The following is a 256,386-nucleotide window of genomic DNA, read 5'->3' as shown; positions in this document are numbered from 1 at the left end:
TACACCGTTCTGTACACCTTTCACCTTAAATGTGTATTTTTTTGTCTCCTTAACTTCTGTTGTTATTTAAAGCAGAACAAGAACATCCCATAGCACTTACTTTTAGCATTCTACTTACGGCTCCAAACATATTCAGCAAACAATGGGCTGTCGCTGTGATAAAATGAGTTATTTCGGCGTCTGTAAGATTCAGGATTTCTATTTTCAGACTTTTTTTTATTTCTAGGTGAATATTTTCAGATGGGAAAAGTGGTTTCATTAATATTTACAAGATGTTCAAGTGAAATATCTGAGTACAGTTGCAAATTTAAAGACACAGATCACAGTAGTAGCGCTAAATAAAAATTTAAAGATAAAAAACAGTCACAGTAATGCCTTTCACGTAAATGATCTTTCCTGTACCGTATGAAAGAGTGAGCAGGAATAACGGGCAAGGAAGGCCCGTTATTCCAGCACAGATTATCCTCAAAAAATACTCTGTATATGTAAATACATGTTCATCATTAATTATGGTGGTGAGCAGAATCTTTGGAGCCCCATTATTTTTATAGAGACAATTTTCCAAATGGGCCTTTAGCTGTTGTTAAATTACACATTTTATCCTTCAGTTGTTCTTGAAGTACACCTCCCATCAGAATCCTGACATCCTTCCCATCGTCAACTTGCTCTACTGTCTTATCTTGTCTTATTGTGGCCAACTTGCTCTACTCTTTTTCCATTTTGCTTTACTGTCCCTATATTCTCTACTATCACTATCTTGCTCTAGTGCTGCCATCCTACCCTACTGTCCCTATTCTGCCTTATTGTCTCTATCTTGCCCTACTGTCTCCATCTTGTTCTACTGTTGCAATCCTACCCTACTGTCTCTGTCTTGCCCTACTGTCTCCACCTTGCACTGTTGTTTTCATCTTGTTCTACTATCTCCATCTTGTCCTATTGGCTTCTTTTTTCCCTACTGTTTCCATCGTGCCCTACAGTTTTATCTTGTCCAACTGTTTCTATCTTGTTCTGCTGTTTCCATCTTGCCCTACTGTTTCATCTTGCCCTACTGTCTCCATCTTGCCCTACTGTTTCATCTTGCCCTACTATCTGCATCTTGCTCTGCTGTCTCCATCTTGCACTGCTGTCTCCATCTTGCACTGCTTTCTCTTCCTTGCACTGCTGATTCCATCTTGTCCTTCTTTCACCATATTGTTCTATTGGCTTTCTTTTCCCTTCTGTCTCCATCTTGCCTTGCTGTCACCATTTTACCCTTAGGTCTCCATCTTGTTCTGCTGTTTTCATTTTGTCATACTGTTTCTGTCTTCTCCTGCTATCTCTATATTGCTCACCTGTCTCCATCTTATCCTACTGTCACCATACTGTGCTGCTGCTCCAGCTACTCCTCTGTGGTTGCCTGTCTTTTCTATTTAAATCCATAGCTCTCTCTTAACAGCAGTAAAATGAATACCAATGAAGGTGGACATTGCATGGAAATCTTTATACATGGAGCATACAATCTAAATAGCCCATATATTTATATGTTTAAAATCATTGTGCAATCTTGCGTGCAACCACAATCTTGTAGTAGTTGTATGATATATATAAATCTAAATATACATATTCACACTTACACACCCCTAAAATAATCACCAGGAAGACACAATAAATCATGGAGCAGTGGGAATGTTATCAAATGTACAGACAGCTAAAAGATACTGATTCCCCCCTCATTGCTGTTTTTTCCCGTGAAATGTTCCCCTCCCTGATTTCGCCCTGGGCTTGACGCCCACCGGAGAACATAAATTTCTCGCAAGCAGGTTCTGACAGGGGCAGGAACACTAAAATGACACTTGTACTGAGCAATAGAGCTTCCTGCCCGGCTGATAAGCAGTTCCTGTTATTTCTGGGTATGGAGTGCAGGCCTGAAGCCGAGAACAAAAGCACTTGTGAGGAATTAACCTCGTCTATTCATCAAGTCTTATGACTGGGGCTGGAGCAGCCTGAGAGGGGCCGAGATTTCCAGCAGCCATGAACCAGTTGTAAAGTCCAAGTAATCTAACAAAGGACACGAATTTGTTTTATCAACTGTAATTAGAGTAAATGAGGCAATGGCACATGAGGTGTTTTAAAAATCACTATTGAGTTTTGATCCCAAACTATCCCATTATATGGGAAAACCAGAGATGAGGTGGCTTAGATGCTCTGTCAAGTGAGATCTTTTCCATGGAAAAATGCAGGAACATGAAGACATCCACTGACACTGGAGGAAAAGCGATTTCATCATCAGCATAGGAAGGATGCTGCCTGCTGTATATAGTTATACTATGAATATGACATTTAAAAGATTCTTGAGGTCCCACCTGGTCACACTGTATATATATCACACAGCTCTAGGGTTACATCCAGCATACTTGGTAGTATGTAATTTTTTTCCCTTTTATCAAAATGGGCCTCCTAGGACCCACCAGAGAACCTGACATTGAGGACCCACTATCATAACAATTAGATGTAGAAAGTGTTAAATGTAATTGGTGTCCTATGGTCAGTGTCAGACTGGGACTTCTAGGCCCTCCAGAGAGAAAACCAAATGATATAGAGGTTTATAGGCTTATGGTGGAAACAATAAAAGTCTAATGGGAAGTTTCCAATATCCGTGCCCACTAAGGCCTCGGGATCCTCTAGATCCAACCCTGCCTATACTCGAAATAAGAAAAGTCTATTGGAAATTCTTGCTTGTGGGTTCTGGTACTCTGGCTGGTCACACTACTACATCTGGCTAGTCACATTAATATTACATTTATGGAGCACCTTCTTGTCACACATCTTGTCATTCTTGCTGTAATTTTCCAATGAGCAGTGAGGTTACTCTGTACCCCAAAGACAAGAAGTGGTGCCAAGAGAGCCATTTGGGCTCTGGAGAGCCATAGCTGTCCATTGATGAGAACGTACAGGAGAAGCTTGAAATGATTATCCTAGAAGAAATTCCTGGCACACAAAATATTTGAAGGAGAACTAAACCCCTTGGTGCAGATTCAGGGCATCGGAGTTCACAGGTGCCATCTTCTTCTCTTCGGTAATCTTCGGGTCTTCTTCCAGCGCATCAGCAATTTCCGTTAATTTTGGCGCATGCGCAGTTGTCAAAGACCGAATATTGGCCCAACTGCGCATGCGCCGATACGGCACCTACTTCCCGAAGAAGACTGAAGAGAAGAAGATGGCGTCCCTTCGTTTCAATCATATGTTAACTCCTTTTATGCCTATCCAACTCCTTTGGAATAAACAAAACCTGGGTATTCCTCTTTTTTCTCTCTTTCCAAGAAGCGTCATCCATTGTTGATTAAGGATTTGGTGGATCCTGTTTATGGTAATCTCCTTACTTGGGCAGGTTTAAAAAAGCAAACTAATATGAAAATATCTGACCACTGCTTATATATGATCATTAAAAGGGCATTCCTCTGAGTTTCTAATAAAAAGTTGTTTGCTTTTCAAAAACATTGGGTTGCGAAGGAGATTTTGGAATCCCGACTTTGTCCAAAAACATCCCCTTTCAGAAACAGCTTTGAAATGGTCAAACTATCTTTCAATTAATTGCATCTATAGTTACATTTAACAAATGCTTCTCTTCGGAGGACTGGAGAGTTCAAAACTTTAAACTAATCCATCTAGAATATTGGAAGCTTTCTCGTTCCTATAAAGGCTTAGGCCAATAATCATTCTGTCCCAAATGTAAGCAGGAAAATGTGAACCTTTTTCATTACTTTTGGAACCGTCCTCACATTTCTCTAGTCTGGCAAAAATTAAGAGATTTTATCAGTTTAAAGTTGAAAATCAACCTAGTGTTATCTCCAGTCTATGTCCTTTTACACATTCGCCCTCCCTCCTTTACTTTGAATAAACATTGTAATTCTAACCCCAAGCTGATTTCTAACTTAATTCTACGCTTATGGCGGCTACTAAGAAGACCATATTTCGGTTCTGGATTTTGGAGTCCCCCCCCTCCACAAAAGAAATCTTAGCACAATTAAACCAACTATGTAGGCCATTAAAATGAAATCAGAGGAACCACACTTCAAGCTCAGGTTTATTGATATTTGGTCTCTTTATTTTCTTTTCAAAACTTTTTTTATTGGTTTATCACATTACATCCATGTTCAATATGTAATAACCATGTTTCTGATTTTTCGCAGATAACAGATGGTCCCCTACACAGAGGGAATCACCAGCATTACAGTCAGTTACAAGGAAAGATGACATTCCATTTGTATATTACATACCAATAAAAATTTTAACTAACAAACAAAACCGTCTACAGCTGAGTATTTTTCCATAAATGTTTATCACTTACTCCCAAAATAGTGCTAAAGAACAGTAAAAATATTATCGTAGAGGTTTCAACTCGACCAGAAAACCCAAAACAGTGTGAATAATAAGGTACACATTTAGGGGAAAATTTCTCAATAATATGACAATATTACATACTAGTATAAGATTTCCAAGGCGTCCAGATCTTGGTAAAAACAGTATATTTGTCAGTAATGATACTTAACATTCTTTCATTAATCATTATCCAGTGCATCCTGTGACGGAACATAATTATAGGAATGGAACGTGGTCTCTTTATTTTGATCAAATAGACTCTAAACATAAATCGAAAATTTTGGAGCTACTAAAATGTTAACTAACTCAATTTTAGGGTTATGAGAAAAGTGTCATCACAAAACTTTCTTGAATTGAAATCCACCCTGCGAGATTTAATGTTAAGTAGTTTGGTTATATACTATTTTTCCTGGTGTTTTTGTTTTTCTTTATGCCTAATAGTTTTCATATACAATTGTTGTATATTCTTGTACTGTAAACTGCATGGTATATGATCATATGTAATTTCATCATTTTAGATATGCTTTGTTAAAAAGTAAATCTTTCATGTTTTGGAAAACCCAATAAAAATGTTGAAACAGAAGATGGCGCCCATGAACTCCAATGCCCTTAATCTGCACCGAGGGGTAAGTAAATAGGTAGGGGCATTTACCAGGGGTAACAGCTAGGCTGGGTGGAGCAGGGAGGGGGATCTATGTAGGGTAGGGGGGTATGGTTTTTTTAATTAAGGGTTTAGTTCTCCTTTAAGACATACATTTTTGATGTCACATTTATTAAATTTTAAGTTACAGGTAAGATACAAGGGGTCATTTACTATGACCGTGAATGCAAGTGATGGAGCACTAAGTGGAGCAAAAGCATGTCCCTTAGTGCTGATTTATAAGGCAATTCAGGCTTTGGGAAAAAGCTGGTGGGCACTGGATCTCTCCAACCCCGAATTGCTACCTGCCTGGGATCTGAGGGGGGCCCCCAACCCTGCGATGAATTTGCAACGCCTGCCGGAGGCAGGAGCTAAGAGGTGTACACAGGGGGTGTGGGTAGAAGTTTGCGGGGGCTGAGGAGTTCACAACAAAAGTTGGGGTGGTGGGCCCTTTAGGTGGTGGCTCTGGACCCTCTAGTCCAACATTCAAGAGAAGAGTCCTGCTGCAATACACAAGAGTGCAGAACACTTTGCACCCTGCTCTGTACCTAGTAAAGAAGCTCTAGCGTCTGTGTAATATTGTCCCATTTACTTTTGTTGTCACCTTGTTTCCTGGGTTCCGCTTCTAGTTCTTTAGTCTGAATAAAAGGTATTCTGTGTAACCTTACAGAGGAAAGTCCACAGACAAAGCAGAATACCAGAGTTAAAGTAAGCTACAGGCTTACAGACTTGGTAAAAGTCCCAACGGAAATGAATACAATGAATTACTAATATGAGAATCACACTTCCCAAAGTAAAATGTCCCATCATTTATTTCTTTCAACAATTTCTGAATTGTCTGCTCCTAAGAACCAGTTTTAGTAAAGAATTCTGCCTATTTCTTCATGGAATGGCTGAGTATAAATAGAATTTCCTGTGCAGCGGGGAACATATTCCTGTTTTCTTTGACCATTCCACACTTTTAGCTGAAATCTCACTCACTTCAGCTGATTGATGAAGGGTTTGTTTTTTATTTCTTTACATTTTGGGGCAAATACGCCTTCCCGGCTGGATGTTTTTGTGCAAAACTCCAGATCCTAACGTCTCTTTCACCATGAGTTATATTTTTAGAGTGCAGACGTTTATTTTCCTTGGACAATGCCTTTCTCCTTACTTCATATGTTTCTAGGAATAGAGTGATCAAGATAGGGCCACAATAGAATCTGCACGTAGCCACCCCCCCCCCAACCCAAAGCCGAGTTTTGCCAAAGCCCCGGAATTTAAGCAAAAAAAGTCTTGGTCACAACTTTAACCACATGCTAACCTTCTTTATGCCTCTACAACTTCTTTGGAGAAACTCTGTCTGTCCTTCTTTTCTCTCTCTTGGAAGAGAAGGAACTTACCTTCACAGATAAAAGATGTGGCAGACACAGTTAATGGAAACTTATTTAATTGGCCTGAATTTAGATGCCACAATAATCTGAAACCTGGTGACCACTCCAAGTACATGTTTATTAAGAGTTGTTTGATTGGAGTCCAAAGTAAAGAGTCATTTGCTCTTCAGAGGCACTGGCTGGCAATCAAGTCAATAAACGATTTCCGGATTTAATGAGCATTGACCTTGTTTCTCAAAAACTTTGGTCTTCAGGTATTAAGCAAAGTCATCCACTCAAAAAAGTGGCGCAAAAGTGGTCTGAGTATTTACATTCTGATATTACTCCTGCCCAACTTTTGCTTTCAATTAATGAATATTATTATTGTAATATTATAATTGGTATCTGAAAACTGGAGAGTACAAGATTCCACTTAGGCTATGGGAAATTGTACAAAAAAAGATAATGGGATTAGGGTTCACAGTCTTTCCGTCCAAAATGTACTCAACTAGATGACTTGTTTCATTATTTATAGAGTTGTCCAAATATACCTAAGGTTTGGCTAGCCTTAGAGAAGCTTAAATTAAATAGTCATATTAAATCCTAAATTTGCTCTTCTCCACCTGGACTCTCCAGATGTTGCCATTCTGCTTAAGAGATGGGATAACCGGTAGCTGAATCTCACGTGAGACTGCAGCTTTCTTTTAGATAGAGGAGAAACTGCACACAGACACCATGCTTCTCTTTCTTCAAGGAGACAAAACTTTATTAACACATCTGCATTAGCAGACAAAGATCGTGTTACATTACACTGTGTCAGTATCAGGTTACTATGGGATCTGTATGAGAACACACACATCAATACATATCTTAACACCAGGATTTGGTCCAAAGAAACTATCCATTTCCCAAAGTGATCGATTTTTTAGTCTAATTTCGATGTTTACAGCCACTACAGAGAAATTACTGTTCTTAAATTGGCTGGCAGATTCCACCCCTTCATTAACATATTCTGTCCCTCTTTAATCACCTCTGCTGGCAATACGCAATAAGTATTATTATAATAATATAATATTATTAAATCAGCAGAACCCCATCTCAAGCACAACTGTACTGAAACTTAGTAAATTTTCTGGGATTTAATTGACTATATCTTTAAATCACGCAACCTTGGCTTGTAACAAATATAATCTAAACTGCAGTGGTTGAATCATTAAGGTAAAACTACACAGGCATTTTGACATCCGATACCTTCCGAAGCGCAGGCGTCACATCAGATCAGATGCGCTGAATCTAAGGTAAGAAATAGGAATGTCGGACATTGTTGCAGCGTGCATCCAACCCGACACGACTGTCGGATGAAGACGCAACATGAATCAAAAGTCCTCTACTAAAGCTTTGGATGAATACCAAACCCAAACTGAACACTAATTTGCCGTTTCAAATGGGAACAAAATAAAAAAAAACATGCATCTGAAAAAAAAACTCTAGACTGATCAAGTCTGGTCATACATGTTCAGATTTAGTCGGGATGTTTAGGTTTGGCCATACTGTGTGACCATCTGGGTATGTGTGGCCATACAGCGATGCAGGTGAATCAAGGATTATCTGCCTTGATGGAAAATTTTCATTGATCAGTGAAAAGGAAGTGAAGCTACATTTCTGAGACTCCTCTTAAATGGCTATTGTTTCAATCATTGGGACAGTGACCCCCAGCGAATGGAGCAAAAGATAGGTATCAATGCACGGCCCATTGCATGGTATCTGTCCGTTTGGCCCACAGATAAGTCGTGAGATAAACATGTGGGTATGACCCCTTAGAGTGATACTGACACTAAAAAGCTACTCTTGGAAATATTAATGTACATTAGAAGTTGTCTTCTCTGAGAGCCTAAACTAGAAAAAAGAAAAGGAACTAGGTCCTTGGATAGTGTAAGGTAGACTCACCACTGCACACGATGGGTCCAGATGCCCATTCCCCAGACATTCAGCTCAGGAAGGATCACTTGATCAAAATTGTAGAAACAGGTCGACATGAACTGGACCACAGTCAATAAATGCTGCTTAATATTTTATTAAAGTGGACCTGTCACCTACACATAAAAAACTGCATAATGAAAGTCCTTTCCAAATTAAATATGGAACCCCAAAAATTTTTTTCATTAAAACGTCCATACCTGTTATAAAGGTGTTTAAATATCTAAACTGTCAATCAAATATTACCTGCCCCGCCTCTATGCCCGTGGCATAGAGGAGGGGCAGTCAATTACTTTCACTTTCCATTCAGCACTTCCTACACTGCTCTCTTCACATTCCCCCTTCCCTCTTCAGGCTCTATAATTGTGTAGGGCACTGCACATGGACATTAGGTCCCTCATTCTGGTTCATACACAAGATTTTGGGGTGATACACAATTTCCCTTAATAACCGTGTCCACAAAATGGCTGCTGCCTGCTTGCTGTGATTGTATAATTCCAAAACAGAAGGAAACAAAAAATTTAAATAATAAATAGTGTAAGTAAAGTTTATTTTGCTCAACTAACATGATAGAAAAGAATTTGAAATTATTTCTTAGGGTGACAGGTCCCCTTTAAAAGGTTCCAACTTGTGCCAGCCGGATTCTCCAAGACTTGAAGTTCCTAAACGTGACTGTTTTGCCAACCTTCACATCGTGCAAAGTCATAACTGAGGGAATTAGATACAATTCACAGCAAGCTCCTGAGTCATGGAGCGCATCTACTGGGCTTTCTGCTGCCCTGGGACCACAGGTTTCTACACAAGCTTCAAACAAGCATTCATCCCTGCACTCTAACCTGAATGACCATCAGATGGAGCCCCCTGGGCAGGTCCTGAACTAGGGGTAGACAGTGAAAGGTTAGGGTTAGGTTTATACCTTTTTTATAGAGTTTCATTCATTATCTATCAATAGCAGTGCCACACACCTTCATTAAAAATCAGCCCCCTGGTGTCCCAATGCTCAACACCCCATGGATTTTTTAAAGGATGTTGGCAAGCTTCTTAGCCCAGTTTGGCTGGGGGAACATCCTTATAATTTTGGAATCTCACTCTCGCACACTTATATTCACCCACAAGGGAAAAGGTTGTACTGAAAACAAAAAGGAATTTCATATCAGCCACAAGTCCAGGCACAGGAATAGCAACTGCTAAATTACTTAACAGTCGCAGGAAGAAAAACTCATCCACACGTATTTTTAGCTTGTGAATATAATGATGATTGGATGTACTTTCTTTGTGTGATAAAGGTATACATCCTGATGCCCTTGTAAAACCTAATATTATTTTCCTCTCAGGATGAGAGATTCAATAATAAACGACTTAATCACAGCTCTTGCCTGGAAAGAAAAACAGGAAAAGGGAGAGCGGTGGTCAACTTCGTCTTGTGCCTCGGCCCCCCACCGGCAGCTTATATAATTCTATAGAAATTCTACTCCATGACCTGTTGCCAGCTTATATTGTATAATGAGGCCCATATTTGGTGGTTATGGTAACATTGTACCATATATTGCACCACAGTTATTCACCCCCTCTGCCTGGAGCAGCCTTAAAGGGGTGGTTCACAAGTTATCTATTTGTAAGTTACCTATTAGTATGATATAAAATGGCTAATTCTAAGCTAAATAAGATAAAAAAATAAAAGCAAAAAATAAAAACCAATTGTAAATTGTCTATCGCTCTCTACATCATACTAAAAGTTAATTTAAAGGTGAACACACCCTTTAAATTGCCCTTGGGTGGTGAGATGGGATACCTACTACTGTTTGTGAGATCTGGGATGTAATCTGCTGGTGGTACCACTATGGCCAACAAGAGAGTATACAATACAACAAAACATCTAGCACACATCAGGTGGACCAAACCAGTACTTATGGCATTCTATCGTAGGTTCTTACACAACTACTACTTTATTATTAACTGCTCTTTTGTATTTATAGTCTCTTTTATGTTTTCATGTTCTCTTTCAGTGTATTCTGTCCACCACAAGCAAGTTATATGTTTCCTTAGAGGGTCAGGGCCATTCCAGACATCCCTGTAAAGTCCTCCTAGATACCACTCTGCTCCGAATGCTCTTCTGCAACGGGGTCCTCCAGATCCGGGGCCCAGTTTGGGCTTGGGACTATCTCTACCTTGCCTACATACTTTTCTTGTGGGATGTCCTCTTCCAATCAACTTCTGGCTGATGCCATTTGCCTCCATTGCCTCATTCCCTGTTGGAATGGGCTGATGGCTGGGTGCTGCAACTACCAGGTAACAACACAACAATTCACACTGCTTTTTGAATGAGCGCTAAGGGCAGTGCTTTTGCACCCCAGGCAAAGTTTTGGCAATCAATCGTGCACACTCAAGTGCACCTCAACCCTCAACCCTTTTGCCTGGCCCTGCAGAATGTTTCCTATATCTGGGAACAGCTCTATATTAGTGGTTTTCCTCCTGGTGCTCGTGGATAGAGGCAGATCCTCATTTGGCCCCATAATGACTTCAGCAGTCAGAAAGACCCTAGGGCCTAAGCCATGACAACTGCCCTCTATGCAGATACAAGAGAACAAAGGCATTTCAGACCACTGACTCTTTTCCATGTGAGACTGAGCTAGGATCACATGACAGGAAGAAAGTAGACAGAACCTCCTATACCAGGAGATAAGCAAGCAGAACTCTTTATTTTATTAAGTAAATCCGTTTTTTTTCAAACATTCAGTAATCTGTGTGCATTAATTTCAAGGAAAACCACTTTATTGGTCCTTTAAGTGATGCTAAAACCTGTTCTCCAAATATCTCTTGGTAAGACCTTAAAACCCTAGTATACAGGACTGCAAGACACCCTTTGGTAAGCAGGAGGACATTAACACCCATGCAAAGCCAAGAGAACTCTGTTAGAATATTAAGAACTTGGACATTTTCCTCAGTTACGTCAGACAGCGCAGGAGCTCTCATATGAGTGAAGACATCTAGCAAAATTAGCATGAATTTTCCCAGCCAGTTGTCTCCAAGCTGAAATCAAGTCCAGCCTCGTGCCTGGTCAGCAATGTGAGGTTTCCTTTTAGCAGCCAAAGGGGCACATCTGTCTGTAATATCTATAAACCCCATAACTGCCTGGTGCCTTTCACATCTGCATTTACTACTCTGCTCTGAAAGTGTAACAGGATTTCAAGGAAGTGTAACATTTAAATTAAGTCATGAAAATAATTGTAGGAGGATAAAGTTTTGCACACTTTTATTTAGGCAGTCCACGTAAGGGTTTGGACAGCTAACAGCTAACAGCTGGTTCTATTTTACAATTGGAGCGGGTTTATTTCCTTTTTCCCAATGGAAGTTTAGGGGTGTTAGGGTTCCCTAGTACTTAAAAAGAGGAAACCATCACTGTCTTGTTGGGTCCCCACTTGCTGGAGAAGGTGGTATGCTGATGGGCCTGGAGTAGGTGAAGTAAGTGCAAGGAAAGATTTGTAATAGCTCACTCTAGAGGCAAGATCAGGGTAGTTAGTAAAGTAGTCAAAGGCTCCAACAAGGAGAAAAGGAAGGGTTAGTTCCCTGCAATGTCACCCACCAGCTAGGGGACTCAAGTGGTCATGCTTTTGGGTAGAAATTCCATGAGTAATACACCACTGTGGGCTTTGTCTAGCACTGGGGACTAGTTCAGCCATCTGTGAATACTACCTTTGGGATGTTGAACATTACAGCTCAAAGTATGGGTATCATCTGAAGGATGAAAGTACCTGTACAGTGAGCGATACCTGTACCATCAAAACAACACCAACCAAGAGCAGGAGGCTTAGTGGCTTGTGTATGGGGCCTTCCCAGTACACCAATATCTGTCTGAAAAGCCTACAAGGTAAGGAAGACAGGTTTATGCATTCCACTCCTGACAGCTCTCCACAGTGGGGTGGGTTGGTGGGGCTAGAAAATATATACACGTATCCAGCGTTACACCAGGGGTTCCTATTCTCAATCTCGAGTCCGTAGTAACTTGTTCCAATACTTATTCAATTAACATGCAATTTCATGCTTGCGCTCACCGTTCTAACTTTATGGCCCGGGTGCATCCAGCCCCGGACCTATCTCTAGTATACTGGAGCGGTTCCAACTCCCAAAACACACAGGATATAAATGTATCTCATAGAGAATCTTACCCGGACTTCGCTGTGAACCAGGTGCTGCCGCCCTGAGTCCGTCACTAAGGAGAACGTTATCGCTGCACACACCACTTAGACGGCGCACTCTTGGAGTCCACTTCAAAGGAATCACTAGTTCTCAAATTGTAAGTAAAACACTTTATTCAAACATCTTGATACACTGCAAACCCAGTGCCATGAGGTCTGACGCGTTTTGTGTCACTGCACTTCCTCAGAGACCTCTAGTGGGACTAGAAAACTCTAATGGAAGCTTACAGGGGAGGAGCAGAGAGCCAGTAAATCAAACAATGGGTGGGACTAGAAGACTCTAATGGACACTTACAGGGTAGGGGAAGAGAGTCTGTAACTCAAACATTAAGTGGGGCTAGAAGACTCTAATGGAATCTACAGGGGGAGGAGCAGGGAGCCTGTAACTCAAACATTAAGTGGGACATTCACTAAGATTCGTTGTTGCGCCAGCGTCCGCTTCGCCGCGCTTCGCCAGGCATATTTTCGCCAGCGCTATGCAAATTCACTAAAATCCGAAGTTGCGCTCAGGGGAAGCGTAAGGTTGCACTAGCGTTAATTCGCCAAGCAAAACAAAGTTACGCTAGCGATGCTTAATTTGCATACGGCGCCAAATTCAAGTTACAATGGAGGTACCGGTATATGTAGCATCACTACACAAGCCTGGTAAACCTTCAAAACAGCAAATAAAATTTTTATTTTGCCCTACACATGTGCCCACTGTATAGTTAAGGTGCCATGAGTTAGGAAATGTAGGGGGAAAGGAGGGTAGCCCCAAAAAAAATGTTGATCTTTTTCAGCCCATCACCCATAAAAAATGAAAAAACGCCAGCGTTTTTTGGGACTTAGAATTTTTTTTAACTTTTTTTGAAGCAATCCCTATCTACTCTATTGCACTTCGCCTGGTCTGAGGTGGCGAAGGAAGTCTGGCGTAAAAGGCAGCGTTCAGAAAAATGTGCACTTTAGTGAATTTGCGTAGTTACGTCCGTTGCGCAAATTCACCAGGCGTAAGGGTGTGAAGTAACACTAGCGAATTTACGCCAGCGTCCGTTAGTGAATCGGTGAATTAACGAAAATGCGCTACGCTGGCGCATTCACGCTAGCGTTAGCCGCTTCGCAGTTTAATTTGCCCCTAAGTGGGGCTAGAAGACTCTAATGGAACCTACAGGGGGAGGAGCAGGGAGCCTGTAACATTGGGTGGGGCTAGAAGACTCTAATGGAACCTACAGCTTACATAGAGAGGAGCAGGGAGTCTGTAACCCAAGGATTCTCTTTTTTAAGCTACTTTTCATATTACTTTAGAAAGGCTCTGACTATCAATAAGTTCCCCTTTGTTCCACTTTGATCCAACTATAAGCGTGCACTGTCTGATGTAACAATCAATCTGAGAAGCTCAACAAAATCACTGAATTCCATGTATGAATCCATATGAGTTTACTGAAAAGGAACAGTCACATCCGGTCTCCTGGGTTAATAAGTCTACTCTCATATAACAATAAAAATAAAGTCAAACATTGGCAGTGCAATAACATCAAACAATTTCTGGCTACTGAACAACTATTTAAATATATTCTTAAATCAACTACCAAATTCCTTGCCAGTGTCAATAGCCTGTGGCTTATCTGCCTCTCGCCGGGGTAGAACTCAGCAACCTACACTGGTCTGAAATACCAACCAGTTTATTAGATTACAGGTGAGACGAAAGAGGAATTGGAAGTCGAGAAGTTAAAGGGTAACTTTACCCAAAAAACCCTATTTTTTGCATGATGAAAGAAAATATAATTCTAAGCATGCTGCAGGCTGTAGTGATGAGAATGAGGTTTGCCTTGCGGGTGTCCCTGGTTGGAATCATATTCCTTTGCCTCTGGATTTGAATGCTCAGCCACCTCTTGTCCCAGCATCTCCTGGATATCCATTTATTGCACATTCTCAGTGCCTTTTTTTTTTACGTTTAGTTTAAATGTAATTGCAGTGCCTGTCTCTCCTTTCTGGCTCTTTGGTTCTGACTCCTGTTTAAAAAATCAGGTTTCCTACACATCTGTCAAATGGATTCTGCTATATTGAGCAGCAGCAGTCAGAACCAGCAGTGTAGAGACTATAGAACCATCATTAGTTCTAAAATGTACTTTTGTACCTTTTAAACTGCAACTGACTGTCATTACAGAACTATTGTAGGTACTAGCAGCAGTCTGTATACTCCACTCAATACAGGTTTCTGCTGCAAAATGTACTGTGACCTAACAGCCCCATCTAGTGGCAGACACAGTGTAGCACATGCTGACTGGCAGGAGGAAATAAATTATACAGCAATGATTATATTTATGTTTCCATATGAATGTGACACTGGAGAGAAAATTAATGAGAGCAAAAATAATGGAATAAAATAGTTCTCTACGCCCCTTTCCCACCTCCTCCCAGACGTGTAGGTGTTTGGAACAAGCAAAGCTCTGGGCTCAGATTAATCATTTAGAAAGTCCCAGTGAACAAACAGAACTTTAACCCTTATCTCTGTTCTTTCCAGTGGGCACCAGTTCAGCAGGGTCACCAGTGCAGGGAACTAGTCATGCTGCAGGCTGTAGCGATGAGAATGAGGTTTGCCTTGCGGGTGTCCCTGGTTGGAATCATATTCCTTTGCCTGTGGATTTGGATGCTCAGCCACCTCTTGTCCCAGCAAACAGGTACTGATTTTCCCCCCGCTAACAGTAATGGGGCAATTTGCTTATTCATGGATGTTATTATTTTGACTGAATGGAGGAAGAGTTTTGTATCCTGGGGTAACAGAAAGTATGAAATCTATAGGGGACCCCTAACTGCAGGTGCATTAGTGAGCTGTGTTGGGCTGAATCCCTCTAGTTTCCAGGAATGCCCAAAAGTCCTGAACCTGGGCGGAAAAAAAAACCACTCCCAATTTCAGATTTTATTTTCTCTTTATATTGTGTTGCCCAAACTAGAAAAAATTCTGGTGGGTGCAAGTCTTGCTGGGCTCTGCCCCCCAGTTACCTGCACCCAGGGTGGACCTAGGGGACCATTTCCCCAGTGAGCCCTAACCCAACCCAAAGCTGAGCGGGAGATTGTAGGGAAAGTTCAGGACTCTCAGGTAATGGTGGGAGTTGTAGATCAAATATGATCAGCCTTGTATGTGTGTGAGAAGTCGTTTTGATTTGTAGCAAACTTCTGCGCTTTGCAGGAAAATTTTCACAAAATTGCCTCAAAAATTCCCCACCACGCTTGTTTTACTTTGCGCAAAAACAAAAAAGCTGCACGTGACAAACACATACATCATTTTATCCTTCCCCTCTCAACCAAAGGGATCTGAGCCGTCCCACTGTTAATATAAGGACATACAGTGAATATACCATTTATTCATTTTAATGTGGCATACAAAGTACCCAGTTAGTACAGTCGACCAGAGGTAATGGCCGCATACATCACAGGGATGTTTTTAAGAAATTGGCAACATGGGAGGCTTTTTTTTTCTATTGCTATGAGTTGTAGCCTAGTGGATAGAAGGTTCTGTAAAAATGTAGGGCATGTGTGTGTAGCGATACACTAAGTGAAATATGTGATTTTGCCTTCCCAATTTTTATTGGTGGCCCCAAAGCAGAAACAAGGTGATAAGAAAAAAAAGGCCCAAAGACTCTAGACACTAATGTTGTTTGCTACAAAAGTGATGCGCGACAAAATATTCACGACAAAAAGGTTTTTTGGCAGTTTTGTGAATTTTTCAGCGAAGCATAACAAGACAGATTTACTCATCACTAGTGAGAAGCAGTGCACGTGTGTTTATTGGATATGAATGAGGAGGCTTGGGGTTCCTGTACAGTAGGAAAGAACAGGCGGTGCATTCTGTCCCCTGGCTGCTCTGCCTACAGCCTGACCTGACCTGTGCTGCACACTCACTTTATAGGATAATGGTGCATTCCGCAACTGCCTTCTTTGTCATGTGACTCATTGGCTTGGCACGTGCTTCTAGCATCCTCCAGCACACACACCCTTAGCTGACTCCCAGCACTCTCCTCTCAGCTGAGCTGGACTCCCAGAATCACCATGTTGCTGAGTTGGACTTCCAGTAGCCATGCTACAAGTGGTTGTAGATAAATATATATATATATATAAATATAATTGTGTTGGGATAAGTTTAATTGTGCCGCTTGTTTCTATGGCAACTTACAGTAGCCCCTCTGGCATTTTCCAGAACCCACAGATTGCCAGTCCGGGCCTGCCTGATACACGGCCATACAACTTTGCTATCACTTTGTTTCCTTGCAATGATTAACCTTATGTGTTCCCGGGCTGTGAGTAACTCCTAGGACAGATATGAAAGGGGATGGAAGCTCAGGTACTGCTGTAGGGATAAAGGTACAGTATCTTCCTTCCTACTGTGTATTGTTTGCTTGCAACATATCCACTATTCTCCATATAGGGTATGTATAGTATTATGTACTGTATGTGATCTGCACTGTAAGCTGCCATGTAAAACTCAATAAAATAGACCAGTGCTGTCCAATTGGCTGCATCTGCCCCCCCCCCCCTTGTGTGACCCTCCATTGAAGTCTGGTTGCTTTGATTACTTACTCACTTACTTTGTGCTTCAGAAGGTATCGGAAATGAGATCAACTGGCCCCTGCATTGTTTACACCTCAGATCCAGGCTGTAAAAGCCCTGCATTGTTCACAATTGTAAGGAACTGCATTGTTCACATATCTAAGACCCTGAGACTGTCAGTACCCACACTGTTCACAGACTGTAAGAGAAGCACTGGCATTGTGTCTGTTCATAGTACATTATTTACCGTTCATCTTAGAGTGGTCCTGTCTCCTACCCTGTTCTGCCTATGCCTGCCCTACCCTACCTGTGTGTGCCATACTCTGCCTGTCCTATGCTCCCTGTGTGTGCCATACTCTGCCTGCCCTATGCTCCCTGTGTGTGCCATACTCTGCCTGCCCTACCCTACCTGTGTGTGCCATACTCTGCCTGTCCTACCCTACCTGTGTGTGCCATACTCTGCCTGTCCTATGCTCCCTGTGTGTGCCATACTCTGCCTGCACCTGCCCTACCTGTGTGTGCCATACTCTGCCTGTCCTATGCTCCCTGTGTGTGCCACACTCTGCCTGCCCTACCCTACCTGTGTGTGCCATACTCTGCCTGTCCTACCCTACCTGTGTGTGCCATACTCTGCCTGTCCTATGCTCCCTGTGTGTGCCATACTCTGCCTGCCCTACCCTACCTGTGTGTGCCATACTCTGCCTGCCCTACCCTACCTGTGTGTGCCATACTCTGCCTGTCCTATGCCGTCTGAGTGTGCCATACTCTGCCTGGTAGGGGGTTGTTAGAATTTGAAAATACTTGTTATGGGATCCCCAAGCTGTTTAATCATTCACTGGGGGTTGCTGTGTTATCCGCAGGGGAGGAGGCACATGGATTTAATTTAATAGATTTTTCACATACAGTATGAGTGACAAGTGATATCCCTGCACCAAGCATTTTGTTTTTTTTGTGTGCTACCACCATTAATGTGAGTATAGTCTTAACATTTTTTGTGATATATGGGTGTGTTTTAAAATGGTGGTTGGTAAACACTGGCTTCCATTATCAGCCCTCCACCAGGTAGACCAGAACAATTCCAGCCCTCAGTACCACAGAAGTTGGACAGAACTGTAATAGACAGATATGTGGTTCTCTATTGTTTGACTGGGAAGCTGCCATGTTGTTACTATAAATAGCAGTCAGGGGTGTAACTACAGAGAAAGCGGTTGCATGGGGCCCAGGACTGTAATGGATCCAGAACGACTGATATTAATGACCAACTTTTATATATACATATATTGGTACAGTAGGTCAACTTACCAAATTTAATTTGATGTGGGTCTCAGAAACATCTAGTTACGCCTTTGATTGCAGTGTCCTGTGCCATCCAGTAGGTCGGTTGCCAGTCATTCTAGTTCTCCTTTTCTCTTTCCAGCACAACCTCAAGCCATGTCACCCTCACTATCAATCACCATAGACACTTTCCTCCATGTTCAACAACTGAGGAAGAAGACTCTGCAAGATTTCTGCCTCGAGCATCCAGATCTGAGCACCCTACAAACAACAGAAGTCGCGGAGGATCTCCTCTCTACCATGGGAGTGAACCAAAAACTCCAGATGTTGTACTGTAAGCCAACATCTACAGGGAGTGACCTCTGGGAGGAACTGCTAAAGCAAATAGAGGAAAGGACAGATGTAACAATACAGAGCCCAGTTGTCCATGATGGTCCAAGAGACACACCATCCAACCAATTGAGTGCTTACAATTTAACAACGCTTGAGAAGGTTTTCCGATCCTACACCAAGGTCCTTTTCATCAGAGACCCATTTGAGAGGCTTGTCTCCTCTTACTTACAGAACTTTGCTGGAGAAGACACTTTTGACAAGTTTCTTGAAGATGGCCTCACCGATGAACCTGAAGATGGTGACGGCTCTTGGACTCCTATTGTGTTTCTGTGCCATCCGTGTTTCATTAGATACGACTACATCATAAAGTATGACTTTTTTAATGCAGAGGTTCTTCACCTCATAAAGAGAATGGGTCTCCCTGAAAGTGTGTTGGCACCAGTGTTAACGGACAATGGATCCAAGTGGGCCTACAAGTGGCTGAATGAGAATTTACTCAAACAAGTGACCATAGAACATATTGAACAAATTATTGAGCTTTATACTTGGGATTTTGAGGCATTTCCTTTCAAAACATTCCTTCTGAAGGATCAACTCAGTGACGTTTAGAGGATAATGTTTGTTTGATGGGCCACTGAAGGTTTATTTTTGAAAGCTTTTTTGGTTTAGGCCTCAATTTAGTTCCAAGAATATCGTGGGCACCAATGAAATGTTGACCTGAAATGTCTTCCCAGTACCAGCAAACTTCACTCTAGCTGGTACTTAGTCTCTAGGGGACACAGAGATGACTGGGAACCCCATTGTGAAGAGCCAGTCCTACAGTTTGGGCACCACTGTTATAGACTAATATGGATCATGGTTGCTTTCCATAACAAGGTTTTGTGTTCTACTGGGAGTTCTATTAAAACCAGTAAAACCAGTTAAATGTGTTTACCTGTCATGGTTGGCACAATTCCAAGATGTCCCCCTGTTGCCTGGACTGTAGGGTTGTCTCTTGAAAATATTTTGGCAGCAAGTACAATTCACTCTCTTTCCCCTTCACTATTAAATAAACTTTTACTACGACGTAGAGTTATATTGTGAGACAATTTTGCAATTTTTTATTATTTGTGGTTTTGGAGTAATTTAGCTTTTTATTCAGCAGCTCTCCAGTTTGCAATTTCAGTAATCCAGTTGATAGGGTCCAAATTCCCCTAGCAACCATGCATTGGTTTGAATAAGAGACTGGAATATGAATAGGAGAGGATCTGAATAGAAGGATCAGTAATAAAAAGAAGCAATAACAATACATTTGTAGCCTTACAGGGCATTTGTTTTTTAGTTGTCGTCAATGACCCGTTTGAAAACCGGAAAGAGTCAGGAGATGGCAAATAATTCAAAAACTATAAAAAAGAAGTAAGACCAATCAAAAAGCTGCTTAGAATTAGCCATTCTATAACTTACTAAAAGTTGACTTAAAGGTGAACCACCTCTTTAAATTTCTTCAGTGGAGAGAAAAAGACAACTGATATTGTAATAAATGATCTCCACCTGTCACCCAATATCTCAGGGCCTTCTATGCTCCCCCTATTTTTACACCAAATCTAAAATTTGTAACAGGTTTTTTTTTAATCTATTCTGTAGGGATGAACTGAAGCCACTATTTTGGATTCGGCCAAACCCTCGAATCCTTTGTGAAAGATTCGACCGAATACCGAAAAAAAATATATTTTTACTTCCTTGTTTTAGATTTCCCTCCCCGGTTCAGCCAGGCAGAAGGATTCGTCCGGATGCTGCTGAAAAAGGCTGAATCCCAACCGAATCCTGGATTTGGTGCATCCCTACTATTCTGTAATTTGCTGACATCTGCTGGTCGGCCAGGGAATAAATCTTATTTTCCTGTTCAAATGCTGCAAACTGCTCTCCCATGATATATTGCACACCTCCCAACATTTTGAAAAAAAGAGGGACAAAAAGAGTTGGTGCGCGGCAACAAATTTTGACCACTCCCATTTTTATGGCACACCACCTAATTACCATGTTCATCTTACGAAATTTCGCAGGTTATGAAAGTTTGAACACATTTCTGTGAGGTTTTTTTCCAGTTATTATAGTTCTGCTAATGAAATTGAATTGCCCTATAAGCTGTGAAGGAAGCATGATGCGTACTTTAGACTTGGAAGAGAGTATTCCTTGTTATCAGCTTCTAACAGAGGGTTGTTTCCAGGGATGCACTGAATCCCAAACTTAATCTGAACCCTTATTTAAATTTATGCAAATTAGCATTAGGGTAAAAAAAAAAGTGCATGTGTTCCATGTGGCAAAAATTACAATATTATTTGTGCAACAAATTTTCCCATTTTCTTTGGGTTCATTTAGACACTTGAATTTGGATAAATCTGATTCCTGACGCATTTGGCTGAATCCCGAATCATACCCTGGATTTGGTACATCCCATTTTGTTTCCAATCCTTCATCATTGTGTGTGCCAATCAGGTAGGAGTGGATTACCGCATCCCACAAGGCCCCCTTTAATAAACCTGCTGCCCTAGGCACATGCCTTTGGTAATAATATTGATTTAAATTAATAAACCGTTGCATTTCTCTCTTATTGTCCCTTACCTGACTATTTATAAAATAAACACCTTACAGATATGCCAGCCACACCTAACAGAGGTAAGGTCACAAACTGCCCAATAAGGGAACTGCACAGCTGTTTGAATTTGATGCCATTGTCAGGTTACAGCACAGCTCCCTGATTTACCGCTTAGATACGGTGTATAATTCTTTGAGGAGTATCAATACGATCACTGCAGCTAAAGGGGAGGGGTCTCGGCCACACCCAGACTGAAGCTGTTGATATTGGCGCTAGTGATGTGCGGGTCGGCATCCGCACTTCCGGGTTGCTTTTAAAGACCCGCCCATGACATCACAAAAGGGGCGGGATGAGCAGCCGCATCGCCTATAAAAGATGAAACCGGAAGTTGGCATTTGACGGTGGCGGGCGGGGAGAGAAGGAGAAGAGCTAAAACAGCACCCTCCCACGAAGAAGTGTGATAGGTCGGCCTGAACCCGCCCGCCCTGTGGGTAAACTCACGGGTCCCGGGTCGGCCTGCACATCACTAATTGGCGCCCAAGTTCTGTATAGCACTGTATGCCTGGCCTAGTCCTCACTGGCATATATTTATCGTATAATGGGGCACAGACTGATGGGTAAATGTGTGAGGCCTGTAGCTCATTGCACACACTACTAAAATTATCCCAGATTAATTAAAAAGCAATGTTATCAGTTAATCAAGAAATACATTTATTAAAATAAGCAAAGCTCATATAGCAACAAATTAATTTCACTTATTAAAATATTAAAAAGGTGAATTTGTATTTATCTCCCTTTGCCACTCACGTGGCTTCAGTCTTGTGCAATTTCCATTGTTCTCCCTCTAAGCTTTAAGAGTAGAAATACTTCTTCTCCTGGCCTATCATGAGCACAAGTATATACATAGGTACATGGATCATCACTAAAGGGGGTTATTTATCAAAGGTTGAATTTTAGTTATGTTTTTTTTTTTTACTCTAATAAACTCGAATTTACTCACAACTCGAATGGGAGCTTATTTATGGAAAAACTTGAACGTCTAAAATTCGATCCAGTGTTAACGACCCGAAAACTCAAATCGATTTCGAACGTACTTCGAATTGTATTTTCCTCTGAAAAAAAGCTATTAACATATTCAAATGGGTCAACGGATCTCTGCCACTGACTTCTACATGAACTCGGCAGATTTTAGGTGGTGACCTATCGAATTTGAGTTGTTTCCAGTGTAGGGGGATGATAAATCTCGGATTCTAATTCAAGTTGGTGCTTCCAAACTCGAAATTGTGAGCTTTGATCAAAAAACCAACTTGAAAATTCGAATTCAAATTTACCATTCAAACCTTAGTAAATCTGCCCCTAAATAATCCCTAAATAGTCCACTCTCCTATGAAAGAGACAGGCACAATGTTCTCAAAATGTACTTGCTCCATATAAGAGGAACGGGGTGATGGACAAAATATAAGAAACAATAATATAAAGTATCTATTAATATGGAGCTGGGCTGTTTTTGTCCCTCCATGTAACTGTAATAAACCAGCCCTGAACTTTTGTGACAGTTACTCTTCCAGCAGGGCAACCGCCTCTTCTTAGATGTCTCTGGGGATTTTTGTGGATAACAAGCTGTGTAACTCTAGGCAATGTCAGCCTGTGGCTACTAAAGCAAATTATGAGGAATTATAACATAATTTTGCCTCTTCAAAGGACCCTAGTAAGGCCTCACCTTAAGTACAGAGTGCAGTATTTAGAAGGATATAAATGAGCTGGGGAGAGGGCAGAGATGTGCACCTAAACTGGTTAAAGGGATGGAAGATGTGAACTATGAGGTTTTCAAGGTTGGCGTTGTTTACTCTGGGGAAAATACACTTGCAAGGGGACATGATTACTCTTTACATTAGAGGACATTCTCTTTTCTCCCTTAAAAAAGATCAAAGAACAAGAGATGATGGATGGACATAACAGTCCTACAAGTCAGCCATGCCCTGATACAGATACAATGCATACATTAATGATAGCACTACCCATTATAAGCTAAAAAGACAAATAAAAAGCTTAAAAGTAACCAGAAAGAAGATTACACCGACAATTAGGCAGTTTAGCCGCATTAATAAATGTTGTTTCCATTACTTTTTCTAACATCCATATTTGGTATTAGTAAAGACTTAGTTGCATCATCATCTCTGGGCTCAATCTCTCCATCTTGTGGGGAAGAGCTTGTACCCAAATTCATTTCAGGATGCTCTTCTAAAGGGATTCCCATTGGGGAGAGTGCATCTCCTTTATCTTCCCTGTGGTCTTCTTCTGGACAATTCTTCTTGGACACTGCGTCCTCGTCTGTTGAAACATCATTTGGGGGAGTTTGGGATTCCAGACTAAAAAAGGAAATGAAATGAAACAAGTGAGAGTATATATGCATATATAAATTAATACATATATATATATATATATATATATATATATATATATATATATATATATATATATATATATATATATATTATATCTTAGTGGTCATATACAACCGCAGTGCAATTTTGAATGCAGTTCCCTATGTAATGAACCCATGATGAAAATGTAATTATATATTAAAATTATAATTGTGTGTTATTATTTAGGCAAAAATCTGCTGTGCCTATTGATGTAGCCCACAGTGGAAATTCTGAAATTACCGCCACATCCTAGGAGACAGTATCTTCAAGGTTTCCCTGCAACAATAGGGGCCCTTGGGCACAGTTCATCAGACAGACTTGGTGGGTGCAATATACACAATCATCATCAATAGGCACCTGCTATCCCACAGCCACATTCCCAAAGACTATTATGCCACTGTTACTATAGGTACCATCTCTCCCTACTATACCTACTATCCCACAGTCACACTCCCTTCCCAGAGACTATTATCCACTGTTACTATAGACACCATCTCTCCCTACTATACCTGCTATCCCACAGTCACACTCCCTTCCCAGAGACTATTATCCCACTGTTACTATAGGCACCATCTCTCCCTACTATACCTGCTATCCCACAGTCACACTCCCTTCCCAGAGACTATTATCCACTGTTACTATAGACACCATCTCTCCCTACTATACCTGCTATCCCACAGTCACACTCCCTTCCTAGAGACTATTATCCACTGTTACTATAGACACCATCTCTCCCTACTATACCTGCTATCCCACAGTCACACTCCCTTCCCAGAGACTATTATCCCACTGTTACTATAGACACCATCTCTCCCTACTATACCTGCTATCCCACAGTCACACTCCCTTCCTAGAGACTATTATCCACTGTTACTATAGACACCATCTCTCCCTACTATACCTGCTATCCCACAGTCACACTCCCTTCCCAGAGACTATTATCCACTGTTACTATAGGCACCATCTCTCCCTACTATACCTGCTATCCTACAGTCACACTCCCTTCCCAGAGACTATTATACACTGTTACTATAGGCACCATCTCTCCCTACTATACCTGCTATCCCACAGTCACACTCCCTTCCCAGAGACTATTATCCCACTGTTACTATAGGCACCATCTCTCCCTACTATACCTGCTATCCCACAGTCACACTCCCTTCCCAGAGACTATTATACACTGTTACTATAGGCACCATCTCTCCCTACTATACCTGCTATCCCACAGTCACACTCCCTTCCCAGAGACTATTATCCCACTGTTACTATAGGCACCATCTCTCCTTACTATACCTGCTATCCAACAGTCACACTCCCTTCCCAGAGACTATTATCCACTGTTACTATAGGCACCATCTCTCCCTACTATACCTGTTATCCCACAGTCACACTCCCTTCCCAGAGACTATTATCCCTACTGTTACTATAGGCACCATCTCTCCCTACTATACCTGCTATCCCACAGTCACACTCCCTTCCCAGAGACTATTATCCACTGTTACTATAGGCACCAACTTTCCCTACTATACCTGCTATCCCAAAGCCACAGTCCCTTCCCAGAGTCTATTATCTCCAATGTTACTATAGGCACCATCTCTCCCTACTATCAGTTGCTTCAAAACTATTCCATTGCAAAGCCCATACATTTGATTCTATTCAGACCAGTGTAAAGACAAAGTTCAAAACTAGGATAATTAGTGGCTATATATGCCAATGAGCTATAAAGGTGGATAAAAGTTGGATAGAATTAATTTACCAGTGTATGAAGGCCTCCCAGTGGCCTGCCTAAGCAACCTGGCTCTAAATCAGACTGATATATATTAGGTACGTATATATGTTTAAAAGCAATAAAAAATTCTTACAAAAGTCTACCTATACCCATATAGATATCTGATCCTTGGGTCGAGTTAAACAAATGGATTGCCCTGATTCGGTCCACTGAGGTTGTGGTCAAAAAGGGTAAAGCTGCACTGATTTGGCAAGGTCAACAAATGAGTGGAATGTTACCCGTTTCATCACTACCACAGTGTATGCAATCTGTTGCTGTTCTGCACCGAGACTGTTGTGAAGCATGGGACTAAGGTATCAGTATAAACAGAAACAAGAAACTGAACAGCAAAATCCAGATACTCAGATACTCACTGCTCAAAAGTGCCTTGTTTAGATATTTTCCTGTAAAACAGATAATGCACATGAATTTGAGCAAAATCTTATCAATTCCCAGCAAATCAAAGGAAAGTATTAAGATTACCTTCTAATTTTATATACAACAAATACAATTAAAGCGATGCCAACAACAATTGGTACTATAATTGCTGCTACATGTATTTGTCCAGGGTCTTTCACAGCTGCCCCAGTCATGTTATGTGTTGGTAGAGGTGCAGAATTCTGGATAGAAAAGTCAACTTCATCACTTGTAGTTGGGGAATTTTCACAACATCCTGTAATTACAAGTTAGAAATGAATGGTTCTGATTGTATACAAACATATAATACACAAGAGCCATGAATATCCTGTAAATTATATAGTGAATACAGTACCCCATATTGTAAAATATAAGGATTTTATAAGTTACTGAGGAGTTCCATGACCATATAAAAACACGAGGCTGAAGGGCGAGTATTTTTATACAAGTAATGGAAATCGGAGGTGACTTCTAATATAATCATATTTTGCAACAGTGGGTACTTTATTTATTATAATACACAAGTTTCAGGGAGTCATGTGACAGAAATGACATCAGAACTCACGGTTTATAAGGATATCATTTACTAGATATTCATAGCTTTTGTGTATTATAAGCATACTGTATAATACACAAAAGTCATGAATATCTTGTAAATTATATCCTTATAAACAGTGACTAATGATGTCATCAATTTTAAACGGTGAGTAGTGATGTCATTTCTGTTGCATGACTCACTGAAACTTGTGTATTATAATAAATAAAGTACCATTGTTTCAAAATATGAGGATATTAGAAGTTACCTTGGAGTTCCATGACCTGTATAAAAACACTCACCCTTCAGCCCTGTGTTTTTATATGGTCGTGGAACTCATCAGTAACTTATAGTATCCTTACTGTATATTTTACAATAGGGGGCACTTTATTCACTATATAATTGCCGCTTCCCAGTGTAGCCTGGCAATATGTTGACACCCACACTGCCATTCAGCAGGTAACAAGGTTTCAAAACCATGGCCTAGGTTGGCAGCAGCAACTGGCTACCCAGGAGGCACCAGAAAGGGATAGGAGAATAGGAAGGGATGTATTAACTGTGCTTAACCCTATATATCAAACTACAACCTGAAATTAACACGCACTCCCTATATATCAAACTACAACCTGAAATTAACACGCACTCCTGATGCCAGCGGTGCCGGCTCCAGGAGTGCGCGTTCATTTCAGGTTGTCATTGGCAATACTCCCAAAGTTATGGGTTTGGGGCGCTGCACCGAGCCACCGGATGCTATCGGTGAGTGCGGCACATTTACTGCTTAACTTTTCAAATTCACTGTCGTTGAGTAGGGCTCGAGCCTGAACGCAATAGACCTGGGGTCTTTACACCCAGGTCCTTTCTCACACCGGGTGAGCCACACTTTTGAAATTATTTTACGGCTGGGATTCAGCTACTAATTCCCCCCTTTTTGTGCCTATAAATCAAACCCTAGACTCGTCTCTATACTGCAGAGTGGGAATGGCATGGACATGTGAGGAGGGAAAATACTGACTACAAAATCCTCATATAGTTGTCATTGTAAAAGTCAATGTCTGAATGTCCCAAGGGAAAGAGGCTGGATTTGGAATTCACTGCAGTATGGCCCATAGAGACTTGAGAAGAAAGACAAAGATTACATATTAAATATATGAGAGAATATAGTGCCCATCCTCCCTGGCACACACCAAGGCAAAAATTAAAGGAAGAGACATGGCAGCAAATGGGACTATGCAGCAGAACAGTCACTTTAATGTTCATTCTCATGACTGGCACAACTCTATCTAATATTGCATGAGTCCTCAGTGCCCACACATAATAAAGTAGGGCTGCTATGTCATTAGCTTTTCACTGCTGTGATTGGATGCAGACAGAAGGAAAGGTTGCTACACAGTTTAGATTTACCCATATACTTTCCCATAGGTTAGTGAGAGCTCTAGTGCAACAACAGCTTGAATACTACAAGAAGTTTATAATGAGGTCCCACACAGGATAGTTTGCACTGGGCTACTTCAGTATGTTTTGGAGAATCAGATTACCTGCAGGTACAGCTAGAATGGGAGTTGTACGGCCAGTGCCATATTCCAAATACAGATTGTCATGGATCAGACCTGTCATAGACAACAGCACGCACATCTGTCTCTTATTCAGTTTCACCTCTGATTTGTTACATTTTTCTGTAGCAGAATGGGCAGTAAACTGGAAACTGCAGTAATTCTCTTTGCCTTCTATACTGATTGTCAGGGGTTGGTCCAGCAGCTTTTCCTCAGTGCAAAATTCAAAGATTTGGCAGGACGAACAAGAAGAAGAGGCTGTGTAAGACAAAAACAAAGGCATTTTACAAATAATTTAGGGAAAAATTAACAAGGATAATATAAGGATAAAGGATAATGGCATCACTTCCTCTCACTGATGCACAACTCTAAGCTCAAAGTTCTATTTCAGACACTTTGCACTTATGTTCAAAAAGCAGCCTTATACTGTATAGTTTAACTTCATTGCTAATCAATTATAAGTAGAAATACCCCACGAATGCAATGCACATTACTGAACATATAAATAAATATATATTAGACATGCATGAATACAGGATTTGGTTTGGGATTCAGCCTTTTTAGCAGGATGCAGCTGAATCTTGTGCCTGGCTGAACTGAACCCATATAATCACATGACTTTTCTTCACATGAACAAGAATATTGCGTTTTTTTAACCCTTTTTAACGCTTCCTTACACTTTTTGGATTCAGTTCAGGAATCCTTCATGAAAGATTGCACTTACATGTAGCAGAGATGCTCAGTAGGATAACTATAAATCTAAGCCAGCAGCTCCAGCGCACTAGATGAGAGAGAGAGAAACAGTTAGAATGAAGAGACTAACATTTTACATCACCATTCGGTACTGTATGGTTGTGCACCCCTGTATTTCCCTTGGGTGAGTAGCCAAGGTCAGGGAATTATGACAGCTCAGATGTAAAGTAACACTATGACTATCTTGTGGTTCTCTCTGAGCAGTTACAAGCAAAGGGCTAGGATAAGTGATGTTACTGAACTACAAATCCCACCATCTTCCAGCTCACTTTATATTCTGTACAATTTGGCTACCTTTGTGTGCACCCAAATCTTACAATTACCCAAATAACTTGAAGGTGGAATATCTAGTTCTCTTTTCTTTCTCCTTTATTGCTTCTACCTAGTTATGGCAGATTCTGACCCAGTTTTCTGAATCACAGCCTCTTTCCAGGCACCCTCCTCTGTTCTAATTTTCAACTGTAGTTCCCCTGCCTTTCTTTTTCTGTGCCATTTATATACACCGCTCTCTCTACATCTTGCCCACTAGGAAAACTCCATTGAAGTCTATGGGAAAATCTAGAATTTGAAATGAATTTGGCCCTTAGTGTGGTATCTACCTAGTACTGAAGGGCTCACACAGGCATTCTCTTCCCTACTCTCCATTTGCAGGTTTCAGTTGCGGCAAAAAGAAATGCAAGTATTAATTCAAACAATTAATACATAGATAAATGCAAAAGCACACTTGATACTGAAGTTAAATGCCACAAAATGGTGGTACATGTGGCTCTTATATGGCAAATTAACACCTTGCCTATGGCTGCACACCGTGAAATAGGGGCTAATTCTGTAATTGGACTCGAAAAGTGACCCACCTGATATTAGGGCTGAAAATGTGTGTTTCATCAAAACGACCATAATCTCAGGTAGAGAAGGAAGCTTCAGATCTCCCAAAGCTTTGGTTTCCTTAGTTTTCTCCTTCTTCTTTCTACAATGTTTGTGTTTTCCTGTCCTTTTAACCAGGACTTGAGCCACAACGCTTCCATTCCCTGCTGCTGGCTGAATGTTTGACTTCTTAGCGGACGAGTCTGGACATATGAGCTCTCTTTTCTCTTCGGCTCCAGGGCACACTTCCAGGGACTTTGGTCTTTTTGTGTGTAATATCCCATATGTGGCACTATGGTCAGCATAGTCCCTATAGAAATAAAATTAAAAGTAGGAAAATAAAAAAAGTAAAATCCAGGCTACTGAAAACAAGAATTGTGGTACCCCAACTCTCCATTTCTCTTTATACATCTTCCACTAATAATGTACTCCTTTCCACAGGCAAGGGCTCTACACATTGATTCACTAATCTCTCTCTGTCTTTCCCAGCACCCTGATCTCCTCGTGCCCCTTCTAACTCCCTAAACTCCAAGCACCCTTCCTGGCTCACATCTTTATCACGGCTCCCTAATTTCGAAGTGGCCTTCCCAGGTCATTAATATACACCTTAGCTCCTTAATTTTCATCCGGACTCCCTAATATTCAAGTGTTTTTCCGGCTACATGATCTCCAATGTGACCCATTCCAATTCCCAGAACTTCACAAATCCCCTTTGTGGCACTTTTCTCTCCAAGTGTTTCATTTTGAGCTCATAAATCCCTTCAGGCTCATAATTCCCATCTATGCGGCCCACCTCATGTACATCTCCTAGCATTCAAATCCCTATGCGCCCTTCCACCTCTTTAAAGGAGAACTGAAGCCTAACTAAAGAAGTAGGTTAGAATGTTGTACATTATGTTGTTGGTTTATGTACCAGCCCAAGGCAACCACAGCCCTTTAGCAGTAAAGATCTGTGTCTTCAAAGATGCCCCAGTAGCTCCCCATCTTCTTTTCTGCTGATTCACTGCACATGCTCTGTGCTGCTTTCACTTACTGATCTTAGGGACCCACTCACAATATACAGTACATATAGAATAGAAATGTCACAATATAAGGCTGATTAGTAATTAATACAGATAATTACTACATGGCAGCACATAAACAAGTGCAATTACCATCAGAATTTAATAATCAGCCCTGTAGCATCATCTTATATTACAGACCAATCTCATTTTCTGCTGGATAATTAGTGACGACCCCTAAGCTTAGTTTCTCAACAGCTGTTCAGAGCCCACTGAGCATGTGAGTGTCACAGACACTTTCCAAGATGGTGACCCCCTGTGACAAGTTTGAAGTCCTGGATCATTGCTGCTATTGACAAGCTGAAACTTTAGGCTGGTGCAGTATATAAAATATGGCATTTTTAGCCATATTCATTTTTAGGGTTTACTTCTCCTTTAACCATCTCTATTAGTTTTTCCTGTGCCTGTGTACAAGTCTTCTCCAGTGTCCTGGGCATTGGGATTTTTCTCAAAAGACAAGTATGAGTTGTCCTTGAAGTCAAGTAATATCATAGACAGGGGGCTACTATATGCAGAATTTACTTTCATACTCAATCTGTTCTCCCTTACATATCTTCCTCATCCACCCCAAATATCCATTTCTTTATCCCTACTCCCTAATAAACATGTGCCCTTCTTGACTCCTTAATCTCCATCTCAACTCCTCAATCTCAATGAACCATTTTTAGTTCCCTAATCTTTATTCTGACTACCTATGTTAATGAGTCTTTAGTAGCTCCCTAATCTCCATTCCAGCTCCCTAATCTCTATATGCCCCTTTAGTGTTTTTGAGAGCACCCAAATCCCCATGTGAGCCATTCTGATTTCCTAATCCACATATGCACCCTTCTGGCTCCCTAATCCCTATGCCATCCCTCCTGGCTACCTGCTCTCCATGTGTCCTTCCATGCTACCAATTACCCACTGCCATACCTATATCTATTCCTCATGTGTTCCTCCAACCCAAATCCCCAGGTTCCCTTCCCAGCGCTTTAATTCCTACCTTCCCTGCCCCACTTTCTCATCTGTCTCAGCTGTTCCTGTGTCTGTGTACAAGTCTTCTCCATTGTCCTGGGCACTAGGATTTTTCTCCAAAAACCCAGACAAGAACGTCTGGGTGCCAGGAATGCTCTCTCCAAAGCCTTCCATGCCAGGGTCATGGATACAATCGCTACATAAAAACAAAAATAAATGTCAGAAATATGAAAAAGGTCCATAGACATTACGTATTATCATAGACACGGGATACTATATCTGACCGTACAGATCTGTCCTTACAGCACCTCCTCTTATTTATCTCATAGTGCTTATACAGGAATAAAGCTCATTTTCAGAAAAAGTTCAGTTTAAAGTTCAGTTAAAGACAATTTCAGAAAAATTCCAGAATTCTGTACTGGCAGATTTATTTCATGTAAATATATTTATATTTACTCTCATACTGAATCTGTCCTCCCTTCTGTTCCCTAATAATCCTGTGTACAAATCCTCTCCACTGTCCTGGGTACTGGGATTTTTCTCCAATAATCCAGACAATAATTCCTCCTTGAAATTTTGTGTTCCTTCCATGTGTTCTGTAGTTAAGAGTCAACTTCTCTGGGCAGCATGAACATATTGAACTGTGTTTACAGTGCCTCATCTCATTTATCTTAAATAGCAGACACAGGGATAAAGCTCAGCTGAATATTTTTGACAAAGACTCCAAAATACTCTTTTTCTGCATCTTCCCTCCCTTCCTACCCCATCCATGCTCCCAAAATCTCTATTTCCTATGTGTTTGTCACAGATGTTTGTTTTAACTCACATCTCTTAAAATATTTTCCAAATGTATGTTTTTTGTTCTTTCATATCTCATGCCAAACATTTAAGGAAGCCATATATGCATATATTGCGGCGGCAATTTGGCCAAAGGCCACCATCACATCCCATGATATTGCAGTCACTCTGGAAGGGGTATAAATTAATAAAAAGTAGAAAGTTTGCTACAGGTCTAGTCAACAATAGCATTGGGATTACAAACATGGGGTGAGTGTATACATGGCAGATTCCCCTAATTCCCAATACTCCCGCCCACAGTCCTTCCTGTGCCTCTATTCCCTTATTTATTTTACCTGTACACCAATTTATCCCTTCCAGCTCTTTTCATATTTCAAATCTCTCTTCTCTTCATTTTCCTAGATCACATCTCTCAATTACTCAATTTCCACTTGTAGTTGCCTCCTTGCCATTGCCAGATTTATATTTGTCTTCATTCTGATACCATTCAAAAATCCCTGACAACCCCTCCTTTTCCACTTCATTCTCAACATATACCCCCTTCTAATTACTATACATTCTCCCCATCATTCTCATCCTTATGCATCTTTGCCATTTCTCTAATGCCCATCTGGCTCTTTAAACTCTATGCCATTCTCTTCTTTATAATTCCTACCTGCCACTCCAAAATTCCCAATGGATTATGTGGCAACACCTGCACTAGTCGGGTATAACTTGCCCCCCCCAAATTTTACATTCATGACTTGATGCCTTATCCTTACCTGCTCTAGGACAGATCAGACATATGTCAGATTATATCACTCAGGCTGGCTAGTGGCTGTTACCTGTAGCTGGCTAGAAAGTGTTTCATTGCTATATACTCCCAGAAAACAATTAAAGCAGTGACAGTTACTAAACCCACTCTCTGACTCAAAATCATGTATCTTTGGTGTGCATTCACAAACCAAACATAATTACCCTGTCTCTTGCACTGGCATCTTGACATCATCTTTATTCCCATTGATGTCACCCGTCTGCTCCTCGGTGTTACTTGTGTTGTTTTTGATGTCACCTATGTTTTTATTGATGTCATTTATCACCCCATTTAGTTCATCTTCCTTCTCCTTAAGTTCATCTTCCTCCTCCTTGAGTTTATCTTTCTTCTGCTTGAGCTCACCTATCTTCTCCTTTAAATCATGTTTCTTCTCACTGACATCATCTTTTGAATTGATGCACTGTCTGTAAAAAAATAAATGGATTAATTTAAGAACAGAGTAAACACAGTCCAATTTTTGCAGTCATCTTACTGGTATGTGTGTGGTTAATATGTTTGTTATCCATTTTCTGCTGGCATGTCTGGTGTTAAAGGAAAATATGGGTTTATATAAAAAATATATTGCATAAAGCAGCTCATATGTTTTATGCAACCCTGTTTCATGTAAATAAACCATTTTCATAAAAATATACTTTTTTTGTAGCATGAGTGATTTGCTGTTTTAAATGCTTTGGTCTGGACCACTAGGATCATACGATTCACAGTGCACACAAACAAACCAAGGGAATAGTGATGTGTTTCTCAAGAATTGAGAAAGGTCCAGACTGGACCGAAACGTTGACAAATAAACTTCACTTTGCTTGATCTCATTATGAAGTCCTGGAGTGCGGCATTCCTTGGAACACGACTATATATATATATATATATATATATATATATATATATATATATATATATATATATATATATATATATATATATATATATATATATATATAAACAAAAAAGAGAGATCAGCACTCGCAGGTCTTAGAAAAATAAAAAATGATTTATTGAAGAGCTATGGACTGACGTTTTGGCTCCACCAGAGCCTTTCTCAAAGTAGTATAACAAACAGTGAAAGTTGTTTAAATACACTTACTGGCGGGAAGAACACAGCAATGATCACATGTGTGCATCATCATATATTAAACGACTCATTAAATCAACACACTGATGTTGCAGTCTATAATACTTAAAGAGTTAAAATGTAAAATTTACCCATGTCAACCCTAAGCAATAAACTACTATATGTATCCAAGTTGCAGGTAAGAGCGATTACGAATAAAAACAAGAACAATATGTAACATTATTATCACTAATCATTGGTAACTTTGTATCCTTTTCGTAAAAGATCACACATTGCTGATAAACTTTGTGACCTGTGTTACAACAAGTTAAAAAATGAGAAAAAATGTCTAATAAATGGCCCATGGGTATTCATCTCCTGATCCTCGATTTCTCTGCTCACTAAAAAAATCTTTATTGCCCAACTAAACTTCTCTTATAAATATATTCACTATACATATTAATACTGCCAAACTTTATTTTCTTTTATGCCCTTTTCCTAATTCTAGGGAGGTCCGCTGTAGTATTGTGAATGATTTTTTATATAATGTAATTACAATGTTATTCCACTAGGGGCCTGCATATAAAGGTCGCTCACATGTTGTTATCACTCATCTCCCTCGTGTACTAATAGATAACCAACCAATATACGTGTTCCTTAATTAACCCATGTGTGTTGAGTCCTTTACTCTATTTTATCTAAAACTATATCCCAAAAGTGTCTTCTACCCACTGTGAATACATCAAATAGGTGCTAAAAAATTATATTTATACAAACTCAGTATAAATTAATATATCACCCTATGCAGCTACAAATATTAACTCCGTGATCACCCCATAATTTTAGTTAATCTGATACCACCCTATAAGTCACCTATACCACATATAATAACAATTATAGTGTAGAGATTAAAAATCAAGAATAGAAAATAAATACATAAAAAATGAAAAAATCAATATAACCCCTTTTGTGGGTGTATGAAGCAATTATTAAGTTATCAAATAATTGATACACTATTGTCTGCTATCAGTACACATATCAGATGGTAAATACTTAAAGGTTCATGTGTACATATGGAGTCCCCCAGTCCACCTTCAGGGGTTAAAGTGTGAGTCATGTAATTAATATATCTATATATATATAAAGAATCCAAACTGGTGCACTCCACAATAAATTGGTGAAATGCCTTCGTGCTGGTAAAACTTACATATATTCAGTGAAAAAAGACCGCACTCACAGGGCCTGTATGAAAAAAAGCCACAAGGGCTGTGATTTTATTCCTCAACGTTTTTTATTCCTCAATACAACCTTCTGAGGACGGCTAGAGTTTGATAGCCGAAACGTTGAGGAATAAAATCACAGCCCTTGTGGCTTTTTTTCATACAAGCCCTGTGAGTGCGGTCTTTTTTCACTGAATATATATATAGTGAATAAAGTACCCCCTCTTGTAAAATATAAGGATATTATAAGTTACCGAGGAGTTTCATGACCATATAAAAACTCGAGGCCGAAGGCCGAGTGTTTTTATACAGGTCATGGAATTCCGAGGTAACTTCTAATATCCTTATATTTTGCAACTGGGGGTACTTTATTTATTATAATACACAAGTTTCAGTGAGTCATGTGACAGAAATGACATCATAACTCACCGTTTATAACTGATGACATCAGAACTCACCATTTATAAGGATATAATTTACAGGAAATTCATGGCTTTTGTGTATATATATATTTATTTATTTTTTATATATATATATATATATATATATATATATATATATGTTATATATAACGATATATGTAACATAGCAAGTTTGAACCTAATTTACTATGGTACAATATGTTATTGTTTTTATATATGTAATATAAAATTGTGGCTGGTCAGCCTTCTTTGTAAACTCTCTGATATACTGTAACCCAAAGGCTTTTCAGCCTTTATAAGTCCAAGCTTACCTAGCTGACCTAGACTGCTTCTGGTCAACCATTTTTCTAATACATTTTCCCGATTATTGGGTTATGCAAAGTGCAGCACATTCTCATGAATGATTTATACTTTACTTATAAAGTTGTGATCGACTTTTTGGACTTTGCCAATAAATGTAATTCCTTTGAGCCTGGCACTACTTTAGCATCTGTATATAGACTTTTTTTGGTTTATCACTTTGGCTCTCCAGGAAAATTTTCTTCAGACGTCCATCATGCTAGGTTACATCAGCCTGTATCTATTACTCACACTCTACTTCCTGTTTAGCCACTTCCAGTATTTCCTGCTAGATGATCAGTGAGTAACTCAGAACGGCAGCTCAATATACGTATGTACTGATATGTATATGCCAATTTGGTAAGGACCTGTAATAGGCACTTACTATAACATTATCTGTTGGCTGAAGGTTAAAATACAAATAGTCATTTTAAATTATTATTTGTATTTTATTTTATATTTATTTTTATCTGCGCTGCTGGGCCTGTGTCCAGACGAAACAGGTGAACGGTCGGTACCTGCTGGGAGAAGATTAGACAGCCAGACTGGACCCAGGCCCAGAATTGCAGATAAAAATATTTTTTTAAAGGAGACATACAGGATAAATGAAAAAAAAAATTTTGTAAGCTATTAAGTATACCATATGGTGCTGGTTTTACTTTTTTGCTGTAAATTAATATATATAATATAGAACGGTGGGCATGTCCTAACGGTTCCTGCCAGAACACACAACTTTTTCAAGCACATTTCTTCTATATTTAAAAGAGTTTAATGCACTGGTACATTCTTGTTTTTTACATATGTCTCCTTTAAAGAAAATTAAATAATAATTGAAAACACTAGATGGGCCCCTAATCACTCTGGGCCCCTAGGCTATAGCCTTATGTAGCCTATTCATTAATCTACCCCTTCCCACTGCAGAGCAGCCAACCACATTTAGGGCAGGGGCACAGGGGCAGATTCGGGGAGATTTAGTCGCCTGGTGACTAATTGTCTCTTCTTGGGCCGACAATCTCCCAGAACTCCCTCCCCCCTGCTAAAACGAAAAATCGCCTGCGGCAATGCACTCGCAGCACTTCAATTTCCGTAGTCGCCCATAGTTTCCTCGGAAATCGAAACGCCACAAATGCCATAGCGCTGGCGTTTTCTCATTATAGCAGGCGGAAGGCAGTTCGGGGAGCTTGTCACCCCGAAGAAGAAGCGATTAGTCGCCAGGCGACTAAATCTCCCCGAATCTGCCCCTGGGCCCCTGCTCTTATTTCTGGAGTTTGGGGCTGCCTTAGCGGCAATTTTTTTTTTGACCATGCCCATTTTTAATTACTATGTTAATTTTACAAAATTTGGCAGGTTATGAACGTTTGAACATATTTCTGTGGTTTTTTTCAGTTATTACAGTTTTGCTAATGAAAGTGAGTTGCCCTTTAAGCTGTGAGTCTAACTTCTCCCAAGGGACCTGTTATGTTACATTGATACAATTACTTTTTTCCTTATTTCCAAAATTGTTACAAAAGTATCTTATCTGCAGCTATGACTGTTCTGGGCTCTCTGTCAAAAGCCATTAAGTTAAAGTTTTTCTTTTTCTGGCTGTTCAGTGCAGAGAAAATCGGGACTTTCAAGTACAAAGGAGGGACTGCGGGTTGAGCTGTCAAAAGAGGGACTGTCCTTCTGAAAAACGTGACAGTTGGGAGGTATGCCTATAGCAAAGCTGAATCTTTTTAAGAAATTCTGTCAGAATCGCTTAATTTATATTAGTTAGTATATTATATAGTTTGTATCAGGCACCAGAACCAACAAAGTGGAGAAAAGAATCTTCTCTCATCCGAACAGCCTTGTGTTCACACTGACAGGCAGGTGTACCCCATGTGCATGCTGACAGGCTGAAACCCTGCTATTCCCCCACCCTTTAGGGTAAGGTCACACTGGGCGATTCGGGGAGATTTACTCGCCTGGCGACTAATCACCTTGTCTTTGTGGCAACCAATCTCCCCGAATGCCTTACCTCTGTCTTGTGCCGGCTAAAATAAAAAGTTGCCTGAAGCATGGCACACGCGTCGCTTCGTATTTCAAAGTCGCCCCAAGTTGCCTTACGAGGAAACTTCAGGCGACTCTGGAATACCAAACGACGTGTGTGCCATGCCGCAGGCGACTTTTCATTTTAGCTGGTGCAAGACAGAGGTAAGGCATTCAGGGAGATTGGTCGCCTTACCCTTAGACTCATAGTAGAGTGATCCAACACTCCCTCCCCAATGTTCCTTTGCAAAGGGACGGATTCTGGGATTTGAAGTCCCTCTGCTTTCAATTGTGAGCTGTGCACAGATTCTCTAGAAAAGCAGAGGGACATTAAGTCCCAAAATCCATCTCTTCACGAGTGAGGGAGAGTTTGCATGACACTGTGAGCCTAAAGGTGGCGATACATTCAAGATCCGTATGTGTGGCAAGGTTGCCAAAGGAGCGTATCTTTCCCCGGAAAGTGGGCAATATCAGGGGCCCTATACACGGGCAGTAGGATTGTCACCTGGGCTGGCCCGTATTTTACTGGCCTGTTCAGTAAAAATGATGGTCGATCCCAATGTTATTAATAGGGAAAAATTATAATTATATAGGAAGGCCAGTATTTTTTTCCGGAAAAGGTGGCAACCCTAATGGGCAGATAAGCTGCCAGACCTGCTCCCTGTTCTTGCTGCCGCGATCAGGCTCAGATTTGTGGAAAGGCCACCTCGGCCTGGGCCTAGGGAGGCAGGATTTTAGGGGGGCGGCATGCTGCCCAACCACACCTGTATTGGTTCAAAAACACTGGGGATGCGCTGGAGATACAATCATTTTTTAAATTTCCCCATTGATGATGAAAATTTGCATGAATAAAGGGGAGGGGACAAGGGCGACAAACGGCAGTGGGCCACGATCTCTCTCTCCAGCCCGATTGCGTCCTAACCGGGTACACGCATGTGCGGATGGGGGCGGGACCAGGCCTGGACTGGCAATCTGTGGGTTCTGGCAAATGCCAGAGGGGCTGCTATAAGGTGTCATTATAGAAAGTGACTATTTAGTGAGCTGGTGGGGGCTGTTTGGGCTTCTGTGTACCTGAAATGCCAGGGCCTATTTTAGCTCTCAGTCCGGACCTGGGCGGGCATGCCGAAGGTGGTTGTGACCAGGGCTCGGGGGCCCTGAGATACCAGCCCTGGTGGCCACTGGACCCCCAGTCGGATCCTGCTTAAATCTTCCTGTGTATGGTCACAGTAAGGGATGGAAAATGGTTCCTATGAGTATCATGTTTGCCTTCAGTCTGTGGAATCAAGTATGTCTGTGTAAAACTTTAAATACCTTTATATTTATATGTGGGAGTTCATGTTAGAAAGTAGGTAAATCTCCCCTTTAATGACTATAACAAAAGCAAGAATAAATCAATATACATTACACGTTTTTGGTGGTTTTATGAGTCATTTTTCTTTCACTATGTGTCGTTTTTGGTAAGGGAGCCCTTTCTCTAGCGCAAACAACCTGTGAGTTATTGTTTGTGAGGAAACGGAGAATAAACAAGCTGTGAAATGGAGCATATTGCACATGCCGGACCCTCACTTCTATTCTGCCTGTATATTAATGTAGAACAATTGCCCCATGTTGCACTAGGGTCTCGGCCCGTGACGCCCTAAAAGTAAATGTGACAAGAAAAAGGCGCTTACTTTGCCATGTCGGAACCGCGTCCTGAACAGTCAGCAATTAATTAAGGGTCGCTGTGGCCGAAATATCGCCTCAAAGATTCAGCGTCTCCCTCTGTGAAATCAGCGAGGCGCGCGCTATGGAGTGAGGCGGCTTTGCTTAAAATGGCTGTAGTGTGGCAGGTGGTTTCACTTTGTATCTTGTAAATATTATTTTTTATTTAAAGGGACAGCTTTTATTGACTGTTCAGTAAAGCTCTATTCAAGCGTCTGCTTGCCCGTGATTTTTCTAATATCTTTTTGTGAATGATTTTATTTATTGTTTCAATCGCCACAACTTAGAACCAGTCCATGGCGGCCACAGGAGACATTCAATTGCTGTTCTGGATAAAATAAACAATAATTCTTGTTCCTTGAAAAAATCACCTCACAGTGATAGAATTACAGTTTACTCACTTGTGGAATGAAACTTTGCTAACCACAGTGGCCACAACAACTCTCAGCTGTGACACTCATTATGGAAAAAAAGGTACAAATGAGCGCAGCGCCAATGAGGTGAAATAAAAAATTTGCCTCAGGCAGCAGCGCCCCTCAAGTTACAAGGTGGTGGCAAAAAGCCTCTCCTGGTACCTTTAAGAGACGAATTTCCGGCACTTTTGCCATCTCGCTCTGTGCATGAGGTGCAGCCCCCCTCCAGCCAGCGCCGTTTCTGTATCCATTGCCGCCTGAGGCGGCTCCAGTAATGCCGCCCCCCCAGCCCGATTCACGCTAGTGCGGAGAGCGCAATTGCGCTCTCTCGCCCTAGTAAAGCCGAATTTCCGGTTCAAAAACCGGAAATTCGGCTCTTAAAGGCACCAGGAGCGGCTTTTTGCCGCCCCTGGAAACCTAGCTGGCGATGCCGCCTGAGGCGAGCGCCTCAGCTCGCCTCATTGGCGGATCGCCCCTGCCTCCAGCGCAGGAAAGGTAAGTGGGGCATTACGGTTGGCGCCTTTCCTCCCGACTAAAGCTGGCCACAGACGCAAAGATCCGATCGTACAAATCAATGTACGATCGGACTTTCCCATCTCCCGACCTGCCACTAACCATTCAGATCAAAGTCTTACCATTCTGACCAAATAAAGTAGAAAAGAACAGATCAGCCGATGTTCTGCCCCCGACAGTAATTGTACGATAGACAAAGCTGGTGACAGTCTCCCACTGAAAATCGGACAATCGGCAATACATGCAGAGATATTATCGGCAGCCGACAGAAATGTTCTAACCTGTCCGATCGACCAAACGACTGATCTCCGCCAGTCGAAAAATGTCGGGACTCTCTACACACGTTCCGAAAATCGTACGAATCCTCGATTCGTACGATGAGATCTTTGTGTCTATGGCCAGCTTAAGCCATAGACGATTTGATCGTATGAATCTTGGTTTCATGTGTGGAGTGTCCCAACATTTTTCATGCTATGGCGATCGGACAGGTTCATGTCTGGAGCAGTAAAGTTCTGTGTCTCCAAAGATGCCCCAGTAGCTCCCCATCTTCATGTTCTGTGCTGCTGTCACTTACTGAGCTTAGGGACCCACTCACAATATACTGAACATACAAAATATAAATATCACAATATAAGGACGATTCGTAATTACTACAGATAATTACGACATGGCAGCACAGAAACCAGTACAACAAGCATCAGAATTTAATAATCAGCCCTGTAGCATCAGTTTACATTACAGGCCAACATCATTTTCTGCTTGGTAATTTGCGACAACCCCTAAGCTTAGCTTTTCAACGGCTGCTCAGAGCCCACTGAGCATGTGAGTGTCACAGACACTTTCCAAGATGGTGACCCCCTGTGACAAGTTTGAAGTCCTGGATCATTGCTGCTATTGACAAGCTGAAACTAGGCTGGTGCAATAAGTTGAGTATATAGCCATATTCCATTTTAGGATCTACTTCTCCTTTAAGAATGACACTTTACAACAAGAAGTTTTTGTTCATTTTACCATTCTATTCCAGCAAAACCCTTTGGTATGTTTTTTTTTTTAATGAAATTAAATATTATTGGATCAAACAGTTTTGATTTGTCATAAATCTTCAGTGAAATCTAGAGGAAATCACCTCCATCCTTGGATTAAACAACCTGAAGACTAATTGACATACATTCCCGATTTTTGTTATAATTGCATTCTGCATGGGTACAGAGAATAATTTATAAGCACAGGCAATAACAGTGAGTGGCAAGTATATGTTTGAGGGATTCTACTGGCAGGACTTCCATCTGTGGAGGTTTCAAGGAACTCATTTATGTATTTCAGTTGCCTTCTTTTGTGTAGGGGTATGGTCTGCTTGAAATGGTAAGTAATGGGAAACTACAGGTTTAGCAGTATCAGGAATAATCCCTAACTTTATTAGAAAAGGTAGTATATATATATATATATATATAATACACAAAAGCCATGAATATCCTGTAAATTATATCCTTATAAACGGTGAGTTCTGATGTCATCAGTTATAAACGGTGAGTTCTGATGTCATTTCTGTCACATGACTCACTAAAATTTGTGTATTATAATAAATAAAGTACCCCCAGTTGTAAAATATGAAGATATTAGAAGTTACCTCGGAGTTCCATGACCTCTATAAAAACACTCGGCCTTCGGCCTCGTGTTTTTATATGGTCATGAAACTCCTCGGTAACTTATAATATCCTTATATTTTACAAGAGGGGGTACTTTATTCACTATATATTTATATATGCTCCTGAAGGGGTGAGTATACATATAAAGTTGCAAAGAAATCACAAAAAACTTGAAAATCTCAAATATGTATTAGATCCTAATAAATATTCCTGCTACTGTTTTACTATTAGTGGGTCTATTTCACCCATTTTGACACTTCCAATCCCTATGTTTACCCAGAAAATTTATAAAATACACTGTTAGCATAGCGATTCCCTTGTTCTAAGCAGGAAAATAAAAAGTCTAAAGATGATGAGAAGAGATCCATTGATGAAGCTGAGGATTCTTTATACTCCTATTGTAAGGTCAGACATGTTACAATCCTTTGTGGTTTTGTAGATCAATAACTGGTGTCAGGGTATTACACTCTAATCGCCCAGGGTAGAAATGTTCCTGGTTCTGGAACTGGACACTGCATAAAACAAGAAAATATAGGGTTAATTTCAGCTGTTTTTTCTGTTTGTCACGTGAAGACATTTTTAAAAAGGCATGACTTGTCCCATACTGGTTTTTTTTGTTATGATTTGGGGAGTGGTTTCTGAATCTGCCATTGGTTTGAGAATTCTATGTGGCTGGGACAGAAGTTACTAGAAAGAATCAAAATCTCTTTAGTAGTAGCACGTAAGGAGAGCACTCACCCGAACTCCAGAGCTCCGTGGATTAAAGACTTTCATTGATACAAAATCTCTTTAGTGCTTTAGTAGGGATGCACTGAATCCAGGATTTGACCTTTTTCAGCAGGATTCTGCCTGGCGGAACCAAATCCGACTCCCAATTTGCATATACAAATTTGGATTTGGTTGAGTATTCAGCCGAATCTTTCACGAAAGATTCGGGGGTTCGGCCGAATTCAAAATTCACTATGCTTTAGTGAACTATCCTACAAGTAAAACAAATGGCCAGACTAAGGCTCCTACCATCTGAGGGACATCAATATCAATGGCCATTATAACTTATTGAAGACAATATAAATGGCCAGGCCCTGCCAGTTGAGTCAGCTTAATATAAATGGTCCAGTTAAGCTCCTACCAGTTTAGTGAAGTCATCGACGCAGGCATTGCGGATCCGTTCTGGTGTGGCTGGACTGTCAAGTCTAAATGGCCCAGTAATTCTCGATTCTGCTCTTGCTGCTGTGATTGCTTCTTTTATGGCAAAAAATATAGAGGACGACAAGAAAAGCGGGGGTTCTCCAACAGCCTGAATCACATTAAAACTTATGAGAAACAAATCAGCAGAACAAAAGGAAAAAGGCTACTGTTGATTAAATGGCAATTCAGGAAGCCTGGGTGGGATACCAAACCTATAACCAATGAGCTACTGCTCATGTATCTGTGCCCTGCCCCTACCTTGGAGGAGTAAATTGCTTTGTCGTTGGGACAATTGCGTAAAAGCGACACGTTAAATTCGATGGGGATGTCACCAAATGCCGGAATCTTGTACATTCCAGGACCGCGAGTGTACAGAATTCCATTCGGAGAATATTTCAGCTCCTCTAAGGTGAACAGCCCCAGGCCTTGGACAAATGCACCTTCAACCTACACAAAGAGCACGAGCCTGTGAACAACAAAGTGCAAAGCAACCTGCTTCCCACCACAATGAAAGATACAACATGTCTATAGGTGAAGTCTTCTAATTGGAATGTACTGTATACGGTGAGGCCTATTATGAAAGGAGGTCCTTTACAACTAGGAAACCATAACCCATGATAAAAGTAAATAGAATTTAAGTACAGTAACATTGTTTAAACATCTTTAAATCTGTTATTTTATAGTTATTAATGGAAAGGATAGGCTAGGATAGATTGGGGTATTTTTTAAAAGTTACCCCATATGACCCCAATCGGTTTTGGCAGTCTGTACCAGCTGCCCATAGTTTTCTTCTGACCAGTTAAGGTACTGATTAGACTTACTATTCAGCATTGTGTACATGTGGGTTACAGACTCTAAGGGGCTGATTTACTAAAACTAAAATTAATCTCCATTTTTTATGAAAACAAAGTCGATTGAATTGAACTCATTTATCAATAATTTTTCTGTTGCAAAACAGTGCAACAAAATAGAATGTCAATTTGTATCATACAATTGACACTCCGAAAACTCAATTTTATGGAATTTGAAGCGACTAGGGTCACATGAGGTTTCCTTACATAAAATATTTCTGTGTCCTTTTAAAGGGATGGTTCACATTTAAGTTACCTTTTAGCATGTTATAGACTGGTCAATTCTAAGCAACTTTTTAATTGGTCTTCATTATAGTTTGTTTTAATTATTTTCCTTCTTCTTCTGACTTCTAAAAATAATAATAAACATGAAAACCAGTTGCATATTGTCTCAGAATATCACTCTCTACATCAGGGGTGCCCAAAAGGTGGATTGGGATCTATCAGTAGACCTTTAGTTGGTGATCAGTAGATCTCAAGACACTGTCAACAAACAGCTTGTCTAAATCACCCTCCTGTTTCATGCTTTTCATTCAGATATTTATTAAGTTACATAAGAAATAGTTGCTTCTTAAATATAACAATATATGTATATATATATATATATATATATATTTTTTTTTCTTCTCAGAAATCAATATTTAAATAATATTTTCATATTAGTATTCACATGATACTAACAATGTGTTTATGACTGTAGATCATAATGGGCAAACTTAACGTTGGGCATATTTACCTAGGGTCGAATATCGAGGGTAATTAACCCTCTATATTTGAAGTAAAATCCTTCAACATCGAAGTCGAAGGATTTTGCACTATTCCTACAATCGAACGATTAAATCCATCGAATCGGGACGATTCGAAGGATTTTAATCCATCGATCGAAGGATATTCCTTCGATCAGGAAATTGTTAGGAAGCCTATGGGGACCTTCCCCATAGGCTAACATTGGCACTGGTAGGTTTTAGGTGGCGAACTAGGGGGTCGAAGAATTTTTTAAAGAGACAGTACTTCGACTATCGAATGATCGAATAGTCAAACGATTTTTAGTTCGAAGGTCGAAGTAGCCCATTCGATGGTCGAAGTAGCCATATTCGACCATTCAAACTTTTTTTCCTCTATTCCTTCACTCGAACTAAGTAAATGGGCCCCTTAAAGTAGACCTTGCATTAGTATAGTATGGGCACTTCTGCTGTACATCATACTAAAAGTTGACTCAAAAGTGAACAATCCCTTTAAAGCTGAAAACACATATCCATGTAGTTTGCAGGTAGGAGCATTACAGTAAGTGTGGCTGCTCACTGTTTCCTGATATTTTCATGTCCTGACATATATATTGGTATAGATTATTGAGGATTATAGTGTTTTACAGACCCAGAGCCTAATGAGTCAGGGGGTATCATCCTGCCTATCATTCCTCTGATGCTTGATCTGGTTGGTTGGTTGGGATGGTTGGTATCATTACTCACCTGACCTATATCAATTGCAGGGTTAAGGCTTGTTCCTACATCCATGACTATGTCTGTGCGTAAATTCTGTAAATAAAAAAAAAGGCATCCAGAAATGATTCTGTGGCAGAACAGTTGGACCTAGTGGGAAACAGAGAGGCATATGCAGGGTCGAACTGGGGCGCCCGGGGCTGCTGCCTCAGGGCCCCCTCCGACCCTGTTTTTGCAACGACTGGCTGGTCGCAGCAGGAAAAGAGCAAGAGGTGTAGGGTGTGGATCTGGGCCGCGGGGCCCACAAAAGCCGGGGGTCCACTGGGTTTTTTTCCAGGTGCCCCGCCGGCCCAGTCCATCCCTGGGCATATTGAAGTAGAAGGTAAACATAAACCAAATTGTTGCAATACTTTTTCCAAATGTATTTCAACTCTACCACTTTGTGATGCAGCGTTGTAACAATTATATGTAATTCTAGGAGCGTACAACATTAACAGCCAACAAAATGTTATTTCTGACTTGAGAAAACCTTTTTGGAATATACCATGCTTTGGTTGAGTGAACTACACAGTGATATACTGATGTGAGACCAGTATAAGCCTTTTACCTTGTGATCCCCCGTCAGGCAGTCAATCTCCACTTCAGAGCAGGCAGCTCCATAGCTGAAATAGTTACTTGGCCTCCCCTCATTCTTCTCCGCATCATATCCGATACAAGGGATTCTAATGGGAAAAGGCAGTTACTAACAGAATGTCCCTTTTTGCTGCCATAATGACCCTTGGCTTTCGGTGTTTACACATTATTTACTGTTAAATAACAGGTCTCATTTCTGTAGCACAAGTCTACACTTATTAATGTAGCAACATAGTGCTGAAATAATCTTTAAGGTTGGCCAAAGATGAAATGTCACATAATAAGAGAGAACATTTTTTGTTCCAGGCAGTGTTCTTGTGCCCTTTAACAGAACTGTCTGCAGGAATTGTAGGTAGGATGGGTGGAAATATATATATATAAAAAAAAAATATATATATATATATATATATATATATTAAAATATATAATAGGGAAAGACTCACACAGTGGGTTAAGCTGTTAAGCTTAAGATGTAACAGCAGGACAACAATAGAGTAAGATGGAGACAACAGAGCAAGATGGTGACTGTAGAACAATAGGGGCTGATTGGCAAAATATTATATATGTCTCCACGATGGAGACAGTAGAGCAAGATATTTTCTGTAACATTTTATATCACTGAAACCAGAGTTCTGCATCGGGTCAAGTATCGCGAAAATACCCACAAAGCAGTCAGGTTACCGACATGTCCTCGTTTCCCTGACCATGTGTCAGTTCACGGTTATCCTGTATGGGAACCCGGATCAATTTCAGGCTCACAATTCTCCCCTGTCCAAGTTTAAAATAGTGTGTTTCCACCTGACCTGGTTGATCCACTTCCTGGCAAAGGTGATGCCACTTCAGGTTTTCTTGGATCCCAGGGTTGGGTAAGCAGTGGAGGTAGGGTGGGTAGGGTAGCGGGGAGGTGGTGGGCATATAGCAGATCTGAAGGTCGAATTGCCAGTTAGCAGGTCCGGGTTGAGCACGGGTCTGCCCTATTGGACCTGTGCAGGACTCAAAAAGAAACCCAACCTGCAGATCTTCAGTTGTTAAAGTGCAGAAACCACCGAAAGGAGTTGTAGTTCATCTACATCTGCATGGCTTTAAACAAGACAATGCGCATAAATAATTTGCCCCCACAGCGCCTAAGGGGTTACAATGGGATGAAGTATCCCAGCAATTGCTGCACCATTGAATCCAGGTCCCTATCTTATAAACAAAAAAGTTAATTTCTTCCGTTCTTTCTGCTGCTGCTTGGACTTACTTATAAAATCCTGTGGCTGAGAGGCTCACTCTATCCAGGTAAGCGGCAGAGATCTAAGGTAAAAAACATAAATAAAGTCAAATATTTTTCACCTTATTTGTTACTTCTGGCCCTAATTAATACAAGTTAAATTTTTTAATTATTTGCCTTCTTCATCTGACTCTTTCCAGCTTTCAAATGGGGGTCACTGACCTCATCTATAACAAATGTTCTGTAAGGGTAAACAACCCCTAAATCAAAGGTAAACAGTCCCTTTAAGAGCTAATTTTGAGGTTTACAAGGTTTACTAAACCTTGAATATATCTGGTCCGGCTTTTTGTGGAAAAAACAAAACATTTTCGAGATTTATTATACCCCGATGCTGCAAAATCCTTGAAACTGAAACTCTGCCATCTCAGACTTGTGGAGTTCCTGTATAAGTCAATGGGAGAGGCACCTGTCCCAATTTGAAGATATCATGCGCTGGGTTTAGCCTGATAATCTGAAAAATGTGGGTTTTTCGGGCAAAAACCTGAAAAAAAATCAATCCATTCACGATTCAGGTCTTTGCTTAATTTTATCAGGTTTCTTCCAGATCCGATTAATTCAAGTTTTTTAATTAACAAATAAGGTCAAATTGGGCATGGGAGTATGGTCGTGGTTTTTTTTAATAGAATAATGAGATAAATTCTGAGTTTAGTATATAACCCCCCTGGGTGTTGAAAAGTGGAAGAAGAACAAGTTCTATACATTCTAGTGCATTAGGCTTGTAACTATATTTTATGCATATGCAGATACTTACCCAGGATTCCCACGACCCATCAGGGTTAGAGTTTTTATAAGGTTCTAGCCTCTGCAAAATTATCTGACAGGCATTCTGTAAAGAGAAAAGGGGCTCATTAGGTTTTAAAGGAACAGTTCAGTGGAAAAATTTAAAATGGGTAAATAGATAGGTTCTGCAAAATAAAAAATGTTTCTAATATAGTTAGTTAGCCAAATGTAATGTATAAAGGCCGGAGTGATTGGATGTCTAACATAATAGACAAAATACAACTTCCTGCTTTTCAGCTCTCTAACTCAACGACTTTAAGGGGGGCCAGATGGGACATAACTGTTCAGTGAGTTTGCAATTGATCCTCAGCATTCAGCTCAGCTCATTCAAAAGCAACAATTATGACCCATGTGCCCCCCTCAAGTCACTGATTGGTTACTGCCTGGTAACCAATCAGTGGAAACCAAGAGAGCTGCAAAGCAGGAAGTAGTGTTCTGACTGTTATTATTATGTTAGACATCCAGACACTCCAGCCTTTATAATTACATTTTTGGCTAACTAACTATATTAGAAACATTTTTTTTTATTTTGCACAGCCTATTTACCCAGTTTTTATTTTTATATTGAACAATTCCTTTAAGTCAGAAGAAATTAAAAGTATTCAGAGAAGAGTTTAGTTGGTTATAAAAAAAAAATCATGGGTGCGCAGTAAAGATGAAGCTTTGCAGTCAGGCCAGGATATAGTAGACTACATAGGCCAAACATCAGCAGGAATCCTCAGGAAAAGTTTGCTGTAATTACAGCACATTCCAACTTATGTATTACTATCCACAGTGATGGTGATTTTGATCTGCAACCAGGCCTGCTAAATTACAGTGATTTTCTGTCTTTACCGCTGAATGAGGGCACTTCAACAGACTGGCCAATAGAAGCATAAACTGTAAATGTGGCCCTGTATGCTGCCTGCGGAAATAGGATTTTAGGAGAGAGCAAAAAAAAAAAAAATGGACATGCAGTGACTGTATTCAGTGGTTCTTTTTCAATTTATCATTTGATTTAAAGGAACAGTAACATCTAAAAATGTTTTAAAATAATAAAAATAATATAATGCCGTGTTGCACTGCACTGGTAAAACTGCTGTGTTTGCTTCAGAAACACTACTATTGTTTATATAAACAAGCTGCTGTGCAGCAATGGGGGCAGCTATTCAAAGGAGAAAAGGCTCAGGTTACACAGCAGATAGAATATAAGCTCTGTAGAACATAATGGTGTTTTATGTTATCTGCTTTTTTTTTAAATTTCCACCATTGCTACACAGCAGCTTGTTTATATGAACTATAGTAGTGTTTCTGACGCAACCAGTTTTACCAGTGCAGGGCAACACTACATGAAATTTTCATTTCTATAAAAAAGTTTCATTTTTTGGCTTACAGTTCCTTTTCTAGAAAAAAAGAAGCCAGATCACTTTTAGCTTTAATGAAGAGCATACAATATTGTAGATATAAATTCTAGTGCCCCTCCATTATGTAGGGCCCTGTTTCTTAACCTTGGGTCCCCTGATGTTGTCAGACTGCAACTCGCAGAATGCTGTAGCATTCTCAAAGCTGGGAGATGTAGTCATGTAAAATCTGGGGATTCAATATTAAGAATAATACCCATTCCCTGCATTGGGTGTACTTACAAATCAAGGCACTGGAATAATTTATTTTAGATCAGAGAAAACCTTTTGCTTCCATCAACCTGTATCTAAAAACACATAAATATTTAGGTTGAAAATATCTGAAAAGGCTTTTTCCTTAAGAAAATACAGAGAACTTACAAGTATTGCCATTCCGTTCAGGTCAGAGCTGACAGATGCCGCTGTTGGGGACGTGTTGGGTACAGTATTGGTGCTTGTCTCACTTATAAATATCTTAGAGGTTGGGATTCCTAAGGCCTTACTGGCAACCTAAGGAAGGAAACAGTTATTAGTGGGTAGTGTCCAGCTCCCACAAATATATTCCCAAAGGGTGAGACGGTGGAGCAATTTGTGTAGTCGGAGAAGGGAACCTGTGCAGGGAGTGCCACTGTTTCTGTGGGTCAGAGAATTGTTCTCAACAGCCCAGTTTTTTGATGGGTCAAAACTGGACACCTGGTTTTGGCAAATTAGGAAAACTGGGCAGGATTTACTGAGATTGACACTGAGATCAGTCAATTGCCGATCCCCATGTCATAGCCCCCCGACATCACAGTTCCGCCCCCACCATGTCACGGCCCGTCCACTGCGGCATGGCCCCGAACCTCACTGCATCACGGCCCGCCTCCCCTGGCATTCATCAGGGGGAAAGGTGGCAACCCTTGATCCAATAAATGTGCCATATATGATGGGTGTTAAAAGGAACCTGTCACCTTCTAAATACTTCCAAATCCTATTTTATGATGTTGGACAAGAAAAATAAACTTCACTTACACTATAGAAATTATTTACATTTTGTTTTTGTTTTTTTGTCTTGGAATTCATAATCACAGAAAGCAGGCAGCAGCCATTTTGTGAATACTGTTATTAAAGCAAGCTCTGGCTAGACAATTAGATGGTGAGAAGGGAGGGGGAATGTGGGGAGTGCAGTGACATCTAAAAAGTGCTGAATTGCAGCCTAAGCCATAGAGGAGGGGCAGGCAATATATGATTGACAGCTAAGAATTTTAAAAGTGTTTATAACATTTATGGAAGCTTTAATAAAAAAAGGAATTTTGGTTTCATGTTTAATTTGTACTTTTATTATACAGCTTTTTATGTTTGGGTGACAAGTCCCCTTTAATACTCAATTGACATGAATGCTCCAGCAATTTCATAAATGTCTTAGATAATACCTGGACCATCTTGGTGTGAAGTCCCTGTCCCATTTCAGTGCCGCCGTGTGTTAATAAAACTGATCCGTCCGTGTACACATGAACCAAAGCTCCTGCCTGTGAAAATATCACAATAGAGAAGAGTTATATTAAGTGTTCAGTCAGCAAAAGTGAACAAACAAGCCTCTACTTTATATGTTTCAGTGGAATAAGACCAACTCCATGGCACTTGAAAGTTTTCATAATGTTGGGAAATAAATTACCAGGTTAGCATGTTGAAATAATGTAGGGATACAAACCTGATTTAAGAAGGCTGCAGTAAAACTGATCCCAAACTTTGTTGGAATAATTGTGATTCCCCTCTTCTTCCATCTGTGTTGCCTGAAACAAAAACGTCACTACATAAATAAAGGCATAGCCTTTCTCTTTTACAGAGAGATACCGTAAAACTATACCACAGTGGGAATTTCTCTACAATAAGCACAATTCTGCAGGAATAGTCCCTTAAGTTTGCTCATAGTCTGTACAGAGAGATCCCATAAAACTATGGCAGCATAGGTATTCCCCTGTACTAAGCACAATTCAGCAGGAACAGCCCCCTAATTTTGCTCATAGCCTGTACAGAGAGATACCATAAAACTATGGCAGCATAGGTATTCCCTACGCTGGCAGAAATACCATAAAGCTAGTTGCGTTACCAGCAAGCCACGAATGTCGCCATTACCTATTGAATTCTTCAATAGAATGTTTTCTCTCCTGGTAATTTGCCTGTTTCAGACATTCCTCCCAACATCTGTGAACAGTACAACTCTCCAGCTTCTGGTTAAAGTGGGTCAGGTCCCCTTCGCTGTAGAGGTTCAGCTGTCTCACCTTAACATGGAGAAGGCAGTTATTCAGGATTTATTCTGTCCCAACAGACACATTATATTATAACAGTATTACAAAGAAGTCTGTGGAGCTTTCCATCAGGCTGGGGGCCATTAAAATCCATTGACGTTCCAAATGGAGCTAACAGGCCTTCAGCTGGAGTTCCCAACTGTATATGATGGAAGCTGACACCTACTTGTTCTGCAGGAAGGCCACAAGTCTGGATAATGTCGTTCATCCATGCTTCTACAACCAGCATTCCCTGAGGTCCCCCAAAGCCACGGAATGCAGTATTGGAAGGCAAGTTGGTCTTACATACAATTCCCCGCCCTCTAATGTTGGGGATTTTGTACGTGTTGTCCATGTGGAATAATGTCCTATCAATAATCTTTGAAATAGGAAACAAAAGGCACCAATTAATTTATTTCCAGGGACAGAGTAAGAAAGATTGGGCCCCCAAAAGTGCAGAAAGTCTGGAGATGTCATTATAACTAAGACTGAAAGTTGGACATTCCTGGGACAGTATCAGGAACAGCAGAAAAATATGTAAACAAAAAAAGTTTGCTCCAGGTCTCATAACCTATACAACATATCAGAAGATAAACAAACAGGTAAATATGGTTGCTCTCTATTACTATACCTGGAGAATGCTTTGTGCCTTTATTTAATAACATTTCTAATAACACTGTGTGGCATCACTGTTTTTATACTCACCCCATGTGAAAGATCTACAGAGTTGCCCGCATTTGCATAGTAACAAATATCTAGAGCAGTTATTTTCCCATTTTTCTTGAATCCAACCTGTACAAAGAGCAAAGAAAAAATTAAATACGCGGGTTACTATTGCCTAGAAACGTAGTTGGTTATTGGTCCGTGCATGGAGTCAAAATGACCACCTCCTCTATTAACAACGGGTCTTGGATCAACCAGAAATAGACTTGGTGGAATCAAAAATCCCATTTGATTAGGACCGCTTCCTCTCCTGCTAGGTCTGCACAGGCCTGATGTTGCTTGATATCTGCATGACCAAATTGGACAAACAAGTTTTTGGAGAAAAAAAAACTCTAATCACTCACATTAATAGAGTTTTTAAGTGAAACCCACCAAAAAAAAAATCCCGAACATCATGAAGGCTACAAACATCTTCAGATGGTTCAAAAGATCTCTGCCATTGACTTCTATGTGTCCTCGACAGATTTTAGCTGGAGTATTTTCGGATTTGAGCTATTCCAGCTTTGGGGTATAATAAATGTTGAAACATTTGAGTTTTCTTTTAAAAACACGAAAAATAAAAGTTTTTGTAACCCAAAAAGTCTAGACTGAAAAATACCCTTGTAAACTTTTCTTCAGGTAAAACACAACTTGACCTAATAAATAACCAACTTAGAGATGAATTTCCATTTTTAAGGAGCTCTCCTTGTACACAAAGCAGAAAAGCACTCTCTGCACTAGTGGAGGGTCAGCAGCAGCCCCAGATAAGGCACTGTCTCAGCAATACACTTTTTGGGGCCACTGATGTAGTGGTATATTATGTAGCACCAGATAAAGGGATTTTGTGTCCAGCGATGTTCTCCTATAATTAAATATTTTCCTATGTCATTGCAGTCACAGGGCGTCTAATAATGATCACATTAGTTAAAAACATGGTAAAACATATTAGATGCTCTTATAAAATAATCCTTTTTTATACGTTCTGTCGTAAATGTCAGAAATGTGATGCGGGGTGATTTGCAATCATGAGTTTTGTCTTTATATAAAGGAGGCACCTATAAGATGAGCAGATCTGCCAGTGCATTTCCACCGGTTTCCATTAATTTAGGGGGTTATTGACTAAACTCCGAATGCAAAAATCATGAAAAATGTGTGATATTTTTCATAAAATCAAACTTTTAAAAAAATCACAAATTTTTCAGAATTTATTAAACCCTGAGGATGGGAAAAGTCAGAATCTGAAAAACCGGCATCTCAGACCTGTCGAGGTTGCATATAAGTCAATGGGAGAAGTCCCAAAGATTTTTTGATGTGCGCTGGGTTTCTGGCAATACCCCAAAGTTTTCGGGCAAAATTCTGAGTTAATCGTGAAAATTGGATGAAAAATCTGAAGAATATAGTGAAATTTTTTTCAGACTTCAGATTATTTCCCGCAAACAAAATTTTCGGGAAGTATATTAATAAATAAGCCCAAAAAACCAGTGTGGATTTGGTCGTTGCTTTTTCAGAAAATATTGAGATTTGGACTTTGATAAATTACCCCCTTAATGTTTGTATTTATTATTATTAACATGTATTTATATAGCGTCAACATGTTGCGTAGCACTGTAAAGTAAATGTGATTATACAACTAAAATTTGTATAAGAAAGCTGTACCTTATAGCGCCCCAAATAGGGGTGTCTGCCCCCAGTTATCAGCATATCTTCATCCCGATCTAGCATGCATCTAACGGGGCGCCCAGTCCTGGAAAAAAGAATGACAGAACTTCAACATAACCACAAACAAGGCAAGTACTGTATGTAACCTACGATCCCATTAGATGTTAGTGGGGATTCTTCAAATGTCAGCATCAAAGGGAAATCTACATAACGCTGGTAAAACAAAAATGACATCATATCTTCCATATGGACGGGCTGGAAGCACTAACCCGAAAATAACAAAATCCAACAAAATTCTTTAACATGTGGACAACATAAATAAAATCTCTTCCACAGCAAATCAGACACTTTACAGTCTATACATCTGGGGGCACATTTACTATTGGTCGAATATCGAGGGTTAATTAACCCTCGTTATTCGACCGTCGAAGAAAAATCCTTCGACTTTGAATATCGAAGTCGAAGGATTTAGCGCAATTTGTTCGATTGAACGATCGAAGGAATAATCGTTCGATCGAACGATTAAATCCTTTGAATGGAACGATAGGTGGTCGAAGTTTTTTTTAAAGAGACAGTACTTCGACTATCGAATGGTCAAATAGTCGAACAATTTTTAGTTCAAATCGTTCGATTCGAAGTCGTAGTCGAAGGTCGAAGTAGCCAATTCGATGGTCGAAGTAGCCAAAAAAATACTTCGAAATTCAAAGTATTTTTTATTCGAATCCTTCACTCAAGCTAAGTAAATGTGCCCCTTAGATACCCAACATGGTACGACCTGGAAACACTAAGAAACCATCCACTGGTTGTGGAATCCTCCCAATACCTCAGAACCTTACAGCAGGAACGGGAACAACCAGACTATGCAATGCTCAGGACTCACCAAATTAACAGATTATTGGCTTCTTATCAAATATAATTCCTCATAAAGTCTCTATAAGGACCTCAGAAGATCTGAAAATTAGACATGTTACTAAAATGTTACTATATATTGTTGATGTAACTATATGAATCTTCGTCATTTTTTTAAAGATTTGTACACTTGAAACATAAAGATTATTATGTTACAATAATAAATAAAAACAAGTTTGTTTTTTTGTTTTTTTTAAATGAAAATCTAAATCAATCCCAAACTTATCTAATTAACTCTTCTGCCCTAGGAGGATGCTTGTACCTGGAGAACAGTCACTGATATGGGAAGAAAGGAGATTTTACCATCAGAATGGCAAGTTTACCTTGTGGCATGGATTGTCTATTGAGGAAATGATTCAGTTTTGGGTTTTAGAATAATTTGGATGAACTAGCCTACAGGCATGGCATCTATTATCTGGGACCAGGGGGTCTCCCAGATACCGAATCACCATGCCATAAATCTGCTAAAGCTCATTTAAACATTAAATAAACCCACTTGGAATGTTGTTGCATCCAGATCAGTTCTGTGGATTCAGTGCAAGGTTCTGTTTTAATATCACAGAGAAAAGGAAGTAATTTACAATCATTAGAATTATTTGCCTATTGGAGATGGCCTTTCCATAATTCAGAGCTTTTTGGATAACGGGTTTGTAAGGAGTGATATAATTTATGTTTTGTAAATATTGTTATTTTTCATTGGTCACCAGGTGGCACTGTTGGGTAAGGGGAATTCCTCTAGTCTAGGGGAGGGTTATACAAGAGAGAGATCAGAAGGTAATTTTCTCTTTGGCTGATATGAAGATGAGAAGAATGACCCTGGAAAGCCTGAGGCCTGCCACCTCAGAGAGGTATTAGGGAGAATCATTAGATAGGTTAGTTAGTGGTAGGGTAGTTTGGTGGAGCTTGTTATAGCCAGTGCGAATTAGGTGTAGGTTATATAGCCGAGCATCTGAGCTCTAACAAGGTGAGAAGAAAGGACCAGTGTCCTGGTGGTACCTTGCATAGATCAGGGACCCAGAGGAAAGGAGACTAGGGTACACAGAATAGCATTCTCTATCTACATCATAATAAAACTTAATTTAAAGGACAAGGAACGTCTAAAATAGAATAAGGCTAGAAATGCTGTATTTTGTTTACTAAACATAAGCCTGAACTTACTGCACCACAAAGCCTAATCAAACTTATGCTTTCAAAGTTGGCCACAGGGGGCTGTCATCTTGTAACTTTGTTAAACATCTTTGCCTGACCCTGCCCCTGCACATGCTCAGTGTGGTCTGGGCTGCTTAGGGATCGTCATAAACAAAGCTGCTTGAGTTCTGCATGGCTGGGAAGTAAGGCGGGGGCTCCCCCTGCTGTTCATAAGTATGATTGTTTCCCTGCTCAGCAGTTAGGGACCGTCTGACAATTCCTATCCACAGCAGTAAATGAAGGGAGAATTTCACTGCATCATATATAGTTAGTTAGTCAAAAATGTAATGTATAAAGGCTGGAGTGACTGGATGTCTAACATAATAGCCAGAACACTTCTTCCTGCTTTTCAGCTCTCTTGGTTTCAACTGATTACCAGGCAGTAACCAATCAGTGACTTGAGGGGGGGGCACATGGGTCATATCTGTTGCTTTTGTATCTGAGCTGATTGCTAAGGATCAATTGCAAACTCACTGAACAGTAATGTCCCATGTGGCCCCCCTTCAAGTCGTTGACTAACTCAGAGTTAGAGAGCTGAAAAGCAGGAAGTAGTGTTCTGTTATGTTAGACATCCAGCCACGCCAGCCTTCATACATTACATTTTTTGGCTAACTAGCTATATTTGAAACATTTTTTATTTTGCACATACTATCTATTTATGCCGTTTTTATTTTTACACTGAACTGTTCCTTTAAGGTGTTCATTGTCCCTGAGGAGGCTGGGAAGGTGACCTGAGACTCCTAAATCTGGTTAAGATACATTAGGGAAGTTTGTGTGCAGCACGTATGACTGTGAAGCTGTGCTGGTGATCAATACAGAGAAGTTCTTTAATTCAATTAAGAGACGTGTGAAACCTGCCGTTTATAGCTTCTAGAGGTGGCCATAGATGTAACAATTACAATCTTTCTTTTGACTGTTTTGAATGTAAAAGCATCTGCAAATACTTTTATGCCAAAATTAGAGATAGTATTTAAACACAATGTTATGGTAGATGTAAAAAAAAAAGGTTTAATTTCTGGTGTCAGTATCTCTTTAAAGGAGAAGGCAAGGCTAAAATTAAGTAAGCTTTATCAGAAAGGTCTATATAAATATACCAGTAAACCCTCAAAGTAATGCTGCTCTGAGTCCCCTGTCAAAAGAAACAGCATTTCTTTCCTTCTATTGTGTACTCATGGGCTTCTGTATCAGACTTCCTGTTTTCAGCATAAACCTCCAGAGCTAGGGCTTGAGCATGCTCAGTTTACTCCTCTCCCTTTCCCCCTCCCTCCTCCCCTCACTGCTGTAATCTGAGCCCAGAGCTATGAGTGAGCAGGGAGAGACTCAGGCAGGAAGTGATGTCACACAAAGCTAATATGGCAGCTGCTATCCTAAAGGAAGTGATGTCACACCAAGCTATTATAGCAGCTGCTATCCTAAAGGAAGTGATGTCACACCGAGCTATTATAGCAGCTGCTATCCTAACCAACCAAACAAACAAACAGAGAGAGCTTCTAGAGATGTTTACTCAGGTATGGTAAAGCATTCTGCAGAATAATTAAAGTGTTATAGCCTGCACTATTGTGGCTAATCTATTGGTAATAAACTGATTCGGTAGCTTTCCTTCTCCTTTAAGTGTGATGACTACAATAGTATTCAAAGAAGCTTTGCAAAATGAGTTTTTGGGTAATGCAATAAAATGTAGTAACTGATTGCAATGTTTGTTGCCAAACCTCCCAATTGGTTGCTGTGGGATACTAGACCATTAGTAAACTCGGCTCACTGCATTAACCTCAATATTCTTAACTTTTTTGTGAATTGCTTAATTATTTATTTGATTTTGCCACTCCAGTTTGTAATTGAACATGCTGTCTGGTTGCCAGGGTTCCCTTAGCAATCAGTCAAACTGTGAGATAAATAGGAAAGGGCCTGGATAGAAATATTCTAAGATAAACTACAACAATTACAAAGTTCCAAGTTTTCCAGACACTCAAAAACAGCAACACACAAAGGAAGACCAATTGCAAATTGCCACAGAAGATCAATGTTTATACGTTATTTCTTCGATGAGCTTCCCCTTTAAGCCAAAAGCATTTCTCACAAGGCACTGTTGCTTACTTATGTGCAGCTACGGCAATGGAGGTTGATACAATGATGCATCTCGACTCCTTTCCTCCAAACCCACCTCCCATACGCTTTACTCGCACCACAATCTTGTTTGATGAAACCCCCAGAGCGCTCGCAACACAGTCCTGAAAATAGGGATAAATAAAATCAGTGTAACAGATTATTATTGCTTCCAGTCTGGATCAGGTTTTATTGTGTTTTATTTTATTTATTGTATTACTGATTGCTGTAAATGTGTCACAATCCCAGTGGGGGTTATTATAATATATTGAAGTCCTTTCCCCATAGCCCTTTAAAAGGGCACCTGTTAGCTGAAAATAATTTCCCCTGCCAGGTGCGGACTAATAGAGCCAGGGTCGGACTGGGCCGGCGGGATACCAGCAAAAAACCTGGTTGGCCCGGCTCTTTTGGGCCCCACCAGGAGTGGTGGGAGAGGGGGCTCTGCGGCTGCAGGCCTGGTGGGACCTGGGCAACATTCCAATGCTGAATAGAGCCTGCACTCCGGTTGGCGGTAATTGTAGTTATTTTCTTAAAACATCGGCCCCGCCACCGCTAGGGCACTCACACTCTGATGTTACGCACATGCTCATAATGTGCCCCAACATAGCCACTCGAAACAGGAGCTCCCTATCTCTGCTGGTGTCCTAGAGCTGGCGGGGGTGGGGCAAATTGTTTTAAAAAAAAAACAAAAAAACTACTGTTACCCTAGGCGTAGTGCGGGGTCTATTAGCCTTCACCTTTGGTGGGGGGAAAAAATTTGGCCAACAGGTGCCATTTAAGCTGATCATGTGTCGCTCACATCCCTGCCCATGAAAGGAGCCATCATGGGGGCAAATACACTAAGATCAGATGTTGCGCCGGCGACAGCTTCGCCACACTCCACCGCACTTTGCCAGGCGTAGTTTCGCCAGCGCTAGGCAAATTCACTAAAATGCGAAGTTGCGCTCAGGGAGGCGAACGGTAGCAAAGTTGCGCTAGCGTTAATTCATCAAGCAAAGCGAAAGTTACGCTAGCGATGCCTAATTTGCATACGGCGCCAAGTTAAAGTACAATGGACATATATATAGCAGCAAATAGATTACACTACACAAGCCTGGGAAAGCTTCATTAAATAAAATAGAGTTGTTATTTTGCCCTATACATGTGCCCACTGTATAGTTTAGGTGCCATATGTTAGGAAATGTACCCCCAAAAAGAGGGTACCCCCAAAAAAAATTATGATCTTTTTCAGCCTATCCACCTTAGACGCCAGTGTTTTTTCAACTTTTTTTGAAGCAAGCCCTATCTACTCTATTGCACTTTGCCTGGTCTCAGGTGGTGAAGGCAAGTCTGGCGCAAAAGGTAACGTAAGGGTGCTAAGTAGCGCTAGAGTAGGTCCACTTCGCTAGTGAATTTACGCCAGCGCCCGTTAGTAAAACGGTGAATTTGCACTAGAGTTAGCCGCTTCGCGCTTCAGTGAATTTTCCCCAGAGTGTTCTAATCCAGCCCACTGCTTGAGTCACAGACTCCCTACTCCTCCCACTGAAAGCTGCCATTAGAGTGTCCTAGTGGGCCTTCCAGTAACCGGACCATAATATAGATTGTAATTATTTCCATTATTACCTGTGTCTTGGTTGTATTCTGTGTGGAGACAAACAATTCAATTTCTCCATCCTCTCCTTTGGGAACAGCAATGGAGCAGTTTGTTTCCAGGTAGAAATGCTCCTGCCCCCCAATATAGATCTCTCCTTGAAAACCAAACAAACAAACCAACATGAGTTGATGAGAGACCATAGATTGGCCTTACTGGTTCCAGACTTATTTTCTTAACATCACATTTGCACAAACACCAGCAGGAGGCATCATTGTGAGGGTGTGGTATTGATAAAAATAACAGTGACAGACAGGAATGGGAGATAATAACCTTGTTAGTCTAGGCTGGAAGTTCAGAGGCAACTCTATGTATCAGACACTGAATATATTTATATCATATGAAGCTATATGATCTTCTGTGAGTGCTTTCCGTCCCTGCCTAGTTCAAATGGTTAAACTAGTTACTCTGCATTTTATTACCAAAGTCACGATAAAGATAAATGACCATTATAATTACCTTCTACAATGTGATCTGCTTCTTTAAAACCTTTGTCGATATCACCGTTTTCTATCTTCTTTATGGGTTTATAAAATGACTCTTGTTCTATTGCCTCCTGGAGGGGAAAACGTTTAGGGAAATGCATTAATATTACATACACAAAATTATTATTATTTGACATTGATCTATTTTATGTCTTTGTGATGTGTATACAGTGAAAAAAATGGCCATAGTAATATATTCTGTATAAATCAACATCTAAATCACAATAGTGCAATATAAAGTTTCATTACTAACAATTGATGCCACTCTGTCTACAGGTATGGGATCCCCATCTGAAAACCTGTTATTCAGAAAGCTCTTAATTGTGGAAAGTCCATTTCCCATGAAGTCCATTTTAAGCAAATAATTCAAATTTTAAAATATTATTTCCTTTTGATTTGTATTAATATAACCTTGTATTAATATAACATTGTAACTAAGCTGTATAAATCAATATTGATGGGAAAACAATTCTATTGGGTTTATTTTATGTTTAAAATCGTTTTTAGCAGACTTAAGGTATGGTGATAAAAACTGTGAAACGATCCCTTATCTGGAATACCCCAGGTTCGAGGCATTAGCATTTGATGCATGTATAAGTTTGATACTCTGAAGATCAAGTAAGGAGAGAAATATTATCACAGTACCTCAAAAATGCAGACCACCAAACTGATATTGGCTCACTGGTGTGGTTTTGGTGCATGTGTGGCTCCCAATTGCAGATTCATTAGCAATATCATTAGCAAATCCAAAGATAGGGGACCAAATTGATGTTGTCCCAACTCATAACACCAAACTGATATTACCCCAATGGTGCTCACCTTTGTATGTGCATGGTCCCCATAGCAGACATAGTTAATGTGGGTTGAAAAAACACAAATTCCATCAAGTTCAACCCCTCCAAATGACCCAAAGCACACACACATATATACTGTATCTACACACACATACCTATACGGGCCTATCTAAACACTCACATATAGCAACTATATATATATTGAGATCATTATAGCCTTGGATATTTTGTTCATGTCTAAATGATCAATCATATTCTATTGCACAAAACTTATATTGCTCCGTAGGTGCTATCCTTGGCACATGTGTGGGCCCCACCCTTGCAGGTCCATTTGCCAATCAAATCCCAAGTGATTAAGCAAACCTGAAACCAGGCCAACCAATGACCCAATTCAGACAGTATATTAGATCACTAGCCAATCGGAGTTTGTAAACCCTCCGTGACTATGAAGCAGGCCCCCTCTTACAAAACATGAAAAAGAAGACATAAGGTTCCTCAATATGACGTTTAGTGGGCCAGTAAAAACTGTGAGCTCCACTGCCACTGTATTGCCCACACTGTTATTTCTTGGCTGCCAAGGGCCATTGGGTCAGTCCAGGGGCAGATTTATACAAGTGCAGTTTGCCAATCACTTTGTGCACGGCCGCCATTAGAAATAACGGGGCCCGTACAACAAAATTTTAAAAAAACATTGGTGGCAGGGGCCTATAGAGTATTAAAATAATACATTGGTGGCTATGGGTTAGAAATAAATAAAAAAAACAGTGGAACGTTATGACTTCAGGACTTTAACTTCTGGTCTTTATGCAGCTTTGAGACTTCAACTTCGGCTTGTCTCGTGGCTTAGGGTCTTTTCACCGGCTTTCGGGTCTAATCAGCAGCTTCTTCCCAATTTAAGGGGGCCCCTCAAATCCAGGAAGTGTTGCACAGCCAGGCCCCCCTTCAAGCCACTGTGCCCCCTGATGGCGGCCCTGACTTTGTGCACCAAATTTGTAAATAAGGCAAAGACAAATGAAGGGATTAGTTGCTCTGTCATCTCAATGTCACACCGCGTATGTTTCCCCACTCTGAGAAGCTATCTGAGAGTTGTGGTAGGTGTAGTTTAATAACAGTTTGTATGAGAAGGAAGAACCCATGGCTCTGTATGTAGTGGCTGTTTCCTTCATTATAGAATGGCATATAATAGTGGCAAAGCAATTGTGTCAGATTAATCAGATAAAATATTTCAGGTACCTATCCTACTTTATATATCTGCATCAATTACAAACAATCCTTTGCCTTATCTTCACTTAGCATCAGGATTAATGCAAGAAAAGTACTGTAATTACCTTATCCCAGTGTGTTGCCTACATTTTTTAGAGGAGTCTATAAATGTTATGATACTGAGCAGAAAGGTCAGATGGATTTCTTGGTAATGTACAAATAAAAATGAAAGAGCTATAATCGCACCTGTATGGTGATAATGGGTTTAAGCTCTTCATATGAGACCTTCACTAGTTTAGCTGCTCTTTGTGCATTTTCTTGTGTATCTGCAACAACACCGCCAATAACATGTCCAACGCACGTCACCTGTGGGACAGAGATCAGACACGGGTCAGTGGGAACTATTTAGAGGCAAATCATTAAAATATCAAAATAGAAATGTTTTTCTTTAAAATTTAATCAAGTCCTTTTCTTGTACTGTATGTATCCAGTTAGCTTTGAGTAGACCATGGGTGCAGTGAGGTTCCTGACTGAAACCTCCAAATGTAATGAAAGGCACTAAGTTTGCCCAGGAGCAGTAACCCATAGTAACCAATGAGATGCTTGCTTTTAAACTGGTGACCAGTAAATGTTACCTGCTGATTGCTATGGTTTGCTGGTTGCTATGGGTTACTGCTCCTGGGCAAACTTAGTGCCTTTAATTACATAACCCCAATAGTGTCTATACTGTGTGTGTGTTTGTGAGTCCAGTAGAGGGGCAGATTAATGCACAGGCTAACCTAGGCTATAGTGTAGGGGCCCATTTCTATTTTAATTTAATATTTATTTGTATTTGCGCTGCTGGGTCCAGTTGGGCCTGCTGGGAGAATAAAGGCCGGCAAGGCACATGTGTGTGCCCAAATGCATGTAAATCCAATGGGGCCTGGATCTACACACATCTGACCCAGCAGTAGCCTAGAAGTGGGCTTTGTGTAGATGTAGCCTAAGATCCTACATGTCATTAATCTGCCACTGGTCCTGTAACTTCTATTTACATCCATAACCACTGCCTTGACAGGAGCTTTTTTAATCTTTAAAGGAGAAGGAAAGCTACTGAAGCAGTTTATCGCCAACAGATTAGCCACAATAGGGCAAGCTATAACATTATATTTATTCTGCAGAACACTTTACCATACCTGAGTAAACAAGCTATGTTTGTTTAGGATAGCAGCTGCCATATTAGCTTGGTGTGACATCATTTCTTGTTTGAGTCTTTCCCTGCTGACTCAGCTCTGAATACAGCAGGGAGGGGAGGAGGGAGGGGGAAAAGGAAGGGGGAAAGGGAGAAAGCAGCAAACTGAGCATGCTCAAGCCCTAGCCCTGGACGTTTAAGCTGAAAACAGGAAGTCTGATACAGAAGCCCATGTATACACAATAGAAGGAAAGAAATGCTGTGTTTCTTTTGACAGAGGACTCAGAGAAGCATTCATTTGAGGATTTACTGGTGTATTTATAGAGACCTTACTGATTAAGCTTACTTAATTATAACCGTTCCTTCTCCTTTAAAGACGTTAGCGCAATAAAACTGACCATATTTTGGCAAACTCACATACATATTAGCTTTACACGTACCACATCTTCAGCAAATATGGTTTCGTCGTGTGCAAATCCCGTTACATTACTGGCTGGGACATCTTTAGCGAACAGGAAACAGACAAATCCTGGCGTGAGCGCAGCTTCCTCTGTGTCAATTGAACTGGAGAAGAAGCAAAACATAAAATCAGATGCATCTGCCACAAACAGACTGGCTTTATGGTAAGGGCATATCCAGTTATAATGTTCATTTGTGTATCTCAGACAAGTTACAATTTGTCTTTTCCTTTAAATTCTGTCAAGCCTATTAATAAATTGGGACACAACAGAAACCTGGTTGTATATGTATCACAGCCATCATAAGAGCTATAGCACATGCTGCCATTTATTGGTGCTTTGCCTACCACATTTTTCCCAACTGAAATGAATTTCTTTTGTTTGCAAAAATAGCACAAACAACACTTTATTACCAAGCATACCAGGTTCTCCCATTAAGGCTCTAGTAAATATATAAAACTTGCAATATAGATTAGAAGAGACTGACTAATAAAAATGCAGTAGCAAAAATAATTATAAAAGTAAAAAAATCTTTATTAGGACATCTACAGTATAAGTTAACTTAAAAGTGAACAAACCCTTTAATACTATGGGGCAGATTTACATAGGGTCGAATATCGAGGGTTAATTAAACCTCGATATTCGACTGCTGAATTGAAATCCTTCGAATATCGATGTCGAAGGATTTAGAGCTATTCCTACAATCGAACGATCGAAGGAATAATCGTTCGATCGAAAGATTAAATCGAAGGATTTTAATCCATCAATCGAAGGATATTCCTTCGATCAGAAAATTGTTAGGAAGCCTCGGTAGGTTTTAGGTGGCGAACTAGGGGGTCGAAGTTTTTTTTAAAGAGACAGTACTTCCGACTATCGAATGGTCGAATAGTCGAAAGTTTTTTAGTTTGAATCGTTTGATTCGAAGTCGTAGTAGTAGTCCAAGGTCGAAGTAGCCAATTCGATGGTCGAAGTAGCCATATTCGACCATTCGAAATTCAAAGTATTTTTTCTTCTATTCCTCCACTCAAGCTAAGTAAATGGGCCCCTAAGTCACAATATCAACTGAGAGTGCATTCACCAACCTCAATACCCTCTCCTTAAAGGAGAACTGAACCCTAAAGTTAAAAAAACACTACCCCCCTATATAGACCCCCTCCCTCCTCCTCCCCAGCCTTCCAGGGGCGCCATCTTCAGCCGCTTCGGTAATCTTCAGAATGAGACTGGCGCTTCGGTAATATTCATGCGCGAAACCGAAGATTGCTCCAACTGCGCATGCTCTGATATGCTGGTCTCATTCTGAAGATTATCGAAGAGAAGAGGATGGCTGCAGTGAACTCCGCTGGACAGAATCTGCACTGAGGAGTTAGTAAAGAGTTAGAGGCATTTGGCAGGGGGGCAGCTAGGCTGGGGGGGTCTATGTAGGGTAGGGTTTTTTTTAACTCCTTTAAAGAAGTGCAGTTCTTAAAGTCTAAAGGGGTGGCTTCTTGTTTTTTTTCAATGTGAAAAAAGATGTCACGCTATCTGTCTATAAGGTTCTCTAGTGTACTTATAAAGAGTAATGATGTCTCATCACAAGCCTTTTCTCAAGCCCCAATCTTGACAGTCTTTCTTCCTAATTTCATTGTTACAGTTCCTTTTATCAGTTTAGTTGCATGATTCTCCAAGAGCCCATTAATATCCTTCTTAAGGACTGGAGCACACACCTGCTGCAATGTATACTTAAGGTGAGACCTTACTCACAAATGTGCCACTACATTATAGCAGATTTCATAAATGTAGCTCCAGCGTTTTGGTGCTCAGAGTAAGATAATGGAAGCACACAGTACAGCTGCAGCACTTACATGATCTTTGCATGTGCCTTGGTGCTTGTTATCAGTGCTAAATAAAGTTCATTCTCGTAGTGTGGCATATCATCACAGTACACAGCTTCTCCTGTTGCTTGTTTTGCGGCTGAAAGGTGCACCATGGGTCGCCCAACCATATCTTCCTCTTTCTGTCCTTTTGGCACTTCCTAAAACATCAACATCAGCGCATTTGTGCTATTTTATTATTGGACAATTATCACTCATAAAAGAATAGGTTTTTTCAGTGGTTTACCTATTCACCGTAGGGCCCGGGTGCAGGATGTGCACTGGGGCCCTCTGTTGGGCCCCTCTCTACAATATCTTTCAGGTGTGTGCGCAGGAAAGTTCCTCCTGCCACCCACGGGTCCCAAAGGGGTTCTGCGATCGCACCCCCAGAAGTTATGCCACTGGGTTTCTTTTTTAAATACAAGATGATACTCTGTCATCTTTTAGTAAATAACATTCTTGGATACTTATAATAGAAGGTCTGACTGTGTTCTCCACCCAGCTCTGTAGTGAGTATAGGCAGGCAGTAAGTACTGGGCTTCATTGTGGCCTGCACAGATTAAGGAATGGGTAGTGGAAGGGAAACCTGAGTACAGCTCCTGATGAATACAGAGCTGCCAAATGAAAACAGCACAGGCAGCAATTAAAGGAACTGTAACACCAAAAATACTGTGCCATTGTTCTACAGCAGCTTGTTTATATGAACTATAGTAGTGTTTCTGAAGCAAACAGATCAGTTTTACCAGTGCAGGGCAACACTACATGATATTTTCATTACTTTAAAACACTTACATTTTTTGGTGTTACTGTTCCTTTAAACCAGGTTCAGGTCAAGGTGCTAAATGTGAAAACCATGGCAGTATGCACCAATTTTATGAACATTGCACCTCGCACTGCATTTTCTGCATCTGTCTTTGTGTCTTATATTACAATTTGACTGTTTTATGGAAATAGCACAAACTAATTTGTTCAGAATATTGCACCTTTAGTATGTTACATGATTACTAAGATTAATTATAACTTTTACTTACAGAAATCTAACCGTATAATTCTCAATTACATTTGCCTTACAAGGAAATTGTCATTGGGTCCATATCTATCACACAGCTGTATGTGCAGAGTTTTTATTTACCGCATTCCCATGTCATATAAGGTTAAATGTAATTCTGCCAACACTATACTAATTAGATGTGCTATTGTACATTGGCTTCCAAGAAAAATTTCTTTAGCAAAACAGTAATTATGGCTTGTAAGCACGTAAACATTTCCCTAGACACATCCCTGCTGTTCGCTCAATGTTCAAAAAGATTTGAAAATGGCAATATTTCTATTTAACGTTTATTTGTTTTTTTAGATATTAAAATGTATGCAAATATGACAAGGAGACCACAATGAGACATGCATAGACAATGCCTCCAAGTCTCCACAAATTTTTGCACAATCTTTCAATGTGTACTTTATTGATTATGTTAACCCTAAAGTCCTGTGAACCCAAACCATTAACTATGCAGCACTGTATACTCATTTACCAAGGATGGCAAGGTGCAAATTGCAAAAACCAGATACAACACCATGTTTTCTTGCCCACAATTCCCTTTGACACCATCTTGTGCCGTGAAGCACAAACATTTAAAGAACCAGTTCAGTGTAAAAATAAAAACTGGGTAAATAAATAGGCTGTGCAAAATAAAAAATGTTTCTAATATAGTTAGTTAGCCAAAAATGTAATGTATAAAGGCTGGAGTGACTGGATGTGTAACATAATAGCCAGAACACTACTTCCTGCTTTTCAGCTCTCTAATTCTTAGTTAGTCAGTGACTTTAAGGGGGGCCACATGGGACATAACTGTTCAGTGAGTTTGTAATTGATCCTCAGCATTCAGCTCAGATCCAAAAGCAAACAGTTATGACTCATATGCCCCCCCCTCACGTCAATGATTGGTTACTGCCTGGTAACCAATCAGTGGAAACCAAGAGAGATGAAAAGCAGGAAGTAGAGTTCTGGCTATTATGCTACACATCCAGTCACTCCAACCTTTATGCATTACATTTTTGATTAACTAACTATATTAGAAACATTGTATATTTTGCACAGCCTATCTATTTACCTAGTTTTTATTTTTACACTGAACAATTCCTTTAAAACTCCTGATCCTAATGAAGAACAAATAGTTGCACCCCTCTCAGCTTGTGTTCAAGGGTAGGACCTTACTCTGGCACAACCCTCAATTCAGGCTGTGACATCTACTAGAGAGCCCTGTTATTACCACCTTATTGCAAGTGGCACAATAAGGTCTCCCTTGTGCTTGTCCCCGCTGTGTAGTGCTCCAGAGTGAAGATCACATTATGCGAGGGCTATGCTACAGTGTTGTGTGTATCACGATCTACTGACCTGAGCAATTCTGCACTTGCACCTAGTCCGTGTTAAAGGAAAACTATACCCCCAAAATGAATACTTAAGCAACAGATAGTTTATATCAAATTGAATGACATAGTAAAGAATCTTACCAAACTGGAATATATATTTACATAAATATTGCCCTTTTACATCTTTTGCCTTGAACCACCATTTCGTGACTGTATCTGTGCTGCCTCAGAGATCACCTGACCAGAAATACTACAATACTACAACAACTAAGGGGCCGATTCACTAAGGGTCGAATTTCGAAGTTAAAAATACTTCGAAATTCGACCCTCGGATTGAAATCCTTCGACTTCGAATATCGAAGTCGAAGGATTTAGCGCTGATCCTGCGATCGATCGATCGAAGGATTTTTCGTTCGATTGAACGATTAAATCCTTCGAATCAAACGATTCGAAGGATTTTAATCCAACGATCGAAGGAAAATCCTTCGATCAAAAAATCACAGGCAAGCCTATGGGGACCTTCCCCATAGGCTAACATTGACTTCGGTAGCTTTTAGCTGCCGAAGTAGGGGGTCGAAGTTTTTTTTAAAGGGGAAGTACTTCGACTATCGAATGGTCGAATAGTCGAACGATTTTTCGTTCGATTCGTTCGATTTCGTTCGACTTCGAACGAATTTAACCAATTCGATGGTCGAAGTACCCAAAAAATACTTCGAAATTCGAAGTATTTTTCATTCGAATCCTTCACTCGAGCTTAGTGAATCAGCCCCTAACTGTAACAGGAAGTAGTGTTGAAGCAAAAGGCAGAACTCTGTCTGTTAATTGGCTCATGTGACCTTACATGTGGTTTGTATGTGTACACAGTGAATCTTATGATGTCAGGGGGTGGCCCTTATTTTTTAAAATGGCAATTTTCTATTTATGATTACCCAATGGCACATACTACTAAAAAAGTATATTATTATGATAATGGTTCATTTACATGAAGCAGGGTTTTACACATGAGCTGTTTTACTCAGTATCTTTTAATAGAGACCTACATTGTTTGGGGGGTATAGTTTTCCTTTAAGTGAGATCATTTTTTTCTTATTATCAACCCAGTATTAAATGAATTTCCCATTTTAGAAAATCTTACCTGAAACAGCTGCACGCTGCATGGGTGGGACTTATGGAATAATTCTGTGGCACTTTCATATTTAGGAGGGATGGTCTCTGCAAAATTGTTCTGAGTTGGGAACAAAACAGCAAAAAAATAACAGTATGGCATCATATCTAATATAAGTAATTCATTAGTATGGCATCATCCAATCTGCATCAGTTGCATCTTATTTAGCATAAGCATTAAACCTGAGAGAATATTAAGGCCTATGGCATGCTGCTGGCAAAGAATGGGAAGCACCTGCTGATTTAAAGCAGCAAGCACAAGTTGTCCATAAGTCCCAGTGAGTCCACGGAGTCCAAACTGGGGTGACCTAGTATATGGTGGAGGTACTCGAGAGCAGTAGCTGTAGGCAGGAAGAGATAGGTGCAGTATAGAAAAAAACCTTCCTTTTTAGCAGAATCATGCCTGTAAAAGAGGCTTAATGCTGCTAAAGATAGGAGGATATGGTATGATTTTTGGTGATCTATTGATCAGACACTTATGGCTAACTTAACTCCTGTAATTGTACTTCAGCATAATAGTCAGGAGCTGGATGTCCCTCTGAATAGAGATGCCTTGGTGACTACTAGGCAATACTCACATTCCCATTTAAATCAAGTGCCAGTTTCTTATGCACGGTGAGGTAAAACTTGAAGAAAAAGCTGAGCGTCAGAGTTTGCCGATATTCTACCATTCCCCCGGGCACACTGGGCGACAGCGCCATCTCTTTAGCCAGGAGCTGGCATGCTGATTGCAGGAGTTTGTCATCCCAATATCTGTAAGTAGAAATGACGTGTTTTGACTTTGTTTATTCAGTTATACCATGTGACACATACACACAGAATGATGGGTAAGTGGGTGGGGCCTGTAAAAAGTAGTTTATATGAGGTGTATTTATCATGTTGTGTAAAACATTGTGTAAAAAAAATCACCAGTGATGTTGGCCATAGCAACCAATCAGCAATTAGATTTCCACAATCAGCTGCAAGTTAGAAAACAAAAGCAAAGATCTGATTGGTTGCTATGGGCAAGATCACTGGTGGCTTTTTTACACAGCATGATAAACGGGCCCCTTAGGTGTGTTTTCTCTTTGTTTATTCAGTTATATCATGTGACACATACACGCAGAATACTGGGTAAATGGGAGGGGCCCGTAACAAGCAGTTTATATGAACAATTGTTCACATCTTCATATATTTTATCTATCATCTATCTATCTATCTATCTATCTATCATCTATCTATCATCTATCTATCTATCTATCTATCTATCTATCTATCATCTATCTATCATCTATCTATCTATCTATCTATCTATCTATCTATCTATCTATCTATCTATCTATCTATCTATCTATCTATCTATCTATCTATCTATCATCTATCTATTAAAAAAGGCAAAAGGCTCTAACAGCAATTAAACTACAACTCCCAAAATGTGTGAATATCTTACTTCCCAGCAAGCTCCATACAAGTGTTTTTTGCCATAACAGTGACGGGGGCCATTCCTCCATAACTCAGCCGAATACTCTCCACCTGGTGGCTATCAGGTTTGAACAGGACCCTCATCCCGCTTGTTACTATGGCAATGTCATCCTCCCGTCTTGACGCTTGCTTGAAAGCTGAGAAATACTCCCACTGAGAAGACAACCAAAATACCTGTTAGTGCAATGCTTTGAATAGCCTACCTATCAGGTAACAACCCTAGGCCTCAAGCTTCATTATCCCAGAGCTACTACCCAGGTGGAACTCACCTTCGTGGAATATGGAATCTCAATGGAAAGCAGAATTTCCTGAGGTGTCACTACTGTCTTTCTGTATTCAGTGAAAAATGTCTCGTCCATATGGACTGTTCTGGTGCTGTCTGTAAGGCAAAATTGCACAAAATATCTTATAACAGCCAATCAAAAGCGAGTATAGGTATGGAAATCCATTATCCAGAAAGCTCCGAATTACAGGAAGGCCATCTTCAAATTTTTAAAGATGAATTCCTTTTTCTTTGTAATAGTAAAACAGTACCTTGTACTTGATCGAAAGATATAACTAATCCTTATTGAAAGCAACTTCAGCCTATTGGGTTTATTTAATGTTTACATGATTTTCTAGTAGATTTAAGGTACGAAGACCCAATTTATGGAAAGATCCATTATCTGGAAAACCCCAGGCCCTGAGCATTCTGGAAACCAGGTCCCATACCTGTATCAGCAAAAGCCCAGTGCTGAGTGTTTCACCTGAAAACATGTCTTGGAAATTCCAGTGATAGCAAGAAATGAAAATACCAGGAAATACTAATATAAAAGTATAATTTGCGGGGACCACTGCAGCCTATTTCAGCCTACTTACAGAGCATTTCAGCAGACTTTGTGCTACAAATATGAAACACAAAAATAATCAGAGCTGTGCAGCAGAGCTTGCAGTCGCCATGAGCATGTGCATTGACAGAAGATCTCATCATGGCTTCCATTGTGGCTGCTCTTGGTTGCCAATCACAGCCAGGAAGCCAGAAACGACCAAACATGGTGGTTGCCATCCCCTCTGCGCTGCTTTTGATAATTTAGTACAGTGGAGCTGGGCTGTCTATATGGGTGAATATGCAGGAGCCAAATAGTTACAATGGCAACCAGGCAATTTTAGTTGTCCTTTAATTAAGAAAGTGTATGCATGATGTTTTATGTTATGTACTGACAGTTAGCCGACCCTGCAAGGAATCTGGTAGTTGGTCAGGCTTTAATTTGCCTTACCTTTTGAGATTAAATGGAGTTTCGTGCCACTTGCCATGAAGACAGGGTTAAGATCAGATATCGGACTCGCTGTCATTATATTCCCTCCTATAGACTGCAGGGAATTAACAGAAAGAGTGATATCAATCAATATAGATGCCAAAAATGTGCAAAAACAAAAATCAGCGATGTCAGACTGGTCTTTCTCGAATGAAAGCAAAAAACTTTACAGAAATCTGTCACTTCTGCACAGCTGGTGTCTCTTTTTGCTGCAAATTTTTTACTGCTGGTATTAAAGGAGTGGTTCACCTTTTAGTTAACTTAAAATATGTTATAGAATGGCTCATTCTAAGCATCTTTACATTAGCCTTAATTTTTTTAAATAGTTTTTTACTTATTTGCTTTATTTTTCTGACTCTTTCCAGCTTTGAAATTGGGAGGGGGGGGGAGTCACAAATTTTTGGGTGAGATGGGGTTGTTTTAAAAGTTTTTACATTTTTGCACGTTTGCACCTCGTAACCCACTATAGCCTTTATTGGTGTGCAGTGCATTTAACCTCCTATTTCACATTTGTTTATAGCTGGCAGGGTTCATAACCCAAGGGACCTGGGCAGCAATGGGTGAAACACCTGAGCTCTGGTTGGTGGACGGCCCTTCTAAGTAAGTAATATGGGACCCAATGTTTTATGACGGTAGCTCAGCACTGTCTTTTGTCTCATGTATTGGCTATTAACTTTAAGTCACACTTACAGCTACATTACGTATCTGCTGCCCTGCAAACCACCTCAGTTGCTCCAAGGCTCCTCGGAACACTTCTGTTTTGAAAGCTGGAAGATGGGCCACTGCCTTTCTGAGCACTTCTTCCATGGTGGACAAACTACAGGCTGCTCCAAAGTAGATCCCTGGGGTGTAGAAGCAGTCAGGTATTATCATATATATATATATATATATATATATATATATATATAATATATATATATATATATATATATATATATATATAAAATCCTGTGATGATTTATATCTGTGAAGGTATTAGGTATTTAAGTAATTTAAGCCTTACATAGGCCTCCAGTTGGACTAGCCACAACATACCATGCCATGTACCCAGCCTCAACTCGCCAATGAGGCGAGTTGAGGTTGTCGCCTCAGGCGGCAGTGCCCCACTAGGTACCAGGGGCAGCAAAAATGCTGCTCCTGGTACTTTAAAAGCGAATTTCCGGGGGGGGGGCAGTAGCAGTAGGCGGCGGAGGGGCCAGGATCGCCCCTGCATGGACCAATGGGAGTTGCTTTATTAAGCAGAAAGCTTGCATTTGCTGAAAGGCAGTACCCTATTGTAGAAATGGAGTGCCTGGCAATTAAATTGGCATTGGAAGCCCTAAAATTCTATATGATGGGTTCAGGTTTAACAATGATCATACTACTGCGGATGTCAGCAAATAAAGGACAGAATGATTCTTGTTCTACAGAACATTTCAAGTAGAACAAGGGTCTGGGGTAGAGTCCTGTGCGGGTCCATTTTTTGGAACCCGTACCCTACCCGTACCCGCAACCTGCAATCCACAACCCGAACCGGCAACCCGCATTCTTACCCGACCCGCAAGTACCTTATACGCAACCCAGATCTGCGACCGCTGACCATCAAGAATCAGGAAGTGCTGTCATTGTAAACCGGAAGTGCCATCATCGGAAGTAGGAGTGATTGGAAAAAAAGGAGTAAAAATCGATATTGAGAGGACCCGCAGCCCGACCCACAAACCCGCAGAACCGACGACCCACGTCCCGCACCCAGAACTTCTACCTGCAACCCGCAGGTTTTTGCGAGTAACCCGCATGTACCCGACCTGCTGCAGGACTCTAGTCTGGGGCACCACAAGGAAATACAGATGACTTTATGGGTTCTTTGTTGTGATTGGCAGGCCGACACTGGTTCAAGTGCAAGTATATAAAAGAATTTGACATCCTGAACCTTAGTAACCATGGGGGAGATAGACCATTATGAGCTGAGAGAGTTTAAAGCTGTGTGGAAAGAGAACAGCAGTTTGTAGTGCTGATGGTTTCCAAGAGCTAAAGCAAAATCAAATGTTTGGATATAGCAAAGGAACAAAAATACCGGCACACTAGGCTTATTTGCAGGGAAACCCTTGCTTTAATTTAAAGTGCGGAAGTGCAACGTTTCGGGGCCACGCCCCTTTCTCAAGCATGAGAAATGGGCGTGGCCCGAAACGTTGCACTTCCACACTTTGAATTAAAGCAAGGGTTTCCCTGCAAATAAGCCTAGTGTGCCGGTATCTTTGTTCTTTGGCTCAATTTGGAGGTTGCCGTATCCTCTACTACTGAGCACCAGGCTGTCATCTCCAGGGGTTGCCGTGGGTCTGCGTTTGCTCTACCTTGTTCCAGTACTGAATATAGCAAAGGAACAGTGACCCTTTTGACTATTATTTTGCTTTCTAGCCTTGAATGCCAGTAGCAGAGTCGTCCTCGTGAGGGACTCACATCCTGTGTTTAGTTTCTTTTTCTATTGTTTGTTCGCCAGAAACTGTTCCACAATAAAGTAAAATTTGTTTTTTATCTGTCTGTCTGTCAGATCACACTCACGCTGCTTTGAACATCTGCTACCAATACATAATCAATATAAATAAGACTCTCACCTTCTTCCTTATGTTCAATAATATTTAATTCTGGAACCAGGCCTGGCGCAATGATCAATGGGTACTGCATATTCTTGAACTTTGTTTCAATACCTTGAAAAAACAATGAAAATTAGCACTGAAATATATCTTGGCCATAAATGTTACTTTATTTTCATTTGAACACAGAAAGCTCCTGCCATAACCCTCAGTGAGCTTCAACCTGAGCCCATTTAGTTATTTAAGAGGATATCCTCCCAAAAACTGTTTTTCACATCAAGAAAGAAAATATCAATATCCATTCATTACACATTCACCATGGCTTCAAAGATATTTGAAAATATAACAGAAATGAAAGTTCATTCTTTTATAAACAGCAGCTGGCTTAACCGAAACTCAGTCAGAACTAGTTGTGCACAAAATTCAAACAGACAGATACTGCTCTCAGTAATTACATACCATATAACATTTTATATAACAGATTTATCAAGGGTCGAATTGAAAATTCGAATTTAAAATTTGAATTTTCAATTTTTTTTCTGTCAAATTTGACTAGGGAGGTATTCAAATTCGATTAGAGTTTTTTAAAAAAAATCAAATTCTATTTTCGAGATTTATTATAATCTGGCCTTTTAAGAAATCGATTTCGACTATTCGCCACCTAAAACCTGCCAAATAGCTGTTTAAGTCAATGGGAGACGTCCAGGGAGCAATTTGGAGTTGTTTGCAGCCTTCCTGACATTCGAGTTTTTTCTTCAGAGAAAAAGCTTGAAGTTTTTTCAATTCAATTTAAGTTTTCGGGTCAATTTAATTCATCCAAGTTTGAACAATTAGATTTTTTTTTAATAAATTTCAATCGGTCGAATTTCGAATTTATGGGAGTTTTTAAAAACTCACATGAATTCTAAATTCAACCTATGATAAATGTGCCTCCCCATGATGAGCATTTTGTATATAATAAATGTATATTGGGAAATTGTTTAGAATGACATCATCTTTTATTATAGAAAAGTAGTTTTTTTAGATTGTAATATTGTGATGGAACCTTAGCTAAAACTATCAGTGACTATGAATTAGCACAGGACATTAGGTTTTCCTGGGAATGATTCAAATACAAAATCAACCAACAGACTTTCACTGCAAGGGCCCCACTTGGACACAAAAAGTTTTTTATGTCTATACTGGTATAACCATAGATAGTCTTCCTTATCCTAGCTGACCCCAGTGCAGAAACCCCAACACTCACCGACCTCTGTGTTCCCAACAACCAGTTTAGCATCTGGGTACTGAACTTTGAGTGCCAATAATTCCTCGAGATTGGAAGGCCGGAGCCACGTAATGTTGTCACCTTTAAAATACAGTGACTTTGGAGAAGACTTTTCATACATCTTTTGGGAAAAAAAGATAAAACAAAGACACCACATTATTGTCTAATGGAATAAAGGTGAATTCAACACATAGGCAGATAGAGAGTACCAGTTCCACAGGTTACTTGGTGCTGACTGTATTCTCATGGGCTCATTTACTATTACCATTGTTGCAAAATCACTCTCCTTTGGGCTAAGTTTAGATAGATTACAAATAGGCACTGGCATTTCAACATGTGTACAGATTGGCTGTCAGGACCTGGTAGGACCCATTCACATAACTATTGCATCTGTTGGATTTTAGTACAGGCTGTACTCTGCACCATGTGGCAAATCCATACCTAAAGCACAGCAGAATTGTTTGGGATCCTCTGACTTTAGGGTGCTCTGCACTGGGCCCTCATAATTATATGAGCATATGTTTATTACTCATTCAAATATTGTACAATTGCAGGCTAAAAAACAAGACTATGTTCAACAATCCAGTTGGTCCTAATGCCATTAGAATGGATCACTGAGAGGGTGCAGACCCAATCTTTTTGGAAGTTAACCTGCCTGGTTCCTTTTGGCCATTTAAGTGTGATCTGAATTTAGAGGACCCCATGCTAAGTAGATCATTTGTGGAGGGAAAGATTGTCTCTTTTTGGCATGTTTTATATCCAAGTCAAGGGAGTGTTCAGAGTAATTTGACCATTTAACATGTAATCTGAATTTAGAGAACCTCATGCTAAGTAGATCATTTGCGTAGGGAGTGATTGGCTCTTTGTGGCCAGTTTTATGTCCAAGTCAAGGGAGTGTTCATAGTCATTTAAAATTTGTGGATGTGAGAAGGAGCTTCTTTAGCCTTGTGCCACCATGGGCACAACAATTCTTACAATTTAACAATTCTTTTATTGAAACAATCGTACATACAGTTAACACAACTGTTACAAATACAAGTTTTGTTCCTTTTTCAATTCGTGTCATGTAAGCGTTTGGTTTCATAATTAAAACATAAACAAAAAACAATAACATGGTGTCTTTATCATTCTTTAGATTTTTTCCCTTTCTTCCTACTGTAGTTTGTGTTTCCCTTGTCATATTATTAAGTATTACAATACAGTCCTATCTAAGTACATATAGTGAACCACAGTTTATCTACAAGTTTACAGAGTACTGCTATTGTTTTACAGCTTGTCACAATAAAAAGATAAAGTACTATTCCCACCCTGTCTGTTTCACACATACTATTATCTCCTAATCTTGTGAAGCTTAATCCTTGAAAGAGGTAGTAAACCAATAGTTAGTCCCGTGCCATTCCCACATCACACCAGAATATTGTGTACAGGTGAAGAATATCCAGAGCACCATGTATTCAGTTAGTGAGTCAGGGTGGATCCAGGTCAGGAACTTCTTCAATCCACAAGCCCCATATCTTATTAAATTTCTCAGGGCAACCCCTTTTCATATAGGTAAGTTTGTACAATGGTAAGGATTTTTCCACCAACTGTTCCCACTCTTGGACATTAGGTCCACCACTCGACTTCCAGTTTATTGCAATCGATTTTTTAGCATACATACAGAGTATAGATAGTAATGTACGATGTGCTCTCCTCGGGGACACGTCTTCCACCTGACTTAATAAAAGTACTCTGGGTGGGTGGTTCATGTTTAATAAAGTAATGACATTTTGGGGCTCAGATAAGTCCCACTCATTGGGCAGATTTGGCAGCAGTCCCCAGGGCTTTTGTTTGCCTTTTGTAGAAGTCTTTGGAAAGCTTGCACTTGAATCTGTTATAAACCCAACTCTGTGTCACATATCCATGTTTCAGAGCCTTAAGGTGCAATTTCCCAGTAGGCAAATAGATTCCAGAATCTATCATAATATTTCTACATACTCACCAGTAATTCCGGTGGGAAAATGGGCTCTTGCGTAGGGTCCAGGGGTTTGAACGCAGATGGATCAAACAGAGCTGAAGACACTGAAATATCCTTTATGGAAATAAAGTCTTATTAGCAAAGCCCAGAATATCTGTAAAAGTTATAACAAGTGCACAATGTACTCCATGTTGAGTAACCAATAGCAATCAATCAGATGCTTGCTAGCAGTAGACTAGTAAATGTTGGCTGTTGATTGGTTACTACTATAGTTTACTTGAATTTGAGTAATTGTTGCAGCTTTTATTGCATTACCCTGTAGTTCTTATAGGTTGGTATTTGGGTGGGGTAGGAGGGCATTTGAAAATACCCAAAGATGAGTGACATCTTGGTGCTTTAATAGTAGACCCTACCCTTACAGGGGATCTGCAAGTAGGGCTTTGGAATTAAAATCATAATTATTATCATTATCTACCAATATGGGTGGTTTTAGAGTAAACCCCTGGGGCTCCACCTTAACAGGTAAAAAAAAAAATATCAAAAAGTACAAAGGACATATTATATTGTGTACCTCATTTGCACAATTCATATCTCTGCAGCAGTCATTTTCTGACCTTTTGCCACAACATGCTTCCTGAGAATTAAAGAAAAATGTCTTGTTATTTCCCCTTTATCAGTCTGTTTAAGGGCAGAAGATAAGGCCAAGCATCTGTCTAATCTGTCATCCTTAAAGAAGAACTAAACCCTAAAGATTTATGTGGCTAAAATGCCATATTTTATATATGATTGCACAAACCTAAAGTTTAGCTACTCAGTAGCAGCAATGATCCAGGACTTCAAACTTGTCACAGGGGGTCACCATCTTGGAATGTGACACTCACATGCTCAGTGGGCTCTGAGCAGCTGTTGAGAAGCTAAGCTTAGGGCTCGTCACTAATTATCCAGCAGAAAATGAGCTTCCCCTGTAATATAAGCTGATGCTACAGGGCTGATTATTAAATTCTGGTGCTAATTGCACTGGTTTCTGTGCTGCCATGTAGTAATTATCTGTATTAATTACTAATCAGCCTTATACTGTGACATTTCTATTCTATGTGTACTGTATATTCTGAGTGGGTCCAGTGTCAGACTGGGGTGTCCGGGGCCCATCGGGGCTGCTGCCTGGGGGCCCCCCACCCCAGTCGCAAGTGCCACCATCAATAACCAACCTCCCCTTACCTTATGCGCGATGAGATTGTTTGTGCGTGCACGCACACGGGGGAGGGGGGTGAATCGCCGCAACCAGCTCCTGTAGGCAGAGAATTCCAGAATCGGTCCTGGGTCAGCCACTCAGCTGGGACCCACAAGTGGAGGTTTCCGGCATCGGACCTGGGTCGGTGGGGGCCTACCAGGTTATCTCCCAGTGTCCCGCCGGCCCAGTCCGACGCTGAGTGGGGCCTGAAGCTCAGTAAGTGACAGCAGCACAGAGCATGTGCAGTGAATCAGCAGAAAAGAAGATGGGGAGCTACTGGGGCATCTTTGGAGACACAGATCTTTACTGCTAAAGGGCTGTGTTGCCTTGGGCTGGTACAGAAGCCGAAAAGAATAATGTACAATATTTCTAGCCTTTTTTTTAGTTAAGCTTTGGTTAAGCTTTAGTTCTCCTTTAAGGTGTAAGGGATGCTGGCAGTTTTAGTGTGACTGCACTCACAGTGCCTCAGGTTAAATAGATAATAGGGATATTACTCACTTTAGTAAATGTCTTAAACCCCTCAAGAATAGGGCGATATCCTGTACAACGGCACAGATTCCCTGTGTTAAGAAGGAAAAAGGCGAACTGTGAAAGATCTGATTTGTTTACTAGAATGGCAGCACTTTTCTTGAAATAAGTCAAAAATTGGCCTTAAATTCACAGTTTTATGGTAGAGTTGGAATATGTGTAATTGTTTAAATGTGTAATTCCACATTAGACACGGGTAGGGTTGCCACCTGGCTGGTATTTTATATAAATGTTTCATGATTGCAATGTTAAGTATAGGGAAAGGACGGTATTTTTTTCTAGAAAAGGTGGCGACCCTAGGCACGGGCCTAGGGAAATGGTGTGTGCATGTACCTCGTATGTAGCCTACCTCTAGTCTGGGCTAGTGTCCCCTCACCCCTCATCCCCTAAAAGTGTTCACCTCACCAACCCAAGCGCACTCAGTCATTCAAACATGCACGTGAGCAATGAGTGCCCAGGAGGAACGGTGGACACCCAAGTTGCCTAGGGCATCTGGCCAGCTTGGCGTTCCATTTTAATTCGGCAGTCGAATATCGAGGGTTAATTAACCCTCGATATTCGACCAGTGATACATCTGCCCCGTAGTGTTATAAACATTAAATTATACATAAATACATTATAAAGTTTTGGTTGATAAAATTGTAAGAAAGATCATGAAAACATTTCTAGTATTGTATTTAATACATTAGTTCTGAGACAGACTTTTAATCTGCTCTTCAAAAATACCAAACTAAGATGGTGCCTGCCCCATGAACCCTGTCAAACTTAAAATTCCAAACTATGTCTGTTCCATAGCGTACGCCCTTCATATCTGCTATATTTTCATTCCCAGGTTTTCTAGTCTCTTCCACAATATTGCAGAGGTTTCCTAGGTTTGCGTGATAACCAGGAGGAAGGTGCTCTGCATATGCTGAATGATAATCCTGCCTTAGAAGGGTGTGCCAAGGAAGGGTTATTATATTATTTCTGTAGCTAATATACTGAATTTGCCTACAGCTCTGCTTTGCTTCATTATTGCAATTACTGGGATATTTGCTGAATATGTTGTTTTACTAGATGTTGCTTTGCATGCTTAATACAATCTTGCAAATAATGCCTGGAAACTCAAAGAATGTAAAATCTTGTGAACCCCTTAAAACAGAGGCACGCGGTCAGATTCGGGGAGATTAGACTAATCTCCCCGAACTGCCTTCCCGCCGACTAGAATGTAAATCATTGGTAGGATGGCACTCGGAGCGCTTCGTTTTCCGAAGTCGCCCAAAGTTTCCTCGTGACGCAACTTCGGAAAACAAAGCGATCTGATTGCGATTTTCATTCTAGCCGGCGGGAAGGCAGTTCAGGGAGATTAGTCGCCCCAAAGAAGAGGAGATTTGTCACCAGGCGACTCATCTCCCCGAATCTGACCGCTTGTCTCTGCCTTTAAGATTAAGGGAACAGTAATACCAAAAAAGCGTTTTAATAAAATGAGAATATAATATACTGTTGCCCTGCACTAGTAAAACTAGGGTCTTTGCTTTAGAAACGTTACTATACTATAAGCTGCTGTGTAGCAATGGGGGCAGCCATTCAAGCACAGGATACACAGTAGATGACAGATACGTTCTGAAGAATACTTTTGTATACAACAGAGCTTATCTGTTATCTGCTGTGTATCCTGTGCCTTTTCTCCTTTTTCAACTTTGAATGGCTACATAGCAGCTTGTTTATATAAACTATAGTAGTCGTTCTGAAGCAAACACACCAGTTGTACAAGAGCAGTGCAACAGAACATTACATTTTTATTACTTTACAACACAACTGTTTGGTGTTACTGTTTCTTTAAGAGGTAGTTCACAAGATTTTACATTCTTTGAGATTCCAGGCATTATATGCAAGATTGTACCACTGTTAGCATGATATAGACAACTTAAAATTGGTCTTTTTGTAAGTTATTTAGCTCTTTGTTCAGCAACTCTCCAGTTTTGAATTTAAATATATCTGATTGCCAGGGTCCAATACACCCTAGTAACCAAGCCAAATCATTACAGATTTTCAGTGTCTTTAAAACTATGCATAAATGTCATTTCTATTGAAAACAACATCCATCTGCTCCTTTCTGTTCTCTTTAAACAGTGTAACATGAGTCAGTTCTCCTTCAGGTCTGTAAAACAGTTCACTTCTGCTAAATTATTTCAGCAGTCGGAGCCTGGAGTTCAGAGAATATAAACAGCCAGATAGCTACGTCTTTCAATAGCAATTACATTTAAGCATACATTTAAAAACATGAATGCATATTGGAAAGCTGTACAGAATTATATTTCCTTTCACTGTGAAAACATTTCTTCTTCAGTAGAGAACCCCTTTAGTGATAATCTGGAATTAATGAGGTTTAGATCAAAAATGTTAGACTGAAGTGAAGGGTCTGAAGCAATATTCCTTGTAAGCTGTATATGTGTGTGTACAACAGTGCACATAACATACTGCAGGACACACAATTTCATTAGAATTCTGAGCTTTTTCCCACTTTGGGCTCATAATTGACATTTAGAGAATTCTAATAATCAAATGCATACCTTGGAATGAATTTTCAATGTCCTCCATAGTTGGTTCGGGTGTGTTCCGGATTAAGGTATACATAGACATAACAATGCCCGGTGTGCAGAAACCACACTGAGATCCATGACTTTTTGCAATTCTTTCCTGAAATTATTGTTAGAAAAAAACAGGAAATCAGAACTGATTTCAAACCAAGTTCTTGTCTGACCTTCAGTACCAAATAATAGTTCAATGTAGGAGCTGTTTATAAAGCCTCCAATATGTCTACACAAATAATGCCTGCCATTAAAGTCAATGGTGGAGAAACTGCATTGGGAAACTTTACACTTGACTTACACATTAAACATTACTGTTTAACAGGAATGCCCAGGGTTGCCCAATCTGTGACGCTCCATCTGAAAAGTTGAAGCTCATAAACAGGCGGCTGTGCATCCCTGCTGCAAATCTACTTACCTGAATGGGGTGAAGTCGTGTCTTTGAGCTCCCGATACCTTCAACTGTTGTCACCGCCGTGTGATGCAGGGAACATAAGGGCGCCAGGCAGGCGTTGACTGAATAGTGTCTGGAATTTTGAGTTAAGGGAGAAACGGCAGCACAAAAAAAAAAATCCCAGAATCCAGGAGTATTCAAGTCCCTAAACTGAATCCAAATACTTCTTCTTCACAGGAATAGCTGGCGCATGGGTGGAAATAACTGATGAGTGTGAGCAGCTTGTGCACCAATCTTTTTGAGTTATATAGGGTTCGGATTAGGTTCAGCCCGGCTCTTGGATTCGGCTGAATCTGAGTCCTGATAAAAATAGCTTGTGCATCCCTAAAAATAGGGAAAACTTATTTTTAATCAATTAATTGTTTCCACAAAATACCAAGGGAGAATATGTATGATAATTATGCAGCCCTGCAATAAAGGATGTATCAAAAGGTCAGCAAAAGATACACTATCCTGTTCTGGGACTGGTTAAATCGGGAGACCATAACAGTGCAGGCCCCACATCCACCTTCTCCACAGCCCAACTTGGTTCCGGGTAATCCCACTAAGAGTTGAAGGGAACATTAGCACCATACTATGGATCCACAATGCTCATTCACAAGCACAGTTATGGCACAATTGTTCGTGCTGCATAATAGAAGTTAGAATATTTGCATAAAAAAGTCATGAGAATGATGTGTTCCAACTTGTGTGCAATTCATCAAATTGTGTCTATAAAGGTAGGGTTCAGTGAAAAAAATGGCAAAAAAACCCATAGAAATTTGTGATGGAATATTACACTTTGCTAATGTGTCATGCACATTAACTAATAACTGGTGCCAATCAGTCCATAGTTTGTGTACATGCGGCCTATGTTATTTTAGTTGTTCATTGAGCCACTGCCTTCACTGCACCTTTGACAGCTTTGGTGCTGAGACCAAACCCTTGGTGAAAGCCATATTTGGAATATGTGTACCTCTGTAGTTGGTGGAGAGTGGTGCAGGCCACAGGGGCAGTCCAAATGACATACAATTGACTGTGAAGGCTTCACTTGAAAAAAAACTGTTGGCTATTGTTATAGTTCCCCTCTTTAAGAGTTAAATCCCTTTATACTTGCAGTACATTTTAAAACATTGTACTCTCTGTAAGCACTTCTGGAACAAATTAATTCTGCACCTAGATATTGCATGTGGCCTGAAACAGACTGGCATAAGCTTTAACAATGTCCCTTTTATAAATCAAAATTCTGATATATCGCCAGTTCTTTCTATACTATGCCTAAAGCATATTATTCAAAGGGCGGTGTGGGCACATTGGCTATATTGGGCCATCAGCTGATGGTGAGAATTTGCACATGTTCACTTGATTTTAATATTCATGGCACAGAAGGACACCAGGATGAGCATCTATGCAAGTGTAGAAGCAAAGAAGCGTTTAGTCCTGGCAGAGACACCAACTCCCTTTTCTGGAGCGCTGTTGGCCCAAACAATTAGCTTGTAGCTCAACCTTCTCCTAGGAGGAAAGGAGCTTGGAGCCCAAGAAGGGCAATATTTTTCACAGAAAAGCACCAGAACTACATCTTGAGCCACAACCAGTGATGTATCAGAATTTGGACTCAGCACTAACTCTTTTTTGTTTTTAAACTTGGCCTGATAATATGACTTTGCTTGCAGAATACATTCATGCAGTATTAATACTCCAAACCATACATTTTCTCCTTAGATAGGTCAATAAGGTCATTCTTGGATCAGCATTTTTCTCAATAACCTGCAAAACAAAGGAAATGTTAAGCTTTCTATATCTGAATGTAACTAATGACTACATGTTATAAGGCAGGGGTCCCCAACCTTTTTACCTGTTAGCAAGATTTAAAATTAAAAAGAGTTGTGGAGCAACACAAACATGAAAAATGTTCCTGGGTGGTGCAAAATAAGTGCTGTGATTTGCCATTTGGTGGCCCCTACGAAGACTGGCAGCCTACAGGAGGCTCTGTTTGGCAGTACATCTGTTTTTTATACAACCAAAACTTCCTCCAAGCCTGGAATTCAAAAATAAGCACCTGCTTTGAGGCCACTGGGAGCAACATCCAAGGGGTTGGTGAGTAACATGTTGCTCATGAGCCACTGATTGGGGATCACTGTTCTGTCTCCCTTTCTAAGCATTGAGTGTGATCTCTTTAACTTATAAAGTTGTCTTGAGACAGCAATAACTTACTCTAAACGTCTCGAAAACGTCGCATTATTTTGTCTACTGAAAATAAGCCAATAAATCACAAAGAAAATTTACTGAAACAACGTGTCAGTGTGCTGCGGTCTGTTGGATATTTCATATGACTGAAACCCATGGCAGAGTGGGAAATTGGCTGCTAAGCACCTGGTCCCAAAAGGGAAAAGAAACAGAGGTGAGCGCTTCATACTTGGGAGCAATAACTTACAACCTCAGGAATGTCAACAGACAGTTGAACTCAATCAGAATGGCACATTGAAGATCGTTGAGAAGTTTATTTCAAAACTGTGAACATCCGGATAGATCAAAAGATTAGTCAAAATAACCTTTAATAACTCTGGAATATAATGTGAAATCCTATACACGGACACTAGGAATATAGCAACTTAAAGACAGCACAGCATCACAGTCATTGCCATACAGTCTATATATGCCAGCAAACTACCAGAAGCATATGCAACATGACAATCACAGTTTACTATTATTTAATTATACTGTGTATTTATACATTTTATTTTTGAGATGGGAACAGATCAGCTCCTGGTTAGCATTTCTGCATGAAATACTTTGTGGGCCTGTTCCCTTCTTTTTTAATTGTTTTCTCTATTGTCTGATCCTTTCTTTGCGCTATTTCTCACTGTTTGTGGTTTATTTTGTCTTTATGTCTCCCCAACTGTTTTACTCTGCCTTGTGTTACCTATTTCTTCCCCTTCTGGATATTTTAATTCTCCTAATTAAAAAAATAATCTTCTCCTTTTTATTCTCTTTTTTTGCATCTCCCTTCTCCGTGTCTTTCCAACCCCATTTTCTGTCTGTCTCCTCTCTCATTCCCCAGCTGACCAAGGCTCCATCATTCCCATGGAAATAAAAAGCAATATGAGGGTCACAAGAACCCAATATGTCCTGCTTAAAATTGGATTTCTGATGGTGACCATGGTTATCACTGCACCACAAGACGTGGTTGGACAGGACAGAAGGTCTGAAACTTGAGCAGAATTCTAGAGGAAGTGAGGAAAACATGGTGCTTGCAAGGCCAACTGGAAGGGTAGACAAAAGGCACCACAGAAAGTCTGTTCCACTGGGAGATCTCCAGATATCATTGTGGATTAATCTGAATTTATAACTAGCAGATAGGCAGGACACATTCTGGAAAGGGCAGCCATGCTGGGGTTTCATATATTATCAGTATTAAAGCAATAGTAGGGTTTCACCTCTTCCGGACTGTTTCAAATACTAATGCTAATTATACAATATAACTAACAGTAAATAAAGTTTCTTACTGACTTTGCACATCCTGTTTGGGAGAGATGTATCACTAGCTGAAGACAAACTAATATCTATCCCATGCGATGTGCTTTTTGGCCCCATTCCAGCATTATTGGGATGCTATAAATTATTCATATGTGACACTGCAGGCCCAGTCAAGAACACAAAAATAAGATTACAGCATACGCATGAAACTTTCCCTTTGTGCTGGAGATGCTGGCTTGGCACATGTTAGTATATGTAACATCATTATGTAAGTTACGCTTGAGTACTATGTATCTACGGAGAATCGGTTAGCAAAGGCATCCCATGTCATCACAACTCTTTGTACAGAGAAGCCATGCGTCCTGTGGAATTTTATTTCTCGGCACATGCTCCCGACAATGACATTTGTACTTCTCAGGTTGTTCCATAATGTGTTGCTTCTATTGTTATTCTATGGTCAATATTACCAGCTAACTTCCTATCTCCTTATAACTGCTACTATAGGCACCATCTCTCCCTACTATACCCGCTATTCCACAGTCACACTCCCTTCCCAGATACTATTATCCACTGTTACTATAGACACCATCTCTCCCTACTATACCCGCTATTCCACAGTCACACTCCCTTCCCAGAGACTATTATCCACTGTTACTATAGGCACCATCTCTCCCTACTATATCTGCTATCCCACAGTCACACTCCCTTCCCAGAGACTATTATCCACTGTTACTATAGGCACCATCTCTCCCTACTATACCTGCTATCCCACAGTCACACTCCCTTCCCAGAGACTATTATCCCACTGCTACTATAGACACCATCTCTCCCTACTATACCTGTTATTCCACAGTCACACTCCCTTCCCAGAGACTATTATCCCACTGTTACTATAGGCACCATATCTCCCTACTATACCTGCTATCCCACAGTCACACTCCCTTCCCAGAGACTATTATCCCACTGTTACTATAGACACCATCTCTCCCTACTATACCTGCTATCCCACAGTCACACTCCCTTCCCAGAGACTATTATCCCACTGTTACTATAGACACCATCTCTCCCTACTATACCTGCTATCCCACAGTCACACTCCCTTCCCAGAGACTATTATCCACTGTTACTATAGACACCATCTCTCCCTACTATACCTGCTATCCCACAGTCACACTCCCTTCCCAGAGACTATTATCCACCGTTACTATAGACACCATCTCTCCCTACTATACCTGCTATCCCACAGTCACACTCCCTTCCCAGAGACTATTATCCACTGTTACTATAGGCACCATCTCTCCCTACTATACCTGCTATTCCACAGTCACAGTCCCTTCCCTTCCCAGAGACTATTATGCCACTGTTACTATAGACACCATCTCTCCCTACTATACCTGCTATCCCACAGTCACACTCCCTTCCCAGAGACTATTATCCACTGTTACTATAGGCACCATCTCTCCCTACTATACCTGTTATCCCACAGTCACACTCCCTTCCCAGAGACTATTATCCCACTGTTACTATAGACACCATCTCTCCCTACTGTACCTGCTATCCCACAGTCACACTCCCTTCCCAGAGACTATTATCCACTGTTACTATAGACACCATCTCTCCCTACTATACCTGCTATCCCACAGTCACACTCCCTTCCCAGAGACTATTATCCACTGTTACTATAGGTACCATCTCTATCCAGCAGCTGCATTTTATGCTGGGAAACAGAAAGGGATTTTAAAGGGACACTATCATAAACAATAATGTTTTGTGTCTGAATATAATGTGTAATGTTTAGTAAGGTAGGTAAAATTGAATAAAGGCTATATACAGTATATCTAAGTGATGATCTATAAAACAAGCAAACTCAATCTTGTGCTCTAAGGCATTATATGGCTGTCAGACAATTTGACCCTCTTTGCATTGATTTTTAACTCAGTTAAACAGAGAGAGAAAAACAAGCTAAAATGAACTACAGCTCCCATCACCCCTTGGTAGCTGAAGCATTTCTAACCAGTTCACCACCAAATCAGAATTAGTTGGTTACCCTATTTTACCCATTTCTACAGAGAAATTGGTAGTCTCTCTGCTGATAGACTAGAGGACAAGATTAATTTATTGTTTTATGCATTCACCTTGCTGCCCTGCTCTCCACAGTACTGAAAGGAAACGTATTTTTCTGACTTAAAAGACACAGGACAGATAGAATGTACTTCTCTCTCTCCCTCTCTCTTTGTAAGCAGTGTTTTTATTATAATATAAATAAGGCTTTACCTTTCTCCCATTCACATAGAAGAGCAGCTCATCGGGGCTCCTATTGGGCTCCATAGCATGTTGTACAAGCAGCACAGGATTAATATGTTCCTTTTACAAGAATCAAACCATTCTAAACTGTCACAAGAACAGTCTCATCCCAAAATCAGTGGAGCCGCCTGTCAGAACTTTGATAATGAGGGAACGAGCAGAACGTCAGCTCACACTGGGATGGAGACACCATCCCCTGTCTGACAGCCAATGAGGCCGAGGCAATTTGTATTCCATGTAACTTCAGGATTGAAAATAATTATACAATTTGTGCTTCTGTTGCATATTATTATTCTACATCTTACAGTCCCTTAGGGCACTAGCAACCATGTCAGATGTCTTCATAATGGGGATGTAAACCCAAAAACGCAATATTCCGAGCAACCTTGCATTATACTTTTGCATTATACTTTGAGGATCGCTTTGTGGTGCTCGCTGGAATAACCCCGCGCCATTGCAGTTTTCTGCTGTTTCAGGTAAGTAAATACATTCACTTGGGGGTGCCTTTAGTATGTTATAGAATGGCCAATTATAAACAACTTTTCAATTGGTCTTCATTTTTTTATTGTTTTTTTGTATTGTTTTGTTATTTAACTTTTTCTTCTGACCCTTTCCAGCTTTTTAATGGGGGCCACAGACCCCCATCTAAAAAACAAATGCTCTGTAAGGCTACATGTTTATTGCTGTTGCTACTGTATTACTCATCTTTCTATTCAGGTCCTCGTTTATTCATCTTTCAGTCTCTTATTCAAACCAATGCATGGTTGCTAGGGTAATTTGGATCCTAGTAACCAGATTGTGAAAACTGCAAGCTGGAGAGTTGCTGAATAAAAAGCTAAATAACTTAAAAAACACAAATAATAAAAAATGAAACCCAATTGCAAATTGTCTCAGAATATGATTCTGTACACCATACTAAAAGTGAACTCAAAGGTGCACCACCCCTTCAAAAAAAATCACACCCATATGCATAAATACAAATAAAATGAAGAAAAAACAAATTTAAAGTGTTAGTAGGGTAATTTCCCCCTCAGGTGTGTACCGAATAAGAAATATAAATATTTGGTAAAGGCAGCTGATCGCTCATAGCACAACTTGTTTCCCTGAAGTTTGTTTAATGTGATGCAAAATGACAGCCAAACGCTTATTCCATGCCCCATGCTTGGGAGCCTCTCCTCTGTATTTACAATTATGGCAATGAGCATTTCGATTAAAGAGACCAGGCAGACTGGACACAACCGGGGGTCATTTAGCATTTAGCAGCCTCTTTAGGGCACGGGCACACGGGCAGATTGGGGGAGATTTTATCGCCTCTTCTTCGGGGCAACAATCTCCCAAAACTGCCTTTCCCCTGCCTTCCGCCTGCTATAATGCGAAAACGCACTCGTGGCGCTTCGATTTCCGAAGTCGCCTGAAGTTGCCTCACGAGGAGAATTTGGGAGACTTTGGAAATCAAAGCACCTGTTTCATTTAACAGGTGGAAGGCAGGGGGAAGGCAGTTCGGGGAGATTGTCGCCCCCGAAGAAGAGGCGATTATTCGCTAGACGACAAAATCTCCCCGAATCTGCCTGTTTGCCCCTGCCCTTAGTGATACACTATGGGACCTACAGGGAGATAGTCTGCTTGTCTATGGCTGTTACTGTTTAATTCTGCTCCCTCCCTTCAATCAACTAAATCCTTTCTGTGAAATAATGAGCCTGGGAGGGGTCGCATGATATTTTTTAAAGTTTAACACCATTTTGGTTCTTTTTTTTTTTTTTAATAAGAAACAGTTCTTACGGATTCCACTGTGTCACGCACGTCACCCCAAGGTCTAAAGTCGCACAAGACAAGCCTGTCAAGGAACTGCCCCAAAAAGTACAAGGGAAAAAATCAAATATACTTGTGAAATGTATTTATTAAACATTCTTTTTATATCACTTCTGCACCTTCATCTTTGCACAACACAAGACACACAAACCTCAAATACTTCATGCATATTTATGAATAACATAACCTGTGTTATGCCCGCGTGGAGGGGTTGCTCATGCCATTAGAAATACTGACAGATAGTAATGGGCAAATCTGTCCCGTTTCGCTATAAAATTTGCGAAACTCTGAAAAAATTCACGAAGCTGCGAAAAATTTGTGAAACACGTTGAACTCAAATGGCATCAAAATTTTTTTGACGGGTGACAATTTTTAGATGAGCGACTTTTTTGTTCAAATGCATTTAAGTCTATGGGCATCAAAATAATTTTTACGTGCAACAAATTTTATGTGCACGACAATTTTTCCAAGTGAGACTTTTTTGTCCAAATGCATTATAGTCAATGGGCGTCAAAATAATTTTGACACACAACAGTTTTTACATGAGCAACTTTTTGGTTGCATAGAATTTTTTTGCCAGATCCATGCTTGGCGAATAAATTCACCCATTTCTACTGACAGACATTTCAAAAGGCCAGAGCTAAACAAAAATATGGAAACAGATGCAGAATAGGTATTAATTGCTTCTATACTGGTCTGTGGTGAAACCAAACGGTTGGAACAAACAAGGCCCTATTTAACAAAAAGGAGCTTCTACATACAGAATTTAGGTGCAACACTTTGCAATCTGTGGAGGTGCAAGGGAGGTGCAATCTGTGGAGGTGCAAGGCACTAGGGCGCCCTACATTTACTGCCCTGTTTGTAAAAAGCTTGTGCACATGCGCGCTTTGTTTTACTGGCTAAAAACTACCTGTGCACTTCGTTTTACAGGTGGTCGCTGCAGGAAGCACCATGAAAATTTGCAGATCTGGGTTGGCCCAGTCCGACCCTGTGTGTGGAGATGTAAGGGCCATGGTTTTGTGCCTATCTGTTCACCAGTGAACCCTTCCTTACTGTTGAGTTAGATAAGGAGACAAACAAGGTCTTATTTAGAGGCGTGATAGAGAATGAGGTGCTCAGAGTGTTCCTTACATTTTGTTGCATTAAATTGTTGCCAAGTTTTAAGGCCTGGGGCAGCCCAGGATCTGGTTCTGTAATAACACCCTGGCCCATGGCAGGTGATTTACTAATGTGTTATTGTATGTTTAATGAGTCCAAGTCCCAAAAAATAATAAAATGTTTGGCAGCCCAGGAGAGGAGGTTACAGTGTGTTTGTTTACTCTGAGACTATTGCTGGCCCCTAGGTTGTCAATAACTGGAGCAGCTCCTCACCCTGACACCCACATCTTTCTCAATGTTCTGAGCAGGGATCTGGACAAAACACAAGCTCTTCTATTGAATAGTAAAGGAATGATATGGTTCTGGCTACTTATGGGCTGAGTATTGTGTGATCATGTCATTAAACATCTCCTTTGACCTTCTATTCACATCTAGTTATTGACTGTAATGCCAAGATACCAGGAGATCATCCACTGGTCTCAGGCTGGAAATGACCCTGTAGTCAAACCAACCCGTTGGTCATCATTTGTCATTTCCTCTAGGTCAAGTCTCCAACATTTTTGTTTTACCTGCGAGCCACATTCAAAGGTTAAAAAGGTTGGAGAGCAACATAAGCATGAAAACAGTTCCTACGGGTGCCAAATAAAGGCTGTCATTGGCTACTTGGTAGCCCCTAAGTGGACTGGCAGCCTACATGAGGCTCTATTTGGCAGTACAATTGGTTCTTATGCAACTAAACTTGCCTCAATGCCTGGAATTCAAAAAAGGCACCTTCTTTGAGGCCAGTGAGAGAAACATCCAAGGGGTTGGTGAGCAACTGGTTTGTTCGTGAGCCACTGGTTGGGGATCACTGCTTTAGGTGACTAAATGCATTCAACAGACCTTCTATCAACTATCACAGCCCCCAATCTGCAGATATTCTAGTGCAGTGATCCCCAACCAGTAGCTCATGAGCAACATGCTGCTCTCCAACCCCTTGGATGTTGCTCCCAGTGGCCTCAAAGCAGGGGCTTATTTTTGAATTCCAGGCTTGGAGGCAAGTTTTGGTTATATAAAAACCAGTGTACTGCCAAACAGAGCCTCAATGTAGGTTGACAATCTACATAGGGGCTGCCAAATGGCCAATCACATCCCTTATTTGGCATGCTAGTGTTGCTCCCCAACTCCTTTTGCTTATGAATGTTGCTCATGGGTTCAAAAGGTTGGGGATCCCTGTTCTAGTAAATGAAAAGGGGAATAAGAACTAAGAGCAACTTTAAATACACAAGCACTTACTTTGATGGGACACGTGTCATCCAGCTACTATGTAGATGTCCCCGTGCACGGAAATCCAATGTGTACAAAATAGAACAAAAAACCAGCACCAGGGGTCTTGACTTAAAAAAGTAAAATATTGTTATTAAATAGTATGTAAAACGGATGTTTCGGTCCCCATTGGGACCTTAATCAGTTGGTTTTTAGTTATTTCGCTTTTTATTCAGCTACTGCTCCAGTTGATTGTGAAGATGCTACATTTCTCAGCCTGTAACTGCAAAAACTGAAAAATGTGTAAATCAATATCATAACCAAGCCAAGTACCTTTCTGGTAGATAGGTGTGTATCCTGGGGCCGGCAGGCTAAAATGTTGAGCCTGTACCAATGATAGCTGCCTGGGTGGCTTATACTGTTGGCAGAAATAAAGGAGTAAGTTAATGAACCAAATCAAAGGAAGGGTGCAGCACAGGCAGCAACATCATAATTATCCTTTAACTCCCCGGAAGGTAAATATTATTTACATTTTAAGTTTATTACTGACAGACAGTACCAGCTGTAATGATTAACCCCAGCAATGCACAGTCGTTTTGCTAACCCCAGATTATGGACTGGCCTTATGAAATGATAGGAGCACAGATCTGTATAGTTTATATAAACAAGCTGCTGTGTAGCCATGGGGACAGTCATTCAAGCTGGAAAAAAGGCACATGTTACATAGCAGATTACAGATAAAAAAAACATTGTATTGGACAGGGCTTATCTGTTATCTGCTGTGTAATGTGTGCCTTTTTTCCATCTTGAATGGCTGCCCCCATGGCTACACAGCAGCTTGTTTATATAAACTATAGTAGTACTTATCCGTTATCTACTGTGTATCCTGTGCTTGAATGGCTGCCCCCATGGCTACACAGCAGCTTGTTTATATAAACTATAGTAGTATTTCTGAAGCAAACACATAGCTTTTACCAGTGCATGCTAACAGTATATTATATGTTAATTATTTTAGAACACTTTTATTTTTGGTTTTACTGTTCCTTTAACAATTTCTGAGCTCTGGCAGCACAGGGTCCTATAAGTAATATGGGCATGTGGTTACCTGTGGATCCAGGTTGCTGGATCCAAAGCCTTTGAACTGGTACCAAGGCAAAGGAAATGTTGTCCTGTTGTGAAACCTGCCTACCAATCACAACCTTTGCTGTCCTGACAACCTACAGCTCAACCCTCTTTTCTGATCAGCACTTAGAGCTCCATGAGCACCTAGAGTCACTTTCCCATGCTCCTGAAGACTCGTGGACCCCAGACTTTAGATTTGCCATAACAGCAGCTGGTCTGGCTGCAAAGAATAATGTTGTAGTTGCCTCTCATCTAGGCACCTCCTCTGAGGTTGTTGTCCTTAGGCCCTGCCTTTATAACATTTCCCCAAACATTAGCCAGAGAGGCTTGGGGTAACTCCAGCTTTCCTTATATTTACTTACCAGGACAACCCCACCCCTTAAGGCAGATAGATTATAAGCTCTTCAGGGCAGGGACCTCATCCCAATTTATTTCTTCTAACTGTCTGATTTATAATAACTGTCCCCCTGATTTTCTTTATACCTTGAAAAACACTGCGTGCATTTAAGATGCTATATAAATAAATGAAATTCAATATTATCAGGAATACCTGTCTCACACTGCCACCTAATGACTAAATAAAATCATTTCAATAACGGAATTCAGCCATAGAACATTATAGCTATCAGCCCCCGTAAAAGCAGCCAATGCAGATTTCCCTAAAAACAACATTCTGCTTATAGAGCTGAATCAAACTCTGTGTCTGTAAACAAAAGAATGTTTCTTAACCTTGTTAAAATTCCTTTTTTTTTTCTCAGACAAATTGTATAAAAGTGTAAGTTCCACCAACAGCCACTAGGTGTCACTCTGGTACAAATGAGCATTACATGAAATGTAATTTAAAGGGGTGGTTCACCTTTAAATTAACTTTTAGTATGTTATAGAATGGTCAGTTCTAAGCAATTTTTCAATCGGTCTTCATTATTTATTTTTTTATAGTTTTTTAATTATTTGCCTTTTACTTCTGACTCTTTACAGCTTTCCAGTGGGGGTCACTGACCCCATCTAAAAAACAAATGCTCTATAAGGCTACACATGTATTATTATTGCTACTTTTTATTACTCATCTCTCGATTGAAGCATCTCCTATTCATATCCTAATCTCTTAATCAGTTCAATGCATGGTTGCTAGGGTAATTTGGACCCTATGAACCAAATTGCTGAAATTGGAAACTGGAGAGCTGCTGAATAAAAAGCTAAATAACTCGTAAAATGAAAACCAATTGCAAATTGTCTCAGAATATAACTCTCCACGTCATACTAAAAGTTAATTTAAAGGTGAAAGATGGCTTGGGCAGACTAGTCACACAGGTGCATTACAACAGCCTTATGACTACACAACCATTCAATATATGGCACATTTATACTGTTTACCTCCTGATAATCTGTCTCTGGGTGCCTTGGATCAAAGTGTTGCTCTCTGTATCCTGAGCCTTGCGGACTCCCGGCTAGTGTCTGTATATATTCATATAATACACAAAAGCCATGAATATCTTGTAAATTATATCCTTATAAACGGTGAGTAGTGATGTCATCAGTTATAAACGGTGAGTAGTGATGTAATTTCTGTCACATGACTCACTAAAATTTGTGTATTATAATTAATAAAGTACCCCTAGTTGTAAAATATGAGGATATTATAAGTTACCTCGGAGTTCCATGACCTGTATAAAAACACTCGGCCTCCTCGGTAACTTATAATATCCTTATATTTTACAAGAGGGGGTACTTTATTCACTATATATTCACTGATGGTTCTTTGTCCAGTTCACAGACTGTTCCGGAGATGCTACTGGTTTCCCAGGTATTGCAAAGCCCCTGTTCACTACCTCTTCCCCTTGAACTATAGCAGGGTGACTATTACCCCAATGTCTCTATATATCTGTAACCTTGTTATGAGCTAAGGGGGCCCAGTCTGAAGGTCAGTTAGGGTGAGATTTGGGGTGAGTGATTATTTGTGCCCTGGGTACCCCTGGAACTATAGCAGGGTGACTATTACCCCAATGTTTCTATATATCTGTAACCTTGTTATGAGCTAAGAGGGCCCAGTCTGAAGGTCAGTTAGGGGGAGATTTGGGGTGAGTGTTTATTTGTGCCCTGGGTACCCCTGGAACTATAGCAGGGTGACTGTTACCCCAATGTTTCTATATATCTGTAACCTTGTTATGAGCTAAGGGGGCCCAGACTGAAGGCCATTTAGGGTGAATTTTGGGGTGAGTGCTCATTTGTGCCCTGGGTACCCCTGGAACTATAGCAGGGTGACTGTTACCCCAATGTTTCTATTTATCTGTAACCTTGTTATTAGCTAAGGTGGCCCTACTTTGTGTAACATCAGATCATGATGGTGTAGTGAAGTTTAGTCCCATGTAGCACAGGGAGGATCAGGTTCTGCTCAGTCTTATTTCTGGTAACTAAGCACAGCCATTGGATTAGGGCCACACGGGGCCAAAATCAGATAGATGAAATCCACTGGATAATTAGAAGCTGATTTCGGCCTCTGTGTGGCCCTAGCCTTATAATACAAAAAGGAATAAAGCGAAGGAACTTCAGTCTATAAGTGTCACAGATCTCTAGTATAATAATAATAAAAGCCAGAGTTGTTTTCCATGAAAGGTTCAAACCCTGCCCCCCTGGGCTGAGACAAACACATTAGCAGAGACTGTTCAATGGTGATGTTTAACACTAGAGAGCTCTCAGCCCAGACACCAGTTGCTCATCTCAGCACTCCCAGACTTTCTTTACCATCTCAGTGTAATAAAAAAATCTATAAAAAAAATGGAGATGTCTTTATGCCGCTCTTCGTCAGACAATGACACATTTATGTTACATACTGTCCAACATACCATTGAATCGTTTATGTAAGACTTCCGGCTTCCGGGTCAAACCATAGCAACCTATAAATGCCGAGTCCAATATGCCAGAATAAAACATGGCAAGCTCACACTTTCCGCCCTTCTTTGGCGCAGGTGTTGATTGGGAGGATTTAGGAACCAATCGAATTGTAGCGCCCGGCGATTGGCTCGCTGCTCAAGAGTAGGCCAATAGGTAGGATTTTGCCGGACGGAACCAATTCTTGCACGGGTTGGCCTTGACGGAAGTGGTACAGTCCTGGTAAGGGTACAAGGGTTCAGTGATGGTGGGAGGAAGTCAGCTGGAGAACGCCAATCCGCTCATTTACCGACGGGCGGGGGAGCGGCAGGTTACTGCTCAGGAGGAGGATGAGGACGCTACGGACAGGATCGATGACCGGGAGATCTTTGATATCCTTCCCTGTATGTGTAAATTGTATTCCTGGCATAGAGTCACATTCACCCCATACCGATTCCTCAGCTGCCCCAGTATAGTAATGAGCTCCCTACCTGCAGCCTTCCTTCCCCCAGTACCATTCTCTCTTCTATACTCAGCAGCAGCCTGTCTGCTCCAGCAACTGACCCGTCATTGTCTATCTGCCCCTGCAACTGCCCTCCCCCTCCATCTTCCCTTTCTCTATCTGCCCCAGCAACTGCCCTTTCCCTCTCTATCTGCCCCAGCAACTGTTCTTTCCCTCTCTATCTGCCCTTTCCCTCTCTATCTGCCCCAGCAACTGTTCTTTCCCTCTCTATCTGCCCTTTCCCTCTCTATCTGCCCCAGCAATTGTTCTTTCCCTCTCCACCTGCCCTTTCCCTCTCCATCTACCCCAGCAACTGCCCTTTCTGCTTTCAAAAGATCTCTTAAAACGCACTTCTTTAGAGAAGCCTACCCTCATTCTGCTTCTCCCCAATGCAATACCACATACAGTACTACATCTCTCACTCACTTAATTCTGATCTTGCCCACTCCCACACCTTGTGTCTTATTCCATTCATTTGTAAGCTCCTTTGCGCAGGACCTTCCTCACCTTTTGTATTGGCTGTGATGTATATAACTCCATATGTTCAGATGGTACCTGCACTCAAACTCCAACTTCTGTTTGCGGGTGCTGGGTCAAATTCAAATGTATAATTCTTATAGATGGACCCGCACTCCAAATTCATGTGAAAAAAAGGCTTTTATTTATGCCTTTTATTTTTTTAGGATGCACGAGTAATAAATAAAAGCCTTTTCTTCACATGAATTTGAAGTGCGGGTCCATCTATAAGAAATATATATATATATATATATATATATATATATATATATATCACACACACGTTGGAAATTTCCAATGAACTGATACACAGATACAGTATAACCTGTAACAGTGAATCAAATATTCACCATTGGACATACTGGCCCTTTAACCCTTGGTCGATTATATGTTGTTTTCATTGTGCATACTGTCTGCTTTCCCTTCCATTGCCCTTAATTCGAGTACATCTGATTCGCTGTATAAATGACCCCGAACATCCACTCACACTGGAGGAACTAAACGTGGTTGAAGAAATTCGAGTGAAGGTGAAAATTATTTTTTATCCTGTGAACTGACCTCCAGCATATCAACATGATGTGATGTCTGTCTGTATTTATCTATATCTATCATCATGTTCTCCAATAACTTAGCAGCACCCCGCCTACATTTTTACTTACATAGTATTTCCACTTATCCTTCTAAAGGCAAATCTCTGTGACCACTATAAGTGTGAGGTCCTTAGACTCCCATTGTGGAGGGCTCATTCATTGTGTGAGTTTCCCCATTACTGTGAGTTTTGTTTGTTTGTTACTGTGCAGGTAAGTGATGAGGAGAACTTGGTGTCTGTCGAGTTTACCCCAACCATTCCACACTGCAGTATGGCAACGCTGATCGGCCTCTCCATTAAAGTAAAGCTCCTGCGCTCTCTGCCGGAAAGGTTTAAGGTGGGTACATAAATGGGATCTGCAGGTGAACCCTAGTTTGTATATTAAAATTTGAAAAATAAAAGCTGGCGGCTGAGTAAATTGTTATCCTGCCCCCCCAGACTTGTCCATTGTTATCTCATGTGCATATTTCTACTCTTCCAGGTGGACGTCCATATAACTCCCGGCACCCACGCCTCTGAGCATGCCGGTAAGTTTCCACTAATATCACATAACCGTTGCACTGTGTTTGGGAGAAGGACTATGAACCCTCCTTGGTCTCTGTCCTTAGTCCCAGCCTTGAATGACAGATTTATTCACCTAGGTGGACCCTGTATTCTTATAAATGGTTTAACCCTCTCTCGCTTTCCTCTTTCTCCAGTGAACAAGCAGTTGGCAGACAAGGAGCGAGTCGCAGCCGCTTTGGAAAATTCCCATTTGCTGGAAGTAGTCAACCAATGTTTATCCGCGAGGTCCTTGGCTTAACTTGGCCGTTCTGCTGAGTGGTTATGGGTACCCAGAATGCACTCTTGCCGCTGTCATTTGAATAGCAAAAGCCAGATTTCTCTCTCTATTTATGTTTCTAACCAGAGCCAATCCATTCAGTCCTATTCCATACCCACACAGTTTCCAGAGCAGGACTGGTAGATTCAAGTTACACCCTGCACGGGTTTAGTGTATTCTATCAAGACTGATACCAAATTCATTGTCTTTGAGATTAAAGGTGTTTTTTGTTACTTTGTTTTTGGGCTGATTTATTTGGGGCATTAAACGGCTTAACTTTTAGTATGTTATAAAATGGTTTATTCTAAACAACTGTTCAATTGGCCTTCTTTCATTTTAATGTTATTTGCCTTCTTCTGACTCTTTCCAGTTTTCAAGTGAGGGTCACTAAAAACCAGATGCTCTGTAAGGCTACTGTTATTACTACTTTTTATTGCACGTGTTTTTGTTCAGGCCTCTCCTATTCATATTCCAGTTTCTTATTCAAATCAGTGTTTGGTTGCTAGGGGAATTTGGACCCTAGCAACCATATTGCTGAAATTGCTAACTGAGAAAGCTGAACAACTCAAAAACCGCAAATAATAAGACATAAAAAAACCACTTGCAGATTGTCTTAGAATATCACTCTCTACATCAGGGATCCCCAACCTTTTGGACCCGTGAGCAACATTCAGAAGTAAAAGGAGTTGTGGAGCAACAGTAGCATGAAAAATGTTCTTGGGGTGCCAAATAAAGTGCTGTGATTGGCCATTTGGTAGCCCCTATGGGGATTATCAACCTACATTGAGGCTCTGTTTGGCAGTACAGCTGGTTTTATGCAACCAAAACTTGCCTCCAAGCCTGGAATTCAACACCTGCTTTGAGGCCACTGGGAGCAACATCCAAGGGGTTGGAGAGCAACATGTTGCTCACGAGCTACTGGTTGGGGACCACTGCTCTACATCATACTAAAAGTTAATTTAAAGGTGACCAACCCCTAGTGCTATGTGCCATTCACTTGCTGTGTATATACAGAATAGGGTTGTGCAAGTAGAGATGCCATGAGGAACTACACCTCCCTGCTGCAGATTACTAAAAGAATGCTGGGATTTGTATTTAAGGTTAAGGGCACACGCTGTTATTTTGGGAGATTAGTCGCCCAACGACAAATCGCTTCTTCTTCGTGCTTCGTGCGATGTCCCCAAACTGCCTTCCCGCTGGCTAGAATGTAAATCGATGAGGGGATGGCAGTCGGAACGCTTCGGTTTTTCCGAAGTCGTCTGAAGTTTCCTTGTGGGGCGACTTCGGAAAACGAAGCGTTCTGAGTGCCATCCCGCCGGCAACTTAGATTCTAGCCGGCCGGAAGGCAGTACGGGGAGATTAGTCGCCAGAAGAAGAAGCGATTTGTCGCTGGGCGACAAATCTCCGGAAATAGCAGCGTGTGTCCTTACCCTTAGGGTTTGGTTGGTGCTCAGGAATTTGGAGAGTGATCAGTTGCCCCCCTTGGAGTATCCCCTCCATGATATTTGCATGCAGAAGCTGCCAGTCCTAGTAATGCAGTCCTGTGTAGTGAAAAATCAGCATTTATCAGAATATACACTGTAACGCAGAGCTGTCCATATGGGGGTCTGTAAGGCACATGTGCAGCCTACGGCTAGGACCTGGGGGCGGGGGAGGTGGTCACTACACTTCATTACAGAAGAACCCCATTTTACATTTTTCAGGGGACCAGAAAAAATATAGTGTAAAATTATGGAAAACGGAAAATCAGGGAAATGTATTATGAATAATATATTGGTGGGATGCCCAAAAAATGGTGTTAAATGAGGGAAAACTTAAAATCAGGGGATGTAAAATTGAGGTTTCACTGTATTTCCAACAACTCGTTTGAAAAAAGAAATTTGAGGTTCCACAAGAAGGTGTCAGTCAAAAACTTAACACTAGAGGGCATTAGTCAGCTGCAGTTAAGTGTTAAAGCTCAGGCCTGAGCACAGCAAACACATTCCATATGGTGTTGAGCAGCCCCATAGCTGGTTGTTGGACAATATCTTTGGAGCCCTACAAATTTGGCTTGTGGCTACTTTTCAGTATCAGCCCTTTGCTCTGCTAGGAATGAGGGCTAGACTATAGCACCATAGGCCCAAACTATGGCTCCTCACCAAAGCTCAGTATGGAGATAGTGGGCAGCTGTGAGATCCTTTTAACAACTAACAATAAATAACATATGTTATAAATAACATTATGCAAATTACAAGCAGTGTCCATGACTAAAGGGGCTCCCCATGCATAGGGCTTTAATACTGTTAAAGTATTCGAACCAGGAATAACCTTCTAATTATAACATCATTCCATGTAGAATGTCCTGTAAATATAATTGTTGTGTTTCTTCTTGTGTAATGTTGATGTCATTAGGGATGGTATGATGTCACAGCCTCTAATTGTTACTGTTGTTTGACTTAGAAAACACTATAATACATGTGTGTCTGTGGCTAAAGCATATTTACTGTTAGTGAGAAATATATAGTAAAATTCCAGGTCATGTAACAGTAAATCTGGTCACAATCATTTGGGGGTAATTTTCCTTTTTAAACAATGGATTTTAGATAATCTGTGACAACATTTCAGTTCTAGTTACAGATAGCTAGAATCTCAGCTGCCATAAAGCACGGCAGGACTGCTGCTTACAATGGTGATCAGATAGGATCAGTGCAGACAATGGGACAGAATGCTCTGTTATACAGATAGCTAGAATCTCAGCCATAAAGCAGGACAGGACTGCTGCTTACAATGGGGATCAGATAGGATCTGTGCAGCCAATGGAACAGAATGTTCTGTTACACAGATAGCTAGAATCTCAGCCATAAAGCAGGACAGGACTGCTGCTTACATTGGGGATCAGATAGGATCTCTGCAGCCACTGGGACAGAATGTTCTGTTACACAGATAGCTAGAATCTCAGCCATAAAGCAGGACAGGACTGCTGCTTACATTGGGGATCAGATAGGATCAGTGCAGACAATGGGACAGAATGCTCTGTTATACAGATAGCTAGAATCTCAGCCATAAAGCAGGACAGGACTGCTGCTTACAATGGGGATCAGATAGGATCTGTGCAGCCAATGGAACAGAATGTTCTGTTACACAGATAGCTAGAATCTCAGCCATAAAGCAGGACAGGACTGCTGCTTACATTGGGGATCAGATAGGATCTGTGCAGCCACTGGGACAGAATGCTCTGTTATACAGATAGCTAGAATCTCAGCCATAAAGCAGGACAGGACTGCTGCTTACGATGGGGATCAGATAGGATTTGAGCAGCCACTGGGACAGAATGCTCAGTTATACATATAGCTAGAATCTCAGCCATAAAGCAGGGCAGGACTGCTGCTTACAATGGGTCTGAAGGCACAAGTTCAGAATTAATTGATCCTTGTGACTGCAGATGGTGGGTGTGTGTGGGGGGGATATATTGGTCTCATGATGCAGCAGCCCCAAGCCAATCAGTGCTGTGTATATTTCCCACAAAAATAAGGTAATTTACAAAATTCTTTCCAAATCACCAGTATCAGCCGTAGGAAGGGTGTGAGCAGAATAACCCAATATTATTGGATAGAGGGAATTGTGATGCTCGGGGGCCTTTGTGTCCAGCCCAGGGGGGGGGGGTGAAGCCACAGCCCTTCTGTCATTGGAGAAAGAATTTGGCAACAGCTGGGAGTTGTGACTTAATGATTCATTAGAGCAGTGACACATGGTCTGTCTCTATCAGGTGGGGGGCAAATGGCCTTTGCCATGAGGTGTTGTTGGGGGGGGCTGGCAGATGACCCCCCAAAGCCCAGGAAAAACATTGGATTGGCGGCTTCTGAGTGTATTTGTAACTGAGCAACCAATTGGCTCTTGAACAATGACTTCAAACTTGAGCCAAAATATTTATATATAATGTTCATCCCAGATTCTGTACAGTTTTTCTGGCCCTAATGTGTCAAGTCTGTGTCTCCCAATGCATGTTGGGTAATGCTGGCCACCAAATTGTCTAGAGGGTGAGCTGTATTACCAATATTTATTGAAATTGTATTTATATTAGGGCCTTATGGGCTCCATCTGTAGTTGTTTGAAAAAGGCGTATTTTTCACATATATTCATTTATTTTTTAGACTTTTCTTTCCCTGCTCATAGTGTGCTATTTCTTTTGGCTACAAGTGCCCCTTGGCCAGTGTTGGGATGGGTTTGTACATTAGACCTGGCGACCCTGCCTGTCCCCCAATCAGAGAGCTCACACTCCCCTCCTAGATCCATGTGCCCCAATCAGCACCCCCAGTATTTCTGTCCATTACACTTACATCTCCTTCCCCCAACCCCCATTTGGAATTCCCTGGTTGTCCGTCTGTGTCTTCCTTCCTGCCCCCCAGTTATCTAACCTGTCTGTCCCCCATCAGTGGCCAAATAACGAGCCTGAGCCCAATGTCCCTCCTGTGCTTCTGTTCCTCGCAGCCCTCCCTCCTCTCCCCCATCCCAGGCTTCTCTCCGCCTCTCTCTCTCCTCCCCCCGGCTCTCTGCTCCCGGATCAGCTCCCTCCCTCCTTCCTCTGCTGCTCAGTCCGCAACATTGTCCCCCCCTCCCCGGGATCTGCTGAAGGGACTGGAGAGAATTGTCGTCGGCTGTGGGGGGAGATGGCGGCAGTGGCCGGGCCGGGGATCATTGCGCCGCTGCTCAGTCACTGGGGAACCCGGTGCGGCCCGAGGGCCTGAGTATTGGTGAGACTGAGAGAGAGCGCGACCCCCGGGGCAGGAGAGAGAGAAGATGTCGGGGGAGGTGCGTCTCAGGCAGTTGGAGCAGCTCATTCTGAACGGGCCGGGCCGGGGGGGATCCCTGAGTGTGGAGAGTCTGCTGGACTCGCTCCTGTGTCTGTACGATGAGTGCTCCGCGTCTCCGCTCCGCAGGGACAAACACATCCACGACTACATCCAATGGGGTAAGTGCTGACACCCGGGGGCAACAGCTGAGCTAGAGCTGCGTCTGGGTCACGTGATGCTGCCGGGGCGAGAAGCTTGTCTGTCCTTCAGAGATGGAGGCTCAGGAGCTGCTGGGGACCTAAATGCAGTGGTGCAAATAAAATGGCTTAGTGCGACTAAAAATGCAGTGGTGCAAATAAAATGCAATAGTACGACTAAAAGGCAGCGGTGCAACTAAAATGCATTGCTGCAACTAAAATGCAGTGGTGCAGCTAAAATGCAGTGGTGCAACTAAAATGCATTGGTGCAACTAAAATGCAATAGTATGACTAAAGTGCAGTGGTGCAACTAAAATGCATTGGTGCAAATAAAATGCAGTGGTGCAAGAACTGGGATGCACCGTTCCTATTGGACAAGGGAAAAATAGAAAGTGAAGTACCAGTGGGAGATGCAGGGGCAAGTATTGTGCTATCACTTTAAGTGGAGATAGGAGGGGGGTCCTTAATTGAGGTTTTACTGGAAGATTTTCCCCAATGAGAGAGGGGGGGTAGACCCCAGGTCCCTGAAGTGAAATGGTCAGTGAGCTTAAAGTGGGGGTAACAGTGCAACATGGGGGGCTGTATGGAGGGGGATGCAGTAATGTTAGCGTGCTGTGAGTGGTACATGGGATAATATTGAGGCGGGGGACTGAGCAGTGCCGAGTTACACTCTGTGCTGGCGGGGGGGGTCAGTACAGTAGGACAGAGGATTAGGGGCTGCTGGACCTCAGTAACATTCCCAATCTCCTGTGCACATGGGGGAGTCCAGGTTTGCAGTGGCCCCACACTGAGCGTCACATTCTATTGCAGAGATGTTGGGGGCAGGAGTAGGGTTGTCACCTGGCCTGGCTGATAAAAATGATGGTTGATCCCAATGTTATTAATAGGGAAAAAAGATAAATATATAGGGCCAGTATTTTTTTTCCAGAAAAGGTGGCAACCCTAGGCAGGAGTCATGTGACTGGTTATGGGGCCTGTGGCCTTTCCCTGGTTTTGCCGGATTGTCCCATTGATGGGCTGGGGGAGTGGGGACACATACATTAGTGAAGGGGGTGATTGCTCCTGTCCTGAATGAGACTAGTGATTTGCTGTTTGGCTACTGCAGAGATAGAGGCACCAACACACTCAGCCACCAGCAACTCTATTCTGTGTATTCCTGGCATGTGTGTAACATTGTGGCCCCAACTCTCTCCTTCCAGTTACATCCACCTTCATATTGTGACCCCTCTCCGCACTGCTCTCAATACCTGCATTGCCTACTACTTACTGCTGCATAGAGCAATCTTACATGAGCCTCAGCCTGACTTTACACAATCCTTGTAGGACCCATTATTCATGAGATTACAGTTGTCCAACCCAAGGCCCTTCTGTTGTCTGTGGGTGCAGAGATGTGTATTTCAGCAACAACTTAGCACTGCACCTGCAACAATCTGATTTAATGAGTTAGTTTTACTATGCCTACCCTAATATACCCTCTGTCTCACTATAGGCACCATCTCTCCCTACTATACCTGCTATCCCACAGTCACACTCCCTTCCCAGAGACTATTATCCACTGTTACTATAGGCACCATCTCTCCCTACTATACCTGCTATCCCACAGTCACACTCCCTTCCCAGAGACTATTATCCACTGTTACTATAGGCACCATCTCTCCCTACTATACCTGCTATCCCACAGTCACACTCCCTTCCCAGAGACTATTATCCACTGTTACTATAGGCACCATCTCTCCCTACTATACCTGCTATCCCACAGTCACACTCCCTTCCCAGAGACTATTATCCACTGTTACTATAGGCACCATCTCTCCCTACTATACCTGCTATCCCACAGTCACACTCCCTTCCCAGAGACTATTATCCACTGTTACTATAGACACCATCTCTCCCTACTATACCTGCTATCCCACAGTCACACTCCCTTCCCAGAGACTATTATCCCACTGTTACTATAAGCACCATCTCTCCCTACTATACCTGCTATCCCACAGTCACACTCCCTTCCCAGAGACTATTATCCACTGTTACTATAGGCACCATCTCTCCCTACTATACCTGCTATCCCACAGCCACACTCCCTTCCCAGAGACTATTATCCCACTGTTACTATAGACACCATCTCTCCCTACTATACCTGCTATCCCACAGTCACACTCCCTTCTCAGAGACTATTATCCACTGTTACTATAGACACCATCTCTCCCTACTATACCTGCTATCCCACAGTCACACTCCCTTCCCAGAGACTATTATCCACTGTTACTATAGACACCATCTCTCCCTACTATACCTGCTATCCCACAGTCACACTCCCTTCTCAGAGACTATTATCCACTGTTACTATAGACACCATCTCTCCCTACTATACCTGCTATCCCACAGTCACACTCCCTTCCCAGAGACTATTATCCACTGTTACTATAGGCACCATCTCTCCCTACTATACCTGCTATCCCACAGCCACACTCCCTTCCCAGAGACTATTATCCCACTGTTACTATAGGCACCATCTCTCCCTACTATACCCGCTATCCCACAGTCACACTCCCTTCCCAGAGACTATTATCCACTGTTACTATAGGCACCATCTCTCCCTACTATAGGCTTGGTTGCATCACCTTCACAGTCGTGATTCATGATATTTTTACGTTTCTCTGCGCTTTTCATGCATCTGCTGCTTTGCTTAACCCCAGCTAAATACAAGGCTCGGGGCAGACTAAAGACAGGCCGTCACAACAACCGGTGGCAGAAGTTTTAGTTGAATGGCAGTTGTAGGGCTGGTTGTACATTGTTGTGCTATAGGCTGAATAAGTGCATTACTGTGAATCACCCCTATGCACTGAGGCAAGAAGAATTTCCCAAGGTCACGGCTAGGTGGTACTTTGTTTGCAAAGCAGTTTCCTTACTATGCACCTAAACGGCTCCGTGTCTGTGTGTCACAGGCTGTTATTTGCTCCTGTGGGAAAACTGGTGATTTCTCTCTCCTCCCTGTGTGTAAAGACCCTGCAGTGGCCGAGTTGTGTCCTTACAGTGACTTACATGCTGCTCGCACTGCGCTGGGCTCTCAATACAGAATGACTATATCCCTGTAAGTGGCTTTATCATTCTGAGCAGATGAGCCAGACGGGAGTCGCAGAAGGACACATAGCAAATAAGCCATTGGCACCGGCTCAGGTCTAATCATGTCATTGGCAGGGACATTGCCTACAATTTGCAGTATCGTGTGTTACTGATTCTGTTCTTTCCCGTTATCTGCCATTTCTGTTAGTGCTCACCCAGACCCCCCCATCACATCATTGCACAGCTTATACTTGATGTTATATTTGAGTCTTTTCAAAGGGGAAATATACTCAAGTTTAGGAGTGTCACTATACCTGCTATTCCACAGCCACCATCCCTCACAGAGACTATTATCCCACTGTTACTATAGACACCATCTCTCCCTACTATACCTGCTATTCCACAGCCACCATCCCTCCCAGAGACTATTATCCACTGTTACTATAGGCACCATCTCTCCCTACTATACTTGCTATCCCACAGTCACACTCCCTTCCCAGAGACTATTATCCACTGTTACTATAGGCACCATCTCTCCCTACTATACCTGCTATCCCACAGTCACACTCCCTTCCCAGAGACTATTATCCACTGTTACTATAGGCACCATCTCTCCCTACTATACCTGCTATCCCACTCCCTTCCCAGAGACTATTATCCCCACTGTTACTATAGGCACCATCTCTCCCTACTATACCTGCTATCCCACAGTCACACTCCCTTCCCAGAGACTATTATCCCACTGTTACTATAGGCACCATCTCTCCCTACTATACCTGCTATCCCACAGTCACACTCCCTTCCCAGAGACTATTATCCACTGTTACTATAGGCACCATCTCTCCCTACTATACCTGCTATCCCACAGTCACACTCCCTTCCCAGAGACTATTATCCACTGTTACTATAGGCACCATCTCTCCCTACTATACCTGCTATCCCACAGCCACAATCCTTTCCTTGAGACTATTATCCCATGTGGCAGAAGTGGTGTGGCATGTAATTGCTGGTGACAAAGCTGTCAATGCTGCCTCTTAATCAGTGGGAAGATATCTAATATATATCTGTTTTAAGATAGGAGGCAATGTGTTTAATGATTGGTCAGCAATCATGCCTGTGCCCCTGGCTGTTACCTTCCATGGCTTGGGCAGGGTTCCCATGGGGCCAGTACATGGTAACAGGGTAGGGCCTGTGAGTGAATATATTTTTGTCCAAGCACAGATGGAACAATCAATTCTTCAGGCTTTTGATCGATTCCTCCTGCGCTAGAGCTGGGATTTCTTTTAATTTTTGGGGTAAAAAAGGCCTTGGGTTGTAGTAACCTCTCTTTGGATCAGATTTTGCTTTTATTAAATTTGTTTTTTAAAGTGGAAGTTTATTTGGGAGTAATTGTTGCAGTGATACACAGTCTTTCTTTCTATTTCCTTTGTGTTTATGGGTCTGCTACATTTATATTGGGGCTGTCTGATCACCCATATTTCTATTTATATATCTTTTGAAACCACTAATGGGTTGCTATGGGCAAAGGGACAGTGCCTTGTTTTGTGACAAAAAGTCACGTGATTTTAAGGATTCGGTTAGGCCAGGCATGAGGACTTGGCCAAATCCTAATTCTGCTGAAAAAGGCAGAATACTGAACTGAATCCTGGATTTGGTGCATCCCTACTAGTTATTATTATTAACATGTATTTTTAGAACACCAACTAGTTATTAATTAAGGGAGTAATGTAATAAAAGCTGCACGTTTTCACCAAGTCTAGAAACCCATAGCAACCAGTCAGATGCTTTGGAAGAGGCCACCATTAAATTCTAGGCACTGATTGGTTGCTATGGGTTACTAGACCTGCTGCATACATTACGACTTCCCATGCAACGTGACATGACCCTAAAGATTAGAAGGCGACTGGTATGTTAAATCTCATGTTCTGGGATTTACTGACCTAGGAAGAAGGAGAACATGCAATGCATTGTGGGAAATGGAGACATCACTGTTGACTACTGTATCAATGGTTCATTCCATTAGGATGAGCCATGCAGGTAGTAACAAGGATACATCGTTTATTTTGTAGCAATCAGGAATAGTTAAACCTGGCCTTTCCTTGTGGTTTAAAGGGAACTAAATCTGTATAGAGGACGGATTTGCAACGTAAAGTGCTGCACATAGAACTGAACTACAACTGCCTGCAGCTGGTGCCATTGACTCTTAGACTGCTGCTTAAAGAGAGGGGTTGCTAATAAACCCAGTGAAGGGCAGTGACTGATGTTGCAGATGGGGACAGGTCTCTTATCATCCTGTTTTTGGCATGCTGTGTGCATGGAGCGATCCATTCCCAGGTCAGAGGGGGAGGAAGAGGAGGAGGAGGAGGGCTGCTGCTGGGTAGATTGTCTGATGGCAGTGAGAATACAGAGCAGTGCCCAGCAGAGCTCATCGGCGGCGCCTCTGCAAGGAAAGTGCACTGTCAACACAGAAGGGGGAGGGAGCACTTCATCAATAGAGATGCCTGGACCCCATGAGAAGGGGGGCTATAACCAGTGACATTTATCTTAGTACCTGTGCCTGTATCGAGAGCAGTGTATTCGTATAGACTTAGGGCTGGAGAAGATGATGTGTGATTAAAGGGGTGGTTCACCTTCAGGTTAACTTTTAGTATGTTATAGAACGGCTAATTCTAAGCAACTTTTCAATTGGCCTTCATTTTTTATTTTTTATAATATTTGACGTATTTGCCTTCTTCTTCTGACTCTTTCAGCTTTCAAATGGGGGTCACTGACCCCATCTAAAAACAAATGCTCTGTAAGGCTAACAATGTATTGTTATTGCTACTTTTTATTACTCATCTTTCTTGCAAGGCCTTCTCCAATTCATATCGCAGTCCCCTAGGGCTCTTACACACGGGCGTTTGTTTGTGTGCTCCCCTACATTGAGATTTCTTCTGTTCAGCCGCAGGGGGGTGCAGGAGTAGACGCACTGAATTATTGTCAATGGGGCTGTACTCACACAGAGGCATATATGCGCTGAACGCAGGTAAAATGCAACATGCCGCGTCCCAACCTGCGTTTGGCACTTACAAGCGTCTGTATGAGTACAGCCCCATTGACAATAATTCAGTGCGTCTACTCCTGTGCTAAAGTCCTGCAGCGGGTCAGTTATCTACAAAAACCTGCGGTACCCTGTGGGTTGCATGTAGGAGTTTTGGGAGCGGGTATTGACGTGGGTCGGCGCTTCTCCAGGTTTGCCGGTCTTCTCAATAGCGAGTTTAACGCCTTTTTTTCTGATCACGCCTACTTCCAATGATGTCACTTCAGATTTACAATGACAGCATGCCCTGTTTTACTCCTTTTTTTTCTGATCATACCAACTTCTAATGATGTCACTTCCTGTTTACAATGACAGCACTTCCTGTTTTTGTTGGTCAGCGGGTCGCGGATAAGGTACTTGCGGGTCGGTTTCTTGTTTAACAAATTGCTTCCGTGCAGGACTCTAGACTGTGCTCCCCTGCGGCTGAACGGAAGAAAGCGCAACGCAGGGGAGCGCACAAACAAACGCCCATGTGTAAGAGCCCTTATTTAAATCAATGAAGGGTCACTAGGTTATTTGGACCCTAGCAACCAGATGTCTGAAATTGCAAACTGGAGAGCTGCTGAATAAAAAGCTAAATAACTCAAAAACCACAAATAATAAAAAATGAAAACCAATTTTGTAGATTGTCTCAGAATATCACTCTCTACATCATACTAAAAGTTAACTCGAAGGTGAACAACTCCTTTAATGGGGAAACCCTGAGACTCGCATGAAGCGGGAACAAGAACAAATAAACCAATAGTCAGCTGATTATTCCTACTAGTTCTATTAACTGTCAGGCTGTAGTGTTTGCCCAGAGCCTTCCTCCCCTCTATATCTCTATTAATACATATGGGTTGGAGCTGCCATATTGTAAATATACAGAGAATGAATACCCTGGGTATATACACTGTTGTCTGACAGTAACTATACATACTATAACCAGTAGTAATAAGCAGGACATGTGGTTATTTGTCTTTGCTGTCGCTTCATGGGAGCCTCAGTGTTTGCACTAATAATCACGGCAGGGTCACACCCATTCTTATGTCGGCACCTGAGCCCATTGTATTTCACTGAATACCTGATTGATGAAAAGAAATAGTCCTGGGGGACACATGATCTATTTCTCCCTGCAGCTCTATCTGCCCCCTTGTTAATACAGCCATGGCTCTGGAAGCTGTTGCCTTCTTTGCACCCACCTTCACAGCAGTCAATGCTGCAGAATCAAGCAATGTTATACCTACAAGGATGGCACTAATGGGTTAATGAGATAATTGCCAGCACTGCTTGGCCCGGCTGGAGACAGACAAACAGCTGACTTTAAAGTTTTCCTTTATTAATAATGCAGCAGCTTCTATACATTATATACCAGGGTGGGGGGTTGGGGCAAGCTATTTGGTAAGAGCAAAGCCCATTACCTGGAAAGTGATTGTGGAAGGTTAAACTAAAACCTAAAAATGAATATGGCTTAAAAATACCATATTTTATATACTGAACTTATGGCACCAGCCTAAAGTTTCAGCTTGTCAATAGCAGCAATGATCCTGGACTTGTCACAGGGGGTCACCATCTTGGAAAGTGTCTGTGACACTCACATGCTCAGTGGGCTCTGAGCAGCTGTTGAGAAGCTAAGCTTAGGGCTCATCACTAATTATCCAGCAGAAAATGAGCTTCCCCTGTAATATAAGCTGATGCCACAGGGCTGATTATTAAATTCTGATGCTAATTGCACTGGTTTCTGTGCTGCCATGTAGTAATTATCTGTATTAATTACTAATCAGCCTTATATTGTGACATTTCTATTCTATGTGTTCTGTATATTGTGAGTGGGTCCCTAAGCTCAGTAAGTGACAGCAGCACAGAGCATGTGAAGTGAATCAGCAGAAAAGAAGATGGGGAGCTACTGGGGCATCTTTGGAGACACAGATCTTTACTGCTAAAGGGCTGTGGTTGTCTTGGGCTGGTAGAGAAGCACAAAACATAATGTACAACATTTCTAGCTACTTCTTTAGTTAGGCTTTAGTTCTCCTTTAAAGATGGAGACAACACTGGAACTCGTATATGCATTGTGACGTCATTCCTCTTGCAACTGCCGACTCAGTAGTGGCGTTTCCTTGGCCTCGCCCAGGGACGTTTATATGTTGTCAGTGGCGTGAATCTGTGAGTGGGGAGTTCGTTCCTGAACACAAAGCAGAAACCAGATCTTGTTCCAGGAATCTTACATGAAGGCGAGGCCTGAGCTGCTTCTTATTCTCTTCTCTAGCTCATTTTGTTCCCCTTTAATATAAGGGGGTGGGGTACTAGTGTATTATAGATTTATTTACAAAGTCGGGACGTGTGTATTTAATTGTACAAGTGGGAACTAGCTGATACTATACAAATAAGTGATGATGATAATGTGTAGGAGTTTTGCTTATCAAGCTGACAAGTCTTTGGCTGCTTGCATTTCTCATCCCTAACAGCCAATCACTAAACTGGAACATCTCCAGGGTTATGGCTGGCCCTCCTCTTCCCTAACCCCGTCCTCACCGGTGAGACTTATGAAACAGACAAGGACAAATAAGTATTTGGTGCTTCTTCCAGTTTGATCTCATCCCATTACATATTCATGATGTTGCTGTGCTTGCGGATATGACTCAGCAGTTCACATTGGCACCGAGTTCTTACATAATACTGGTGGCCTTTTTTAGTCTGTGTTCAGAAAGAGCCAGCACTTTAGGATGGAAATTTGCATGAATAAAGGGGAAGGGACAGGGGCGACGAACGGCAGTGGGCCTAGGGGGCGCCCGCTATGTAATTCCGGCCCTGGTAAAGAGTGACTGAAGTTTATCAGAGCACAAGTCACATGACTGGGGCAGCTGGGGAACTGACAATATGTCTAGCCCCATGTCAGATTTCAAAATTGAATATAAAAAAATCTGTTTGCTCTTTTGAGAAATGAATTTCAGTGCAGAATTCTGCTGGAGCAGCACTATTAACTGGTGCGTTTTGAAAAAAACATGTTTTCCCATGACAGTATACGTTTAACGTTCCCCTTCTTTCCATCCTTTCTATACTCCCTTACTTCTATATGTTTTGTATGATAAATTGATAAAACATTAATAAAAAGCTACTTTTAAAAAATAAAGAAATTGTCCACTCCAGCTGTAGGTTTGAAACAAAAAATTGTATGAATCCGGGAAAATAGAAAATCAGGTTAATGTATTATGCATTACATATTGGTGGGACCACAAAAAAACTGTGTGAAATGAGGGAAAACTTAAAGTGGTTGTTCAATTCTGAGACAATTTGCAGTTGGTTTTTATTTTATTTGTGATTTTTGAGTTTAGTAATCTGGTTGCTAGGGTCCAACTTATCCTAGCAACCATGCATTGATTTGAATAAGAGACTGGAAAATAAATAGGAGAGGGTCTTAATGGAACAGTTACACCAAAAAAAGAAAGTTTCCTAAAGTAATGAAAACATAATGTGCTATTGTGCTGCACTGGTAAAACTGGCGTGTTTGTTTCAGAAACACGACTAAGGGCAGAGACACATGGGCAGATTCAGGGAAATAAGTTCCCCTGCGACAAATCTCCTAGAAAAATCTGAGCACTTCATTTTCCGAAGTTGCCCAAAATTTCCTTGTGAGGGAACTGTGGGCGACTTCAGAAAACAAAGCGATCCGAGTGCCATCCCAACATCGGTTTTCATTCTAGCGGGTGGGAAGGCAGTTTGGGGAGATTAGTCGCCCTGAAGAAGAGGAGATTTGTTGCTGGGCAATTATTCTCCGCGAATCTGCCCTTGTGTCTCTGCCTTAAAGTTTATATAATTAAGCAGCTGTGTAGCCATGGGGGAAGCCATTCCAAGCTGAAATTGAAGAAAGGGCACAGGTTACACAGCAGATAACAGATAAGCTCTATAGTATACAATGGGATTCTTCAGAACATATCATTTGAAAGCTGGAACGAGTTAGAAGAAAAAGGCAAAAAAAAAAAAATCAATTATAATTGTTCATTCTGTTACATACTAAAGGCCCCCATAAAAGCTGTTCACATACAGAGTCGGCAGTTTATGGGCCTATGTGTGGGGCCAGCCGACGGGCTTCCCGATCTATATCTGGCCTCTCGATCGGGCAGGTTAAAAAATCCTGTTGGATCGCGGCCGCATCTGTGTGTTTATGAGGTCGGATTGCGGTCCATGATCCGACTGTCCGTATCAGAGTTCCCCTGTGTCTCGCTATGGCCCACGATCGGAACAGCCTGATATCGCCCACCTCAATGTGGGCATATCGGGGAGAGATCCGCTCGTTAACGACATCGCCAAATAGCCACCTTTAATGTTAACTTAAAAGGTGAACCACCCCTTTAAAAGCAGGGTATGTACAATTGTACATTTATACATTCATTGTACCTTTAAAACCAGTGACAAGGTGTAGTGATGTGCAATGAATGTATATGAGAAGTTATACAGCTTTATGCAAAAACAGCTTTTGGGTGGAGTTCCCCTGTGTCTGTGTTCTAGACGGGCCCTTGATTTTTGACACGATCTGGGTTAGTTTACCTTTCGGAGACAAGCCCCGGTGCAAATTCTCAATAACCAGCCGGTTTAGTTGCTTTGTGCAGCTGTGACATTTGCATCCTGCTTTGTAAATGAGCAGTGGAACATTCTCTTGTTGCTCCTATTATATTCCCAGACAGCACGCAGGTGCCTTTGAATATCTCATTCTACTCTGCATTGTGTCTATAGGTCTGGTTTAAAGGGATAGAGAGACATTGTACGTTCAGCCCCCACAGGGGCCACATATGGGGCCCATCGCTGTCCTCCTTTAAGGAGAATTCAACCCGTAACATAAAAACCTCCTACCCTACGTAGACCCTCCTCCCAGCCTACCTGGTACCTGGGGCAAATGCCCCTAACTTTTTACCTACCCCTCGGTGCAGATTCTGTCCTTGGGAATTCACAGCCGCCATCTTCTTTTCTTCGTTAAACTTCGGAAGCAGAGCGTTCTTTTATGTTATGGGTTGAATTCTCATTTAAAGGGGTTGTTCACCTTTAAATTAACTTTTATTTCATTTTTTTATTATTTGTGGTTTCTGAGTGATTTAAGTTTTCAGCCATGTGGTTGCTAGGGTCCAAATTACCCATAGCAACCATGCTTTGCTTTGAGTGACAGGCAGGAATATAAATAGGAGAGGCCTAAATAGAAAGATAATAAATAAAAAGTAGTAATAAATGCATTTGTTTCTTAGATTTGAAAACTGAAAGAGTCAGAAGAAGTAAAATAATTCAAAAAGTATAAAAAGAAAAAATGAAAGTTGCTTAGAATAAGTAACATACTAGAAGTTAACATAAAGGCGAACTCCCTTTAATAATATATCATGCAAAATGCATAGGGGGTTATTTATCAAAGGTCGTATTTTAAAGTTTTTGTGAGGTTTGTTTATAACCCACATGAACTCGCAAACTCGGATTTTTTTTGATTTAAGAAAAAACTCCAAGTGAACAAACCGAAAACTCGAATGAATCGAGTTTTCTACGGGAAAAAACTTAAATTGCTCAAAATATTCGAGTTTTCGAGCGAAACTGGAACACCATTGACATCTTTGAATGGTTCAAGGCACCTCTGCCATTGACTCCTACATGACCTCGACAAGTTTTAGATGGTGTATTTTCAGATTCAAACTATTTCCATATTTCCAGCTTCAGGGTATAATAAATCTCAAAAAATTTGAGTTCTTGTACAAAAACACAAATGTTTGTTTTTAAACCTGAAAAATGTTAGTTTTTTTTAACCCAAAAATAAGAGTTTTGACTGAAAAACACCCTCTAAACGTAAAATTTTCAGGTTACGTACAACTTGACCTTTAATAAATGCGCCCATAGACTTTACCACAATGCATTTCTTAATTTCATTTCCTAACGCATTTTGTGTGAAGCCACACGTAATCATAGGCCTATGATTCCTATGATTATGCGTGGCCAAACAAATGCAGCGTGCACTCCACGGACTCCCAGGCAGCGGAAGATTAAATAGCTTTATTTCACAAACACATTTCCTAATCATAGGCAATTAAGTGTGGCTACACGAAACGCGTTAGGAAATGTGTTTGTGAAATAAAGCTATTCTGCGGGGTGTTGCACTCGGACCATCGATTTGGGGCGGTGAGTGACCTGCAATTATATGATGTACTGAATGTTAGTTCCAAGCGAGAGGCTCTGGGCAGGAGCACCTAAACCTACCTGTTGATGGAGTGAGCGCTTTAAAGTAATAGAGGTGCTAATTAATGAGTTATGTGATTGTGAATATCACTGATCAACAGCCAGAATTTGGGTTTGAGCATCTCTGAATTTTCTGTTTAGTCAGGCCCAGATTTGTGGCAAGGCTACAAAGGCCTGGGCCTAAGGCGGCACATTTATAGGGGCAGCATCTCGCCCAGCCGCATCTGTATTTCCGGATTCCTACAGGAAACCCAGAGTGGAGTTTCCTGTATAGTGGGAGCAGCGCGGTGAGTTTGAATGTGAGCTGGGGTAGGGGGCATGCGTGCGTGTGTTGGTGGTAGCTTGCATGTGTGCAACGGTGGTAGAGCGCGCGCACACACCTGGGGTAGGAGGCGACCGGCCTAGGGGCGCCCTATTTGGAAACCCGCGCTGTGTTTAGTATCGATTGTCAATGCATTTCTTTAAAGGGGTGGTTCACCTTTAAGTTAACTTTTAGTATAATATAGAATGTATCAAACGGAAGTTTGATCCAAGAATTGCTACATCTCTCAGCAGCAACAAATGTATCAGTCGCTCAGAAGATTTGGGGGGGGTCAGTGAGCATGCTCAGTAGCAGCAGCAATGTATCTGATTGTAAGCTGTCTGGTTCTAATGAGCTGGTCCTGAGAAACAGGCAGGGAGACACAAAACTAAAAACCTACATTTAAAAAAAAAAAACCATAAGTTAGTTGAACTGTTTGGGAGTCGTGTTGCTGCTGAGCAGTGCATGGGATTCTTATTTTGGAAATCTGGGCAGGCCCCGCTGGAAGCCGACTTTTATCCGGCTGTGACATATCGAGCTGATAATGCCCAGAAAGGAACTCTGCACGGTTTTCCTTTGGTGATAAAAGGCCGGGCGGTTACTGAGCTATTAGAGTCCATTGTGCTTGTAGTTCTGTGCCAGCAGCCTGTGCCGGAGTGATAAGTCTTGTGCGTGGGCTTTAGGGCAAACAATGTGACAGCGCCTCCTTATTATTGGCAATGCTGGATGGTCGTGCCAAGCCTTTGTTCCACCAACCCCCTCACTGGGACTCGGGATCCTGAGCCAAATAAAAATATTGTTTCGGCAAAGAAAATACAGTGAGTAAGTCATGTACTACAAGGCTGCACACTTCCTGTTGTACAGCAGCTTCTATTACTGAGCTATTGTTGCTTCCACTATTTATCCGCCAACGTGGGCATTGGACACGATCCATAGTGTCGGCATTGTTTGGCATTTCTTGGAAATTTAAAGGGGTTGTTCAGCTTTGAGTTAACTTTTAGTATGATGTTGAGAGTGACATTCTCAGACAATTTGCAATTGCAATTGGTTTTCATTTTTTGTTAATTAAGGTTTTTGAGTTATTTAGCTTTTTATTCAGCAGATCTTCAATTTGCATTATAAACAATCTGGTAGCTAGGGTCCGAATTCCCCTAGCAACCATGCACTGATTTGAATAGAGACTGGGATATGAATAGGAGAGAGCCTGAATAGAAACATGAGTAATACAAAGTAGCAATAAAAATAATTTGGAGCCTTACAGAGCATTTGCTTTTTAGATGGGGTCATTTGAAAGCTGGAAAGAGTCAAAATGAAAAATGCAAATAATTATAAAACTATAAAAAATTAATAATGCAAACCAATGGAAAAGTTGTTTAGAATTGGCCATTCTATTACATACAAAAAATTTTACTTAAAGGTGAACCACCCCTTTAAGGTAACTTTTATTATGTTATAGAACGGCCAATTCTAAGCAACTTTTCAATTGGTTTTCATTATTTATTTTTTATAGTTATTTTCCTTTTTCTTGTGAGCTTTCAAATGGCGTTTCTGACTCCCTTTTAAACAAATTCTCTGTAAGGGTAGAGACACAAGCTCAGATTTGGGGAGATTAGTCATCCGGCAACAAATCTCCTCTTCTTCTGGGCGACTAATCTCCCCGAACTGGCGGGATGGTACTTAGAGTGCTTCGTTTTCCGAAGTCGTCCGAAGTTTCCTCGTGAGACAACTTTGGGCGACTTCGGAACATGAAGCGCACGGAGTGCCAACGATTTACATTCTAGAAGGCAGTTCGGGGAGATTAGTCGCCCCGAAGAAGAGGAGATTTGTCACTAGGCGACTATTCTCCCCGAATCTGCCCATGTGTCTCTGCCTTAAAGTTTATATAATTAAGCAGCTGTGTAGCCATGGGGGAAGCCATTCCAAGCTGAAAAATAAAAAAGGGCACAGGTTACACAGCAGATAACAGATAAGCTCTATAGTATACAATGGGATTCTTCAGAACATATCTGTTATCTACTCTGTACCCTGTGCTTCAATGGCTGCCCCCATTGCTACACTGCAGCTTCTTTAAATAAACTATAATTTTATTTCTGAAGCAAATACACCAGTTTTACTAGTACAGGGTCATACAGTACAGTACATAATATAGTCTTTCCTTTAAAGGAGAACTAAACCCTAAAACTTAATTTGGCTAAAAATGCCATATTTTATATACTGAATTTATTGCACAGGACATTAAACTTGTCACAGGGGGTCACCATCTTGGAAAGTGTCTGTGACACTCACATGCTCAGTGGGCTCTGAGCAGCTGTTGAGAAGCTAAGCTTAGGGCTCGTCACTAATTATCCAGCAGAAAATGAGCTTCCCCTGTAATATAAGCTGATGCTAGAGGGCTGATTATGCAATTCTGATGCTAATTGCACTGGTTTCTGTGCTGCCATGTAGTAATTATGTGTATTAATTACTAATCAGCCTTATATTGTGACATTTCTATTCTATGTGTACTGTATATTGTGAGTGGGTCCCTAAGCTCAGTAAGTGACAGCAGCACAGAGCATGTGCAGTGAATCAGCAGAAAAGAAGATGGGGAGCTACTGGGGCATCTTTGGAGACACAGATCTTTACTGCTGTGGTTGCCTTGGGCTGGTACAGAAGCACAAAACATAATGTACAACATTTCTACCCTTATTATTGGCTGAGCATTACTTCTCCTTTAATCAGTTGCTCTGAGCATGTTCGACCTGTTAATCTCAGTGCACAAGCCTCACTCCCACCCTGTTTGTTGTGGCACCGGAATGGAGCAGGTGTTCCTAATTCTGGGATTTATTTCCTGTTCCCATTATAATAACGCTGTTCTATTAGAGGAAGTTAATATTCGGCACTGCTGTTTCCTCCCATAAGAAAGGGACGGCGAGCACTTAGTAACGATCTCTGCCCTTTCATTGGCTCTTTCCCTTCTCCTCGAGTTTAATTCCTTAGGGCTCTTACACATGAGCGTTTTTACCTGCGCTCCCTTGTGTTCCGTTTTTCGGCGTTCAGCCGCAGGGGAGCGCAGGAATAGACGCATTTAATTATTTCAAATGGGGCTGTACTCACACAGGCGCGTGTAGGCGCCGAACGCAGGAAAAATGCAGCATGTTGCGTCTCAACCTGCGTTCGGCGCCTACATGCGCCTGTGTGAGTACAGCCCCATTTGAAATAATTAAATGCGTCTATTCCTGCGCTCCCCTGCGGCTGAACGCCGAAAAACGGAACGCAGGGGAGCGCAGGTAAAAACGCTCATGTGTAAGAGCCCTTAGAGAAAATTCCTGATCTGCATCAGTGGTTTTTGATTGGACCGGAACCAAGTTGCTTGTTTGTGGATTCCATAAACTCATTGACAGCATTCATCTAAGCTGCTATGCACTTGCTCTCATTTAATCATTATTTTTCTGTTTGTGGCCTCCAGGATTTATCTGTAGTTCTATTCACTGCTAGGTTGCTAGGGTGGGTTGACCTTAGTTACACGTTGCTGGTCAAAACACCTAAAGGGAAAGTTCAGGAGTCATCAGTATCATACTTAAAGGGAAACTGTTATCCAGGGTATAATAATCTTATTGGGGGCAGTTCAGTGGCCCATCCTGACTGACGGCTCTATTTAGTTTATCCGCTCCATCTGCCGCTCCTTCCACTGAGTTACTGATGGTGAGGGGGAAACATCTATCTGTGAATCTGGGGATATACCTCTCAGTGCCAACAAGTGTATGAGACATAAACCTTCATATAGAAAATATATATATTATAATTTACCTTTAACCAGTACCCCATCCCCCTTAGCTGCCACATAGAACTTTAACCCCTTGTTATAGGATGCACTGTTATTTCTTTTCTATTATAAATGTTGCAGGGGTAGTTGCTGCCATCTTGCTTTAGGTCTCCTTCATCTACAGTGACCATCTTGCCCCACTGTCTCCATTTTGCCCTACTGTCTCTATCTTGCCCCACTGTCGCTATCTTGCCCTACTGTCTCCACCTTGTCCTGCTGTCTCCATTTTAACCTACTGTCTCTATTTTATCCTACTGTCTCCATCTTGCCTCGTATCTTTATCATACCTTACGGTCTTCATCTTACCCCATGTCTCCACCTTCCCCTACTGTCTCCATCATATCCTACTGTGTCCAGCTTACTCCATGTTTCTAAGGTGTCCTGCTGTCTCCATTCTAAACTACTGTCTCCATCATACACTACTTTCTCCATCTTGATCTATCCTGCTCTACTGTCCATCATACAGTACAGTCTCCATCATACACTACTGACTCCATCTTGCCCTATCCTGCTGTACTGTCTCCGTCATACCCTATTCTTTCCAGCTTACTCCATGTCTCTACCATGTCCTGCTGTTTCAGTTTACTGACTTCTCTCCTACTGTCTCCATCTTGCCCTATCTTGCTCTACAGTTTCCATCTTGCCTCATGTCTCTATCATATCCTACTATCCCCATCTACATATACACTATCCCTGCAATTCCACACTTTTCTGACTCCATAAGGAGTGATGGATGCTTCTTGTTATACGGGGTAGCCAATGTAAGTTCAGTTCCAGACGGTGGATTGGCCCCACATTACACTATGGATGGAATTGCATGTGAAAAATATAAAAATGTGAAAGTAATGAAACAAGTGGAATTTATTATTAGCAACGTTCTTGCCCGGAAAAATGCTCTGCGCTTCATCCCTCGCTCACAGCATTGAGATTCTCCTGCCAGGGAAGCAGAACAGCGGCCTCCCCCGGGTCACTCTCTGCTCTTTCATTATTATTCCATCTTATTGCTGAACTCTATTCCCTGCTATTGGCCTGTTATTATTATACGTGCTTACTCACTCACACGCTTGGTGTTAGAGAATGATGGGGTGATGCAGGCATTCTGGCACCCCTATTTCCCAGTGTTCTTTGGGAGCCTGAGGTTGGATAAAATTGGATTTTTATACTGAAAACATGTGTCCCTTTTTCTTTTGTTGGTGGTTCTTAAAGTAATTTGTAAATGTATTTGCTACTGAAAGCCGCATGTCTGTCCCTTTCTGCACTATTGGTTCTGACTCTTGAAACAATGTAGGAGAAGTCAATTCTCCTCCAGCCGATACTTCCACCTTACAAGGATGGTAGAGAGTGGCCATATTGTTACCCTGTATAGACAGCACAGTATGAATAATGGAAGCCAGGCCTATGTGTAGTTATAGAATATATCCACAGTAAATAATCTGCTTGTGATGTTTAGTGTTTATGATCTGTAGCAAAGCAGTGATCTACCCCCACCCCATGTCAGAATGGTTCCATCCTGGGCTATTTCTGTTGGGCACATAGAATTTGCAGGCCCTAGGATCAGGCAGATGGGTGTTTTGTCCACGCATTGTGTATTGTTGAGTAACATGAAGTATAGTAGAGATACACTGGCACACAGGGCAATTGCAATGCAGGGTTACCCTTTGCTGTTTATTTGTGCGAACGTGCAACGTTTCGGGGTGAACCCCTTTATCAAGCTGTGCACCAGGCTACTACACGGAAAGAGATTTAAGAGTGTGCTCTACCTCACCTTGTTCCAGTCAACTGAGTAACATGAAGGCCAGCAGGGAATGCTGGGACATGTAATTCTGCAGTATATGCAGAAGGTTTGTGCTTACATATTGGGGTGCCTTTAGCTAAAGCAAGACCATGTGTATAAAGCAGGGGTCACTGGGTGCTGGGAGTTACAATGTAGGACTGCAGGACGGGCCACCCTAAAATAAAGAGGCTGATCAAGCAAATAAATGTGGGCACTACGGAACAGGTGATAAAAGGAGGCGACATAGTTCCTGCAGAGCATCTGACAAACATTAATAAATCATTCGGAGACTTGGCAGCTCTGGCCTGGCAGGTGTTTTATTGCCCGTGTTACAGTCACAAAATTCCCATTTCCCTAATCCTCTGTGTGTCGCAGGGTGGGCAGATGATTATGCAATGTGCACTCAGCTAATCACTCACCCACCGGATCCAATGGGCCACCGATCTGCCGTATGCTCCTAATTCACGGCACAGCCTCCTGCAACAATGCACTTTAATTACACTGAATTTGCCCTAATCCCTTGTAATCCCGGCGCTCTGTCTGTCTTCTTGCCTTTACATTCATGGAAACATTTAGCCAATTATACACAAATGGTTCCATTGCCCAGAACTCATTGGCAAAGGGAACTCCCCATAGAGCTCAATTTTACTGTGACCAACCAAAGCCACTAGCAAAAGTGATTCCTGGGCCATGGATGGGTGATACTGGGTCCATACTAGGCTCATATTGGGAAACCCACCGCTTATTACTAGGGATGCACCAAATCCACTATTTTGGATTTGGCCGAATCCTTTGCAAAAGATTCAGGCGAAATCTGAATGCTAATTTGCATATGCAAATTAGGAGTGGGAAGGGGAAAACATTTTTTACTTCCTTGTTTTGTGACAAAAAGTCCCACAGTTTCCCTCCCTGCCCCTAATTTGCATACGGATTTGGTTCGGCCAGGCAGAAGAATTTGGCCGAATCTGAATCGTGCTGAAAAAGGCCGAATCCAGAACTGAATTCTTGCTCCGAGCTGTAGATGCATTACAATGATATTATCATGACTCTAAACATTCTAGAAGGCTATTTCAGACTAGTTTAGGCCATTTTGTTCCAGCTAAATAGGGACATTATACTGTAAATTGAGTGTAACGGGTCTGCAAGGTCCTCTCGTGGCCTGCTCAGTGGATGCTAATGGCTCCTCATCTGTATTCCTTCCCTACATTTCCGTGGACGTGTAGATGCAGTGCTTTCCTGCGCTGAAATGTTTGAGATGATCCTTGATAACAGTAGGATATTTTCCCTTTGGAGAATTATAAATATCAGAATATGATGCATTGCAGCTTTGGAATTTTGGGGTTATCTGATTAAAGTTTATTTGCTTCCTGCTCTGAATCCCAGCAAACACCATTGTGCCGTCATGTTATAGTTCCTTCTAAATGTTTGCTCAACCCCTGGCAGTTGCACGTGCCCCCCCCCTAAAAAAAAAAAAGATCTGGGGTTAGAAACCTAATGTTATACATTGTATTATTCTGAGCATTTAAACAAGCAACATATAAAACTGATGCACTAATTGGCTAATTCAAATTTATTTTACATAGCTTCTTCATGGCTGTAAAGACATCATTGCAGTCTGCAACATTCATCTGAACTGAAAGCTGCAATTCCCCAAGTGTCATTGGAAAGTCCAGAAGTTTTTTTAAAAGGGGAAAGTACACATTGTAGGACAGAATCGGTCCTGGGGACAAGGAAGGTTAAAGGGCAAGTTATTCTGATTTATAAGGCAGGACAAGCTGTGTCCTGATGCACAACTAGATGGAGTAGCCAATAAATGAGATGGTTAGAATTTATAAGGGACATGCAAGATGTGCCATATCTCTGTAGCCAATAACAATGTTTGCTTTTATTATTCTGGCTGTAATAGACCAGTAAAAGCTAACTGCTGATTGGTTGTTATGGATTACAGTCTTACAGGTATAACCATTGCTTATATCTGTTGCACATATACAGAATGTGTGTGTGTGTATTAGTGTGAGACACATGATGCATGGCACTAATTTTTATGGGAAATCCAAGATTTTTCCCGTAGCCTGTGCTTTAACTTTATAATTATATTATGTAATGGAAAGCCACAATTTTATTGGGACTAGAGCTTTGCTAACTGAAATAACTTCAGGAAATTCTGTGCTCCAAGAAAATAAGTGTAATCATTAATCCTGCTGCCTGCACAGATTATTAAATCCTTACGCTGGCAGGGACCCTGCTTCCCCCAGCGCCTGCCAATGGCAGATCTGGTTTCCATGTGTCTTACAGTTGGGACTCATTTCTCTAAAATTATTTGTTCTTCAGGCTTGTGTTTTATTCACATGTGTATGGGAACCAGAGGCATCAACCCAAAAACGTACCTAATCGGGGGAACTTGCAGCGTGTGAAGTGTACTGCTGAAAATTTGTGGGCATGGGGGTCCCTGATGATGTCACTATGATGTAACTAAATGCTCACTGTGCATGCATACAGCTCTTTTCACAGAACTGAGTGTTCATTGTGCATGTACATTAAGCTTTCAGACAGGAAGATACCTAAAGCTGGGGGAATCTCTTTGGGGGCAGGAGGAGTTGACAGATATGGGAACCATGGGAACATGCATATATATATTTTTATAGAGAGAGAGAGAGAGAGAGAGAGAGAGATGGTGCCTATAGTAGCAGTGAGATAATAGTCTCTGGGAAGGGAGTGTGACTGTGGGATAGCAGGTATAGTAGGGAGAGATGGTGTCTATAGTAACAGTGGGATAATAGTCTCTGGGAAGGGAGTGTGACTGTGGGATAGCAGGTATAGTAGGGAGAGATGGTGCCTATAGTAACAGTGGATAATAGTCTCTGGGAAGGGAGTGTGACTGTGGGATAGCAGGTATAGTAGGGAGAGATGGTGTCTATAGTAACAGTGGATAATAGTCTCTGGGAAGGGAGTGTGACTGTGGGATAGCAGGTATAGTAGGGAGAGATGGTGCCTATAGTAACAGTAGGATAATAGTCTTTGGGAAGGGAGTGTAACTGTGGGATAGCAGGTATAGTAGGGAGAGATGTGCCTATAGTAACAGTAGATAATAGTCTCTGGGAAGGGAGTGTGACTGTGGGATAGCAGGTATAGTAGGGAGAGATGGTGCCTATAGTAACAGTGGGATAATAGTCTCTGGGAAGGGAGTGTGACTGTGGGATAGCAGGTATAGTAGGGACAGATGGTGTCTATAGTAACAGTGGGATAATAGTCTCTGGGAAGGGAGTGTGACTGTGGGATAGCAGGTATAGTAGGGAGAGATGGTGCCTATAGTAACAGTGGATAATAGTCTTTGGGAAGGGAGTGTAACTGTGGGATAGCAGGTATAGTAGGGAGAGATGGTGCCTATAGTAACAGTGGATAATAGTCACTGGGAAGGGAGTGTGACTGTGGGATAGCAGGTATAGTAGGGAGAGATGGTGCCTATAGTAACAGTGGATAATAGTCTCTGGGAAGGGACTGTGGCTTTGGGATAGCAGGTATAGTAGGGAGAGACTATGTATATAGTAACAGTGGGATTATAGTAGGGAGTGATGGTGCCTATAGTAGCAATAGGTGGTTAAAGGTGTCCCTGGTAAAACAACAAAAACCATAAATTGCATAAATTTAATGATTCTAGATGGATAATCCACACTGATTGACAATGAATGAAGTACTGGGGTATCATAAAGTTGTGCCTCAAGATTTATTCAGGGATTAGCCCTCGGGTGCACTTTCCCATGATTGCCCAAGCCAGAACAGCATTTTAATACATTTGTTTTTTTTTTGTCATTTCTTTAATTATACCAAGGAAAGTATGTAACATCTGTTAAACGCACCATAGCGGGCCCTTTGCCAGCAGCCAATTATATGAGCACAGAGAGTAGGGACATTCAGAACAACTAGATGGAAAGGACCAATTGAGTTGCACAGAATAGGCCTAAGGGATTAGATAAACCTCTGTAGCAGTGATCTGCAGCCTGTTGCTTCCAAGCAGCTGGAAAGCCATGGGTTAATAAGTCAATAAGATCATCTGACTGCCTTAGTACATGACACATGGCTGCCTTTGGGCATTTGTACCTGGGTATTTTCCTTTTAACCCATCATTCCAACAAATTTGATTCTCTGGATTTATAGTAAGCAGGTAATAAATAATAAATATATACAGCTGAGAGCAGTGCCCTATAAGAGCTGAATTTGTGAGTTAAAGGGGTTGTTCACTTTTTGAGTTAACTTTAGTATGGTGTAGAGAGTGATATTCTGAGACAATTTGCAATTGGTTTTCATTTTTTATTATTTGTGGTCTTTGAGTTATTTAGCTTTTTATTCAGCAGCTCTCCAGTTTGCAAGTCCAGCAATCTGATTGCTAGGGTGTAAATTACCCTAGCAACCATGCATTGATCTGAATAAGAGGCCAAATTATTAGTAAGAGAGGGCCTTAATAGAAAGATGAGTAATAACAAGTAGCAATAACAATACATTCGTAGCCTTACAGGGATTTGTTTTTTAGATGAGGTCAGTGACCCCATTTGAAAGCTGGAAAGAATCAAAAGAAGAAGGGAAATAATTAAAAAACTATAAGAAAAAAAGAAAAAATGAAGGGCAATTAAAAAGTTGCTTAGAATTAGTCATACAATAACATACTAAAAATTAACTTAAAGGTGAACCATCCCTTTTTCAGGAACATGCTAGAATCTCCGTGGACTATAATGAGATTTCGTTGGAAGCGTCAAGCCTCTGTAAAGTCATAAGGGAGCCTTTTGGTTAACATGATTGATGGTTGAAAGGGAAGATGTGTCTGGGGGCCGCAGGAAGCACGATGGGAGCCAAGCCAGGGAACATTTTTGACTATAAATGGGAGGATATTTCTCCTTGTGGAATACTGCTTGCTCCACAGTGCCAGCTCATCTCTAACTGCCGGGACTTCAAGCTTCCAAGCAACTGGGAGTTGGAGCTTCTTTGTGCTACTGAACAGAACCTTCCGGGAAAATAGAATTGTTACACAGACTACCCAGTTTTAACCTAGCCAGGTGCAGCCATTTGCGATTTCAGCAATCTGGTTGCTAGGATCCAAGTTACCCTAGCAACCATGCATTGATATGAATAAGAGATTGGAATATGAATAGGAGAGGAGAGCTTTACAGAACATTTGTTTTTTAGATGGGGTCAGTGGCCCCCATTTGAAAGCTGGAAAGAGTCAGAAGCAAAAAGGTAAATAATGTGAAATTATACTATACATACACCTGGAACAAAAACCAGGTGCACCTGGTTTAAAAAAATTGGACCAGCCGGGGGTACTTTGTAGCAGAGTGGGCCAGCACCTGTACTCACAGGTTTCCCTTGGGTGGGCACCTAAACAGGTATGGGATCCATTTTCCGGAAACCCATTATCCAGAAAGTTCCGAATTTTGAAAAGGCAGTCTCCCATAGACTACATTATATTATAATCAAATTATTAGGGATGCACCGAATCCACTATTTTGGATTCGGCTGAACCACCGAATCCTTTGTGAAAAATTCATGCATTGATTTGAATAAGAGATTGGAATATGAATAGGAGAGGAGAGCTTTACAGAACATTCGTATTTTAGATGGGGTCAGTGACCCCCATTTGAAAGAGTCCGAAGAAAAGGGGAAATAATTTGAAACTATAAAAAATAAATAATGATCAATTGAAAAGTTGCTTAGAATTGACCATTCTATAACATACTAAAAGTTATCGTTAAGGTGAACCAACCCTTTAACGTCTTATCTTTCTCTGCCAACTATAGGTATCCAGAATGCTCGGGACCTGGGGTTTTCCAGATAACGGATCTTTCCGTAATTTGGATCTTCATACCTTACTTCTACTAAAAAATCATGTGAACATTAAATAAACCCAATTGGCTGGTTTTGCTTCCAATAAAGATTAATTATATTTTAGTTTGGATTAAGTACAAGCTACTGTTTTATTATCACGGAGAAAATTGTTTTTAAAAATTTTAATTATTTCGATAAAATGGAGTCTGTGGGAGACGAAGTTTCCATAATTCTGAACTTTCTGGATAACGGGTTTCCGCATAACAGATCCCATATCTGTACGGGTTTGGATTTTCTGCAGCCTTGTGGCATAGAAAAGCAAAGCTGGCAGATGCAAAGTCGCAAAGGATAGGGGATGGGGGAGTGGAGAAACAATAACAGAAACCACATAGACAAAACCTGTTAGGTTATGTTACTTTTTTATGCATGGTGTAGAAAAGGCAGCCAGTAAGCCTTTAGTGGGAATGCATTCAAAAGATTGATTGGAAAACTGCCAGCTATGCCCCATATACCAGTTTCTCTATATATGGTCACTGCCAGCTCTGTGATCTACAGGGGAATTCAATGGTCATAATTTAGGCAGCAAACCCTGATACCTTGCCTGATAGTGTAAGCTTCTGCCAACAGGGCCCTGTAATCCCCCCTGTCACTCTGTAACAACTGTATATTTATTGGAAGTGATTTAGTTGGGGAGACCGAGCCAGCATCTGGCAGCAGTAAAGGGATGAACAGAAAGCGGCAGTTTTGTAACCAGCCAGTCAAGTCACTTCATTAGGATACTATTTTACATATTTATCTTTTATTTATCCAATATAATATTTCATATACAGGCATGGGACCTGTTTTCCAGAATGCTTGGGACCTGGGGGTTTTCTGATCATGGATATTTTCGTAATTTGGATCTTCATACCTTAAAGGAACAGTAACACCAAAGAATGAGAGTGTTTTAAAGTAATGAAAATATCATGTAGTGTTGCCCTGCATTGGTAAAACTGAGCTGTTTGCTTCAGAAACACTACTATAGTTCATATAAACAAGCTGCTGTGTAGCAATGGTGGAAATTGAAAAAAGTCTATATGGCACAAGTTAAACAGTGGATAACAGATAACACCATTATGCTGTGTAACCTGAGCCTTTTCTCCTTTGAATGGCTGCCACCATTGCTACACAGCAGCTTATTTATATAAACAATTGTAGTGTTTCTGAAGCAAGCACACCAGTTTTCCCAGTGCAGGACAACGCATTTTCATTTTTTGATGGTACTGTTCCTTTAAGTCTGTTAGAAAATCATATATATATATTAAATAAACCCAATAGGCTGTTTTTGCCTCCAGTAAGGATTAATTATATCTTAGTTTGGATCAAGTACAAGCTACTGTTTTATTGTTACAGAGACAAAGGAAATCATTTTTAAAAGTTTGGATTATTTGGATAAAATGGAGACGGCCTTTCTGTAATTCTGAAGTTTCTGCATAACTGGTTTCCGGATAATAAATCCCATACCTGTACAGTTTGAAGTGTATCAATAGATTTCTGTTGGTCATGTGGCTGTGCTACAATCACACAACTGGTCGTGTGCACCAGGAAAATGTGCACCCGGAAATATGACAAAACGTTTTCAAAATAAAATGTTACATTTTAAAAGCTCCTTTATATTGCAAACCATGGTTTTCAGCAAAAACGGTTTTATTTTGAGGACAATGTGCCTTTAACGTGTGCCAGTGGAAGTTTGTATATTGTGTAGGTAGAATGGGCGACACCAGGCTGTGCCAGGACTGTAATGTGATCTGAGAGGTACCAAGGCTTTACAGGTATGGGACAGAATGCTCAGGACCTGGGGTTTTTAGAATAAAGCATATTTCTGTAATTTGGATCACCTTACTATATAGTAATAAAAAAAAGAAAAAATTAAATAAACCCAATAGTATTGTTTTGCCTCCAATAAGGATTAGTTATATATTAGTTATAATCAAGAACAAGGTACTGTATTATTATTTTTATTATAAATTTTAAAAAAAATCATTTCAAAATTTCAATTATTTGATTAAAATGGAGTCTATGGGAGACGGCCTACCCGTAATTTGGAGCTTTATGCATAGTGGATCCTATAGCTGTATTATACAAGTCACAGCACTCTTATTCCATGACAGTAAGACCACCTTTATTTTACATATGGCAAGATCAGGTGCCAGGGCTATATTTAGTTATAGTAGGATCTTGGTCAAAGCCAAAAGTGGCAATTATTTCATAAACAAGGACTGACCCCCCTACAGCCCTTCAGGTTTTGATAAACTGGGTCTTTGTCAGGGAGCCGGGATGCTCCCACCAGGGAGGTTTTCAGGATCAAGGAGGAAGCCCACAAGGGAGTCAAGGTGGCGGTGTCCAACAAGGGGTAAACCAGAAGAATAACCAAAGTCCAGGCAAGGGTTCAAGGGCAGGCAGAATATCAGCAAAGTCCAAAAGTCCAGGCAAGAGGTCAGCAACAAACAGGAACAAGATAAGTCTTCAGACAAGCAGACAGGAAACCCAGGAAACACACAGGAATGAATCCTATACTTGGGCTCCATTCTGGCGTCTTGGTATGGCTTTTATATTTGAATTTGGCGCCATAGTGACATCATCCGCGTCCTTGTGCCGACGTCGACGCGCTGACGTCATCGTGCCGGCGCCGCTACCCATGTGGCGGCAAATGGGCGCCGCCATTTTGGGAGCGACGCCGGCAGGGGAGGACGCGCCGCCCGGAGCTCCTGGACCTGCTCCGGGCGGCGATCGTGACAGTCTTCTGTCAATTAGTTATATTTCCACTATAACTGAGCAGGTTCCATCCTACCATCCTACCCTAATGTCTGTGTCTTGCCCCACTGTCTTCACTTTGCTCCACTGTCTCCACCTTGTCCTGCGGTCTCCATCCTACCCTATTGTCTGTGTCTTGCCCGAATGTCTGTCCCAATTTTGTCCAACTGTCACAACCTTGTCCTACTGTCTCCATCCAACTAGTTAAATAAATGCAAAATAAAAAAAAATATTTCTAATATAATTAGTTAGCCAAAACTGTAACCAATAAAGACTGGAGTGACTGTTCTAACAGAACAGAACACAACTTCCTGCTTTTCAGCTCTCTAACTCTGAGTTAGTCAGCGACTTTAAGGGCTGTTACACACAGGCGTTTTTTCCTGCATTGCGCTTTCTTCCGTTTAGCCAGAGGGGAGCGCAGGAGTATACGCACTCAATTATCGTGAAGGGGGCTGTACTAACACAGATGCCTGCTGTGTCCCGTCAAATGCAGATGGATTGCAGCATGTTGCATTTCACCTGTTTTCAGCGCATACATGCGTCTGTGTGAGTACAGCCCCCTTCACAATAATCGAGTGCGTCTACTCCTGGCTAAAAGGAAGAAAGAGCAACGCAGGGGAGCGCAGGAAAAAACTCCTGTGTGTAAGAGCCCTAAGGGGGCCCACGTGGGGCATAACTTTCAGTGAGTTTGCTATTGATCCTCAGCATGCAGTTCAGATTCAAATGCAAACAGTTATGACCCATGCTCCATCCCCCCCTCAAATCACTAATTGGTTACTGCCTGGTAACCAATTAGTAGAAACCACTAATTGCAAAGCAGGAAGTAGTGTTCTGGCTATTATGTTAGCCATTCAGTCACTCCAGCCTTTATGCATTAAATGAACTATATTGAAAATTTTTTTATTTTGCACAGCCCACAGCACAGTTATTACCCAGTTTTTATTTTTATACTGGACAATTCCTTTAAAGGCTTCTCTGGTAGCAGCAGGTTAGACAGCAGTGGGGTGGCCCTGTGTGTGCCAGAAACAATAGCCATGTTCCTAAACAGGTTTAACTGCACTCTCAGCTGTCTTCTATCATAGAACAGGCACCATGCATTGCCATTGTAACTTTTATACACAGGAGAGAAATAAAATACTACAGAGGTGTCATTCACCGGCACTCCCACCTCACAGAGCCGTACACTGACCTCACATAGGGGCAAATTTACTTACCTGCGGAAACCTGCCAGCGCTGCCTTTGCTCACATCGTAACACTTTGCCTAATAAATAATTAATAATAAAAACTTAGTGAATTTGCCTAGTAACACTATTTCGCCAGAGTGAAAATTCACCCTTCGCTGGCGTAATTACGCCAATGACTGTTAGTAAATCGGTGAAGTCCCGAAATGATGTCATGCTGGCGAACATTCTCCAGCGTTAGCCACTTCATCCTTTAGTAAATTTCCCCCATAGACTTTTAACTGGCACAGACAGGACCCACTGATTCACATATAGGTCTCAAACCGACTGTTTTTCTATAAAATAATACATATGATGAGAGTTTACATTTGTAGCAAAGATTTGAGAACATTGACAAATTATAGCAAAAACCAGTGTGTGATATTGTGCTTATTATGGTGCTTAAAAAAGATCTAGGAACATTTTGTGTTGCAACTGGAATTGTATTTCCTGGGATTGTGGATGTATCTTCTTCCTTTTTAACAAGGAAACTACAGTCTTGACTTGTTCTATGGCAGAGATAACTGTCTACTGCGGCCTGGTTGCTAGGTATTAATTACTTAGTAACCAGTTTGGTGACCTGGTAATCAAACTTTGTAGGGTGTCTACCCACTCCAGGATAAGGAAACATTATAGCAGTAATTATTATCCCTTATAATACATGAGTGATACTCAGAGTTGCCTGTATAACTCAGCCTGCAGCCTTGTGCCTTTATATGGTCACAGAACAACCCCTCAGTGACTTCTAATATCCTTATCATTTACAGTAGGGGGTTCATTATCCCTAATAATAAATGAGTGATACTCCGAGTTCCCTGTATAACTCAGCCTGCAGCCTTGTGCCTTTATATGGTCACAGAACCCCTCAGTGACTTCTAATATCCTTATCATATACAGTAGGGGGTACATTATCCCTTATAATACATGAGTTATACTCCAAGTTCCCTGTAAAACCTTGTGCCTTTATATGGTCACAGAGGCCCTCAGTGACTTCTAATATCCTTATTTACAGTAGGGGGTACATTATCCCTTATAATACATGAGTGATACTCAGAGTTCCCTGTATAACTCAGCCTGCAGCCTTGTGCCTTTATATGGTCACAGAACCCCTCAGTGACTTCTAATATCCTTATCATATACAGTAGGGGGTACATTATCCCTTATAATACATGAGTTATACTCCAAGTTCCCTGTAAAACCTTGTGCCTTTATATGGTCACAGAGGCCCTCAGTGACTTCTAATATCCTTATCATTTACAGTAGGGGGTACATTATCCCTTATAATACATGAGTGATACTCAGAGTTCACTGTATAACTCAGCCTGCTGCCTTGTGCCTTTATATGGTCACAGAACCCCTCAGTGAGTTCTAATATCCTTATCATATACAGTAGGGGGTACATTATCCCTTATAATACATGATGTATACTCGCAAGTTCCCTGTAAAACCTTGTGCCTTTATATGGTCACAGAACCCCTCAGTGACTTCTAATATCCTTATCATTTACAGTAGGGGGTACATTATCCCTTATAATACATGAGTGATACTCAGAGTTCACTGTATAACTCAGCCTGCTGCCTTGTGTCTTTATATGGTCACAGAACCCCTCAGTGACTTCTAATATCCTTATCATTTACAGTAGGGGGTACATTATCCCTTATAATACATGAGTGATACTCAGAGTTCACTGTATAACTCAGCCTGCTGCCTTGTGCCTTTATATGGTCACAGAACCCCTCAGTGACTTCTAATATCCTTATCATTTACAGTAGGGGGTACATTATCCCTTATAATACATGAGTGATACTCAAAGTTCCCTGTATAGCTCAGCCTGCAGCCTTGTGCTTTAATATGGCCACAGAACCCCTCAGTGATGTCTAATATCCTTATAATTAATAGTATTATTCTCTATAGTATTTACAGGACGTTGGAAGAGTGTTACTGAGCTATTATAACCCTGTGGTTGGTACAACACATGTTAGTGAATAAAGTGCCCCCAGAACAGTAAAAAAGACAGTACAATGTGGAAATTAACAGTGTCAGTGGCAGGAGGTGTTAGAGCCCATCTGGCAGCTGGAATAATCACTGATGTCATTCCTCCTTCCTTCTCCCTTTTTTTTTCCTGGTCAGCTTGATTGTGTTACTAATGATCTGCTGTACATCTGCCCAGAGGCCTGATTAACTCTTTATGGCCCAGGGGGCTTGAGCAATAAGCACATGGAGTATTCTGGGACCCTTCCTGCTGATGTTTGGCAGAAAGTGAGACTGACAGGGAATTACAAATAGCCCAGACATACAGATAATTAGATCATTTTAGGCTTTTATATGCACAGCTGTTTCCTCTTCCTGCCTCCCCACACCAGGCGCTGTATCTGCATCAGGCACATGGCAGGGGAAATTGCCACTGGAATATAAGCATGGCCATGTACTTAGACTTATGTACTACAGCATAGGCTCCAGTGAAAGCAGGGGTGACATCAGAGTGCTGATACTGGGATTTTGTTCCCAGCATCCCAGTATTTCCTGTCCCGGGATGCTGGGAATTGTAATTCAGCATCAGGGTTGGAAAGCCATGTGCTTCTATATATATATATATATATATATATATATATATATATATATATATATATATATATATATATATATATATATATATATATATATATATATATATATATATATATATATACATATACATACACATACATAGACACTGCTTTACAATACCATGTCTGCAGAGTTTAGCTATGGGAACACCAGGAAAGTGATCACGGATCCACACATGGTTTCTTAGCAACTAATTTACATACATTTTTGTGCCATTTTCAAGGGGAGGGGTATAATAATAATGAATTTTTTACTCTGTTGTTACCTTGACAAAGGTCTCAAGGATGACCGAAACGTTGGAATAATAAATAAACGTTATCTCTTTTTCACCATATTTTAAAGTCCTATGAGTGCCTCGCTTTACATGATATTCTATATGACTTTTCAGTGGTCTGCACCCAGGCTTTTTCTCCAGAAAGTGAGTGCAGCTATTTCCTTTTTTATAAATATCTATATATATATATATATATATATATATATATATATATATATATATATATATATATATATAATACACAAAAGCCATGAATATCCTGTAAATTATATCCTTATAAACGGTGAGTAGTGATGTCATCAGTTATAAACGGTGAGTAGTGATGTAATTTCTGTCACATGACTCACTAAAATTTGTGTATTATAATAAATAAAGTACCCCCAGTTGTAAAATATGAGGATATTAGAAGTTACCTCGGAGTTCCATGACCTGTATAAAAACACTCGGCCTTCGGCCTCGTGTTTTTATATGGTCATGAAACTCCTCGGTAACTAATAATATCCTTATATTTTACAAGAGGGGGTACTTTATTCACTATATCTATATCTAGATATGTGTGTGCAGTTGTTGTTGCCCTATTTATTCTTCTGTTGTTATGTGAGCAGCCCCCAAGTGGGTGGAGAGAAGGGAATACAGGGGGTTACAGGGAGTTGCCAGCTCAGAGATATATTTTTTTGTCCCTAAATGGATCTCTTTCCCTCTCCTGCTGCTTCCAAGGCACCCAGGGGCGGTGTAGTGCAAACTCACTTACTAGAGCAGCTGTCTCTGTGTGGCTCCTTCACCAGAAGACACATTTCTGTCTAATAGTGGGGGGCTGAAACAGCTGCATTATTTAACCCCTTACTCCCTGACAGAATATGCGGCCCACCAGCTGCTGTGCATGATAACGTCCCGCTTCCCCCAACATTCTCTGGATTTTGGCCACGTGGCTGGACTGTAAGGCCTGAACTACATGATCGTTTTCAGTCGGATCGACGCCCATGCATCAAATCGGATTGGAGTCGCATGCATCAAAATCTAATTGGACTGAATTTACTTGCGACTTTTCATTCAGACCAATTTGATTTTTGACGCCTGCGTCTCCATCTGATTTGGCACATGCATTTTATTGTCGAGAGTTATTGATGTGTGGACTGACCCGATACCCGAGACCTCGCACACTCGTTTCCAGATCGTGCGGGATGTGCTCTTCCTACTGCTCTCCCCGCGACCTTCGAAATGCCGGCTTACGACTTCAGGGTTGAGTTTTTATAGACGCGCACCTCCCACCCCTTTTGTGACATCATTGGCGGGGCTATAAAAGAGACCCGGAAGTTGGGCTCGGGCAGGCACAGGTGGTGGGAGGTCGGGTTGGGGGCAGGTGCGGGTCGGGAAAAGCCCAACCCGCACATCACTACGCACGTCAATCCAACGGAAAACGCTGCGTTTTCATCCGACAGTCGGATCAATGAAGTTGTAACATGCGATTTCTCCTTCACTTCCGTATTATGTAAAACATCCGACACGTCGCATGCGTTTAGTTCCATTGCGAAGTGTCGGATCCAAGCGCGTCATGTAGTCCTGCCCTAAAGTGGTTGTAAACCCACAAATTAAATTTTGCCATGGCTTTAAATTTATTAGTAATTATAATTGCAGCTTGGGGTCGTGTGGCCTGTCCCTTTATTCTTCTGAAGGGTAAGCGAGCGATTGTCACTGATGGATCAGAGGTCACATGACCTATGTATATGACAGGCCCCACGCGGGAGTTGCAGGTCATGGGGCTCTGTCTGTACCACGCTGATGGCTTCTAGAAGCTCCTGACACGCTTCTTTGTTGCAGCCTCACCTGCTGTTTTTCTTTTTCTAACAAAGAAAACTGAGCGTCGTTGCCACATTCTGAGTGCACGAGTCCTGCCGACATGTGTTGTTACATACGGTGACTTTCAATAGGCCAGGTGCAGGTGAAATTCTGTCTTCCGGAACACTTGGCTTATTTAAAGGAACAGTAAAATAATGTTATATATTTACAGAGTAGTGCTAAGTTCCCAGAACTGACAACTTGAACTAAAAATATAGTGCCTTTTATTTGCTGTGTGTTTCAAAGAAACAGTGTCCTATGTCTCGCCGCAAGCACCAGGAGCTGGCACTGTCATTATATAGGCTAAATGGGGTAAATAGTAATTTAAAGGTGAAATACACAAAAAAAAAACATATTCAAAGAAAATTTTATGTTAACCAGGTTTCCAATATACATTCATTATACATCTCAGACCTTTGTGTCTGTGAATGTGATCGAGACCGTAGATTGTAAGCTCCACTGGGGAGTGATGCAGACTGAGCAATCTCTGTAAGAGAGATCACCGCAGAATACATTGAAGTTATGTAAAGGAAAATATTGATATATTTTTATTTTGGTGTTCAAATATTGAACTGGAAATAGTCAACAGATGAGGGGGGAGGTCAGTGAGTACGGTAAGACTTCACAGGATTCCGAATAGAGACAGCTGTGGCAGATTGGATGACAAGGTCTTGTGTGTGCTGCAAACTCCACTGCCATGGTCTAATGGCTTCTGCTATTCAGGAAACACATGGGAATAGTTTGAGGACACCCCTGTGTAGATAAAATAAGGCTCATTTGTATATTGCTGGGAATTGCACTGCAAGATGCTTTCGCTAAATGACTGGAAACCCAATAAAAGAATGAAGGTTTAAAGGGGATATTTACCGCAAATTAGATATCTAGGGAATACTTGGTCAGCAGAATTACATTTTATCATGTCAGTATAGCCTGTGGCACTGTTGCAATACTGGTAAGTATGCTCTGTTATAGACATGGGTATCAGACAGGATCTGTGCAGCCACTGGGACAGAACGTTCTGTTATACAGATAGCTAGAATCTCAGCTGCCATAAAGCAGGGCAGGACTGCTGCTTACAATGGGATCAGATAGGATCTGTGCAGCCACTGGGACAGAATGCAGTTATACAGATAGCTAAAACTCAGCCATAAAGCAGGGCAGGACTGCTGCTTACAATGGGGATCAGATAGGATCTGTGCAGCCACTGGGACAGAATGTTCTGTTATACAGATAGCTAGAATCTCAGCCATAAAGCAGGACAGGACTGCTGCTTACAATGGGTATCTGATAGGATCTGTGCAGCCACTGGGACAGAATGCTCTGTTATACAGATAGCTAGAATCTCAGCCATAAAGCAGGGCAGGACTGCTGCTTACAACGGGGATCAGATAGGATCATTGCAGCCACTGGGACAGAATGCTCTGTTATAAAGATAGCTAGAATCTCAGCCGAAAAGCAGGGCAGGACTGCTGCTTACAATGGGGATCAGATAGGATCTATGCCACTGTGAAAATATAAGATAATTAGGATGTGTAAGTTTTGCATATTTAATCAAATGGTTTTTCCTAAAACCACCAAACTTTTCCCATCATTACACACATTATGTATCATGCACAAAAACATGTATTTAGACTTAATAGATTTTCCAAAGCTAGCGATCATATGGCAGCTTACACACTGGCTGGCGCACTCTCAAAACCTCGATTAAATAACTGCTATTGTAATATGGAACATCTGCTTTGTATATGTTAGCCACTCTGCCAATACGTGTCAGTGAAGGAAAGTGTTTAGCATGTTGTATATTTAAGTACATGAGGCGTGAGGTATGGAATTGGTTGCAGATCCAACCGTGTGATGATATGCATAGTTCCCTGTTTAATTGGAAACCTTATTTTCAACTCTCTCTTTTAAGATTGTCACTGAGTTGCCCAGGTGCCATTAACTGTTTGAGGATCATGGGAATTATAATATGGTGCCATTTGAAATACCCTCTGAGCATTAATCCATGGATAGTATACGAGATGTTGTCTGCCTACTCCCTGAACTAGGGCTGGACTGGGATTAAAAAGCAGCCCTGGCAAAAAAATAATCAAAGCAACCCTCATATAAATGTCATTGGCGGCCAAACAAGTTGAAAAAAATTGGTGGGCAGGGCCCTCCAATAAAATGAAAAAACAAAACAAAATACAACTGTTGGCCAGGGTCCCCCAATAAAACAAAAAAAACCATTTGTGGTCAGGGTCCCTCCATTAAAGCAAAACAAAATAAATGAATTAGTGGTCAGGGCTCTCCCCCTATATAAAAGTAAACAAACACCATTGCATACCTCCCAATATTTTGGAAACAGACGGAGGGACAAAAATTTTTTGACCGTGCTGACCGTGCCCATTTTTGTGGCCACACCCCCAATTACCATGTTCAAATTGGCAGGTTATGAAAGTTTCTGTGGTTTTTATGTATTATGACATTTTTCCAAACGAAGGTTAATTGCCGTTTAAGCTGTTAATCTAAATTCTCCCAAGACACTTTCTTATCTTAAACTGCTACATAAGTATCTATTCTGGGCTCGCTGCCAAAAGCTAATTAAGTTAGAAACTGTGTATCTTTTTCTGGCCATTCAGTGCAGGAGATCAAAGAGAAAGTTGGGACATTTCAGTAACAAACCCCGGACTGCAGGCTGAGCTGTCAAAATCGGGATTGTCCTGCGAAAAACGGGACAGTGGGGAGCTATGCCATTGGTGTTCAGTGGAAATTTACCTGTAAAATTTGCCCTGTAGGTTTCCTCCTTCTAGGCGACAGCAGGTTTGACTCTTTTTGGCGGCTTCGGCTCCCCTATGGCTTTGGCTTGGCTTTGGGTCCCCTTCGGCTTGGCTTTGGTCCCCTTCGGCTTCGGCTTGGATTTGGGTCCCATTCAGCTTTGGCTTGGCTTTGGGTCCCATACGGCTTCAGCTCCCATTCAGCTTCGGGTCCCATTCGGCTTCTGCTCCCATTTGGCTCCACATCCTGGCCCATAAATGGAGCGCCACACAGGGGATTTGCCCGAACTTGCCCGATGGCCAGTCAAGGCCTGCCCAGAACCCTGGACTGCTGGGAGTAGGTCAATAACATCTGGCATACTGAAGGTTGTCTGTCTCTGGACTAACTGTATAAAGTGAAGACCACTGGGCCTAAAATAGAAGCTGATTTAGAGGAATTGAATAGCAAGCACAATCAGATATTTACAGGTACCCAAACCTTGCCATTAAAGGGGTTGTTCACCTTTAAATTAACTTTTAGTATGGCGTTGAGAGTGATCTGGTTGCTGTGTTTCAAATTACTTAAGCAACCATATGTTGATTCGAATAAGAGACTTGAATTTGTTTTGAAATTTTCACGCCAACGAATCATCGCTGACGAAAGTACGCCATCGTTCTTTTGCCGAGACATAATTGTGAGTTTTGAAGAATATGCTCCTGACGTAGTTGCGCTAAGTCTAGTGGAGACTTCCGAATCAAAAATTTGCACGCAAGTAAATCTGCCATTTGAAAATTGGAAAGAGTCTGAACAGAAACTATAGATAAAAATAAATAATGAAAATGTTGAAAAGTTGCTTAGAATTGCCCATTCTATAATATACTACTAGTTAACTTGAAGGTGAACCATCCCTTTAAGTATCAGCCATTTTAGGCACAGAGATATCAGATAGATAGCTATCTGTCAGATAGATAAATAAATATAGCTTTGCTTCCTTGGATTTAAATGGAAGAGCATTTGGGCTCTGGATAACCCTGATAAATAAATGATATCAGATGTTGGCAGTGAGCAAACAACAGCTGCTCCATTGGAGGTTGCGATTAGATCACTGCTGCCCAAGTCTTTCGAAGAATCTCCATACACCGCCATCCGACTCTGCCAAGGAACTACTGGTTATGACTGTACACAACTGCTACTTGTAGTCATGCTCCAGATTAAATGTGGCATGGCTTTTTGTCGTGCCGTGGGACACCAGATTTTACTGTATCAGTTACATCATGTAACCGGCTTGCTACACACATGTAGACATGAGGAGGGCCTCATATAAACTTTGTTTTGTAGGCCTGGGCCTTGCAACTTGGTATAACTAAATCAGTGAAGACTGAACTTTTTACAGGCCCCTCCCACTTACCCGTCATTTTCTGTGTGTGTCACGTAACTGAATAAACACAGGCAAAACACACCTAGATATGAGGAATACCTCATACAAACTATTTATTATTACTATTTATTTTAGTTACGGGCCCCTCCCACTTACCCATCATTCTTTGTGTATGTGTCACATTGTATGACTGAATAAACAAAGGCAAAACACACCTAGATATGGGGAACACCTCCTATAAACTACTTGTTACAGGCCCCTCCCACTTACTCATCATTCTGTGTGTATGTGTCACATGGTATGACTGAATAAACAAAGGCAAAACACACCTAGATATGGGGAACACCTCATATAAACCGAATCCACTTTTTTGGATTCGGTCGAACCCCCGAATCCATCGTGAAAGATTTGGCCGAATACCGAACCAAATCCGAATCTTAATTTGCGTATGCAAATTAGGGGTGGGAAGGGGAAAACATTTTTTACTTCCTTGTTTTGTGACAAAAAGTCACACAATTTCCCTCCCGTCCCTAATTTCGGCCTGGCAATCCTGCTGAAAAAGGCCGAATCCTGGATTTGGTGCATCCCTAATATAAAGACCTGTTACAGGCCCCTCCCACTTACCCATCATTCTGTGTGTATGTGTCACATGGTATGACTGAATAAACAAAGGCAAAACACACCTAGATATGAAAAATGCCTCATATAAAATACTTGTTACAGGCTCCTCCCACTTACTCATCATTCTGTGTGTATGTGTCACATGGTATGACTGAATAAACAAAGGCAAAACACACCTAGATATGAAAAATGCCTCATATAAAATACTTGTTACAGGCTCCTCCCACTTACCCATCATTCTGTGTGTGTTACATGGTAAAACTGGATAAACTAAAGGTGGCCCAAACACGGGCAGATAAAGCTGCCGATATCGGTCATTTGGACCAATTTGACGGGTCTTCCCGATCGATATCTGGCCACAATATCGATCAGGATGGTTTGATTTTTAACCGACCGACCCGTCGGAGCCCCTTGGCGTATCGTAATTCGATCGTTCGGCCATACGACCAAACGTTCGAATTACCCCTGATATAGCAATGCCGTTAGTGGCATATCGGGGAAAGATCCGCTCATTCGCCGATGTCGCCAAACGAGCGGATCTTTGAGTCTATGGCCAGCTTAAGGCAAAACCCGCTCTAGATATAGTGGACACCATCTGGGTGAATTAACCCCAAACAGATTAAGTATTTCTGTCTCTTATTTATAGACCCCTGCCTCCCACACAGGAATAAATTCTTTGTATCCGTGACAGTGAATTTATATAGGGAGATTTGGGGAACAGGGAGATTTGGGAAATCATTTCTTCTGTGGATTTTCTCATTAGCTGTGCTATGTGGAGACTGCAGTAAATTAGAAGCAGGCGACGGTTGTTGTTCTAGAATGTGGCCTGCAGCAAGGCCAGCGCAATTCCAGCAATGCGGCACACTAGGGCTATAGAATATCTCAAAGGGATTTAACAAGAGACTGGCTTCCCATGTGTCATTCCCCGGTGTCCTTCCGAGTACTGCCAGCATGGACTGACACTTGTGAGATTGTACTTAGTGTGGGGGTCTGTGACAAGGAAGAAATGTGGGAATGTCAGTGAGAATTGTAACCTGAATCTTTTACAACACGGTGGGATTGTAGTGCATAGTCGGCATTTACTGACTGAAGGTCAATGAAGTGGATGTTGCACTGCTCAACTCATTGTCCCTCACAACTGAATAGAAGTTTGGAGAGAGTCCGAGTAAATAAAAGGGAAAGCCAAATTCATTGCCAATACATTAGGGATCCCCTCCCCCCAAGTGAATGTAATGTTTTTCCCTGGATTCTTTTTTTGTAAATTAAAAAAAAAAGTGCATCAGTCCAGGGGGAAAAGTAGTGTAGTGCCATGATGAAACCTAACTTATATTGCCCAGTTGTTACTAGGGTTGCCACATTTTTTTGAAAAATGCACATACTGACAAAAATCGGAATCTATCGTTCGGGCAGGTTTAGGCTAGTCTGGGCGAGGACTGCATCATTGGACCAGGGTTTTAAGGGCTTTAGCACACGGGCAGATTCAGGGGAGATTTAATCGCCTGACGACTAATCGCCTCTTCTTCAGGGCGACAATCTCCCCAAACTGCCTTCCGCCTGCTAAGATGAAAAATCGACTGCGGCAATGCACTCGCGGAGCTTCGATTTCCAAAGTCGCCCAAAGTTTCCTCAACTTCGGGCGACTTCTGAAATCGAAGCCCCGCGAGTCGATTGCCGCAGGTGATTTTTCATTTTAGCAGTTCGGGGAGATTGTCGCCCCGAAGAAGAGGTGATTAGTCTGCCTGTGTGCTAAAGCCCTAAAGGATAGTGCCACACAAGGGCCGTAATCAGCCTGCTGGAATATGCAGGCTGATTTCAGCCCCTATGTGGTCAGTAGCCTCCTCTTCCTATCGCACCTGTAACAATCCCTCGCGTCGGCTCCGGCATGAACACACTCTCTTATTTTGGTTAAAAATGTGAAACTTTGCATTTCACGCCAAAATCAGGCAAGTGTGTTCACACCAGAGCCAACACAATGGTTCCAGATGTGAAAAGAAGTGAAGACTACTGCCCACATAGGGGCTGAAATCGGCTTGTGTATTCAAGCAGGCTGAATTCGGCCCATGTGTGGCACTAGCCTTAAAAATCCTGGCTCCTTGATGCAGTCCTGGCCCAGACGGCCTACATTGTTGCTATACTGATGCAAGTACCATTTCATTTTACATATGGCTCCTTTGCTGCACAGAGAGCGGCACTGACTTGCGATATCGGCCTAAGCAATCTGTTAGAAAATGGGCACAAACAGATTTTATTGCCATAACGACCTGTTGTCAACATTAGCTCCTATGAGCAACTCAGCTGTTTAAATACAGTGCTTCAATCCGTTTTGGTCACAGAAAGGTGCCGGTATCTGTAAAATCTTTTATTTTTAGCGCACAAGCCTGGCCGTAGCTACAAGTGATGAGGACTGGGTTACCTTGGAGCTTGAAACATTAATTTGGCAAGCATTTACCGTTTCACATGCCTCTAAAGTACACAAAGTGTCTTCAACAAGGTGATCAAGTCACTAAAGTAAACAGCAATGCAGCACTCGGGCCCAGCGTATTCTGCCGCCTGGTTTATATGAGAACCAAGTGTTTATGGAAAGTACAGATGTTTAAGTAAACGGCTGCCTCTCCAGCTAAAGTTATAGCCGTGTGTTCCCTTTAGTCCGTTTAATGCCTGGCTAGTAATGAGAAGGGAAAATGTTGCCCAGTAATGGAATCCACACAATAGGAAGGTATGAAACATAAACCATTAAAATTGAGTTATAAATAGGTGCGCTTTGCCTTTCCCAATACGTGTGGCAAACACATTGGAGTCAATACATGGAATGGCTTTATTTAACAGCTTGTAGATCATTAGCCACCAAAGACGACGTCCCTGAAAAGAGGGCTAGGATAAGGATTTTGGAAATATCCATTGTGAAGCTTTATGGAGCTTCTGTTGTACAGCACTGCTGAATATGTTGACACTTTATAAAAACAAGTTCATTATACAGATATGGGATCTGTAATCCAGAAAGCCGTTATTCAGAATGTTCAGCTGTACGGGAAGACCATCTCCCGTAGACTTCATAATTAATTCCAATCTTAAAATATATTTTTTTATTAATGTTAAATGATTTTAAGTAAACTTTAGGTATGAAGATCCAAATTACTGAAAGACCCCTTATCTAGAAAACCCTAGGTTAACACCTTAGCATTCTGGATAACAGGTCCCATACCTGTAATAATAATAATAGTGGAGTTTGTTACAGTGTAAAGCACCATGTACCAGCTAAAGAATGTCATGATTTTGCACATGCTTACAAGTAAGCAGTTACTCAAACTTTAATCCCCCAATGTCATTATGGGTTCTTTGCTATCCCTACCCATTATAGCATAATCCTGGAATGGTTCTGAGATCATCCGATGACTTCATCCATAACTGGAAACCATCCTGATGTTTTTGTGGGTGGAATTAATTGAGGTAGGAGAATGGGTAAAAATTTTCACTGTTAAATTATCTAAATAATTATTGGTTAAAGCCTGCAAGCTGAGAGCACAGAGCGCCCTATTAAAGGGCTGTCCAAGTTCTCACTTCAATACCTTTAAGCAGTATATGAAGCACCTTTATACCTGCAACTAACAGGAGAAAGGGTTACAAAGAAAGTCTTCCATGTCATCACAGCTGGAAATAAGTGCAGTGGCCCCCCTGTTGTGGTTTCCATACCTGTGGGATAGGGTTTGGGCAGGGCTGACTGGCTGACTCTCCTTGACCTGATTAAAATCACATTATCCTTTTGGCCTGGGAAAATAGGAGCATCTGAAATATAGTAAATGCGTAACTGCGGCCTCTTTTGACTTGGGCTCAGGATATGCTGGATTCTTCTAAGCTGTGATTTCAGATGTTGGTACTTACTGTCCCACAGAAAATATGCTGTAGTCAATTCAGGCCAAGGAACCGCAGAATGTTAGATGGGCGATTGCCTTGAATACAGTTCAGTCAGAACATAGTGAGTAAATGTAATTGGACCTCTGTATCATTTTAGTCTGAGTTTTATTGAACAAATACACTGACATGGCATGTATAAACCAAGGTTTAGGGATGCACCAAATCCATAGCTTTTAACTCTTAGAACATATTGAACCCTGGATTCAGACAGGCTCACGCTGCCAGAGGTAGTAAGTGCGTCAGGGAGGGGAATTCTGGAAAACGCTTCTTGTAATACTAAAGCGAATTTAAACACCATTTTTCACTATTTTTTTAAGGGAAAAAAAAGCATTATACAGGTATGGGACCTGTTATCCAGAATGCTCAGGATCTTGGGTTTTCCGTAATTTGGATCTCCATACCTTAAGTCTACTAAAAATACATTAAAACATGAATTAAACCCAATAGGATTGTTTTGCCTCTAATAAGGATTAATTATATATTTGTTGGGATCAAGTTCAAGGTACTGTTTTATTATTACAGAGAAAAAATAAATCATTTATTTAAAAGGAGTCATAATTCGGATCTTTCTGGATGACGGGTTTCCGGATTACGGGTTCTATACCTATATCACATTCCTAAAGTCAGGCAGGTACGAGTTAACTAACTAACTGCTGCCTGCCTTCTGTAGAACAATTGATTAACCTTGTAGGTGCCACCTACAGAGGAGATAGATGGTTAAGTTAGGGAAGTGAGGCTGACCCATACACAGCTGAGAGCTGACCCATGCAGCCTGCCTGTCTTTGGAACTGTTCCGGTGCCTCCATGTGTCTCACAAGCACGCCTGCGTAAAAAAAAAAAACAAGCATAAAATAAATGCCAAATACAGATGCTGAACTGATAATGTATTTGATACTGATACTAAAATGCATCTGATTATCTATAAACATTTGTGCGTTAAAAATACTTACACTGAACCCGAATGTGAATTCTGTGTTTGGCACATCCCTAATATAAAAGTGTATATATAATTTATTAAGGAGGGACAGTTAGGGTGAGTGTTTGGCTGATTGCTCTTTTATTTTACTGGTTAGTTTGATGCCCAGTCTAAAGGCCAGTTAGGGTGAGGGTATAAGGGGGGACTCTTATTGGGCGTCGTAGTACATACAACTCAAAAAGGGTGACTAATAGACAAAGTATTTTCCATAAATCTGAAACTTTTTTTTTGTCTTCTGCTTTAACCCAATACGTGCTGTAGAATGTAGGCATCACATAAGGCTATAGTACTGGTGCTGTAGGTTCTGCTTTTCCAGGCTACTCTGACTGATGCATGTGTTCTATACATGGAAACATGCTGCGTAGGTCAAAGAGCCAACCGCTGCCCCGCAAAGGGTTAAAGGCAGTTACATAAAGCAACATTTTTCTAGGTCAATTTGTGCTAATTTGCCAGTTTTTGTTGGGGTTTGGCATGACAGGAATACCCCCTTCCCAGAACAGATTGTTAGGAGCCGAACGCATTAAATGTCTTATAAAAGGAAACTGAATATCTGAAATGTTCTATATAAAATATTTACAAGAAGATTAAAGTTTGCAGTGGAACGAATGCAGATGCTGCGTCTGAGGGTTACAGACCCGGGATATTTCCTTGGCTCGCTCAGAGCAATTGCTTCATAGATAGAGAGAATTAACCTTTATCTTTTTTCCAAATACCCAACTTTTCCACTACCTCACGATACCTGCGCATTTCCTACTGCATTAAATCTTTTAAAAGGACGTAAAAGGGCAAATTTCATTATACACTTGGCACCATGGGGGGGTGTGCCATTCTCCATGTCAGCAGCTCTATGCTGCACAATTCCATCAGTATGTTCTTCCTCCAACAGTGTTCATTGCTTCGGGTTGCAGGAGAAATGACACAGGCATATAGACCTGGGATTTTAAGTGACAGTTGCCCAGGAGGCTAGTGCCACATGACTTATAAAATAAAGCCTCTGTGCAACTTGGCCATTCAGCATCAGATGAAAACACAGTAGGTGTTTTTAAATGAAGCATATTCATAGTAAGTATTTAACTGTATACAGAATCTGAGTGTAGTACCAAAACTGTTCCTTCTGAAGGATTGCCTGACTGCTAGAATTTTTGAACCTAGTACAGGTATGGGACCTGTTATCCAGAATGCTCGGGACCTGGGGTTTTCCGGATAATGGATCTTTCCGTAATTTCGTCTTCATGTCTTCATGTCTTAAGTCTACTAGAAATTCATTTAAACATTAAATAAACCCAATAGGCTGTTTTTGCTTCCAATAAGGATTAATTATATATTAGTTGAGATCAAGTACAAGCTACTCTTTTATTATTACAGAGAAAAAGGAAATCAATTTTAAAAATTTGGATTATTTGGATAAAATGGAGTCTATGGGAGACAGCGATTCCGTAATTCGGAGCTTTCTGGATATCGGGTTTCTGGATAAGGGATCCTATTCCTGTAACCTGTAAATTAACTTTTATAAAATATAATGAAAGGTAAAAACTGTCCATGCTTGGGAGTAAGACAAGTAACATCTGGGGGCCCAAGGTTGATAAACAGGGCCTGGATGGGATCACATTCCTCCAATGCATTGGGTCTGTTGTCTGTCTTGGACTGTGCCACCCCATGGTGTTTATACTTGGTGGCAGGGTGCCTGCCATTATCTCCACTACTTGGGCCAGTGTGAGAATCATGGGAGTATATGGAGAATAATTGCTAAAAGAGCTGAATATCTGGTTAAAAAAATATTTTTGGTAACCCCAGTATAGTCCTGCCTAGTGGCTGCTTATGGCAGAAATAACACTCCCTGGTGGCACCTGGTTAGCTGGGCTACAGACCCAAGGCAAAAAAAGCACCCAGAGACCCATAATCAACCTGTGCAGTGGAAAGAAACTGCAGCTCATAAAGAATACCTACATGAGCATTTAGAGAATATGATGGTCTTCTTGGAATCAGACCCAAGGCCGCACTGCTACCCACTGCATACATTCTGTATTAAGAGAAGCAAGTCACCTTGGGGTGCCCCCTGGGTTTCTCAGCCTTGCGAGTTAACCAAACCATGGAACGGAAGGTATTGGGTGCCTCTGCATATGTGTTTGAACCCTGTGGCCCCTCGCTTCCTCTCCTTCTGTATTGGAGGTTACTTGTGGTTTGTGGTTGCCAGATCTGCCTTTTATTTTTAGAGCTGACCCTGATTTCTCCGCCGCAGAGTGTTCTTGCCTTAAATTCCACTTGGTGTTATTGTTTTTTCTTGGTGGCTAATTTGCATTTCTTCCCTGCAATGGACCTGGAATCAAAAAGATCACATTTCAGCATTTCAAACCTTCATGTTATGCCTGAATCCTGTCTTGTAGATTCAGTACTGCTATTTGGAAAAATGCCAAAATGGAGGATTCGGCGCATCCCTAGTTGTAACAGGGCAACAGTTGCTGAAGATCCTAAATGTATATTTTAACCAATCAGCAGCCACCTTTTATTAGTCCAATGCAATTAAATTAATGAATACTAACATCTGATTGCTGTAGCCAGCAATTTGCTAAACACTCATGCTTTAGGTCTGGTTAGTACCATAGTATGTACAACATGTCAGCTGCAATTTCAAACACTGTCTTAAATCTTTTCATTTGAGCTGCGCTAATGAAAGGCAGCTGATAGGTGGCTCTGAATTCTACATGAGGTTGTAGCTTGGACACTGGTGGACATTATTGGACTCATCCTTGCCTGAGATGGACATACACATAGTGGGAAGTGAACTGCGGCCCTCCAGCTATTCATTTTAAAATCCTAAGCATGACTCCTACTCATTTGTATTAAAGGTGTGGTTCGCCTTTAAGTTAACTTTAGTATGTTACAAAATTCTTAATTCTAAGAAATTTTTCAATTGGCTTTCATTATTTCTTTTTTATAGTTTTTTAATTATTTGTTTTCTTCTTCTGACTCTTTCCAGATTTCAAATGGGGGTCACTGACCCCATCTAAACCCCATATTGAATGTTTTATTACTCGTCTATCTATTCAGGCCTCTCCTATTCATATTCCAGTCTCTTATTCAAATCAATACATGGTTGCTAGGATGCTTTGGAGCCTAGCAACCAGAATACTGAAAATGGAAACTGAAGAGCTGCTGAATAAAAAGCTAAACAAATCAAAAACCACAAATAATAAAAAATGAAAACAAATTGCAAATTGTCTCAGAATATCACTCTCTACAACATACTAAAAGTAATTTAATGGGAAACAACCCCTTTAACTTCTCTTGTACAAAATAGGAAAAAATTAAAGTGAATTTCAGAAAATTTTAAGTAGAAACACTATGCAGTTGGGAGTAAATAGTAATATCTTCTGTTTCTCTTGCAGCCAAACCATTTGCCCTAAAAGTCAAGCAGATGCGACTTCATAAAGAAGACTTCGAAATTTTAAAAGTTATCGGAAGAGGAGCCTTTGGCGAGGTGAGGAGTCTGTTTGTTTGCCCCATTCCTTGCAATTTCTTTCAGAATTTTTATTCTCTTTATGGCTCTAGGCTTAATATACAGGTGTTAAAGGCAAAGCAAAGTTTGTATTGGCTTATGGTAAATGGCTAGTTGATAGCTGTGGTCATTTGAGGGAGAAAATGCTGTTTTCCAGAAGAAAATTATCCAAACCTTTTTTTCTGACTTGCAATTTGCATCTGGGATTAAAGATTTAGAGACGTGTTAGAGCTCAGCCCTGCTGCATAACTCTAACACCCGATAGAGCATAATGGGGATCAACTGCTCAAAGCTCTCTAAACCTATTCTGTTGAATTCACGTATTGATCTGCTTTGATAAATGTGTCAGTCCATTAAACTGTATCCTGAATGTCAGGAAAATGTTGATAAATGGGGAAATTATTGAACCGCTAAGAATCCTTCTGGATTTTCCAATTTGATCATTCATAAACTGTCCCTGTGGGCCTATTTACTAGTGCTCAGCATAGATTTAAGTGCAAGAATTCCATTCTACTGCAAATAAAGATGTAAGAAATATATTTTTTTCTGGGAATTTATCTGTAATTATATATATCTATATTAATAAGAGAGTCTTCTGTGGCCCATGATTCTGAGCAGTCCAACATCTCAGCCCTGTAGCCTGTCTAGACATGCTGTGTAAAAACATGGCAGCTCTGTTCTTGGATATCCAGTTTTGGCACCTGCATGTGCCACTGTTTTGTACTGACGTATCTTTTGATCATTGGCTTTATGCAACCTTAATGGCACGGCACTGTGTGAATGCGCTCAAGGCTCTAACTAGGGGTAGAATGTACAGTTCCCGGATTCCTTGCTTGGGTAAACATCTCATTTGTTAAGGTTAAAATAAATATCTCAGGCTGCTAAGCTGTGGGAAAGGACAAACTGGGAGAATAAAATCCCAGACTATAACAAGCTGTTCCTGTCAGCACAAACCCACAGCCTGTTTATAGGAAGCACCAAGTAGGTTTTGGCAGGTTGTACAGTTAGAGGATCAGGTGTAGGTGGGCTATAGCAGGGTGACTGTTACCCCAATGTTTCTATATATCTGTAACCTTGTTATGAGCTACGGGGGCCCAGCCTGAAGGCCAGTTAGGGTGAATTTTGGGGTGAGTGCTTATTTGTGCCCTGGGTACCCCTGGAACTATAGCAGGGTGACTGTTACCCCAATGTTTCTATATATCTGTAACCTTGTTATGAGCTAAGGGAGCCCAGCCTGAAGGCCAGTTTGGGGGAGATTTGGGGTGAGTGCTTATTTGTGCCCTGGGTACTCCTGGAACTATAGCAGGGTGACTGTTACCCCCAATGTTTCTATATATCTGTAACCTTGTTATGAGCTAAGGGGGCCCAGCCTGAAGGCCAGTTAGGGTGAATTTTGGGGTGAGTGCTTATTTGTGCCCTGGGTACCCCTGGAACTATAGCAGGGTGACTGTTACCCCAATGTTTCTATATATCTGTAACCTTGTTATGAGCTAAGGGGGCCCAGCCTGAAGGCCAGTGTAGGGGAGATTTGGGGTGAGTACTTATTTGTGCCCTGGGTACTCCTGGAGCTATGGAAAAGGGGCCTTGACCAAATATAAAGCAAAAGGCTTGACACTAAAATATAAAAAGCTACAAAAGTACAAAGATCACATCTGGGTGCTTAGGAATATCTTCTTGTCAGCCATTGTCTGTTAGAGGATGCTGTTCTACAACAACTGGAGACATGTAGAATGGAGATTTCTATCACGTAACATTTATGTATAAACCATTAGGTTAGTATCTTTGTACTGTTCTGTATTGGTTATTTAAAGTAAATGTATTGTGGAAGTGAGACTGACCTTGCCAAATTTGCTTCAGACATCCAAAGTAAGATGGGATTGGTCAATGCACATTCCCTGGCCCCATGCTTTATTGGTTATTTACTCTGTGCCAGTGAATACATTTTTAAATATCTGTACAAGGGGTTTTTAGTTACAAGTTAGCAATCATAAAATTGCCAAGCCACCATAATGTGTTAAGTTAAACCTAGTAAATGCAATAAACTGGTACTTTTTCCTCTGTGTATTAACTCTGGTATCGCAACACCTTGCTTCCATCCAAAGCCATCAATACGTGGTTCCAAAGTGTAGGTGTGGATACAAAACAGCGCATAGGTTCTGCTGCAATAGTGCCTTTATTCACAAACACGACATGTTTCGAGCACCAAAGCTCTTTATCAAGTTAAACCTCATATGGTGGTCCTAGCTATTTGCTCCAATCACATTTTACACTGGCTGGCATTCCTTCCTGCATACGGTAAACTGAACTGAAATACAAAAGGGTTTGTGGAGTATTCTGAGCATAATTAAAGTAAAAGATAGTGGAAATATAACTTCTTCTTGGGAATTCTTGGCAGGATCTCGGCTTTCTTGTTCCTCACCTGTATTGTGCTGGCTGCACATTTTATTTTCTGTCTTATGATAAAAAGCAGCAGAGCTATGCAGATAGTTGGCCATGTTAATCAGAGATCAGTATTGGCAGCCTGATGCAGTTAGCTCATATGGAACACTCAGGCATGTCTGATGGCTAGGGGCCACTGTAAGGCTGAGAAATCCAAAGGCCAGACATGCAGATATGTTCTTTTGTCCCTTCTCTTCTTCCTCTTTCTCATCCTTTCATTTTACGTTTGTTTCCTCTATTTCCTCTTTATACTATCATCTCTTCTTCTCTTTCCTCTCTTCTCTCATCCTTCCACTCTGTCTGCCTTTATTATTATATCCTCTGGTCTCATTCTATTCACTCTTCTCACATCACTCCATCCTCAATTCCCTCCTTTCCCCTCTTATTATTCCATTCTCTTTTCACTCATGATTTCATGTTCTTTCTCTCCTCTCTCTTCTCTCGTGTTTCTTTTCTCTAATTTGCCTTTGTTTCATCCCCTCTTCTCATCATCCTATGTGTTCTTTTGGCTTTCCTTCCTCTCTTCTCTCATCTCTCTACCCTCATCCTCTTCTATCATAACATTTTCCTCTCCTCTTCCTCTCTTCTCTCATCCTTCCTTCCTTCCTCTCTTCTCGTGTTATTCCTTAATGACTTCTTTCCTCATTCCATACTCATCCTTGTTTATTCCATATTATTCCTTTCTTCCTCTCTTTTCTCGTGAATGCTTCCTTGCTTTTCTCAGCAGTGAGTGCCCTCTTCTGTTATCATTCCATCACCTCTTTTTTCTGGAATTGTTCTTCTGTCTTCTCTGATTATTCCATCTCCTCTGTTCTCAAAGTCATTTCCGCTTTTCTGACTTTTTCTTGCTTCTCTCATCCTTTTCTCCTTACTTTTTCACTAGTCCATCTTTACTATTTCTTCTCTTGATATTCCATTTACACTTGTTTATTATCTTTGCCTCATCCTTATTTCCTCCCTTCTCTTATATGTCTGTAACGTAGTAGGGAATTCATGTTCACTTGGGAAAGAAGATTCACTATGTAGCATGCAGGCTCCGGTCTGATGTTACTGAATGCCTTCTCTTTGGTGAAACCTCTTAATGAAGGTTATATATAGTGTAATGAATAGAAGTTAGCAGCAGGCTTAATTTAAGGAAGGGTAAAAAGGGGTATTTTTCCTAGAATCACACGCCTCTTGGGGTGATAAGAACTTTTTTAAATAATTTACCTTGTAAATATTATGTAACATTTATTAGATGTTTACATTATATAACCTGCAGCTCTCCTGCTGCCATTACTGCAGATGCCAGGCGTTATAATTTAGCAAATTTACCTAGAAGGTTGATGAGTTGCTCATTCAAGATCTAAGCAATTAAACCCCTCTCAAATGGGGGGCCGAGGCCTTCCTGCATTGCCTGGTGCCTACTATTCTTGACACCCATGCTTGGGTCCAGTTTTAGAAAAAAGGGTTGAAGGCTACCATCTTGCTTCACATTATTTTCTCTGCAACCTTATAGCAGGAGCATGCACAATTGTGGCAATGTGGACCTGGCTTCAACTGAGCATGCTCAATGATTGCAGTGAAGGGGTCCTGAAGTGGCATGAGATGCTGCCCACCAACCTCTCTACTCCGTTTTACATAGGAATGGGCTGTGTTTAGGGGGTCCTAAGTGGTGTGGTTCAGAAGAAGGGAGTGGGGCCCTTTTATTAGAAGGGTTTCTTTCTGCATTTCTTCCATCCTACTTCAGAATGAGATATCATACATTATAATATGGTACAGGGTAAACGGATGGACATTTGGCATTGTCTAGTGTACGTCGAGGTAGCCATATTGATATTGTTCTGGTCTAATAAATAAGCAAACTTGCTTCTTAGAAGACCAAAAAGTTCCACAGATGTTTCCTCCTAATGTCCTTCTCCTCTGTTCCTCTCTGCAGGTTGCTGTGGTCAAGTTGAAGAGTACAGATAAAGTGTTTGCCATGAAGATTCTAAATAAGTGGGAGATGCTGAAAAGAGCAGAGGTGAGAACAAGGCAAAAATTGGGCTTTTATAAAGTTGTGACTTTTGTTATATGTGCAGTCAGATTCTGCTATAAAAAAGGGAAATTTACTTGAAAAAAAAAAGACACTGTTTAGTGCCAATACTTATTGCAACAGAAATGCTTCCCTACCTGACCAAAATGGGTTGTGGCAGGTGACAGGTGGTTTACAATATCGGTCACTTTGTTATTAGGTGAGAAATTCGCCTGACATTGAACTTTCATAAGGTAATGGCATTCTAAAATTTCTAATTGCTTGTTGTTGAATTCCAGTGGGTTTTCAGTTGCTTGTTGCTAGGTTCACTGACAACCAGGTATTTGATTATGAATTGTAAAGAGAGAAAGATGAAAAGGATACAATCATTTAATAAAATGTAGCCTCAAAATCAACCAGGTTGCTGGGGATATTGACCCTTGCAACCAAATGTAAGCAATATAATAAACAAGGACCAATTGCAGAGTTGCTTAGGTTACTTCATAGGTAAATATAAAGGAAAATGTAACTCACTTAGGTAACATATCCTCTAAACATGGTAGCTGCCAACTCTGTCTCTGTCTTGGGCAGCCTGATAAGGGGTACAGGGCTGTTTTGGGGAGTGAGCTTTTGGTGGGTTAGGACTAGGGATGCACCGAATCCACTATTTTGGATTCGGCCGAACCTCCGAATCCTTTGTGAAAGATTCGGCCGAATACCGAATCCAAACCCTATTTTGCATATGCAAATTAGGGGTGGAAAGGGGAAAAATATTTGACTTCCTTGTTTTGTGACGAAAAGTCACGCAATTTCCCTCCCCACCCCTAATTTGCATATGCAAATTTGGATTCCGTTTGGCCGGGCAGAAGGATTCGGCCGAATCCGACTGAAAAAGGCCGAATCCTGGATTCGGTGCATCCCTAGTTAGGACTCAGGCCCTGTGTGGGTTTAGTTTTCCTTTAAAGGTAAATATGTCTATTGTATAACGTGCTGCAAATGTGGCACTCTTCGGTTTCACATCCCTCCATTAAAAGAGATTATAGCAGCGATATGTTAGCACAAACTATTCCAGTAATTGAGCCAATTGTGCCGTCCCGTGGAAAATATTTTAATATACAGATTACATTGAAGTAGCTAAGTAATTGAATAGAAGGTTTTTGAGTAAAGGTGCTGATCCGATGCAGAATGACAGCTGTGGTGATGCAGGATGGGGTTACCTGGAACAGCAACAGCCCGGCATATATTAGATTATCAGGGATAATATGGAAGGCCTTTGCTTTTGGCATATCTTAATTGGGCAGTTCAGTGTGATAGAATACAGCTTGTTTGCTGGTCACAAGGGACTCCTGGGGCAACTTTAATACTTCATCTCTAGCACAGCACTTAGATTGTAAGCTCTATGGGCAGGGGCCTCCTTCCTCCTGTGTCTCTTAACATGGGCCACTTAATCTTTGTTACTATGTTACTCTATTCCAGCCGACAGGAATCAGTGCTGTCATTGAGCTGTTTTGGGCTGATATGTGAAGGTCACGCTGCTGCCTGTAACTGATAGGGGGAGGCAGACGTTCCACGTTACGCCTACACGGGCAGAAGCAACTGCAAAAATATTGCGCTGATTCTTTTGTGAATTTTGCTGCTTGTTAGAGGATAGAATGGGGCCGCTGGGATGAGAGGGTAGCATTACATAGGAAAAGCCTTCAGGTCTATTTTTAATTCTTGGTAGAAAGGGCATTGATACACTCACATAAAGATATTTCTCTCCTTCTTTTATATCACATTAGCCAGGGCTGCAACCACATACCTCGCCAGCAGCTGCTGGATTTATTTAACTTTCATGTCGAGTTGTGAATTCTAAGAGTTGTGTGTGATTCTGTAGCAGGGAGGAAAGGTGGGAAAAAGTACAGCTTGTTTACTGCTCTCAAGGGATTCCTGGTGCACAACTACAGGTATTAGGGCTAGTCCACACGGGGAGATAGCGACGCGTTTGCGGTCGCGGCGCAACCACACGAGGCGATGCGCTTTTCAACAGTCGCCTGAAAAAGCCTGGCGAGGCATTTTCAGGCGACTGTTGAAAAGCGCATCGCCTCGTGTGGTTAGCACAGGCGTTTTTACATAGGCGCCCATACAAAACTGTCGCCTGCGCCGGTCGCGGCGACTGTCGCGGCGCTTTGTCGCCGCGACCGCAAACGCGTCGCTATCTCCCCGTGTGGACTAGCCCTTAGAGATGGGCATGGTAGGACCCTGGGACTGCAGATAGATATAGTAGGGAGAGATGGTGCCTATAGTAACAGTGGGATAATAGTCTCTGGGAAGAGAGTGTGCCTGTGGGATAGCAGGTATAGTAGGGAGAGATGGTGCCTATAGTAACAGTGGGATAATAGTCTCTGGGAAGGGAGTGTGACTGTGGGATAGCAAGTATAGTAGGGAGAGATGGTGCCTATAGTAACAGTGGGATAATAGTCTCTGGGAAGAGAGTGTGCCTGTGGGATAGCAGGTATAGTAGGGAGAGATGGTGCCTATAGTAACAGTGGGATAATAGTCTCTGGGAAGGGAGTGTGACTGTGGGATAGCAGGTATAGTAGGGAGAGATGTGCCTATAGTAACAGTGGATAATAGTCTCTGGGAAGGGAGTGTGACTGTGGGATAGCAGGTATAGTAGGGAGAGATGGTGCCTATAGTAACAGTGGATAATAGTCTCTGGGAAGGGACTGTGACTGTGGGATAGCAGGTATAGTAGGGAGAGATGGTGCCTATAGTAACAGTGTATAATAGTCTCTGGGAAGGGAGTGTGACTGTAGGATAGCAGGTATAGTAGGGAGAGATGGTGCCTATAGTAACAGTGGATAATAGTCTCTGGGAAGGTAGTGTGACTGTGGGATAGCAGGTATAGTAGGGAGAGATGGTGCCTATAGTAACAGTGGATAATAGTCTCTGGGAAGGGAGTGTGACTATGGGATAGCAGGTATAGTAGGGAGAGATGGTGTCTAGTAACAGTAATAGCACTGATGCCCCAAGAAACATGGGACCTCTGTATTAATGTGTGCCAGCAGTGCACAGGTTAACACTTCCTTTGGTTTCCTGGGACGGGAGAGGACATGGGAGAACGCCAACTAGCTGCCTTTTTTTTCTTAACCTGAAATTTTCCCCTTTCTGCGGGAGAAAATATGTGATAAACAAGCTGTGCCATAGCAACCGAGCAAACCGAGTACATTTTTATACTCATAAAAATAAAACTTGTTTCCCCCAATGAATCTTATTTAACTAGCAAATGTCACTGTGACCTTCCTTTATTTTGGATACCCCCTGAGTTCATATTGTTCCTTCTTCCCAAGATGCATTGCTAGCTGCCGCTGTGTTGGCTCCATGTTAGTGGGGCCCTAGGGAGAGGTGGGCAAAGGCTGATAGAAGGGCAGTGTGTGTGGGGGGGGGGGGTTAGTGGCATGATATTAAGCTCAAAAATCCCCTAATGGGTGGGAGTTTCATTTAGAAGGCAGTGCAGTGAGCAGACCCCATTTTATCTTCCGTATGTGTTTGTATTCAATGTTAAATGATAATCTATTGTACAGCAATGCAGAATATGTTGGCACTTTATAAACATGTGATAATAAAAATGAGAGATGGCAGGTGGTAGAATGCACAGTGAGGGCACGGACAGTGTTAATTTGGTTGGTTCTGGGTAACTGAGCTGAATATATTAATTTCTTCATTTCCATTATCACATAGAGCTTTGCACCTGTACACACAATTACTGAGCTCACAATGCACAGGGTATGGCTTCTCCCTTCTCTCCCAGGCTTGTTGCCTTTCAATGGGGAATGGTAAATGAATACGCCAAGGCGCCACTTTGTTTGCCCGATAGAAAAATAAAGTCTAGAACTTCCCATTCCTTTATTCATATTTTTATTCCGACAACGGAGGAAGCAACGGCCTCCCTGTTTGTAATATAATTTAGCTCTATAATGTCAAATACACAGTTCAGCAGGAACAGCTCCTTAAAGGGGTTGTTCACTTTTCAATTAACTTTTAATATGATGTAGGGATGCACTAAATCCAGGATTCAGTTCAGCAATCGGACATGGTTTGTCCTCCTTTCGCAGAATTCGGATTTGGCCCAATCCTTGTGCCTGGCCGTACCAAATCAGAATCCATAATTTGCATATGCAAATGAAGGGTGGTAAGGGAAAATCAAGTAACTTTTTGTCACAAAACAAGGAAGTACAAAATGTTTTTTCCACTTTTTCCCTTCCTGTCCCTAATTTGCATATGCAAATTAGCATTAGTCGACTCTTTTATGACGCATGCTTCCCTAGTAGAGAGGGATCTTCTGAAACAATTTGCAATTTGTTTTCATTTTTTATTATTTGAAATTAACTTTTTTTTCAGCAGCTCTGCAGTTTGCAGTTTTAGCAGTTTTTACCAGTTTTAATTTGGTTGCAAGGGTCCAATTTACCCTAGCAAGCATGCATTCATTTGAATAAGAGACTGGAACATAAATGGGAGAGGGTCTGACTCGAAAGTTGAGTAATAAATTAGCAATATCAATACATTTGTTGTTTCCTTACAGAGTATTTGTTATGTATTCATTCCCCTGCACTAAGCACAATTCAACAGGAACAGCCCCCTAGGTTTGCTCATAGTCTGTACAGAGAGATCCCATAAAACTATGGCAGCATAGGTATTCCCCTGTACTAAGCACAATTCAGCGGGAACAGCCCCTAAGTTTCCTCATAGCCTGTACAGAGAGATCCCATAAAACTATGGCAGCATAGGTATTCCCTGTACTAAGCACAATTCAGCAGGAACAGCCCCTAAGTTTGCTCATAGCCTGTACAGAGAGATACTATAAAACTATGGCAGCATAGGTATTCCCATGTACTAAGCACAATTCAGCAGGAACACCCCCCTAAATTTGCTCATAGCCTGTACAGAGAGATATCATAAAACTATGCAGCATATAGAATCTCTCTGCCATGTATTTAAATAAGTCCAGTGTATGATATAAAACAACATGGCAGGTTGCACACCCCGTGCCTAATGTTTCACTCATACTTACCAGAATAACTCACAGCTACTGTTGTTTAATGAATCTTCTAGAGACCATGGCTAGGTAAGGTTGTGGCCTGTGGACTGACACCCAGATTAGTGATGTGGTCCCTGTGTTTTTGGAAAGGAGAGGAACAGGATGGCTATAGTTCAGGGCTTGTATCTGTAGCATGTTGGCTTCACTCACTTGCTGTAATTGTGCTGCTCTCTGAGCTATGTGTCCATATGCAGTTTATCAAGCCTACAAGCTTAATCCATTCACTCCATTTGGCCAAGATCTGTTGATCTTGGCTGCCTGCGTAATGTGACTTTAATATTAAAAATAAACTTCTTTAAAATATATATTTATTTCTTTACTTAATAGCGATGAATAATCATCCTGGCCAAAATAAACACTGTTCTACTGAACTGCTCTTAGCAAACTTTATGACGTTTCAGTAGAAATCTAATAGTTGTAGCTGTCTTTAGGGGCAGCTACCATTGGCCCTGTAAGTAGTGGGGCCCCAAATAGCAGTTATAGATAGAAAGACTGCGGAATAGTATGGCAAGATGGACACAGTAGGGCAAGATAAAGACATTAGAGCAAGATGGACACAGTAGGGCAAGATAAAGACATTAGAGCAAGATGGAGAGAGTAGGGTAAGATGAAGACATTAGAACAAGATGGAGACAGTAGAAAAAGATGGAGACAGAAGAACAATATGGAGAGGGTGTGGCAATATGGAGACAGTAGGACATGTTGGAGGCTGTAGGACATGATAGAGACAGTCAAACAAGATGGAGACAGTTGGACAGGTTGGAGGCAATAGGACATAATGGAGACAGTAGAACAAGATAAACACAGTAGAGCAAGATGGAGAGGATAGGGCAATATGGAGATAGTAGGACAGGTTGGAGGCAGAAGGACATGATGGAGAAACTAGAACAAGATGGAAACAATAGAGGAAGTTGGAGACGGTAGGACAAGATGGTAACAGTAGGACAAAATAGACACTATAAGACAATATAGTGACAAAGATCAAAATGGAGACAGTAGGGCAGGATAATAGATGGTAGAACCAGATGGGGACAGTAGGGCAAGATGGCAAAATTAGAGTAAGATAGAGTAAATAGGCAACATAGGATAGAATAGGCAGGCAGGATGGGTGCCAACTCACTTTCAGCCCCACCAGCATGACAAACATAATGGGGCAGATGCAACTTGTGCAACAGGCACAAGAAATACACCTATATTGATGCATCAATTGAAATAGTATAGGAACGTTAGGGAATATTGAAGCATTTTGGGAAGCATTTACAGATTACCAAAATCATCTTGTTTTGGCTTGTGCATCTTACGAGGCTCTGATCCCAGCTGTGTATCTAGAACCCCCCCCCCCCCGTGTTTTAAGACAGGGCAAAAGTTACAAAGTTGCCAGAACGCAGTCTTGGCAAAGCCAAGGTTGTGTTAAAATTTAATAAGTGTGTTGAGTCCTTGTGCAAACTATGGGCCCAAAAAAAAAAAAATCCCTGTAGAGCTGTATAAGGTCAGTGAACACAACTCCAATTTAGAGGTTCATTTTGAACTTGGGGTCCAATGTATTTAGGCAGATTATTCTGCAATGTGTTCAGGACAGTCACACTTCCCACCAGGCCTCTATATGTCTGGGCTCTTTACAGGGTCTGCTGTCAGTATTGTTCATCATTGTTCACCCAAAGTTTAACTGATTCTGATGTCTCTGTTTGTAAATCTGTGATGCTCTGAGCTGCTATCAATCTCTGTTGATTTGATTCTACATCTCTAATGCTCTGGGCCTGTAGCAGTTGTTAGGTCTGCAGTCTCTATTGTTATGTCACTGATGCTTTAGGCCCCTACTAGTCTCAAGCTCTGCTGTCTATGTTGTGATATCCATGGTGCACAGTAGTGTATCCTATCCTTTACCTATTTCATTCACCGTGTACAGATGGAGCCTGAAATGAGACCTCTTATAGAGGGGCCAATGAGCATATAACCATTTTTCAGGTGGGGCCCTTAACTTTATTCCCTTTCTGTCCCACAGACGGCTTGTTTCCGAGAGGAGCGGGACGTACTGGTGAATGGAGACTGTCAGTGGATCACTACCTTGCACTACGCCTTCCAGGATGACAGCAATTTGGTAAATTGTCTCTTTTGTTCTCCATTACTAAAGGCTTGAGATAAATTCAGTCCTGTGGCCCTCCAGCTCTGGGATGTTTAAAGGCAAACTAAGGGAAATTTTTGAGTTAGTGATGTGTGGCCCGACCCTAACCTGCCCCTTCAACACCCGCAACTGAGCCTAACTTGGCGCGCTCTGTAATTTTAGACCCACGTCTGCCCACTTCCCTCTGCCATCATGGAAGAGCATGAGTCTATAAAAATGAGTCTATAAAAAGGGCTGGGCAGAATGGGGCATTTTAAGGTCACGGGTAGGGTGGGCACATGGTAAAGTTCAATCTGAACCTGCCCGCAGCCTGAGAAGATTGTGTGGAAGTTGCCCCGAACCTGTCCCAACTGTGGGTTTTGGGCCGCACATCACTAGTGTGAGTAACAAGGATTTCCCAGACAACTAGTCAAAGGGTTAAAGGAGAATTCAACCCTTTAGGGAAAAAAACGTAAAAATTTTTACAGCCAGCCCGATCGACGAGCCGACCGATATCCAAGTCTTCTGCCGGTATCGGGTCGGCTCATCCCCAACCATACACGCACCGAATATCATACGAAAGTTAGTTTTGTACGATATTATAAGTGCATCTATTGCCACCTTTTTACCCATCCATCTTGGAATCTGATAGAGATACAGTCTGACGGATTAGCCTCTGCTCTCAGGTATAGACTGGAAGGCAGAATATAACTAAGCATTACCCTCTCCTGACAATGTGGCCCTACAGAACTGATAAAAAGCTGGTACCAACCAAGAACATGTCAGTTGGACATAACAGCGCATGTATAGGGTACATGAATCCATCCATTTTTTATCGATTGGCCCCTTCCCCAGCCCATTCTCTGGTCTCTTGTTCCCGCAGTACCTTGTTATGGATTACTACGTTGGAGGAGACCTGCTCACATTGCTCAGTAAGTTTGAGGACCGGCTACCGGAAGACATGGCTCGTTTCTACCTAGCAGAGATGGTTTTGGCTATCGACTCGGTCCACCAACTCCACTACGTCCACAGGTAAGAGAATTCAATGGAGAATGTCCTAAAACACCTGTGCCCAGTTCACCTGCATGGGAAGAAGTTTATAGATGATGTGTTCCTCTGGACATGACGGTTACATAAAAGAAGAGTGGGGTTGAGTTTAGATGTTGGGGACCTACAGGCAGAAGGTGTATCTGTTTAACTCCAAGTAGATAGCTAGAGAAGGTATATATGTATATATATATATATGTGTATATATATAATATTTACCCCTGTTTGGTATTAACCCCAAATGGGGAACTGCGCCCAGAAACTGTTTTGCATAATGAAAGAGAATAGAATTCTCAGCAACTTCCCAGTATACATTCATTATGGAAATGCTGATGGTCGCACAGTTTTTTCTATATCTATAAAATGTATTGAAAGCAGGGTTTGTTTGTCTGGTTCTGACTTCTGAAAAACGAGGCGGAAGTCATTTCTCCGCTGGGTCTGTTCATGTTCTGACATTTGCTACCTTGTATCAGGAATCAGAACTCAAAATGCAGGGGACAGAAAGGGAAAACACTGCTTTCAGTAGCAATGATAATTTGCAATTTACTGGAGTTGATTGTGGGAAATTGCTTAGAATTAAATTTTCTTTCATTAGGCAATAAACTGTTTTGGGCGGTGGACTCCTTTAGTCTCCCTGTGCAGAGGATACCTATACTGCCATAGTTTTATGGGATCTCTCTGTACAGACTATGAGCAAACTTAGGGCACTGTTCCTGCTGAATTGTGCTTAGTACAGGGGAATACCTATGCTGCTATAGTTTTATGGTATCTCTCTGTACAGGCTATGAGCAAACTTAGGGACTGTTCCTGCTGAATTGTGCTTAGTACAGGGGAATACCTATGCTGCCATAGTTTTATGGGATCTCTCTGTACAGACTATGAGCAAACTTAGGGACTGTTCCTGCTGAATTGTGCTTAGTACAGGGGAATACCTATGCTGCCATAGTTTTATGGTATCTCTCTGTACAGGCTATGAGCAAACTTAGGGACTGTTCCTGCTGAATTGTGCTTAGTACAGGGGAATACCTATGCTGCCATAGTTTTATGGGATCTCTCTGTACAGGTTTTGAGTAAACTTAGGTGCTGTTCCTGCTAAATTGTTTTTAGTACAGGGGAATACCTATGCTGCCATAGTAGGCTTTTTGCCACCCCTGGAAACCTCTCTGGCGTTGCCGCCTGAGGCGAGCTTCTCAGCTCGCCTTATTGGTGGCGCCCCCCTGGGAATACCAATGCTGCCATAGTTTTGTAAAGGCTGTTGTTAAACCTAGAGATACATGTATATGGAGAGGACTGTTTATGGCGCTGTTCAGCTGTCCCCTAAAGCTGGATTCTCAGACTATGGGCACTTCTTTTTTTCTTGCTCTGAGATCTAGAATAACTGGAAACTAAGCAGCGGGGCCATTGCTTTTCCCTTTGGTTGCCAGTTACCTGTGTCACGCCATCATCACGTGTGTCCCAAGGCCTCTCATTCAGTCGGCACATTAGCCCTGTCACCAGCTTCTGTCACTGGCATTTAATTTAGTATTTCAGAAACCCAGCCATTTTCTGTTATCATCACCAGCATAATATTATCCCACTCACTAATCCTCTCCTGTCTTGGCTGCTGTACTCTCCTCCTGTACGGCATTTTCTCTCCCACCTTCCCCCCGGTGCAGCTGCCATACTAATGTGTCTCACTCATCATTCACTGCATTGCTGCGTCTGAGTTTACCTCCACTTCCCTGAGTCTTTCCCAGAGTCGCCAGAGATGCTTACTGCTTTGGCTCCTTTGCATTAAAGAGGGGCAGACCCCGACCTACTCTTATTTACTGCTTGTGTTCTGAACCTTGTACTCAGAGCTCATTTCCCATGATGCCAAGCCAGACACATTACAAGGCTGGAGGCTATCTTTACTGTATAAAGTTCTCTCTAGTGGGAATAGGGTTGCCACCTGTCTGGTTTTGACCTGGACAGCCAGGTGTTTTGAAGGACTGTTTGGGTCAAAACTGGCTGCCATGTTTTCCAAATTAGGAAAACTAGCCAGAATCCCCACATCATAGCCCCTCCCCTGGCGTCACAGTCCTGCCCCCGTGTGTCACATAATGGCTCTGCCCTGCCCCCACTACTTCACGGTCCTACCTCCCCCCGGAGTTCGTCAGGGGGAAACCCTAAGTGGGTAGTTTTAGGGTTGAGTAGAAATGCCATTTATCCTGGGATCCCAGCACTAAAAAAGGACCTTTGCTGTAAAACATAAGCTGAACTGCATCTCCTAGGGTGCCTCTCACAGGCCAAAGCCCTCACCCCCACTTGCATCTTCAATATGAGGGAACAAGGTGTACCCTAACAGCATACCTCCCAACTGTCCCATTTTTAGAGGGATAGTCCCTCTTTTGACAGCTCAACCCAAAATCCATCATTTGTACTGGAAACTTCCGATTTTCCCTGCACTGAACAGCCAGAAAAAGAAACAATGTTTGTAACTTAATTGGCTTTTGGCAGAGAGCCCAGAGCAGTCACAGCAGCAGATAAGATACTTTTGTAACAATTTCGAGATAAGCAAATAAGTAATTGTAACAATATCAGATAACAGGCAATTCAACCTTAATTAGTAAAACTGTAATAACTGAAAAAAACACAGAAATATGTTCAAACTTAATAACCTGCCAAATTTTCTAAAATGAACATGATAATTAGGGGGTGTGGCCACAAAAATGGGTGTGGTTAAAAAATTGCTACGCTACACACGGCAACTTTTTTGTCCCTCTTTATTTCCAAAATATTGTGAGGTATGTAACAGGGACGAGAAGATGGCGGTTTATCATTACAGCAGGGTCCCAGATAAAACCTTCTTGACACAGATGGGCACAGGTTTCATTCATTAGAGCAGTGATCCCCAACCAGTAGCTCGTGAGCAACATGTTGCTCTTCAACCCCTTGGATGTTGCTCCCAGTGGCCTCAAAGCAGGTGATTATTTTTGAATTCTTGGCTTGGAGGCAAGTGTTGGCTGCATAACAACCAGATGTACTGCCAAACAGAGCCTTAATGTAGGTTGACAGTCCACATAGGGGCTACTAAATGGCCAATCACAGCCCTTATTTGGCACCCAGGAACATTTTTCATGCTAGTGTTGCTCCCCAACTCATTTTACTTCTGAATATTGCTCACGGGTTCTAAAGGTTGGGGATCCCTGCATTAGAGTCTCAGATCAGATCAATCTAATGTTCTGGCCCACAGTCTGCACAATTGAATCAGGTGATCACTTTACAATTTACCCTACTCTACTGTATATAATAAGGATTTCATAAGTCATTGACAGGTCCTGTGACCATATAAAGGCACAAGGCTGCAGGCTGAGTTATACAGGGAACTCTGAGTATCACTCATGTATTATAAGGGATAATGTACCCCCTACTGTAAATGATAAGGATATTAGAAGTCACTGAGGGGTTGTTCTGTGACCATATAAAGGCACAAGGCTGCAGGCTGAGTTATACAGGGAACTCTGAGTATCACTCATGTATTATAAGGGATAATGTACCCCCTGCTGTAAATGATAAGGATATTAGATGCCACTGAGGAGTTCTGGTATAGAGTGAAACCTCAATTTTACATCCCCTGATTTTAAGTTTTCCCTCATTTTACATTGTTGTTTTGTGGTCCCACCTATATATTATACATAATACATTTCCCTGATTTTACATTTTTGTCGATTTAACACCATTTTATTCTGGTCCACTGGAAAATGGGGGTTCTACACAGGAAACACTCACATATTATCAGTGGCATAATTACAGGGGGGAACAGTAGGGGGAAACATCAGGGCCTGTGTATTGTGTAAGTAGGAATGCACTGAATCCAGGATTCAACCAGGATTCAGCCTTTTTCATCAGGATTCATCCAAATGCTTCTGAACCAAATCAGAATCCTAATTTGCATATGCAAATTAGGGGTGGGAGAGAATCATGTGACTTTTTGTCACAAAACAAGGAAGTAAAAAATATTTTCCCCTTCCCACCCCTAATTTGCATATGCAAATTAGGATTCGGAATCGACTCGGACAAATTTTTTTTTTGCAAAGGATTAGGGGGTTCGGCTGAATCCAAAATAGTAGATTCGGTGCATCCCTAATCTCCGTACACCTTCAGTCTAATAAAAAAAAAAAAATAAGTTAAACGCTAAATACACCCAATAGGATTGTTTTGACTAGGGATGCACGAAATCCAGGATTCGGTTCGGGATTCAACCAGGATTCCGCCTTTTTCAGCAGGATTCGGATTCAGACGAAAAACAAGGAAGTGAAAAATGATTCGATTCGGCCAAATCTTTCGCAAAGGATTAGGGGGTTCGGCCGAATCCTAAATAGTGGATTCGGTGCATCCCTAATTATAAGGGATAATTTATCCAACTCAGCTTTTAGGGGTCAGGCTTGCCTGTCTTCTGTTATTATATACTCTCAGCTTTATTGTTATAATTCCCTGGGCTGACAATTAGGAACATGATGGGAAGATAGATGGATGGACAGATACAGACGGGCCACCATTACTAATCATTGGGCATACTACTATGTCTGCATGATCCCTCCCCCAGGGGGTCCTAATTATTAGCTCTCTGGTAACCTTGGCACCCTGGAAGGTGAGTCCTGCCAAAAAAGGGCCTCAAATGAAAAAAAGTGTCCCACTTTCAGCTATACCCCTGATCCAAACTGCCTACGACTCCCCCAAACCCACCCACTCTCCCAACAAGGCACCTTCACATCTCATGGGGTTGCCGTAGGACTCCATTACCCTCTATAGCCCTAAATACATATATATATATATATATATATATATATATATATATATATATATATATATATATATATATTAGATACATGTAGGAGAGGCATAGAATTAACCCCGTGTGCAGTGCTGTGTGAGTGAGCTGCTTTGAGTCAGTTATTCCTCTCTCCTCCTGCTGCTGAGAAATTAATAATGTGACTCATTAGAGAACAGACTCAGTCAGGGAAGCTTGGAATGTTCCATATATCATACAGGCAGAAAATTCCATATGGGGAAAATCTTTATGCTGTGTTGTTATATACTCAGATATTAATCATTAACACTTTTGCACTCTCGCGTGTCTGTGTCCCTTTAGCTGCTGTGACTGTCTGCATCTCTGCTCCTGTTTAGCTCTGATATAATAAGGAAGACCTTTACATCGCCGTTTTGCATTCTGGGAGTTGTAGTTCAGTGATATTCACAACAAAACCTGTGCCAGAACTGTAACACCACTTGGCACAGTCCCTTTAAAGGGATCATCGTAACATTGTGGATACTGCTTGCTATTCACTGCACTGGGGGCGCTGACTATTGAAATAAAGTAGCAGAAACCAGCTGATAACTGACCTCGAAAGCAGCCTGCAAGGCATCATGGGAAATTTACTCTTGGCTGGAAGAGAACTGACTTCTGCTACATTGATTCAAGAGTCAGAACCAGCAGTCCAGATAGATACTGCTTTCAGTTGCAGTTATGTTTACAAATAAACCATTTAAGTTAATAATGAATTTGGAAAGTTCCTTAGAATGATCATTTCTTTTACTGAGAAAAGTTGTAATTTTGGGTTTGCATGCCATTTATGGCAAGGAAAGAATTGGGAAACCTTAGGGCGATATAGAATATTTCCCTAGGCCGTGCAGAAATGATTAGGAGGATTAATAGATTGACTGCCTTCCATGTTTGGGATTTACTTTTCCTGATATTTAATACACTTAAGCTGGCCATAGATGCAAAGATCCGATCGTACGAATCATCGTACGATCGGACTTTGCCATCTCCCGACCCGCCACTAACCATTCAGATCAAAGTCTTACCAGTCAGATTAGTTAAAGAACAGATCAGCCGATGTTCTGCCCCTGACAGCAATCGTACGATATCTATGTCCAACCAAAGCCAGTGACAGTCTCCCACTGAAAATCGTACGATCGGCAATACACGCAGAGATATTATCGGCAGCCGACAGGAATTTTCTAACCTGTCCGATCGACCAAACGACCGATCTCCGCCGGACGAAAAATGTCGGGACTCTCCACACACGTTCCGAAAATCGTACGAATCCTCGATTCGTACGATCAGATCTTTGCGTCTATGGCCAGCTTTAAAGTCCAATCGGGTTATTGTGTTTGTGTCTCTCTCTACTGGGAGCCGAGTGGCTAATTTATTTCTTGGCCAGGCAGTTCCGCACGCTCAGGGTTGTACTTGTTCTGCTTCTCTGGGGCATTTGGGCTAGTAAATAAAAGCAGAACTTGCCATTCCCTGGTACTAGTTGGTCCATTTGTATTTAATATGAAAAGCCAAATGTGTGATTATTTCCCTCTTGCTTTGTTACTGGCTCAGCTGTCAGTTCACTCTTGCCTTAGCCTCCTTTGTTTTTAGACTGGCAATGAGCTTCCCTATCTCCTCCCATATCCCTCCTCTTGTGCCAAATCCAGGCTACATATCTACTTAATCCCAATAGTGTTTGCAGAATTCAAATCTGGCCAAGTCCTTAAATGGCTCTAATTGACTTTGTGATCTTCTAGAATTGAACATAGCGTTAGCAGGAACAGTCCCTAAGTTTGCTCATAGCCTGTACAGAGAAATCCCATAAAACTATGGCAGAATAGGTATTCCCCTGTACTAAGCACAATTCAGCAGGAACAGTTCCCTAAGTTTGCTCATAGCCTGTACAGAGAGATCCCATAAAACTATGGCAGTATAGGTATTCCCCTGTACTAAGCACAATTCAGCAGGAACAGTTCCCTAAGTTTGCTCATAGCCTGTACAGAGAGATCCCATAAAACTATGGCAGTATAGGTATTCCCCTGTACTAAGCACAATTCAGCAGGAACAGTTCCCTAAGTTTGCTCATAGCCTGTACAGAGAGATCCCATAAAACTATGGCAGTATAGGTATTCCCCTGTACTAAGCACAATTCAGCAGTAACAGTTCCCTAAGTTTGCTCATAGCCTGTACAGAGAGATACCATAAAACTATGACAGCATAGGTATTCCCCAGTACTAAGCACAATTCAGCAGGAACAGTCCCTAAATGTGCTCATAGCCTGTACAGAGAGATACCATAGAACTATGGCAGCATAGGTATTCCTCTGTACTAAGCACAATTCAGCAGGAACATTTCCCTAAGTTTGCTCATAGCCTGTACAGAGAGATACCATAAAACTATGGCAGCATAGGTATTCCCCTGTACTAAGCACAATTCAGCAGGAACAGTTCCCTAAGTTTGCTCATAGCCTGTACAGAGAGATCCCATAAAACTATGACAGCATAGGTATTCCCCTGTACTAAGCACAATTCAGCCCACAGAATTTGCTCATAGTGTGTACAGAATGATACTATAAAACTATGGCAGCATAGGTATTTCCCTGTACTAAGCACAATTCAGCAGGAACAGCCCCTAAGTTTGCTTATAGCCTGTACAGAGAGATACCATAAAACAATGGCAGAATAGGTATTTCCCTGTACTAAGCACAATTCAGCAGGAACCGCCCCCTAAGTTAGCTCTATTGCAGCATAGGCAATTCACTATAATGACAATAAGGTCCCTGTATGTTGTGCCCCTCACTTGGAGACGGGACAGTTTATAGGGAGATGAATGTGCAGTGTTTTTTTTTTTTGTGTGTGGTTACGACAAACCTTGATCTTGAGGAATTCCTCAGTTTAATCAGACGGGTTTATTTCTGGCCAGTGGAATTCCTTCCGTGTTACAGCGAGGGATGTGCTGTTTTTATTGCTGCGTTTCTACTCTCTTGACGTATTTCCCAGATGGTCCCCTCGCATTGTTCTCTCCAGACCCCAAACATATGAAGTCATTTAAACACTGGCTTTGTGCTCGCTTGCAGGTTTAGCCGCTGGGCCCATGTTGGACGGCACTATCCGCGGGATAAATGGAATGTAGTATGGAATAGTCATTATTATTATTGGAATGATCAAATGCGCCAGTGCAGAGACCTAAACTAACCTGTTGCTCTGCACTCTTGAGTCCTCAAACGTCTCTCCGCCCCCCTATCTCTGTGTTGTGTTAGATGGGGGTTCTGATAGAGCTGCTGCTAATAAACTACTGAATGAGCCATTCCTAGGGCTGCCACCAGCCCGGTATTTTACTGGCCTGGCCGGTAAAAATGATGGTTGATCCCAATTTTATTAATAGGGCAAAATGACAAATATATAGGAAGGCCGGTATTTTTTTCAGGAAAAGGTGGCAACCCAGGCCATTCCAGATTTTCCACTGTAGTAAATGTTAAAATGGCAAAATAAACCCTTTTTTATAAGGAGAGGATATCGTTCGATAGAGCTGCCATATTCCTTCCCTTAGACAGTACAGTATGAGGGTATCGTTTATTGTGTGCCCAGAACATTCCTTCTCTGTATATTTGTATTAATACATATGGGGAGGAGACACATTTCTAATTTGATGTAGAATTCAACACAAAGTGGCAGATTTATCCAGGGTCGAATTTCGAAGTGGAAAAAACTTTGAAATTCAATCATCGAATAGACTAGTTCGACATTCAAAGTCAAATTTGTAGGATTTTTAACATCGCCCGATCGTACTACGATCGTACTTCGAATCGAACGATTTAATCGTATGATTTCACTTCGACTTCTAAAAAGTGTTCTAGGAGGTCCCCATAGGCTAACATAGCAATTTGGCAGGTTTAAGGTGGCGAAGTGTCAAAGTCGAAGTTTTTTAAAGAGACAGTACTTCGATTATCGAATGGTCGAATAGTCAAGGCATTTTCACTTCGAATCGAAGTCAAATTTGGTCTAAAAAATACTTCGAAATTCAACGTTTTTCAATTAGAATATTCACTTTGACCCTTAGTAAATGTGCCCCTAAGAGTGTTATTTATCAAAATCTGAATTATCATACTTAATCAATACTTATTTGCAGTATTATCGTGAAAAAATTATTTTTTAACTGAGAATTTGGATTAAATAGTAAAATTTTATAATTTAGGGGGTTATTTATTAAAGTCCGAATGCTAAAAACTCAAAACATTTTCTGCATCTGACCACCCTTAGCTGTAAGAAAAAGACACAGATGGGGGGGTGGGGCAGCAGCAGCAGCTCTGTTGGGCCCCAGTGCGACACTGGAGGGAATTATTAAACCCCCCCCCCCAAAAAAAAACATCCTACTCCCCCCAAGGAGGCTAATTTGTCAGGCTGTTATTGCTCTGAGAAGAATCATGATGAAATGAGTCTTGCCTGATCCCTTTAAACAAGTCCAGCGACTACAGAGCAATTAGCAAATTAAACCTTTCATTGATTGTATCTGACTAATGAACAATTTCCTGCAGCTCAGGGCCATGACTTAACTAGCACTGACTTGTAATGAATTGATACGGCTTATTATACAGTATGTTCCCTGCAATCACCAGTGGTATTATCAGCCACGATTTTTTCAGCTTTATATTTATTTATTCCTTTCTGCTCTCGGGTTCTGACTCCTGAAACACTGTAGCAGTTCATTTCTCCTCCAGGCCTCAGCTGGCTTCTGCTACAATGTTTCAGGATCCAGAGCCAGGAGTGCAGAGAATCTAAACAGCCAGACATTGATTCCGTTTACAAATAACTTTAAAGGAGAAGGAAAGGCTAAATTTAAGTAAGCTTTATCAGAAAGGTCTATATAAATACACCAGTAAACCCTCAAAGTAATTCTGCTCTGAGTCCTCTGTCAAAAGAAAAATCACATTTCTTTTATTTTATTGTGTACTCATTGGCTTCTGTATCAGACTTCCTGTTTCCAGCTTAAACCTCCAGGGCACCGCCTTGAGCATGCTCAGTTTGCTCCTCCTCCCCTTCCTGCTGTAATCTGAGTCCAGAGCTATGAGCGAGCAGGGAGAGACTCAGGCAGGAAGTGATGTCACACCAAGCCAATATGGCAGCTGCTATCCTAAACAAACAGAGAACACTTTTAGAGCTCTTTACTCAAGTATGGTAAAGCATTCTGCTTAATAAATATAGTGTTATAGCTTGCACTATTGTGGCTAATCTATTGGCAATAAACTGCTTCAGTAGCTTTCCTTCTCCTTTAAAACAATTTAAATTTCTTAATCTATATTGGAAAGCTGCGAACTTCATTCTGGAAAAAGGACAAATCATCCCTGACCTGATTTATTCTAGATTAGCGTCAGGGGCAGTCTAAGAACACAAAGTTCATGATCAAATTCTTGCAATTTGTCCGTTTTTTTAAGTGACTTTGTAAATGGTGCCTTTAATTTGCAGATGTGAAATTGTTAAAGGGACACTGACACCTTTTCAAACATTAATAGGAAGTTGAAATAATTGTCACCTCCACAAGAAATGGCTTTTGGGAAATAAAAATGCTTTTTTTAAAGATACCAATATCCCTTTAATATGCAGATATGATGTTTTTAATAGACACCATGCTAGAAAGTATGTCCACCCCAAGGGAATCAGCTTCTGGGAAAATAAATACAAACGATTTTTGAAACGGTGCCAATATGCCTTTAATATGCAGCTGTGAAATTCTTAAAGGGATTCTGACACCATGCTAAAAATCATGTGGAAGTTGAATAAAGGGTCAGTTGCCACAAAATTGCCTTCTGGGGAAAAAAAAATATTTTGCCAATATGCCTTATGTATGCGGATGTGAAATTCTTAAAGGGACACTGACATAATTTTACAAATCAAATGGAGGTTGAAAAATGTATCATCCCCCCAAGGAAATCAGCTTCCGAGAAAGCAAATAAAAATGTTTGCTGAAATGGTGCCAGTATCCCTTTAATATTGTTTTTCTGTGGTAAAATGGATTTCCCAGTGTTAAAAGTCCTGTTCTATAGCTATAAGGAACAGGGAAAGATTTGTATGTCAGATTGTCAGTGTTATGCCATGACAGTTACCTGTAATTGTTTCCACAGTTTATGACCAAGTAAAGGTCCCCATACATGGAGAGATCCGCTCGTTTTGTCGCCAAACGAGCGGATCTCCCTCCGATGTGCCCACCTTGAGGTGGGCAATATCGGGCTGATCCGATCGTGGGACCTAGGGCCCAACGATCGGATCCTAGCATTCGCAAACGGGTGGTCGGATCGCGGGACCGCATCAACGAACAGATGCGGCCGCGATCCGACGGGATTTTTAATCCCATCCGACTTTCGGCCAGATCTCGATCGGGAAAGCCCGTCGGGGGCCCCCATACACGGGCCAATAAGCTGCCGACTCGGTCTGTCGGCAGCTTTTATCGGCCCGTGTATGGCCACCTTAAAATACTTAATTTGAAAAGATTCTGAGAGCTGTCATAGGGGGTGGGGCTTGGGTATTTTTAAAATGAATGCTATTCATTATATATATATATATATATATATATATATATATATATATATATATATATATATATATATATATATATATATATATATACAGCTCCCACCTTCAATTAAAGCTACCTTGTAGTTGCCCCTGTGCGCGGAATAAAATGCAAATACAAAAAGAACAAAAAACCAGCACCAGGGGTCTTTGCAGTGAAAAAAACTTATATTGTTACATGGTTACATACCATGTAACAATATAAGTTGTTTTCACTGCAAAGACCCCTGGTGCCGGTTTTTTGTTCTTTATATATATATATATATATATATATATATATATATATATATATATATATATATATATATATATATATATATATATATATATACTGTATACATATATATAGAGAGAGTTTGCAGTTTTGGTTGTACGTTATTATATTAGTAACTAGTGCCCTGTAATTGTCTGAGAGTTCAGTCTCAGAACTGCCTTGTTTAGAAGTAGCACTGGTTACAGCTATCTGGTTGTCAAGGGGGTCACTGACCCCACAGCTGATTCTCTGAGAGAGTACATTTTTTGTTGTTATGGTTGTTTTTTTTATGGAATTCTCCTAGGCATTGTCTGTTCTGCTTCCAAACTGGTTGTTAGGGTAAGTGAGACCCTAGCAACCAGTTGGCCATTCATATTCCAAATTAACTTTTAGTGTGTGACTTGCTTAAAGGAGAAATCTGGCATTAAACTGTTTTTCCAATATTCCTCACAAGGAAACTTTGGGCGACTTCGGAAAACGAAGTGACGCGAGTGCCATCCCGCTGGCGATTTTTCATTCTAGCCGACGGGAAGGCAGATCGGGGAGATTTTCGTCCCGAAGAAGATGAGATTTGTCACCGGGGCGACTAATCTTCCCGATTCTGCCCGTGTGCCCTTACCCTAAAGATTCAGTGTTTTTATATTATTATATGAAAATGTAGTCAAAGCAGTATCTATCTGGCAGTTTATATTCCCTGCTGGTTCTGACTCCTGAATCAGTGTAGCACAAGGCAGCTGATTAACAGACTTGGAGCTGGCTTCTGCTATATAGTTTCAGAAAGGGATAAGTAATTACCTGTACTGCTTTCTCTATGGCAATGACCTTTACACATGATATACTGATAAAATGAATGTGTATTGGGAAGTTTGGGTACCCAGGCCAAGATTTATGGGAACTTTAGGAACAATCAGCTGAAAGGTTTTATTTCACTTTTTACAGCACAAAGTAATAAAAGAATATTACATCTCTGTTGGCTTTTTTTCCTTATTTAATATGTACGGGGCCTCGGAGGCAGCAGATGAGTTTTCCGGCAGTGCAAGTCTATGGGCGCTGTGCTCCTGCGGGGAAAGAGGGGAGAGTTGTGAGGATAAAATATCCCAAATATACTGGATGTTCTGCATCTGATATTATATACTGCTATGGTAACAATGTCAAATAAGTGCTAAATTCATGTGAAGTAAACCTAGGATTATGTGTTCATCTCCATTGTTGCTGTGCCATATAAAGCCCCTCTTAAACTCTGTACATTTCTACATACAAGAGAGGCATAAACACCACTGTTACGTGTTTTTTTACAGTAAGTTAATAAATGTTCAGGGGGATACAGTATGGCTCCCAAATTATAAAGACGTCAATGTTGGAAGTAAAGGCCCCCATACAAGGGCAGATATAAGCTGCTGACTGATTAAGTCGACAGTTTATTACCCAGTGTATGGGCCCGACGGGCTTCCCTGATTGATATCTGCCCAAGAGTTGGCCAGATTTCGATTGGCCGGGCGTAGAAATCCTGTTGAATCAAGGGCCACATTGGTTCGTTAATACACTCCTCATTATGATCCAGTCGTTGCGCCCTAGGGCCCATGATCGGACCGGCTTGAGATAGCCTACCTGAAGGTGGGCATATTCTGAGGAGATCTCTGCAAGTGGATTTCCATATGTATGGGCAGCTTTAGACTCTGTATGTGTAACATGTCATATAGAATAGAGTATATTTAGAATTAAATGCTCATGGTCCGTACTGATAAAAGCTCCTGACTCGGCCCCCTGTTAATTGAGCTGCCTGACCGATAATCAGCCAGATATTGATTAGACCTGAGCATTGATGTGGTTCTCTGCTAGCCAATCACCATAGCCCCCTCGTGTCATCCAATATGGGCAACCAGGTAATCTGCAACTTTACCAAGCAGATCTACCAATGTATGGAAATCTTTACAGTTGGCAACATCCCAGCCCCAAATGAGAGTCACTTGATCCTTTGGGTGCTTCAGTCTATGGATCATTGTACAGTGAGCATGGTTTGTCCCCCACCTGATCTCGTACTTGGGAGATGAGAATCCCTCGAATTTACAGAGAAGCTGATTTTTGTCACTGCAAAGCTCACAATATTAGATTGCAAGCTCTGTGCTTCAGGGGAGGCCGATGTGTAACCCACTCTAAGTTCACAATATTGGATTGCAAGCTCTGTGCTTCAGCAAATCCTGATGTGTAACCCACGCGGAGGTTTCTCATTCATTCTTATTGCCAAGTCTCCGGCAAGCCTTTTTCCAGCCGCCGCAGCTGCTAAGCTCAGTAAAATGATGTCATGCGGTTTTATTGGGCTCGAAGAATTTGTTTTAGTAACTAAAGAGCGTTAATTAAGATGTTTTATAGTTTTATGACTAATCATTTCCATCCTCTCTACCAATTCCCTTAGCCTTTCTGTGGCGCTGTGGGTATGTGGTGCCCAGAAATGCATACAATATAGTGTCATGGTCTGGGTAACTCTTCCTTCACTTGGCAGCTCCGGACCCCGCTTGGGTTACACCCCCAGACTCCCTACAGCAGCTATGTGAACTCCCAGCATTGCACCAAAAACTTCATTCAGTGGACTATCAGCAGCACTAATAGTATAAGTAGCTGACATGTGTGGCACTGCAGGGCAATAAGGAAACAGTAGGGCAAGTTGGCTACAGTAAGTGCACGGCAGTTGTTGTTGGACTACAAGTCCCTGAGGAGAAGCCAAAAGACCCACTAGCACCCCTGCACCCCAAAACACTGTTGATTAATTGCTATAGGTTTGCTGTAGATTATTGCAGTGGTTATGGCAAGCATTGCCTGTCTGCAGATTCTGTTCTGCACAAGTCTCCATTTCTAGGCCATCTTACCACCCAAAGCCCGACTGTAGCACAGACCTGCCTGACTATAATTCTGGTGGAAATTTGGACTTGCTTGTAATGACTCAAACTGGTCTCGTCAGCACAACCCAGTAACTTCAGTGCATGACATTGGTGCTGACATTATCTTGCCTGATAGTTCCATTTTCAAATTTAAATAAAATTCCCTTTCCAGCTCTGGGTTTAGTGCCTGATAATTTTATTAGGGATGCACCGAATCCAGGATTTGGGTCGGTATTTGGCCAGGATTCGGTCCTTTGCAGCAGGATTCGGACAAATCCTTACGACTGGCCAAACCAAGTCCGAATCCTTAAAATCATGGGACTTTTCGTCACAAAACAAGGAAGTAAAAAAAAAAAAAATCACTTGCCTCACTGATTTACATATGCTAATTAGGGTTTGGATTCATTTCGGTATTCGGATGAATCTTTCACAAAGGATTCGGGGTTGAGCTGAATACAAAATAGTGGATTTGGTGCATAAAGTTATATATTTTGCTACGTTTCTGGGTAGACTGTATTGTCATACCTCCCAATTGTCCTGTTTTTCCCGGGACAGTCCCGATTTTGACAGCTCAATTCGCAGTCCAGGATTGTTACTAATATGTCCCAACTTTCTCTTTGATAGCCTGCACTGAAAAGCCAGAAAAAGCTACACTTAATTGGCTTTTGGCAGAGGGGCCAGAATAGATACTTAGACACTTTTGTAACAATTTAAGATAAGCAAAGAAACAATTGTAACAATTTAAGATAAGCAGGTCTCCAAAAGGAAACTGACTTGCAGCTTAAAGGGCAGTTCACCTTCATTAGCAAAAATATAATAACACATAAAAACCACAGAAATGTGTTCAAACTGTGCCAAATTTTGTAAAATGAACATGGTAATAAGGGGGTGTGGCCACAAAAATGGGCATGGTCAAAACAATTTCAGCACGCTCAGCATGCCAAATTTTGTTGTCCTTCTTTCTATTTCCAAAATGTTGGGAGGTATGCTGTTTGTCTTAACCGGTCCCTGTATTACATGTTATGACTCTGATCCTTTTGATGCCACACTATTGGACTTTAGCCTGTTCTGGTATCTCCCTATTAAGTCTCTACTCCCTGATGACCTGTTGGCCCATTTGCATCGACCCTGTGTCATTGGGCATATAATGATCCACTCCAGGCATTTCTGAGACCTCACTCACGTGACCAATTAGGTTGTTAAGAAATCCAGGACCGGATCTTTATCCCACTCATGACACAGGTTTTGCAGACGTCTCATTGGTTAGTCCAAGCACTGGGCTCATTTATACGTTTGCTCCGTTGTGTCCTGCGCGGGGAGTCTGGGAGGAAGGGTAGAAGGGATAGGAATGTAGCTTGGGACGTCGGATCACGTAGAGACACTTCTATTGTTTATATTAATAGTGAAGGCATGTCACTGAGCTGGTAGAACCAAGAGCCATGTTTGGAAATGCACAGAGCACTGGGCCATTAACTCTTCTGCGCAGAGGCTTGTTACCTTATCACTGCCATTTTCTTCAGTTAAAATCCTGCATGACTGATTGACAGTGCTGCAGATTACACTGGAAGAGCAAATGCTGCATGGCTGCAGTGAAATCATTGCAGTCGGATAGAGCTGAACGAATTGCCGATGTGGACTCACAGTGTGACTTGGGGACAGTGAGTGAGTAGTGCAGGACTGCACCCTCCTAGACTGACTGCCGACCTCTGTGTGGCCAGTAATAAAGCTGTGAGCCAGTGACCCTATTGGCAGACAGGGAATTGGGCTGCCTGGATGTGGAAGGGTTAATGTAATTAACGAGTGAAGATGAGTTAGGGGCTGGATGCCTAAAGGACCAGTGACATCAATTTTGTTTTAAAAAAGATTGTATATAACGAAAAATAAAACACCAAGACATATTTAACTTTAAAATCGCAAATTATTAACAATTAACTTTCCGATATTCTGCTTGCAATCCTCTTCAGAAAACAGGGCAGCACTCGATTTCTCCAGCCTGCCTTCTATAGGAGAAAGCCAGGGAGGAGAAATCGAACACTGCATGATGGATCGTCGCCCTGTTGCCTGAATAAATCTGCACCTCTGCTGCACCATGACTGTCATTGCACTAAGTGGTGTTAGAGAGGTTAGGGGCCAGGGAATCATTGAAATCCACTGCACAACTCCAGCATTCTCTTATTATTATACCAAACCCTTGGATTCCTTGTCCCCCCCCAGCCCCTAATGTGACGCCCCCCTCGGCACATGGCTGAGTTAAAGTTTCAGGTAACTTCTTGCTTAGCAACAGCTGAAAATGCTTCACATTCCACCCCAACCTTTCCTTTCAAGACTTTGTGACATATGGCACCAACAGATGGGCCGCACATTCCTAAGGAGCTTACCCTCCTGCTGCATTACCCTCCTGCTGCATTACCCTCCTGCTGCATTACCCTCCTGCTGCATTACCCTCCTGCTGCATTACCCTCCTGCTGCATTACCCTCTGCTGCATTACCCTCCTGCTGCATTACCCTCCTGCTGCATTAACCTTCTGCTGCATTACCCTCCTGCTGCATTACCCTCCAGACCTTCTGCTGCATTACCCTCCTGCTGCATTAACCTTCTGCTGCATTACCCTCCTGCTGCATTACCCTCTGCTGCATTACCCTCCTGCTGCATAACCCTCCTGCTGCATTAACCTCCTGCTGCATTACCCTCCTGCTGCATTAACCTCCTGCTGCATTAACCTTCTGCTGCATTACCCTCTGCTGCATTACCCTTCTGCATGTTACCCTCCCGCTGTGTTACCCTCCGGCTGAATTACCCTCCCGCTGCATTACCCTACTGCTGCATTACCTTACTTCTGCATTACCTGCCCACCCAGTGCCCAGTAACACAGCGCTGACGTGAATGAGCCAGACGGCTAGCAGCCCTTAATTTCTGGCATGCTGCCATACTGCTGGGCTACGGTGATAAGCTTCCCTGCTTAGTCCCCACACTACACCCCTAATTACTAACATTCCTCCACAGCTTGTCATGTTGTGCCCAAAAGCCACTTATTCACTTCTGTGTATTTACCTCTGGATACGCTCGCTGCCTCTTATTCTCAGCCTTTTCCCATCCGCCTGTATGGGATTTACTATATATCCCACCCCACTGGGCAGCTGGGGCCCCTCAAGTCTCTGCTGAACAACATCTGAGCTGTCTGGCCATTCATTAAAGGGGTGGTTCACATTTAAGTTAACTTTTAGTATGTTATAGAATGGCTAATTCTAAGCAACTTTTCAATTGGTCTTCATTATTCATTTGGCTTTTTCTTCTGACTCTTTCCAGCTTTCAAACGGGGGTCACTGACCCCATCTAAAACAAATACTCTGTAAGGCTACAAATGTATTGTTATTGATTTTTATTACTCATCTTTCTATTCAGGCCTCTCCTATTCATATTCCAGTCTCTTATTCAAATCAATGCATGGTTGCTAGGGGAATGTGGACCCTAGCAACCAGATTGCAGAAACTCCAAACCGGAGAGCTGCTGAATAAAAAGATAAATAACTCAAAAATTGCAAGTAATAAAAAATAAAGACAAATTGCAAATTATCTCAGAATATCCCTCTCTACGTCATACTAAACTGTACCTCGAAGGTGAAAAACCCCTTTAAAGCAGAGCTGTCAGTAAGCATTTTTCAAAAGAAAGTCACTGAAGAGGCCCTGTATCACAGATTTGTCCCTGTGATATCATGGATTATATATTATTGTGTCGCTCACTTAGGCAGAACTACAGAGGAAGCAGACCCTGTGGTTGCGGGGGGGGGGGGGGGAGAAGTGCAGGGGCCCAGTATTTAATGAATTAATGAGCAATTTTAATATATTTAGGTAGAATTAGTTAATTTAGCAATGTTTTGGGGTCCTACCTTGAATTTGCTGTGGAGCCCAATAACATACAATTACGCTAATGTATGCTAGCAAATATAATAGGTCCTGGGGGGTTATGACGACCCCCATTTACTTGCTAATGGTATGGTTGCTGTTACTACTACTCTCTGTATATGGTGCATCATAAGTTGCCCTGTGGGCTGAGGATCGCAGGCACAGAGATTATGATATGGGCAAATTATATAAAACCACACAGGGCGTTTTGGGGAGATTTGGTCATCTGGCGGCTAATCGGCTCGTCTTTGCAGTGACCAAAACACCCCCTTTGCGGCTCCCCAAACGCCTTTCCTCACTCTGCGCCGGCTAAAATTAATAAAAAATGCCGGCGCTAATCACACGCGATGATTGGTCACCGCAAATGTAATCATTGTCCAGGGGGTAAACAATGGGATCGGCCCAATTCAGACCACCACCTGGTTTTCCTGTGTTAAAGCTGTTTGAATAGCTGCATATAAACCTAGTAGGAAAAAGAGGAGGAATATCGCTACTCAATAGCAATATATAGAGTAATATTAGTACTCAGTAGGAATAAATTCAATAATATTACTATCATGTAACAGATTTTCTGCTGAGATAGACATGCAGTTTGCTTCTTAAGGCTAGGGCCACACGGGAAGATTCAGGGAGATTGGTCGCCTGGCGACTAATCGCCGCGTCTTTGAGGCGACTAATCCCCGCGTCTTTGAGGCGACTAATCTCCCTGAATGGCTTGCTGGTATCTCACGAGGCAATTTCGAGCGACTTTGAAAAACGTGTCGCCGCGTGTGAATAGGCGCAGGCGACTTTAGCGCTAGCGGGTGCAAGATACCAGCAAGCCATTCGGGGAGATTAGATGCGGCGATTAGTCGCCAGGCGACTAATCTCCCTGAAATCTTCCCGTGTGGCCTAGCCCTAAAGGGGTTATTCCCCTTTGAGTTAACTTTTAGTATGATTTAGAGAGGGATATTCTGAGACAATTTGCAATTGGTTTTCATTGTTTATTATTTGTGGTTTTTGAGTTATTTAGCTTTTTATTCAGCAGCTCTCCCGTTTGTAATTTCAGCCATCCCGTTGCTAGAGTCTGAATTCCCCTAGCAACCATGCACTGATTTGAATAAGAATTGGCATATTAATACGAGAGGCCTGAATAGCCTTACAGAGCATTTGTTTTTAGATGGGTTCAGTGACCCCCGTTTCAAAGCTGGAAAGAGACAGAAGAAGGCAAATAATTAAAAAAACTATAAAAAAAATAAATAGTGAAGAACAATTGAAAAGTTGCTAAGAATCGGCCATTCTATAAAACACTAAAAGTTAACTTAAAGATGAACCACCCCTTCAATCTGTTGTTCTTTCTGGCCGGCCCTGGGTACCAGCAACAGTAACAGAGAAGATCCGAGTTCCAGTTTGCTGCCCTGAGTGGATCAGTGAAGAGAGACCATCAGTAAAAAAACACCCTTTAGTGTCATTGCGAGAAATATCTGCTGATGCACAACAAAGCCTGAGCATTAGGGTCATTCCCTGCTCTCTGGAATAGTCTGATTGTGATCACCCATCAGGCTGAATGCCCCTCAGCATGTGATGTTTTCCCTACATTTGTATTTCTGTTGATGAGAAGCAGCCGGAATTTGCTTCTAGATTGTGCTCAGTGTTTCTATTGTTGCTCCCAAAGATGATTAAAACTGTGCTATTCCGCTTCCAAAGGGCAGAGCCAGAGACACATGCTCAGATTTGGGGAGATTAGTCGCCCAGCGAGAAATCGCCTCTTCTTCGGGGCGATTAATCTCCCCAAACTGCCTCCCGCTGGCTAGAATGTAAATCGCCAGCGGAACGGCAATCGGTGCGCTTCATTTTCCGTAGTTGCCACATGAGGAAACTTCGGGCGACTTCTGGCGTTTTAGATTCTATCCAGAGGAAGGCAGTTGGGGAGATTAGTCGCCCTGAAGAAGAGCCGATTTATCGCCGGGCAACTTAATCTCCCCAAATCTTCACGTCTACCCTTACACTTAAAGGAGAAGGAACCCCTAAAAATTAATAGGACTGATAATGCCATGTTTTATATATTGAACTTATTGCACCAGCCTAAAGTTTGAGCTTGTCAATAGCAACAATGATCCTGGACTTCAAACTTGTCACAGGGGGTCACCATCTTGGAAAGTGTCTGTGACACTCACATGCTCAGTGGGCTCTGAGCAGCTGTTGAGAAGCTAAGCTTAGGGCTCGTCACTAATTATCCAGCAGAAAATGAGCTTCCCCTGTAATATAAGCTGATGCTACAGGGCTGATTATTAAATTCTGATGCTAATTGCACTCAGGGCCGGATTTACCCTTCTTGCCCCCCTAGGCCCAGCTACTGTGCCCCCCCCCCCCGCATTTTCTGGAATAACTTCTGCCACAGCCACTGCTGAATGATTTCAGTTGCAGGCTTGCAGCAAGGGGCGGGCCGCGGGCAGCCAGCCAAATTCACATTATATTGGGCTGATACAATGCTTTGGCCTGGGCCAACAAATAGGTTTACATTGGAAGCCTAAACAGACCAATTGGGGTAGGACCACATTAACAGCACAATGCAATCCTTACTCAATAAATATCTGGCCAATTTTAGTGGACTAAACTTTAGGCTGCAGGGTTATCAAATAAAAGAACACCAAATAATTTTTCTGTCTTTATTTTCCTTTTAACTTACTTGATGGGCCAACTTCTGAAAAGACTAGCACCATGTGATGTTCTAGTACCCTCAGCTCAGCTGAGTGAGGCTGGCTGCAACTTCTGAAAAGACTATGTGATGTTCAAGTACCTTCAGCTCAGCCTGAGTGAGGCTGGCTGGGCTGGCCGCTGGCGCCGAGTGACGCAAGCGCAGTCATGTGACGTGATGACGTCACCGCGCACAGCGTGCGCTGCGTGCCGTGCGCATACTGAGTCTGACTGTCTGACTGCCCGGAAGTGATCATCTGCGGCCAGAGAGAGTAGAGAGCTGAATGCTGACAGGCGCTGCCGGCTGCCGCTGCGCACACAGCAGGACTCTGCAGCCGGAGCCAGGAGTGGCAGCCGCTGCCGCCCCTAACATCTTGCCGCCATAGGCCCGGGCCTAGGGGGCCTTTACCTAAGTCCGGGCCTGATTGCACTGGTTTCTGTGCTGCCATGTAGTAATTATCTGTATTAATTACTAATCAGCCTTATTATTGTGACATTTCTATTCTATTTGTACTGTATATTGTGAGTGGGTCCCTAAGCTCAGTAAGTGACAGCAGCACAGAGCATGTGCAGTGAATCAGCAGAAAAGAAGACGGGGAGCTACTGGGGCATCTTTGGAGACACAGATCTTTACTGCTAAAGGGCTGTGGTTGTCTTGGGCTGGTACACAAGCACAAAACATAATGTACAACATTTCTAGCTTATTTCTTTAGTTTAACTCTCTGTGTCCTTTAAACAAAGCAATCAATCCTATAGTCTAACACTGTAGGCTTATTATTACAGGTATGGGATCCGTTATCTGGAAACCCGTTATCCTGAAAGCACGGAATTATGGAAAGGCCATCTCACAGAGAACTTCATTTAAGCACTTTCATTTGGGCCTAATTTTTTCCTTTTTTTTTTTATAGCGTTTTAATTATTTGCCTTCTTCTTCTGATTCTTTCCAGCTTTTAAATAGGGGTAACTGACCCCATCTAAAAGCCACAGCTAAAGCTACACATTTACTGTTATTGCTACATTTTATAACGGATCTTTCTATTCAGGCCTTTATTATTCTTGGTCCAGTGTCTTATTCAAATCAATGCATGGTTGCTTGGGGAATTTGGACCCTAGCAACCAGATTGCTGGAATTGCAAACCGGAGAGCTGCTGAATAAAAAGCTAAATAAGTCAAAAAGCATAAATAGCGAAAAATTAAAACCAATAGCAAATTGTCTCAGAATATCACTCTCTACATCATACTAAAAATTAATTCAAATGTGAACAACCCCTTTAATGGTCTGCCCGTATGCTTATGCACTACTCACAATATGAGGGTTGCTCTGTGTTATAGACACCCCCCCTTATGCATGCATTGAGCTGGGAGCTACTGTTCAACATTTATTGTCTGTGTTTGAGCCGTTCTTTGCCTTTTCCAGTAGGCAGGAGTCTAGCCAGATTGCTCCCGGCACAGAGAAAGTAATTAAGTGGATGGGAGTCAGGATAGAAAATGCTTGAGAACTGAATAAGCCTGAACTCGATATACAAGAAGTGTAACCGCAAGTTTGCGTCACTGCCAATAGAAAGCTGTTCAGCCAAGCCCAAATCTCTTATCTTTTATTTTATATCAGCTGCAGCTGCTTCTGTCCCTTTTTAAGGGCAGAGACACACAGTCAGATTCGGGGAGAATAGTCGCCCGGAGACAAATCTCTACTAATTTTCCCGAACTGCCGTCCCACCGGCTAGAATGTAAATTGCCCGGGAGGGATGGCACTCGGAGCACTTGGTTTTCTGAAGTTGCCTCACGAGGAAACTTCGTGCGACTTCGGAAAACGACGCGCTCCGAGTGACATCCTGCCGGCGATTTACATTCTAGCCGGCGGGAAGGCAGTTCGGGGAGATTAGTCGCCCTGAAGAAGAGATTTGTCACCGCCGACTAATCTCCACCAATCTGACCGTGTGTCTCTGCCCTAAATAACTCACTGTTAAAGCAGAACTGTCACCCCTAAAAATGCAGGAAAAAAAAAAACTTCAATATTTGTCGTTTTTGTGATACTGAAGCAATGGCAGTTACACATACGGTAACTATAAACCCAATGAAAATGAGGAATACATGGATGCTGAGAAGTTTATTAGAATAACATTTTCTTATTTGGGTTTACATCCCTTTTAATGGCCATTCTTTTGTTAACCATGTGACCAGACTCCCGGGATTATTTTATTTCCGGCTCCCATGGTGTTTGTTTTCATTGGAAGAAAACTTTTACCCACGCTGCCTCTCTTCTTGTGTTTTTTTCAGGGACATCAAACCTGATAATATCTTACTGGATATGAACGGACACATCCGATTGGCTGACTTTGGCTCCTGTTTGAAACTGATGGAGGACGGAACGGTAAGCCGGTTTGCTCTTCCTCAGCTGGAAAGTAGTTCAACTATATCTATGCAGAGCTGAATGCTTGGAATTAGGGATGCACCTAATCCAGGATTCGGTGCGGGATTCAGCCGACATTTGTCCTTTTTCAGCAGGATTCAGCCGAATCCTTGTGCCTAACCAAGCCAAATCTGAATCCTAATTTGCATATGTAAATTAGGGGCAGGAAGGGAACTCACGTGACTTTTCGCCACTTTTTCCTTTCCTACCCCTAATTTGCATATGGGATGCACCGAATCCAGGATTCGGTTTGGTATTCGGCCGAATCTTTCACAAATGATTCGGGGATTTGCCTGAATCCAAAATAGTGGATTCAGTGCATCCCTATTTGGAATTGGACCTTAAAGGTGTAGTTCAATTTTTAGCATAATGTAGACAATTTGCAACTAGCCTTCATTTTTTTCTTTAATGATTTAACTGTTTGTTCTGCAGCTGTCTAGTTTGGAATACCTATTAATTTGGAGTCCAACTTACTCTAGCAACCAGACAACATTAAAGGGGTTGTTCAGCTTTAAATTAACATTTAGGGGCCGATTCACTAAGGGTCGAATATCGAGGGTTAATTAACCCTCGATATTCGGCTAGGAATTAAAATCCTTGGACTTCGAATATCGAAGTCGAAGGATTTAGCGCAGATAGTTAGATCGAACGATCGAAGGATAATTCCTTCGATCGAACGATAAAATCCTTCAAATCGAACGATAAAATCCTTCGAATCGAAGGATTTTAATCCAACGATCAAAGGAATATCCTTCGATCAAAAAAAGTCAGCCAAGCCTATGGGGACCTTCCCCATAGGCTAACATTGACTTCGGTAGTTTTTAGATGGCGAACTAGGGGGTCGAAGTTTTAAAGAGACAGTAATTCGACTATCGAATAGTCAAACGATTTTTAGTTCAAATCCTTCGATTCGTAGTCGTAGTCGAAGGTCGAAGTAGCCCATTCGATGGTCGAAGTAGCCCAAAAAAAACTTCGAAATTCGAAGTTTTTTACCTTCGAATCCTTCACTCGAAGTTAGTGAATCGGCCCCTAGTATGACGCGGAGAGTGATATTCTGAGACAATTTGCAATTGGTTTTCATTTTTTATTGTTTGTGGTTTTTGAGTTATTTATGTTTTTTATTCAGCAGCTCTCCAGTTTGCAATTTCAGCAATCTGGTTGCTAGGGTACAAATTACCCTAGCAACCATGCATTGATTTGGAGAGTCCTGAATAGAAAAGGTCGAGTAATAAAAAGTAGCAATAACAATACATTTGTAGCCTTACAGAGCATTTGTTTTTTAGATGGGGTCAATGACCCCCATTGAAAAGCTGAAAGAGTCAGAAGAAGAAGGCAAATCATTCAGAAACTATAAAAAAAGAAAAAATGAAGGCTAATAAAAAAGTTGCTTAGAATTAGCCATTCTATAATATACTAAATTTAACGTAAAGGTGAACCACCCCTTTAAGGAAGTGAAAAGTAAAGCAGAGGGAATCTGTAGAAATAAGTAGCAATAAGTAACAGTAACAATAAAATTGGAGCCTCATGGAGGATCTGTTCTTAGCATTGGCAGGGTCAGTGACCCCAGCAACCAGATGCTATTTCAAACTGTTCTGGAAAGGCACAAGGACAATCATTTAACAAACCATAAGAAATAAAGAAGAGTTGCTTAAAACAGGCCAATCTATGGCAACACATATGTTAATTAAAAGGCAAACGTCCCCTTTAATATGCTAGTAGGTTCTGAGAGGTCACCCATGTGCTGTATATTTCCCCTGTGTTCACTGTAGGTTCAGTCTTCTGTAGCTGTCGGGACTCCCGATTACATCTCTCCTGAGATCCTTCAAGCCATGGAAGATGGGAAGGGAAAGTATGGGCCGGAGTGTGACTGGTGGTCCCTCGGGGTCTGTATGTATGAAATGCTGTATGGTGAGACCCCTTTCTATGCTGAGTCCTTGGTGGAGACTTACGGGAAGATCATGAACCACAAAGTGAGTATCTGAACTGGTTGACTGGATGTATATTGCATTAATAATCCCTGTATCATCATGTCCCACCTTCTGTAGAGAGGGCAAGTTCTTATATAAGGGTTGAAATATTCAGTGCAAATGTCCTTTAAAGGAGAAGCAAACAGCAGTTTATTGCCAATAGATTAGCCACAATAGTGCAATCTATAACACTTTATTTATTCTGCAGAATGCTTTACCATACCTGAGTAACCAGCTCTAGAAGCGCTCTGTTTGTTTAGGATAGCAGCTGTCATATTAGCTTGGTGTGACATCACTTCCTGCCTGAGTCTCTCCCTGCTCGCTCATAGCTCTGGGCTCAGATTACAGCACTGAGGGGAGGAGGGAGGGGGGAAAAGGGAGGGAGAGAGGAGCAAACTGAGCATGCTCAAGCCCTAGCCCTTGAGGTTTCTGCTGAAAACAGGAAGTCTGATACAGAAGCCCATGTGTACACAATAGAAGGAAAGAAATACAGTGTTTCTTTTGACAGAGGACTCAGAGCAGCTTTACTTTGAGCATTTAATAGTGTATTTACAGTATATAGACCTTTCTTCCTTCTTCTTCCTTCTTCCTTAACCAAATGTTTCTTTTCCTAGGAGAGGTTTCAGTTCCCGACTCAGTTGGCCGATGTCTCAGAGAACGCCAAGGATCTCATTCGTAGGCTCATCTGTAGCCGCGAGCACAGACTTGGCCAGAATGGCATCAAAGACTTTAAGAACCACCCGTTCTTTGTGGGCATCGACTGGGACAACATACGCAACTGCGAAGCGCCTTATATCCCGGAAGTCAGCAGCCCGACTGATACATCAAACTTCGATGTTGACGACGACTGCTTGAAGAACTGCGTAAGTCGCTGCAAATCCGTCTTTGCGCTCAGCGCTCCATTTGGCACTTAGGAAGGACAGGGGGGGCACATTTACAAACGGTGGGCACTTAAGTGCTTATGCTGTAACCCATAGCCATGAATCAGCCAATAGCTTTGAAAAGGCTCTGCAACTGGAAGCTGAAAGCAAATGTCTGATTGCTGCAGCTTCGTTTACTAGTGTTTGTAAATGAGCCCCATGATGTAGGCAAGAGCAGGTTATGGCAATAATTGCCATATAGTTAATGTTTTTTTTTTTATAAGCCAGACACTGGCAATGGAATTACCCATGCCACCCCCTGTTAAAGGATAAGTAAACCTTTTAAAGAAGTGAATGTAAAATGTACGAGGGTGCTAATCTAAGAAATGTTGCAATGTACATTCATTATTTATTTTGTTTTAATGCTAAGATATTAAAGGATACATGAACTGTTAATATGAATCAATTTTGTTACAACAGCACCACCTGCTGGTCAGTTTCCAACCAGTCTGACCACCAAGTAGTCAAGGAAGTTGTCAGGAGAAAGAAAGAGGCTGCTCTGATGTTCTTCTGCTTAGGAAAAATGTTAGAAAGGTTGCTATTTTTTTTCCTAAGCAGAAGAACATCAGAGCAGCCTCTTTCTTTCTCCTGACAACTTCCTTGACTACTTGGTGGTCAGACTGGTTGGAAATTGACCAGCAGGTGGTGCTGTTGTAACAAATTTCCTTTATAGTTACAGTACGTGTATTATTTAATATCTTAGCATAAAACAAAATAAATAATGAATGAACATTACAAAATTTCTTAGATTCACATTAGATTTACGTATCCTTTAACTACACTCGTAGCTAGGGTTGCCACCTTTTCTGGAAAAAAATACCGGCCTTCATATATACTTATCTTTTTTCCCTATTAATAACATTGGGATCAACCATCATTTTTACCAGCCAGGACTGTAAAATACTGGCCAGGTGGTAACCCTACTCGTAGGCCAGTCCTGTGCCAAAAATCACTTGGAGGGCCTCTTCCAGCCCATGGGTCTTCAACTGGACAGCCAGAACTGGAGACATAGGGGGTGATGATTTATTTTGAAGAACTCTTCTTACAGAGGGACGTCCAGGAGTGGGACCAATCTCAGGCTCCTGGTAGGTTTACTTCCCCTTTAGTAGGTTTATATAGCTGGGAGACTACCTGCATGTACAGATGTCATTGTGCAGAGCTGAGAATACCCAGGGAACACCCATGTGCCAGACCGCAGTGCGCTCTAACTGTTTTATCTTACAGTCTGTTCCAAACCTTCATTGCTCTGTTCTGCCTGACAGACAGGGGCTTCCGTTTCTTCGCCCACTTACTCCATAGATTTAGAGGCTGATCTCCAAGCAGAAGGCCTGACTGAGCCCAATCCGAACGCCCAGCACCCCGTGGCCGTAATGAATTCATGTCGTATTCACTGAGTTGATTGTGCCACGCATGAACCCACTAATGTATCTGCCACCCTAGATAAGGTTTAGACTTGGGCCGAACAGCAACAACAGAAATGGCTTCACTGCATCGCTCATGTTTGTTCTGGAACCGGCAAGGAAAATGGAGTAGAGTGATAGTTATTGGTGCTAGAGTATTGGGGGGTTTGCCTAAGGCTTCCACAGTGCTCTCTGTGTGTGATTACACTAAAAGGGGTAATAACACTAAAATACAACCTGACTACTGTATGCTGATATTGTCTGCTCTGTATATAGGAGATGTGACTTGCACCTCAACCCATATGGCAGCTACCTAGGCCTTAAAGGCATTGTTCTACACTAATCATGACACATGGACATGATCTGAAATGTATAAAAGTACTTTAAATTAGGGATGCACCGAATCCACTATTTGGATTCGGCCAAACCTCGAATCCTTCGTAAAAGATTTGGCCGAATACCGAATCGGCAAATTAGGTTTGGGAAGGGGAAATTTTTTTTACTTGTTTTGTGACAAAAAGGCAGGCGGTTTTCTTCCCCACCCCTAATTTACATATGCAAATAAGGATTCGGATTCAGTTCGGCTGGGCAGAAGGATTCGGCCAAATCCGAATCCTGCTGAAAAATGACGAATCCTGGCCGAATCCTGAACTGAATCCTGGATTCAGTGCATCCCTACTTTAAATACTTAAAGGAACAGTAACACCAAAAAAATGATGGTTTAAAGCAATGACAATGTATAGTTTATATAAACAAGCTGCTGTGTAGCCATGGGGACAGCCATTCAAAGCTGAAAAAAATAGAAAAGACACAGGATACACAGCAAATAACACATCAACTCTGCAGTATACAATAGGATTCTTCAGAACTTATCTGTTATCTACTGTGTATCCTGTGCTTGAATGACTGTCCCCATGATTACACAGCAGCTTGTTTATATAAACTATAGTAGTACTTACCTGTTATCTACTGTGTATCCTGTGCTTGAGTGGCTGCCCCCATGGCTACACCGCAGCTTGTTTATATAAACTATAGTAGTACTTATCTGTTATCTACTGTGTATCCTGTGCTTGAATGGCTGCCCCCATGGCTACACAGCAGCTTGTTTATATAAACTATAGTAGTACTTATCTGTTATCTACTGTGTATCCTGTGCTTGAATGACTGCCCCCATGGCTACACAGCATCTTGTTTATATAAACTATAGTAGTACTTACCTGTTATCTACTGTGTATCCTGTGCTTGAGTGGCTGCCCCCATGGCTACACCGCAGCTTGTTTATATAAACTATAGTAGTACTTATCTATTATCTACTGTGTATCCTGTGCTTGAATGGCTGCCCCCATGGCTACACAGCAGCTTATTTATATAAACCATAATAGTACTTATCTGTTATCTACTGTGTACCTGTGCTTGAATGGCTGCCCCCATGGCTACACAGCAGCTTGTTTATATAAACTATAGTAGTACTTATCTATTATCTACTGTGTATCCTGTGCTTGAATGGCTGCCCCCATGGCTACACAGCAGCTTGTTTATATAAACTATAGTAGTACTTACCTGTTATCTACTGTGTATCCTGTGCTTGAGTGGCTGCCCCCATGGCTACACCGCAGCTTGTTTATATAAACTATAGTAGTACTTATCTGTTATCTACTGTGTATCCTGTGCTTGAGTGGCTGCCCCCATGGCTACACAGCAGCTTGTTTATATAAACTATAGTAGTACTTATCTATTATCTACTGTGTATCCTGTGCTTGAATGGCTGCCCCCATGGCTACACAGCAGCTTGTTTATATAAACTATAGTAGTACTTATCTATTATCTACTGTGTATCCTGCCCCCATGGCTACACAGCAGCTTGTTTATATAAACTATAGTAGTACTTATCTGTTATCTACTGTGTACCTGTGCTTGAATGGCTGCCCCCATGGCTAAACAGCAGCTTGTTTATATAAACTATAGTAGTACTTATCTGTTATCTACTGTGTATCCTGTGCTTGAATGGCTGCCATCAAGGCTACACAGCAGCTTGTTTATATAAACTATAGTAGTGTGTCTGAAGCGAACGCAACAGTTTTACCAGTGCAGGGCAACACTACGTTATATTATCATTCCTTTAAAACATTCATTTTTGGTGTTACTGTTTCTTTAAGAAATACCCGAGCAGCAGACCACATTCATTGTAAACATGCAGCATACGGTGGTTTACAGTAGCAGGTTGCATTTTAGTTTTCCTTTAAAAGAAAAAAAAGAATGACTTGGGCCAAAAAAGGAAAATGATCAATTGCAAAGTCTATGTGAGACTCCAATGGACTAAACAGCCTTCCAACCCCTCCAGCAAGAAGAGGATCTAAACATGAACCCTTTTAGTCTATTATCTGCCTTCCAAACACATAGTGGGGGAACAGGATAGTGGGCCGCTACTTTTGGGTAATACGCTGGTACCCCCAGCTGCTTGGAAAAGCTAAGGATTAAGATGAAGCAGATTCTCACAAATTCTTTGCAATCAAATAGTATTTACTGGCTATTAACTAGTTGCCTAAAATTGATACATTCCAGTTTATAGAATCTAAGACATTAGCGGTTCTGCGTGCTGCATTTGGACCAGGCTTCAGCATCTCCTGCTCTCTGGTCTCCAAATTCTGTGTGCGCCCAACTTGTTTGTTTGGTGCAAATTCCAGATGAGGAGTTAAAAGGCAGAGATGTTCCCTTTGGCTGCCTGCTCAGAACCAGTACTCGGCCCCATATGTCTTACATTCTGTTTGGGCATTGGATGTTTTTTTTTTTTTAAAGAACTAAAATTATCGGGGCTCAGTTTTTGGATTTTGCAATGAACGCAATGAAGTCATCCTGATGTCATTCTGAGTTAAGCCAATGTAGTGTTGCATGTAGACCTGAGAATGGCAGAAATACAGTAGGAATATGGGTCTATCTTGTGTCTGTCTGTCCAGCTTGTCGTTGAACTGGAGGACTGCACGTTGTACATAAATACAGATCATAAATACAATGGTATCTCCATGATATCAAGGGCATTTTCTGACCTCTGGGCACTTGTTAGCTTTGGGTCTCCGGCCCTATCCCCTGTTTGCCCCCCAGGTCCCCTCTTGGGCCACACAAGATGACTTTCCTATGCCTATGACCTCAGTGCTGCATCAAGATGACATCATTGCGTTACAGTCTTCCTTTGGGTGATGTATTAGACGATGATCCTGCCCTAACTCCTCCTATAACCAACCCCCTGATACAGAAAAGCTTCTCACTTACTCTCATTGCACTGTGAGTGTGTGCCGCACATTAGCTCTCTAGGAGTCACCGTATCTTTCTATGGTTAATCGCAACAGTGGTGCAACTACAATTAACATTAACGATTCTTCCAGGAGACTATGCCACCCCCGATTCACACCAGCTTCTCTGGACACCACCTGCCGTTTGTTGGATTTACCTACACGAGCAACTGGTAAGGGTCAATTTCTTATTGCACTTTATTATATCATCTTCCTGCTGTTATTGTATCACAGAGGCAGGAGTTCCATTCTTCGCGCCATCTCTAAGCTTCCTTGGTCTCCATCCCTTGGGTAACAGAGGCTGCTGGGAGTTGTAGTTTAGCTTGAGAAAACAAGATAAGACGTGTTCCCCCAGAGGTAGTGGGATATTTCTGTCTGTAATCCGCTGTGTGTTCGTTTCAGTGTACTTTCAGATCGGAGCACTCTAAGAGATGCATCTGGGACGTCCAGTACCGATCTCGATGCCAATGTCCAACGAACGCTAGAAGACAGTTTAGCTACAGAAGCGTATGAGAGGCGCATCCGGCGTCTGGAACAGGAGAAGATGGAACTGACTAGGAAGCTACAAGGTAAAAATATGACAAATTCAAGTTGCTGTGATCTCAGGCCCTGCAAAAATTTGGAATTAAGGCGACCATAGATGCACAGATATTATCGGCAGAAGGATATTAATCGGCTCATTGATAGGCCCAGGCGGAAAATTTTGATTGGGCCCCTTTGAAGGCACCTGAACATTGGCCATTGTTAGTGCTGAATCATCAGATACAGGTAGAATTCTATTGTTTCTATTTATATATCTGACAATTCAGCTCTACACGTGTGTATTGAAACAAACAATGTTTCCAGGAAAGAACGTCTATAGCCACCTTTACTGTACCAGCCTAGAAGCTCAGCAGCCCTATAACAGTAATGATCCAGCCTTCATAATTGCTTTCAGCAGCTCCCCATCTTGGATCTTGTTAGAGTTGGTTATAATTCAATTCTGATGCAGAATGCACTGGTTTCTATGCTGCAATGTAATGTGCATCTGAATAAACGACAAATCAGTCTTGTATAGTAAATGTTAACTTGAACAAAAAAGGTGTTTTCTCTCCCAGAATCCACTCAGGCCGTTCAGGCCCTCCAGTACTCGCCAGTCGATGGGCCGGTCACTGCAAGCAAAGACTTAGAAATAAAATCTTTGAAGGAAGAGCTAGACAAGCTGAAAACTCTGGGTACAGGTAAAATCCATTTTTAACCATTTTCATGGTATTTTCTTACTGCCCCTCACCTGAGCTCTCATTAGGGGTTGTGGAAACGAGGTACAGCTGTTAGAGGAGGAAGAGAATTCCACTATGTGCTGTAATTGTATCTCATATCTGAGTCAGCAGCAGGAGCAAAAAAAGCTTCTACGATAGTAAGGTCATATCTGTGGGCATACCTGCTGTTAAATGGGATGTCAACCCAACATTACAATTTTGCTTAATTAAAGAGTTCCGGATAATGGATCTTTCCATAATTTGGATATTCATACATTAAGCCTACTAGAAAATCATATAAACATTAAATAAACCCAATAGGATTGTTTTGCTTCCAATAAGGATTAATTATATATTAGTTGGGATCAAGTACAAGATACTGTTTTATTATTACAGATAATTATTTTTTTATAAATTTGGATTATTTTGGAAGATGGCACTTTCTGGATACCATGTGTGAGTGTGTGTGTGTGTGTGTGTGTGTATATATATATATATATATATATATATATATATATATATATATTCCCCAAAATCACAGCACTCACGATAATGTGGATATTATTGCAGTGCACATACAATCCTCCAATGAAGAAGCCGCACTCACAGGTCTTGTCCAAAAGTATAAACAGTTTATTTAAGAAGTTTCGGCTGCATCTCAGCCTTTGTCAAAGTTACAAATTGCAATATGAACCTCCCTTAAATACCAGGAAGACTTCCTAGTTATACCTTAAAGTGTTACTGACACTAAAAAAGTACTTTTTAAAATATCAATATACATTAAAAGTCACCTATAGGTCATGCTGTTTGCATTTTTGCTGAGAGGTTTGTTTTTGTAAGTAATTGTTAGTTGAAGTTCCTAAACCTGACTGTTTTGCCAACCTGACTGTCCCATCTCAGCTAAAGTTAAAGTCAGTTAAAGTTTCTAATGCTAACACACAAATATGGCAGCCCCCTCATACAGGAACATGGGACATCAGACAGGTAATGTAAAAGCATTGTGCAAATACTGTATGGCAAAATTATAAGAAGCATGCAAAGTCAATTTTATGGTAGATGTAAAAAAAGGTTAAATTTCTGCTTTCAGTATCTCTTTAAGTCTACTAAAAAAAATCATTTAAACATGAATTAAACCCAATAGAATTGTTTTGCATCCAATTGGGATTTATTATATCTTAGTTTGGGTCAGTACAAGGTACTGTTTCATTGCCACAGAGAAAAAGGAAATCCGTAATTCAACGCTTTCTGGATAACCGGTTTCCGGATATCAGATCCTATACATGTATATCAGTATAAATGCTGTTGATTCAAGTAGTTACAGTAAGGTGGTGGGAGTTGTAGTTTAAAGATGCACAGGTATGGCCATGGCATGTGTATATTCATGGCTACTTGCTGTAAGGGCACTGTGCCATTCCCAGCGTGGCTCTGAGCTTGTGGTTCCATCGCACATTTTCCCATGATAACCGCTCAGTCTGTGCAGGATGTGTGTCAGCTCTCCTGGTAGTCACACTAATCATCCTGAAAATATGCTCGGCCTCTGTGCGCCCCACTCCAATTACTTTGCCCTACATAGTGGGGATGAGAGCTACTAGCACTGTAAACGTTAAAAGCCTCAGGGGGCTGACGTGTCTTCCGTGGCCCTGGCCCCCCCGCCTTCATTCCTCAAAATCTACCAACAAAGCCTGTTTTCAGTTTTCTATTTATAGGAGGAATCCTGGAAACACTGGTTAGATATTCAGTGAATTTATTTCTTAAAGCGATACCGCCGTTATCTCAGTGACACTGCAGCCAGGAGACATGCGTATACAGGGAAATGTCCCCCCCAGACTGCTGCAAAGAAGCACGTACCCCGTTCTATATCTAAAGCCCTGTAAATGGCTTTAATGATATGTTGGGAAAGATACCCACGCAGTTCAATGCAGGATGAAGCTGAATAATGGACTGAGGGGAATATTATTATTATAAGGATCAGGTTGCAGACATCTGGTAACAATATTGGCCGGTCATTATTTCAGGTATTTACCTATATCCCAGCTACTACGTCTGTTTATTCACCTGGTCCCCAGCAGCCTCTGTATATGGAGCTCATACATCTTGTGCTGGTCAGGGACTGGGGTTACTGGAAGGTTTCTGTGTCCTATCTGGGGTCGGATTCCTTTTATTTCCCAGCGTGCAGTGCAGGCGTAATGTATTTAATGATTCATTAGAGTCCTGGGTCCATTCCCTTTGCTCACACGTTTGCCCACACTATTCTGCACTCCATCATCCACATCGGGGACCTTTTAATGATACCCCAAGCTGATGCTCTTCTCAGTCAGCGCATTGCTGAACTCTGATTGGTTAAAAACCAGCACATTTATTTAGGACTGCTTATTGGTAGAATTTGTATTCTAGCAAATGAAATATGTTTGTTATAACATGCCAGCTAACTAAAGGTTTATCATTAAAGAGCCCCCCAGTCCTGCCCCTATTTCTCTCCAGACTAACCCTGTTCTATACACTTTATTAAGGCAAGGCAAGGATCTGCCTGTACTGGCAATTAGACTGTTTAAAGGGGAAATTCACTTTCCCATATTTGCCATTTCACGTATTTTATAGATGGACCAATTTGAAGCAACTTTTTAAGCTTCTTATCATTATTTATTGAGCACGGTTCTTATCCAGAAACTTTCCAGTTGCAGATAAAAATTCCGTACGACTCTTGGGAGGGTCACTGACCCTGACAACAAAACATAAAATATGCTTGAGAGACTTCAGTTTTTTTGTTTGCTTACTTTTCTTTTCAGGGTCTCTGCTATTCATTTTCCATTTTGGCTTAAAGACTGCTCCCTGGTCTCTTAGATAAGTAGCCCCTAGCAACCAAGCCTGCAAGTTGCAGAACAAACAACCACAAAAATGGATCTACAATGGGTCTACAAGATGCTAAAGTTCCTATAGATCTTGTACAGTAGCTAAGCACATTGTGTCGCTTGGGATATAATGCTATATATATATATATGTTATAACAGGCTTCGCCCTGGCTTACCAGCATTAACTGGGGAACAGGGTAGGTGATACAGGAAGATGAGCAATAAGGGGGTAAAGAGGGGTCTCAGAGCTGTTCCCTTTGATTTCTGAACCTTGCTTAACATGGCTGTGCTTGCAGGTGTACGTGGCTAAAGTTATGGCACCACTGGGCCAATTAAATGGTCCTTGTGGATGGCCGTTAGCTGGACACCTGCATGAGAGTTCAATGCGTGTGAGTGTCAGTCTGTCTGGGAGCAGTCCCTATAGAGAGGACAGACTGCCTCCCTGTCCAAGCATATGGTTCTAATAGACAGAGTCACAGACTTACTTTTGTTCTCTGTAACACGGGAGAAAACTTTGAGGAATTCCAAGCAGTGCCAAGTATGTAAAGGATAACAGCAGAGAAAACCTCGGCTCAGCAGAATGACATCCTTGCGCTTGCTCTTTTCACTCCCCAATTACAAAGCTTGATGTTCTGTTGGTTTCGGTGTCGGGGGGTTATTGCTAGTACAAGTGTCCTATTGCTGTTCCCTCCCCTGTGCTGTGGAAGGTGCAGTTGGGAGAGAAGAGAGGGTGTAAGGGCTGTTCATTAGTCGTCAGGCATTAGATAAACTGCCAGGCCTGAACTGGCGAATCTGTGGGTTCTGGCAAATGCCAGAGGGGCTGCTATAAGTTGGCACTATTTATTAGGCTGATGGGGGGGCTGCTTGGGCTTCTGTGTACTTGAAATGCCAGGGCTTATTGCGAATCCCAGTCCAGACCTGCCAGCAACTCTCCAGTACCAGTGTTCTGTACCAGTACTAGGGATGCCAACCACTGCCCCAGCACAGCGCTTCATTTGAACACTGGAAGGCAAAGGCTGCCATGGTTATTATCTTGGTTATATTGTGGTTCAACAACAAACTTCCATTTAAAGGCACATTGCATTCACTAATCACTGGGATGGGTATCTTATCTGTAATCCCCCATAATGGATTTCCTGACCCATCCGCTAACTGAGACTTGATTTAAACCTAAATTCACTAAAAGGTAAAAGTACTTCCAGTGAGCATCCTGGTGGGTCAGGGAGTCTTTAATTCAAGCAGTGGGTGGAGCTAGAATACAGATGGCAGCTATAGGGCAGGCGAAAGGAGTGTAAATCAATCAGTGGGTGGAGCTAGAATACAGATGGCAGCTTTCGAGGAAGGGAAAGGAGTGTAAATCAAGCAGTAGGTGGAGCTTGAATACAGAGGGCAGCTATAGGGCAGGGGAAATGAGTGTAAATAAAGCAGTGGGTGGAGCTAGAATACATATGGCAGCTTTCGGGCAAGGGAAAGGAGTGTAAACCAAGCAAGCTAAAACAACTATGGCAGCTATTGGAGACTGGAAAGGAGTGTAAATTAAGTGGGTGGGACCAGTGCACTGATGGCAGCTTGAATGAGAGGGACTGGGTTTCTGTAACTCAAGCAGAAACTGGAATTCTAACACATGATGGCAGTTTACAGGAGGGGCGAGGAGCCTGTAACTGAAGCAGTGGGCTGGGCTAAAATACACTAATGACTGCTTAGAGTGACTGGGACTGAAAGACTCTAATGGACTCTTACAGGGGGAGGAGCAACGAGTTTGTACCTCAAGCAGTGGGCGGGGAAAGAAGACTAATTGCAGCTTACAGGGAAACAAACAAGAAGTCTGTAACTGAAGCAGTGGGTGGGGGCTAGAAGACTCAGTGTAATGGAAGCTTACAGGGGAGGGACAGAGAGTCTGTGACTCAAGCAGTGGGTGGGACTTGAAGACTCTAATGGCAGCTTACAGGAGGCAAGGCACAGAGTCTGTAATCGAAACACTATCTCCTAATTCTGTCTTCAAATATAGTATTTAAGCAAGCATGGACTGTTATTCACTAATACACTACATTTCAATAAAACAGATATATATATTTTTTTGTCAGCAAACAAACACAGTTTTTACATAACGCTCACAGGCATATGCAAATACACAGATTGTCTGCCTGTTCCTTCTCACAAACAGAGAAAAGCTTTTCCTTCTATACACAGATATGTTCCAAAACTGTCCCTTCTGCCTGCTCATCTGATATCACTGTGTAAGATTAAACCCTGTATATGTGCTGCACGGAAACTTCTACCTTCAAATCAAATCTGTCATCATTTTTTTTATAGACTGATAGAGCCCCTGTTCATATGTACGCAATAATGTGACACCAGCGATGCATGAGGTTTAGTGATGGACACAGCTTGCACATGGGAGAGGTTCCTCATGGGATTTGCTGTTTCTTTCATAGGTGCCAACCAACCCAACCAGCAACTGGAGAAGTTGAGCTTAACGCGGCCAGATATCGAGGAATTCTCCCGACAAATCAAAGTGTTTGAGAAACAAGTGAAAGTTCTGAAGCAGGAGAAGGAGGATCTGAACAAGGTAGGACTGCAATGGGGGTTAAAGTGCTCACTCACTATATTGATTCCAAAACTGTTAGTCTCCCCAAGTGGATAGAGCTATCAGCCTGAGAATGAGTTAGGGTCAAGATTTGGGGTGAGTGTTTATTTGTGCCCTGGGTACCCCTGGAACTATAGCAGGGGGACTGTTACCCCAATGTTTCTATATATCTGTAACCTTGTTATGAGCTAAGGGGGCCCAGCCTGAAGGCCAGTTGGGGTGAGATTTGGGGTGAGTGCTTATTTGTGCCCTGGGTACCTCTGGAACTATAGCAAGGTGACTTACCCCAATGTTTCTATATATCTGTAACCTTGTTATGAACTAAGGGGCCTAGCCTGAAGGCCAGTTGGGGTGAGATTTGGGGTGAGTGTTTTTTTATGCCCTGGATACCCTTGGAACTATAGCAGGATGACTGTTTCTATTTGTGTGTAATGAGGTAAGAGAAGATGTGACCACATGTTGGTCCTTAAAGTGGGACTTGAGCACCAAAAGTCTGAAAAACTCTGATTTACAGTCAGGTCTTGGTGGGAGCTAGGCAAAAAAGTCTAGTTTGATGTCCAGTGACCAATGTCCCAATATCTTTGCTTGATGCGTTGGCATTAGGACTTGGTGGATTCCAATGAGAAGATGAAAATCCAAACAAAAGAGCTGAAGGAGGTGCAGAGCCAAAGGAAGCAGGGCTTGCAGGAAATGGCAGAGGTTAATGAGAGACTTACTGAACTGCGCTCCCAAAAGCAGAAATTTGTGAGGCAGCTCCGTGACAAGGAAGAGGAGATGGAGGCCATGACGCAGAAGGTCGAAGGCTTAAGGCAAGATCTTCGCCGGGTGGAAAGAGCGAAAAAAGAGGTCCGTTGTGGCTGCTGTGCTTTAAAAGTTTTTAGAATACAAATAAACAATGTGTAACATTAAATTAATTATTTTCATTGTTCTGGTTTCTGGTACTTTAAACTATATACTTACATAAATTCCAAATCTTTTTTGCCTTCTGCTACACTGTTTCAGGGGACAGAACCACCAATGCAGAGACTATATAAGCCAGCTAGACCAGCAAATACATTTACAAATAACTATAAAACCAGTGAAAATACGCAATACTTGTAGTTTTGAAAGTTGCTTAAAATAACATTTTCTTTCATTATGCAAAAAAAAACCTTCACTTTTTGGGTGGAGTTACACTTTAATGAAAAACACGGTTTCTCATCTGCAGCTTGAAACCCAAGTGGAATCCACAGCCTCTGAGGCCTCCAAGGACAGGAAACTGCGGGAGAAGAGTGAGCAATACACCAAACAGCTGGAGAGCGAATTAGAAGGACTGAAGGTGAGTGCAGAGTCTTGATTGGGAGAGGTGGCTTGTGGGTATTGGAGCGGAGTGAGAGTAGTAACCGTTTTACCTAAACCAGTTACCAGAGGGCGACTAAGGTTTTTATGGGGAATGGTACACATTAGTGATGTGATACGTACCAGACGCTAACCCGCCCTCCCTTTGCCCGGGCCCGCCTGCATCCGCACTTCCGGGGTGCTTTTATAGACCTGCAACGACACGTCCTGCCGATGTTGTCACAAAAGGGGCGGGATGAGCAGGCGCAGCGTCTATAAAAGACAAACCCGGACGTCGGCATTTGACAGTGGCGGGCGGGAAGAGCAGGAGAAGAGCTCCAACCCTAAGTTTACTCATAGCCTGTACAGAGAGATCCCATAAAACTATGGCAGCATAGGTATTCCCCTGTACTAAGCACAATTCAGCAGGAACAGCCCCCTAAGTTTGCTCATAGCCTGTACAGAGAGATACCATAAAACTATGGCAGCATAGGTATTCCCCTGTACTAAGCACAATTCAGCAGGAACAGCCCCCTAAGTTTGCTCATAGCCTGTACAGAGAGATCCCATAAAACTATGGCAGCATAGGTATTCCCCTGTACTAAGCACAATTCAGCAGGAACAGCCCCCTAAGTTTGCTCATAGCCTGTACAGAGAGATACCATAAAACTATGGCAGCATAGGTATTCCCCTGTACTAAGCACAATTCAGCAGGAACAGCCCCCTAAGTTTGCTCATAGCCTGTACAGAGAGATACCATAAAACTATGGCAGCATAGGTATTCCCCTGTACTAAGCACAATTCAGCAGGAACAGTCCCCTAAATGTGCTCATAGCCTGTACAGAGAGATACCATAAAACTATGGCAGCATAGGTATTCCCTGTACTAAGCACAATTCAGCAGGAACAGCGCCCAAAGTTTCCTTATAGCCTGTACAGAGAGATACAGTGTTGCTCTGCCCTATAACCTGCTTGAAACATGGGTGGACACCAGCATGATTAAGTCTGTGTCATTATAAGAGGATGGGACGGTCTATGGGGTGGCATTGAATTTTTATAGATTTGTGTCAGGGATGCACCAAATCCAGGATTCAGTTCTGCCAAGCTTATCCGAATCCTAATTTGAATATGCAAATTAGGGACAGATGGAAATCGCGTGACTTTTTGTCACAAATCAAGGAAGTAAAAAAGGTTTTATCCCTTCCCACCCCTAATTTACATATCCAAATTAGGATTTGGATTCGGTTTGGTATTCGGCCGAATCTTTCATGAAGGATTCGAGGGTTCTGCCGAATCCAAAATAGTGAATTCGGTGCATCCCTAATTTGTGTACATTATGAATGTTACTATTTTATGTTTGGTTTACATAAATGTACAGGTCTGGGGGATGCTGGGAGTTGTAGTTGAGCAGCATCTAGAGAAGTGTAGGCTGTAGAGAATCAGTGCTGTAAGGCTGCACTGTAGCTCAGTGTAGGACTGTCCCACAGGGAAACCAGGAAAACTCCTGGTGGGCCCAGGTGTCAGTGGGCCCTCTTGCTTCTAAACATTTGGTCTATTTCATGGTCATTCCCTATTTCTTTATGGGAAAAAAATGCTTAATAATAAAAGAATATAGTAAGTAGATATAAAAGACTCAAAGAATAAAGAGGTTGGGTGAGGAGAGGAGGAATAATAGTTTGGAAAGTGGGCCCAAGGTTCAAGGTTTTCTGGTGGGCCCCTGGCATCCCAGTCCAACTCTGCTGTGGCTTCTGGGAAGGGATAAACAAATGGGGCCAAAGGAGATGAAATCCAAGCAAAAGCAAGAAAATATATTTAATTCAAAACACATGAAATGTAACCAAAAAAACCAGCAAGGAGGAGAGAAGGCAGTAAAAGAGGGAATAATAAGTGGCGCCTCGCAGAGAGGAGAATCCTATTCCTGGAATCCAATATGCCTCGTGCTCCTACCACTGAAACCTCTTTGCAGTAAAGTTTTACAGTATTTGCTTTATACATACCAGGAAATCATAAAACATTTTCTGCAGCCGGCAGAGTCTGGGCAGGTAGCGTGTGCAGCTGTGTGTGTGTGTGTGTGTGAGGGGCCACAGTCGCTCACTGCAAATCTTTGGCCTCTTTGCTGATCATGGGGACTTAGGGCCACTAGTTAAGGCCCTGGACTCACATAGATTGTGTGGTGGGAGGAGCTTATTCACGTGGATATTAACTCCATATGTCATCGCTTAGCTGCATGCTGGGTCTTGTGTATGTACTTGGCCTCTGCAGGTGTTGGGGAGTGAGGTCTCCGGGGGTCCTATAAATCTGAGACAGGAGAGGGGCCCTAAATTGTCTTGTCTCACAGTTGCCTGGATGTGTCCATTGTGCACAGTGTTTTCTAAGTTGTACGTGCAAAACGAATTTCTGCAGCTGCATGTGTGTTTGTAAGTCTAAGAGTGTGTGTGTGTGTCTGAGTGTGTGTTTTTCTCGCTAAGACTACCAGTTTATTGTTATTGCTACTTTTTTACTACTCACCTTTTTATTCTTGCCCTCTCCTATTCGTATTCCGATCTCTTAGTCTCATCAATTCATGGTTGCTAGGGTAATTTGGACCCTCTCAACCCGATTGCTGAAATTGCAAACCGTAGAGCTGCTGAATAAAAAGCTAAATAACTCAAAGCCCACAAATCATTCAAAAATGAAAACCAATTGAAAATTGTCTTAGAATATCACTCTCTATATAAAAGTTAATTTAAAGGTGAACAACCTGTTTACATGTGTGTGTGTATGTCTGGTTGAGTTAAGGTGGCCATACACGGGCCGATAAAAGCTGCCGACAGACCGAGTCAGCAGCTTATTGGCCCGTGTATGGGGCCCCCCGACGGGCTTCCCCGATCGAGATCTGGCTGAAAGTCGGCCGGATCTCGATCGGATGGGACTAAAAATTCTGTCGGATCGCGGCCGCATCTGTTCGTTGATGCGGCCCCGCGATCCGACCGCCCATTACCCATTTCGGATAAGCCCGATATTGCCCACCTCAAGGTGGGTCGCCAAACGAGCGGATCTCTCCGTGTATGGCCACGTTAAGTATATGTCTGGGTGTGTAAGTGTATGTATTCTGCCAGGTTGTCAGCTGATTGGCCTGTGTATGGGGTCAAATCAACAGACCAGTATCAGCTCAGTGAGATATGGATCAGGCTGCGTGGAAAATACCATTGGCTGAGGGGTCCTTGCTGTAGTATGGGATTGTGGGACTTACTATATGTTAATGAATCTGTGCCCACCCCTTATATTCCATCATTTTGTATCCTCTAGCTTAAACATGTCGGCCGCTCTCCGGGGGTCAGCAATTCCGAACACCAGCAGGAGATCGCCAAACTGAAGACGGATCTGGAAAAGAAGAGCGTCTTTTACGAAGAGGAGTTCGCCAAGAGGGAAGCGTTTCATGCCAACGAAATCAAGAACCTGAAGAAGGAGCTGCGGGACGCAGAGAGCCAACAACTGAACCTCAACAAAGAGATCCTGGTTCTGAAAGACAAACTGGACAAGACTCGCAGGGAAAGGTAAAGGCTGGACTGCTGCCATTCAGATTTAAAGGGGTTGTTCACCTTTGAATTTGATTTTTAGTATTATGTAGAGAGTGATATTTTGAGACGATTTGCAATTGGTTTTCATTTTTTATTATGTGTGGTTTTTGACTTATTTAGCTTTTTATTCAGCGGCTCTCTAGTTTGCATTTTCAGCAATCTGGTTGCTAGGGTTTAAATTGCCCTAGTAACCATGCATTGATTTGAATAAGAGACTCGAATATGAATAGGAGAGGCCTGAATAGAAAAGGGAGTAATAAAAAGTAGCAAAAAAGTAGTCTTAAAGAGCATTTGTTTCTAGATGGGGTCAGTGACCCCCATTTGAAAGCTGGAAAGAGTCAGAAGGAAAAAGGCAAATAAAAAACTTCAAAATAAATAAATATTGAAGACCAAATATTAAGGCCCCCATACACAGACTGAGTCGGCAGCTTATTGGCCCGTGTGTGGGGCCATCTGATGGGCTTCCCCGATAGATATCTGGCTAAAAGTAGGCCAGATCTCGATCAGGAAGGTTAAAAAATCCTGTGGGATCACAGGCGCATCTGTGCGTTTATGCGGTCCTGCAATCCGACCACACTTATCGGATGCATTATGATCCGATCATTGGGCCCTAGGGCCCACAGTCGGATCAGCCCAATATCGCAAACTTCAATGTGACATCGCCAAATGAGCGGATCTCTACAACTATGGCCTCCTTAAGGTTTCTTAGAATTGGCCCTTCTATAACATGGTAAAAGTTAACGTAATGATTAATCACCCCTTTAAGAGGTAAAATATGCTTAAACAATGATGTGTTCTGTTTATTTATGTGCACCAACATATTCTACAGCGCTGTACAATAGAGGGGTGTATACACTCAACATACAGGTTACATACAAAAATTCAAAGGAGCTTTTCCATGAAATCTAATTGCTGATTGGTTGCTGTGTTTAACCTCACTGGTGTAATTTAGCGACAATGTTAGTAATAAAGTGCCCTTGCCTAAAAGTCAAGTCCAACCCAAGCACTTACCACTGGCCACATTGGACCCAATAAGCTGTCTGAAGTCACAAGCCATTGTCAGCCCATTTATGGCTACCTTATAAGTATCAATAAATCAGAGGGGGGGGTTTCTTTCTTTAAGGGTCAGGGTAGAGTCCTGCGCGGGTCCATTTTTTTGGAACCTGCAACCCGTATTTTTACCTGCTTGGACCCGCTACCCGACCCTCAAGTACCTTATCGGCAACCCGGACCCACGACCCGCTGACCATCAAGTCTCAGGAAGTGCTGTCATTGTAAACTGGAAGTGACATCATCTGAAGTAGCCGTGATCAGAAAAAAGGAGTAAAAATCGCTATTGAGAAGACCCACGGCACGACCCGCAGAACCGCGTCTATACCCGCACTCTGAACTTCTACTCGCAACCCGCAGGGTACCGCTTTTGTGGGTAACCCCCAGGTACCCAAGGATACCCGACCCGCTGCAGGACTCTAGGTCAGGGCACACAGGCAGATTCGGGGAGATTTAGTCGCGACTAATCACTTTGGGGTGACTAATCTTCCCGAACTGCATCTCCTGCCTTCCTGCCGGCTAAAATGTAAATTGCTGTGGGATGGCACTTGGCACTTTTAGTTTTCCGAAGTCGCCCGAAGTTGCCAAACGAGGAAACTTCGGGAGACTTTGGACAACAAATCACTCCCAGTGCCATTCCGCCGGCGATTTACATTTTAGCCGCAGGGGAGGCAGTTTGGGGAGATTAGTCGCCCCGAAGAAGAGACGATTTGTCGCCCAGCGGCTAATCTACCCGTCGTAAAAATTAACAATAACAATAAACTTGTAGCCTCACAGAGCAATAGTTTTTGCCTTCTGGGGGTCAGTGACTCCCATCTGAAAGCTGGAAAGAGTCAAAAGGCAAATCATTCAAAACTGTAAAAAAGAAATAATGAAGACCAAATGAAAAGTTGCTTAGAACTGGCCATTTTATTACATACTAAAAATGAACTAAAAGGTAAACCACCCCTTTAGCCATTTTTAGTTGTCTCTGAGAATTGACAGTTTTAGTCTGGTATAAGCAGTCTAAAACTGTCTGAAGCTGCTAATATCTCAATAAGTATCTTGGTTTGATGCAAACTAAATCGTTTTAGGGGGTTTAGATCCTCTTTAAGCCCCTTAAGAAATGAATTGATGGAAAATCAACTAGAAAGCTTTGACCACTTTTGAAGTTTTTAGTGGTTTCTGTGATATAAGCAGTTTTAGATGGCTAATACCAATCGTTCAGTTCCCTTCGAAGGGCAGAGTGTTTCTGTGCAAGTCCTGTGTAGCCCAATGACCCTAAGGTTGCTGACTTTCAATGGAGCTAAAATTCTGATGTTAGCAGTTCAGAACTGCAAATATCTCGAAAAAGAGAGAGAAGAAAGAGAAGTTGATATTATTTATTGTGTTGACTTACATTGTCTTTAAAATGTCAAAAACACTGGCAGGGAAAGGGTTAAATGGTGTCTAATAAAATCTCAAGTTATTGACTGATAAAAAAAAACAGAAGTGGTATAACAACATATACAGTAGAAACGCAGGGGGCTGAACCTCAGGATCTGTCATATCATAGTCCCCCCTCCCCAGATCCTCTCCTATGTTTAACTTAGACAAAACACAGGGGTGCTGTGCAAGCAGGTAGCAAGCTGGCCGGGCAGGAGGCACTATTAGTGCCGAACCCTTCAGAAATTTTTTTTGGCTCTTGCAAGTTCGGCTACTGTAAAGCAGGGTGTATATTGCCCAATAAATAAAAGCCCAGATTATCTTTGCATCAACATGGGGGCAATGCAGGAAGAGAAAGTCTTGTTAACTCTACGCTGCCCCCCGCAGATTCACAATGGATCGGCCCTGCCTGCACCCCATAGTAAATCCTTAAAAGGAAAGAGATGAAGCTGCGGAGGTTCTTTGATTCACATGTACAAGTGCTTGTTTTCTTTTGCTTAAGCGCAAGAGGATTTATGGCTAAACAAAAGCAGATCCTTAAAATAATAGAGGGGGATCCCTGGCACTTTTATCTCGGAGTTACATGCCCTTGGGATTATTGGTTTTACCCAGCGTGAGCCAGAGAAGGACAAACACAGGTCCTTGTCACCAAGAAGGGGATTGTGGGTAAACGGCAACACATATTTATATTGCTATATGATATAGAGGGACTGATACCCCTGTGCTAAGCACAATTCAGCAGGAACAGTCCCTAAGTTTGCTCATAGTCTGTACAGAGAGATATAATAAAACTATGGCAGCATAGGTATTCCCCCGTACTAAGCACAATTCAGCAGGAACAGCCCCTAAGTTTGCTCATAGTATGTACAGAGAGTTCCCATAAAACTATGGTAGCATAGGTATTCCTCTGTACTAAGCACAATTCAGCAGGAACAGCCCCTAAGTTTGCTCATAGTCTGTACAGAGAGATCCCATAAAACTATGGCAGCATAGGTATTCCCCTGTACTAAGCACAATTTAGCAGGAACAGTCCCCTAAGTTTGCTCATAGTCTGTACAGAGAGATATCATAAAACAGTTTGTTCTAATATTTTAAAGTGCTCTGTAGCTGATGAGGATTAATGGAAATAGAAGTAAAATAAGTATCAGGCCTTGCCCTGAGGAAGCACAAAGTGTGACTATGTTTCATTCAGACATTCAGAAAATAAGATGGTTGCCAGCACTGCTGTACATTATATTACTCTGTACTCCTGGGTTAATAAATTATATTTCTCTTCACAGCCAAAGTGAAAGGGAGGAGTTTGAAGCTGAAATGAAGCAGAAATTTGACCGTGAGCGGCTCCTGTTAATGGAGGAAAACAAAAAGCTCTCCAACGAGCTGGACAAGGTACAATTCTGTGTTGGCAGTGTCTATGCTTGCTCTACTGTCTCCCTCTTGCCCTACTTTCTCCATCTTGCTCTACTGTCTCCCTCTTGCCCTACTTTCTCCATCTTGCTCTACTGTCTCCCGCTTGCCCTACTGTCTCTATCTTGCCCTACTGTCTCCCTCTTGCCCTACTGTCTCCCTCTTGCCCTACTGTCTCCATCTTGCCCTGCTGTCTCCATCTTGCTCTACTGACTCCATCTTGCTGTTCTATCTTATACTGCCTACCTCTTGCTCTATTGTCTCCATCTTGTCCTACTGTCTCCATCTTGCCATACTGTCTCCATCTTTCTCTACTGTCTCCATCTTGCTCTACTGCCTCCCTCTTGCCCTACTGTCTCCCTATTGTTCTACTGTCTCCATCTTGCTCTACTGTCTCCCTCTTGCTCTACTGTCTCCATCTTGTTTTACTGTCTCCATCTTGCTCTACTGTCCCCATCTTGCCTTACTGTCTCCATCTTGCTCTACTGTCTCCATCTTGCCCTACTGTCTCCATCTTGCCCTACTGTCTCCATCTTGCCCTACTGTCTCCATCTTGCCCTACTGTCTCCATCTTGCCCTACTGTCTCCATCTTGCTCTACTGTCCCCATCTTGCCTTACTGTCTCCATCTTGCCCTACTGTCTCCATCTTGCCCTACTGTCTCCATCTTGCCCTACTGTCTCCATCTTGCTCTACTGCCTCCATCTTGCTCTACTGCCTCCCTCTTACTCTACTGTCTCCATCTTGCCCTACTGTCTCCATTTTGCTCTGCAGTTTCCTTCTTGCTCTGCTGTTTCCATTTTGCTCTACTTTTTTCTTTCTTGTTGTGCTGTGTCAGGACTGGACTGGGATTCAAAATAGGCCCTGCCATTCATAATACACAGAGGCCCAAACAACTCCCACCAGCCCACATAATAGTCACTTTCTATAGCATCTTACAGCAGCCCCTCTGGCATTTTCCAGAACCCACAGATTGCCAGTCCGGGCCTGTGCTGTGTCTTTCTTGCCTCCATCTTGCCAGGCTGTTGTTGTTATGCTGCCTCACTGTTTCTCCTTATAGCTGCTGGTCAGCAGGGATTTGTGTACAGGATCCTGTTTGTATCCCCACATCCTATATTATATTATTATATATTGTTATCCTTTAAAATAAAGGAAAGAACACTATATGTTCATAAAATCTTATTGATAACTAATTAGCTAAACTTAATGTGGCCATAACTATACTATTTAGAATTATTAAAGGGTCAGTTCCCCTATGAACTATTAGTATAATGTAGCCTGTGGTTCTAAGATACTTTGCAGTTGGTCTTTATTAATATTATTATTTTGAAAGAGCTAGTAGCAAACTCAGTGCTGTAACATCCAGAAATAATGCTTGAAAGACCCAATAAGTGGCACGTACTGGCTATTAAAAAGTAGTGTGTGGAGTCAGACTGATGTCAAGATGTCATTTCCATTTAATATTACTGGCGCTTTAAGGTTTAGTTCATAATAAGATATGTAGCATATGACTGGATTTCTTATTTCCGCTATTGCTCAGTTCTTATTTAACTTCATCTTCCTGTCCCCCATATCACAGCAGTTCTTACTGGCACAGCAGGGAATCACCGTCACCAATCAAATGTACAGGAGGGGTTAACAGGCCAACATATTAGTGTAATTACGGCTTTGTGATTGTCTGGAACGTATAATCACTGGGGAAATCACAATTGTGTCTGGGAAGCTACAAATTACCAAATTAACCGTATTGAGAGAAACAGAGCAACCACATTTACTGTAATGGGAATTAGTGACGCTTATTATATATTTATTACATGGGGATTCTATGGTCACAGATCCCACTCAGTGACTTCTGATATTCTTATCATTTACAGAACTGAACGTACACAGCTATGGAATCCGTTATCCGGAAACCCATAATCCAAAAAGCTCCCATAGACTTCATTATAAGCAAATAATTAACATTTCTAAAAATGATTTCCATTTTCTCTGTAATAATAAAACAGTAGCTTGTACTTGATCCCAACTAAGATGTAATGAATCCTTATTGGAAGCAAAACCAGCCTATTGGGTTTATTTAATGTTTACATGATTTTCTAGAAGATTTAAGGTATGAAGATCCAAATTACGGAAATATCCCTTATCCGGGAAAACCCCAGGTTCCGAGCATTCAGGATAACAGGTCCCACCCCTGTACTAATATATCATTAATATAATAATATATTTGTAATTGTATGCAGCGCTATACCAGTTCAGGTTATTTGAAGCATCTTTTTGACTCTGACATGTTCATATTATCCCTCCAGCTTAGCACCATGTTTGAAAAAGTGAGTGTGAATAACCGGCATCTGGAGGAAGAGATGAGAGACCTGGCTGATAAGAAAGAGTCAGTGGCTCACTGGGAGGCCCAGATCACTGAAATCATTCAATGGTTAGTTATTGCCATTATTGCTTTACCATCGCATGTTCAGTACTAGAAGAGACGTGTTACACTCTCAGTTGTGTATGAGACATGTTCCCCCGGCTCTTTGTGCCTCTCTGGGGGAGGAGGTCTACTTATAAACGGCTGCATACGTAATCAGATAATGCAGGTTATCATTTAAATTGAGCTTAGAACAGAGAAATATATATGCTGGCATGCCTTCATGGTCTCTCTCTGTGCTGCCATAGTTTTATGGGATCTCTCTGTACAGGCTATGAGCAAATGTAGGGGTCTGTTCCTGCTGAATTGTGCTTAGTACAGGGGAATACCTATGCTACCATAGTTTTATGGTATCTCTCTGTAAAGATTATGAGCAAATTTAGGGGCTGTTCCTGCTGAATTGTGCTTAGTACAGGGGAATACCTATGCTGCCATAGTTTTATGGTATCTCTCTGTAAAGACTATGAGCAAACTTAGGGGCTGTTCCTGCTGAATTGTGCTTAGTACAGAGGAATACCTATGCTGCCATAGTTTTATGGTATCTCTCTGTATAGGCTATGAGCAAACTTAGGGGCTGTTCCTGCTGAATTGTGCTTAGTACAGAGGAATACCTATGCTGCCATAGTTTTATGGTATCTCTCTGTATAGGCTATGAGCAAACTTAGGGGCTGTTCCTGCTGAATTGTGCTTAGTACAGAGGAATACCTATGCTGCCATAGTTTTATGGTATCTCTCTGTACAGACTATGAGCAAACTTAGGGGCTGTTCCTGCTGAATTGTGCTTAGTACAGAGGAATACCTATGCTGCCATAGTTTTATGGTATCTCTCTGTATAGGCTATGAGCAAACTTAGGGGCTGTTCCTGCTGAATTGTGCTTAGTACAGAGGAATACCTATGCTGCCATAGTTTTATGGTATCTCTCTGTATAGGCTATGAGCAAACTTAGGGGCTGTTCCTGCTGAATTGTGCTTAGTACAGAGGAATACCTATGCTGCCATAGTTTTATGGTATCTCTCTGTACAGGCTATGAGCAAACTTAGGGGCTGTTCCTGCTGAATTGTGCTTAGTACAGGGGAATACCTATACTGCTATAGTTTTATGGTATCTCTCTGTACAGACTATGAACAAACTTAGGAGACTGTTCCTGCTGAATTGTGCTTAGTACAGGGGGAATACCTATACTGCTATAGTTTTATGGTAATTAAAAATTGAACTTAAATCTCAAACCCAGTGTATCCCCAGTCCAGTGATCCAACAAGGCTCTCTTTTTGCCCCAGTCCAATCGTAGTAAATTGTTGATTACAGCTTTGAAAATTATTTTTAAACGGCGACATACACCTTAATCCAGTGCATTTCATAGAGATTACACCTCCACTAACTCAGGGATAGGCGCACATGTGGCTTAAAGTCTTAAAGGGAAACTAAACTCTATAATATTTGACCTGTGTATATGTTGCTCTGTTTATGAAATGCATCTTTTTCCATTTTCAGAGTTCATGTTTTGTGAACTAGTTGGAAAATCCCAGTCCTCAATGTGTGCTGCCATCTTAGATTTCACGTGCAAGGGGTGCAGGGGTTCCTTAAAGGAATATTTAGCAGGTGCAAGGCTGGCCGGCCATATCAGTGCACCTTGTTAATGAGCCTTACTGATTCTACAGGGACGACAGAGTCAAATTATTCCTGCAGCCGAGAGAGGAACTAATATTGTCTTTTTATGGGAACATCGCCTCACATCCAGATTCCCATCATTCACCATATTTGGGCAAATGTTATTGAAGGTTTCCCCATTCCCTTTTACTTGGACATTGAGGGATCATAGCTGTGGCCCTCTGGATATCCGCCAAGCTCTGCTACGCGGCTCACGCTGTTAACTCTGTCACGGCCACTCGGCAGCTGCACTCTGCTATGCACTGAGCTGTGTGTCTTTAAGAGCTGCAGGGGTTACACAATTCACATGGATCAAGTGCAAATAGTGGGATCAGGCGGATGTGCTCTGTGCATTGTCTCCCAGTGAGCTCATCCTTGCGCTAAGTAAACAAGGAGCAGAGAGAATTCACTTTTTTACCCGGTGTGGGAACATTGGATTAACCCCTTATGGCTCTTATAAGCCTCTTATATACTTGGGAGTTTCTTAAAGGGGAACTATCGCGAAAATGAAAATTTAATATAAGCTTCATCGTACTGAAATAAGTAACTTTTCTAAATAAAATCAATTAAATATTCGGCATCATTTCTGAAATAATCAAGTTTATGTTCACTATTCCTCTCTCAGCATCTGTTTCTCTTCATTCTGTCTTCATGCAGCAGTTGGGTGTCAGATATTCATTGACAGTTAAATCCAATATAACTTATGGGGGGGGGCTCCTTTCCTAGCAGATGTATTAGAGCTCATTCAAATAACTGATTCCAGTAGAAACAAAATCTAACAAAATAACTGCCTTTTGCACAAATTCTGCATGTAGAGAGACATGATCAGTGTCGGACTGGCCCGGTGGGATACCGGGAAAATACCCGGTGGGCCCTGACCCTAGTGGGCCCCTGGCGGGCCAGTCCCCCTCTCCCAGACAGTTTTAAAAAAATAATAAAAAAAATTTCGGCGCATCGCAGCGCCGTTTGCGCATGCGCGCCGAGCGCCGTTTGTGTTCGCGCATGTGCGCCGTTTGCGCATGCGCAATGCGCCGCCTGGGCGCCGAGCAGGGACTCACCTAAAAAGTAGGTAGCGGGGGCTAGAGGGGGGCCCTGGACACCAGTCCCGGTGGGCCCCGGACCCCCCAGTCCGACCCTGGACATGATTTTAATAGAGTGAGCTCTAATACACCTTCTAGGCAAAAGGAGCCCCCCTATAAGATATATCGGATCTAACTGTCAATAAATAACTGACACCCAACTGCTGCATGAAGACAGAGTGAAGAGAAACAGATGCCGAGAGAGATAATGAAGACAAACTTGATTATTTCAGAAACACTATAGAATTTTTAATTGATTTTATGTAAAACGTTTCTTATTTCTGTGTGCTGAAGCTTATCTTAGATTTTCATTTTCGCGATAGTTCCCCTTTAAGCAGCTAAATGAAAGGCAATGGTGGCTCCCTGTCTCCAGTAATGACCAACTGCAGGAAGTTGGACAGCATCAGGGATAGCAGGCTTAATGCATGCAAGTTAGGGGGCGAATGGGGGGACTTCTCTGTGCCTTCCGATTCCTGTCCCTGAACAATTCAGCTCTGACTAATGCAGCCTATGAAAGAGTCTATGACAGCAGGGTGCAGATAAGCAAATCCAAATCCTTACTGCTGTACTTACAGACAGGCTACTGCCTGGCCAAGCCCATCCCAACTAAAGCAATAAAAATACAGCTTTTTAAAGGGGTTGTTCATCTTAAAATTAAGTTTAACTATGATGTAGAGCTTGAAATTCTGAGATAATTTGCAATTGGTCTTTATTTTTTATTATCAATGAATTTTGAATGATTTAACTTTTTGTTAAGCAGCTTTTTTCAGTTTGGAATTTCAGCAGGTATCTGGTTGCTAGGGTGCCAATAACCTTAGCAACAGCCAGTGTTTTGAATGAGAAGCTGGAATATGAATAGGAGAGGAGCTAAATAGAATGATAAATAATGAAAATTAACAATAAAGTTTTAGCCTCACAGGGCAATAGTTCTTGGCTGCTGGGGACAGTGACCCCCATTTGATAAAAGGAAGGCCAGTTGAAAGGTTGCTAAGAAGTAGCCATTCTATAACATAGTAAAAGTCAATTTAAAGGTGAACCCCCCTTTTAATAAAAATACAATTTGTATGTCGTATTAATGTCCCTGTTATGCAGGGCTGTCTGCAGTAAATATAAAGGGCAACTTTCCTTTTTTTGTCCCTTTGTGCTTCCCTTACTAGCATTCTGATTCCTGCGTTTGTTTCATTGTCAGGGTGAGCGACGAGAAGGACGCACGGGGGTACCTACAAGCTTTGGCTTCCAAGATGACTGAAGAGTTGGACACCCTGCGGAATTCTAGCCTGGGTGCCAAGTCTACTGTAAGATCCACAGACAAGAGCCAACCCTATTTTTTGTTTTTCTTTCAATGCTATTTTTTCCCATCAGTCAGTGCAGATTCCCTATATTTACTGTTCATTGATCCTTGTTGTGAACTCTCTGCCTGTTCAATGTACTACAGAGTGGGGGTCTTAAGGGGAACTATCGCAAAAATGAAAATGTAATATAAGCTTCCTATACTGAAGTAGAAACTTTCTAAATACAGTCAATTAAATATTCTGCATTGTTTCTGAAATAATGAAGTTTATATTCACTATTCCTCTCTCAGCATCTGTTTCTCTTCATTCTCTCTTCATTCAGGAGTTGGGTGTCAGATGAATGATCCAATATATCTTATAGGGGGGCTTCCTTTCCTAGCAGATGTATTAAAGCTCACTCAAATAACTGATTCCAGTACAAACAAAATACAACAAAATAACCTTTTTCACAAATCCTGCATGTAGAGAGACAGGATTTCTGGTGATTTCAATAGAGGGGAAGATAAACTGGATTATTTCAGAAACAGTACAGAATTTTTTATTTCAGTATGCTGAAGCTAATATTAAGTTTTCATTTTGGCGATAGTTCCCCTTTAAGTTTCTCTTGGCACCAGCATGGCCATGATACTGAGAGCACAAGCTGGGAGGTCAGTATGGGCCAGAGCTACCTCTGCCAGAGAAAACAAAGTTGCCTTTATTTGCCAACCCCCATTTACCCTATGGATGCCAAAATAATGGGACATAGTGATACAGGCGCATGGGCCAATATGGCTCTGCCCTTTTAAATAACAAGATCTAAAATATATATCCGAGCCCTCTACCCTCTTTGCTATCAATGTCTCAGGCTTAGGGCTAGTCCACACGAGGAGATTCGGGGAGATTTTATCGCCTGGCTGAGGCAACTTCGGGCGACTATAGAAAACGCATCGCCGCGTGTGCATTAGCGCAGGCGACTTTGCATTGTAACCTATGGGGAAAAACGCTGAGGCAGTTCGGGGAGATAGTCGCTCAAAAGACAAGGCGATTAGTCGCCAGGCGACAAAATCTCCCCGAATCTCCTCGTGTGGCCTTACCCTTAAGGTGGCCATAGACATAACAATTACGATCTTTCTTGGAATCGTCAGGTATACAGATAATTCTACCTGTATCTGACGATTCAGCACTAACAATGGCCGATGTTTGGGGTCCTTCAAAGGCACCCGATCAAAATTTTTCGTCCAGCCCAATCGACAAGCCGACCAATATCCTAGTCTTCTGCCAACATTGGTCGGCTTATTTCCCGCCATACATGCATCGAATATCGTACGGAAAGTTTGGTACGATATCATCTGTGCGTCTATGGCCACCTTTACAGATAAGGAGGATTTCATTAGGTTTTTTGTGTGTGTGTGTGGGGGTGGGGGGGAATTTGATTATCTGACTTCTTCAAACATTAAGTAAAAAATTAAAATCCTTTTAGTGTCATCTGGTTTTAAGATCCGAGCCAGTTTCTAAATGCATTTCTGAGATACTCTGATCTGTTTGTTACATACAGGACATGCCGTGGAAAATGCGTCGCTTTGCCAAGCTGGACATGTCGGCCAGGCTGGAACTGCAGTCGGCGCTGGATGCAGAGATCAGAGCCAAACAGGCCATACAGGAGGAACTGAACAAAGCTAAAGCTGCCATTATCGCTACTGAATGGTATGTTTGTACATGGAGGAGCCATTGTCCTTGTTTAAAGCTACAGTAACACCGAAAATGAAAAAAGTGTTTTAAAGGAATGATACTATCATGCAGTGTTGCCCTGCACTGGTAAAACTGGTGTGTTTGCTTCAGAAACTCTACTATAGTTTATATAAACAAGCTGCTGTGTAGCCATCGGGGGACCATTCAAGCACAGGATACACAGTAGATAACAGATAAGTACTACTATAGTTTATATAAACAAGCTGCTGTGCAGCCATGGGGGCAGCCATTCAAGCACAGGATGCTCAGTAGATAACAGATAAGTACTACTATAGTTTATATAAATGCTGTGTAGCCATCGGGGGACCATTCAAGCACAGGATACACAGTAGATAACAGATAAGTACTACTATAGTTTATATAAACAAGCTGCTGGGCAGCCCATTCAAGCACAGGATGCTCAGTAGATAACAGATAAGTACTACTATAGTTTATATAAACAAGCTGCTGTGTAGCCATGATGGCAGCCTTTCAAGCACAGGATACACAGTAGATAACTGATACGTTTTGAGGAATCCCATTCTATACTTAAGAGTTTATCTGTTATCTGCAGTGTATTCTGTGCCTTTTCTCCTTTTTCAACTTTGAATGGCTGTCCCCATGACTATACAGCAGCTTGTTTATATAAAATATAGTAGTGTTTTTGCAGGGCAACTGTAAATTATATTGTCATTCCTTTAAAATTTTTTGGTGTTCCTGATCCTTTGTGTCTGTTTAAAGGGGAAGTGCAGGTATATTTTCATGTGACATTGGAATGTAATACAATATATGAATAGCCAGCATCTGGGTCAACATCATTTTCTCACTGTGAAATAAGTGTTTACTCAAGGCAATATAATTAGAGACAATGGCAGCTTGTCAGCTAATAGCACTGATAATGGCTAAAGATTCTATTGGCTAATGTGCTGTCCCTTGAAAAAGGCTTGTCCTTGCAGCTCTGTTATGCTAGTGTGAACCCTTCTAATTCTAGTAACCGCTATATAATGGAATCATTCTAACGAACACATGCCAACTTCAGGTACTCAAATACTAATTGGTTAATTGAGGGGTTCTTTGTTATTTTAAAGCACTCTGCAAGAATCTGAGAAGAAGAATCAAGATCTCACGACGGAAATTGAGAAATTGAAGTCGGAAACAGACGAGCTGAGAACAGAAAAAGGTATTTGGCCCATAATGTAGGGAATTCCGTGATGGCACAGCAAGATATAGGGAGGGTGTGTATACAGGAAACCTGGAACATGTATATGTGTGTATATATATATATATGTGTATATATATATATATATATATATATATATATATATATATATATATATATATATATATATATATATATATATATATATATATAACCAAAAATCAACCGCACTCCAAGGTCTCTTATACAAACAAAAGGTAGTGGTTTATTTCACCGTTTCAGCTCCTATACTCAGCCCGTCATCAGTTGATTTTTGGCAATGTATTATAGTTATATGTAAATTATGGATATAACTCTAGGTGCCATTGTGTGGTTCAAGTATGGTGAGTATAATGGTCTTTGTTAAATAAAGAACTGTATAAATGTCTTGGTGGCACAATGAAGGGGCATACAACTTATGCCAATGATATGCTAGAGAACTGGTGCCTGTAACTGGTGGTGGTACAAGAAAGGTGTATGAAATTTGGTGCCAATGATATGCAATGGGAATGGTGACCAACTTTTATGGAGATGGAAGAAAGAAGGTGTATGTAGAGTGCTTGGTGCATACAATTTTTGGTGACACTGTGTGCATTACTCAAGATTGTATCCATAGCTATGTAACACTTGGTACCACTGTTTGGCACAGGGCAAGGCACATTTTCTTGGTGGTGTAAGAGTGCATGTAGAAAGGGGCATATAACTTGGCACTATAGGGAGGGTGCTTATGACTTATTCTTGCGGTACAAAGAAGGTGCATATAATATTTTGGGCACAACATGGTAGCAGATATGAGGATATATTTGCTTGGGTTCAACATAATTAATGTCTGTCATTTCTTTCTCTCCTTTAAGGTGTCAAACACCAGGAGTCCCAGAATTCCTTTTTGGCTTTCCTGAATGCACCAACCTCTGTGCTTGACCATTTTGAAGTAAGTATATATATATATATATATATATATATCCAAATGTAATGTCGTGGAATATTCAGCTTGTGTGCTGTCTGAGCAAAGTTGCTTCTCTGTCTCCTGTCTCAGTAAACGACCTGTATTTTTGTGCTTATATTTGGCCACATGTGCATCCAGTTTATCTTTATCTGATGCTTCTGCAAGCTGCAGTGGAATCTCCTTGCAGATGAGCCCCTGGGATATATCTGATATTCTGGGAGGGTTCAATCTGATTCATTCTCAGTTGCAGCGTATTCCCTGTCTGGTCAGTCTGTGAAGCATGAGAATAACAGTTTAGACTAGAGACAAAGGATTTCTTTAGCAGCAAGGTAGTGGTCTCGGAGTATCATGTCCTTGCAATGCATAAGAATAGAGGGTCTGTGAATGTTCTCTGAGTCATGTGCTGGCCTTAGAGTATTTTCTACATGCCACAGGTGTTTGCCTCCATTCCACAATAGACAAGACCATACTGCTGATTGGTTGATATTGGCTAATGACCACTTTGCCATTAGATCATTATTGCAGCACTGTAGATCCATCTGCAGGTTGCAGGGCCAGACAAGTGGGGTCCTTGAGAAGCTCGACTTCAGGTTTTCTGTTGTATCTAAGCAACCGTGCAATTGGTCTTCATTTATAAGCTTTTAAGTATTGTTCCTTCTTTTCTGGCCTCCCAGAAGTGAAACTTATAATGTCATAAACAGTGACAGAGAGGACTGAGTGGTATTATTATAATTATTAGGCTGGGGTGCCCCCATCTAAAGGTTCAGGCCCTCTCCTAGTTGTCCTTCCATGCCTTAGTATACCCACTTTGAAAATCTGGGTAATGGAGGTGATAGTAAACACCTGTCTTTCCATCAAAGATCATGCCTACATTCAGGTAACCCTGTCTCTCCAGTATCCAGCCATTGGTTTAAGCAGTAATAAATAGTGAAGATGTTGCATAACTACAGCTCCAGTATAGCTGCTGATGTGAGTAGTAGATCTGCCGTTTAGGATGTAGCACTGTGTGTGTGTGTGTGCAGCCATTTTGCTATGTGCGTCCTGCGGCGTGTATTACAGAGCCTGTAACCTGTTCTCCTCTCTTTGTTGAAGCGATCTCCATCCAGCAATCCCGCCAGCAAAGGCAGACGTGTAAGAGGCTGTCTTGCTTTGTGTGCACCCCCTTTTCTGCCTGTGGTATAAATGTCTTTGTTCTACCTGGCTCATTTCAGGCTTTGTTTTGCCAGTCTAACCGCTTTGCATGTCGAGTGGCTATTTCTTTCTTCTGCAACCCTTCTTTTGCACTCTGGAGGTGAAGGGGTTACTGCCTTAACCCAATAATACCAATATTGTGTTTACCTAATGTATTGCTGATTACAGCCCATAGGCAGTGTAAAAGGTAAAGCTCCAAGGAAACCTCATTTAACCCAAATAAGGAATAAATATGGGCAGCCAAACATAGTATCTGACTGATTGGCTCATACACAGTATGGCTGCCTTTCTATTGTTGTGGCGGCTCCTCGTTTTTCGCAGATGCATCACAGATTAGACTTTCAAACCTGACTGACCGATGAACTGGCTGGAATCTGGGTCACCATACACTGTCCTGCGTAACTTACACATGGCAGTCAGATCTCTCATGCTTCTGAAGTGCCATAGTCACAATAAAGAATGCTGCAAATGAAAACAATTTTCCAAGGAACAGGACAGTAGACTGTATGAGCCAATTCACTGACTTGGAACACGAGCTACGAGATACCACCACTCATAGGGGTATATTTATCAAAGAGTGAAGTTAATAGTGAAGTTCCGCCACTAGAGTGAAATTCTGCCACTCGCCATTCATTTCTATGGGATTTTTATAGTCATATTTATCAAAGGGTGAACTTTCACTTTCACCCATTGATAAATACGTCTTTCAAAATCCCATAGAAATGAATCGAGAGCTGCGGAAATTCACTCTAGTGGCGGAACTTCACTCTTTGATAAATTTACCCCATACCGTTTACACTTTGCTTGTGCTTTAAAAAAAAATCCAGGATTTACCATAGTCCAGAATATTCTTCTCAGTAGAAGCACCAAGGAACAAGGTTTCTCCCAGCCTGCAGAAATTCTATCAGACTGTGATGCCTTGCCTTCTCTTGGTTGCAGTCGTGTCCTTGTAGATTGGCATCGACAAGCTTTTACTCACTTGTACATTAATTCCTTTCATGATAACTTTCCATTATCCATTCAGATTGGGAGACAGGTTATCATTGGGTTTTCAACCTCATTTGCCCCCCTTTATTGATTTCAGTGATTCCAGGTTGCGCCATTTGCGGTACTTTCATTTATCTTTCTTATTTTGTTGCCTACATCCTTCATGGAAAGTGGTTTGATCCGATGCAGTCGGGGTAATCACGTGCTTGTTTCCTTCAGATGGACTCTGTGGATAACTTCACCCTGTCCAATACACCTTCACGCGACGAGGATGTCAAATCACAAGCCCCTTCCCGATCCAGATCTCCCTCTACCATGAGCGACATCGAACCTGGCGAGGTACCTGCCCCTCTCAATGTTCACACACTTCATTTTGGCACAGATTCACACCTAAGAGCAGCAGGACACATGTTCTCCCAATATATTTAGCTTTCCCACCCCCAGGCTCCTCATAGGACAGAAAACCTATATACCAACCTACAACCATTCTGCACTTACTATAGGGTAGAGACCTATAAAGCAACATAACAAAGTATTTGACAGAATGTATAAGTGGCATCTTCTTTGTCGTTCCTTATTTTTAGTCGTTTCCTTCACCCTGTACTTTTTAGGTAACAGATCATCGGTCAGCTCAGACACCAACTATGAGGGCCTCCTACCTGAACTCTGGATCATTTTCCCCTAAGGTAACATATACAGGGGGCATATTATAACAGGAGAAGGTTTTTTTTCTAATCATAGTAAAATGATTTATCACAGTGGTTGATACCTCTGTTATTAAAGGGATTCTCTCATGATTTATGATGTAGCTTTTATTTCTAAATGACACTGTTTACACTGCAAATAATTCACTCTACAATATAAAATTTCATTCCTGAACCAGCAAGTGTATTTCTAGTTGTAATATTGGTGTGTAGGTGCATCTCAGGTCATTTTGCCTGGTCATGTGATTTCAGAAAGAGCCAGCACTTTAGGATGGAACTGCTTTCTGGCAGGCTGTTGTTACTCCTACTCAATGTAACTGAATGTGTCTCAGTGGGACCTGGATGAACTATTGAGTGCTGTTCTTAGATCTACCAGGCAGCTGTTTTCTTATGTTAGGGAGCTGCTATCTGGTTACCTTCCCATTGTTCTGTTGTTAGGCTGCTGGGGGGGAAAGGGAGGGGGTGATATGATTCCAACATGCAGTACAGCAGTAAAGATTGACTGAAGTTTATCAGAATTCAAGTCACATGACTCGGAGCAGCTGGGAAACTTATAATATATCTAGCCCCATGTCAGATTTCAAATTTAAATGTAAAAAAAATCTGTTCGCTCTTTTGAGAAATGGATTTCAGTGCAGAATTCTTTTTTTTTTAACAATTCTTTTTATTGAAACAATCGTACATGCAGTTAACATCATTATTACAAATTTTCAGTGCAGAATTCTGCTTGAGCAGCACTATTAACTGGTGTGTTTTGAATTTTTTTTTTCCCATGACAGTATCCTTTAACAATGTACAAGACATTGAAGCATATGCATAATATATATATGAATATAGTTGGTTAGAATATTAATTCAGCTCTTGCCTTGTAGCCCAAAGCCCACCAGTTTGTAGTGAAGACTTTCAACGCGCCTACAAAATGCAACCAGTGCACATCTCTGATGGTGGGGTTGATACGTCAGGGCTGCAACTGTGAAGGTGAGTTCATAGCAACGTGGCTGTGGTCCAGCAGGTGGTGCAGGGACTGGGCTGACAGGAAGGATTTGAGTTTTCTCATTAGTTAAATTGATATTTATGGGCCCAGGAAAGAAAAATAAATAAGCCTTGTGGGAAAGGAGCTCCCTCTAATTGCCTCGGCTCCATCAGTTTGATTTAAACTGCCAATAGCAATCAGTGAAGTGGGAAAATTCCATTCTCCTGCCTGGTCATTGGAAATAGCTGCTTGGGAACTGGAAGTGCAAAGAATCAGCCATCTGGATTTATTCACCCCAAGGTTCCTTTGGGCATAGACTTAGATTTCACCCTTTATGTTTGTAACTCAAGTGGGTATATTTGAAGAAGACCAAGTTGTGTTTAGTGATTGTGGTGTTTACCCGTCTCTTCTTTTATACACTTTTTTGTTTTTGTTTTTATGGCCAGTGTGCGGATTCTCCTGCCATGTAACGTGTGCTGATAAAGCCCCAGCCGTGTGCCCCATCCCTGCTGACCAGACAAAGGGACCCTTGGGGATAGATCCCCAGAAAGGAATTGGAACAGCGTATGAAGGTCATGTTAAAGTAAGTTTGGCTCCTTCAGAATGTCACGTGGCTCTAGTTCCCGTCTGAAGTCACCACATTATCAGGTCTCCTGTGTTATATCTGTTTTACTGTTACCTCATTACTTCACAGGGTTAACCCTGCAATGGCTATGAAGTGCATCTAATGGAATCACTTTCCAAGTGCAAGCAAGATGAAAGACTTCTATACCAGTTTGCTGCTTGGTTTCCATTTTGTTGCAGATGGGTCACGCTCCTGTCTTCTCCTTGCAGGTTCCCAAGCCGGCCGGTGTCAAGAAGGGTTGGCAGAGAGCAATGGCAGTCGTATGTGATTTCAAGCTTTTCTTGTACGAGATCGCGGAGGGCAAATCCTCCCAGCCCAGTTGTGTAGTGAGTCAAGTTATCGATATGAGGTAAGCCATGTCATCCACTCCTTGGTGTCTCTTTGTGTGTCATAGTAACATAGTAAGTTAGGTTGAAAAAAGACACACGTCCATCAAGTTAAACTTTTTAACTCTTTTTTTAACCTGCCTAAATGCCAGTTGATCCAGAGGAAGGCAAAAAAAAAACATTTGAAGCCTCACCAATTTGCCTCAGAGGGGGAAAAAATTCCTTCCTGAATCCAAAATGGCAATGGGACCAGTCCTTGGATCAACTTGTACTATGAGCTATTTTCCATAACCCTGTATTCCCTCACTTGCTAAAAAGCCACCCAACCCCTTCTTAAAGCTATCTAATGTATCAGCCTGTACCACTGATTCAGGGAGAGAATTCCACATCTTCACAGCTCTCACTGTAAAAAAGCCCTTCCCAATATTTAGCCGGAACCTGTTTTTTTCTAATCAGAATGGGTGACCTTGTGTCATTAAAGCATTAGAGAGATTATTATATGATGCAGCAAAAAGATGTGAGTTTTCTCCGAAAGTAAAGGCCAGAAATGTTAATTAAAAGTTCAAAATCATTTATTAGGACATACAGATAACCTAATAAATGATTTTGAGTCCTAATAAATGATTTTGAACTTTTAATTAACATTTCTGGCCTTTACTTTCGGAGAAAACTCACATCTTTTTACTGCTTCAGATTTTTGCACCCATGGAGTGGGGTGAACTGTGAGTATTTTTTCTCCCTTTATTTGCTTATTTTTTTCTTTTTGATTCAACAATGGTACAGTTATTGGCATTGCGCACCATACTTTTAATGTTTGAGATTATTATATGATCCCCATATATAGTTATACACTTATCGTATCACCCCTTAAGCGCCTCTTCTCCAGAGTGAACATCCCTTATTTGGCCAGTCTTTCCAGTTCATTAGTCTTTCCTCTGTACTGCAGTAAAAATTCCCTTTGTTAATTTTGTTTCCTTGCCGTTACTTACCATTTTGTCTGGCTATAGGAATTTTTTGTTATTTATAAACTTTGTCTTGTGTTGTCCATTCGGCCTTCCTTCCCAGGGCCGGAACTAGGGGTAGGCAGAGTAGGCACGTGCCTACCCCATGTCCGGTCCCCTCTCTCCCCAACTAAGTGTGGCATTTCAGCATCTACTTGCGCTACCGCGCACACGCGTACTCTGATTCACACATGCGCTCTCTCAGCCGGCGCTGTGCCCAGGCAGGTTGCCTAGGGCCCCAGCCTGGTCTGGCCCGGGTCTGTTCCTTCCCCCACCACCAACCCAAATGAACATCCCAGATAAGTCTTTTCTGGACCAACCTCCTCCAGTTTCCATCACCCAACAAAAACAAAATCACACTTTCTTTCATATTCAGCTCTGAATAAATTCTCCCAGGCTACAGAAAGCTGCACCTCCAGCCAATAGTAAGAGAGAGGAGCAGAAAGAGTAAAGGTGGCCATACACGGATAGATCCGCTCGTTTGGCGATGTCGCCAAACGAGCGGATCTCCCTCCGATATGCCCACCTTGAGGTGGGCAATATCGGGCTGATCCGATCGTGGGCCCTAGGGCCCAACGATCGGATCCTAGCGTTCGCCAAACGGGCGGTCGGATCGCGGGACCGCATCAACGAACAGATGCGGCCGCGATCCGACGGGATTTTTAACCCCATCCGATCGAGATCTGGCCGACTTTCGGCCAGATCTCGATCGGGGAAGCCCGTCGGGGGCCCCCATACACGGGCCAATAAGCTGCCGACTTGGTCTGTCGGCAGCTTTTATCGGCCCGTGTATGGCCACCTTTAGGTGCAACCCTCGCCATTTTGTCTGGCTATAGGAAGTGTACCGGTGTTTAGCATATTGACTTTTCACTTTCACTCTGCTGAACAGGCAGTACAATTTCAAAGTTATCCACAGCTTCTTCTCATCTTTGAGTCTATTTGCTCAGAGCTGAGCATTTCCTACACTGGCACTAACTGCATTGCATCCGACCGTGGTGCAATAAATCACCATGAGCTTTTACAGCCAATGCCATAGCTTCTAACAAGACATTCAGTATCTGCATTAGGGAAGGCCACTTTGACCCTAGTCAAAAAAGGGCCAGCATCTAACCAAGTAACCTAGAATATTCATTCTTTATGTATGTTAAAGGGATGAAGAATTTGCAGTGAGTTCTGTTCTGGCATCTGATGTCATCCACGCCAATCGCAAGGACATCCCGTGCATTTTTAGGGTAAGCTGACAGAATTGTTACCTGTAAAGTATTGTAATCTGTGTTAACACATTTCAAATACTTTTATAAATTAGAGAAAAAGTAGCACCTGTTCTACTGAGTCAGTAATAACCTTAGGTAGGCAAGTTGTGTAAAAAAATTATCGAATACTTGCATCACCTGAACAAATGTCAAAGAGACAAGTGTTTTTATTATAATCTGCTAGGAACCTATAGCGAAAATGAAAATTTAAAGGGGAACTATCGCGAAAATGAAATATAAGCTTCGGCATACTGAAATAAGACGTTTTCTAAATATAATAAATTACATATTCTGTACTGTTTCTGAAATTATCAAAAAAAAATGTAATTAGAAAGTTTCTTAAATATTCTGCATCATTTCTGAAATAATCAAGTTTATCTTCACTATTCCTCTCTCAGCATCTGTTTCTCTTCATTGTGTCTTCATGCAGCAGTTGGGTGTCAGATATTCATTGACAGATCAAATATATCTTATAGGGGGGCTCCATTTGCCTAGAAGATGTATTAGAGCTCACTCTATTAAAATCACCAGACATCATGTCTCTCTACATGCAGGATTTGTGCAAAAGGCAGTTATTTTGTTAGATTTTTTTTGTACTGGAATCTGTTATTTGAGTGAGCTCTAATTCATCTGCTAGGAAAGGAGCCTCCCCTAAAGATATATTGAATCTAACTGTCAATGAATATCTGACACCCAACTGCTGCAAGAAGACAGAACAAAGAGAAATCAATGCTGAGAGAGGAATAGTGAAGATAAACTTGATTATTTCTGAAATGATGCAGAATATTAAATTGAATGTATTTAGAAAGTCTCTTATTTCAGTATGAGGAAGCTTGTATTAAATTTTTATTTTCGCAATAGTTCCCCTTTAATTAAATCTCTGTTGTTCTAATGATGTATAATTAACCAAGTCTTACTTATAACCACCCCATGGGACATAATCAGATCAGGTATATGGAGATGCTGTTTGATTGCAACTTGTTTTCTTTGCTTCCCTCTCTAGGTAACAGCTTCTCAGCTCTCAGCGTCAAGCAACAAGTGCTCAATCCTAATCCTGGCTGACAGCGAGAGTGAGAAGGGCAAGTGGGTGGGAGTGCTGAATGAACTGCACCGGATCCTGAAGAAGAACAAGCTCAAAGACCGGGCAGTCTACATCCCTAAAGAGGCCTACGACAGCACTCTGCCGCTCATCAAGAACACTCAGTCGGCTGCTATATTGGGTAATACTGGGCTCCTGGGGTTATTTTGCACATCAATGCATTCCAAACAAACCTGAACTCACGTTGGATATCTATGATCTTGTTTCTTTCCTGATGCAGATCATGAACGAATAGCACTGGGCAATGAGGAGGGACTGTTTGTTGTACACGTCACGAAAGACGGTAAGATACAAGATGGCAACAGATTGAGATTTGATAACATGGGCTGTGGTTGTCCTTTGTTTTAGAAAAATGTAACCACCGTCTCAGAATTATAAGCAGGTCTCCTGTAGGTACTTCCTTCCACTTCACTGGTTTCCACTTTAGAGTACTTCATAGCAAAAATCAAGTTTAGGCCTATGGGCAGGTTGTTGCATGGTCGCTCAGGTTTGGGGTGCCACCTCTTTAAAGCAATACTTCAGTATAAAAAATAAAAACTGGGTAATTAGACAGGCTGTGCAAAATAAAAAATGTTTCTAATATAGTTAGTTAGCCAAAGATGTAATGTATAAAGGCTGGAGTGACTGGATGTCTAACATAATAGACAGAAATGTACTTTCTGCTTTTTAGCTCTCTTGGTTTCCACTGATTGGTTACCAGGCAGTAACCAATCAGAGCCTTGAGGGGGGTACATAGGTCATAACTGTTGCTTTTGAATTTGAGCTGCATGTGAAGGATCTATTGCAAATGCACTGAACAGTTGTGGCCCCCTTTAAAGTCGCTGACTAACTCAGAGTTAGAGAGCTGAAAAGCAGGACATTGTGTTCTGTTAGACATTTAGTAACTCCAGTCTTTATACATTACTTTTTTGGCTAAATAACTATATTAGAAACATTTTTTATTTTGCACAGCCTATCTATTTACCCAATTTTTATTTGTATACTGAACTGTTCCTTTAATCCCCAAGAAGTACCATAGTACCTCTCTATATATTAAGCTTTCGTGCACGTTGATCCAATGTACTGTAGCATTCATGACCACTACATCTGCCTTTGAGACTATCCCATTTAATTACAGACCTTTTCTATGGCTATATTCATGTATGTTTCTCCATCCTTTCATAGAGATTATTCGTGTTGGAGATAACAAGAAAGTTCACCAGGTTGAGCTCATCCCCTACGAGCAGCTCATTGCAGTGATATCCGGAAGGAACCGCCACGTCCGGCTTTACCCCATGATATCCCTGGATGGGCGAGAGACAGAGTTTTATAAACTGGTAGAAACTAAAGGCTGCCAGGGCATAGTATCTGGACAGGTGCGCAACGGGGCCCTCACGTGCTTATGCGTGTCCATGAAAAGACAGGTTCTCTGTTATGAACTCAACCAAAGCAAGACACGCCACAAAAAGATCAAGGAGATCCAGGTTCCGGGAAATGTTCAGTGGATGGGTATTTTTAACGAGCGCCTGTGCGTGGGTTTTCAGTCGGGATTTATTCTGTATCCTTTGCACGCTGAAGGGAGCCCGTATAGCCTTCTCCATTCAGACGACCACACACTGTCTTTCATCACGCAGCAACCTACGGACGCCATTTGTGCAGTTGAAATCTCAAATAAGGAATACCTGCTGTGTTTTAGCAGCGTTGGGGTTTATGTCGACTACCAGGGCCGAAGGTCACGGCAACAGGAACTAATGTGGCCTGCCGTTCCTTTGTCTTGCTGTAAGTGTTCCAGCATCCATCTGTGGTTATGTGAGGTGAAGTTGCATGAGAAAATTACCCCCTTAAAGGAAAACTATACCCCAAAATGAATACTTGAGCAACAGATGGTTTATATCAAATTAAGTGGTATATTAAAGAATCATATCAAACTGGTGTATATATTTAAGTAAATATTGCCATTTTACATCTCTTGCCTTGAACCACCATTTTGTGATGGTCTCTGTGCTGCCTCAGTGATCACCTGACCAGAAATACTGCAACTCTAACTGTAACAGGAAGAAGTGTGGAAGCAAAATACACAACTCTGTCTGTTAATTGGCTCTAGCAAGTATAGTTTGTTTGTGTGCACCGTGAATCATACAATCCCAGGGGACGGCCCTTATTTTTTAAAATGGCATTTCTCTATTTATGATCATCCAATGGCACATACTACTAAAAAGGTATTTTATTATGAAAATGGTTTATTTACATGAAAGCAGGGTTTTACATATGAGCTGTTTTATGCAATATCTTTTTATAGAGGCCTACATTGTTTGAGGGGTATAGTTTTCCTTTAAGTCTGGTATTTGTTTTTTATTATAGCTTTCTAGATTACTTTATTGCTGCTTTTTAGGGGGCAAAATGTACCAAACAGGCACAAAATATTTTGCAGTAGTTCTTATTGGCAATAATATTTGCACAGGGCATCTCCATAGACATTCCAATGTTGAATTTTTTTTCATATGGTCACAGAACCCTTAGTAAACATCTAATATACCCCTATTTACAGTAGGGGGTACATTATCCCTTATAATACATGAGTGATACTCAGAGTTCCCTGTATAACTCAGCCTGCAGCCTTGTGCCTTTATATGGTCACAGAACAACCCCTCAGTGACTTCTAATATCCTTATCATTTACAGTAGGGGGTACATTATCTCTTATAATACATGAGTGATACTCAGAGTTCCCTGTATAACTCAGCCTGCAGCCTTGTGCCTTTATATGGTCACAGAACAACCCCTCAGTGACTTCTAATATCCTTATCATTTTCAGTAGGGGGTACATTATCCCTTATAATACATGAGTGATACTCAGAGTTCCCTGTATAACTCAGCCTGCAGGCTTGTGCCTTTATATGGTCACAGAACAACCCCTCAGTGACTTCTAATATCCTTATCATTTTCAGTAGGGGCTACATTATCCCTTATAATACATGAGTGATACTCGGAGTTCCTTGTATAACTCAACTTGTAGCCTTGTGCCTTAATATGGTCACAGAACCCCTCAGTGACTTCTAATATCCTTATTATTTACAGTAGGGGGTACATTATCCCTTATAATACATGAGTGATACTCGGAGTTCCTTGTATAACTCAACCTGTAGCCTTGTGCCTTTATATGGTCACAGAACAACCCCTCAGTGACTTCTAATATCCTTATCATTTACAGCAGGGGGTACATTATCCCTTATAATACATGAGTGATACTCAGAGTTCCCTGTATAACTCAGCCTGTAGCCTTGTGCCTTTATATGGTTAAAGGACCCCTCAGTGACTCCTAATATAGTTAAAAATGACAGTAGGCAGTACATTATCCCTTTTATATAATAAATAAATGATTCATTTACAAAGCCCTTTTTAATGTTCTTATTATAACAGTTCCTTTGTTACATGAAACCCAACACACACACACACGCAAGGCTTGTTGGTAAAGATTATAGCTGTGCATTTCATTGCTTTTGATAGATAACACATTCTTTAGGCAGGAAGTAAGATAATTATTTTTTCAGGAGTCTGATGCTCTTTGCAATGTCACGCTGCAATGTCACCACATAGTCAGACATCAGTAACAGTAAGGGAGAGCATTGCACTGGTGGGGAGGGCAGTTGTCGGAGGAAGAAGTGTTAGATTTGGGAATAATGTGCTTGTACACGGGCAGTGGGACTGAGCACTGGAATGGGGAAATGTTGGAAGGTCTGGTGCCGGAAAAGTGCATGGTGTGAATGAGGGGTGCACAAGTGGTGGTTCAGTCAGTGGGGAAGGTAGACAGGCAGTGAGATAATGGAGGAGACACAAATAGAGTTGCCATTATAGGCAGGGTTGCTATATGGCTGGTATTTCAGTGGCCTAGCTGGTAAAACATCAGCCAAGGCTTGGTCGATTATTTTGTGAGACATCACAGGATTTCAGCAGTTGCCCTGTCCAAATTGTATGACTATCTCATTGAATCATAACTTCTATGTCCGGTCTCAATATGAACTGAGCCTTCTCAGAACCCAGCATTCAGGGCAGTGAATGAACGTCATACCGTGTGCTGAGACTTTTGTAACCCTTAAAGTACTTGGATGCTGACATGGAAGTAATATAATAATAGATTCTGTGGTTTTTGGGTTGTGTTTAATGGTATGGGGGTACACATGTGACCTAGCACAGCTGGCTATGAAAGGGTTAATGGTGTATTCTGCACATGTTCTGTTTGGGAAAACCAAAGGAAACCTTCCAAATACATTGCCTGCTCCCGACTGTGAAACTGGTGGTTTTGTTATAGCATGGACAGCCAGTTTACAATAATCCCTCAAATTGATTTTAGCCATGTGCACAAAAAGTTCTAATCTGTGATCAGAAGAGTGGGTGTCCTAATAATACAGTCAAAAATAATAGCCGCTCCAGGCTCACTCCTCGCGGGTTTTCTTCCTCCACTCGGTTCCACTTCAATCCCGGTTGCTCAGCCACCAGCACCCCAGCTGTGCATTGACAATGTAAAAACAGATAGGCGGCACTCCAGATAAAATGAATAAAGAGTGTTTATTCCAACAGTGGATGGATCCACATTGCCTTACGCGTTTCGGGAAAGAATTCCCTTAATAGGCTTACATGCCAGACAATACCATTTCCTTAAATAAACAACATGACAGTGACATCTACTGGGCAACATCTAGATCACAGTTGTACGATACATACATATCATGTGTTATATTCATCAGAATATGGTTCCCAAGTAGTTATTAAAATTATGTTTTTAATCTACTTTCTTATATTTATTTATTACTAATCATAAATGAGGAGAAATATAGTTAAGTAATATAGTATGATGAGGTTAAATTAATATAAATATATAAGATCATATCTCGTGTTCAAACCTTTGGGTACCCTAGTATCTATCTTAAAAATCCAGAAGGCCTCTCTCTAATTTAGGAGTCGGAGGGTGTCACCCCCTCTAAGTGGGATTTTTTTCTGTTCTATAACCCTCACCTTCAGATCCAAAACACCCCTGGAAGAACATGCTGCAAAGTGTTTACCTATAGGGGAATTCTCATCTTTATTCTCAATGGCCCTTATATGTTCTCTATCTTTTAGACAATGAATGGACTGACGATGTGTTTTAAGTTGCAATTATAAAAGCCCTTACTTTGGTATATTACACCTGTAACATTAGACAAATCATTGCTAACATAAATCACCCTACAGGTCTTGCACATGTTTGCCCCACATTTAAAAGTTCCTTTAAAGCAAAGCCAGTTATTACCTACATATTGACAGATGAGGAAACCAAGCTAGGGGCCAGTATATTTCCCAAAGTAGGAGCTTTCCTAGACACAAACTTCATATTATTAAGAGATAGTCTCACCAAGCCTGCTGTCATTATATAAAATGGGAAGATATTTTTTTATTATTTTAAACTGAATTGTACTTCTCACTGTATTCCATTATGAAAAAAAATGTTGTCCTTAACCTTATTTAGATTTCAAGTTGAGAGGTAGAGTGTTCTCTGGCAAGATATGAAAATTGACAGCAGGTAATACCATACTTAAGGCAAATAGCTGTCATCCAAGGCATACCCTACGTAGCATACCATACAGTCAATTTATTAGATACTGTAGGAATTGTAGTTCATGTCTTTTATTGAACAGAGTGCGGAACTTTCAGATAAATTACAAAGAAGAGGCTATACAGGAATAAGAAATCCCGCTCTCTCTGCGCTGTACTGCAAATCCACTTTGGGACCCGGAGGCTATACCTCTGATTTAGTAAGGGCGTCCTATGACAAAGCAAGTACAACAATTATACGACCTAGTGATGATAATAAAGATAAGAATAATTATATGAGTAAGAATCCCAAGAAGGATAAACGTAAGGATAAGAACAACATTTTTGTTCATAACGGAATACAGTGAGGAGTACAATTCAGTTTGTAAAATAATTAAAAAATATCTTTCCATTTTATATAAAGACAGCAGGCTTGGTGAGACTATCTCTTAATAATATTAAGTTTGTGTCTAGGAAAGCTCCTACTTTGGGAAATATACTGCCCCCCCCCCAGCTTGATTTTCTTGTCTGTCAATAACATAGTTAATAACTGGCTTTCCTTTAAAGGAACTTTTAAATGTGGGGCAACCTTGTGCAAGACCTGTAGGGTGATTGATGTTAGCAATGATTTTAAGTCTAATGTTACAGGTGTAATATAGGGCTTTTATAATTATACTCGAAATGCATCGTCTGCCTCCGAGAATGCAAATGTTGTACCAAACAATATGTAGGTCAGTCCATTCGTTGTCTATAAGATAAAGTGAGAGAACATATAAGGGCCATTGAGAATAAAGATGAGAAATCCCCTATAGGTAAACACTTTGCAGCATGTTCTTCCAGGGGTGTTTTGGATCTGAAGGTGAGGGTTATAGAACAGGGAAAAATTCCCCCTTAGAGGGGGTGACACCGTCCCACCCCTGAATTTAAGAGAGGCCTTCTGGATTTTTAAGATAGATACTAGGGTACCCAGAGGTTTGAACACTAGATACGATCTTATATATTTATATTAATCTACCCTCATCGTACTATATTACTTAATTATATTTCTCCTCATTTATGATTAGTAATTTATATATTGTCACTCCAGCATATGTAAGCTATAAGCACTAGCTCCATCTCAAATTATACATTTTAACAGTTTATTACGGCGTTTGCCTTTTTAGAAAATAGCATAAAAACTACTTGGGAACCATATTCTGATGAATATAACACATGATATGTATGTATCTTAAAACTGTGCTCTAGATGTGGCCCAGTAGATGTCGCTGTCATGTTGTCTATTTAAGGAAACTGTATTGTCTGGCCTGTAAGCCTATGTTTAAGGGAATTCTTTCCCGAAACGCGTAAGGCAATGTGGATCCATCCACTGTTGGAATAAACGCTCTTTATTCATTTTATAATAGTGCCGCCTATCTGTTATAACGGTGTCCAAATAATGACTGAAATACATATTTTCACAACAATGGTTGTGCCTCCAAACTTGTTAGCTCTGGGCAAGTGATTGCTTGTCAGTTGTATGGAGATGCTTATTGGTTTCTAGTTATATCACTGGCATTCAGATTTTGGAAAAGCCTCAAAATAGCGAGTAACCCGTTTGCCACCAAGCATTTTTTCACTGTACTTCTCTTCCTTCCAGGCTACAATGCGCCGTACCTCTCTGTGTACAATGAGAACGCAGTGGATGTGTTTGATATTAACTCCATGGAGTGGATTCAGACGATACCGCTTAAGAAGGTATGATGGGTTAATGCGAAACCCCTGTGTTTCTATAGCATATATCTGAAGGGCTGTGATTTTTTTGCCACCAAAAGTAGTACACAAAATGCTGTTGTGTCACAGAGCTAAAGCATTTCGCACACTAGGTGTTTGATATTTATGCTCCTTTCAAAGAGAAACATTTGCCCTTATACGTTTGATAAGATTTTGCCTTTTTTAATGAAGTTGTTTTGCAATTAAATTACTTATTTTGCCAAAGAACTGACTGAAAGAGAACAAAGAATTTACAGACGTTTAAAGGAGAACTAAACCTTAAAAATGAATATGGCTTAAAATGCCATATTTTATATTCTGAACTCATTGCACCAGCCTAAAGTTTCAGCTTGTCAATAGCAGCAATGATCCAGGACTTCAAACTTGTCACAGGGGGTCACCATCTTGGAAAGTGTCTGTGACACTCACATGCTCAGTGGGCTCTGATTGGCTGTTGAGGAGCTAAGCTTAGGGCTCGTCACTAATTATCCAGCAGAAAATGAGGTTGGTCTGTAATATAAGCTGATGCTACAGGGCTGATTATTAAATTCTAATGTTAGTTGCACTGGTTTCTGATCTACCATGTAATAATTATCTGTATTAATTACTAATCAGCCTTATATTGTGGCATTTCTATTCTATGTGTACTGTATATTGTGAGTGGGACCCTAAGATCAGTAAGTGACAGCAGCACAGAGCATGTGCAGTGAATCAGCAGAAAAGAAGATGGGGAGCTACTGGGGCATCTTTGGAGACACAGATCTTTACTGCTGTGGTTGCCTTGGGCTGGTACAGAAGCACAAAACATACTGTACAACATTTCTAGCTACTTCTTTATTGAGGCTTTAGTTAATGAGAAAGGTATAGGACATAAGAAGGATGAACCCCAGGGGAGACTCTCATCAGTATTTCTCTGTTCCCATTAGGTGCGCCCATTAAATTCCGAGGGTTCCCTAAATCTCTTGGGCTTGGAGACCATACGCCTCATATATTTTAAAAATAAAATGGCAGGTAAGTGTTATCACTCTCTCACATCTGTCTGTGCCCTGTGGTGTTTGAGCTAGGGTTACCACCTTTTATGGAAAAAAATACCAACCTTCCTATATATTTATCTTTTTTAGTTATAAATAACATTGGGATCAACAATAATTTTTACCGGCCAGGCTAGTAAAATACCGGCCAGGCGGCAGCCCTAGTTTGAGCTATGGTGGCTTATTTTGATTATGATCAGCCTCTACTCAATGCTTAGTGCATGCAAGTGCATGTTTAAATATAGTCCTGTCCATCTTTGCATTTGCACATACAGTACGAGTGAGATAACGTAGGTACGTGACCCTCCATCATTCCAGTACCAGTTAAATGGCTTGTCCCCTCAGGGCCTTCCTACCTCATGCAGCAGCAGCACTTCCTCTCTGCTACTTTGACCAATTACACACAAGCTTGTTGTCAGGTGACCAGTGTGAGGCCATGATCACATGACAGCTTAGCCACTGCCTCAGAGTTAATAGCGACTCTACCACAGAGTAGAGATAACAGCAAATCTCCATAACACAAATGATATTTCCTTGTTCTCAATCTGTAATAGATGGGAATTTACTCATTGTAGCTTGAGGAAACAATGAATTGTGTGCCACCTGGTGGCAGGAGTGCAGCTTAGCTTTCAATAGCAAATATATAAAAATGTCAGAAGAAAGTTTAGCACAGGAAAACTCACCCACTTTCTATTCATTCCTATGGGGTTTTTAGAAGAGTAGTTATCAAATGGTGAACTTTAGCTTTCACCCATTGAGAAATATACTAGTAATAGATAGAAAGTGGGTGAGTTTCCCTGTGGTAAACTCTCATCTCGCATTTTGATAAATCTACCTGTAAGTATTTGTACCATGAAATGCAGTAAAATGTGTTTAAAGCCTAAATCTCTAGTTACACCTCCCCCCCCCCCCCCGTCTCTATGCTGACATGCATATTCATTTGTCTCAAAACTCCAGCAGAAGCCAGCGACCTTGTATCGAACACCTCACAGCCACCATTTTGGAACCACCACAAGTCCTAGAATTTATATTATGGTCTTAGGACAATGGAGGATGTAGTGAATCTTTGTGTTTGGTCGTAGTCACATAGTTAAATCGGGTTGAAAATAGACAAAGTCCATCAAGTTCAACCTCTCCAAATGTAAACCCAGCATCCATCCACACACACACCCCTCCCTACTTTCACATAAATTCTATATACCCATATCTATACTAACCTGGGGATGATAGATTTATGGATGGGTAACAAAGTACCTAAAGTTGCTCCCAACTGATTTGAATCAGAAAGCTATTCAAGGCAAAGGAAACAATTCCATGATAGTTTTGTAACCATTTTATGAAAACTGTATATATTTAGTAACAGAAAAAACACTGAGCACAAGTTTATATAATACAAATTAGACAAAGAGAAAGGCAGTTTAGTATGAATGTATCCCTACTAAACTGTGTCTACTAGTAAGTGTAATACACTTAGGGGTATTGTTTGTGGTTTGGATATGTAACCATATTCCTTTGACTTCCTAGAAGGGGATGAGCTGGTGGTACCTGAGACATCAGACAACAGTCGGAAGCAGATGGTTCGGAACACGAATAACAAGCGGCGCTACTCGTTCCGTGTGCCGGAGGAGGAAAGGATGCAGCAGAGGAGGTGCGTAACACAGGCCTGATATGGTCGGTGCTCCTTCTCAACACTTTATACTGGACCCTGGTGCCTTAATCAACCCAGACCAGCATGACCCAGAGTTACACTCAGTCGTTCCCTGCTACAGTGGCATGCAACTTAACCCTACATTGCCCATCACAATGATTGCTGACTCAATATGGAATGACAAAGCATCTTCATGACGTGTGGCCATGCTACAAACGGCAAAGTATTTAACCCCCCGCATTACCATACCACCCATTCTGCACATTCTCATGCATAGACTTGAGAAATCACGTGGACAAATCCTAGCCATGTGATTTCAGGGATGATGACTATTTTTATTTTAGAAATTGTGTTACATTTGACATTTAACTACCTACACTTTTTGAAACTTGCTCATAAATTTACTAAGCAGCTTTACGGAACAGTCAATGCAGAGAGTGGAGGAAAAGAGATTTTGTTATCAGCATAGAAAGGGGTTCTTTGCAATGAGGGCAGTTGGGTTATAGATTTCCTGCTAGGGGAGGGTGACATTGATTGGTTTCAAATTGAGGTGCATTTCTAGGAAGAAACTAACATCATTTTTAGGGCTATGGAGTCTGTACATAAATCCTTTGACTCCTACTCCTCAGTTTATGGTACCTCTCCAACTCCTCTTTAAAGGAACAGTAACACCATAAACTGAAAATGTATCAAACAAATTAAAATATAATGTACTGTTTCACTGCACTGGTAAAAAACTGTGTGTTTGCTGCAGAAAGACTACTATAGTTTATATAAACAACTGCTGTGTAGCCATGGGGGCAGCCATTCAAGCTGAAAAAAGGAGAAAAGGCACAGGTTACATAGCAGATAACAGATAAAATACCATTGCATTGAACAGGGATTATCTGTTATCTGCTTTGTAACCTGTGCCTTTTCTCCAACTGGAAGGGCTGCCCCCATGGCTACACAGCAGTTGGTTTATATAAACTATAGTAGTACTTATGTGTTAATTACTGTGTACCTGTGCTTGAATGGCTGCCCCCATGGCTACACAGCAGCTTGTTTATATAAACTATAGTAGTACTTATCTGTTATCTACTGTGTATCCTGTGCTTGAATGGCTGCCCCCATGGCTACACAGCAGTTGGTTTATATAAACTATAGTAGTACTTATCTGTTATCTACTGTGTATCCTGTGCTTATATGGCTGTCCCCATGGCTACACAGCAGCTGGTTCATATAAACTATAGTAGTCTTTCTGAAGCAAACACACATTTTTTACCAGTATAATAGGATATTATATAGTGAATATAGTACCCCCTCTTGTAAATTATAAGGATATTATAAGTTACCGAAGGCCGAGTGTTTTTATACAGGACATGGAACTCTGAGGTTACTTCTAATATCCTCATATTTTGCAACAGGGGGTACTTTATTTATTATAATATACAAGTTTCAGTAAGTCATGTGACAGAAATGACATCACTACTCACCGTTTATATCTGATGACATCAGTACTCACCGTTTATGAGGATATAATTTACAAGATATTCATGGCTTTTGTGTATTATATGTTAATTACTTTAAACGGCTTTAATTTTTTGATGTTACTGTTCCTTTAATACACTAATGTATTTTCGAAAGGAGTTAAGTACACAACATCAGGAGTTGGAGTCGGTACTTTTTTGGCGACTCCAACTCCAGATACACAAAATTGCTCGCGTCTCCACAGTTTTAATTTCTTAGAACTTTTTCTCATGTAGACCAATGTCCCCTATAAGCTGTGTGCTTAACTTTTGAAAGGGAACTCTGCCCAAAAACTGCTTTTTTTTTGCACAATGAAAGAAAGTGGAATTCTAAGCAACTTTTGTGTTGATTCTGGGAGGGTTGAACCTGATCTGGGGTGTAACTGTAGAGGAAGCAGACCTGTGACTGCCGGAGGGCCCAGTCAGGCAGTAACTGGGGCAGTTTCAATATATGTTTATTAAAAATATCTTACTCCCAACAATTAGGGGGTCCTAAAATGAATTTGCTGCGGGGCCCATAACTAATTATGCCACTGAGCCTAATGGACAATGCTGCTATAGTCTACATTCCATGCAATATCCCTTCAGTAGTCGCTTCTGTTAAACATGGGTGGGAATACGCTTACAACCCCCATCCAAAAAATTCTGCTGCACCCACATGTTCCTTATCTGAGCGCCTCTGCCACTCGACATTGCCCATGGTTATTGGGGTGCAGAGCTGTTCAGATCCAGGCCACCGTTCTGTATGGAAACGCTAATGATAAAGGACACTTTTCACTTTCAGGGAAATGTTGCGAGACCCAGAAATGAGAAACAAATTGATTTCCAACCCAACCAATTTTAACCACATAGCGCACATGGGCCCCGGAGACGGTATCCAAATCCTGAAAGATTTGCCAATGGTAAGAGAGAGTGAGAGAGAGGTAACCTGGTTTGTCTTTTCTTATTAGCACAGGTATTGTCTCCATGAAATTATACAAGGCAGCATCTTAAGCAAATTATCATATTGTTCATAATTACTGTATAGTTATTTATGCTAGTGGGAGCTGCCATGTTACTTGCACACCCTATAGACTGTGTAAAGAACTGGAGCGTTTGTTCTCATCGCTATATATCTATATACACAGCCCTTAGCTGGGCTCAGTGGCGGTAAAGCCAGTAAAGTAGTCACCATCCAGTCCTCAGCATTCCCTTGGTTGCTGCTCACATGACTTCAGGCCTTTTCCTGGAGCTGATTCTCTCTTCTTCCTTTCTGTCTCTTGTTTTATTTCATTTTATTAGCCTCGATCCCCCTATCCATCCCCCCTCCGCCATCAGTCCAGCCTGATCTCCACACCAAGCAACTTTGAGCACGTCTATCACATGACTGTAAATTCAGCCGAAAATTTCCTCTCTTCCGACTCCGTAAACCTTGCCTCCTCTTCCTCCTCCTCCCCGTCTCTCAGTGCTACCCCTGGCTCCCACAGGGTACGCAAAAACTCCACTAACCTGTCTTGTCGTGTGTCTGCCTGCATCTCACTGCATGGCTCTGAGTATTGTGTCGCCTCCTTTACCTGCCTGCTCCACCATCCCCATCCCTCTCCCATTCTACTAGGCTGCAACCAGGGCAAGAGTACCCATAGTAAGCCTAAGCGATAGGGGCGACTATATAGGGACTATATAACCTATGATACTCTCTGTCAAGGGTTGTTCTGGCTACCTACAATAGATGTACAACAAGCTCTCTATAGCATGACTGCTGTATATATGATGTCATCAACTCTGTTTGCATCATGACTTTGCATCATCATCATGGTTCCTGACTTCATTGCACTGAGGGAGTAGCTGGCCACTGTTTCCCAAATTGGCTTTACTGATTGTCCACCATCAGAGTGTTGCATTTATTTTCTAACATGTAGAAGATTGATCAAAATGTGCTTATTGGTCAATATTGGGATATTGGTATATTGACTGGTGCAATTTAGCAGCCATGTTAGTAAATCAGACCCTTGAGGTCCCTATAAATTTCTGCTGCAAACCACTTGCTCATGCTGTGAGTCACAGACCTCAGACTATAATAATTGGCTTAAGTGCATGTGTGTGCATGGGGGGGGCCTCAGAAAATGCAAAGTGCTGGGTAACATGGCACCATTATAGAAATAACAGAAGGTTGAATAAAATAAGTTGGAGCAGGAGATCGGTGCAGTAATCATGGGTAATGCTATGAGTGCTATGGCTACAGCTACTCCTTGCTGTGCACTCATTCTGGGAATTCAGCTGTTTGTGTTGGCCTAATAAAGTAAGATGTTGGCCCTAGAGAAAGCCCTTGCCCATGATCAGATGCCGGATTTGTAGCCCTTGCGTGCTTCTCAGTGTTGCCAACTCGTATAGCTTTGCTGTGACCATGCCAGGGGCTGTGTGGAACCACCATTTTCATGCCTGTCTATAAGGTTTCAGGAGTGTTTTCACTGATTTCCCCCTTATTACAGAACCTCCGGCAGCAAGACAGTCGTACGATGTTCAGTGGCTCGGTCAGTATTCCGTCAATCACAAAATCACGCATGGAACCCGGCCGCTCAATGAGTGCCAGCAGTGGCCTGGCTGCTAGTAAGTCACATGTTCACTAAATAAGGGCTGGGAACTTGAACTCCCAGCATCACAGGGAGTGGTCCAGCCCCATGTCAGGCTAAATGGGCACATAACTGTTCAGTGAGTTTGCAATTGATCCTCAGCATTCAGCTCAGATTCAAAAGCAACAGTTATGACCCATGTGACCCCCCCTCAAGTATCTGATTGGTTACTGCCTGGCAGGGCCGCCATTAGAAATCACGGGGCCCCGTACAACAAAATTTTTGGGGCCCCCTGGGCCCCGCCCACACTGACGACCAAGCTCCGCCCCATATCCCGCCCACATCGCAGTTAAAAGACCACACAGACATCAGCGCTAAAAAAGTAACCCCCCCCCCACACAAGTTGTAAAAAGCTATTGATGGTCAGGGCCCCCTTATAAAAAAAATTGGGGCCCCAAAAAAAAAAAATTAAAATTTTTTTTTTTAAAAACATTGGTGGCAGGGGCCCCCTGTTAAAAAAAACTTGGGGCCCCAACAAAAAAAAATGTAAAAAAAACTAAAAAATAAACAAACATTGGTGGCAGGGGCCCCCTTCTAAGTTAAAAACAAATTGGGGCCCCAAAAAAAAATTTGAAAAAAAATTAATTTTTTTTGAAAAAAAAAAAAAACATTGGCGGCAGGGGCCCCCTTATAAGTTAAAAACAAATTGGGGCCCCAAAAAAAAATTTGGAGAAAAAAAAAAAAAATGGTGGCAGGGGCCCCCTTACAAGTTAAAAACAAATTGGGGCCCCAAAAAAAATTTTAAAAAAAAATAATTTTTTTTTGAAAAAAAAAAAAAAACTGGTGGCAGGGGCCCCCTTACAAGTTAAAAAAATTTGGGGCCACCAAAAAGAAAATTAATTTTTTTTTTAAAAAAAAAACCCAAAAAAAAACAATGGTGGCAAGGGGCCCCTTACGAGTTAAAAAAAAAATTGGGGCCCCAAAAACAAAAGTTTTAAAAAAAAGATTGGTGGCAGGGGCCTATAGAATATTAAAATAATACATTGGTGGCCAGGGGATTAAAAAAAAAAAAAAACACAAACTGGTGTTCAGTAGAATTGAACTCATGGCTTCAGTACTTCAACTTCGCCTCCTTTCGTGACTTCGGGTCTTTTCACCGCTTCAGGACTTCGGCTTCGGCTGTTTTCGTGACTTCGGGTCTTTGCGCTGCTTCAGGACTTCGGCTTCGGCTGTTTTCGTGACTTCGGGTCTTTTCGGCGCTTCGTGACTTCGGGACTTCGGCTTTTTCCGTGACTTCGGGTCTTTTCGTCGCATCGGCTTCGGCTTTTCGGCACTTCCGCATTCGGCACTGAAGAGGCAAGACGTACGGCTCGGGCGCTCGTAAGGGGGGCCCGGATCTTCAAAAAAATGCAGCGCTGCCGGGCCCCCCTTCATGCCCGGGCCCGGTACGCTTGTCCCCCCTGTCCCCCCCTGATGGCGGCCCTGCTGCCTGGTAACCAATCAATGGAAACGAAGAGAGTTGCAAAGCAGGAAGTAGTGTTCTGGCTATTATGTTACACATTCAGTCACTCCAGCCTTTATACATTACATTTTTGGCTAACTAACTATATTAGAAACATTTTTTATTTTGCACAGCCTATCAATTTAGCCAGTTTTTATTTTTATACTGAACAATTCCTTTAAAAGCTACTCACTCCATAATGATTTTAATCACCAGGGTCGTCGCAGAATGGCAGCGCTTTACGGAGAGACCTCTCTGGTGGTAGTTACGGGGCAAAACGCCAGCCAATGGCATCGCCGTCTGATGGATCCTTGTCTTCGGGTGGACTTGACCAAGGAAGTAATGCACCAGCCAGAGACTTTGAGCGAGAGGTGAGAATCAATTTAATCAAGTGACTCTTCTCTCTCACTATAGAGAATGTTGGGAGTCATATAGCCCATGGCTGTTAGGTTTGTCCTCTTTGGTGGCCAAGGTACCAGGTATTCTAGAGCCTATTTTGACCTAGGAGTTGGCCAGGAGCTCCTTCTATTGCCTGTACAGAGAAACACCGTAAAGCTATGTTCTTCTTTAGATCTTTGCTCAAATCTGATCACTCTTTTCCTATTGGCTGACAGGACTCAGACTCTCCAAGGCATTCAACAGCTTCCAACAGCTCCAACCTCAGCAGCCCCCCAAGCCCCACGTCCCCTCACAAGACTAAGAGCAGCTCATTAGAGAGTTCGGATCACGTGAGTTGGGAAGCATGAACTTGCTCCACCTTCTTCCCCACGTCTCCTCACGGCCACAGGCCTTCCCAGGCGTCAGCCAACCAGGACTACTGTAGAGCGACGGAGATCAGATACGTTGCCCTGTACCATTGTCACTGAATGCCTCCGACTGGCGCGAAGAGTTGGGGAACAGATGGTAGATGTGGTTGCTTTTTACATGGTTTACATGTGGTTTATTTGCTACGAACACATAAAGGCCAAGATGAAGCAAATGTTACAAGCAAGATGAACATTGGGTGCGTGCGTATGTGAGGGGGTAACCTCTGCTCCCTGTAAGATGGAGATCAGCACTGTGTCACCTGACCTCTCCAAGGAGAACATATCAGGTGCATCAGCCCAACCTCATTGGGTATTGATCAAGACCACCCTCTTATGCCCATAACGTATTTTACTACACAGAGAGTTTAGTCTAAATAGTACATGTGTATATATATATATAAATATGAGGATCATGTATTCCCTTCGAGGATAGAGACATATTTAAAGAAAAAGAGAGAGATTCTGTAATTTTAGCAATGAATTGTTTGCTTTCATATGGATCATGTATAAAGCAGTTTATTGGAGCAGAGCCGCCCGCTGTCCCTATAGCAGCTTCTCTTCTGTACAATCACTCACTATAACACTTTGCTCCTCAAGGTTAGTCTGACCGTGGGATGGGATAAGTCTAACTCACGCCTTCACTGACTGGTCCGAATGGGATAATGGGAAAACTCCCGGTGGGCCCAGGTGTGGCTCACCCAATCATATGGGATTATAGGCCTACACCATGGCCATTCCCTATTTGTATATGAAAACATGGCAGGGAGGATAGAGCAGAAAGAGACTAAGGGGGTTATGTAATAAAAGACACTAAGTTTGCCCAGGAGCAGTAACCAATCAGAAGATAGAATTTACTGGTCATCTGTTTGAAAGCAAAGATCTTATTGGTTGCTATGGGTTACTACGCCTATTGCCTTTTATTACATATGGGAATAAGAGAATAAAGGTGACTATTGTTTAAGGATTTCTGGTGGGTCCCTGGCAACCCAGTCCCAAACTGAAGGAAACCGCTACTATCACCATGGGCTGTGTGTCCTGTGAGCCTTACATTTCAACAGGGCTATGGAACCTACATGCCACCCACCCCTTGTTGGCCTGGCATTCCGTGAGAGACAGCGGGTGCTGATAATTGGAGACCTGCAGGATCCAGACACAGATGCCATACAGCATGTTTTTAGGTGCAAATAGCTATTTTCCAGTGGAAACAAAAGCTATTTCTCAGGATTAAAAAAAAAGATGAGACCACTATTTTTGAATATTTAGGGATTTCTGTTATCCCTGCACATATCTTCAGAATGAGAATTAGATGGGGGAGGGGATATAGAGTGGTCTGTTCTAATGAATATAATAGTTTTGTAAAGATCAGAATTTCTATAAACAGGAAGGCCATGTGATTGATCAGGTTGTACCAAACAGTCCAGAATGGAGAGATTGGCAGACTTGGATTGGTACTGACAACCCTAATAGGATGCGCCTTCCCCCTTTGCCTTCAGCTCATGTGCCTGCAGCATAACAAAGCAGAACTGAGCCCCAAACCAGAAACACACCCACACACACACACACACACATATATATATATATAGAGTTCAGAGCTGGTGCACTGGACAACCAAACGATTACCTGGGTGCTGGTTATATACAGCATACAAACGGAAGAATGAAACCGCACTCCTAGGATTTTGATGAAAAAACGTGATGAGTTTTATTTCAACGTTTCGGCTGCTACACTCGAGCCTGAAGACGGCTCGAGTGTAGCAGCCGAAACGTTGAAATAAAACTCATCACGTTTTTTCATCAAAATCCTAGGAGTGCGGTTTCATTCTTCCGTTTATATATATATATATATATATATATATATATATATATATATATATATACAGTCCTTCCAGACTGGTGCACTCAAAACGGTCCTCAGCTGCCTGGGTGCTGGTCAAATCATTAATGCATAATAAACAAACGAACCGCACTGCAAGGACTTCAAAAATGATCAAAAAATATTGTCCTTTATTCCCAATGTTTCAGCACCCTCACGGGGGCCGTCTCGTGCGGTTTGTTTGTTTATTTTATATTTATATATATATATATATATATATATACACATACCACACACACACACATATAGATATTAGGGATGCACCGAATCCGGGATTCGGTTTGGGATTAGGGGCGGGGAGGAAATTTTTGTCACAAAACAAGGGAGTAAAAAAATTTTCCCCCTTCCCATCCCAAATTTACATATGCAAATACATTAATTTGCAAATCAGGATTTGGTTCGCTATTTGGCCGAATCTTTCGAGAAGGCATCTGGGGTTCGGCTGAATCCAAAATAGTGGATTCTGTGCATCCCTACTATATATATATATATATATATATATATATATATATATATATATATATATATATATATATATATATATATATATATATATACACACACACACATATATGTATACCGTAAATATATATATTGGATCATTTCCTAATGAGCTGTGACCTCTGGCTGCAATAGGGGCCACTAAGGATTTGTTTTTTTAAAAGTTACCTTCTCCTGGTGCTATTCCTTCTCTTATGCCTACAGATCCCCATTCCCATTCCCAGTCCCTGCTCAGAACTATACGGACTCCGCTAAGTGTTTCTATGGTGGAATAGGAGAAAGCCTACGGTCAGACCCCCACTCCACGTCTGTAGCTCGTTGTATCCAGAACCTTCCTATTTATTTATTTATTATAACTATTTTTTTTATATGTTTTGTGTTTTTATTTTTTAGCATCAACGCTCCCGAAACCCCAAATATTCTATCCCCCACCCCGCTGTTCCACATTGTGTGTCACTCATTGTACTTTCCGCAGGATCTGCAAATGAACTGTTTTGTGTTACAATCGAGCTGTCATTTTATCTGTTAATATATTTATAATCTTCATGCTGGGCAGTCTTATACCGACCACTTACACACATGTATTCTTCATGGCAATAGCAGCAGTTTTGTGCCGCTGGTATCTGTATATATATATATTTATATATAGGGAAGGAAGACTTGACGTTTGATATATTGCATATTGGCAGGTGATATACAGGCACAGTGGGACATATCCAGTGAGACTCCTCCCACCAAGGTCTTTGTATTCTATTCACTGTTATTGCTATATACACTCACACACACACATATATATATATATATATATATCTCCAGAGAAATTCTTTTAAAACTCACATGGCAACCCCAGACCATCTGGAGACGTATGAGAGTGTATCTAACAAGGGCTTGGTGCTGCCAATAAACTTGTTTTGCCTTAACAGGCAACAAATGGAATATGGTTTTATATTTTTCTGATTCATTTATCTACAGGGTTGGAACAGAATGGCTTATATATAGAAAGGAGAGGGCTGAAAGCCCAATATAAAGGATCTCGGGAAAGCAAATCCTTGATGTAATATCTGTGACCTTGTTGGAACTATAGCAGGGTGACTATTACCCCAATGTTTCTATATATCTGTAACCTTGTTATGAGCTAAGGGGCCCAGTCTGAAGGCCAGTTAGGGTGAGATTTGGGGTGAGTGCTTATTTGTGCCCTGGGTACCCCTGGAACTATAGCAGGGTGACTGTTACCCCAATGTTTCTATATATCTGTAACCTTGTTATGAGCTAAGGGGGTCCAGACTGAAGGTCAGTTAGGGGGAGATTTGGGGTGAGTGCTTATTTGTGCCCTGGGTACCCCTGGCACTATAGCAGGGTGACTGTTACCCCAATGTGTCTATATATCTGTAACCTTGTTATGAACTAAGGTGGCCCAGTCTGAAGGCCAGTTAGGGTGAGATTTGGGGTGAGTGCTTATTTGTGCCCTGGGTACCCCTGGAACTATAGCAGGGTGACTGTTACCCCAATGTTTCTATATATCTGTAACCTTGTTATGAGCTAAGGGGGTCCAGACTGAAGGTCAGTTAGGGGGAGATTTGGGGTGAGTGCTTATTTGTGCCCTGGGTACCCCTGGCACTATAGCAGGGTGACTGTTACCCCAATGTGTCTATATATCTGTAACCTTGTTATGAGCTAAGGTGGCCCAGTCTGAAGGCCAGTTAGGGGGAGATTTGGGGTGAGTGCTTATTTGTACCCTGGGTACCCCTGGAACTATAGCAGGGTGACTGTTACCCCAATGTCTCTATATATCTGTAACCTTGTTATGAGCTAAGGGGGCCCAGCCTGAAGGCCAGTTAGGGGGAGATTTGGGGTGAGTGCTTATTTGTACCCTGGGTACCCCTGGAACTATAGCAGGGTGACTGTTACCCCAGTGTTTCTATATATCTGTAACCTTGTTATGAGCTAAGGGGGCCCAGCCTGAAGGCCAGTTAGGGGGAGATTTGGGGTGAGTGCTTATTTGTGCCCTGGGTACCCCTGGAACTATAGCAGGGTGACTGTTACCCCAATGTTTCTATATATCTGTAACCTTGTTATGAGCTAAGGGGGTCCATCCTGAAGGCCAGTTAGGGTGAGATTTGGGGTGAGTGCTTTTTGTGCCCTGTACCCTTGGAACTATAGCAGGGTGACTGTTACCCCAATGTTTCTATATATCTGTAACCTTGTTATGAGCTAAGGGGGTCCATCCTGAAGGTCAGTTAGGGTGAGATTTGGGGTGAGTGCTTATTTGTGCCCTGGGTACCCCTGGAACTATAGCAGGGTAGAGAATGCATTTACTGTGTGTTTGACATTAGCTGTGCATTGTAAATTTCCCCAATAATGGTTTACAGTTCCAGGCTAAGATGCTCAAATCATACATAACAGTTGGGTGGGATTTTTATTTTAAATGATTAAAATATTATTTTCATTTTGAAATAATTAGGGGAAGCTTAGAATATAAGTAATAAGACTGCACTTCTGTAAAATTATTGGATTGGAGAAAGAGCTGCAGTTATTCTGGTCCTATTTTGGATAAGGGACTGTTTATGGTTATGCACCCCCAGTCGCCCCATCCACTACCCAGACACACGTACATTAGATCGTACCTTCGGCTCTGAGCAAACAATCAGATCACATGTGGAAGTGGTGCAACAGGAAAACAGCCATTTTGGGTCGGACTACATGGATGATTTCGGAGCGATCAGACGCGCTGCGCAAAAACACAGGTGTCAAATCGGATGCAACGGAAATAAGGTAAGTGAATGCATTGTCGGATGAAGCGGCAGCGTTGATCTGATGCGACACGACTGTTGGATCAACGCTGCGACTTCATCCGACTGCATTCACTTACCTTATTTCCGTCGCATCCAATGTGACGCCTGTGTTTTTGCGCATCGGATCGCTCCAAAATCATCTGTGTATTCCTACCCTTAAGCCTGATATACGGATCAATGGGCTACCAAATGAAAATCCATATCAGCACCCTGTATGGGTTGGGACCTGTTATCCAGAATCCTCGGGACCTGGGTTTTTCTGTATAATAGATCTTTAAGTGATTTGGATCTCCAAAAATCATATAAACATGAAATAAACCCAATAGGCTGGTTTTGCTTCCAATAAGGATTAATTATATCTTAGTTGGGATCAAGTACAAGCGACTGTTTTATTATTACAGAGAAAAAGGAAATCATTTTTTAAAAACTTGGATAAAATTGAGTCTATGGGAGATGGCCTTTCTGTAATTCTGAGCTTTCTGGATAACAGGTTTCCGGATAATGGATCCCATATTTGTACCTGCCACTGTACCTTAAAGGGGACCCTTCGCCCAAAAAAACTATTCAAAATCCTATTTTATCACATTAGTCAAGCAAAATGAACTTTAATTACACTGTATTAATTATTTGAATCTTGTTTCCTTCTGTCTGGGAATTCATAATTATAGCAAGCAGGCAGGAGCCATTTTGTGGACACTGTTATTAAGACAAGTCTTGTATCATCTCAAAATCTTGTTTGTGCACCAGAATGTGGGACCTGATGTCCATCCCCATGTACTGGCTACACAATTAAATAGTGAAGAGAACTGGGGGAATATGTGGAGAGCAGTGACATCCAGGAAGTGCTGAATGGAAAGTGAAAGTAATTGTCTGCCCCGCCTCTATGCCCATGGCATAGAGGAGTGGCAGACAATATTTGATTGACAGCTGAGATTTTTAAATGAGCTTACAACGGCTATGAATGCTTTAATAAAAAATAGAAATCCGATTTCATGTTTAATTTGAAAAGGACTTTTATTATACAGATTTGTGTGTCTGGGTGACAGGTCCACTTTAAAGGGGGGGGTCAGATCTGCCCAATACTACAAATCCACAACAAGCACCAGCATCTGAGTTTTGCCCCAAATATATCAGCCATGTGCATCTTATGTCAAGTGAATACCCCAATAATACAATACTAATTACTACTGAGTAGACTGAACCCCAAAAAAAGTGACCTTCATTAGAACCTGACCCACCTATAAACAGCATTGAGCACAGGACATTTAGGGATGGTCAGTATTCAGGATCTGGTTAGATTTTTTTCAAGTATGAAAATTAGAGTTGAGATTCAGTTTGGGATTTGGTCGGGAGAGAGAGAGAGAGAGAGAGAGAGAGAGAGAGAGAGAGGAGGAGAGTCTTGGATGTTCCCTGTGTTTGTGCTGCTCACAGGCCATAACCAAAAAGAGGTATTTGTGTGCATTTTAGCCACACCCTGTAGCACCCAATGCTCCATTATGCCCCTGTGATCACAAGTCATTTCTGAGATTGCTGATTTCCCATAATTCACTGTGTTATGTCTCCATTTTGGAATCTGCGGGTTTGGGTTCCTTTAGAGAGGTTGTTCCCCTTTAAATTAACTTTTAGTATGGTGTCGAGAGTGATATTCGGAGACAATTTGCATTTGGTTTTTATTATTTGTGATTTTTTAGTTATTTAGCTTTTTATTCAGCAGCTCTCCAGTTTGCAATTTCAGCAATGTGGTTGCTAGGGTCCAAATTACCCTAGCAACCATGCATTGAATTGAATAAGAGACAGGAATATGAATAGGAGAGGCCTGAATAGAAAGATGCGTAATAAAAAGTAGTAATAACAATACATTTGTAGCCTTACAGAGTCGTGATGTGCGGGTCGGGATTTTCCGATCTGCACCCACCCTCCCGACGACTGTGTTCCTTTTATCGACCCTCGCCAACCTGCCCCGATGACGTCACAAAAGGGGCGGGACGTGCAGCCACACGTCTGTAAAAGTTCATCCCGGAAGTCGGAACCTGCCATTTGTAAGCCATGGCTGGGGAGAGCAGTCAGAAGAGCTCAAACCGCCCAGGAAAGGGGGGTGCCAGATCGGCCTGGATCCGCCCGACCCGCAGGTCAACCCAAGGGTCCCACGGGTATTGGGCTGGCCCGCACATCACTATTACAGAGCATTTGTTTTTTTAGATGGGGTTAGTGACCCCCAATTCAAAGTTGGAAAAAGAGTCAGAAGAAGAAGGAAAATCATTCAGAAACGATAAAAAAGAAAAACTGAAGGCCAATTGAAAAGTTGCTTAGAATTAGCCATTCTATAACATACTAAAAGATAACTGAAAGGTGAACCACCCCTATCAATGGGTTTCCATGGCAATAACTCTCCTAGGGGGCCCATGGTGCTTTAGCACTATATTTCCATTGTTCTTATGTTCCTTTAAGATGCAATAAAAGCAGATTGGGGCACCATGTGCTGATTGGTTAGTTCTTTCTCTTTATTCTCCGATTTCACATGAAACTGTATCTGCCTCTGTATGATCTCATCTTGCTGTTTCTTTTCATGGGATATTTGTATCATGTTGCATTGTATTACATTGCTGTACGGTCGAGTCACGTCACACATTTGTCACTCTGAAGGTTCAACTTACCCTTTAGCAGGAAGTCCACATGTCTGAGATGATACATGTGAAGGGGAAGAGGGGTGTAGTTGGGATGTTACTGCTACAGGACGATCATGCAGTTCAGGGATGCCCAACCTGTAGGCCTCCTGCTGCTGCTGTTGTTGTTGGACTATAACTCTCTGCCTTATGCTGTTGTAGTTCAGCCACAGCACAAGTTGCCGAATTCTGATGTAGATTTTTGTTTTTGCACAGATTATATTTAAGGTGGTCACCTCAACCGTGTAATAAAGCCGTAACCACCAGTATTTTATGTTGGCAAACATGCAATTATTAACCTGACTTTTGATGTATTGCAATAAACAGGGAACAGTTAGACAACATGCGTGTTCCGTGTCTCTCCGTGTGTATGGGGGGGGGATAAAGAGCGCTTGTTACATCACTTTTTAACCCAGTGCGACGGTGCTAAAGAGACTAACCCTGATCAACAGTTGGTTTAGAGAAGCTCATCTGTATAATTTAACTTTCAAAGGATAAGTAAAGCTTTAAAATAAGTTAATGTAAAATTGATGACTATTATATTCTAAAAACTACTGCAATGTAAATTCATTAATTTATTTATTTATTTAATTCCAAGATATTAAAGGATACATGAGATGTTAATATGAATGAATTTTGTTACAACAGCGCCACCTGCTGGTCATTTCCCACCAGTCTGACCACCAAGTAGTCAAGGAAGTTGTCAGGAGAAAGAAAAAGGCTGCTCTGATGTTCTTCTGCTTAGGAAAGTTAGGAAAGTTTATTCCTAAGCAGAAGAACATCCGACCATTGTTAACAGCACACGTATCCTTTAATATCTTGGAGTTAAAAAATACGTAATGAATGTACATTGCAAAAGTGCTTAGAATAACACCATCAATTTTACATTTACTTATTTTAAAGGTTTACTTATCCTTTAAAGAGGCTGTTCATCTTTTTTTTTTTCAGTTCAGTTGTTTTCACATAGTTCACCAGAAATGAATTCTTTTTTTTCCCAATTTCTTTTTAATATTGAAGTGAACATTTTCATTTTTCACCTTATGTCTTGTTGGGGGGGGGGTGACTGTAATTAAATTGATACATTTAGTTGATACATTTCTTTGTCCCTGCTGAGCAGAATCTCTGGGTTTCATTACAGGCAGCTGTTAGAATTGATACAATAGTTACTAATACTCCAGAGATGCTGCTGCGAAATGAACTATATGTTGCAAAATTGTAACAGTTCAGAATCTGCACCTGAATTAAGGTTGAAAACCAGAGAATTAAAACTTGGAAAGTTTTAGAAAAAGAGTAAAAAAATAAAACAACTGAACTAAAAAAGGGTTTGGAAAGTGAAGAACTAGTGGGTTGAGAAAAATATGACCTGCATCCGACCCTAACCCAATCCAGCGTCTCAGCTCTATTGATACACGCCCATCTCTGCAGACACAAAAGGGGGCGGGGCATAGAAGGTACACGCCCATAAAGAAGAGCTCATCCAGAGCCTGCCCACAACTTGCATCTGCATCCTGAATGATCCACAGGTCCAGTGGGTTTTGGGCTGCCCTGCACTTCACCATGAACAAGGAAAGGCTAAAATTAAAGGAAAACTATACCCCCCAAACAATGTAGGTCTCTATAAAAAGATATTGCATAAAACAGCTCATATGTAAAATCCTGCTTCATGTAAATAAACCATTTTCATAATAATATACTTTTATAGTAGTATGTGCCATTGGGTAATCATAAATAGAAAATTGCCATTTTAAAAAATAAGGGCCGCCCCTTGGGATCGTAGGATTCACTGTACTCACAAACATACCAACAAACCATACATGTTAGGTCACATGAGCCAATTAACAGACAGAGTTGTGTCTTTTGCTTCCACACTTCTTCCTGTTACAGTTAGAGCTGCAGTATTTCTGGTCAGGTGATCTCTGAGACAGCACACAGACCATCATGAAATGGTGGCTCAAGGCAAGAGATGTAAAAGGGCAAGATTTACTTAAATATATATTCCAGTTTAAAGATTCTTTAATATGCCACTTAATATGATATGAACTCTCTGTTGCTTAAGTGTTCGTTTTGGGGGTATAGTTTTCCTTTAAGTAAGCTTTATCAGAAAGGTCTATATAAATACACCATTAAACGCTCAAAGTAATGCTGCTCTGAGTCCTCTGTCAAAAGAAACACAGCATTTCTGTCCTTCTATTGTGTACTTATGGGCTTCTGTATCAGACTTCCTTTTTTTATCTTAAAGGAGACACAAACCCCTTATTAAAAGAACATATAGAACCCCCCTCCTCCCCCCCAGCCTAGCTGTTAACCCAGACAAATGTCCCTAACTTTTTACTTACCCCTCGGTGTAGATTCAGGGATCGGAGTTCATTGCCGCCATCTTCAGGGTCTTCGGTAATCTGACAACGAGACCGACGTGGCATCGCATGCGCAGTTGGAGCAATTTCCTGGTTTGAGAGAACTGAGCATGTGCCGAAATTGCCGAAGCACCAGAAGAAAACACAAAGACCTGGAAGATGGCTACTGTGAACTCCGATCCCTGAATCTGCACCGAGGAGGGGTATATGTGGGGTAAGTTTTTTTTTTTAATAAGGGGTTTGTTTCTCCTTTAAGCCTCCAGGGCTAGGGCTTGATCATGCTCAGTTTGTTCCTCTCTCCCCTCCCTGCTGTAATCTGAGCCCAGAGTTATGAGTGAGCAGGGAGAGACTCAGGCAGGAAGTGATGTCACACCAAGCTACTATGGCAGCTGCTATACTAAAGAAACAGAGAGCTTCTAGAGCTATTTACTCAGGTATGGTAAATCATTCTGCAGAATAAATATAGTGTTATCGCTTGCACTATTGTGGCTAATCTATTGGCAATAAACTGTTTCCTTCTCCTTTAAAGCCTTGCCTTGGCTATTGCACTGATCTGTCTTACAAGCTTCCCAGGCTCGTCTCTGTCATTGCTAGGAGGGAAGCTAAAGGAAGTGCTGTTGGGGCAGAGGCACACAGAGATCATTTAAGTGATATAATCGCCCCATAGACACCAAACCAGTGTTCATGTCAGCGCTTTGTGGCACTGCTGTCCAGTAGTCTCTCTGTGACTTGGCATCCGATCAGAAGGGAGAACTGTGGATATGGGGATTGATCATAAAAATGTTGCATTTTTGTTTAATGGGACCAGAGAGTTTGGGAGGTCCCCTCCAGCGACCAATTCCCAAATGTGGCCCCTCTATTATGCTCACCCCTCTGCAGTCACAATGGATTCGCTCTGATTCAGCAACTGCCGATGACATGAAAACGAGCCCGGGATGCACTGAATCCGTCATTTTCAGCTACGGCCAAACACTCAACCAAATATTTAGTGGAACAAAAAACAGAATCTGAACCTCGATTGTCGTAAAAGTGAACATTTCTTTACATGTATTTAGCATGAGCTTTTAGTTGACACGTGATTTATATGTTCAACTGTAATAACACTAAAAATTCCTATTCATGGTGTGACGGGCTCCTACGTCAATGTGGTCGATTTCATACCTCAGTGCTAACAATGGTGTTCAACATGAACGGGCATATTTATCAAGGGTTGAATTTCGAATTTGAAAAAAAGTTTGACATTCGAATTCAAAAAGGCCAACCGAAATTAAGTTAAAGTTTTTTTTTTGGCCCGAGAAGGTCCATATTTGGCCAAATTCTAATCGTATGCATTCAATAGAATTCAAATCAAAGTTCTAGGAGCTCCCCGCATAGGCTAAAACAGCAATTCGACAGGTTTTAGATGGCAAATGCTCAAAGTCAAATTTTTAAAGAGACAGTACATGATAATTTTCGATATTCAAATTTTCGATTTTTTTTCAAATTCGAATTGAATTTGGACTATTCCCTAGTGGAAGTACACAAAAAAATAGCTCGAAATATGAATTATTTGAATTGGAAAATTCACCTTGACCTTTGATAAAAATGCCCGAAGTGCCATAACAGATGTACTGCCACACTTTTAAGATGCCAGCATGTGGCGCCACATTCAAACATCTAAGTCAGGGGTTCCCAACCTTTATCCGCCAGGGGACCAGTGGACTGGGGGAGGGGGGGGTTGGCATCCAATTCTGGAGCACCGGCATCCAATTCAGTGGCCCAGTTGAAGACTGTCCACAGCCAGGCGGTTGGGGACCCCTGATCTAAGGGCAGAGACAGACGCTGCTATTTCGGG

General features: G+C 41.6%; 5 protein-coding genes across 17 annotated transcripts; 3 read left to right on the top strand and 2 right to left on the bottom strand.

Moving 5' to 3' along the window:
• The first annotated feature begins 15,012 nt into the window (after nt 1-15,012).
• Nucleotides 15,013-19,731, top strand: LOC108716305 (carbohydrate sulfotransferase 11-like). Its single transcript, XM_018262426.2, has 2 exons — nt 15,013-15,181; nt 18,466-19,731. Exons 1-2 carry the CDS (start codon nt 15,067-15,069, stop codon nt 19,263-19,265), a joined length of 915 nt encoding a protein of 304 aa, XP_018117915.2. The 5' UTR covers nt 15,013-15,066; the 3' UTR covers nt 19,266-19,731.
• Nucleotides 19,732-20,679: 948 nt separating this feature from the next.
• LOC108716494 lies at nt 20,680-40,524 on the bottom strand. 2 transcript variants are annotated; one of them, XM_018262673.2, is made up of 9 exons: nt 39,881-40,515; nt 33,315-33,575; nt 31,588-31,755; nt 29,535-29,854; nt 28,652-28,708; nt 27,913-28,185; nt 25,909-26,098; nt 25,800-25,829; nt 20,680-23,600 (listed from the first exon to the last, which is right to left on the bottom strand). In XM_018262673.2, exons 1-9 carry the CDS (start codon nt 39,886-39,888, stop codon nt 23,333-23,335), a joined length of 1,575 nt encoding a protein of 524 aa, XP_018118162.1. In that variant the 5' UTR covers nt 39,889-40,515; the 3' UTR covers nt 20,680-23,332. The 2 variants fall into 2 exon arrangements, with proteins under 2 accessions (XP_018118162.1, XP_018118163.1); XM_018262674.2 differs by lacking the exon at nt 31,588-31,755 and having other exon boundaries at nt 39,881-40,524.
• Nucleotides 40,525-42,653: 2,129 nt separating this feature from the next.
• xdh.L (xanthine dehydrogenase L homeolog) lies at nt 42,654-89,243 on the bottom strand. Of its 6 annotated transcripts, none has more exons than XR_005961187.1 (37): nt 89,040-89,243; nt 84,998-85,055; nt 83,757-83,853; nt 83,274-83,382; nt 82,838-82,964; nt 80,256-80,317; nt 79,098-79,160; nt 78,551-78,640; nt 76,549-76,690; nt 75,324-75,416; nt 73,423-73,574; nt 72,694-72,787; nt 71,707-71,816; nt 71,406-71,590; nt 70,555-70,729; nt 69,948-70,037; nt 66,437-66,606; nt 64,578-64,701; nt 63,213-63,332; nt 60,944-61,040; nt 60,457-60,581; nt 58,846-58,979; nt 54,652-54,739; nt 52,999-53,085; nt 52,481-52,672; nt 52,142-52,287; nt 51,717-51,798; nt 51,439-51,534; nt 50,408-50,536; nt 48,619-48,693; nt 47,838-47,890; nt 46,569-46,683; nt 45,992-46,057; nt 43,930-44,118; nt 43,613-43,725; nt 43,222-43,463; nt 42,856-42,995 (listed from the first exon to the last, which is right to left on the bottom strand). XR_005961187.1 is itself a non-coding variant. In XM_041562579.1 (36 exons), the coding sequence occupies exons 1-36, from the start codon at nt 89,091-89,093 to the stop codon at nt 42,899-42,901; spliced, it is 3,999 nt and encodes a 1,332-aa protein (XP_041418513.1). In that variant the 5' UTR covers nt 89,094-89,243; the 3' UTR covers nt 42,654-42,898. The 6 variants fall into 6 exon arrangements, 4 of the variants coding, with proteins under 4 accessions (XP_041418513.1, XP_041418512.1, XP_041418514.1 ...); XR_005961186.1 differs by having other exon boundaries at nt 43,613-43,780; nt 89,040-89,241; XM_041562579.1 differs by lacking the exon at nt 43,222-43,463 and having other exon boundaries at nt 42,654-42,995.
• An 8,205-nt stretch (nt 89,244-97,448) lies between these two features.
• ciao2b.L (cytosolic iron-sulfur assembly component 2B L homeolog) lies at nt 97,449-99,871 on the top strand. Its single transcript, NM_001095363.1, is given in 5 exon segments — nt 97,449-97,603; nt 98,677-98,756; nt 99,030-99,155; nt 99,300-99,345; nt 99,517-99,871. Coding segments are annotated over 5 exon segments (483 nt in total). The 5' UTR covers nt 97,449-97,476; the 3' UTR covers nt 99,621-99,871.
• Nucleotides 99,872-104,052: 4,181 nt separating this feature from the next.
• Nucleotides 104,053-244,897, top strand: cdc42bpa.L (CDC42 binding protein kinase alpha L homeolog). 7 transcript variants are annotated; one of them, XM_041562571.1, is made up of 40 exons: nt 104,055-104,586; nt 150,367-150,458; nt 154,834-154,917; nt 161,991-162,086; nt 162,973-163,121; nt 186,468-186,561; nt 188,370-188,570; nt 189,182-189,430; nt 190,750-190,854; nt 194,268-194,347; nt 194,577-194,743; nt 195,272-195,394; nt 200,697-200,830; nt 201,452-201,694; nt 202,056-202,166; nt 205,453-205,700; nt 209,459-209,564; nt 211,888-212,012; nt 215,920-216,025; nt 217,557-217,705; nt 218,818-218,909; nt 219,782-219,858; nt 220,966-221,049; nt 222,271-222,390; nt 222,663-222,737; nt 223,628-223,733; nt 224,175-224,311; nt 224,563-224,702; nt 226,831-226,912; nt 227,937-228,153; nt 228,253-228,315; nt 229,197-229,790; nt 235,215-235,312; nt 236,254-236,338; nt 237,883-238,006; nt 240,299-240,416; nt 240,796-240,981; nt 241,983-242,100; nt 243,781-243,935; nt 244,179-244,897. In XM_041562571.1, the coding sequence occupies exons 1-40, from the start codon at nt 104,415-104,417 to the stop codon at nt 244,308-244,310; spliced, it is 5,637 nt and encodes a 1,878-aa protein (XP_041418505.1). In that variant the 5' UTR covers nt 104,055-104,414; the 3' UTR covers nt 244,311-244,897. The 7 variants fall into 7 exon arrangements, with proteins under 7 accessions (XP_041418511.1, XP_041418505.1, XP_041418506.1 ...); XM_041562572.1 differs by having other exon boundaries at nt 104,057-104,586; nt 220,966-221,004; XM_041562574.1 differs by lacking the exon at nt 190,750-190,854 and having other exon boundaries at nt 104,058-104,586.
• Nucleotides 244,898-256,386: the final 11,489 nt, after the last annotated feature.

This window comes from Xenopus laevis, chromosome 5L (assembly GCF_017654675.1).
Source record: "Xenopus laevis strain J_2021 chromosome 5L, Xenopus_laevis_v10.1, whole genome shotgun sequence".
In the NCBI taxonomy this organism is placed as follows: Eukaryota; Metazoa; Chordata; class Amphibia; order Anura; family Pipidae; genus Xenopus; species Xenopus laevis.
Note: the sequence above shows the minus strand (reverse complement) of the source record. Positions and strands in the feature narration are given on the sequence as shown.

Excerpts from the sequence above, each read along its gene's own strand:
- LOC108716305 (XM_018262426.2), top strand. The coding sequence starts at position 15,067 with ATGCTGCAGGCTGTAGCGATGAGAATGAGGTTTGCCTTGCGGGTGTCC. Across the intron at positions 15,182-18,465 it reads CCTCTTGTCCCAGCAAACAG|CACAACCTCAAGCCATGTCA; the intron begins GTACTGATTTTC and ends TTCTCTTTCCAG.
- LOC108716494 (XM_018262673.2), bottom strand. Across the intron at positions 28,186-28,651 it reads ACTGAGCATCTCTGCTACAT|CCTCTTCTTCTTGTTCGTCC; the intron begins GTAAGTGCAATC and ends TGTCTTACACAG. Across the intron at positions 23,601-25,799 it reads AAACAAGGCACTTTTGAGCA|TCTGGAATCCCAAACTCCCC; the intron begins GTGAGTATCTGA and ends TTCCTTTTTTAG.
- xdh.L (XM_041562578.1), bottom strand. The coding sequence starts at position 89,093 with ATGGAGCCCAATAGGAGCCCCGATGAGCTGCTCTTCTATGTGAATGGG. Across the intron at positions 73,575-75,323 it reads TATTGAACATAAGGAAGAAG|GGATCTACTTTGGAGCAGCC; the intron begins GTGAGAGTCTTA and ends TCTACACCCCAG. Across the intron at positions 71,591-71,706 it reads AGATTCCATATTCCACGAAG|TGGGAGTATTTCTCAGCTTT; the intron begins GTGAGTTCCACC and ends TTGTCTTCTCAG.
- cdc42bpa.L (XM_041562571.1), top strand. The coding sequence starts at position 104,415 with ATGTCGGGGGAGGTGCGTCTCAGGCAGTTGGAGCAGCTCATTCTGAAC. Across the intron at positions 154,918-161,990 it reads AGATGCTGAAAAGAGCAGAG|ACGGCTTGTTTCCGAGAGGA; the intron begins GTGAGAACAAGG and ends TCTGTCCCACAG. Across the intron at positions 219,859-220,965 it reads CTGTGCTTGACCATTTTGAA|CGATCTCCATCCAGCAATCC; the intron begins GTAAGTATATAT and ends TCTTTGTTGAAG.